The sequence below is a fragment of the Mytilus trossulus genome, chromosome 11 (genome assembly GCF_036588685.1).
Source record: "Mytilus trossulus isolate FHL-02 chromosome 11, PNRI_Mtr1.1.1.hap1, whole genome shotgun sequence".
Classification (NCBI taxonomy): Eukaryota; Metazoa; Mollusca; class Bivalvia; order Mytilida; family Mytilidae; genus Mytilus; species Mytilus trossulus.
In genome coordinates this window covers 45992260-46275107 of record NC_086383.1, presented here as the reverse complement: position 1 = coordinate 46275107, position 282848 = coordinate 45992260, and the positions used below count along the sequence as shown (strand labels likewise).

The 282848-nt window shown below is 32.0% G+C and overlaps 14 protein-coding genes and 2 pseudogenes across 22 annotated transcripts; 10 read left to right on the top strand and 6 right to left on the bottom strand.

The window, feature by feature from the left end:
• Positions 1–2263: 2263 nt before the first annotated feature.
• LOC134691205 (collagen alpha-1(IV) chain-like) lies at positions 2264–30251 on the top strand. The gene is made up of 8 exons (XM_063551537.1): positions 2264–2297; positions 3435–3710; positions 19986–20009; positions 20509–20613; positions 23066–25918; positions 26386–26426; positions 28949–28999; positions 29810–30251. Exons 2-7 carry the CDS (start codon positions 3503–3505, stop codon positions 28955–28957), a joined length of 3240 nt encoding a protein of 1079 aa, XP_063407607.1. The 5' UTR covers positions 2264–2297; positions 3435–3502; the 3' UTR covers positions 28958–28999; positions 29810–30251.
• A 20045-nt stretch (positions 30252–50296) lies between these two features.
• On the bottom strand, positions 50297–61574 carry LOC134690089 (collagen alpha-1(IV) chain-like). The gene is made up of 6 exons (XM_063550061.1): positions 61546–61574; positions 59680–59964; positions 59035–59058; positions 56656–56760; positions 53146–56016; positions 50297–50400 (listed from the first exon to the last, which is right to left on the bottom strand). Exons 2-6 carry the CDS (start codon positions 59948–59950, stop codon positions 50297–50299), a joined length of 3375 nt encoding a protein of 1124 aa, XP_063406131.1. The 5' UTR covers positions 59951–59964; positions 61546–61574.
• A 4822-nt stretch (positions 61575–66396) lies between these two features.
• LOC134690422 (uncharacterized) lies at positions 66397–76699 on the bottom strand. The gene is made up of 4 exons (XM_063550391.1): positions 76567–76699; positions 71874–71930; positions 69215–69290; positions 66397–66930 (listed from the first exon to the last, which is right to left on the bottom strand). Exons 1-4 carry the CDS (start codon positions 76640–76642, stop codon positions 66654–66656), a joined length of 486 nt encoding a protein of 161 aa, XP_063406461.1. The 5' UTR covers positions 76643–76699; the 3' UTR covers positions 66397–66653.
• Positions 76700–80616: 3917 nt separating this feature from the next.
• LOC134691202 (uncharacterized) lies at positions 80617–90519 on the bottom strand. Of its 4 annotated transcripts, none has more exons than XM_063551533.1 (3): positions 90430–90519; positions 82782–83033; positions 80617–81903 (listed from the first exon to the last, which is right to left on the bottom strand). In XM_063551533.1, the coding sequence occupies exons 2-3, from the start codon at positions 83010–83012 to the stop codon at positions 80902–80904; spliced, it is 1233 nt and encodes a 410-aa protein (XP_063407603.1). In that variant the 5' UTR covers positions 83013–83033; positions 90430–90519; the 3' UTR covers positions 80617–80901. The 4 variants fall into 4 exon arrangements, with proteins under 4 accessions (XP_063407603.1, XP_063407601.1, XP_063407602.1 ...); XM_063551531.1 differs by lacking the exon at positions 90430–90519 and adding an exon at positions 90152–90274; XM_063551532.1 differs by lacking the exon at positions 90430–90519 and adding an exon at positions 90129–90255.
• Positions 90488–97833, top strand: LOC134691204 (uncharacterized). Of its 2 annotated transcripts, none has more exons than XM_063551535.1 (3): positions 90488–90698; positions 95207–95428; positions 96737–97833. In XM_063551535.1, exons 1-3 carry the CDS (start codon positions 90543–90545, stop codon positions 96938–96940), a joined length of 582 nt encoding a protein of 193 aa, XP_063407605.1. In that variant the 5' UTR covers positions 90488–90542; the 3' UTR covers positions 96941–97833. The 2 variants fall into 2 exon arrangements, with proteins under 2 accessions (XP_063407605.1, XP_063407606.1); XM_063551536.1 differs by lacking the exon at positions 90488–90698 and adding an exon at positions 91347–91408.
• Positions 97834–106759: 8926 nt separating this feature from the next.
• Positions 106760–108764, top strand: LOC134690088 (uncharacterized). The gene is made up of 2 exons (XM_063550060.1): positions 106760–107074; positions 108363–108764. The coding sequence occupies exons 1-2, from the start codon at positions 106760–106762 to the stop codon at positions 108762–108764; spliced, it is 717 nt and encodes a 238-aa protein (XP_063406130.1).
• LOC134691201 (uncharacterized) lies at positions 108364–122830 on the top strand. The gene is made up of 5 exons (XM_063551530.1): positions 108364–110319; positions 116118–116485; positions 117973–119274; positions 120736–120953; positions 121991–122830. The coding sequence occupies exons 2-5, from the start codon at positions 116132–116134 to the stop codon at positions 122064–122066; spliced, it is 1950 nt and encodes a 649-aa protein (XP_063407600.1). The 5' UTR covers positions 108364–110319; positions 116118–116131; the 3' UTR covers positions 122067–122830.
• Positions 122831–125692: 2862 nt separating this feature from the next.
• On the top strand, positions 125693–135099 carry LOC134691199 (uncharacterized). 3 transcript variants are annotated; one of them, XM_063551527.1, is made up of 5 exons: positions 125693–125818; positions 128535–128896; positions 130799–132115; positions 133469–133686; positions 134152–135099. In XM_063551527.1, the coding sequence occupies exons 1-5, from the start codon at positions 125731–125733 to the stop codon at positions 134225–134227; spliced, it is 2061 nt and encodes a 686-aa protein (XP_063407597.1). In that variant the 5' UTR covers positions 125693–125730; the 3' UTR covers positions 134228–135099. The 3 variants fall into 3 exon arrangements, with proteins under 3 accessions (XP_063407597.1, XP_063407599.1, XP_063407598.1); XM_063551529.1 differs by having other exon boundaries at positions 125805–125882; XM_063551528.1 differs by lacking the exon at positions 125693–125818 and adding an exon at positions 125917–126034.
• Positions 135100–140076: 4977 nt separating this feature from the next.
• LOC134691198 (uncharacterized) lies at positions 140077–159299 on the top strand. Of its 3 annotated transcripts, none has more exons than XM_063551524.1 (9): positions 140077–140127; positions 145057–145205; positions 147576–147735; positions 148480–148546; positions 149195–149286; positions 149894–151155; positions 152843–153024; positions 154418–154529; positions 154866–159299. In XM_063551524.1, the coding sequence occupies exons 3-9, from the start codon at positions 147620–147622 to the stop codon at positions 155339–155341; spliced, it is 2307 nt and encodes a 768-aa protein (XP_063407594.1). In that variant the 5' UTR covers positions 140077–140127; positions 145057–145205; positions 147576–147619; the 3' UTR covers positions 155342–159299. The 3 variants fall into 3 exon arrangements, with proteins under 3 accessions (XP_063407594.1, XP_063407596.1, XP_063407593.1); XM_063551526.1 differs by having other exon boundaries at positions 140127–140212; positions 148480–148522; XM_063551523.1 differs by having other exon boundaries at positions 140127–140212.
• Positions 159300–162765: 3466 nt separating this feature from the next.
• On the bottom strand, positions 162766–189760 carry LOC134691197 (platelet-activating factor acetylhydrolase-like). Its single transcript, XM_063551522.1, has 9 exons — positions 189181–189760; positions 175749–175863; positions 175116–175278; positions 172602–172773; positions 172159–172272; positions 171244–171335; positions 169503–169676; positions 168900–169048; positions 162766–168452 (listed from the first exon to the last, which is right to left on the bottom strand). Exons 1-9 carry the CDS (start codon positions 189442–189444, stop codon positions 168361–168363), a joined length of 1335 nt encoding a protein of 444 aa, XP_063407592.1. The 5' UTR covers positions 189445–189760; the 3' UTR covers positions 162766–168360.
• Positions 189761–201426: 11666 nt separating this feature from the next.
• Positions 201427–207742, top strand: LOC134691194 (uncharacterized). Its single transcript, XM_063551520.1, has 8 exons — positions 201427–201739; positions 202503–202671; positions 204058–204211; positions 204610–204801; positions 205428–205560; positions 206437–206612; positions 206954–207076; positions 207551–207742. Exons 1-8 carry the CDS (start codon positions 201568–201570, stop codon positions 207725–207727), a joined length of 1296 nt encoding a protein of 431 aa, XP_063407590.1. The 5' UTR covers positions 201427–201567; the 3' UTR covers positions 207728–207742.
• On the bottom strand, positions 207660–217014 carry LOC134691196 (uncharacterized). The gene is made up of 4 exons (XM_063551521.1): positions 216655–217014; positions 212337–212402; positions 210750–210808; positions 207660–209793 (listed from the first exon to the last, which is right to left on the bottom strand). The coding sequence occupies exons 1-4, from the start codon at positions 216929–216931 to the stop codon at positions 209722–209724; spliced, it is 474 nt and encodes a 157-aa protein (XP_063407591.1). The 5' UTR covers positions 216932–217014; the 3' UTR covers positions 207660–209721.
• On the top strand, positions 216351–248477 carry LOC134691193 (uncharacterized). Its single transcript, XM_063551519.1, has 20 exons — positions 216351–216518; positions 221574–222948; positions 224412–224561; positions 225197–225321; positions 225866–225974; positions 227360–227487; positions 228087–228245; positions 228674–228812; positions 229646–229698; positions 232089–232223; positions 233842–233929; positions 234532–234645; positions 235481–235695; positions 237034–237106; positions 237366–237515; positions 238225–238347; positions 239106–239198; positions 245027–245129; positions 247259–247374; positions 248330–248477. The coding sequence occupies exons 2-20, from the start codon at positions 222427–222429 to the stop codon at positions 248444–248446; spliced, it is 2712 nt and encodes a 903-aa protein (XP_063407589.1). The 5' UTR covers positions 216351–216518; positions 221574–222426; the 3' UTR covers positions 248447–248477.
• On the top strand, positions 239871–242575 carry LOC134691504 (uncharacterized). The gene is made up of 3 exons (XM_063552041.1): positions 239871–240746; positions 241359–241871; positions 241998–242575. Exons 1-3 carry the CDS (start codon positions 240095–240097, stop codon positions 242573–242575), a joined length of 1743 nt encoding a protein of 580 aa, XP_063408111.1. The 5' UTR covers positions 239871–240094.
• An 18245-nt stretch (positions 248478–266722) lies between the features above and the next one.
• Positions 266723–267462, bottom strand: LOC134690087 (uncharacterized; annotated as a pseudogene).
• Positions 267463–279763: 12301 nt separating this feature from the next.
• Positions 279764–282848, top strand: part of LOC134690086 (uncharacterized) — a 6280-nt pseudogene continuing 3195 nt past the window's right edge.

Genomic DNA, 282848 nt, shown 5'->3' with positions numbered 1-282848 from the left:
TTCTGTATGTTATCTTATAAAAACACTCCAAAATTCCCTTCGTCAGTAACCATTTTGTATGTTATCTTATAAAAACACTTCAAAATATCCTTCGTCAGTTACCATTCTGTATGTTGTCTTATAAACTTTCCTTCGTCAGTTAACATTCTGCATGTTGTCTTATAAACTTTCCTTCGTCAGTTAACATTTTGCATGTTGTCTTATAAACTTTTCTTCGACAGTAACCATTCTGTATGTTATTTTCCAAAATGTTCTTCGTCAGTTACCATTCTGTATGTTGTCTAATAAACTTTCTTCCGTCAGTAACCATTATGTATGTTATCTTATAAACTTTCTTTCGTCAGTAACCATTCTGTTTGTTATCTTATAAAAACACTCCAAAATTTCCTTCGTCAGTAACCATTTTGTATGTTGTCTTATAAACTTTCTTTCGTCAGTTACCATTCTGTATGTTATCTTATAAACTTTCTTTCGTCAGTAACCATTCTGTATGTTATCATATAAAAACACTCCAAAATGTCCTTCGTCTGTAACCATTTTGTATGTTGTCTTATAAACCTTTTTTCGTCAGTAACCATTCTGTATGTTATCTTATAAAAACATTCCAAACTTTCCTTCGTCAGTTACAATTCTGTTTGTTGTCTCATAAACTTTCTTTCGTCAGTAACCATTCTGTATGTTACCTTATAAAAACACTCCAAACTTTCCTTCGTCAATAACCATTCTGTATGTTATCTTATAAAAACATTCCAAAATATCCTTCGTCAGTTACCATTCTGTATTTTATCTTATAAAAACACTCCAAAATTTCCTTCGTCAGTAACCCTTCTGTATGTTATCTTATAAAAACATTCCAAAATATCCTTCGTCAGTTACCATTCTGTATGTTATCTTAAAAACATTTCTCCAACAGTTTTCGTTCTGTAAGTTATTATATAAACTTTCCTGTCGCCAGTAACCATTCTGTATGTTATTACCAAACTTTCTTTCGTCAGTTAACATTCTGTATTTTGTCTCATAAACTTTCCGTTGTCAGTTACCATTTTATATGTTATTTTATAAACTTTCCTTCGTCAGTAACCATTATGTATGTTGTCTCATAAACTTTCTTTCGTCAGTAACCATTCTGTATGTTATCTAATAAAATTTCCTTCGTCAGTTACCATTCTGTTTTATTTTATTTAAGAAACTTCCCTTCGTCAGTTACCATTCTGTTTTCATCTCATATAAACACAAAATCCGTTCGTTGTATCGATATTTCAATAAGTTATGAATTCAGTAAAATACGCTTCCAAAGAATTATCAGGTGTTTTTTTTAATTTTAGGTGAATTGTATATTTAAGAGTGTTGTAATTTTGATATGAGTGTTCTATACGTATACGTAAATGCTTTAAAAATTTAGAACGGATGTGAACTGAAGTTTCTAGGTTTGAAAAGCTAACGAATGATTGGTTAAACGTTAAAAACAGAAATTTTTTGCACTTTCTGCTGTAAAATGATTGTCTGACAGCACCAGGTTTTAAGACGTTTTGATATCACACTAGTGATTATTTTCTTCTAATCTTTAAAAAAGTGGTGTGTTTAACGGGAACAATTAAAAGGTGATAATAATAAATCAGCTGTATATTATTTGGAACTTGAAAGTAGATGGTAGTAAATGAGAGGTATTTAAATGATAATGGGTTGTCTCGAGGTCGTAACTAGATAGATAAACGAAACTATAACATTTATGTAAACCAAAGTTATCGCTAAAATTCTAAAATAATAAATTCTAATCAATAACTTTTTTCTCCTTCTCTTTTTTGTTTTTAAATGAAAGTGAGCCTACGTTAAGAAACAGATAACGCCATTGCATATTGTATTTAAAAGGGTTTTTAAAAATAAGTTTTAATCAAAAGAAGAAAAATGAAAATTGTAAGAACAATGTTTGAGGCCCTCATAATTACCTCCTATACAAAACCATCAGTACATTATACACTATATGACAAAGTACTCTTGGCATACAAATATTTGAGATGTAAGGGATTTTTCTGTCATCAAAGGTTTCAGGAATGTCCAAATATCACCTCTATAATGTTACGTTTATTTTTCTTCATATCCAAGAGACACATTTGCTTGAATTTTGTCTACACATTCTTTTTTTAAATGTAAAAATGATTTAAAACTTTATATTGTTTTTATTCAGTTTTGTGTATATTTTGTTTGAGAGTAACTACTTGTCCAATCAGCAGATATATATATATATATATTCATTTTACAGACTCACGAAATAGTCGATCGTGTGAAGCGACAAGTTGGTGCGTATTACATTATATTTACAAAAAATTACCGTGTAACTTTACACCTTACGATAAATGTTTATTCAGTGACCAGTCAGCAACAATCCATAGTTAGATTTTAAAGACTTTTGTTTTGATGCATGATATTTGATAATCCATTTTAAAGCGATTTAAATCATATTTGAGGATCTTATTTTCTTCGCTTAAATTTGAGCCTTTAATAGAAGACCTTCATTAATTTAAATTTTAGAAATCATATTGCACAGAACTAAGACATGATTATTTAGAATTCACAACAATAAGTATATGTTCGTCCTAATACAATTCTTTTTTCTAGAATTTGTTTTCGAAAATCCATATAATCAAATTGATTTCCTTTTTTTAATATTTAGTATCATTAATATACATATGTAACCGTCGGTATCAGACAATGGAGTCTGTATTTATGTTTTGATATTTTAACTACGATTTATTTTCACATGATATTTATCATACAAACAAACCCAATGTTATAACTAGATTTGATGAAATCTAAAGTTTAAAAAGACATGAAATAGCTGAACTGGAAGTACTTTTTTGAATTTTCTGACTTTTTTATTCCGTTGTAAGGTGTAAAGATTATTTGTATTATTTACTGTATGATTATATATATATAAGTCAAATTAAGGCTCGTTAATGTATCATACTGTCTATTTGTTTATTATACATAATATAGACAATCATAGCACATCTACTCATTTGTAGACAATCATAGCACATCTACTCATTTATAGACAATCATAGCACATCTACTCATTTGTAGACAATCATAGCACATCTACTCATTTGTAGACAATCATAGCACATCTACTCATTTGTAGACAATCATAGCACATCTACTCATTTGTAGACAATCATAGCACATCTACTCATTTGTAGACAATCATAATATAAACGTGCATACCACATTTTCTTATTCGTAGACAATCATAATATAGTCTATTGTATCACATCTTCTTGTTTGAGGACAGTCATGATATAGAAGATCATACTACATCTTCTTACTTGTAAACAATCATCATATGGACTATCATACTACATCTTCCTATGTGTACTCATTCTAATATAGACGATCATACCACATCTTATTTTTGTACAATTATTTTATACAAACAGCGGCTGTAACCCTATGGCAAAGACATTGTGATCCTCCAGTTACATTGAATTGTAATCCCGGACAGTACATGCATATAATTACAGCATTTTATGGAGATGTTGACTGTTCAACTCCGGGTAAATTTTTTGAGACTAGTGAAGCTAGTTGTGGGAAAATGGTCGATATTAGCTATTGTGAAAAACAGCAAACCTGTGATATACCAAACTTTACCATGTTCGAGCCATCTATGTGTGGGACTGGAGTTAATGTTAGTCTATTTGTGCACCACGATTGCTGTGAGTAAATTTTGTCTTCATTTTATTAACATCAATTCTCTGTAAAAATAGACCAAATATGACAAATTTTGGCCAGATTATTTTTTTTCGATTACTTTTTTTTAAGTTGAAATGGTCCAAACTAACAGTCTAATTAAAAAAAAAATAATAAAAAAAATCTGAATAGTCTGGTTGCCATGGAAACCACGTGACATCATATGTATATATTAGTATAGCAAGGAGAAATGGCTAACATTGTATTTTATGGTGAAAATGGGATAAAGCATATATTTTTTTGTTATTTTCATGGGTATAAGAGAAGAATTCAATCATCTTAACTGCTAACTGACAAATTTTTCGAAAAAAAACAATTATTTGGTACATCAGATGGTCCATGTTAACACAAAAATGTTTGTTTCAGATTTTATATGTTAATGAGATTGCTAATTTTACCATATATCATTCACATCGAAGTGTTAAACTAACTTTACCATATTTTATTCAAATCTTAGTGTAAACCTTACCATATCTCATTCTAATCGGAGTGTCAGCTTAAACATATCTCATTCAAATCGTAGTGTTAACTTTCCCATACCTCATTCAAATCGAAATGGAATTTTAACATATCGCATTAAAATCGGAGTGTTAACTTAAACATATTTCATTCAAATCGGAGTGTTAACTTTACTATATCTCATTCAACTCGAAATGTTAATTTTACCATATCGTATTCAAATCGGATTGTTAACTTTACCATATCTCATTCAAATAGAAGTGTTAACTTTACCATATTTCACTCAAATCGGAGTGTTAATTTTTACCATATCTCATTCAAATCGGAGTGTTTACTTTATTATATCTCATTCAAATCGGAGTGTAAACTTTACCATATCTTATTCAAATCGGAGTGTCAATTTGACCATATCTTATTCAAATCGGAGTGTTAACTTAAACAAATTACATTCAAATAGAAGTGTTAACTTTACCATATCTCATTTAAATGGAGGTGTTAACTAAATTTATTATATCTCATTCAAACGGAGTGCCAGCTTTATCATCACACATCTTAATAAGAGTGGGAAATTTATTATGTCCTGGTCAGATCAAAGTGTAAACTTTTCAAATTTATGTTAGTTTGAATATGTCTTGTTCTATCAGTACTAAAAGGGACATAAGCTGTCAGATTCATGATCCCCGATTTGACTAAAAATCTCGTATATGATTCAATACAAACTGAAATGTATATCCAAATTACAATAAATAAACAATTAACAATGCAGAGACTCCAAAATATATCGCAGCAGTTCACGTGGTTTTTTTTTTTTTTAGTCTAGACGACTTTTAATTAACAGTCGAGATGACTCCGAAGATCTAGACTGCAGGCGGATATATAAGCATTAATATATAAATTGATAGATAGCAACCAAATACAATTAAATATTTTAAGGTCTTTTTAATGTTTATGTTATAAGTAAAAAAAGTAATCATCAATTGTATATATATATTTAGACCCTTCTACAACGAAATTTATTTGACATGCACACGTATAAAAATTGCGGTTTTTATCCAACGCAGTCATAGGTTTGAACGTAGTTTTCAATTAAGACTCGTTTATATTTTTTGTTTGGGCATGTATCATATTTTCCCTCCGGTTTATATGATCCGTTCATCCTATATATTGACTCTTAAAATTCAAGAGTTAATCTAAAAATGAGGGTACTTTCTCTAAAAATGAGGGTGCTTTTTATATGGCCTTCCAAATACCGTTTCGATCCCTAACATCACTGAAGAGACATTTATTGTCGAAATCCGGATATGGTGTACTAAAGAAATATTGACACCGAATGTTTGTGGCACAACATTCTGTCCACAAGTTAACAATTTTTTTTTTTCTGTGACGTATTAAATTTATAATAAGATCCATTTTGTTACAACCTGTGATCAATTTTATTTGGCAATCGCCAATGGCAGTCAGCAGGGTTAAAGAACATCAGTTGTTCGACCTGTTAGTCAAATGCGTTTTGTTTAAATATACTTTTTCACTCTTTTGGTCTTTTGGAAAATGTTGTTTGTGCTGTTTTTAGACCCTTCTACAACGAAATTTATTTGACATGCACACGTATAAAAATTGCGGTTTTTATCCAACGCAGTCATAGGTTTGAACGTAGTTTTCAATTTAGACTCGTATATATATTAAAATTCAAGAGTTAATCTAAAAATGAGGGTACTTTCTCTTAAAATGAGGGTACTTTTTATATGGCCTTCCAAATACCGTTTCGATCCCTAACATCACTGAAGAGACATTTATTGTCGAAATCCGGATATGGTGTACTAAAGAAATATTGACACCGAATGTTTGTGGCACAACATCCTGTCCACAAGTTAACAATTTTTTTTTTTCTGTGACCTTTTAAATTTATATTAGGATCCATTTTGTTACATCTTGTGATCAATTTTATTTGGCAATCGCCAATGGCAGTCAGCAGGGTTAAAGAACATCAGTTGTTCGACCTGTTAGTCAAATGCGTTTTGTTTAAATATACTTTTTCACTCTTAAGGTCTTTTGGAAAATGTTGTTTGTGCTGTTTTTAGACCCTTCTACAACGAAATTTGTTTGACATGCACACGTATAAAAACTGCGGTTTTTATCCAACGCAGTCATAGGTTTGAACGTAGTTTTCAATTTAGACTCGTTTATATTTTTTGTTTGGGCATGTATCATATTTTCCCTCCGGTTGATATGATCCGTTCATCCTATATATTGACTCTTAAAATTCAAGAGTTAATCTAAAAATGAGGGTACTTTCTCTTAAAATGAGGGTACTTTTTATATGGCCTTCCAAATACCGTTTCGATCCCTAACATCACTGAAGAGACATTTATTGTCGAAATCCGGATATGGTGTACTAAAGAAATATTGACACCGAATGTTTGTGGCACAACATCCTGTCCACAAGTTAACAATTTTTTTTTTCTGTGACCTTTTAAATTTATATTAGGATCCATTTTGTTACATCTTGTGATCAATTTTATTTGGCAATCGCCAATGGCAGTCAGCAGGGTTAAAGAACATCAGTTGTTCGACCTGTTAGTCAAATGCGTTTTGTTTAAATATACTTTTTCACTCTTAAGGTCTTTTGGAAAATGTTGTTTGTGCTGTTTTTAGACCCTTCTACAACGAAATTTGTTTGACATGCACACGTATAAAAACTGCGGTTTTTATCCAACGCAGTCATAGGTTTGAACGTAGTTTTCAATTTAGACTCGTTTATATTTTTTGTTTGGGCATGTATCATATTTTCCCTCCGGTTGATATGATCCGTTCATCCTATATATTGACTCTTAAAATTCAAGAGTTAATCTAAAAATGAGGGTACTTTCTCTTAAAATGAGGGTACTTTTTATATGGCCTTCCAAATACCGTTTCGATCCCTAACATCACTGAAGAGACATTTATTGTCGAAATCCGGATATGGTGTACTAAAGAAATATTGACACCGAATGTTTGTGGCACAACATCCTGTCCACAAGTTAACAATTTTTTTTTTTCTGTGACCTTTTAAATTTATATTAGGATCCATTTTGTTACATCTTGTGATCAATTTTATTTGGCAATCGCCAATGGCAGTCAGCAGGGTTAAAGAACATCAGTTGTTCGACCTGTTAGTCAAATGCGTTTTGTTTAAATATACTTTTTCACTCTTAAGGTCTTTTGGAAAATGTTGTTTGTGCTGTTTTTAGACCCTTCTACAACGAAATTTGTTTGACATGCACACGTATAAAAACTGCGGTTTTTATCCAACGCAGTCATAGGTTTGAACGTAGTTTTCAATTTAGACTCGTTTATATTTTTTGTTTGGGCATGTATCATATTTTCCCTCCGGTTGATATGATCCGTTCATCCTATATATTGACTCTTAAAATTCAAGAGTTAATCTAAAAATGAGGGTACTTTCTCTTAAAATGAGGGTACTTTTTATATGGCCTTCCAAATACCGTTTCGATCCCTAACATCACTGAAGAGACATTTATTGTCGAAATCCGGATATGGTGTACTAAAGAAATATTGACACCGAATGTTTGTGGCACAACATCCTGTCCACAAGTTAACAATTTTTTTTTTTCTGTGACCTTTTAAATTTATATTAGGATCCATTTTGTTACATCTTGTGATCAATTTTATTTGGCAATCGCCAATGGCAGTCAGCAGGGTTAAAGAACATCAGTTGTTCGACCTGTTAGTCAAATGCGTTTTGTTTAAATATACTTTTTCACTCTTAAGGTCTTTTGGAAAATGTTGTTTGTGCTGTTTTTAGACCCTTCTACAACGAAATTTGTTTGACATGCACACGTATAAAAACTGCGGTTTTTATCCAACGCAGTCATAGGTTTGAACGTAGTTTTCAATTTAGACTCGTTTATATTTTTTGTTTGCGCATGTATCATATTTTCCCTCCGGTTGATATGATCCGTTCATCCTATATATTGACTCTTAAAATTCAAGAGTTAATCTAAAAATGAGGGTACTTTCTCTTAAAATGAGGGTACTTTTTATATGGCCTTCCAAATACCGTTTCGATCCCTAACATCACTGAAGAGACATTTATTGTCGAAATCCGGATATGGTGTACTAAAGAAATATTGACACCGAATGTTTGTGGCACAACATCCTGTCCATAAGTTAACAATTTTTTTTTTTTTTTTTTCTGTGACCTTTTAAATTTATATTAGGATCCATTTTGTTACATCTTGTGATCAATTTTATTTGGCAATCGCCAATGGCAGTCAGCAGGGTTAAAGAACATCAGTTGTTCGACCTGTTAGTCAAATGCGTTTTGTTTAAATATACTTTTTCACTCTTAAGGTCTTTTGGAAAATGTTGTTTGTGCTGTTTTTAGACCCTTCTACAACGAAATTTGTTTGACATGCACACGTATAAAAACTGCGGTTTTTATCCAACGCAGTCATAGGTTTGAACGTAGTTTTCAATTTAGACTCGTTTATATTTTTTGTTTGGGCATGTATCATATTTTCCCTCCGGTTGATATGATCCGTTCATCCTATATATTGACTCTTAAAATTCAAGAGTTAATCTAAAAATGAGGGTACTTTCTCTTAAAATGAGGGTACTTTTTATATGGCCTTCCAAATACCGTTTCGATCCCTAACATCACTGAAGAGACATTTATTGTCGAAATCCGGATATGGTGTACTAAAGAAATATTGACACCGAATGTTTGTGGCACAACATCCTGTCCACAAGTTAACAATTTTTTTTTCTGTGACCTTTTAAATTTATATTAGGATCCATTTTGTTACATCTTGTGATCAATTTTATTTGGCAATCGCCAATGGCAGTCAGCAGGGTTAAAGAACATCAGTTGTTCGACCTGTTAGTCAAATGCGTTTTGTTTAAATATACTTTTTCACTCTTAAGGTCTTTTGGAAAATGTTGTTTGTGCTGTTTTTAGACCCTTCTACAACGAAATTTGTTTGACATGCACACGTATAAAAACTGCGGTTTTTATCCAACGCAGTCATAGGTTTGAACGTAGTTTTCAATTTAGACTCGTTTATATTTTTTGTTTGGGCATGTATCATATTTTCCCTCCGGTTGATATGATCCGTTCATCCTATATATTGACTCTTAAAATTCAAGAGTTAATCTAAAAATGAGGGTACTTTCTCTTAAAATGAGGGTACTTTTTATATGGCCTTCCAAATACCGTTTCGATCCCTAACATCACTGAAGAGACATTTATTGTCGAAATCCGGATATGGTGTACTAAAGAAATATTGACACCGAATGTTTGTGGCACAACATCCTGTCCACAAGTTAACAATTTTTTTTTTTTCTGTGACCTTTTAAATTTATATTAGGATCCATTTTGTTACATCTTGTGATCAATTTTATTTGGCAATCGCCAATGGCAGTCAGCAGGGTTAAAGAACATCAGTTGTTCGACCTGTTAGTCAAATGCGTTTTGTTTAAATATACTTTTTCACTCTTAAGGTCTTTTGGAAAATGTTGTTTGTGCTGTTTTTAGACCCTTCTACAACGAAATTTGTTTGACATGCACACGTATAAAAACTGCGGTTTTTATCCAACGCAGTCATAGGTTTGAACGTAGTTTTCAATTTAGACTCGTTTATATTTTTTGTTTGGGCATGTATCATATTTTCCCTCCGGTTGATATGATCCGTTCATCCTATATATTGACTCTTAAAATTCAAGAGTTAATCTAAAAATGAGGGTACTTTCTCTTAAAATGAGGGTACTTTTTATATGGCCTTCCAAATACCGTTTCGATCCCTAACATCACTGAAGAGACATTTATTGTCGAAATCCGGATATGGTGTACTAAAGAAATATTGACACCGAATGTTTGTGGCACAACATCCTGTCCACAAGTTAACAATTTTTTTTTTCTGTGACGTATTAAATTTATAATAAGATCCATTTTGTTACAACCTGTGATCAATTTTATTTGGCAATCGCCAATGGCAGTCAGCAGGGTTAAAGAACATCAGTTGTTCGACCTGTTAGTCAAATGCGTTTTGTTTAAATATACTTTTTCACTCTTTTGGTCTTTTGGAAAATGTTGTTTGTGCTGTTTTCAGACCCTTCTACAACGAAATTTATTTGACATGCACACGTATAAAAATTGCGGTTTTTATCCAACGCAGTCATAGGTTTGAACGTAGTTTTCAATTTAGACTCGTATATATATTAAAATTCAAGAGTTAATCTAAAAATGAGGGTACTTTCTCTTAAAATGAGGGTACTTTTTATATGGCCTTCCAAATACCGTTTCGATCCCTAACATCACTGAAGAGACATTTATTGTCGAAATCCGGATATGGTGTACTAAAGAAATATTGACACCGAATGTTTGTGGCACAACATCCTGTCCACAAGTTAACAATTTTTTTTTTTCTGTGACCTTTTAAATTTATATTAGGATCCAATTTGTTACATCTTGTGATCAATTTTATTTGGCAATCGCCAATGGCAGTCAGCAGGGTTAAAGAACATCAGTTGTTCGACCTGTTAGTCAAATGCGTTTTGTTTAAATATACTTTTTCACTCTTAAGGTCTTTTGGAAAATGTTGTTTGTGCTGTTTTTAGACCCTTCTACAACGAAATTTGTTTGACATGCACACGTATAAAAACTGCGGTTTTTATCCAACGCAGTCATAGGTTTGAACGTAGTTTTCAATTTAGACTCGTTTATATTTTTTGTTTGGGCATGTATCATATTTTCCCTCCGGTTGATATGATCCGTTCATCCTATATATTGACTCTTAAAATTCAAGAGTTAATCTAAAAATGAGGGTACTTTCTCTTAAAATGAGGGTACTTTTTATATGGCCTTCCAAATACCGTTTCGATCCCTAACATCACTGAAGAGACATTTATTGTCGAAATCCGGATATGGTGTACTAAAGAAATATTGACACCGAATGTTTGTGGCACAACATCCTGTCCACAAGTTAACAATTTTTTTTTTTCTGTGACCTTTTAAATTTATATTAGGATCCATTTTGTTACATCTTGTGATCAATTTTATTTGGCAATCGCCAATGGCAGTCAGCAGGGTTAAAGAACATCAGTTGTTCGACCTGTTAGTCAAATGCGTTTTGTTTAAATATACTTTTTCACTCTTAAGGTCTTTTGGAAAATGTTGTTTGTGCTGTTTTTAGACCCTTCTACAACGAAATTTGTTTGACATGCACACGTATAAAAACTGCGGTTTTTATCCAACGCAGTCATAGGTTTGAACGTAGTTTTCAATTTAGACTCGTTTATATTTTTTGTTTGGGCATGTATCATATTTTCCCTCCGGTTGATATGATCCGTTCATCCTATATATTGACTCTTAAAATTCAAGAGTTAATCTAAAAATGAGGGTACTTTCTCTTAAAATGAGGGTACTTTTTATATGGCCTTCCAAATACCGTTTCGATCCCTAACATCACTGAAGAGACATTTATTGTCGAAATCCGGATATGGTGTACTAAAGAAATATTGACACCGAATGTTTGTGGCACAACATCCTGTCCACAAGTTAACAATTTTTTTTTTTCTGTGACCTTTTAAATTTATATTAGGATCCATTTTGTTACATCTTGTGATCAATTTTATTTGGCAATCGCCAATGGCAGTCAGCAGGGTTAAAGAACATCAGTTGTTCGACCTGTTAGTCAAATGCGTTTTGTTTAAATATACTTTTTCACTCTTAAGGTCTTTTGGAAAATGTTGTTTGTGCTGTTTTTAGACCCTTCTACAACGAAATTTGTTTGACATGCACACGTATAAAAACTGCGGTTTTTATCCAACGCAGTCATAGGTTTGAACGTAGTTTTCAATTTAGACTCGTTTATATTTTTTGTTTGGGCATGTATCATATTTTCCCTCCGGTTGATATGATCCGTTCATCCTATATATTGACTCTTAAAATTCAAGAGTTAATCTAAAAATGAGGGTACTTTCTCTTAAAATGAGGGTACTTTTTATATGGCCTTCCAAATACCGTTTCGATCCCTAACATCACTGAAGAGACATTTATTGTCGAAATCCGGATATGGTGTACTAAAGAAATATTGACACCGAATGTTTGTGGCACAACATCCTGTCCACAAGTTAACAATTTTTTTTTTTCTGTGACCTTTTAAATTTATATTAGGATCCATTTTGTTACATCTTGTGATCAATTTTATTTGGCAATCGCCAATGGCAGTCAGCAGGGTTAAAGAACATCAGTTGTTCGACCTGTTAGTCAAATGCGTTTTGTTTAAATATACTTTTTCACTCTTAAGGTCTTTTGGAAAATGTTGTTTGTGCTGTTTTTAGACCCTTCTACAACGAAATTTGTTTGACATGCACACGTATAAAAACTGCGGTTTTTATCCAACGCAGTCATAGGTTTGAACGTAGTTTTCAATTTAGACTCGTTTATATTTTTTGTTTGGGCATGTATCATATTTTCCCTCCGGTTGATATGATCCGTTCATCCTATATATTGACTCTTAAAATTCAAGAGTTAATCTAAAAATGAGGGTACTTTCTCTTAAAATGAGGGTACTTTTTATATGGCCTTCCAAATACCGTTTCGATCCCTAACATCACTGAAGAGACATTTATTGTCGAAATCCGGATATGGTGTACTAAAGAAATATTGACACCGAATGTTTGTGGCACAACATCCTGTCCACAAGTTAACAATTTTTTTTTTTCTGTGACCTTTTAAATTTATATTAGGATCCATTTTGTTACATCTTGTGATCAATTTTATTTGGCAATCGCCAATGGCAGTCAGCAGGGTTAAAGAACATCAGTTGTTCGACCTGTTAGTCAAATGCGTTTTGTTTAAATATACTTTTTCACTCTTAAGGTCTTTTGGAAAATGTTGTTTGTGCTGTTTTTAGACCCTTCTACAACGAAATTTGTTTGACATGCACACGTATAAAAACTGCGGTTTTTATCCAACGCAGTCATAGGTTTGAACGTAGTTTTCAATTTAGACTCGTTTATATTTTTTGTTTGGGCATGTATCATATTTTCCCTCCGGTTGATATGATCCGTTCATCCTATATATTGACTCTTAAAATTCAAGAGTTAATCTAAAAATGAGGGTACTTTCTCTTAAAATGAGGGTACTTTTTATATGGCCTTCCAAATACCGTTTCGATCCCTAACATCACTGAAGAGACATTTATTGTCGAAATCCGGATATGGTGTACTAAAGAAATATTGACACCGAATGTTTGTGGCACAACATCCTGTCCACAAGTTAACAATTTTTTTTTTTCTGTGACCTTTTAAATTTATATTAGGATCCATTTTGTTACATCTTGTGATCAATTTTATTTGGCAATCGCCAATGGCAGTCAGCAGGGTTAAAGAACATCAGTTGTTCGACCTGTTAGTCAAATGCGTTTTGTTTAAATATACTTTTTCACTCTTAAGGTCTTTTGGAAAATGTTGTTTGTGCTGTTTTTAGACCCTTCTACAACGAAATTTGTTTGACATGCACACGTATAAAAACTGCGGTTTTTATCCAACGCAGTCATAGGTTTGAACGTAGTTTTCAATTTAGACTCGTTTATATTTTTTGTTTGGGCATGTATCATATTTTCCCTCCGGTTGATATGATCCGTTCATCCTATATATTGACTCTTAAAATTCAAGAGTTAATCTAAAAATGAGGGTACTTTCTCTTAAAATGAGGGTACTTTTTATATGGCCTTCCAAATACCGTTTCGATCCCTAACATCACTGAAGAGACATTTATTGTCGAAATCCGGATATGGTGTACTAAAGAAATATTGACACCGAATGTTTGTGGCACAACATCCTGTCCACAAGTTAACAATTTTTTTTTTCTGTGACCTTTTAAATTTATATTAGGATCCATTTTGTTACATCTTGTGATCAATTTTATTTGGCAATCGCCAATGGCAGTCAGCAGGGTTAAAGAACATCAGTTGTTCGACCTGTTAGTCAAATGCGTTTTGTTTAAATATACTTTTTCACTCTTAAGGTCTTTTGGAAAATGTTGTTTGTGCTGTTTTTAGACCCTTCTACAACGAAATTTGTTTGACATGCACACGTATAAAAACTGCGGTTTTTATCCAACGCAGTCATAGGTTTGAACGTAGTTTTCAATTTAGACTCGTTTATATTTTTTGTTTGGGCATGTATCATATTTTCCCTCCGGTTGATATGATCCGTTCATCCTATATATTGACTCTTAAAATTCAAGAGTTAATCTAAAAATGAGGGTACTTTCTCTTAAAATGAGGGTACTTTTTATATGGCCTTCCAAATACCGTTTCGATCCCTAACATCACTGAAGAGACATTTATTGTCGAAATCCGGATATGGTGTACTAAAGAAATATTGACACCGAATGTTTGTGGCACAACATCCTGTCCATAAGTTAACAATTTTTTTTTTTTTTTTCTGTGACCTTTTAAATTTATATTAGGATCCATTTTGTTACATCTTGTGATCAATTTTATTTGGCAATCGCCAATGGCAGTCAGCAGGGTTAAAGAACATCAGTTGTTCGACCTGTTAGTCAAATGCGTTTTGTTTAAATATACTTTTTCACTCTTAAGGTCTTTTGGAAAATGTTGTTTGTGCTGTTTTTAGACCCTTCTACAACGAAATTTGTTTGACATGCACACGTATAAAAACTGCGGTTTTTATCCAACGCAGTCATAGGTTTGAACGTAGTTTTCAATTTAGACTCGTTTATATTTTTTGTTTGGGCATGTATCATATTTTCCCTCCGGTTGATATGATCCGTTCATCCTATATATTGACTCTTAAAATTCAAGAGTTAATCTAAAAATGAGGGTACTTTCTCTTAAAATGAGGGTACTTTTTATATGGCCTTCCAAATACCGTTTCGATCCCTAACATCACTGAAGAGACATTTATTGTCGAAATCCGGATATGGTGTACTAAAGAAATATTGACACCGAATGTTTGTGGCACAACATCCTGTCCACAAGTTAACAATTTTTTTTTTTCTGTGACCTTTTAAATTTATATTAGGATCCATTTTGTTACATCTTGTGATCAATTTTATTTGGCAATCGCCAATGGCAGTCAGCAGGGTTAAAGAACATCAGTTGTTCGACCTGTTAGTCAAATGCGTTTTGTTTAAATATACTTTTTCACTCTTAAGGTCTTTTGGAAAATGTTGTTTGTGCTGTTTTTAGACCCTTCTACAACGAAATTTGTTTGACATGCACACGTATAAAAACTGCGGTTTTTATCCAACGCAGTCATAGGTTTGAACGTAGTTTTCAATTTAGACTCGTTTATATTTTTTGTTTGGGCATGTATCATATTTTCCCTCCGGTTGATATGATCCGTTCATCCTATATATTGACTCTTAAAATTCAAGAGTTAATCTAAAAATGAGGGTACTTTCTCTTAAAATGAGGGTACTTTTTATATGGCCTTCCAAATACCGTTTCGATCCCTAACATCACTGAAGAGACATTTATTGTCGAAATCCGGATATGGTGTACTAAAGAAATATTGACACCGAATGTTTGTGGCACAACATCCTGTCCACAAGTTAACAATTTTTTTTTTTCTGTGACCTTTTAAATTTATATTAGGATCCATTTTGTTACATCTTGTGATCAATTTTATTTGGCAATCGCCAATGGCAGTCAGCAGGGTTAAAGAACATCAGTTGTTCGACCTGTTAGTCAAATGCGTTTTGTTTAAATATACTTTTTCACTCTTAAGGTCTTTTGGAAAATGTTGTTTGTGCTGTTTTTAGACCCTTCTACAACGAAATTTGTTTGACATGCACACGTATAAAAACTGCGGTTTTTATCCAACGCAGTCATAGGTTTGAACGTAGTTTTCAATTTAGACTCGTTTATATTTTTTGTTTGGGCATGTATCATATTTTCCCTCCGGTTGATATGATCCGTTCATCCTATATATTGACTCTTAAAATTCAAGAGTTAATCTAAAAATGAGGGTACTTTCTCTTAAAATGAGGGTACTTTTTATATGGCCTTCCAAATACCGTTTCGATCCCTAACATCACTGAAGAGACATTTATTGTCGAAATCCGGATATGGTGTACTAAAGAAATATTGACACCGAATGTTTGTGGCACAACATCCTGTCCACAAGTTAACAATTTTGTTTTTCTGTGACGTATTAAATTTATAATAAGATCCATTTTGTTACAACCTGTGATCAATTTTATTTGGCAATCGCCAATGGCAGTCAGCAGGGTTAAAGAACATCAGTTGTTCGACCTGTTAGTCAAATGCGTTTTGTTTAAATATACTTTTTCACTCTTTTGGTCTTTTGGAAAATGTTGTTTGTGCTGTTTTCAGACCCTTCTACAACGAAATTTATTTGACATGCACACGTATAAAAATTGCGGTTTTTATCCAACGCAGTCATAGGTTTGAACGTAGTTTTCAATTTAGACTCGTATATATATTAAAATTCAAGAGTTAATCTAAAAATGAGGGTACTTTCTCTTAAAATGAGGGTACTTTTTATATGGCCTTCCAAATACCGTTTCGATCCCTAACATCACTGAAGAGACATTTATTGTCGAAATCCGGATATGGTGTACTAAAGAAATATTGACACCGAATGTTTGTGGCACAACATCCTGTCCACAAGTTAACAATTTTTTTTTTTCTGTGACCTTTTAAATTTATATTAGGATCCAATTTGTTACATCTTGTGATCAATTTTATTTGGCAATCGCCAATGGCAGTCAGCAGGGTTAAAGAACATCAGTTGTTCGACCTGTTAGTCAAATGCGTTTTGTTTAAATATACTTTTTCACTCTTAAGGTCTTTTGGAAAATGTTGTTTGTGCTGTTTTTAGACCCTTCTACAACGAAATTTGTTTGACATGCACACGTATAAAAACTGCGGTTTTTATCCAACGCAGTCATAGGTTTGAACGTAGTTTTCAATTTAGACTCGTTTATATTTTTTGTTTGGGCATGTATCATATTTTCCCTCCGGTTGATATGATCCGTTCATCCTATATATTGACTCTTAAAATTCAAGAGTTAATCTAAAAATGAGGGTACTTTCTCTTAAAATGAGGGTACTTTTTATATGGCCTTCCAAATACCGTTTCGATCCCTAACATCACTGAAGAGACATTTATTGTCGAAATCCGGATATGGTGTACTAAAGAAATATTGACACCGAATGTTTGTGGCACAACATCCTGTCCACAAGTTAACAATTTTTTTTTTCTGTGACCTTTTAAATTTATATTAGGATCCATTTTGTTACATCTTGTGATCAATTTTATTTGGCAATCGCCAATGGCAGTCAGCAGGGTTAAAGAACATCAGTTGTTCGACCTGTTAGTCAAATGCGTTTTGTTTAAATATACTTTTTCACTCTTTTGGTCTTTTGGAAAATGTTGTTTGTGCTGTTTTTAGACCCTTCTACAACGAAATTTATTTGACATGCACACGTATAAAAATTGCGGTTTTTATCCAACGCAATCATAGGTTTGAACGTAGTTTTCAATTTAGACTCGTTTATATTTTTTTGTTTGGGCATGTATCATGTTTTCCCTCCGGTTTATATGATCCGTTCATCCTATATATTGTCTCTTAAAATTCAAGAGTCAATCTTAAATTGAGAGTAAATTATATGGCCTTCCAAATACCGTTTCGATCCCTAACATCACTGAAGAGACATATATTGTCGAAATCTAGATCTGGTGTACTAAAGAAATATTGACACCGAATGATTGTGGCAATACATCGTAGCCACAAGTTAACATTTTTTTTTCTGTGACGTATTAAATTTATATTCAGATCCAGTTAGTTATTACATCTTGTGATCAATTTTATTTGGCAATCGTCAATGGCAGTCAGCAGGGTTAAAGAACATCAGTTGTTCGACCTGTTAGTCAAATGTGTTTTGTTTAAATATACTTTTTCACTTTTTTTGGTCTTTTGGAAAATGTTGTTCGTGCTGTTTTTAGACCCTTCTATAACGAAATTTGTTTGACATGCACACGTATAAAAATTGCGGTTTTTATCCAACGCAATCATAGGTTTGAACGTAGTTTTCAATTTAGACTCGTTTATATTTTTTTGTTTGGGCATGTATCATGTTTTCCCTCCGGTTTATATGATCCGTTCATCCTATATATTGTCTCTTAAAATTCAAGAGTCAATCTTAAATTGAGAGTAAATTATATGGCCTTCCAAATACCGTTTCGATCCCTAACATCACTGAAGAGACATATATTGTCGAAATCTAGATCTGGTGCACTAAAGAAATATTGACACCGAATGATTGTGGCAATACATCGTAGCCACAAGTTAACATTTTTTTTTCTGTGACGTATTAAATTTATATTCAGATCCAGTTAGTTATTACATCTTGTGATCAATTTTATTTGGCAATCGTCAATGGCAGTCAGCAGGGTTAAAGAACATCAGTTGTTCGACCTGTTAGTCAAATGCGTTTTGTTTAAATATACTTTTTCACTTTTTTGGTCTTTTGGAAAATGTTGTTCGTGCTGTTTTTAGACCCTTCTATAACGAAATTTGTTTGACATGCACACGTATAAAAATTGCGGTTTTTATCCAACGCAATCATAGGTTTGAACGTAGTTTTCAATTTAGACTCGTTTATATTTTTTTGTTTGGGCATGTATCATGTTTTCCCTCCGGTTTATATGATCCGTTCATCCTATATATTGACTCTTAAAATTCAAGAGTCAATCTTAAATTGAGAGTAAATTATATGGCCTTCCAAATACCGTTTCGATCCCTAACATCACTGAAGAGACATATATTGTCGAAATCTAGATCTGGTGTACTAAAGAAATATTGACACCGAATGATTGTGGCAATACATCGTAGCCACAAGTTAACATTTTTTTTTCTGTGACGTATTAAATTTATATTCAGATCCAGTTAGTTACATTCTAAGATTCTTTCCCTTTAATAGCTGAACGAGCCTCGTACATACTTTGCCCATTTTCATCAAAAGGGATACATTGAATATCACATGAATACGGATTCACTTTAGGTCAACATTAGAATTTCCTTCTCTAGGTGACCTTTATTTGATGGACACAATTAAAACAAATGGTACATGCAAGTCTTACCAGTTAATAAAAGCAACCGAGCATATGGCTCTGTCTTCAAAATCGACAGTAATTTTTAAATAAGTATAGTTTCGTGAAGCCCTAAACACCGTCTACACCGTATCAATTGAAATTAAAAAAAAATATAGTTTAAACCCTTACTTTTTTCATACGTAAATGTATATGCACTGTTATTATTTAAAGAGTCGTGCTTTTCGATTTCAGTTTTTAAAAGTTCAAAAGGGTAGTTCAACTAGAACGCTTATAGTACCAAGTTTAGTAACTAAAGGATGTCTCATGCAAGAAAAAAAAGGTATATGGGGTACAAATCACAACAAATGCACAGCAACAACAAACAAGGGGGTTATTTCGCGAGTGTAAAATTTCTCGATTTTCATTGAATAACGTATACAAATATTTTTTGCTGTTATTATTTTAACTGATTCAAAACTTTTACCAATACCTTTGCATGTGCCGTTTTAAATAGGCGGAATTTATTTTGGGGATTTTTTTTCTATCCGCGAAAATAAGCGAACATGTGCACCCCTCGAAAATAACCCGCTATACAGTACCTTTTAAACACTGTTATCTCTGCTTATAAAAAATATAAAAGCATTTAACACTAACTGAGAACGTACAGTTTGACATTTTCTTTGTTTTAGTAACACCAGTTCTAGAAATTCTAGGTAAGTGTTTCATACTGCAACACAATAATACATTTAATTAAGCTTTAAGGGACATCTGTTTTCAATAACACAAATCAGAATTTAAATCTCGCTAAAACTCTTGAAATTTTGTTTTCAATCCTATGAAAGGACAACATAGCAGTAAGCATTTCTCATTCCTTTATGTATATATCTTACAGGATTCATGTTAAGAAAGCATAATGTCACAATAGAAATTATGTAGAAATAGTGTTCAATAGATTTAGGTAATAGCGTTACCTCATGCAATTTGATTTATATAGGATTCTTCTTTCTAACCTTTTTTTCTAAATTACAAGTTCCATTATTTGTACTTGTTTGAAATCTCATTTAGTAAAAAGTCTGTTGACACTAATTTAACAAGGAAAGATAGAACAAGAAGGCAGTAAGGTTTATATTGTACATTTATACTGATTTTGTCTAGTCCAAATGTTGAGTTTATAAATACCTATATGTTTTGTACATGTTTCCCTATTATAAGGATCACCGGGACCTCAAGGTATGCCAGGCATGAAAGGGTTGCTAGGTGATGAAGTAAAAGGATCAATAGGAGATAAGGGAAACACAGGAATAGTCGGCGCTGAAGGTATGTAAACAACCTGGTTCTCGGCGGTGAAGGTATGTAAACATCCTGGTTCTATTACTCTTACTAGTATTCCTTGTATTTTGGGCGCTGAAGGTATGTAAAAATCCATGTTCTATTACTCTTACTAGTATTTCTTGTATTTTGGGCGCTGAAGGTATGTAAACATCCTGGTTCTATTACTCTTACTAGTATTCCTTGTATTTTGGGCGCTGAAGGTATGTAAAAATCCTGGTTCTATTACTCTTACTAGTATTTCTCGTATTTTGGGCGCTGAAGGTATGTAAACATCCTGGTTCTATAACTCTTATTCCTTGTATTTTGGGCGCTGAGGTATGTAAAAATCCTGGTTCTACTACTCTTATTCCTTGTATTTTGGGCGCTGAAGGTATGTAAACATCCTGGTTCTATAACTCTTATTCCTTGTATTTTGGGCGCTGAAGGTACGTAAAAATCCTGGTTCTACTACTCTTATTCCTTGTATTTTGGGCGCTGAAGGTATGTAAACATCCTGGTTCTATAACTCTTATTCCTTGTATTTTGGGCGCTGAAGGTATGTAAACACCCTGGTTCTCGGCGCTGAAGGTATGTAAACATCCTGGTTCTTGGCGCTGAAGGTATGTAAACATCCTGGTTCTATAACTCTTATTCCTTGTACTTTGGGCACTGAAGATATATAAACATCCTGGTTCTATTACTCTTATTCCTAGTAATTTTTATCCTAGTTCTTGGCGCCGAAGGTATGTAAACATCTGGGTTATATTACTTGCATTTTTACACGATATACATATGATATATTCCTTATACACAACTGACCAAAAACGAAAAGCATGAAAAGTATAATTCCTACCAAACTAGCTCAAATTAAAAGTGTTTTTTTTATAAAAACTTAATCCTATATTAGTCTGTGAATTGATTGTGAAATATTGATTTCGTCAAATCCTTGAATTTTGAAAATCTCGTATTAGTTTACAAGTTCAAAAGGTGTTGAAATTGTTGTATTTATCATTAATAGTTTTAGTTTTTTAAGCTCTACAAAAACTTACACAAATATATACACATTTGGTTTGTTAAATGATGTTATATTTTACTAAATTCCAATACAGGACTGTTAATTTAAATTTCACTCTTTGAATTATATATTTTTAGTATAGATTTCGAACCTCTAACTTCTCGGTGGGATATTGTCACCCATAGAGTGTGACTGATCATGAGATATATATGACCTTATGGTCTAACAAAACGCATACAACTATAAATTTGTAGCTTCTCCTACAGGCAATTGTGTCAGATATAACATTTACTATATATCTTTACATTAAGCACAAGGTACTTTACTCGCATTTTGGAAAAATGTCACCAGGTCGCGAAATTCCGTTATATTTCGATTTTTTAGTTGTCAACAGTTATCAAAGGTACCAGGATTATAAGTTAGTATGCTAGACGCGCGTTTCGTCTACATAAGACTCATCAGTGACGCTAATATCAAAATATTTATAAAGCTAAACAAATACAAAGTTGAAGAGCATTGAGGATACAAAATTCCAAAAAGTTGTGCCAAATACGGCTAAGGTAATCTACGTCTGGGATTAGAAAATTCTTAGTTTTTCGTAAAATTCAAAGTTTTGTATACAGGAAATTTATAAAAATGGCCACATTTTTGATATTCATGTCAACACCGAAATGTTGACTACTGGGCTGGTGATACACTCGGAGACGAAACATCCATCAGCAGTGGCATCGACCCAGTGTTGTATCTTGTTAAACTGTAAATCTCAGTTGACATATCTTCACAATGGTGTATAGTACGCATACCTTTGCTATCGGAATCATCCGTAGATGGCCTACCAATGCATGAAAACCGTAATTATTTCGTCTACTCGATTGAAAAATAAACGCATGTTTTTTATTACTTTTTGGCTCATTTTTCAAAGTCCATATATCACTTAAACATAATTCTATCTTTATGGAAAATCTTTTGATCATAATTTAGTGCATAGAAGTAGTAGCATAATTTGTATAAAGCTAACATTGCCTGCTATCTGGAACATATGTGTAATTACTATTGGTACACCACAATGTTTTTTTTTTTTTTTATAAAATATTGCTTTAAAAAAAAACCATGTAGCTACTAGTGTCATATAGTTTGCTTCGTTTAACTAAAACTGGTTTTATAAATTAGTTTTGAGTTGAACGATAAATAAACTGTTCTCAGTTATAGACAAATTTCTTTTTTGTTGCATGAATAAGAAATAATCGAAGAATTTTAAAGTATCAAACTTTCTCGGATAACAGTAACTGAATATGTCCGTTCGTTTGAGATTTTGTCATGTTGCACCTCAAATATTCATACATTTTTGATGTTTGGATAGATAATCCCTCCAAAATATGTATTCCAGAAAACCTCTTTGGACACAATTTGTTGAGTGCAATTATAATTTACATTTCTTTTAAGGAATAAAAGGAACAGACGGTTTGCCGGGTCCAAAAGGCAATACAGGTGATCGAGGTATGAAAGGATTGCCAGGAACTAGAGTGGGTATACCTGGTACTAACGGCACAAATGGACAAAAGGGTTTTATAGGAAACAAAGGATTGCAAGGTTATAAGGGAATGCAAAACACTGGACAAAAAGGACACAAAGGAAAGAAGGGATACAAAGGACAGAAAGGAAATCAAGGTTACAAGGGACGGAAAGGAGAAAAAGGATTCAAAGGATTGACAGGACACAAAGGGTACAAGGGACAAAAAGGCTATCAAGGTGAAAAGGGTGAGAAAGGATTAAAAGGCAAAAAGGGAGAGAAAGGTCTGAAAGGATACAAAGGAGAAAAAGGATATAAAGGCTACAAAGGGAAAAAAGGATTCAAAGGGTTCAAAGGACATAAGGGTTCAAAAGGACACAAAGGAATGAAAGGAAACAAAGGAATCAAGGGACACAAAGGATACAAAGGTTATAAAGGTAAAAAAGGAGTCAACGGTTACAAAGGTCTGAAAGGAAATGACGGGTATAAAGGACTGAAAGGTAACAAAGGATTTAAAGGAATAAAAGGATCAGAGGGACACAAGGGCAAGAAAGGTCACAAAGGTTACAAAGGACAGAAAGGATATAAAGGTGGAAAAGGTACCAAAGGAGATGAAGGCATTAAGGGATATAAAGGATATAAAGGGGGAAAAGGAAGCAACGGTCATAAAGGAAATAAAGGACTAAAAGGTTTTAAAGGACAAAAAGGATTCAAAGGATATAAAGGACAGAAAGGATTTAAGGGAATCAAAGGAAAGAAAGGAAAGAAAGGCTATGCAGGTCAAAAAGGTACAAAAGGACAAAAAGGATATATTGGAAGCAAAGGAGTGAAGGGATACAAAGGATTCAAAGGACAAAGGGGATACAAAGGTAGCAAAGGAGGAAAAGGTTATAAGGGTATCAAAGGTGATAAGGGATACAAAGGAAATAAAGGTATAAAAGGATTAAAAGGATACATTGGAAAGAAAGGAACTAAGGGGGTTAAAGGACAGAAGGGATACAAGGGCATAAAAGGAAAAAAAGGTAATAAAGGCTTTAAGGGACATAAGGGTTATAAGGGATTTCTGGGACAAAAGGGGAGCAAAGGCTTTAATGGAAACAAAGGATACCAAGGTCAAAAAGGAGAAAAGGGGTATAAGGGGCTAACAGGACAGAAAGGATACAAAGGTTATAAAGGACAGAAAGGCAATAAAGGTAATAAAGGCGTGAAAGGTTATAAAGGTTATAAAGGACAAAAAGGAAATAAAGGTTATAAGGGTAAAAAGGGAAATAAAGGATACAAAGGAAGGAAGGGACTTAAAGGTTATAAAGGACAAACGGGTTTCAAAGGTTACAAAGGAAAGAAAGGTAAAAAGGGATACAACGGACGAAAAGGCAACAAGGGATACAAGGGAATGAAAGGATACAAAGGAAGTAAAGGAATTCAAGGGTATAAAGGAACAAAAGGACTAAAAGGTTATGAAGGTGAAAAAGGACAAAAAGGATATAAAGGTTATAAGGGAATAAAGGGAGAGAAAGGTTTCGAAGGACAAAAAGGATTCAAAGGATATAAAGGAACCAAAGGACATAAAGGTATCAAAGGACAAAAAGGGTATAAGGGAAACAAAGGAATAAAAGGATATAAAGGAATGAATGGACAAAAAGGATATAAAGGACTAAAGGGACAGAAAGGATATAAAGGCGGAAAAGGTACTAAGGGATATAAAGGCAACAAAGGACTACAGGGATACAAAGGATCCAAAGGACAAAAAGGTACTAAAGGATTTAAAGGACTGAAAGGTTATAATGGTAACAAAGGACAGAAGGGATATAAAGGAAGCAAGGGAGATAAGGGTTACAAGGGTTACAAAGGTCAGAAAGGAAACAAAGAAATGAAAGGTCAGAAAGGTTACAAAGGTCAGAAAGGATACAAAGGCTTTAAAGGATACAAAGGTCTAAAAGGAACCATGGGTAATAAGGGAACAAAAGGATACAAAGGTTTTAAGGGAGAAAAGGGTTACAAAGGGAACAAAGGAGAAAAGGGATACAGAGGAAACAAAGGAATGAAGGGATACAAAGGTTACAAAGGACAAAAGGGAATTAAAGGTTACAAAGGAGAAAAAGGTTACAAAGGTTTCAAGGGTCAGAAAGGATATAAAGGTACCAAAGGCACAAAAGGTTATAAGGGTTATAAGGGACAAAAAGGATACAAAGGAAACAAAGGACAGAAAGGATCTAAAGGTTTCAAAGGACAGAAAGGACATAAAGGTCACAAAGGAATCAAAGGATACAAAGGAAGCAAAGGACTAAAAGGATATAAAGGACAAAAAGGAATCAAAGGATACAAAGGACTAACAGGTAGCAAAGGTTTTAAAGGACAAAAAGGAAATAAAGGGTACAAAGGAATTAAGGGATTAAAAGGTTTTAGAGGTCAAAAGGGATATAAAGGTAACAAAGGTCAAAAAGGATATAAGGGTTATAAAGGAGTGAAAGGCAGTAAGGGATATAAAGGACAAAAAGGATACAAAGGATTTAATGGGAGAAAAGGTGAAAAGGGTGATAAAGGGACCAAAGGATATAAAGGTTTCAAAGGCATGAAAGGAAATAAAGGATATAAAGGTTCTAATGGACAGAAAGGTTACAAGGGAAATAAAGGATACATGGGCGATAAAGGTTACAAAGGACAAAAAGGAATAAAGGGATTGAAAGGATTTAAGGGAGATTTCGGGAAAAAAGGATTTAAGGCAGTCAAAGCAGATAAAGGCCCTAGTGGTTCTATTGGAATAAATGGTGTTCGAGGACTGATGGGTAAATATTACATACTAAAATCATCATTTATTAGCTTTAAGGGACAATAATGCTTTAATAATGTACTTTTTAAAATAGTGTTTTAATTATAGTTTTTGATTCACACAGATAAGATTTGGCAATGAGACAATTCTCCATCAAGTCACCATATGTAATAGTAAAGCGTTATCAGCCAAATTACGGTCTTTAACACGGAGCTTTTGACTCAGACCAAAAGCTATAAAGGGAAACAAAACAAAAAAGATTAGTGTAAAACCATTCAAACGGGAATCTATATATATTTCAAAACGAGAAATACGTATGAACCAAATCAACAAACGACAACAATCGAACATCAGGTGCTTAACTTAGGACAGGTGAAAACAATTGCAACGGGTTAATACTTTTTAAAAGGTAACAACCTTCACCTGTACCTTAAACAAGAAGTTTAATATCACTTCTAACTAATTTTCTACAACTTATTACAGGTGATCGGGGTGATAAAGGATTTAGAGGCGATAAAGGATTGGTAAAGTTTACAATTTTTTTATTACTTATCTTATAGTATTGTACAATCGAATAAGCTTTAACATGCTTTTAACGACACCACCACACAGAGAAGGAGACTGCTATAAAACCAAATTCAATCTTATCAGATGAGTTAAAATACTTGAAATGTAATGAAAAAAATGATAGCAAAAAGACAAAACTCCGCGCAAAATTAGAAACAGAATTGAAAAAAAAAGTTAGAACGAAAGGAACACAACTGTCATATTTTTGACTTGATACAGGCATTTCCTTATGTAGAAAAACCTGATTTTTACTGATAATATTGGCAAACATTTGCTTAGCTCACAAACTTCAAAGCTAGCTAACAGGAAACTGAATATTCTTATCAGATTGATTTCTACTGATTAAATTATTTCTCTTATTACACTGAAGAGATTTTTGTCTTCAGGATTGTCGGTAATTTCACTTTGATTTTTATTTTATGCTGTAGATGATATTTAGTCTCGCTAAATATAAAATTGAAACGAAAAAAAAAACGACCATCTATTTTTGGGATTGCTGCATTGCTTATGTTTAGTCTTTGTTTTCTAGTTGACGAAGTCTCAAAACGAGTTAATTAAGGATATAACGTTAAGATAAATTGTACTTTTTGTTTACATACATTGTCACTTTAGTCTTTAATATTGCAATACTCTATCTATCTTGTTATTACACGTGGCTATATTAAATTACACGTTTCTGATGATGTTGATACACACCAGAAGTTCGAGATCTATTGTACCTCGTATAATTCATTTTGATTTGATGGTCTTAGATCTGTTGTTATATCAGTCTCTTGCAGTATCTCATTTGCTTCTCACAAAAGAAATGTGGTATTGTTCATAGATATGTACGTCTTTCAGAGCTGGACATGTTGACAAGAGGTTTTTTGTAACCTAATTTTCTTCTATTTGTTTTGTTGTCGCTTTTTGTATTGTCTGATTAATTTGATTGTTAGCCAGTTTTTACAGCGAACAGTTATACGGGATATTATAGTTTATATTTAACTATAAGTCAGTGATTGCAGAGATGTAAATATTCATACACGAACATTATCTTAACATTATTATCAGTATTTATACTAGTTTGTTTAAGAAGAGGTGATATTGCTATATGTATTTAATGAAATTTCAAATGGTCTTTGTTTTAGTCATTATGTTGTCTCCCAATTTTCGACTTAAAGTTTTCATTGCAAACTTAGTAATTTTTCAATTTTGTTAGGCAAACAATAGAAACTTGCAAATTAACTCATGATAGATACTAGGACTAAATTTTGTTTATACGCCAGACGCGCGTTTCGTCTACAAGAACGTGTTAAGACTGGTCAAATGTGTAAGTTGCCTTTTGATATCAGATGTTTTAATGGATTTGTTACTTACAAGTAAAATAACAAAATTACCGAACTCTAAAGAAAGTTCGAAATGGAACGTCCCTAAGCAAATGACAAAATCAAAAGCTCAAACACATCAAACCAATGGATAACAACTGTCATATTCCTGAATTGTTACAGGCTTTTTCTTATGTAGAAAATTGTGGATAAAACCTGGTTTATTACTAACTAAATTTCTATCATCCTGAATAACAGTCGTATACACATTTGAAGGTTAACATTTTCATTTTCAACTGAATTCAAATTTATCAAAAATATCTCCATCGTCTATAAACGTATAATTACGATGTGTACGACAGTTAACCGGTATAGCTTTCATGAGGTACGGTGAATAGACTAGTTTGGGAAGTAAAACACATACAAAAGAAACAAGGAAGACGTGATAGATCAATTATTTAAGTCAATTTTGTCCGAAGGGCTGGCAGAACACACCTTAGAATTTATATCTATATCTTGTGAAATGACGAATTATCATAATGTAAATTCTGTCGCAATTGATATAAATCCACCAGCAGTGACACGTATCTGTAAGTTGTTTTATGAACTGTTAAGACATATATCAACTCGTAAATGATGCATTTCTTTTTGAATTATGAGTATACTACCCTTGTCATTAGTTTGTTTAAATAACAAATCCTCTCGACTCGAAGTTTCACCAATTGTAATTGAAAGAATTTGGTTGAAAATATGTCTGTCCTTCAGTTTCTTATATAGTTTGTCAATTGCATGTTTGTTTCAAGTACGACACATCAACATCCAAATGAGCACGTTGGATGCATTAACTACAATTTAGTTAGGTATAATCAGACGAAATGGTGCAATTTTGGTACAAAACATACTTTGTGGTCACTTTTTATTTTTTATAACGCACGAAAAACGTATGCATGCATTATTAGTGACTTTAAACTGTAGAGATCATCGAATAAAAAATAACCAGAAAGCAGAAGAACAACAGTTTATGATGTTCTTTATCTCAAAGTCAAAGTTGGGCATTTGAAATAACCAAATTAGAACATGTTTTAGTGAAACAGCAGGTATTTTATCTCAACTGCTGTTTTTTTTTATTGAAAACAAAAGAAACAAACAAAACATGCGTTTAATTTTTTTTGCAGAAAGCTTGAGGACAATAGACAGCAATAGACATTAGTTATAGTTTGTATATAGTAGGTAAAGTATTATATATATTGCTTGCATCAAGATATACTTGTTTTGATTATATGACACGCATTAATTTAATCATTCGGCCATTTCAAAAAGTTTTAACATTACAAATTAGTGAGTCTTTAACTATTAGTTTCGTGCATTTTATATGATATAAGCATACATTAATAAATCGATGATGTCGTATACGTATATCAAAACTAATATCCACTTTGAACACATATCTTTGAAAGATTTCTATTTGCTTGGACATGTGTGTGATCTCGTGGAACCAAAAAATGATAACTACGTAAGTGAAATGATGAATAAGACTTGTCAAAAAAGCAGAATTCAAAATTACTGAAAATTCTGCATGAAAGTACACACTGATTCTTTGTCAGAAATTCTTATGAAACAGAAAAAAGGAAAACATTCAAAGATAAAAAAAAATGTATGTATTATCTTGTGCATTAAGAGATGATTATTTAGTTCTCTGTATTTAACTGGGCGCTTTCAAAATCAAATTAAAGAAGAACACTTTCTATGAACAAGAATTTGAACCAAAGTCATTCCCTTAAACTTCTATATTTTGGTAACATTTTATAAGTGCCTGTGATCATGGCCAAATTTCGAGAGAAAAAATAACACACGAACTACATATATTTTCAAAGTTATGTTTCCGGATTATGTAAATCGAACGATCCGAAAATTTTAAAGGTGTGCCACATTAAGCAGAGGTACAAAGTTTAGAATTTTGCTACAAAATCAACGAATATTATTTTTGGTTATCAGACTAGTAAATAAGATAATGAATTCACTTTTGATTTTTATAGATATGATCGGCCTATAAGCACAACTTCTCTAATATCAACCGTATTGACGATGTAAAGAACACAGACATGGTCATACAACTATACTTCAACTTCAAAATGGAGCACATTAACAGCTGAATTAACATCCGAAAAAGATAACAATTTCACGTCAATTATATTTCTACATACTGTTACATATAACAAACAATTATTAAAAAAAAATCTATTATATGGTACTGAGCAGGATTTTGTTAAGTAGTAATAATAGTTAACGATTTGTTTTCTAATCTACACTATTGTTGATAACATGGGTGAAATAATTAAACAAATTCTATATCACACTTTACTGCTTTTAGCGAAAAATAAACTTAGACGGATGGATTGTGTTTTTAATGTAATCTCAGGTTTAGTAACCTGATGTCTTTAATCGTCTTATTTTGCCATCTTAACCCTCGGCTATGTGCTTTCTGCATTCTGATAAAAAAATAATTTGTATAAATGTAAATAATAAAGCATTGAAATTATTATTGGATTTTTTATTATTATTATTAAATCTCGTAAATAGTAAGCTAATTTTAGTAGAGGGGGTTTTAATGATATATAGAGGCAACAGTAGTATACTGATGTTCAAAACTCGTAAATCTTTGGACAACAAACAAAATCGGGGTAACAAACTAAAACTGAGGGATAATATAAGAGGAGAACAACGACACAACATTAAAATGTAACACTCACAGAAACGGGCTAAGCATTAGACAAAATCCGATGGGAATAACAAATATAACATGAAAACCAAATACATGAATTTGGGATAGAAAAGTACCATGACACGTCTTATAGTAATGTGAATTCACACTCAAATATAAGAGAAAACAAACGACTCAACGGAAACACAACGTTAAAATGTTAAACACACAGAAACGAACTATGATATATCAATGGCTATTTTCCTGACTTGGTACAGGACATTTTTAAAGAATAATTGGGGGGTTGAACCTAGTTTTGTGGCAAGCCATACCTCGCACTTTAATGGCGATGTTAAATATAACATTAAAATGACAATATAATATTACAGGACTACAATACAAATAGATAGGAGAATGTATTAGACAAAGAAACACATGAATAATAGATTAGAAAAGGCATCAGGTTTAAAATTCAATACACCAAAAACGCGCCTCGTCCACACAAGACTTATCAGTGACGCCCAGATATAAAAGTTCCAAAGTAAATAAAAGTACAAAGTTGTACAGCACTGAGGATCAAAAGTTGAAAAAGGTGGTACCAAATACGGCTAGGGTTTTCTGCTTGGGACAAGAACATCTTTATTATTTAGAACAATTTATCATATTGCAAACAGTAAATTTTATCAAATGAATATAAAAGATATACATGATAAAACTGAAGTATTAACTAATTACAGAAAACAAAACCCGGATACATAATTCAAAGACCAACACAGAAAATAAACACACTCGACAGAGTCCAGGCCTCAACGTAAAAAGTCATAAAAATTACGTCACATACAAAGTGGTGAAAAGGCAAAAAATAACGTCACATTTGAATTTCTGAAACAACACAAAAATGACGTCACATTTGAAAAAATATATCTCTAAAATAAATATAAACTAAATACTGATATTACATTTAAACACAATGCACATTGCAATACTTATTAATAGCAATAAACTTTATTATATATATGTCCGGTTTGTTTTGAATCTAACTTCAAACGTAAAACATCGTATGGATTTCGTTGAACAAAATCAAATCTAATTTACCATAACACATGAATATAATAGAAAAGACGTCAACAAATTTGACAGAATCCGATGGGAATTACAAATATAACATCAAACTAAATAAATAAATTTGGGATAGATAAGTACCGTAACACGTCTTATAGTAATGCGAATTCACACTAAGCAAAACAGTCACAATCGGGAATGGGTCACGTTCGGTAATTAAAAGATTCGACGACGTAATGACAAACCACAATCTACCAAGTGGTAAAACTGTCCTTGGCTAGTTTTGTCAAAGACACATCGTATGGATCTTCTAATTTGTGATGGTGTTTGCTTTACTATCCATTGCTTTAAGTAATAAGTTAATTAATGAAAATACCGCAATTCAAGAAATAAATCAAACCGGAAAGTCCTTCAAAAATGGCAAAATAAAAAGCCCATACACATTCAAAAAGTAAAATCACAAAATACTGAACTCGGAGGAAAATCCAATCGGAAAGTCCATAATCACATGGCAAAATCAAATGACAAAACACATTAAAACGAAGAACAAGAACTGTCATATTCCTGACCTGGTACAGGCTCTTTCAAATGTATAAAATAGTTGATAAAACCTGGTTTGAAAGCGCTAAACCTCTTACTTTGATGACAGTCTCACAAAATTCCGTTATATTTACAATGATGCGTGAACTAAACAGACATAATGAATAAATGAATGAAAAACCACGAGGATATTCCTAACTTGGCAAACGTATTTCCATATGTAGAAAATGGTGATCTGAACCTGATTTTATAACTAGCTAAACCTCTAAAAAAAAAGATGATTTTAGCTTCCCAATTGTGAACGTTCCATTTCTATGTAGCAACACTCCAGCAGCGCCTGCATACTATAAGGTATATGGTTCGCTACTGACCCCCTACGGATCCATAGAGGGTGAGGAAAATCCATAGGGGGTGAGGCCGGAGGCCGAGTCCCCTATGAATTTTATTCACCCTCTATGATTCCGTAGGGGGGTCAGTAGTTAACCGTATATTGAATTTATAACACGCTGGACTTTTTCTGCGTCGTTTTGTTGAAAAGTAAACAAAGAAACACAACAACATTAATAGATGACGTCGCCATTAACGCGTCATGAACCCCATATGAAACTTACTAACCCAATTCGGTCTCATAGGGGGTCACCATGTGACGGCGTTTAACCAATCACAACGTGATAATTCATTTGTGGTCCGATAAAGAGTATATATCACCCAATTGATACGATATGCCCGGGCTTTTATTTCCTATCATGATGTCCTTGGTAGAAGATTGCTTCTCACAAGGAAGCTATTAAACCAATAGTTCCAAATGGTGATGTTGAAATCATTCCTTCGTAAATTTTACGGACGCCATCACGAGTTGGTCGAACGTTGTGATAACTACAATCCCCGTCCCTTTTCTTGAATGTGAATATGTTGTTTGTTGTTTCTTGTGTATAATTATTTGTCTGTTTGTCTTTTTCATTTTAAGCCATGGCCTTGTCATTTTTCTCGATTAACGAGTTGACTGTTCCTCTGGTATATTTTGTCCCTCTTCTAAACAGTTTAACCTTTTTTAAGTGATTTTTATAAACCCGCTACCTTCTGTATGTGCCTGTACCAAATGAAGGCAACATAAATGTACTGCTGAGAATTTAAATCTGCAATACAAACCAAAACCGAGGGAGACACACGAACTACAAGAAAAGACAAAGGAATAACAGCGACACAAAAACAAACGCCAACATAAATAAAAATGTCAGGCCAAAAGCTTCTGTGGTTGTTATTGTTTCATTTCATATTATGTTTATGGTGTTTTGTTTTGATATTAATAAGGTCATTAGTTTTCTTAATTGAATGTTTCATATTTTTCATGTAAGATTTTGTATAGCCTACAATACGGTTTATGGTTTTCTTATTGTTGAGTGGCGTTGCCTATTATTACTGACATCCACTCCACTTTCGTTGACAGTTGTATCATTACAATCATATCTCACCTTCTTGTTCTTTATATATATATGAAGGAAAATCCAGTTAAATAGTTTAACAGAAAATTAATATATTAATAATATTTCATGGTCACCTCTGTAAGTGCTAGTAATGCCCTCGGAATCAAAACGTCTACAAGCAGAGATATCGAGCCCAGGGGTGACAAAAACTCATCAAAGATACCAGGCTTATTTGTGGCGTTCAAATAAAAATGGTTTTAAAACAAATCTAAACTGACGATGCTGAGGATCATAAGTAACACACCTAAAAATTGTGTAATCATATATGTCTGTCATACTGATAGAACATACCTAAAAATTGTGTAATCATATGTGTCTGTCATGCAGATAGAACACACTAAAAAACTGTATAATCAGATAGAACACACCTAAAATTGTGTAATATGTGTCTGTCATACTGATAGAACACACATAAAATTGTGTAATCATATGTGTCTGTCATGCTGATAGAACACACATAAAAAAAGTGTAATCATATGTTTCTGTCATGCTGATAGAACACACTTAAAAACTGTATAATCATATGTGTCTGTCATACTGATAGAACACACATAAAATTGTGTAATGATATGTGTCTGTCACGCTGATAGAAGAAATTCAATATTTGGTATTAAGATATATACTATCTATGAAAGGCTTCTGATCTTTTTTTTAGTAGCTATGAAAGAATCAAAACAGCTGGAAAGAAATAGTAAACATAAGTCTTTATTTTAATTACACTTATGTAGTTTCAAAAGTCAAAAAAAGATTGACGAACACCCTTATTTTGGATGTAAACAAAACAAGAAAGGAAAATCCACTGATTATTTAATTACCGATTTCCTTTATCATTGTCCTTTAACCTCATTCAACTTCAACTTCCTAAGTTGACATGATGCGTCATGACGCATGACTGAAAACTCCGTTGAAAGTCTTTTGTTTATAGGTTTCATCGTATTAGAAACATTTCAATAAGGTTATGGACGGATATCACCAAACACATGTGAACGTTTCTTTGTTATTAATCGATTGGTTCAAATACAAACACACAGAAAATACGGTCTTCAGTATTAATAAGTAATTATATCGTACTCAGACAATTTTCTAATGTTCTGGGTTTTTTTTCTTTCTTTTATGGCCATTATCTAGCTTGTCGAACAGTTTTTGTCTTCTGCTGAGAGCACTTTTACCACTAACCCCTTGTGTAGAAGGTTAACCAGATATGCGCACTGGGTGATGCTTGATGCTGACATTGATAAACAGATTTTCATCTACTCAATAATAGGACGAGTTTATTGTAAACGTTGCATATTATGTATTTCTTAAAGTCATTTGAAGCGAGTCGCTGGTAATTACAATGATCAGAAACTATTTCACCAGTGCATGCACATATACTGAAATGAGTTGTACGTTTTTGTTTTATTTTTTTGTCGAGTTCAAGGCAAAGTAATCAAACGGGGTGAAGCGTCGACATTGTACCAATATTGACACTGAGAAACGCATGAGCATCACGCGGATAATACTTGAAAGGCTAAAATTGTTTTTATTTTTTTTTATTTTCAATATATTCGCGAGATAAATACATGTATATTTTTAATGTTTTTCTTAAAAAAAAATTAATGACATGCGGCCAGAATGATAAGAAAAATATAAGTAATCGATGTCAATTTATACCAAGAGAGACATATTACGGCTGAGCATTTAAGTTAGCCACTATGGGTGTCACATCTTCAATCGTTTGAAAATTTGTTCATTGGTTTCTTTACTTTGCAATCAATGCCATAGAAAATTAAACTAGTGATAATTCGGGTAAAAAAATGTATATTACCATTTATCCTTATTAAATATAAAAAAGCAAGAGGTGCAATTATTCATTAATGCTTTAGTCAGCGAAAAGAATATTTGAATAATAATAGATGTATAAGAGACATCATCGATAGTTAATAACATAAGCAACACGACGGGATCAGCTAACCCTTTCATTGCATCGGAGATCATCCCAAGTTCTTAGGGGGGTTTGTTTTGCTAAGTCTTAAGTTTTCTATGTTGTGACATCTGTACTATTATTTGTCTGTTTGTTTTCTAATGTTTAGCCATGGCGTTGTCAGTTTATTTTCCATCTACGAGTTTGACTGTCCCTCTTGTAATGTTCGTCACTCTTTTGCTGATTTTCAATACACTGACTTTCGTTTTGAAAACAAAATCGAGGAAAACAAAACTTATAAGTTAGTTTTAAATTGGATTTTGAGGTGAGCATTTTTGTAATGATTACTTTCATTTGTCTTTAGATTTCGTTTGTTTTTAGATTAAACTAGGATTTGTAACAGATTTATAAAATTGATGTATAAAAGAATAGGATCTTTGATTATTATTATTTTATCAAGGTGATTGAATTCGACTTTGATGAATTATAGTTTTCTTTAAATCACTCTCTCCTTATTGTGACACACCGTAGATTGCCCTATATATGCCATTTCTGAGTTAATTGTACTGTTTGGTTGTCATATTTTAGTGAGATCAATAGTATCCAAAAATTATCTGTTATTGAAAAGTAATACTACTTAAAGGCAAATAAGCATTGGAAATAAAAAAGCATTCAATTTGGAGTTTAAGCTACATTTAGTATAATTTATGGACTCTTTTTTGTTTGTCTAGTTCTTAAGAATGACAACAGAAATACTAAAGTGCATACGTTTTTTTTAGATTGTCATATTTTCTCACGATAAAGACTATTTTTAAAACTAGATCGTATCAAAATAATTCTCCAAACAAATATTGCTGTGCTTATTAAGAAATGATCGAAAAAGCTCAAGAATCGAATATAATTTATTCTAAACAATAAAAGTAGTAGTATAGAAATTTCGGTAAAGTAAGTTTGATATTCAGACAATCATATACTAGTATGCAATGATTGTTGGTGTATCGTAATTGCACGGAAATCTGTAGAAGATATACTTTAGAAAAGAATTGACTTCTTTGATTGGAAGAAAAAGGAAAGATAATAAAAACTATTTGTATTTCTCTTAAATTATTGAAATTTGAAATGAGAGTGAGGAAAAATCAATTCAATGCTTTTATTAGTCTAGCGCCCTTATTCCTTGAAATATAATTATAGCATTTAAAACATGTTAATGGTCGTATCTATGTTATCATATGAGATGAAAATAATTCAAGTTTATACGATTGTGTAAGACACAAGAAGAAAAAAACAATTGTTATCTGTACTTTGTGATATGTTTAACTATTTTGATATGATCGTCACTGATGAGTCTTATGTAGACGAAATGCGCGTCTGGCGTAATAAAATATAATCCTGGTACCTTTGATGACTATTTGCCTGGTTATTATTTATCGTGTTAATCAGATCATTGTACATACATCAGAACAAAATAAAAGTAGCTTTAAATTCTTTATTCTTTTATCAAAGTGTACAGCTTCATCTAAGTTTCTAACCAACTTTAATGTATGAACTGTGCATACGTAAAACAAAGTACAAAAGTACATGATAATAAATTAAAAGGTGCGATCCATGTCTAGTTCTTTTTCGATCAGCCATATTATAAAATGCTTTTGTTTGTGGGTTTTTAATTATACAGCTGTGTTGATAATCATATAACGAACGTATGAAATTCTAAAATAGATTAGAATACCATTCATAATATATAATATTTAAATACAATTATTTTGTTTTTTTCATTATTGCGATATCAGCATATTTTTGTTCTGGAATGTTTCTTATGACAGTAGTACATGTAATACCGATTTTTTGCGTATTAATGAATCATGAGAAACTAATTTTTCTGAAATTCTGTTCGTCAGAATGAGTGAAATAAGATTAGAAGCAGCCCTACGAAATATCCATTAGTTAATTTTAAAAGGATAACAAATAACAAGTAATTCATTGCAATAAATATCACCACCTACATACCTACATGGGTTGATGATAATGACTTTAAAACTAACTTTTCTATTTCTAGTCATGTATGATAATTTTCGTTGAATACAACCGAAATGACAAATGCCTTAAAATTTTGTCTGATATATTCAGTTTTAAATACTTTTGGTGAACCAGGTATACCTCACATGAATTAAAAATGTAAAAGAATGTCAGTATCCATTACTATACAATAAAGAGGATGTGGTATGATTGCCAATGAGACAACTCTCCACAGGAGACAAAATGACATAGAAAGTAACAACTATATGTCACCGTACGGCCTTCAACAATGAACAAAGCCCGTACCGCATATTTAGCTACAAAAGGCCCCGAAATGACATATAAAAAACAACAAAACTTATGGTCTAATCTATGCACAAATAATGAACGAAAACAAAAACAAGTATGGTAAGTTAAGCTTACTTCTGGATGAAATATATATTAACAACATGATCGATTTGAAATAATAAAATTCCATTGGCACCATAATGGGCTAGTATATGCTTCTGCAAATGATGCAGTAACTTTTTATCAGTACTACATCCCTTACTTTACTCTTCATTTTGTAAACATGTGACTATGAAGAACCCATTAATGGGATGGATCACAGCAGACACACCTGAATTGTGATAACAAATGGTAGATGATGCAGTTGAATGTGATGAAAGCTATACCGCCATTATGTAAATGTTACAAGAATACAACCGAGAACTACAAGTACATATGGTAGATACCAACAACTGAATGTGATGAAAGCTATACCGCCAATATGTAATGTTACAAGAAGACAACCGAGAATTACAAGAACATATGGTAGATACTAACAACTGAATGTGATGAAAGCTATACCGCCATTAAGTAATGTTACAAGAAGACAACCCAGAACTACAAGAACATATGGTAGATACCAACAACTGAATGTGATGAAAGCTATACCGCCATTATGTAATGTTACAAGAAGACAACCCAGAACTACAAGAACATATGGTAGATACCAACAACTGAATGTGATGAAAGCTATACCGCCATTATGTAATGTTACAAGAAGACAACCGAGAATTACAAGAACATATGGTAGATACCAACAACTGAATGTGATGAAAGCTATACCGCCAATATGTAATGTTACAAGAAGACAACCCAGAACTACAAGAACATATGGTAGATACCAACAACTGAATGTGATGAAAGCTATACCGCCAATATGTAATGTTACAAGAAGACAACCGAGAATTACAAGAACATATGGTAGATACTAACAACTGAATGTGATGAAAGCTATACCGCCAATATTTAATGTTACAAGAAGACAACCGAGAATTACAAGAACATATGGTAGATACCAACAACTGAATGTGATGAAAGCTATACCGCCAATATGTAGTGTTACAAGAAGACAACCGAGAATTACAAGAACATATGGTAGATACCAACAACTGAATGTGATGAAAGCTATACCGCCATTATGTAATGTTACAAGAAGACAACCGAGAATTACAAGAACATATGGTAGATACTAACAACTGAATGTGATGAAAGCTATACCGCCAATATGCAATGTTACAAGAAGACAACCGAGAATTACAAGAACATATGGTAGATACCAACAACTGAATGTGATGAAAGCTATACCGCCAATATGCAATGTTACAAGAAGACAACCGAGAATTACAAGAACATATGGTAGATACTAACAACTGAATGTGATGAAAGCTATACCGCCAATATGTAATGTTACAAGAAGACAACCGAGAATTACAAGAACATATGGTAGATACTAACAACTGAATGTGATGAAAGCTATACCGCCATTATGTAATGTTACAAGAAGACAACCCATAACTACAAGAACATATGGTAGATACTAACAACTGATTGTGATGGAAGCTATACCGCCAATATGTAATGTTACAAGAAGACAACCCATAACTACAAGAACATATGGTAGATACCAACAACTGAATGTGATGAAAGCTGTACCGCCAATATGTAATGTTACAAGAAGACAACCGAGAATTACAAGAACATATGGTAGATACCAACAACTGAATGTGATGAAAGCTATACCGCCAATATACAATGTTACAATAAGACAACCCAGAAAATATGGTTGATATCAACAGGTAAATGTGAATTAAATCATCCTGTGAAATGTCCTAGCAGACCAGACATCAGTTAAGAACCTGTTAAAGATTTCAAAAGGACGTTTGGATAATACAATACTTTGATTGATCAAAATTATGAAAAGAACACGATACAGATAGCGTTGATTTGTTTCATACAGCTTTGAGCAAAATTCTATTTATTCATGCATCATACGAACTTACCAAGATGTTTCTGTTTAAAAATAACCAGTTTCATGTAAAAACACAAAATTTCATTATTCAATACGTTTCTTAAAATATCAACTTTCACCCGAATTTTTGGAAAGTTCCCTTTAGTTTATACGCCTTCCAAATCGTCAATTAAATTAAAATTGAATGTAATAAAATGTTTGTAAATTCATACACTATGCGAAGTATAAATCCATAGTCCCTTTTCTGGCGAATACAAAGTAAAATAACAAAAATGCAGAAATCAAAGGAAGTCAAATGGTAAATCAAAAACCCAAATACATAAAACGAATGGAAAACAACTGTCATATTCCTGAATTAGTACAAGCATTATAAGCATTTTCAAGTAGACTTTATCTAGTTATATTCCCGTAGTTAGTAAAACATCTCACGTAACAAATGCGTATAATCAAATTATACGGTTCATTTGTTTTTGCACCATTGTTATGAAACGTTTATTTTAGTAAACCTCGTTTGAAAATGAAAAAAATAGTATTCTATGAGATCAATTTTTAGGTAAAAATTGAAAACCTTTTTTATATGCTTGAGATCCGCAAAGATAAACTATAGTGTTGATAATTTGATAATTTTAAATGAAAAATCAAACAAAACTTAACAATGCCGATGTATTAGTAAATTGGCGGACATGTTATTTACATAACATTATGCGAACTAACTAATTAAAGCCCCAAAAGAAAATAACAAAAGGAAAACAAATCGCAAGCGTTTGAATACTTCGTAAATATAATTCATTCTTTTAATGTGTTTACTTTTGTCAATCTACAATATCAAACAATCTCCATCTCTCGATGGCAAAGCAGTGCCTGAAAAAAAGCTTGGAAACTTGATAACTAGTTTGTGTCATAATGACAAGGATTGCACTTGTTTAAAGAAAGCTTCCTACAATTTCTCACCTTAATGAATCATGATTAACCTTAGTCGTATTTGACTTTCTTGATTATTTGGTGTTCAATGCACTTTAAAATCCTACATAGTTTTTAATTAAACTTTTTCCTAATTTGTTGCGCCATTGATGTTTCGTAGGTGGACGAAACGTGTGTTTGTCGTGACATTTAAGCTTTGCATCTTTGATGTGTTTTAGTCTCCTCTCAGTGTTTAACACAATGTCGTCATCAATGAAGAATGAAATTGCGTTCAATTATTTAAGAACATGGAATTATCAAACATTGTTAGGTTGCATTAAATCTGATATCTATTTAGAATTATGTGAACATGAAATTACCTCTTTTTAACAACAGTACAAAGCCTAACGAAGTAAGACATACACATGATCTGCATCTGTAAATAAATATACTGGCAATATTCTACGTTTAGTGCAAGCATTGCCTGAACTCAAATTCCATAGTCTTTTTAACTATTTCCTCTTATTGAAGCGTTCTCTATCTTTAAAATTTCAACGGAATTTAACAATATTCTAAAGAGAAACAAGGGCCTTGATTTATCTATTACCAGTATATGTAGCTTAATATTTGGAACCAATTTGTCTTATTGTCTAATGAGCATTTAAATTATATTACAATTGTAAATTATATGATTTCTCATATAAAAAAGAAGATGTGGTATGATTGCCAATGAGACAACTATCCCCGAAAGACCAAAATGACACAGACATTAACAATTATAGGTATCCGTACGGCCTTCAACAATGAGCAAAGCCCATACCGCATAGTCAAAATGAACGGAAAACAAATATCTATCACCTAAACAAACAACAACCACTGAATTACAGGCTCATAGTTATTTATAGATACTCAACAAACTGCTTCAGAAGATGTGTTTTAAGATATTATTCTCGATCAACACTAATCTCATAAAGAAATACAATTGGTTCTTATATCAGATACCATGAGCATATCATCGGGTGTTTTCTACGTATTTCTTTTTGTCTTGATATTGTTTTTTCAGTTTGCCTAATTAGTCAGTTTTGTTACAATTCAAATTTTTGAAGATAAAAGATTTTTTTCACTCTTCGCATGCTTTTTTTCATTATCTTTTTGATTTGTAGATATATTTGTTTTTCCTCTGCTTTAGTTTTAACATTTATTATACTGTGCGACAATTTAGAAAATTTTAAAGGTAATATCACATTTGCTTGGTATTAATTTATTTTACTCGTTTAAAATCATTAAAGATACAAATAACTTTTACAGTCTCAAAAACATATATATGTTTTTTTTATACGAAGATACTTCAATTGGTAAATACTTTTAATAAGTACCATGAGGAAGGAGGCCGTACAGTGACCTACAAAATGTATAATTGTTAATTTTTGTGTAATTTTGGTAACTTGTGGAGAGTTGTCTCATTGGCAATCATATCGAATTTTCTTTTTTTATAAGCAATAAATATAATTGAATTACTGTTTATGTTTTTTTTCATTTTAGAAATAGGGGGATATGGCATGATTGACAAGGACACACCTGTCTACTAGATACTAACCCGAAAAAAATATAAAACACTCTAGGCTTTCAACAATTCACAAAACTCATGTCATATAGTAAGTCATAAAATACCTTGAAATAAAAGCATGTGAAACATTTAATACGTGAAAACTAACGGCCTGTTATAAATACAGAACAATAAACAAAACAATATTTTGTTAGACAGCGATCTAACGACATTCACTGAATTACATGGTTCTGACTTTAGACAGACACTTAAATTATGTTATGAGGCTAAACATGATTTGGGAACGCTCCACCCTTCATCAATTGTCTGTGTTCGCGCTCTCCATCCGATAAACTTTTTTGTACAGAATTGTTGTTGACAAGATGTGTTCAAGCAATGCACTGATCATAGTTTTCTATGTTTTAGCGTTCATGATTAGATAATATTGAAATGCGCTTTGGATGCACAAATGTAAAGTTAATATCTCATCGTTATCGTTAATGTCACTCCATTCATAGTTTTAATGACGAACATAGCTTTTAACTGAAAATAACATAACGTTAAGTGCTGGTGTTCAAAACGCTTTAGGGAATTGCTTTCACAAAAAATGCAGATGACCAATTTTCTACAAAAGTATAGCTCAACACTCTGCAATTTTGTATCAACATTTGGTTTCAATTTTTCTTTTGTCAAAATATCTATATGTCTCAAAATTGCGGTTTGAACGTTGTTTTCAATTAAGGTAGCACAATACAAAGATTTTATAACTCCAACTGCCAAGTTTTTTTTTAAAAATGCAGTAACTTTCTTAATAATGCTTTAAAATTTATAAAAAGGGTAGTTTTGGATAGCTAATAGATTACTCTTTCAAATTAATGCAATGTAAGTATTATGCATCAATTATGCAACCAATTAGAATGTTAACTGTTTTTAAAATATTTTTCACCAGATTTCCACTTTCAAATGAAATAAGCTTCTGCAAAGGTATCCCTAGAGGGTTGAGTTTATTATATGTTATTCCTATGGCCATTATCTACAAAATGGTGTCTTAGATTTCAGATAGAATGTATAGAACAATTTTTACAGCTAATTAAACATTATCTTTTCTTATGTGGTTAGGATGTTTAAACTAATTAGAGATTAAATGAGAGAATAGAATACCATGGAGACAATCTCAGACACCCTTTTGATGCCCATGATGTGTTGATGATGATGTAGTTAAAATTTTCTGTATAGTAAAAGAGATGTTAGAGCTAAATTCATTCAAGTGAACTTACCTAGATTTTGCCACTAATTACGTAATAATTAGTTACATAATGATTGCATAATAAAAATATTGCATTCATTTAAAAGATTAATCTTTTATCTATCTACATATACCTCTTTTATTATTTTCTATGCATTCATAAGAAAGTTACAGCATTTCAAAGGTTTGTGATTGGAAGTAAAAAAATCTTTGTATTGTGCTACCTTAAGTAGATATAGGAAGATGTGTTGTGAGTGCTAATGAGACAACTCTCCATTCAAATAACAATTTTAAAAAGTAAAACCATTATAGGTCAATGTACGGCCTTCAACTTGTGTATATTTTTTTCGTCTGAAGAGAAACTGTCGAAATCCGGATATGGTGCACAAATTTGTGCACCTCATGTTCAACAAACAAATCACCAGATGTAACAAAATTGACCAAAGGTATTAATTTGCAGAAAAGATGGTATTTCGCAAACAAAAGATGCATCTGGATTTCAACAATTCAGACTAATTATCTCTAACCATCTAGAAACTCATGACAGGGTATATCAGCAAACAGCGCTCAAATTTGCAGACACGATTTATGAACCTTTAAATAACATGTTTTTGTTTTTTGGGTTCTTGTTATGTTTTGTTGCTATGGATTGCTATAATAATATATATGCATACCTAAAATGTACAGGTAAAATAAAATTCCTTTTTTTTCTATGTTTGCGAATTTTCGACTTACTTGCCTTGAATATGAAATGAAATATATAATAGAATCTTGAATGATTTATCTGCATGAAATGGGATAAAGACATTTATATCAGTAGGTTTTTATATTACCATCTTAAAATTTAAAAGTATATATAAAAAAACAGAGGACTTTTAGTTATATGAGTTCTATGCAATTGTCCTCTTTAAATTTCTGTGAATAAATTAGAAGGGATCATCAAGGACATTGAGAAAACCGGTATTATATTCACCTCTGTTCAGTGATGAATTATGAATCGAAACATTATTTGGAAGGCCATATAATTCACTCATTTAGTATAAACTCTTGAATTTTGAAGAGTCGAAATAGGATGAACGGATCATATAAAATAGACGTCTGAACAGTACTAAATTTTCAAATTTTTTTTTTTATTCAGATCAATACCAAACATATTGAGAAGTCCAAATAGATAATACGTTTTAGAGCATAACCGTTCAAGGCATATTATAAGATTTATGAACTCGGTTGATATAAAACAAACAAAAGAAAAAAGAAGAAGAAGATGTATAATTGCCGGTCAGACATCTCCTCTACTAGTGACCAAATGTCTTTGTTTGTTGTAATAAATGTATAAATACCATGTAGCGTCTACACTATGTTGTTGTTAAATGACCTTTTTCCCCTTGTTTCAGACTGATGAGTAAAGCCCTTTTTAACTTTTAATGACGGACATGTTCCAATGGTTGTAACCACAATACTGTCCTATATTCGTCGAATTTGATCTACCGAATAAGACCTTGTTAATACTTACAAGTTTAACAAAACAGGTGCAAAATGTGGAACCGGATCTGGTAACCCTTTCGAAGAACCTGCGATAACCACAAGTACTGTTTTGAAGGACTTCCTGTTTTTCATGCATTAATTGATTTCTTTGTGCTCAATTTGTGTGTAACACTAAATATATCCTTTGTCATGAATAAGTTTGTTTTAGTTTCATATTTTCAGGGTTAAACATCTTTTACATGACCGAGTGTCCAGAAACATGTTGTGTCTTTCGGTAAGATAATCGTCAATAAGATAAATTGCGTCATATCTAATCATTTGATATAACTTATCAACATATCTTAAAGGAGTACCATGGCGGGTGTCGCATGTAGAGCAGGATGTGCTTATCCTTCCTTATTTTTAGTGGGGTTCGTGTTGGTCAGGTTTTAGTTGCCTGTGTTGCTTTTTTTTTTGGGTACTGTTGTATTTGTTTTTGTTTTTTTGTGTTTTTTGCTTTTTATCGCTTTAGTATCTCTCGGCTCTTTTTTCTCTGATTATTTTGAAATTTAAAGCTCGTCAAACAACATCAATGTACAATTATGAATGTGTTATCCCGTTTGTAATAATCGTTCAGGTAAAAAAAATCTTGTTGATTTAATCATTTGAATGCAATGCGTCTCGATACTTGAATATTATGATCATTGAACCTGAATTAAAAAAGGAAAAGAAAAAACTCTATTTAAATGCTTTATTATATATACAATTTGTACATGAAATCAATAAAATGTAATTATAAATAGCTGAATATACCCCTTAATCGTGTATCGTTAACTAGATATCTAGGTTAAATTTACATATTATATACTATAATAACTACAATATAATGCAATATGGAATGGTCCAAGAATTAATTTATTTACGCATACTGGTAACATTTTAATGGTTTGTAAATGTTAAATGAGGACAATTCTATTATATGTACTCGTAAAAATAAGTCATGCAATGTTTTTTGATATACAAACTGTATTTTGTATGTATATGTGTGTAACGTTTGAAAATGAAACCATAAACATGTGAACGGATTTTTTTTTTTGAAATCCAATACATATGGACCATATTAAATATTCTATGTCTTTAAAGGGGCAACACAGATATTCATATTTCACACTTTATTGTCCTTGATTCTTTTATGTCCATTAATCATAAAACTATTAGATAATCTTCACACTGTAGAATATAAGAGTCTGAACTGCAAATACGCTGCACGGATTATATCTGTAAATACAAATAGTAGAAATGTATTTCAATCCGATTAAAGTCTAAACATCTTTAAATGATTTAGTTCATACTTGTCATTGATAGACATGTGTAATATATCTAGCTCTAAATAATATTGAAAAGCAATGAGTTATCCAAACAGAAATTATCGTATCAACGATCTGCAATAACCACTATTTTACACTGATAACATTAAGATAAGATATGCGACAACCACAAATCGGGAGTCTGGCTTGAAACAGGCATATAATGATGTGGTTAAGTTAAACTAACACCTTTTGGTTCAAACCTTTCCGTATAGCCGTATAAAAGAACAAGCACATTCAGATCTCAACCATTCCATATAACAGTACAAATATATTTAGATCTTGCCCCTTCCGTTTCAAAAAAAACCTAGTACCTTCAGACTCGACCCTTCCAGATAACGGTGCTAATACCTTTAGACCTAAACCTAAACCCTTCCGTTTAAAAGAACTAGAACCTTCAGATCTCGACCTTTCCATAAAACAGTTTTCAAATCTTTATTACTTTCAAAATGCAATCCGTACGCATAAGGAACTAAAATATTTGGGTCGAATCCCCTCCGCATAACAGCACTTGAACTTTCAGATTTCAACCCTTTTGGCTAATAGTACCTGTAACTTTGAATATCAACGCTTCCGTAACAAAAGCCGTCACAAAAAGGAGATGCATTTAACTGACAAAATAGTCATGTGCTACTTTAATTGTTAACATTCCAATGATTTTTTTGACTTTGACTTTTATTGATTTATTTTTACAAAAACATCAAAATACAGTTATGAATACTAATTATCAAATTCATGAAATAACATGATAAACCTAAGTTCACTGTCTTGTAATTGCATATACTACAAGCCCATATGTGAGTGGAAATCATCAACTTGTTAAAAATTTCTAGTCTGCCCTTTCACTTTCTATATTATTATAGAAATTGTTTAGTGATTCCTTGGACTAATCGTTATTACACCAAAAAGACAATATGTTTTAGTTTAAAAGCATTAAAATATATAAAATGACGCTAGTTAGTAGATTTAGCTAATTCTAGTAGAGATACAGAAACCCACATATAACGAAAAGAGTATATTTATAAACAGAATCTACTTAAAAGCGGAACGATTGATTTTATTCGCATTTAATTGTGATAACGCTAAATTTTGTCTCGAAATTTTTGTTCAAAATCAAATAGTATTATTATAAAAATTTCTGTTTATGATCTGAAGTATTTTAAAAATATCAAATAAAAAATCGTCAGGGATTTGAATACATGAAGTTCCGCAATTCGAATCAAGCACGGTATCACAATACCAACCCTGTGGTTGATTAAAACAATGCAAGTTACAGGAATATTGATTAGAAGAGACAAGCACGGTACCACGATACCACCGCTGTGGTTGATTAAAACAATGCAAGTTACATGAATACTGATTAGAAGAGACAAGCACGGTACCACGATACCACCGCTGTGGTTGATTAAAACAATGCAAGTTACAGGAATATTGATAAGAAGAGACAAGCACGGTACCACGATACCACCGCTGTGGTTGATTAAAACAATGTAAGTTACATGAATATTGATTAGAAGAGACAAGTACGGTACCACGATACCACAGCTGTGGTTGATTAAAACAATGTAAGTTACATGAATATTGATAAGAAGAGACAAGCACGGTACCACGATACCTCAGCTGTGGTTGATTAAAACAATGCAAGTTACATGAATATTGATAAGAAGAGGCAAGCTCGATACCAAGATACCACCGCTGTGGTTGATTAAAACAATGTAAGTTACAGGAATATTGATTAGAAGAGACAAGCACGGTACCACGATACCACAGCTGTGGTTGATTAAAACAATGTAAGTTACATGAATATTGATAAGAAGAGGCAAGCTCGATACCAAGATACCACCGCTGCGGTTGATTAAAACAATGTAAGTTACATGAATATTGATAAGAAGAGGCAAGCTCGATACCAAGATACCACCGCTGTGGTTGATTAAAACAATGTAAGTTACATGAATATTGATAAGAAGAGGCAAGCTCGATACCAAGATACCACCGCTGTGGTTGATTAAAACAATGTAAGTTACATGAATATTGATAAGAAGAGGCAAGCTCGATACCAAGATACCACCGCTGTGGTTGATTAAAACAATGTAAGTTACATGAATATTGATAAGAAGAGACAAGCACGGTACCACGATACCACCGCTGTGGTTGATTAAAACAATGGAAGTTACATGAATATTGATAAGAAGAGACAAGCACGGTACCCCGATACCACCGCTGTGGTTGATTAAAACAAAGCAAGTTACATGAATATTGATTAGAAGAGACAAGCATGGTACCAAGATACCACCGCTGTGGTTGATTAAAACAATTCAAGTTACAGGAATATTGATTAGAAGAGACAAGCATGGTACCACGATACCACAGCTGTGGTTGATTAAAACAATGCAAGTTACATGAATATTGATAAGAAGAGACAAGCTCGATACCAAGATACCACCGCTGTGGTTGATTAAAACAATGCAAGTTACAGGAATATTGATTAGAAGAGACAAGCATGGTACCACGATACCACAGCTGTGGTTGATTAAAACAAAGCAAGTTACAGGAATATTGATAAGAAGAGACAAGCACGGTACCAAGATACCACCGCTGTGGTTGATTAAAACAATGCAAGTTACAGGAATATTGATTAGAAGAGACAAGCATGGTACCACGATACCACAGCTGTGGTTGATTAAAACAAAGCAAGTTACAGGAATATTGATAAGAAGAGACAAGCACGGTACCACGATACCACAGCTGTGGTTGATTAAAACAATGCAAGTTACATGAATATTGATTAGAAGAGACAAGCATGGTACCACGATACCACCGCTGTGGTTGATTAAAACAATGTAAGTTACATGAATATTGATAAGAAGAGACAAGCTCGATACCAAGATACCACCGCTACGCTTAGACCAAACATATTAAAATTTCGTGATTTGATGAATACTTTAAAGACAACAGTATGCTGAATCATTTGTGAAAATATATCAGATTGATTGATAAATAGCTGGACTCTTAGGGGAAACATTGTTTATAATAACTTTTATATAATATTGTATACATACATAATGTTTTTTTCATATAACATGTAGCTGGATTTTTTTTTGTCTAGTTGTAGATAATACATTCGTATTAATTCTGACTCCATGTTATATTATTGATGTTTATAATATTTCTGTACTATGTATTTTGGTTTATGAAAATAAAGCTATTTCTATGTCCTGATTAAAAAATGTAAGTTTCATATGGTGAATTGATATTGATAAAATGAGGTTTGATACAAAATAAATATCTAATTAACTGGACGAAAACTGGAATTGTTTTATCTTGTTCGTCTGTTTGTGTAATGATATGTCTCAATGTACAGGTTTGATTACACCACAGCACTGGGCTAGAAATGCAATTGCAAATATTTTGTTCACTGCATATGCCTTTTAAATTGCATCAAAAATCATTTAGATAATTATAGTTTTTTTTATTATTAAGTTTTCGTTTTGATTTAAACTACTTATATACAGTACCTTGTTTATTTACATTCAATTTGTTCTTTGACTCCTACCCCAGAGGCTAAATGAATAAAATAGAAAACACTTTGAAGAAATCTAAATGACATTGCATGATATGTTAAGTAGTTTCGTATATTTATGACGGCATACGTGTATACGGCATTAGTTGTTCTCATTAATGACGGTCTATTATTGCTTACAACCACTTTTAAAATGTTCGAATAGTTGCCTCATTGGAAACCATACCAAATTTGGATGTAGAGTTTATTGTGATATAGATGACTTTCATTAACCATAACCAGTTTGTGAGAGTGCATAGACAATTTTAATTGCATGTATCAACGTTTAAAACAATGCAACTTATAAATCACCGTTATTCTACTTTAGTTTACGAAAATAGACCTCACTCACTTAGATTTTAAATGTGTTGATTTGACACTATTGAAGATCTTATACTAAAGTTCTAATGAACAGTAATGGTGACAAATTAGTCTATTTTCTTTATGCAAAATTGCCACAACAATGAAAGGTCGATTTAATGTTACAATTATTTAAAATTCTAACCTCTCCATCTGGACCTCTTTTTCCTCTTCGTCCTACTTTTCCTAAAATATTTAAACATATAATTGTGTGAAGAATGGAAAATAGTCTGATGTCTAGTGATAAACATTTTCAACAGCTATATCAACCGACTCACCAGCTAAGACATACAGAACCACTCACTTTCATATCTTTTTGCAATCATTACAATTTTACCTATATCAAGATGTTGAATAGAGGCATAATCTACATTTGATCAGTACTTGTTGCGTTTACGCCTATGGTTTTAAACATATCTCTAAAAAATATACTTAGTAAAACAGCTTTATGAAGACGAAACGCGCTGAAAAAGATTACCATAGACGTATTTGGCACAACTTTTAAGAATTTTATTTCTCAAAGCTCCTCAATTTTGTACTTGTTTGGCCTTATAAATATTTTGATATAAGCGTCACTGATGAGTCTATGTAGACGAAACGTGCGTCTGACGTACTAAATTATAATCCTGGTACTTTTGATAACTATTAAGCCTTGCCTTTTAGTAAGGCCTATTTTCAGACCAAAATTATCAGCTTTTCCCTTTCATTTTCCTGTTCATGTTCCTTTCTCCTGTTACTTTTTTATCCAATGCTCTGTGGTTTCGGTTTATACCATACATTACTTCATGCATACTTTTAAATATTTTATAAAACTCATCAATTCAAGCTCTCTGAAACAATTGTATGATGCAATATACTGTTATCGATATACACTTTGTTACTTTGGGATTACTTTTTATTTTTTTCGCTTCCCCTTCAAACTCTCGTTATGGAGTTTTATAATCTACTATTACGTGGCTATTGCGTTTGACGTTGACTGCTACTTCTTAGTTTATATTACTACATGTACCAATGTTTCTTAGACCTATTGGTGACCTACTGCTGTTGTTTTTTATTTGGTCGGGTTGTTGTCTCTTTGACACATTCCCCATTTCCATTCTCAATTTTATTAGAAGACCAATAGAAATGTATTATTTTTCTTACTTGTAAAGTTTTGTTGATAATTTCTTTCTTGGTTTTGTTATAACAAGCAAAGTGTTAAATATTTAAAGATTCGTGTTTACAAATACTATGTATGGTATAAATCTTTCTTAGCCTTTGCGTGATTGTGTAAAGATATATTCCAATATTTATTAAGTTACTGTGTAGTGTGGGGGAAATTAACGATTTATTAACATTGTCATATGATTGAAATGGACGATAACGACGAGCATGATTTATGTTCGTTTAAAAAAAATGAAATTTTACTTGCTTTAATGATTATTAATCAACATATTTACGGATTTTAACTATGAACAATGTACAAAGCAGTTATTAAAATCTGTAATGATAAGACACTGACAGATATAAGTAAGGACATACCCTAATCTGTAATGATAAGACTCTGACAGATATAAGTAAGGACATACCCTAATCTGTAATGATAAGACACTGACAGATATAAGTAAGGACATACCCTAATCTGTAATGATAAGACACTGACTGATATAAGTAAAGACATACCCTAATCTGTAATGATAAGACACTGACTGATATAAGTAAGGACATACCCTAATCTGTAATGATAAGACACTGACAGATATAAGTAAGGACATACCCTAATCTGTAATGATAAGACACTGACAGATATAAGTAAGGACATACCCTAATCTGTAATGATAAGACACTGACTGATATAAGTAAGGACATACCCTAATCTGTAATGATAAGACACTGACAGATATAAGTAAGGACATACCCTAATCTGTAATGATAAGACACTGACTGATATAAGTAAGGACATACCCTAATCTGTAATGATAAGACACTGACTGATATAAGTAAGGACATACCCTAATCTGTAATGATAAGACACTGACTGATATAAGTAAGGACATACCCTAATCTGTAATGATAAGACACTGACTGATATAAGTAAGGACATACCCTAATCTGTAATGATAAGACACTGACAGATATAAGTAAGGACATACCCTAATCTGTAATGATAAGACACTGACAGATATAAGTAAGGACATACCCTAATCTGTAATGATAAGACACTGACTGATATAAGTAAGGACATACCCTAATCTGTAATGATAAGACACTGACAGATATAAGTAGGGACATACCCTAATCTGTAATGATAAGACACTGACAGATATAAGTAAGGACATACCCTAATCTGTAATGATAAGACACTGACTGATATAAGTAAGGACATACCCTAATCTGTAATGATAAGACATTGACTGATATAAGTAAGGACATACCCTAATCTGTAATGATAAGACACTGACTGATATAAGTAAGGACATACCCTAATCTGTAATGATAAGACACTGACTGATATAAGTAAGGACATACCCTAATCTGTAATGATAAGACACTGACAGATATAAGTAATGACATACCCTAATCTGTAATGATAAGACACTGACTGATATAAGTAAGGACATACCCTAATCTGTAATGATAAGACATTGACTGATATAAGTAAGGACATACCCTAATCTGTAATGATAAGACACTGACTGATATAAGTAAGGACATACCCTTATCTGTAATGATAAGACACTGACTGATATAAGTAAGGACATACCCTAATCTGTAATGATAAGACACTGACAGATATAAGTAATGACATACCCTAATCTGTAATGATAAGACACTGACTGATATAAGTAAGGACATACCCTAATCTGTAATGATAAGACACTGACTGATATAAGTAAGGACATACCCTAATCTGTAATGATAAGACACTGACTGATATAAGTAAGGACATACCCTTTATTCCTTTCTCTGTTCCTTTATCACCTTTCTCTCCTTTAAAGCCCTTATTTCCTTTTGATCCTCGTTGCCCTCGTTGTCCCTTATCACCTTTTAATCCTTTATAACCAATCTGTCCTTTGTAACCTTTTTGTCCTTTAGTACCTTTGTATCCCTTTTGTCCTTTATTTCCTTTATGTCCCTTATAACCTTTGTATCCTTTTATTCCTTTATAACCTTTCATTCCCTTTTGTCCTTTGTATCCTTTATTTCCTTTCTGTCCTTTAATTCCTTTGTATCCTTTGTAACCTTTTTGACCTTTTTGTCCTTTATATCCTTTGTATCCTTTCTGTCCTTTTAGACCTCTATAACCTTTATGTCCCTTGTCTCCTTTCACTCCTTTGTATCCTTTCATTCCCTTGGTTCCTTTATATCCCTTTTGTCCATTATTTCCTTTGTATCCCTTCAATCCCTTTGCACCTTTCACTCCTTTCACTCCTTTGTATCCTTTAATGCCTTTCAGTCCCTTACTTCCTTTCATACCCTTTTGTCCTTTCAATCCTCTTAATCCTTTACTTCCTTTGTGTCCCTTGAATGCTTTCATTCCCTTGCTTCCTTTTAAGCCCTTTTTACCCTTACTACCTTTGTATCCATTTATACCTTTACCTCCTTTATTTCCTTTCTGACCTTTGTATCCTTTATTTCCCTTTGGCCCTTTTTGCCCTTTGTGCCCCTCTGTCCCTTTATATCCTTTATCACCTTTCATACCCTTAATTCCTTTGTATCCCTTTTCTCCCTTTTGTCCTTTATAACCTTTCTGTCCTTTGTAACCTTTGTGTCCTTTCGATCCTTCTAAACCTTTGTAACCTTTTTGTCCTTTGAAACCTTTTTGGCCCTTTTGACCCTTAAATCCGTTATATCCTTTCTGGCCTTGTTGTCCTTTGTTTCCTTTGTATCCTTTTATTCCTTTAATACCTTTAAATCCTTTTTGTCCTTTGTTCCCTTTGTTCCCTTTTTGTCCTATGAATCCTTTGTATCCTTTCTGTCCTATACTTCCCTTGTATCCCTTTTGTCCTTTTTGTCCTTTATATCCTTTATGTCCTTTATTTCCTTTGTATCCTTTTGTTCCTTTCTGACCCTTGTATCCTTTTTGTCCCTTGCTACCTTTGATTCCTTTCTGTCCTTTATATCCTTTATTTCCTTTTATTCCCTTTAATCCATGATAACCTTTTTTACCTTTATTTCCTTTATTCCCTTTCTGGCCTTTGTAACCTTTGAACCCTTTCTGTCCTTTCTGTCCCTGTAGGCCTTTTTGACCTTTGTATCCTTTGAGTCCCTTCATACCTTTGTAACCTTTACCTCCTTTTTCTCCTTTACGCCCCTGTAAACCTTTAATTCCTTTGTATCCCTTTTGTCCTTTATAACCCTTCTGTCCCTTGATGCCTTTGTTTCCTTTTTTACCTTTATAACCTTTATCCCCCTTTGTTCCTTTTTCACCCTTATACCCTTTATGACCTTTATTTCCATTGCCACCTTTATGTCCTTTATATCCTTTAAATCCTTTAGAACCTTTGTTCCCTTTAAACCCTTTCTGTCCCTTTTCTCCGTTATATCCTTTAGTTCCCTTGTATCCCTTATTCCCTTTCAGACCTTTAAATCCTTTGTTTCCTTTCTGTCCTTTAAATCCTTTATATCCCTTTTGTCCTTTGTATCCTTTATGTCCTTTATGTCCTTTATTTCCCTTAATTCCTTTCATACCTTTGTAACCTTTAAATCCTTTCTGTCCCTTATATCCTTTTAATCCTTTTTGTCCTGTGTATCCCTTAATACCTTTCTGTCCTTTAAATCCTTTATATCCTTTCATTCCTTTGTGACCTTTGTAACCTTTTATACCTTTATATCCCTTTAATCCTTTTTGTCCTTTGGAGCCCTTGCCCCCTTTCTGTCCTTTCTGTCCTATAAATCCTTTATACCCTTTCGATCCCTTGTACCCTTTATTACCCTTCTGCCCCTTGTAACCCTTGATTCCTTTCATTCCTTTATGTCCCTTATGACCTTTCTGTCCTTTAAGTCCTTTGTATCCTTTTTGGCCTCTGTAGCCCTTAAGTCCTTTTTGTCCTTTGTATCCTTTAGTTCCTATCTGTCCCTTGTATCCCTTTAATCCCTTCATTCCCTTTGATCCTTTAGAACCTTTTTGACCATTTAATCCTTTGTTACCTTTCACTCCTTTGTTTCCTTTATATCCTTTATGTCCTTTATATCCCTTCATACCTTTATCACCCTTGTTTCCCTTATATCCTGAACGTCCTTTGTACCCCTTATAACCTTTCATGCCTTTGTTTCCCTTAAATCCTTTTTGTCCTTTAAGTCCTTTAAATCCTTTCTGACCTTTATTCCCTTTATATCCCTTTATTCCCTTTTGTCCTTTATATCCCTTTATTCCTTTAAAGCCTTTATTTCCTTTTTGTCCATTTTCTCCTTTGTATCCCTTTATACCTTTACTTCCTTTGTTCCCCACAATTCCTTTGACTCCTTTGTCCCCTTTTATTCCTTTAAAACCTTTCTTTCCTTTGTAACCTTTTTGTCCCTTTACACCTTTTACACCTATTATTCCTTTGTATCCTTTTTGTCCTTTTTGACCGTTGTATCCCTTATTGCCTTTAAGACCTTTATATCCTTTCGATCCTTTGTTTCCTGTTAGTCCTTTAGCTCCTTTGTTGCCTTTTATACCGTTGTTGCCTTTGTGACCTTTCATACCACTCAACCCTTTTCCTCCTTTCAATCCTTTTGGTCCTCTAAAAGGTGATCTATCTCCTCTCTCCCCCCGTCTTCCTTGTTCACCTGTCCCGCCGATGATCATATTTGTCTCACCTTTGGGACCAGTAATTCCTGTAAATATCAACGTCCTTTTTCAAATGTGATTAGTTTTCTAAATATCCTTACAACAGTTTATCTTGTTCTAATTAGGCGATTGAGCAGGTGATAGTTAATTATAAAAAAGTATAAAGGGAAAATGGCATAGACATAAACATGTAGGCCAATAACAATGAACAGACCTGTATTTTACAAAGTACAACCAAAAGTGTTTGGAAATGTTAATTTGAATTTATATGTGTGCATGCTTATCAACAGTTCACTAAATGATTCCCTTCAGCACTTTATATATGTGCAGGCCAATTAAAAACAATAAACCTTCCTAATTTTCAACTTTTGTTTTTTTTCACAAAACAATATTAATAACTGATATTTGGTGTAATATACAAAATTCGGATTATTAAATTGTAAAAGAAAATTCAAACAGATCTGACATCTTCCTTTAATACAAGTACTAGTAATATACAATTTTAAATTTTAAATATCGATATCTTTTTAGTACGTCTACTTTTGTGCATAAGTTTAATAATTATTTTCAAAACTTCGACTTAACCATAATTTACAATTTTGAAAACCTGAGCAACCAATCTGCAGCTTTATATTAATTCTTTTTGGAGTACTTAAACGACCTGTGAATAGTTATGTAATTGTTACCCTTCAGTCCCTTCATTCCGTCTTGTCCCGTATTTCCTTTGTCACCTACGCCTGTCATGCCCTTCATTCCTATTGGACCAGGGAGACCTTCAGGTCCAGGAAGTCCTACAAAATACACATATGTATGTGAACGTGTCACCAGACATGTGTTTATCATGTATATAGGATTCAGAAATGATTCATATGTCAAGATCAGCACACAATGTCTGTTATTTTAACACTATAAGAATATCATATTCATAAACAGAAAAATTATGACGTGTCAGACTTTAGTTGACCAATGATTAACATTATCATATAGTTTAAACCTTTAAAGGGGCAATAGCTGTCAAATTCATGTTCACCAATTGACCCAAATTTTCATATGTTATTTATAACAATGTAAAACATTTTCCAAACTATCAAAAATATAAAATAAACAATTTACAGGCAATGGAAATAAGATTAAACTATGTTTCGTGTGAATTTTAGCAATGACGCAGTTGAATTAAATTTCGAGTTAACTTTCCATGACCATATAAGCGATGTAAACATAAACATAGATATACATAGACTATGCAACTCGTGCAGTTAGTTTTTTAAAGGTCTACTAAATTTTGTATTATAGATTAAACATTTATGTTAATCGTCGTTTTTTCCTAAATAGGAATGATTTTTTGGTGGATCGAATCAGTCAATCAAATTATTTACCTTTGTTTGACTTTCAATATTGTCATTCTTTTCCTTTCAATAATCGTACACAGACAATGCATGCGTTATTTTATCTCTTTCTAAAGGGTTTAATTGGAGTTTACATGAATACAGGTTTAATGAGGTCGAGTTATCCACTTGCAAGTGAATAATTCTTTATCAATTTGTATTAGCCTAATTTACAAAATTTAACCATTATAGCTGCTAATATTGAATTATTATTTCACTATATTACTTTCTTTAATGATTGAAAAAAAATCATACTTTAGATTTTTTATATATCTCGTAGCAAGTGCCCCTTTAACGATTGATTTTATCTTGAACTATTTTCATTTTTTACATATAAATGTACCAAGCATACACAGTGTAAGCAAAGAGAAATGTAGCACATGTGCATTGCAAAAACAGAGATCCATGTTCTATATTTACACAGTTAAAACAGCAAAAAGGGTATATACAACCGATAACAGGTAACAAACACAATACTTTTCGAAGATATCAGGCTGCGAAATCGATACTCCTGTGCATTTGACTAATTACACTTAGTAGTTCATTAAGAACAATTAGAGGAACATGTCAAATACGACGTTTAAAGACTTAAAAAACTGACATTCCGCAAAAGTTGTAATTAAAAAGTAAAATCACAAAAATACTGAACTCAGAGGAAAATCAATACGGAGAGTCCATAATCACATGGCAAAATCAAATAACAAAACGCATCAAAAACGAATAGACAAGAACTGTCATATTCCTGACTTGGTACAGGCATTTTCAAATGTAGAAAATGGTGGATTAAACAAATGGTGTATTCAATATATGCATGAGGGTAGAAAAACCTTAGTATTTCAAATAATTCAGCTATTCTTTCACAATAAATTTAATGAAATTGACCATATCTATGATATTTCAGATCATCCCAAAAGCTAAAATTCCTAAGTTTGTGATACCGTCGGGGACAAACAAATATCACAGACAACACCAGCAGCCAAATCCGTTTCACCAAATACGAAACACCAACGATCAACATAATAATCAAGATTATAGCCCAAATTGACAAGACCTTAAATATGGTCACGTCCAAACAGATTATGTTTGCCCAAACTGCAATCAATGCTTTGATGCTTAAATGTTATCACACAAAAACACAAATAAATATCGTATTGCTACTCAAATGTCATCACACGGCACAGCTAGAGAGAATCATTTCCCTTCAAATGTTCAATTGATTATATAAACTAAATAAAGGCAACAGCAGTATGCCGGTGTTCAAAACTCATAAATCTATGGACAAAAAAACAAAATCGGGATAACAAACTAAAACTGAGGGAAACGCATTAAAAATAAGAGGGGGACAACGACACAGCATTAAAATGTAACACACACACACAGAAACGGACTAAGCATTAGACAAAATCCTTTGAGAATAACAAATATATAACATCAAAACCAAATACATAAATTTGGGATAAAAACATTGACACGGATCTTTAATTTTTTCCCAGCGTATAATTTTCGTCATTCATGTACTACCAATTATAACACTTTTTTTTAAGTTTTATATTTCATAACTAAGGAGAGATCATCCTCAAATATGTATGTTCATAAACATGATAAACATAACTATTTTTTCAAAGACATTGCTGAAATCTGGCGATAAATATTTCATTTTTTGCTTTGTTTATAACCCACCTTCAATAATCAGCAATGGAGGCACTGAAAAAAAAATACAATATAAGACTTTCGACGAAAACGTAATGTATATAGAATGATCAAATACATAATATTACAATTGCAAGTAATAATCTTTAATTTGTAATTTGTAAAAAAGCATACATGATGTATGATTTAAAAAATGCACAATTCAGCTGTCAACATATTCTGCAGGATTGTTTTCGTCGTGCCTCGCCTACCATATAATTGGGTGACATCATTATCAGTAAGCATCACAATACTTATAGCAAATAAAAAAGCATTGCATTCGTATGTAATGGTTAAAACACATTCATAAATAATGTGGTCAAATTATTATTGAACATTTATATACCACTGCAATAGACACACCGAAAGGAATCATTGTCACACATGGAATTAGTGAAATTATTAATGTTAGTCCTAGAGAAGCATACACTAATTTGTCGTCGATTATACGCCAAGAATGAAGCTTAACTGAAAACTCTATCGATCGAACATGGAACCAAACACTACTTTCGAGTTAAATCTCTTGTCAGACGAAAATATATTAACAGGGCAGGTATTGCATGTATTTATCAATTATTTCATATAATGCACTACTTGTTTGCTTTCAGGTATATGATATAAAAAATATACACTCACCACAATCGTATTCAAGATATAGATTTTTAGGATTACACATTGTGTTGCTATCTAACACGGTATCTGATACAGTGAGAGAGCATGATGTGAGATTATTGCAAATATCTGACACGGTGACAGTCACAAATTCTCCACATGCTGTCATAGTCTCAATTGGTATCATTGCATTAGAGTTACAGTCAATTTCTCCGTAGTATGCTTTCAGTATATGAAGAGTATTAGGTTCATTACATGGAACCGTGTTCATTGTAGCACCTTGGCAAGTACTCATGGTATCCACAGGAACTAAAACACACAATGTATAGTAGAACATAAAAAAGAGTGGTTTGAGTTTAATAGCATTAACTTATATAGTTGACAGTTGGCACTCCAAGGCACCGCACTTGCTGCTTTTATCATAATGAGTCATTAAGTGCATAATTTCACCGAACAAAATTTCTATGAGTTCCACATACCATTTCTGATCATATCTGTCAAAAACTCTACAAATCAATGCATAATTTATTGGAATGCTTGTTGTATTGTCTTACGTAAATATCTTCTTTTTGAAGGACTATTGTTTTAAGATAATATGTAGTTGTCGATAACTAAGATAAACTACAATACACCATGGATTTATAGATGAGAAAGACGACAACATTTCCTTAACCATAATTTTTTTTTAGTAGTTCTGTTAAATAATGATATTCATGTAGATTGTTCTTGCTTTTTAAACAGCTCCTTAAAGGTGATGTTAAACTTGATATTAAGATCAAGACAACAAGTGATACATACATACTTAAAGTTATAACATATAACAGTTTCTTGTTTTCGTTTCGTCAATTGAAAGTAAAACAACAAAAGTACCGAACTCCAAGAAAATTGAAATCAAAAAGTTCTTTACTACCTAATGGCCAAATCAAACGCTCAAACAAATCAAATGAATTGAAAACAACCGTCAAATTCCTGATTTGTTACAGTCATTTCCTGATGTAGAAAATAGTTAAATGAACCTGGTGTTATTGCTAGCTAATCCTCTCACTTGTATAACAGTATCATAAAATTAAAACATATTTCGCATTCTAATTTAGAAAAAAGGAGCACGAATTCTTACACTAAAACTAATAATTTGAAATGTCTGTTTCGTCAGAAATATACTACAACTCTCTGGTTTACACAAAACTGCCTTTTTCAATTAGTCTTTAAAGCATTGGGAGTGAATGCGGTTTTTTTAATATTCTTCATGTTTCAGTTTGCAAAATTGAAAATAGTATTCTGTACCTTACCTCCATATCACAAATAAAAATAATTCATAACCACAAATATGAAAATGTAATTTAAAAAGTAAAATCACAAAAAAACTGAACTCAGAGAAAAATCCAATCGGAAAGTCCACAATCACATGGCGAAATCAAGCGACAAAACACATAAAAAACGAATGGACAAAAACTGTCATATTCCTGACTTGGTACAGGCATGGTGGATTAAACCTGGTTTTATAGCGTTAAATCTCTCACTTTGTTGACAGTCTCATCAAATTGTGTTATATTTACAATGATGTGTTAACTAAACAGACATAATAAATAAAATAGTCAAAATATAGATACAGCAGTCATCATCGTATAACAATTTTAAAAGGAACAATTTAACAGAACACAAAAACATCTATCTACAAACACATTCATCTATTCGCGTGTCTGACGTCAAAAATTTGTATAAGTCACATATTTTTGTCGTTCAATGTACAATTAATTTAAAAATTTTACATGGGCAAAAAGTATGTAATAAATAATTTCAGAAATAGATTGAGATTTGAAATAGTCCAATAGTTCTATGGCATTTAAAGGAATCCACAAATAGTTCTACCGATATTAAGGTCATACCTACCAGCCCTTTTCTGGCGGATCAAATCTTGTTTTTCCTATGAAATATTAAAACATATATAAACTTATTGTGTTGTCAACAGTATATACCTTCTAAAGGTTACGACATCTTTTTATTGTTTGGTTGTATGTGAAACACCTTATCAACGGGCTTGATTTCAGGAGGAACTCCTCATTAACGGGTTCTATACCAACATTGATACCTCTTTAATTACAAGTAAGAGAACAATAGTACATGAGCTAATTTGAATTGTTTAGACACTAAATGTCAGTTTCAAAAGTTTTTCATAAAGGACGAGACTAGATATAGAAAGGATAAGAAATTCGATTTTTTTTTATTTTAGAAAACCACAGAAAAAAATCTGAAGTTTGTTTCTAAACTTTTATAAAATAAAAGCCTAACTTACAGCAAAACTTTCGTATACTAATATGTGTTTATATTTTTATTTCAATAAATTTCTTTTAAAAAATACCTGAAAAAGCGTTTTATTACGTTTCCTTGCTATATATCTTACATCATAAAGGATTGTTGTGTGATATTGATTCAGTATAGGAATTTGCATATGTTAACCAATCAAAATTTCATTCTTAAATATAAAAGAGATCGAACTAACCGTTGATTGAAGTTCTTCGTTATCCTTCAAAGCATTAATCATGGCAGGCTTTTGCAAATCTACCAAAAGAAGTGTAAGCCATTGATTAATAAAGAGTTGTTTTTCTAGAACGAAATGAGTTTTTCTCTGTGTGTTAATTTTAAGGAGCGAAATATGAAATACGAGTCGCCTTCACCACATTTTTTTTATTTTCAAAAATGCATACAATGTTGAATCTCCATCGAAACTTTCGAATACCTAATAACGTTCGAACACCAGTCAAAGGTATTCAGAATGATTAAAACGATTCTGTCATCAAATTCTATATGGCACTATTCCGTTGTAAGTATCTAATTAGTTATCAAAAGTACCAGGATTATAATTTAGTACGCCAGACGCGCGTTTCGTCAACATAAGTCTCATCAGTGACGCTCATACCAAATAGGTATAAAGCCAAACAAGTACAAAGTTGAAGAGCATTGAGGATCCAAAATTCCAAAAAGTTGTGCCAAATACGGCTAAGGTAATCTATTCCTGGGACAAGAAAAAACTTAGTTTTTCGAAAAATTCAAAGTAACCACTCCTATTATTCTCCCATGCGTATATTGATGGGTGTCTTATTAAGGCTTCTCGTCTCATTATTTAATTGAAGTTATAAACAAACTGCTCTTCATATCTGTTTCATATAAAGTCGTGTTATTCATGCCTTTGATTTAACGCAGCAAGCGCTTGAAATCTTTTAGAAAATAAATTTTGGATGATTTCAATCTCTATTATCTAAAATAAACTATTCAAACTGTTCTTGAGAATTCTATGTAATTGTGGTATTGTAACGAAATGCGTGGAAACATTACATCAATTGTTTGAGTCGTAGCAAAATACTTTCTGAAAAGTTAGGGACTCGTGTAGTTATTATAGATCTTAGACTTACCCAAGGCATTCACAGCGACCATGGTTCCCACCACTAAAACAATCAACCACCGCACCAAGTTGTCCATGGTCATGGTGGTGCCTGTCTTTGTGCATATGGCGTCGACGTTAATGTATTTATACAGAGAAATAACTGATTACCTTTCAAACATTGAGGGACAAATATTTTTCTATTTGACTTTCTTTAATACAAAAATAATTAACGCAATCATAAATGTTTTATTCATTAATTCATTAAATGAAAATATGTATAAGCATATCTAATAATAATTGTATACATATCATCAAATTTGATTTCGATAAACATTATCCAAGATGGCACTTTTCCCTATTTAAAAAACATTTAATACATATGGTAGTTTTGTTTTATACAAGGGCACAAAACGGGGTGATACATTCTAGATACTAGTATGCTTAAGATTTCCATTCATATATCAAATAAAACATCAAACAGTCATTCGTGTTCTATTAGATAAAATATGTCAACGGCACAATCTTGTTCCATATGAATAAGGAAGTAGGTGTAGCAAAAGGCTATTAGATAAACAGAAGAGGGAAGCCTATTTGTGCTATAATATTTATACTTTTTGTTAGATCTATAACACCCATTCCATGCTGGCATCTTAATCTTATTAGAATTGTAAAAATCATGTTAAAACACAAATTTGTACATGCATATATCGTGTCATGGCGCACCATAATATGAACTAAAAATATTGTCCTCAATGTCCGTACTTTTATTGGTCTTTTAACCTTTTTATTAGAGATGCATCCAATTTGCCGTGCAATTAAGGTGAGCATCTTGGCTAGATTATGAACTAAATAGTCCTTTTTTATTGATGAGAGTAATTTGTATGTGAATAATTTGTTTTATACAAAAGCTAGACTGCAAAACAGAATTAGTACAAGAAGGATAACTCGAAAAATTCTTGCTTATCAAACATCTCTCTGATCCATCTAATATTTCTTACATCTTTTTGTATACTAACGACTTGTATGAGTTTTATTTTGAGATTTGATGAAATTCGACAAACACTAAAAAATAAATATATCATCTAACACTTGCACTTATAGTTTGCAGTGTTCTGAGTAATAATTCGTAAGTTAAATAATTCGCAAATTTAACGAAATGTGACTAATTTGATCAAAATTATCTGTTGACAATTCTGAGATATTTGGCACGACAAGGAAAGGTCATGACCCAAAAAAATAATTAGTCGGAAAATGCCTTTTTGTATATTCAAAATACGACCTCACGTTTGTGAATTTTTGTAACGAACTCGAACACGTGATTAGAGTTTAATCAACTTCATTTCAATTTATCCCTATAAATATACATAAAAACTAGTTGTATGCGAATTTTGAAGAAATACTAAAATCGTTGTTCTGAAAAATCTCGAGACTGTTGTTAAAGTAAACAGTAGCAATGTGATAACATAGATGATGAACAAATGTTAACAATCCTGCTGTTTAACTTTAATCATCATGTTGTATATTAAGTGTTCATGTTACTATGTGCGACAAACATTTGAAAGTTTAACATAATGTGTTCTAAAACATTAACGGACAACATATGGTTATGCCTAAATTTGGGTTATAATTCCTATGATGTACCTGAACTGATAGAGGTGTACCCAAATTTATTATAATCTATTGTTTTTTAGGGAAAAAAACATTTCATAAGTTCGACAGAGTTGCAGAGAAAAAACTAGAGAACGATATCTTCTCTCCGTGTGCGTATTAACAAACTAAGGGCTTTCTGATTACATTGAATATTTCTATAATATGCACTTGTTTTTGTAATGTTGTGAATCACAGTTTATGACCAGTAAAGACCCGTCAAAATTGCATTTAATTGATAAATTTAACAACACTTACCTTGATCTTGATGATATTTGATCGTTAAACAATCAATAATTTATCAATATACTGCTGGAATTTACCCAAAGGTCAATCAAATTTAAACGGTAATAACTTTTTTCCTAGATTGAAATATTTCGGTCTTAAACGGGAATCTCCGCACTCAAATGTACGACAAAAGGGACAATTTTTCGTTCAATTTCAATTTTCTATTTTTAGATGGTGATGTTCCTGTGTCTGTTGTGACGTTTCTGATTTTAACGAATGTAATCTATATGTACTACTGGAAAATAATTAAGCCAGGGATTTCTTTACCATAAATTACTTAAAACCTTTTCTAAATTTTTCAATAGATATAGAGATTTGGTTTTGAAGTTTAGCTGTACCCGTAGAAAACTTATTTCTATAGGGATAGCACATCCTCATTTTTACGAAAATGTTGTTTACCGTGACCGAACATTTAGAAGTAATCCTGGTAAACTTGTCGATCCTTTAAATAAACTTATTCTAAAGGTAACCAATTCAACACTGTAATAAGATCGTTAAATATTGTTTTATTGGTATAGATATTGATTTTGTTATCAGTAAATTAAATTTAAACTTAATATTACTCGAATCTTATATACATATACACATTCATGGATCTACAATCTGTAGATACCTGTATCTTGGCATTGCACTAGGTCATGTTTTTTCTCTGACTGTTTATGACGTCTTTTACGAAATCCATTGGATGTTGGATGTGTACGGATGGATAATTTAGGCTTACAAGCATGATTTTTTTATTAGTTGTTAAAGGCTTTGAACTAGCTGTCAGTTAACTGCGAGTACTCTCAGATCTGTACGTAGTGTTTTTTGTTCTTGGAATGTACAAGTACCTGTCCACGTCCACTTGTATTTTTATCGTTCTGTGAGTATAACCTTTTTCAAATGATTTTTATAGTTCGTTCTTCTGTTGTACTGTTGTACCACTGTCCCAGGTTAGGGGAGGTTTGGGATCCTGCTAACATGTTTAACCTACCACATTCTGTATGTATTTGCCTTTCCCAAGTCAGGAGCCTGTAATTCAACGGTTGTCGTTTGTTTATGTGTTACATATTTGTTTTTCGTTTATTGTTTTGTACATAAATTAGGCCACTGTTTTCACGTTTGAATTGTTTTACATTGTCAATTTGGGTGTACCTTGATTCCGGTAAAAATAAACATATAATAATAATATCGCACAAACTAATATTAATATGTATCGTGTAATTCTAAAAAATAGAGTAAACATTATCGACACTTGATGTTTTAGTAAAAGTTGTCATTTCTTGTGGTAACGAAATTATAGTTTATTAGATATTCGTAAATGACATCCGTTGAACTTCAGAAGACATCCTGGATGATTTTTTATTGAAATTTGAGATGTTTTTTTCCCGCTTATCATAAAAAAACACAAACAAATACATTATAGAAAAATTAGATTCAGCATAGGTACTATTTATTGTATAAATTAATTTACAATGACAGCATAGTAATCACTATAAATTATTGATGGATGTGGATTATTAGACTAATGGTACAAGTGTTTTATTTGAAAAGGAGACCTCCGTTTCTCAATTGCTAGACCAAAACACAATTATAATGCAAACATTACATATGAATGTAGATTGTTTCTAAAATGTTAACCTTTTGTAAACTAATTTGGAACACATATGAAGATAGTTTATGTCTTAATTATTTCAGAGATTCAAAGACGAATATCCACATATAGATCATTTTCAGAATGTCCTGCGTTTCCAGACATTTCCATGTATGTGCTGACCACCCCATCTGTATCTTTCATGTTCATGTACTGTGAATCAGAAGATGTCTTTCCATTTGACAGGTCATTTCCATTTCCAGATCTTATTTGTGAGTGAAGAGTAGGTAGATCAACATAGTCTGTGTGGCGCACATTCTCTCTGCTGGTATCCGCATAACTGTATTCGTTATCTGATGTCGAGAAACGCTTACAAAATACATGCCTGCAATTTTTAGTGACTAATTACGCTTGAATAGCTATAAATTACATATACACAATACACAATACATCTATTAAAGTGCTCCACTTTCTTAAGTATTAATTGTATCAGCAATCAAAGCCAGAGTTCAAGTTCTTGTGAAAATGCGTATTCTAGAAGTGAATCAGATGTGGTTACTAAAAAAATCTAAAGGTCTTTCAGAGTACATGCTATCTAAGACTCTTTAACCTTACAATGGTATTAAAACATTGATGTTTGTATATATGACACAAGTATTACATATTCCAAAATAAAAGACAAACTAGAGGAATTGGTATTGCTTTGTTTCATATAAAAGAATGACCGACGTAAATTCAAGTATATTGTCTTACGGAGCGATAAATCCTACTGTGTAAAAAAATCACTATGATTCAAACAAAAAATTATCTGCAACTGATATTATAATGATGCTTGATTTTTTTATTGACAACCTATTTTTACGTTTTGGAGGACGTGTTTTTTCAATAAACCATCGGCCTTCCCATGGGAACCAACTGTGTCCCTGTTCTTGCAAACTTGTGCCTATATTTTAATAAGGCTGACTATAAACAGGAACATATTAATAAGAAAGAAAAAAGTTATCAATATCGTTTAACTTTACTTTCCGCGATAAAGATGATATTCTCCCACTAAATCATAAAAAAGGTGAATATGATAGACGCATCTATCCCACCAAACTTGAGATATAGGATACGACAGATATAATAAATTCTACCTTATATCTTGACTAACATCAAATAATTGACAATTAAAGTCGGTTGAAAACAAAAATTAAGGGCATACGATGCAGTTATAGGAGAGGTAATGACGTTGCTAACGTTAAATGTTATTTTTGCGACGTCAAACTGTGACATATCGGGGAAAGATGAATTTTTCGACTGATTTTTTATCATTCAAACTGATTTAATTTGAAAACGAGTGCATGGACCCCCATTTTTTTAAAGGACATTTTGTTTCATTTTGCAGGGAGATTATATAGACCAAATTTTATAAAAATGTAAAGAGTGCAATTTTTTTTAATTTTGATAAATAAACAGCAAAACAGATGTTTTTTCGTAATTCATGACAACTTGATAAATATTAGTTATTTCTGAAAAAAACTCATTTAACTCAAAAAGTAGCACATGCAAGTATATTTTTTATAACTTAATTGATTAATTCAGGTAAAAAATAGCCTATATGCAATAGTTCATAAACTTGTAAATACGTGATCAAAACTGTATCATATGCCCTTAACGACAAAAGAGATGATCTTAGCTTCCCAATCGTGAACTTTTCATTTCTATTTAGCAACATTTCAACAGCTCTTGCATACGGAGGATATGTCTCCCGGTTGATACGATATTCTTGGATTTGAATTTTTCTTATCATGATGTATTTGATAGAGGGAAACTGCTCATAAGGAATCCAAGAGTTCCAAATTGTGAAGTTGAAATCATACCTTTGTAAATGTTACGAACGCCACCACGAGTTAACTGACCGTTAAGGAATATCTATTTAACAGACGATAGCGGATATGTTCCCTTTATTGTAACTACAATCTCGTTCCCTTTTCACGAATTTGACCTACTTAATTAGACTTATTACTAGTCGGTACAAACATGAGCAACACGACGGGTGTCACATGGGGAGCAGAACTTGCTTACCCTTCATGATCACCTCAAATCATCCCCAGTTTTTAGTGGGGTTTTTCTTTCTAAGTCTTTTTCAATGTTGTGAGTTGTGTACTATTGTTCGTCTGTTTGTCTTTTTCATTTTTGATTTGTGTCGGCGTTGTCATTCTATTTCCGATTTGAATATCCCTATTTACATATTACGATTTTCCTCAACATACAAATGCTTAGAATAAATAACCATCGTATTGTAATTCTATAGTGAAATATATATTACGGTGTGGTTTGTGTTGCTCTGTCTTTAGTTTTCTTTGTAGTGTTTTATAGACAGGCTGTGTTTTCCCCTCGGTTTTAGTTTGTTACCTGGAATATTTTCATCGTTTTTCATAAAAGATTTATCTAAAGATTTGCCAACATGAGTTTTATGAGTTGTAAATGTCCTTTTGGTACCGCTTCTATTTGGGTTTAATTATCAATGACATCACGTCTTAAAAGATTGCAGAGGAAAACATTTTAAAATAAAGAACGACAAAATGTGATGTTGTTCTGTTACCGTATTGGACATGTTAATTGTTTGTATTGTTTTGTAGTTTGAACATCATTGCCATGATTGTTCTTAATATTGATATACATACCTTTTTCTGACTATGTCAACTATCCACCCAGTTACAACATAACAACTCATACAGATCATGATTCCAGTAAAAATACCTGATACGGTAAAAAAACCATAAATCGTTGTATAAAAATAAGAAGTGTAGCATGATTGCCAATGAGATCAAATGAAATAAATATAGGCAATCGGTCTTCAACATAGAGCAAAATCTATGGTAAGTAAGCTATTGATTCTTTTTTAACGTGTGTGCTTTAATTACACAAGATTCTATACTTTGAATAAAAAAAAAACATTATTTCTTTTGTTATGTCGTCTTATGTCTTTATGTCCCGAATATCATTAAAGAAAACTATTAAAGAGGCACTAGCTTTCAAATGCATGTTCGCCGATTCTCATAATTTATCAATAACATTGTAAAACATTCATCAAATTTAAAAAAAAAAAGTCTAGAATAAACAATATACTGGTCATGGTCGCGATAATATGTAGCTTTAGTTCGTTTCGTGTGTATTTATTTCTAGACGAGTTGACCTCCGAAGTTCTCCGATTGTCATATAAGCGATATAAACATAAAATGAAGATATATAATATTGTAGACTCATTCAATTTGATTTTTCTAGGTCTGTTTCTTTTTATAATATAGGTTAAAAATATATGTTTATCATCGTTTTTACCCGTAAAAGAATGATTTTTTGTGTGGATCGAATCAGTCAATCAAATGATTTACTTTTGTTTAACTTTCATTGTTGAAATTCTTTTCCTTTAAATGATTCTAGCTAAGGAGTTAAATTTAAGTTCACATGAATACGGAGTCAACAAGGTCGAATTATTTACTTGCAAGAGAATAATTCATCATCAATGTTTCTTATCTTATAATGACAAAATTGAACCAAACTGGCTTTTCAAAGTGATACATAACTTCACTATTTCACTTTCGTGATAGATTGAAAAAAAATCATTTTTCATATTATTTTTATTACTCGTAGCTAGTGCCCCTTTAAGTCATCAGAATAAATGACTAATGTTCAATTGCTGATACTCCTGAAATTAGTTCATTCTGCAACTTCATGCATTGTTAATAAATTTTCAGAATCACAACTTCTGAACGTAATATATAAGTAATTTTTAATAAGTGATAAATATAATGAGAAAATTCAATTACAAAAACATGATCATTGTTCTAAAAAAATTATTAAAAAAAATCGTCAACAGCAATGGTTAATATTGAACAACATTTAAACTTCATGACCAAATTGACGATGCGTAAAACTATTATATGAAAAATGGTATATTATATTTTTTTCTTATATATGCATGTATATTATTGTTTTGTTTTGGTAGGGTTCATGTTCATGTTCATCAATTTAAATCATTTGAAAGTTTTTCGAAGGTGATGTTACAGAGGATTTTTAAGAAAATCAAGGCGATCTTAATCTAATTTCAAATTGGTTCTGTGGATTCATAATTATTCGTTGGATACCAGTTTTCGTGGATTGTGTTGGTACAGGTGAAAGTCGAATTTAAATATTCATTGAAGCATGAATTTGCTATTGGGTTGTAGGCAGATTAAACCACGAAATCAAATATCCACGATGATGAAAGATTTTTCAACTCCAGGAATATTTGTACCCACGAAAATAAATGATTCCAATGATTTAAAATCAAGTTGATTTTCTAAACATCAATGCTCTGTGACTGCATCTTCGTCAATTTTCGAAAGACCTAACTCTTTTTTATATGATCAGTACAATCCTTCTGTTAGGCTGATGATTACTTATTCAATTCTCGTTAATTTGCATAACATTCTTTAATGACTACATTTTTATTGTCTTTTCAATGATTATATCGTAGATTGTATAATGCACTAAATCTTCTTGTACAACTTCTTTTTTGTGAACTCACCAACGTTATCAACACAATTAATTTGCTTACCACTCTTATGTGACTGTGTTTCTGTTGTCTTACAAATGTTTGCCCACTCGTTAATTTGTTTACCACTCTTATGTGACTGTGTTTCTGTTGTCTTACCGATGTTAACCTACTCGTTTATTTGCCTACAACTCGTATGTGACTGTGTTTCTGTTGTCTTACAAATGTTTGCCCACTCGTTAATTTGTTTACCACTCTTATGTGACTGTGTTTCTGTTGTCTTACCGATGTTAATCTAACCGTTGATTTGCTTACCACACTTATGTGACTGTGATTATGTTGTCTTTCAAATGTTTGCCCACTTGTTGATTTGCTTACAACTCTTATGTGACTGTAGTTCTGTTGTCTTATCAATGTTAGCCCACTCTTTCATTTGATTACCACTCATATGTGATTGTGTTTCTGATGTCTTACCGAAATAAACCTACTCGTTGATTTGCCTACCACTCTTATGTGACTGTGTTTCTGTTGTCTCACCGATGTTAACCTACGCGTTGATTTGCTTATCACTCTAATGTGACTGTTTCTGTTGTCTCACAAATGTTTGCCCACTCGTTGATTTGCTTACCACTCTTATGTGACTGTGTTTCTGTTGTCTTACAAATGTTTGCCCACTCGTTGATTTGCTTACCACTCTTATGTGACTGTGGTTTTGTTGTCTTACCGATGTTAACCTACTCGTTGATTTGCTTACAAAGTTTCGCTGATCTGCTTATCACTCTTTCATGACTACACGTTCAATAACTTACCGATAACTAAACTCTCGTTGATTTGGTTACTGTTTTCATTACTTTTCAGTGAGGCACCTGTTAACATGAAAACAGTAATATAAGTATATATATGTACACGGAGATTTAGAAATGTCATTACAATAATGATTATTAGTATCCATTATTTTGTGTCCGTTACAGTCTTTGATAGCTTTTAAATACATTCAGTATTGCATTCACGCCTTTTGTGTCCGTTACAGTCTTCGATAGCTTTTAAATACATTTAGTATTGCATTCACGCCTTTTGTGTCCGTTACAGTCTTCGATAGCTTTTAAATACATTTAGTATTGCATTCACGCCTTTTGTGTCCGTTACAGTCTTCGATAGCTTTTAAATACATTTAGTATTGCATTCACGCCTTTTGTGTCCGTTACAGTCTTCGATAGCTTTTAAATACATTTAGTATTGCATTTACACCTTTTGAAACTCGATTTAGATGATTCCGATATGTTGTGGAAGAATATATATGCTGAAATAAAAACTCATTTTGGTTAACATGCGGTCTTATATACCATGTATCACATTTGTTCATAGAAATAAGTCAAATTGTACACAATTTTAAATGATATCATATCAAAAGACTGTCAATATAAAGATATGTCTAGCCTTATATTTGATAGTACAATGCAAATGTTGAATCTAAGGGGACGACCATTTGATATTCTGGGGGGGGGGGGGCTTGTTTTTGATCGGTTATTTATTTTTGTAAACTGAGAGGACAGATTATTCATTTTCTGCACTATTGAAGCAAGATTTTTCATTTTCATTAAAGCAAGGGACTGATCATCAATTTTTTACCACTATATTTATGAAATTCGAAAAACATACAATTTTTTGAATATTTGTTAATTATGAATAATTAGCTATAGGAAGATGTGGTGTGAGTGCCATTGAGACAACACTCCATCCAAATAACCATTTTAAAAAAGGCAAACCATTAATACATGTATAGTCAAGTCATTGTGTACCATTTAATCAGAATACTAGTAGATCATTATCCCCTTCAGAAATTGTAAGATTCAAGATTTCATTCATAACCTCAGACACATACTTGTGTACAAGAATACAATATATACAAATATTTTAAGATAATACATAGCGAGACAGGACAAACGAAACACAAATACATAGTAATAAGTATATTATAAGAGACAATTGGTATAATTAGATTAAGTATATTATAACGAAAAGAATCATTTATATTCCCAAGCAATATACACGTATTGCATACATAATGTATAGTATTAAAGTTAATTTAGTTTGGTTTTACCTAGCCTCTTTTAAAAGTAGTGTCAAACATATTTTGTCGAGCGGAGCGAGGCAAAAAAGATTTTTGAAGGGTTTTGGAACCGCTGAAGGCCCAATAAGCTATAGACCTGCTGAGTTATTTATTTTCAATACATTGCAAGTCAGGTAATTTATTTTCAAACTACCACAGAACAAACCGTTTATTTTTGTGATTATCAAGGCTGAGTTATTTATTTTTAAAATCCTCCTGCCCCCCCCCCCCCAGAATATCAAATGGTCGTCCCCTAAATGACAGAATGATGAAAAATGTTCAAGTTCAACTGTCCGGGTCTTACGGTACATGGCTTACAAACACGATATGATATCTCGTAGAAATGACAAATGCTCATAAAACTGCATACCAAATACTTTTCATACGCGTTTACATTTAAACTAATATAAACACAAATTTCAACAACTTATGAGCTATGATAAAGTTTCAAGGTCAATGAATTATGACGGTGGGCGATACTCTACAGTGTATATGGAACTGATCCAGACTATAATAACACAGTGTTGTGGAAGAATCTAAAGGAAATGATATTTTCTAATGCTAATACAATTGCATATAATTGACTTTAATATTGTATAAGTGGTTGATCTTAAACTGATGTAGTCCCAAACCTAAAAATATAAACTATGCAAAACATTCAAATTAATAAGATGTGATTGGGAGGGTGGAGCTAAATATTCTTCGTGGAAATGAGATGTACTAATGCTATGTCATATACACTGACTCTACACTGCGGATTCCTCTCCTCTTGAACTGACAAAATAACAAACTGATATCCGTTAGGGGACGATCATTTGATATTTGGTATTCTTTTATAGATTTTGAAAATAAATAAATAAATTACCTTTATTATCTAAAAAATATATGGTCTGTTCTGTGGTAATTTGAGTATTAAATTAACTGACTTGCAATGTATTTAAAATAAATAACTCAGCAGGTCTAATCGAAAGTATGAGATGGCCTCAGATTCTTCATAAATTCATCCTTTTTCCAAACAAAATCGTGAAACACTTCCCATTTTTTTTTAATAATAAAAGTATAAAAATTATTATTATATACTTGAAATGTCTGAAAATTGGTTTTATTTATATTGAGGTATATTGTCTCACTTTTATTACAGGGCCTTAACGTCATTGCGGCTAATGCCTCGTGTAGGAAATTGCAAAACCAAAGCTTGTCTTCATATCAAATTGTGTTCACCGTGAGTGCCTTGCAAGACGCAAGTTCTGTTTTCTCTCATACTTAGCCCTTGATTTTTTGTAATCAATGTTTCCTCTTTATTTGTCTTTTGTTCAAAGATTTCCCTTCTTTATTCTGTTAGTGTTGCATTCATTTTGTAATTTAGTAATTTTGTTGTTAACTAGGTCATGATTAAAAAAAAACAGAAGCCACAGACTTAACTATGTGAATTACATTTTTGCTTTATCATGGATATTGGTCTTTTGATGTTGTCCCTAGAAACTTAAGTCTTACACTGAATCTACACTATACATTTTTCTTTGAGACCAAAATATTGTCAACAAATTATTAACACATAACTTGCATTTTCAGATTAAGAAAAAATCTGGGGAACAACCAGAAAGCATGATTTTGCATCATTTGCTCTGTAGCTTCTTGGGCCTTCAGCGGATCAAAATCCCTTCAATTGTTTTTTTTACTCGCACCGTTTGGCGAAACAAGTTTCCGAATACTTTTAAAAGAGCCTAGTTAAAACCAAACTTTAAAACTGTGTGTCTGCAATACATGTATATGCAATTGGGAATATATAATATTCATTTCTGCAGAGGATGATGATTAATTCTGATGGTACATAATGACTTGACTTGACATGTATTATTTATAATAATCAAATATTTTAAAAAAAATGTATGTTTTCGAATATTATCAATATAGTTGTGAAAAAAATCAATCCCTTGCTCTAATGAAAATGAAAAAACTTGCTTCAATAGTGCAGAAAATAGATAGTCTGTCCTCCTAGTTTACACAAATAAATAACCGATCCAAAACAAATCCTCCTCCCCGTCCCCCCAGAATATCAATTGATCGTCTCCTTACATTGCACTACAAACCAGTAAAATTGTGAAATGGCCTATATCATGTATATCATGTACTCAAGTTTTTATTGACGTGTGCTTTTTAAACAAAAGTTTATTTTCCTTAATTCCGAAATAAAAAAACATGTAATTTCAACCGTTTGAAGGAACTGAATTAGATTGAAATTAATTTCTTCTTCTTGTCTCCCATAGACGCGCTTCGTGGGATATATAGCCATTCAGCACGACAGGGCCGACTCGACTAGACGTGTTTCTCAGTAGAATTTTTTTATCTTGCTTATATGAATGTATTTGATGTTATGCGAAATGTTTTGATTTCAGTTGTAGTTATGAATTACTTGACTATATTTAGTCGACATGATATTATGTATCATAATGTGCAATTAAAATCAGCACATGGCACTGTCGTGTGGGTATTCAATTTGAACTCTTTTTTTTTGTCTTATGTGCTTATAGTTGGGTAGTATATGGGCGTAGTAATTGTAGAAGAATACATATTAGTTTCATGTTTACGTACAATTTAGTTTTATAACTATCTTTTTAATGGGGCAACAACCGCCAAAAAAAATCACTGACATTGTTAACCCTGAAATATATCAGAAAAATATCTATTCTGTAGACCCATTGGTTATATAACTATCTTTTTGATGACACAGCAACCGCCAAAAAATCACGACATTGTTAACCCTAAAATATATCAGAAATATCTCTATTCTGAAGACCCATTGGTGGCCTACAGTTGTTATCTACTCTGTCTTTGATCGAGTTATTGCCTCTTTGGCGTATTCCACATGTTTCACATATCTATACTCAATTTTATTACTTATTATGGTTTTGGGTGAATTTTTAAAAGAGGAAAAATAAAGAAATCGTTCAGACTCGTTTGAAATAGTTTAGTACTGATCCATTAAAGATCAAGTGCAAATTCAGATTGTTAAGTATGGTTCAGACTACAGTCGAGTAAAATCAAGTAAATTTTTGACCAATTCAGACTGGTCCAGTAAAATCAGTTCAGTCAGTCGAGTACATATATAGGTCATATCATACTTTTACTGGTTTAATTGTAGTGTTGTTGACATAGCAAGCATAAGTCTCGTTTTTCGACTTCAAAGAGGCGAGACAAAATATTTGACACAATGTGATTATCTAAATGCGATTTATTTACTAGTACTATTATTTTATAGTTGGAAATATGTGGATTGTAACAGGTAAAATGACAGCAATCCTGGTTCCTTGCTGCACTTTTATACATTCAAACGATATCTTTCAAATTGTAAAATTACAAAGAATTAGATAAAAAAAAACAGTTCATCTCACCTGAAACATGCAACAGAAATATCTGCATAGAAACAATTAAAATACGTATTTTACATATTATTGCCATATCAAGCATAATCTTTCTTCCTCATTCAATCTGTAAATTAAATCAATAATTGACACTTTAGATAACAAAATGTATATCTGATATTTACCTGTCATAGTTTAAATTATTTGTACTTTTCAAATCAGCTGATTGGTGGTTGTTAGTACTTGTGAACCTTTCGTATTCCTTGTATAGATAATAGCTATTTGTTTATAGAAAAGAAAAAAATATTGCGGATAGTAGAAAGCTGTTAAATTAAAGAAAAACTTTGTATCGACCCCCTGGATCATACAGGTTATATCGTCTTCATTTATGTTACTATCCTCAATTTTTAAGTTATTTTTTAGATTAATATTCAATATGAATATTTAAAATCAATTACAACATGTATAATGAAAGCTAACTTAGATTAATATCAACTATAACAAATATAATGATAGCTAAATAAACTCATCATAGATACCTGGACTAAATTGTATATACGTCAGACGAGCGTTTCGTTTACAAAAGACTCATCAGTAACGCTCGAATCCCAAAAAAAATTAAAAGGGCCAAATAAAATACGAAGTTGAAGAGCATTGAGGACCAAAATTCTTAAAACTGTTTTATTGTTGAAAGAAATCATTCATCGGATGGATTACTCTTAACCAGCACTTTAAAGATAGAACTGTCAATGCGTGGTATAAGTCTCTTTAGATATTGCCATTGTCTTGTATTGATATAAAGTCCATAATTATTAGGTGTCCACTAATGAACTGTCTGAAATCAACCCGTACGTTTCTCTCTTTTTTCTCTCGCCTTTTTCTTTTGTGTAAGTTCAAACTTTTGAACCTAGTCGCATTTGAATGAATTATATCACTCTATAGTATCTACGGGGTTTTGGTCATTATTTGTCTTATTTACTGCACAAACATGTAGATTGTTACTAATGTCTACATAACGTTTGTCACTGAAAGGAGGACAATTATTGTTTTAATTTTTGGTTCAAGGCGATGTTTCCTTGTAAAATGTTTAAGAAATATCACATATTGTTTTAATATGTTCTTTCTCAATAAATCAAATTCACACCTTTCTTTCAATGTGATTCACTTGGTAAATGATTTGCAGAAGAAAAAAAAGTTATGTACAATTCGTATAAACATTGGCATTTTGTATGGAGTTGAAGTATAGAATAGAGGTTTATATGTTGTGTTCCTCTGCAAAGAATGTTTGAACGAGTGGACAGAAGACTTGTACGTCCTTGTATAGTCTATCTGGTTTTGGTAAATTTTTCTTGCACCATTTAACATCGTCAAGTAGTTTAAGAAATGTATCCCTTGGGGCCTTTTATAGCTGGCTATGCGGTATGGGCTTTGCTCATTGTTGAGGGCCGTATGGTGACCTATAGTTGTTAATGTGTGTGTCATTTTGGTCTCTTGTGGACAGGTGTCTCATTGACAATCATACCACATCTTCTTTTTTATATTACTCATTCCACATTAAACATGTATTTTGTATCTGGCTAGGATGATGGACTGCACAACCATAACAATATTTTATTGATAGTTCGGCAACATCTTCTCTCAGTTAAGAAGCAAAGTTGACGTTATAGATACTAAGCATGAAACAAATACTTTTTTCGCCTACATCTATGCTGGTTGGATTTACCTATAACGGTAAGGATGTATTCCTAGTCTTTTATAATAAAGAAGTTAAAATTCCAAAGATATCTTTAATAGAACTATTTGAGGTATGGTGTAGATAAGATTGTATTTGATCAAATTCCAGATATAAAGAAAACTGTCAGCAATGTCTACACAGAAAGAGAATTAAAGAATGGTACTTTGTTAGTCACCAGTTTTGAAAATAAACAATGGTTCCCATTTTTGGTGTTCTGTTTCTACACAATCGGATGTTTCCCACTGTTTTATAGTTACACCAGAGTAGAAACAAAATCACCCGATCTCCAATCCCTGTATAAAAGAATCCGTTATAAGTTAAATGTTGTGGTTTCTGCACAATCTGTCTTGGCCAATTCTTAAATGTTTGTTCCCTATCGATATTATACAGTTTCGTCGGGTGTACAGGAATAAAGGAAATAATTTTAAGCATATTGAGTCTGTGTCTTTATCCATTTGTGTTAAAATATGGTCTTTCTACTGTAAAGTTTATTAAAGTCGTTTGTCTATGATTTGAAAATTAGTTGACCAGTCTTCTCCACCTATTCTACAACTGATGTGGTCTGGTAGAGCGAGTTTTAACTTTTAATTTTTAAGTCGTTCTCAGCTCTGTTTAATCCTAATGGTCCGGTTTCCCTAGTACCTTTATACGATGAAATATTTCTATAATTCTGATATATCAGACCAAAATCCCCCAATCAGGATGTAGTTGGTCTGGAGATTTGAAAAATTGATTATTACTAGATTGTCCAATTTCTTTAATAATAGCCTAATTTTTATGACCTTAAGCACCTTGTTTGGAATATTTATCTGACCAGGAATACCGGTACTTAGTTGCAATCGTTTTGGTTAAATCTTGTGTCTTTATACACAAACAGTCTACCTGATGTACAATAACATTTACATCTCTAATAATTAACAAATCACCGAAAACAAATTTAAGACGCAATTTAAAGAAAGAATGAATGGTTGAGAAATATAACCCAAATCATAATTTCTTGAATATCACATTCCATCAAAACACGTTCTTTTTATCGCTCCATTCCTCATGATCATACATATTCATCACATTGTATTGCTACACTTCGTGACCAAATTCCTCGCAGCTATGCTTATCCTTGCTAATTCTTGCTAATTCTGTGCTGGTATGCCTATTACACTACTACTAAGGGTTCACGATTTGGACGACTTGAACGTTCGCATCCGATTGACAATTAGTTAGTTGGGAGTTTTATTTGACAGAAGATCTCAACATTCTTCCTGTGACCTTCACCTTGGTCTTTGTGCATATTTAATAAAAGACACTTGCCAACATTATAGATGAGAATAGAATTCATGCCATAAATGTCTGTTTTGTTTCTCTCTACTATGTCTACCATCTCTAGTTTATATTCAACACACAAAAAAGGGTTAACAAATCCTTTTTTAAGGGCAATCACTTCTTAAGTGAGAGTTTTGTTAATCATGTTAATGGACATTGCCTTGCTAATCATGTTTGTGCTTTATAGTGTCTCTCTCTCTATCATTATATGGCAACCCGCAAAACATTGGTACAAAAACTTCAATAAGAAGCCATTATCCGGTTTTGACATTTATATACAAATAGTAAAGCTAAACATTCTAAAAATGTTTGCCCTTGTCAGATTGTCTTTATAAATGTTTTCAAAATTTAAAAGACAAAACTATATACTCTATGTTCCTTTTCAGGCATGTCAGCCATTTTGGTTTAAAAGCAGACAAGGTCTCACAACACATTTTTAAACTAAATATTCCAATGTTGATTTTGACCAAGTTTGTTTAAATTTGGCTCAGAAGTTTCAATTAAGTAGGAAGATTTTGTAGATGTGAATGACGACGACAACAGCAACAGACACCAAGTGATAAGAAAATGCTCATTTGATGATACAGGCCATTTGAGCTTATAAATTTAAAAAGCATTGTTTTGGTCCCAATTCCTATCCAAAAGGACCAAAAGCTTGCCCCAAACACATTCCACATCTTTCCTTTTCTGCAATGCCATGAATGCAACCACGTTGTACAATTTCAATTATAGATGGACTCAAGTTATTTAACCCAACAGGAGATAGACACAAAATGATAGCAAAAGTTGTATTTAATTACACTATAATCAGATAATAAAAGAAAATGTATTGTCTTCTTAAATCACATAGTGTCCTGACTATTGTCAGAGTAAAATCGGTTTTTTTTCTTACTAAAGTATGAATTATAATTAATCATTTTACAAAATAACTATACTCATGATAATAGGAAATGAATGATTATAACAACCAAGAAAACGAGAAAAAAAATCAACCAAGAAAGTGCACTTCCCTGAACAGTCGACTGTTTAAGTAAATAGAACTTTATTTGACAACAAATGTTTGACACAGAATACTTTGAGATGCCCACATGAAGTGCAGCAATAAATGTTTTACTCTCTTGCCCTATACCAACATGACCAAGCTCATCTGTGTATAAATATATATTTAATATAGGAGCATGTACCAAAATTGTCTTTCTAGAAAACATTAAATTAAATCTTTCAAATTATTAAATTTGTAATTGCCACATCATCCTGATCATTATTTTATATATCGTATATTAATATATTTGTGTACATTGTAGCTCTTATTAAAATGTTTCATTCAGATTAATATCAGCATTTGCAGTCATTTCTCGATCTATCACTCTGGCTGCTTCAACTTCAGCATTAACATCTACTTTCTCAGCCTCTTTCTCAAGTTCATTTTGCTCTTCACCATATTTTTCGACAAGTGCTTGGACCAGCATACAACGTGTTGCTCCACAATGACATGGAACTGGATGATGAGAGGCATCTTCTTCAGAACTTGATTGTTCATCCTCTTCACCTATAATTTCTACCGATATGTTGTAATGTCTTTTATTATCATCATCTTGTGACAGATCAATATTGGCCGTGATCTGATCACCTTCATCTACTGTCATGGAGGCTGGCAGAAATATAACAGTCTGCTTCCAATGTGTTTGGCGTGTAGCTGGGGAGGTACTTAAAGTGACGATTTTTGTCCCTTGATCAGGGGATGCTGCAATAGGCCCTTTGAATTCTACATCAAACCAACTGGCAAATCCATGTACAAGTCCTGGTTTGGTGAATGTGTAGGATAATGTCTGATTGATATTTTGAATATCTGTTATGGTGACAGTTTTTAAATCTAGTTCACAGAAAATTTCTGGTTCCGCCACACATTGTGATTGTTCAATACATGTTATAGTTGGTTCACACATTTTATTCCCTAGAACTGCATATTTTACTGCAGAAAAATTATAGCCATAAATATTGTCCCAGAACAAAATGTTTTCAGCAACATAAGAAGACATGTTCACTGGTGTCATGTACAAAACAGCATCGGATGGAATCATAAGACCATCATTGGCCAAGTATTTGTCACGAGCAAAAATTACGGAATCCAACATGGATTCATGAAGCAGATAAAACCCCATCCATTCAGATATGATAATGTCTACTTTATCTACAGGTAAACTAATTTCTTCAATCTTTCCTTTGATGACCTTCACCTTATCCTCCATTTTGTTTTCCTCAATAATACTCTGGCTTAAATCAGCTATTGCACTAGCTTCGACAGCAAATACCTGCGAAATATAGAATAAAATTTGTTTATTATAGTGTCACATATTGATGGAAAACAAGGCATTCACATGATATTCATATACACACACATTACAATATACACAATAACAATCAACTACATTGTACATATATGACTAGAACATACATGAAGCTCAACCAAATTACTTTAAAGATGATTAATGATACACTTGGATATTTTCCCACCAACAGATCAAAAACACTGCACCTGACATGGGTGCTCATATTGAAAATGTGTTGAGCTGGGATGCAAAATACTTGTGTTTTCAGGACTTTGTAGTTATGATGATATTCTTATTTTGAATTATCTCCCTTTGTCTGCTTTTTGATATCCAATCATGAAACAACAATGAACAATTATACACTTTTAATCTTTTGTTGTTTAGATTTAATGTTCTTTCTCATGCATATCCATTTTTATTAGTTGTTTTGGGTTTATGACATGAGTCATGTATGTAAAATCAAATGTTGAAAAAGTGAATGTAAAGAAAAAAATGTGTTATCACTGATAAAGTTTTTAGCCCTTTTTCCTCTTGTGAGTGGTTAAAGAAGAATGAAAAAATTAATAAAGCTTCTCCAGAATCAAGTTATAAGTATTTAAATTTCATTTATCAAAGACTTTCCAAAATTACAAAAATATCATGTTTCAGGTACCAGATGTAACATAATATCCTGACATGTATCATGAACTACACAAACATGTAGTCAGTACTAACATAACTAAGATAAGGATAAGACACCTGTTTTACATAAACATGAAGAAGCAACAATTCATGACTGATAACTAATTTACACATTTTTCTGCAAAAGAAGGTTGTACTTAAGCTTGAGTTTAATGTTAAAACAAACTGTTTACTTGTACCTGCTTTGCTCCAGCTGAAGCAGCAAACAATGACAGGATACCAGTTCCTGATCCAACATCTAAAACAATTTTATCTTTCAACAAATGGCTGTTTTGTTGCATAAATTTTTGGTAAGCAGCAGTTCTTGGTTTATCTCTCAACATGAGTTCATGAACAGAAATATCTCCATAACTTTTGAAGTATTCATCAGTTTCAGGCTTCTCCATATTTTCCTGGCTTTGATCATCCATGATCTAGATACAAATGGAAATCTAAAAAATAATCAAAAGTTATATTATATCCTTTGTCCATCAGGCTTTGGACATTTCTACATTGTTCTAATAAAATCATAAACAACATAATTGGTTTTTACTTCATGTACTTCTAAACCATTTGTAGACCTACCCATTTAGTACCTCCATTTTGGTGAGGTTTCTGTTGCTCTGTCTTAAAGACTTATCTTGTGTTTTGAGAACTGTTGTTTGTCTTTTCAATTTTTTTAGTTTTTTGGAATGAAGTGTCAACTACAAATGTAGTGTGTTTTCTAAAAACAGAGGACGATTCAAATTAAGGGTTTTCCTTTTGAATGGTATAATTTTATTATACAAGTCATTTTTGGGGCCCTATCATGTCTTTATTATTGTTTATCATGTTTATAGCTTGCTGTTCAGTGAAAAACAAGGCTCTGTGTTTAAGGGCATACGATACAGTTTTGATCCTGTATTTACAAGTTCATGAAAATTTGCCTATAGGCTATTTTTTACCTGATTAAATCAAATATGTAATAACAAATATACCTTCATGTGCTACTTTTTGCGTAAAATGAGGTCGAAATTTTGTATATTTGCTCGAAATTCAGATTTGTGGCCGTAATTTCTTTTTCGAACGAAAGACATAACTTTTTTGTTATAAAAGATAAAAACAGTTTTTTTTGTTGTTAAATAATCGGTGATTTCCGTATTTTAAAAATATCTTTAAAAAATATGCATTTTTTTATTCAGAAATGACTCATTTTTATCAAATGTTCGTGAATTGAGGAATAAACGTAATTATTTACTGCATGTTTATCACAATTAAAAAAAATCCTCTATTTACAGTTTTATAAAATTTGGGTCACATAATCTCCCTGCAAAATGAAACCAAATGCCGTTTTGAAAAATAGGAGTCCATGAACTCGTTTTCAAATTAAATCCGTTTGAATGATAAAAATCAGTCGAAAAATGCATCTTTTCCCGATATGTCACAGTTTGACGTCGCGATGATATCGCGGGTCGGTGACTGTATATAACTATGCATAAGCCTGTTTTTAGTATTGGTATTGTTAGCTGACATGGCTGATAAACGGACAAAGACAAAATTAAATTGTCATTTTACAAACAAGAAAAACAGATTCGCGTGGCTCTTAATCAATTCCAGAAAACTTGGTGAATAATGATCTTTAAGCACCAAAACTGAACCAGATGCTCCGCAGGGCGTAGCTTTATACGACCGCAGAGGTTGAACCCTGAACGGTTGGGGCAAGTATGGACATAACATTCAAGCTGGATTCAGCTCTAAATTTGGATTGTGATTAAATAGTTGACACAGCATAGGTTTCTGACACAGAATGAATGTGTTCTAATGAAATTAAAATTTTTGTTTTTCTCTTAGAGCAATTCACTATGCTGTTGAATATTATTCCTCTCAAAAAAATGTTTGAAGAAATTTTCTTTTTATTTATGAAATTTCAAATGAGAAAATTGAACCCATTTTTTTTAATCACATCCCCCTTTCCCTTATTCCAAAACTAATCTCAATTAAAATTTCGAATGGAGTTTGCAACAATTACTACTCATTTAAATACATCATAAAATATTAAGATGTAAAAAAACTGCTTGTTATCACTGAATGGTAAAGATTATTTTAATTTATCAGTTGGTAGTAAAAAGTGAATTTACATTGTATATTGTATATATAACAAAGATTAAAGTTGATTCTGGACAAAGAAAGATAACTCAAAATAAAAAAAATTCTTACAATTAGATATTTCTTGCTTACTATTCTGGACAAAGAAAGATAACTCTAATTAAAAACAAAATTGCTATTTCACAATATTTTGCAATAAGATATTTCTTGCCATTGCGCAATACTGTGCAATTGAAAAGACTTGCTATTGCACAAAACTTAATATAATAATTTTAGATCCTGATTTGGACCAACTTGAAAACTGGGCCCATAATCAAAAATCTAAGTACATGTTTGGATTCAGCATATCAAAGAACCCCAAGATTTCAATTTTTGTTAAAATCAAACTAAGTTTAATTTTGGACATTTTGGACTTTAATGTAGATTAATTTGAAAACAAGACCAAAAATGAGGAATCTACATACACAATTAGATTTGCCATATCAAAGAACCCCATTTATTCAATTTTTGATGAAATCAAACAAAGTTTAATTTTGGACCCCGATTTGGACCAACTTGAAAACTGGGCCGATAATCAAGAATCTAAGTACATTTTTAGATTCAGCATATCAAAGAACCCAACCGATTAATTTTTTGTCAAAATCAAACGAAGTTTAATTTTGGACCCTTTGGACCTTAATGTAGACCAATTTGAAAACGGGACCAAAAGTTAAGAATCTACATACACAGTTAGATTCGGCATATCAAAGAACCCCAATTATTCAATTTTTGATGAAATCAAACAAAGTTTAATTTTGGACCCTTTGGGCCCCTTATTCCTAAACTGTTGGGACCAAAACTCCCAAAATCATTACCAACCTTCCTTTTATGGTCATAAACCTTGTGTTTAAATTTCATAGATTTCTATTTACTTATACTAAAGTTATGGTGCGAAAACCAAGAAAATGTTTATTTGGGTCCCTTTTTGGCCCCTAATTCCTAAACTGTTGGGACCTAAACTCCCAAAATCAATACCAACCTTCCTTTTGTGGTCATAAACATTGTGTTTAAATTTCATTATTTTCTCTTTACTTAAACTAAAGTTATTGTGCGAAAACCAAGAATAATGCTTATTTGGGCCCTTTTTTGGCCCCTAATTCCTACACTGTTGAAACCAAAACTCCCAAAATCAATCCCAACCTTTCTTTTGTGGTCATAAACCTTGTGTCAAAATTTCATAGATTTCTATTAACTTAAACTAAAGTTATAGTGCGAAAACCAAGAAAATGCTTATTTGGGCCCTTTTTGGCCCCTAATTCCTAAAATGTTGGGACCAAAACTCCCAAAATCAATACCAACCTTCCTTTTGTGGTCATAAACCTTGTGATGAAATTTCATAGATTTATATTCACTTTTACTAAAGTTAGAGTGCGAAAACTAAAAGTATTCGGACGACGACGACGACGACGCCAACGTGATAGCAATATACGACGAAAATTTTTTCAAAATTTGCGGTCGTATAAAAAGGAAAAAAAATGTAAAAAGTCGTACAAAAATAAGTTTCAACACACGTGTCAAAAATGTAATAGATTCGACCACTGGAAAAATGAGAATATAGGATTTATCTGTTGTCATGCATTCCTGTTTTTTTAATCCAAATGGACATTATATTTTTCATTAAGTATGAAAAAAGAAAATTCCAAATGATTTTTTAATATTCAGTACTTTAACTTGATGTCTTCCACCTGTCCACATTTGGACAAGTCTATTTCTATCGGATGATGCATCTTACAGACTGATGACAAAGACGGGAAACAAAGTTATTGTGTAATTGGTAAAAAGTGGTTTTATACACAGGTTTCATTTCGCAAAATTATTTGCGCAAACAACATTTCAAGGTCAGTTATAATTGATTTGTTTAATTTTAGAAACGTAAACTGGAAGTTTTATTTTTTCACTACAGAAATTTTGTTAGTGATTATACATGTATTCAATGCATTTCATTTAAAAAAAAAAAGGTTATTTTTCAGGGATAATGCATTTTTTAGGGTCGGCGGGAATAAAAAAGCGTGAAAAGTCAATTTTATTTTTATTCTGGAAATCGGCAAAATCAGGTTGGCAGATCTGTAAACCAACATTATAAAAAATCCTGGCCTTAGTTACATGTATAAATAAACTTGACCTATTTGATTCGCTGTTTTACGTCATGCGCATTAACAAATTAAAAAACTGTACCTACATTGTACATGTACATTGTACAGTCAGGGGACTTACTTAAACAAGTGATTTTCTAAATCACTGATTCAAGTAACATTATTTCCATAAAGGTTGGAAGTTAGAGTTGTCTTTCTTTAATAATCACCTATTTAAGTAGTACAAATTAATCACTAGAAGAAGTGATTTAATTTTATTGTAGCTTTAAATATAGAATACTAATGATCCAGGGACTAAATATGTTTCTTAACTTATCAGAAACAACATCTGTGTTGTCTAGGATGACCAGGTCATTTCAGGTGATGACCTTGTACTGAATCTAGGATTATGACATAAAAATCACTTGTTTAAGTATCAGACTTCAATTTCCTTCCCAAAAATCACTTCTTTGAGTATCATTCTTATAATAACCATGATAACCCCCACTAATTTCAACACCCCCAAACAGTGAAATTTTTATCGCGAACAGTTGAATTTTATTACATAATCTTAAAGATGAAACCTTGAACTTCACAGGAAAAATACTCCCACTGCTGTGAAAAATCTTTTGAGAAAGGGTCAGTTCATTATGTAAAGCCATTATTATAGCATTTTTTCAACTAAAATAGAATTTTCAGCTAAATGATAGCATCAAAGGCATACACCTTGCTACTTACAATGACTTAAAAGAAGCAAAAAGTTCATATTTTTTAATTTGTCTAATTTAAAGATATTATTTAAACCTATGTGTTTCAAATTTTGAAAAAAATACAAAATCCCAATTTTTAACAAAACCTTGAATTTGCTACTCAAATAAGTGATTTAAAAATCACTTATTTCAGTAAGTCCCCTGACTGTTGTATATGCCTTATTTTAAGTCGTGATTTTTAGTATTCGTATTGTTATCTTAGAAAGTATTTCTGATTAAAATACTACAATAGGGAACCACTTGACAATGATTGAATTTAGTAGTGTCTACCCCGTGAGTATGACCTGTGTATATTGTATATAGCAAAATCCTAAATACACCGTCAAACTTTGGTGGTGAGCCTGTGAGATGCGGAATGTACAGTTAAGATATAATAGGTAACAGGTGAATATACTATCGGAATCGACCCAGAACTTGTTATTTATTGGCATTATTAATTATGTGGAATTACTTTTAGCCATGGTGGCCATCTTGGTTGTTTGGCCGGGTCACCAGACATATTTTTTAAACTAGATACCCCAATGATGATTGAGGCCAAGTTTGGTTAGATTTGGCCATGTTGGCCCAGTTGTTTTAGAGGAGAAGATTTTTGTAAAAGTTAACAACGAGGGATACGACAACAGACACCCGACACCAAGTGACGAGAAAAGCTCACTTTGCCTTTTAGGCCAGGTGAGCTAAAAATTAACAAATTGATATCCGATTTATATAATTCCAAGGCTGTCTGTTAGTTTTAGAGGAGAAGATTTTTGTAAAAGTTACCGACGACGGATGACGACAATGGACGCCCGACACCAAGTAAAGAGAAAGCTCACTTTGCGTTTTAGGCCAGGTAAGCTAAAAATGAACAAATTGATACCCGATTTATATAATTCCAGGGCTGTCTGTTAGTATCAAAAGCGACGAAGCAGCGCATCTGTTTTGGATGGGCAAATATCCACATTTTGATATTGGACGAGCTCTGACGTCCCACGGCCCAAGCTTGTCTGGCAAAACAGCTGTTGGACGTCAGAGCAGACTTATAATTATTTTGACTGAGTCATGGTAAGGCCTAAATTAGTATATTGTTTGTTTCCCCAATCCCGACCCTGCCAAGCTAGGTGTGGGTCGGTAGGTTGGGAAATAATTTAATTTTTCCAAAAAGTCCTGCTAGCCTGAAAATCCAAAATGAATAAAATAATATTTGACTTAGTTATAACAATAAATTTTTATGAGTACATGTAGCACCATTTTTGCAGGGTTGGTCAGGATAAGGGAAACAAATAATATTTTATTTTAGGCCTAATGATAATCCAAAAATAAGACGTCTAATAGGAAGGCTTTTTTAATATTATGCTTGGATGCTTAATTCCTATCCTCTTTTTTTTACACCTTACATCACGTACATGTAAGGGGTTAAAAAAAATGAGTGTTATAGCCTAATTATTTGGACTATAGTGCCTAACAAGATTGTGTGAGGTAGACGAAATTGACTTTAAAACGATCGTATTGACTTTTGATTTGCAGAAATAAGCAGATCGGATATATTTTGACTTTATTTACTTACTTCTTAAGTTTGGGATTAATTGTAATGAACTTATTCCAATGAGACTGAAAAATGCTTTTTTTTTATTATGATGAATAATAATTTTACCTGCCGTAGTCGTGCGTAAAATATATTTCTGCATTTCTCTTACGAAAATGACTTGTTTAATGGAACAAAACGTATTATTTGTAAACTTTCTCTTTAATCTTCACAATATGCTTTTAAAAAATAACCTTTCAACTGTACATTCCGAAAATTTTGTGAAAATAAAATAATTGGCAATTCTTACCTTTCAAACCTTAACTTTCATTGATAAAACATAATATTGACTCGTCCAGTGTCCAGTCTGAAGGTCATATTAGTTACCGTAAACATTCATGCACGTTTTAATTAATCAATAGTCATGTATGAAAAGCATAAACAAGTTTGAAGGAAAACTAATAATAATTTAATCCAATCAAATCGCCTACAATTCAATAACAATGTCAATGACCAGTCCACTTCATAAAAATGTATAGGGGTAAACTGGGTAGGGAGAAAATGTCAGATATTTTTAGTTCATTATTCTGCAATAACGAATAAAAATTTGTTAACCAATAGATTTGTTATAATTTGATAAACATGTTATTATGTATTGATATAGTTTTTGGTTCTTTCATTAGCGTATTCAAGGCTGTAGAAAGTTTGGCCTTCAAAAGTCAACATAATCATTGACTTTATACAGAAAAATTGCCTTTTTAAAACATTGAATGTTTCTCAACTATACGCGACAACAAAGCAAAATCATTTCTTAAACATGTTAAAAAAATGCAAAAAAATAATTCTGATTGATGCAGTGGTATTGTCATAAATTGCACTGGAGTGAACAGTGGTACAGCAAACGTCGAAATCCCTCACACAATGTTATCACACACTATAGAGTAATGGAAGTCCAGATAATTATGCCGTCTGCTGTGGGTATTTTTCGATTTTGACTTTTTTTATCCAATTCGTACCAGAAAAAAAGTAGCCTTGCCAGACGTTTTGTCCGGGTGATTGGTTTAATATAGATTTGACCTGAATGAAAAGTATAACCTTACATAATTGCAAAGTAATTGTAAACGTTATTCCTGAACGTGATGCATGGATAGTAAATCTGATGTTTGTCAACAGAAAAATATACACGTGCTTCCGGTAAATAGAGTTTCCTAAAAATAAATTAGAACGGAAAAGCAATGAAAGAATATCCGCGAATGATTCAAATTTTAATGCATTTTTGATTTGAACGGTTCATGTAGTATATCCTATGACTTTTTGCAGTTTTACATTCCCCCCTTTTATGATCAAATAATAACTCTATTGGAAGAGTATCCCCTACCACTGTATCATGTGAGTCAAAAAATCCCGTTTACGCCGTGTCTCCCGAAATTGGTTTTTGAATTAGAATAGAAACGAAAACTTCCTGTTGTTATAAAACCAAAAAATCTCAAAATGAACATTTCTTACGTTCTAAGAAATTTTAATCACCAATTATTGAAGTCTTTTATTTCCAAAAAAACTAAATTTTCCACTAGATTGTTTACTACTACCCAAGTTTTTCATCAGGAAAGGGTAAAAGGGGAAAATGGTCTAAATAAAAAAGTAAAGGTATGATATTCACCATGATCTTTACCAGTTTACTCTCGCTCTTGTACATTTGTATATGAGAAAATATTGATGCTTGATTATTTTATAATGATAATGATTTTTGGAAACCATGTCAAGTTCAGCTGTTCAGAGTGCAACACCTCCAAAGAATTTTCCATTATGTTGTGCTGAATGCATGAACATAAATTCTAATTGGACTCGTGGCTCTTGTCTTGGTAAAATATTATGTTGGTACAAGTCAAATCGACACACATAGAAAGAGTCAAATCGGCACCCATACTGGCAGTAGAAAAAGTCAAATATTTGGCACCTGGTTAACTCGGCATCTAGTCAAATCGGCACCTATTTTAAGTCCATTGTTTCCAATAAGGCCAATTAATATTAATTGTTAGATTTTCATCCCTGCCCACCCCTCTGAAATCGTCCCGCCCCGAATTTTTTTATTTTATAAAATTTAGGATATCCGGATTTCGTTCATTTCATGTTACCGGATGACCTGTAACCTTTAAAATTTCGTTTCATCCTCAAAGCTTCCTGTTTCAAATTTCGGTTTTGTACCTCAAGTAAATCTAACAAAAATGATTTAGTCGACCTTTTCGCTGCTCTATGATGACAACATCATCTTCCGAGAGTAACAGATTGATATAAACGAGAATGACGTGAAATATTGGTGTTAAGAGAAAAACGCTGTTTCCAAACTGCAAATCGCGGTATGTCACAAATTTCTGTGATTAGAAAACTGCGGACTTTTTTATTGATGCAATGACTTTGTCTCAGGAAATTTATACTGTAAATGATACCCAAAGCACAAGATTTGTGGAAACCATTGATACAGAAAATATGACTGGATTATAGATATTGAAATACAAGCACGAACTTGTCAGATTTATGACCGTTTATTGAATTTAAAAAGTCAACTAACATATGCATTTTAATTATGCAAGCCCTTTGATTTTACCCATGGCTGTCTTTTTATGTTGACAAACAGCAAATGTTCCAATACACCCAAAAAGAGTCATTACACCACAACTTTTTTTTATTATTAATTTCATGTTTTACATGATGATTATATTTTCATCTTGCATATAAAGTACCAACCCTATTATTTTCAACACTCTGAGTTTTAATTTTTTTCTGTACTTATAATAATTGTGTTGCATACCAATGCATTTGCTTTATTTTATGGGACTACAAACCATTGTTTAGAAACCCAAATACATTTGGTGTAGGTAGTCTAACCGAAGAGAGTATTTCTCACACGTTTTTGTTGTTAAATTTTGAAAGCCACAATTAGATATATTTATTTAAGGATTTGAAAAATTATGTAAGATTCCTCATACTTGTGTATATAAAAAAGAAGATGTGGTATGATTGCCAATGAGACAACTATCCACAAAAGACCAAAATGACACAGACATTTACATCTATAGGTCACTGTACGGCCTTAACAATACATGATATAAGTTTATTATTACACACTTGCATATATGAAGAATTCGTCACAAAACATGCAAAAGGGTTTCACATGAAATAAAATTTAAAAAATAAAATCCTCCCACCGCCCCATTATCTTCAAAAATTGGGATGAAAATCTTCTAATTAATTTACGTTGGCCTATTATGAGACAGGCATTTCCTACCTGTATATGGGGAGGAAGTCTGTATTAATTTTTTTTTAATTCAAATATGTTCATAAAAGAAACGGAAATACACTAACGTTTCGGATATTGGTTCTGTTGTTAGGGATTTAGTTGTGACCTTATTTAAGTTATGACGTTGTATTCAATGTAATGTTTTTTTTCATATCAAACAATTATTAAAAACGATTGGGCCAAGGTGTTGAATTCCATCCTAATATTTGTTGATATGTTGATAAATATACATTTTATTCAAAGTCTCATGCAAACAAGACCGGAACAGAAAGTACAAAAATGTAGATTTGAAAAAAAAGTTAGCGATTTTGAGTTCATTAGAATTAAAAATTCGGGAAATTATTTTTATTGATTTTTCTACAGTAATAGGGAACTTCGTCCCCATAATATTTGATATAATATATAAATAATTCTGAAAGTGTATAAATTCATGAGCTATTTTGGGGGTTGGATTTTATAATGCATTACAATCATGACAATGATTACATTGTTAAACTTCATTTATAAGAGACAATGAAGTCCTTATCCAAGTTGTTGTTTAACAATGAGACAATTAGTAGCAATGTGATCAAACGGAAAACTATGAGTCCCTTTCAATAATTTAAACTTTCTTGTAAAAAACATTTGTAATTAGCAATAAAGGTGGGTTAACAATCCTGCAAAATGTTAACTGGTTAAAAATTGCATAAAAAATATCCAACACCTCATATATCATGTATATATATAATTAATAATACATCAACTCCCATATTTTAGAATAGTGAATACTATTAAGTGAATATTGCTTGACAAACCCTTCCTTATTTAACTCTTCTTGTGTAAATACTGATAACCCATTCCTAGCTTGTTTTTACTGATTTTGCTTAAAATACTTAAAAAAATATTACACAAATCTAAACATGGGTGATGAATTGACTATATCATTAGTGCCAATTTAATCAGGTGCCAATTTGACTAGGTGCTGATTACACCATGCTGGGTGCTTATTTGACCAGGTGCTGATTTAACCAGGTGCTTATTTAACCAGGTGCAGATTTGACTAGAATTCCCACTTGTTACTCCTTTCCTTTGTTCGATGTTCTGAGTGAGTGATGTCACAATTTTTATGACCATTTATCTCTATTATGTCTATTCTTTATACTTTTTGCATATACATGTAATTTTCTTTTCTATAGTTTTTATCACCTCATTCAAGTCATTATTCTCTTTTCTTTTGTTTTTTTAGTGTTTATTATTTTATTATTCTTTATTCTATCATGTGTTTATAAACTGCTCATCCATATTTAACATTTGTTTGCTTTTTGGAAATTGTATGTTCCTCTCTTAGGGATGACATCAAAAGTTTAATGAAGGATAAAAAAAAACTTAATTTCACATAGTTTTTTCGCTACCCCCCCCCCCCTCTCCCCTCTTAACTTAATTTGGGAAAAATGTATTGACCAATACAGATATACATGACGTACATGTATGAAAAATAGATGTTGGATAAACAAAACTTGCAGCAATTTTAACCACCCCTACCCCCAAACTATTTGAATTCAGTTTTTTTTATCCTACATTGATCTTTTGATGTCCTCCCTAATCATGCTTATATATATAGGGGATGACCATTACAATTTTTTTTTTCTACATGTCAACAAAAGTTCTGATCAGTTTTGTGACTAGTATTTGTAAGAGTATGTATTTATCAAGATATTCACACTATTCCAAGAAATTTATCCTTTCCTCATTTGATGCTAACAGACTACTAAACTATGATCTGTCCCAATTTAAGCTAACAATAAACTTGATAAATGAAGATCTTTGAAGGAGGTTTTGTTTATGCTTTTTTTCTTCATGTTATTTATATCGCACACTAAATACATGATAAAGCTATAATTCTCCATTCTTTTTTTTTTCTGTAGTTTTATTATCTCTGGTTTTCAACCCATTAACTCTGTTCTGTAAACCACATCTAGACCATCAGCTGAAACTTGAAACTTAAGTTACATGTAACTCTTACTTATTAGATCTCTCAGGTGTAATCTTTGAATCAACATGATCAAATTAAAGTTGATAACAATTACATGTATTTTTAAGCAAATAGTACATATAGCTATACATTGTATTACACATGTACCAATACATGTAGTGGTTATTTAACATTTCATACAATGAGCACACCTGAATAAAGAAAGATAACTAAATCTGAATTTTTCTCTAGCATTGAGTAAGCCACTTAACATATATGTCTACATACTTCTTGCATAAAAATATATATGTTTAGGTATTTTGAGTTATGGGAAAAGTTAAAGAGGGTCTTAGTAGCAGTGTTGGTAGGGTGCCTTGGTCATCTTTTTCTGTTTTCTTTATTTTTAATACAAATTTTCACTGTTGCCATATCCTAACATTGTGCATTTACTGAGCACAGCTGTTTTGTGCTGTATTGCCATTAAGCACAGTAGAGGTAGAAATATGAAACTGGACACCTTTCAAACCATGCTGCATATAAAGCTCAACTGTACCAAGCAATGATTTAAAAACTTGTGAGACAAGCTGCTTGACAAGTTTTTCAGCTTAAAAAGTAGAAAGGTAGAGTTCTATATGGGCTAATGATGTAGTTCTTGTATAACCAGTGATTTCAACGAATAAACACAATGTTTGATCTTTATTAAAACATGCCCTTTTCATATTATCATATCAATTATCATGTGTTAAATGCCCTTTTTCAGGTTTGGCACCCTGCCCTTTTGAAATCCTAGCTGGAACACTGTACATGTATTTAGTTGCTTTTTCAAGTGTGATATGCATCTTTTTTTTAACATACATTGTAAAAGTTTGTTTAGTTTTAATCTTATCTTCTTTTGTCTTTTCCCAGGTTTTGTATGATGGACAGTGTCCTATCTGTGCTGTTGAAATAAACTTAATGAAGAAATTAAACAAGAAGGACAATGTTGTGAATTTTGTGGATATAACTGTTGGAGAATACAAACCAGATGATCATTTAGGAATCACTTATAGTCAGGCTATGGGTAAAATGCATGTGATAGTAACTCATGGAAATAATGCACAGACTCAATCTACACCAGAAGTAACAAAAGTAAGTTATATTATAAACAGTTCTTTCCAACAGATACTATTACAATTGTTGGATTTATATCATTGGGGTAATTTTCATGTATGTAAAGTATGATTAACTGGTGATACATGTATTTGGTATTTTGAATAGAATACTATTAGTTACATAGTGTATTAGTGACCTAATATGATATAAACAGGGTCAGTAAATTCCATATGGGGTTCGATATGGAATTTTCTTGTAAACCCTGTATATATCATATTAGGTCACTAGCACACTATGTAACGAATTTATCTTACCGACTATCTATATTTGTTGAATTTAGACTAAAGTTGTCTTATTTGCTATCATAACACATCTCCTTATTTCTGTATTAAAGTGTTCAGGTGTTCAATTTAAAGAACCTTCTCCAATTGATCTGCACTAAAAAAAAACTAATGTAAACGATAAATATCTGTAATAAACAACCTTGATATAACAATATTAAACAGAACTTTCAATATTTTAAATAATCAAACAGTGCCTAAGTGGCAAATTCACTACAAACCGTGTATTGACATAAGCCCCGCCTCCCTACTAACCTAATATTGAATATACACGGTCTCCACGAGGTCGCTTTTAACCAATCATATTCATAGAAATGTATAGGAGGTAAGATAATACATGATGTATGTCTGACTGCAACCAGGACAGTAACTTTTCCTTCTCTGGATCATTAGACAAACAAAACATACATATGATACATTACAAACACACAATAAAAATCAGTACTGGAAATATGCCTTACTCTTTATACATGATATACAACAATAAATAAGAAAAATATTTATATCAAGTGTTAATAAGAAAAAAGTCAAAATGAGGGCAAATTTTATTAACATGATTAAATAGGAACCAACTTTTGTCCTTACAAATCTCAATACAAAAAGAAAAAGATCATGAGCAAACACTAACTGCCATAAAAAATGTTGGTTTATTTGTACCTGAAGCCATTTCTGGTTCTTAGTCAACTTTTGAACCAACTCTTTTGGTCCTTATTGTATTGCCTGATTTGTGAGGAAAGTCTACTGCTGCTGCTAAAGGACCTGATTAGATTTATATATATATAAGAGCTACAGTTCAGCAGATAGTACATGTACATTTTTACTTAGTAATATACTGACAGTAATTTAAAGATTAAATATCAATAATTCATTTAAAGGGAGACAATTATTCCTTATATTTCAACATAAACATAAAGGAAACTACATGCATGTATCAAAATTAATATCAGACTAAGAATATGTGATGTAATTTAAATTAAGACAACTTGTGTTTACTGTTTTCCAGATATATGATAGTATGGAAGGAATGAAAGTTATGTATAATGCAGTTGGACTTACCTGGTTATCTAAACTGTTATCATACCCTGGGATCAAAGAGACTTCAGATAAATTCTATAAGTGGTTTGCAGTCAACAGATACAGAATGACTGGAAGAGACAAAGAAGAATGTGAATCAGAAAGATGTAATATCTCTGACAAAAAGAAGTGAATGTAACAACATCAACATTTGAGTGTAGTGTATGTTGTCAACCATAAGCATATAAATTTCATATGTTTCTGCTCACCCACCATCCTTAAATGACAAGGTCACATCAGTATTTACATGTTTAAGCAAAAAGAGCAAGTAAGTTTGGTGATATCCATGGTAACAGACAGAAATATTGATAAGTGACACTTTTGAAATTAAAGTCTATTTCAGGATGCAAACGAAAAAAACAATCCATGCATTACTACATTTAGTCAACTGAGACGGTCACAGATTGGGAAGTCATGATAGACAAGAGTGAATTTTGAATAGTGAATAGTGTGGTACATGTACCTATTGTTTATGTAAATATGTTGTTCTATACTTGTATGTCAGGGGGGTGGGTGTATACATTTGCTGATATATACATACTTGAAAATAAATATTACGTTGGACTGGGACAAATCAAAGCTGGATACAATAATGTCATATCCTGGTAAATTTTCACCATGTAAAATACAATCATTCTTCAGAATTTTATTTTCCTACTATAATAAGTACAGCTTGTTTGAAAACAAAATAAGAAAAAAATAGGTCTCAGAAGAGTTAAAAAAAGATATTTCAATTTTAATGCAAAAAAAAAAATGTATTTTGGACCAAAGGGAGATAATTTTGGGCTATTTCAATAATATAAACATTTTAAAAGTCATCTGGGGCAAAAAACAAATTGATTTTTTGGTTGATTTTTCTTACCATATCATATAGTAACAACTTATAGCAATGTTATAGATAAAATTTGTAATGAAAAAAAATGTTTAACATTTTGCTGAAATTTTTGTAACCTTGAGTCAATCGTAAGTAGACTTTGCAGAGATATGAAGAAAAGGAGATGTGGGTTATATTTGTGTCAATGAGACTTAAGGAGAAATATAACATGCATAACCAAAAGACATCTAAAGAGCAAAACACAATCTTCAACAATAGTAAGGTGTTTTTAAAAAAAAATTGAGAGATCTGTAATCAACCTGCCCATTCTCCAAATGACTTAATTTGTGGGTTCCTGGCTTGAAAAATGTATTATCAAGTAAAAAGTCACGAAAAAATAAAATTAAAAAAAATCATGTTATATTATTTTTTTAAATGTCTGGTGATTACCATTGTCTTTCAATTCTGTTCACTTTCAATCAAAGTATTAACATTATTAATAGATATTTATCCAATGTTTTATGTTATTGTTACTTAATCATGTTAATGTAAAAATGAATGAAATTTTATGCATTTGTTGTACACCATTTGTACAAAGAAGTAAATGCAAATAAACTTTATTTGAAAAACAGTCAAAGATTTTTTTTCTGTAGACTAAATTTATTATTTAATTCCCTTTCATTATTATGTTAGTTTAATATCAATTTATCAGATGATTAGGATGATAATCGTCAGACTGAATAGTTAGTTTTGATGTCATGAACATGTAAGTTAACAGTATCAATTGATATTAACAGTTAGTTCTCATGTTGTGCCAACTATCACCTGAGATCACCCCCAGGTTTTGGTGGGGTTCATGGTGCTTAGTCTTTAGTTTTCTATTTGATGTGTCAAGTGTAATATTATTTGTCTGTTTGCCTTTTTAGCTCACCTGACCTGAAAGGTCAAAGTGAGCTTTCCTCAGCACTTGGCGTCCGTCGTCCGTAAACTTTTACAAAAATCTTCTCCTCTGAAACTACGGGGCCAAATTCTACCAATCTTGGCCACAATCATCCTTTGGGTATCTAGTTAAAAAAAAGGTGTGGCGTGACCCGTCAAACCAACCAAGATGGCCACCATGGCTAAAAATAGAACATAGGGGGTAAATGCAGTTTTTAGCTTATAACTCAAAAACCAAAGCATTTAGAGCAAATCTGACATGGGGTAAAATTGTTCATCAGGTGAAGATCTATCTGCCCTGAAATTTTCAGACGAATCGGATAACCTGTGGTCGGGTTGCTACCCCTGAAATAGTTATTTTAAGGAAATTTTGCAGTTTTTGGTTATTATCTTGAATACTATTATAGATAGAGATAAACTGTAAACAGCAATAAATTAAATGTTCAGCAAAGTAAGACCTCCAGATAAGTGAACATGACCAAAATTGTCAGTCGACCCCTTAAGGAGTTATTGCCCTTTATAGTCAATTTTTAACAACTTTTCGTCATTTTTTGTAACTTTTCTAAAAAATCTTCTTCTCTAAAACTACTTTGCCAAATTTAACCAAGCTTGGCCATAATTATCATTGTGGTTTATAGTTTAAAAAATGTGTCCAATGACCCAGCCTACCAAACAAAAGGGCAGACATGGCTAAAATTAGAACATAGTGGTAAAATGCAGTTTTTGCTTTATATCTTTGAAACTAAGACATTTAGGGCAAATCTTTTAAGATTTAAATGTCCATCAGAATAAGATATATTCCCTAACAAATTTTCAGTTGAATCGGACAACCTGTTGTTGGGTTGCTGCCCTAAAATTGGTGATATTAAGAAAATTTTGCAGTTTTTGGTTATTATCTCGAATATTATTATAGATAGAGATAAACTGTAAACAGCAATAATGTTCAGCAAAGTAAGATCTACAAATAAGTCAGCATGCGCAAAATTGGTAGAGGACCCTTTAAGGAGTTATTGCCTTTTATAGTCAATATTGAACAACTTTTCGTCATTTTTGTAACTTGTTTAAAAATCTTTTCTTAAACTACTTATCCAAATTTAACCAAACTTGGCAACAATCATAATACTAGGGTATCTATTTTAAAAAAGAGTGTCGATCTATGAGTTTGAATGTCACTCTAGAATGTCTAGTATATTTCCCCCCCTCTTTTAAGTTTAACATTTTGTGTGTACCATTTGTTAGAGGTTGTTTATATATTTTCTGTCATATTACATGTTTTATCATGATTGAATAAGGTCACTGATATATTTTTTTGTTTGAATTCGCATTGCTAAATATCAATTGTCAATAATCACTTTCAAATCTTGATAATCATTATTTGTTGTAATTGCGAAAGCACATGGTTAATAGCCAAGGGTTAATCGTAAACTGTCCCTTCTGGAGAGGGTGGGACTAGAAACTATTATAGAAAAAGAGAAACTTTAAACAGCTAATTAACGAGATTTACGATTAGTCATACTTATAAATCATGTATAGTCAACCCTGAAAAAATATGAGATATTGGTTTTAAAGCCCCAGTCCCACTAGACCTTGATCGCACTACGCTCACCACGATCTAAAATAAAATCAGATCGTGGTGAGGTCGCGGTATGAGCGGCATGAAAATGTACATATTCGTTGCTTTCACGATGCTACTACGTCCTCATTACGCTTCTACAACGATCCTGCTACGATTATACCACGTTCTCACCACGCTTATTCTGCGACCTCACTACGCTTATCAAGACCTTTCTACGCTCTTCAAGTTCTCACTACGACCATACCACGATTTATGCAATTGCAACACGATCTTACCACGTTGGCTTCTACTGGATTATAGCACGCTCTTCCCACGACCTTATTACGACCATACCACGCTCATATCGCGATCTTTAATACTACGCTCTCCATCTCTTCTGAAATTCGTCTGCTCATTTGGGTCAGTTGGACATGAAATCACCTCATCTTTACATTCCTCAACTATTGCAAACCTCGGGAAAAAAATTAACTTATAGAATTCCGAGCAGCTAAGTCAGACTGCACGGTCGAATATTTGTCACCAGTAGCTGAATGTCTTAAAGTGATGCCAAGTTTAAGACCAGGCGATAGGGCTCTTCTAAATAGCGTATCCGTCTTCTTAATTCTTGGACCAACTCGCTTAAGAAGTTTATCGAACATCACTAGAGGACACCTTAAAAAAATGAAGAAGGAAGTATAAAAAAGAAGATATGTGGTATGATTGCCGATGAGACAACTATCCACAAAAGACCAAAATGACACAAACATTAACAACTATAGGTCACCGTACGGCCTTCGACAATGAGCAAAGCCCATACCGCATAATTAGTCAGCTATAAAAGGCCCCGATAAGACGATGTAAAACAATTCAAACGAAAAAACTAACGGCCTTATTTATGTAAAAAGATGAACGAAAAACAAATATGTAACACATAAACAAACGACAACCACTGAATTACAGGCTCCTGACTTGGGACATGGGGTTAAACATGTTAACGGGATTCCAACCTCACCCTAACCTGGGACAGTACAAGATAAGAACGAACTATAAAAATCAGTTGAAAAGGCTTCTACAGATGGACAAATAATACAAGTGGACGTGAGCATGACAAGAACTCGAAACAGTCGTAGTACGAACGTAGACAGGTCGTAAGAAGAGCTTGATGAGGACGGCACGAGCGTGCTAGAATCGTACTATGGTCTTGAACAGCGTGGTGTAAACGTGGTATGGTCGTATTTTGGATCGCGACGAGAACGTAATGATCGTAGAGAGGTCGTGATAAAGTCGCTGTGAGATCGTAGCGTAGTCTCCCGGAATAGAATCACGCTCTCGTTACGATGGTACAGCGAACTTTGCCATCTTACCACGACCTTACTGCGCTCTCACTACGCTTCTACTACGACCTGATTTCGCCACGACCGCACCACGCTTGTTTTGGACATGTTCAAAGTTGGCCACGCTCATCACGATCTCCAAGACCTTCCCACAACCGTATAACGACCTCACTCCGATCTACACGATCGCACTACGCTCGTCAAAATTTGCATTTTTTTCACAGATCGTAGTGCGATCGTGGCCTAGTGGGCCTGGGGTATAAGGTAGATATGAAGGTGTCTGTCTTCTCATTGAAAAGGCTTCTACAGATGGACAAATAATACAAGTGGACGTGAGCATGACAAGAACTCGAAACAGTCGTAGTACGAACGTAGACAGGTCGTAAGAAGAGCTTGATGAGGACGGCACGAGCGTGCTAGAATCAAGTGGACGTGAGCACGACTTTATCACGACCTCTCTACGATCATTACGTTCTCGTCCTCCATCTTGGATTTTTAAATAACAGAAAACAATCGGTCTAGATCTTTAATCAAATATGCAAATTTCGTAAAGTAGGTACTAGTAATTCATTTGTAAGAATTGTCATTTCAGTATAGAAAATGACATGTATGTTTACTAGCAATGTACAATTTACTAGGAAAAAAAATGACAGATACATGTATGAATCAACTGAGAAGCATTTTTATTTTTATCAAAGTAATATGTTTTATTCTTTTTTTCCAATTTGATATTCTGTGAAACAAAGAAAAGAAAAGAAATATAGGCTCTAGCCTTAAAGAATTAATTGATACTGTCATTACAGAATATGGATAGCCTCACTCGTGTTGAGTGAATAGACCAGTTTTAATTAATAAATTCATCATAGATACCAAGATTGAAATTTCATATTTACACCAGATGCACGTTTCGTCTACAAAAGACTCATTAATGACACTCAAATAAAAAAATGTTAAAATAGCCAAATAAAGTACGAAGTTGGAGAGCAATGAGGATCAAAATTCTTAAAAAGTTTTGTCAAATACAGCTAAGGTAATCTATCCCTGAGGTAGAAAAGCCTTAGTATTTCAAAAATTCAACAATTTGTTCGCAGTTGATTGTCGAGCCTGCGACTATAGGGATAGTGATCCTACGCAGCAGTAGAGGTGTTAGCTCACTTCTTAAAAGCTTTATATTTTAGTAGGTGGAAGACCTGGATACTTCATACTTTATATATAGTTGCCTCATGTTACAAAGTTCTGTCAGTCACATGTCCAATGTCCTTGACCTCATTTTCATGGTTCAGTGACTACTTGATTAAAAAGTTAAGAGTTTTTGTAATGTTTAATATTCTCTTATTATAAGTAATAGGATAACTATGTTTTGTATGTGCGTACCTTGCAAGCTCCTCGTGCCCGCCAGACAGGTTTTACTTGGCCTCGACATCATTTCATGGATCAGTGAACAAGGTTAAGTTTTGGTGGTCAAATTCATAATTCAGATACTATAAGCAATAGGTCTTGTATATTTGGTGTATGGAAGGACTGTAAGGTGTACATGTCCAACTGGCAGGTGTCATCTGACCTTGACCTCAATTTCATGGTTCTGTGGTTATTGTTAAGTTTTCGTGTTTTGGTCTGTATTCGTATACTGTATGCAAAGGGTCTACTATATTTGGTGTATGGAATGATGGTAAGGTGTACATGTCTATAGCTAGCTGGCAGGTGTCATCTGACCTTGATCTCATTTTCATGGTTTAATAGTCAAAGCTAAGTTTTTGAGTTTTGTTCTTTTTTTCTAAATCTATATGCAATAGGTCAACTATATTTGATGTATGGAAATAGGTTATGATCTAATTGTCAGTTGCGCACACTTTATTTGACCATGACCTCTTTTTCACGGTTCATTGCTCAGTTTTAAGTTTTTATGTTTTGGTCTGTTTTTCTTAATCTATAAGGAATAGGTCAACCATATTTGTTGTATGGAAGAATTGTTAGCTGTACATGTCTGCATGGCATTGTCCATCTGACCTTGACCTTATTTTTATATGGTCCATTGGTAAATGTTAAGTTTAGGTGACAGTTGTAATAAAGCTTTATATTTAGGACTATACATAATATCAATGATTAGAAATGAAGGCGAGACATTTAGCGTTTGCACTCTTGTTTATAATTACGAACATATCAATGATAACTCAAGTCAACACAGAAGTGCTGACTGGGCTGGTGATACCCTCGGAGAACAAATCTCCACCACCAGTAGCATCGACCCAGTGGTTGTAAATAAACTCATTATAGATACCAGGATTGCAATTTCATATTAACGCCAGACGCGCATTTCGTCTACAAAAGACTCATCAGTGACACTCTAATAAAAAATATTAAAATGGACAAATAAAGTACGAAGTTGAAGACCATTGAGGACCAAAATTCCTAAACGGTTTGCCAAATACAGCTAAGGTATTATATTCCTGAGTTAGAAAAAGCCTTAGTATTTCAAAAATTCAAAAAATTTTAAAAGGTAAATTTATAATTATGGACATGTCAATGATTACTTAGGTCAAAACAAAAGTGCTGACTATTGGGCTGGTGATACCCTCGGGGAAATAAATCTCCACCAGCATTGACATCGACCCAGTGGTTGTAAATACACTCATCATACATACCAAGATTGAGATTTCATATTTACTTCAGACGCGGATTTCGTCTACATAAGACTCATCAGTGACGCTTGAATAAAAAAATGTTAAAAAGGCCAAATAAAGTACGAAGTTGAAGAGCAATTAGGACCCAAATTCCTAAAAGTTTTTCCAAATACAGCTAAGGTAATCTGTTCCTGAATTTGAAAAGCCTCAGTATTTCAAAAAATCAACATTTTGTTCACAGTAAATTTATAATTATGAACTTATCAATGATAACTCAAGTCAACACACAAGTGCTGACTACTGGGCAGGTAATACCACCAGCATTGGCACCGACCCAGTGGTTGTAAATAAACTCATCATAGATACCAGGATCGCAATTTCATATTTACACCAGACGCGCCTTTCGTCTATAAAAGACTCATCAGTGACGCTCGAAACCAAAAACGTTTAAAAGGCCAAATAATGTACGATGTTGAAGAGGATCGACAACAAAAAATCCTAAAAGTTTTGCCAAATACAGCTAAGTAATCTAATCATGAGGTAGAAAAACCTTATGGCAGTGATAAAACAAAATAAGATGGGGATAATATGGAGGTTTTGGCTAATATATCGAGTAAGACTAAATTGACAACCCATTCTGGAGTTAAAAGTAAGATTTAGCAATAAGTTTATAGACTGAATTCACCAATTGATTCCTTATAGCAGTTAATCACCTTAAAATTCTATTCCAGTAATAGTTTTTCTTTGAGAAATTATAATAGAAAGACTTGTACAAAACTTTCAATCGAAAAAAAATTCAAATGACCATAAATTCAAGACATTCTAGTTCTTGTGCACGGGTGAGTCTCTTGTTTTGGATGATTCTTTACAATATATGTATACTGAATAATCCGTATATGCGGAAATGGACAGTAACATGCACATTGCAGCATGCTAGTAAACATACACACATTAGTGCCAACGTTAAAAATTTGATTCAAATAGAAAAACAAATATGATAATTAAAAAATACATGTCCGTCGCATCCTTTTGGTGGTTTTTATTTACCGCCTAGAAGTCAGTACGTTTTGATGCAAATATTACAATTAATAATTTGAACTCAATAATCGTTATCATATCAAGTAATTATAGACCAATAAAAATTTAACAAAACCCAAAGAAAGAAAAATTGTAACCATGTCTCCGTAAATAATATTCAACATCGCTAGCCACGTAACTCAAGTTATGGATATTGCTATACTGACAAGCGAATTATGATCATGGTCAAGAGGAAAAGTTTGAAATGGAATGCTTGTAAAAATTTTAATATAAAAGAAATTACAAGAATATGTTTGCAAAGACAACGACAATAGTGTCTTAACTCTTTTTTATTTTCCTTCGTTAAAATATAATAATAAAAAACTTAAATGTTAGGAGACCTTCAATAGAGTTCTGTTTGCCAAAGATCTTTTTCTATTAGAATATTGATATGAAGAGATAAACTTACCGTCAAAATCTAAGCGAGCAGTGATTCTTAAAAGACATTTCCCTGTGTAATAATTTGGATATTTATCTTGTATTATTGTATATATGAACTTATGAATGTCTGACATAGTGAAATGTAACGGTATCTCAGCTATACATCTTTTGGACAATAAACAAAGCATTTAAATGGCCCACTTGACAATTTGTAAACAATTGGCCTTTTATTCTGCTACAATTAAAAAGATTACACATTGCGTTGTGTTAATGTTTTGATAAATAAAGGTATTCAGAACTTTAATTCATATAGACAAACAAATAATTCATTCTTTTATTATTAAGATAATGAGACTATACATTAGACTTCTGATTCAGCAAATAATATATATTTCTTGTAGTTATAACATCCTGTAAAGACTAACAATTCCATTGTGATGAGGAGACAGTGGACACAATAAACATCGTGCTTGTACAAAAGAGTCGGAATATTATATATATATTATACTACCGTATGCCATATTAATTCACCCGCCACAGATTTCTCGTCAATCTGCACAACAACCGACTTGAAGGTAAGACTGCAGTATAATTAATAGGGGGCCTGGGATTTTTAACGTGGGGGCTGAATTCCCGACAATTGAAAAAAATGGGCGATTCTATACCTAATAGTTATAAATGTCGTGGAAAACCTGATATTTTTTGTTTTGGGGTTGGGATAAAAGGGGTTGCCTGCCCTCTGTTTCCACAGGATCAGCCACTGGAATTAACTGTTCTTGAAGGATTTTATAACAAGTCTGTTTTACAATAATCATCCGCACTAGCTCTTTCCACAGGGACTCGGTTAGCAGATGAAAATTTTGTGAATGAATGTTTTTTATATTTTTTTTAGTATTTCCTGTCTATTTGTATTACTTTATTAATGTATTTGACGATGACATCAATATTTCCTCGTTTCTAGCAATGTGCAGTTTACTATCCCTTATCCGTATACTGAAAAAAATCCTATATTGTCCCGACAATGTGTAACAGTCCGAACGAGAAAACGATTTATACTTTAATTACTGCATACATTTTGATCTACGATAACTTTTCGTTGAAAATAAACTTGAAATATCAAAAGAATATGAAATTAATTGCAATATTCCGTCATTATTCTTTTTTTATTTTAGCCAAGAAGGATAAATATCCAACGAAAACATAAGCAAAAGAAAACATAGAACATACTGCTATGAATGCAAGGATTAGCATACAAAATGCAGTTTTTGGAGAAGGCATATACAATCCAGTAAACCCAAGCCAAACCAAAACAGTATCTAGTATCAAAAAACCAAGTAACAAAAAATCACAAGAAAAAGTGTCAGCTTCTTCTGCGACAGCAACAAATGTCGCAAAACGAGATCAAGAACATTTTATGCGAGGTCACAAAGTTAATCATAGTCAAGGTATCACAAAAACGGCATCGCAGCAACAAAATACGACGGAGAAAATCGCAGAAAATCTCCAAAAAAGAAATCCGGGAGCAAAAGAAGAAAACAACATACAGGCAAGTTATTTATTGGCTTAAATACGAAAACAAAACTTTGACTTTACAATGTAGATCAGTTTTGAAACGCTCTTAAAATCTGTCAAGAGAACTTGTATAGAAAACGGTATTCGGTAGAACAGTTCTCATAAAAAAAAACATCAGAATAGCTTCTAAAATAGTTTTGGACAGATCTAAACTATAGAACATATTGTAACAGATGTAACTTAGAATATCAATGAACAATTTCACTATCTCCTGATCGTTTTATTTCTACAACAATTTTTTTTAAAAATAAATGTATACTTATCTTTTTCATTTTTTTATTGCTGATCTTATCAATTTTATTAATTCATTCTTATTCATACTTCATCTATGTATTTACTAGTTTTATCATTTGTATGCACCTTTTTTTTGTTGAAACTTTATGAATATCCCTTTTAACAAAATATTCTGGTATATTGTTCTTACTTTTCGTGAATTATTTTATATTGTTCAATCCTTAGAACATGTAAAATTGTTTTAGCGCTTCAAGTATTGTTTAATATAAAATAATTACATCAGATGTATGTTTCATTATAATACGATATTCTGATTGGCTAACTGCACATCACCTTAAGCAATTGCATTACACAATAAAACTTATCATTCCTGATAGCACGAGGTACCACAATAAAGCCTGTGCACATGTGAATTAAATTTAAAAAAAATGATGAAATTCGTGTTTTCATGATCCTATCTAAAAATAATAATTATAAGTATCGAATGCTTCTTTTTGTAACGTCATAGGGTTGTAAAAGCGTTGATCGTGCGCACATTTTGAGAATGTGCGTCCGCATGTACTTCGGTCAACGCCTTTACACCCCAATGAAGTTGCAAACAGAAGCATTCAATTCTTAATTAAAGGCGAGCCCAAATTAACAAACTAAAGTTGAAGGCCGTACTTTAACCTATAATGGTTTAATTTTTAAATTGTTACTTGGATGGAGAGTTGTCTCATTGGCACTCACACCACATCTTCCTATATCTATAAACCACATCAGTACCATTACATAGATTTGTATGATGTCAAGTTAACTCTAGTATACATGCTTCCAAAGATGGATACCGGGCGGTTTGTATTGATAGCCATTGGTTTCAATTCCATGGCAATGTGCATTATAATACTTAGTATCCTAGAATTCAATGCAAATTGGGAAAAAGGTCTATGAAGATTTTAAAATACTTTTAGTGAGTCCCAGTTTTCTAGACCAAATAAAATATTTATAAACCTTTAACTTGATTAATAATATTTCAACGATATTTATAGATTTCAATACCTGGATGTCCTGTAGATGGTCAAACTCAGTCTATGACAGAACAACCTAATGATAATAAAAAGCTGGCTTATAAAGATCCGGACGACAAGACAACGGACGAAAAATCAAACATTGTAGCTGCTTTACTCCCTACCATTACAGATACATCTGCCAACGCCAATAATTCGGCTATAGATTTCAAATCGGACCCTATCAATACAGATACATCTGCGAACCCTAATAATTCAGATATAGATTCAAGATCGGTCAATGGAACAGCACTGACGTCTACAGAAGACGATGATTTCTTTTCTCTGATTGGTAGAGCAGATGGACGTGTTTCAGAATTTGATCTAAGTAATGATGGAAGTACTACTTTACGAGATGACAACGCGTCTGGGACAAGTTCTTAAGCAAAACCTTCTAAAGGACACGGAAAATATTCCGGACAAAAAATAAACCGACTTAGATCCAACAGGGGTCGCATCTTACTTTTTGATATATTTGTATCAGAGTTAAGTTTTCGTTGTTCGTCACTCATCAAAGAAGAGTTCTGTAGGTCTGTCTTGTTTATTGCTTTTCAAAGTACAGTATTGTAGGTCTGGGCTATTAATCGCTCATCAAAAACAATTTTGTATGTCTGTGTTATTCATCGCTCTTCACAAGCACAGTTTTGTATAGGTTTGTGTTGATAATCGCTCACCAAAACAATTGTGTAGGTCTGTTTTGTTCATTGCTTATTAAAGCACATTTTTGTAGGTCTGTGATATTCGTCGCTCATCAAATAGCAGTTTTGCAGGTTTGTGTTATTAATCGCTCATAAAAACAGTTTTGTAGGTCTGTTTTGTTCATAGCTCATCAAGGCACAGATATGTGGTTCTGTATTGTTCATCGCTAATCAAAGCACAGTTTTGTAGGATGTGTTGTTCGTCGCACATTATAAACCAGTTTTTTTTAGGTCTGTGATGTTAATCGCTCATAAAAACAGATTTGTGGGTCTGTGTTTTATTGCTCATCAAAGCCCTGATTTGTAGGTCTATGTTGCTTATCGCTCACCAAAAAGTTTTGTAAGTCTGTTTTGTTCGTGGTTCATCAAACAACAGTTGTGTAGGTCTGTGGTTTGTCGCTCATCAAAGCACAATTTTGCAGGTCTGTGGTGTGTCGCTCATCAAAGCACTATTTTGCAGGTCTGTGTTGTCTGTCCCTTATTAAAACTCAATTTTGCAGGTCAGTGTTGTTCATGCCCGTAAAACAACTGTTCGTCACTATGTAATTAGGTTGCTAAGGTATGTTGTACTGTTCAACTTTGTTGGTAGTTCCTGTAAGTTTTGATTAATTTCCTGATCGATGTTCCTTTTTTCCGTGGAGTCGGGTTTTGGTGGTTGATGTAGTCTGTTATTATGTCCAATTTTTTCCTGCTAACCTCTATGTATTTTTTTGTATTATCTCAATATTTGGCAAATATTATATATTATTGTTAATAAGATAAAATGTTTATGGTACAATATTAATTGGTGTAGGGGGGCTAGGACATTTCTTTTTTTTTTCTTTCGGAGAACCCAATCGAAGGATTATGGCGTTTACAAATAATGTGTGGATTATAAAACCTAATGACTCAAATAGACTATAAACGCGCATCTATATATTAACATATGTAATCGATTTCAACTCATCTGCATGGTCATTACAAAAAAGAAAACCATCAAACATCAAGTTTAACAGACAAGACGTGGCAGGGGATTTATCCATCCCTCATCCCACCAGGTTTCTGTGTCTATGTCAAAATTTAAGCCTCCCTATTATATGAAATTGTTGTAAATAGAAAAAAGAAACAACTGCCTTGTACTGTAGATATCTTATATCCGATCAAATTCGTCAATTTTTAATTTCCTTGTATCATAATTCAGTAAAGTTGTTAAGCATGTGCATGTTAAGGATACTAACACAAAATTAACAACCTAATACACGGTAAATTTACATTTCATTTAGCAGCTTATTTTCTGTACTTACTGTAATGTACTATCGTTTATGGTTTTTAATTTCAATTCAACGATGTGCACATATCAAGGGTGCGGATTCAGAGTTCAAAATTATGTATGTACGAAAGAAACAAACTTAACTTTCATTGTTTCCTAGCTGTCATTATAGTGCCGTGTATAGCTGACTAAGCAGTATGGATTTGTTAATTGTTGAAGGCTGTATGGTGATATATGTGATATCTAGTGTTTCTTGACTACTCTGGCGGAGAGTCCAAATCATGCGACATCTTATTTTTGTTCTGTTACTTTGCATTATTAAATGACCCAAGGCAACAAGATCATTAGGATAATCATTAATAGTACACTAATTCGTGTGTAAACAATCATCAATGGTCAATCATAAAATAACTCTAACATGATGTTGCCACTGTAAAATAAAATTCAGAATGGAATGTGGGAATTTGTCAAGGAGACCACAACCCAATCATAGAACAGACAACAGCCGAAGGCCACCAATACAATGGGTCTTCAATGCAGCGAGAAACTCCGTACCCGGAGGAGTCCTGCAGCTGGCACCATTTATAGAAGCTGGGATTTTGAGCCAATTGTTTGTTTACAAATTATCGATTGATGAAAATATCAGATAGACTTTAACTTCCTATTTTTTTTAGTAATAAACGCTCACTTAATAGGAAACGTGCGCTATGTACTAAGCTATTTACAGTCTTTTTATTCTATACTCGTATATGATGTGGCAAAATTACGTTCTACTTATCATAAAACAAAATTGTATTTGCTTTTGGTGTACAAGAATTAAAGTCATAATCAGCACATACGTTTAATCTCAATCCATAAACGAAAGAGTGCAACATGAACAACATACACCATGTGTCTCTTTATTACAATTTAAGGAAATTGAAAGAACCTCACTAAATAGTAGCTTTATCAGATAAGTCATCACCAACATCAATTAAGCGAGTTGAAATTTAACCAGAATTGAAATGAAATTACTTAGTATTTCATAAAAAGACTAAGAAAAAACAATATTTTTTTTGAAAAACAATAACGATTTGTGTTTAGGGTTAACTTCTTTTTTTAAATACCCATATGTATATGGGTACATTAAAAAAAAGTGTTTACATCATCACGTAAGTGTCAACAATATGCATGCTAGGCATAGTATTAGGGTAGGTATATGTAAACACACAATATTTGTATATCAGCCTTCTCACACTTCCTAGAAAATTATTTTGTCTAGTGTCGATGTCCTGATACAATTGTAGATAAGTTAAAACCAATCCCTGCTGATTCATAAATTGACTTTGACTCCAACAAGAAAGCGTTAAGTGTTAAATTTAATTGTGAATTTAAAAACATAAACAATAGCACGAGCGAAATAAAAAGTAAAATTACAAAAATACTGAACTGAGAGGAAAATCAATTCAGAATGTCCTTAATCACATAGCAAAATCAAATAACAAAACGTATCAAAAACGAATGGACAAGACCTGTCATATTCCTTACTTGGTACAGGCATTTTCAAATGTTGAAAGATTCATAGAAAATGCAGGCCATTAAGTAATTATTAATGTTCATATCAGATGCTTCAAAACCGGAATTATAACAAACTGCATATAGATTTACGTACATGCTAAATAGTATGTATGCATAACTCTTTCGCTCTTCACTTTAATTTGTCATTCATCGCTTTTATTTATAAGGTTTGAGAGCGATATCGTTTTATCATTGTCGTACGTCAATTGAGAGGATTGGTGGTAACTCACCCTAACAGAGAGGAGTAACCCGTTGTAAAATCACAGAAGGAAAATGTCAATTATATCAATCATCTTTGATCTGAGTGCACATCATTGTAAAATACATCTTATTGTATAAGTACAATAACAAAAATACCAAATTCCAAACGTTAAGACCCTCCACAAATGGCAAAATTAAAAGCCCAAACACATAAATCAGGTTGTTGAAAGTGTTTTGCGTTTTTAATGTCAGGGCCTTGCATAGGTGACTATGCGGTATTGGTGTTACTCGTTGTTGAATGCCGTATGGTGACTTATAGTTGTTAATTTCTGTACTGCGAACATGATTTCTGTAAACTTGCCGCAAGCTTGCAGTATAAATCTTTAAGAAAACTTGCATGCACGTAGTCTTTCAAAACTGGTAAGACCATGAAGACCTATCTAACGGACATAATAGAAAATATTTCCTCTCGCTACAAACATATTTATTTTGGCAAAGATTTCAGAACAGTATACTGTCGATTTATATATTTTCGTATTGGTTAATCATATTAATAACATATTCAAACATTTGACATACTTCTGTAAACAATTCCCTTATTCATTGCCAAATTAAGATCATGCAGATTTTGAAAAAGTTTGTTTGATATTAATTATTATAGAAATTCATGAAAATGAAATAGTAGTAATATCTCCAAACTAACGGAAGCAGTACATTTACCTTTGCTTACGACCTTCAAATTTACAATTAAAAGATCAGTGCTTGTTTTCAGGTCATTATAAATAGATGGGTAGGGTTGATATGGTTCTATTAACAGATATGCATGTGTTCATGTCATTATAAATAGATGGGATGGGTTGACATTGTTCTATTAACATATTAATGCATGTTTTCATGTCATTATAAATAGATGGGTTGGGTTCACATTGTTCTATTAACAGATTAATGCATGTTTTCAGGTCATTATAAATAGATGGGTTGGGTTGACATTGTTCTATTAACAGATTAATGCATGTTTTCAGGTCATTATAAATAGATGGGTTGGGTTGACATTGTTCTATTAACATATTAATGCATGTTTTCAGGTCATTATAAATAGATAGGTTGGGTTGACATTGTTCTATTAACAGATAAATGCATGTTTTCAGGTCATTATAAATAGATGGGCGGAGTTGACATTGTTCTATTAACAGATCTAGATTAATGCATGTTTTCAGGTCATTATAAATAGATGGGTTGATTTCACATTGTTCTATTAACAGATTAATGCATATGTTTTCAGGTCATTATAGATAGATGGGTTGGGTTGACATTGTTCTATTAACAGATTAATGCATGTTTTCAGGTCATTATAAATAGATGGGTAGAGTTGACATTGTTCTATTAACAGATTAATGCATGTTTTCAGGTCATTATACATAGATGGGTTGGGTTGACATTGTTCTATTAACAGATTAATTCATGTTTTCAGGTCATTATAAATAGATAGGTTGGGTTGACATTGTTCTATTAACAGATTAATGCATGTTTTCAGGTCATTATAAATAGATGGGTTGGGTTGACATTGTTCTATTAATAGATTAATGCATGTTTTCAGGTCATTATAAATAGATGGGTGGGGTTGACATTGTTCTATTAACAGATCTAGATTAATGCATGTTTTCAGGTCATTATAAATAGATGGGTTGATTTCACATTGTTCTATTAACAGATTAATGCATATGTTTTCAGGTCATTATAAATAGATAGGTTGGGTTGACATTGTTCTATTAACAGATTAATGCATGTTTTAAGGTCATTATAAATAGATGGGTTGAGTTGACATTGTTCTATTAACAGATTAATGCATGTTTTCAGGTCATTATGAATTGATGGGTTAGGTTGACATGGTTCTATTAACAGATCAATGAATTTTTACAGGTCAATATAATGAGGTATACTAGGTTGTCATGGTACCATTAAGAGATCCGTGTCTGTTTAAACGTCGATATATTTAGATCGGTTAGGTTGCCATAGTACCATTAACAGATTAGTGAAAATTAACAGGTCATTATTAATTGTTGGGTAAGGTTGACATGGTACAATGAACAAATTGAGCATGTTTACAGGTCAATATAATTAGATCGGTTAGAGGGCCATTGTACCATAAACAGATCAGTGCCTATTTACAGGTCAATATAATTAGATAGGTTAGGTTGCCATGGTACCATTAACAGATCAGTGCCTGTTTACAGGTCAATATAATTAGATAGCTTAGGTTGTCATGGTACCATTAATAGATCAGTGCCTGTTTATAGGTCAATATAATTAGATTGGTTAGGTTGCCATGGTACCATTAACAGATCAGTGCCTTTTTACAGGTCAATATAATTAGATAGGTTAAGTTGCCATGGTACCATTAATAGACCAGTGCCTGTTTATAGGTCAATATAACTAGATCGGTTAGGTTGCCATGGTACCATTAACAGATTAGTGCCTGTTTACAGGTCAATATGATTAGAAAGGTTAGGTTGCCATGGTACCATTAACAGATCAGTGCCTGTTTACAGGTCAATATAATTAGATCGGTTAGGTGGCCATTGTACCATTAACAGATCAGTGTCTGTTTACAGGTCAATATAATAAGATAGGTTAGGTTGCCATAGTACCATTAACAGATCAGTGCCTGTTTACAGGTCAATATAATAAGATAGGTTAGGTTGCCATGGTGCCATTAACAGATCAGTGCCTGTTTACAGGTCAATATAATTAGATAGGTTAGGTTGTCTTGGTACCATTAACAGATCAGTGCCTGTTTACAGGTCAATATAATAAGATATGATAGGTTGCCATAGTACCATTTACAGATCAGTGCCTGTTTACAGGTCAATATAATTAGATAGGTTAGGTTGCCATAGTACCATTAACAGATCAGTGCCTGTTTACAGGTCAATATAATAAGATAGGTTAGGTTGCCATGGTACCATTAATAGATCAGTGCGTGTTTATAGGTCAATATAATTAGATCGGTTAGGTTGCCATAGTACCTTTAACAGATCAGTGCCTGTTTACAGTTAAATATAACTAGATCGGTTAGGTTGCCATGGTACCATTAACAGATTAGTGCCTGTTTACAGGTCAATATGATTAGAAAGGTTAGGTTGCCATGGTACCATTAACAGATCAGTGCCTGTTTACAGGTCAATATAATTAGATCGGTTAGGTGGCCATTGTACCATTAACAGATCAGTGTCTGTTTACAGGTCAATATAATAAGATAGGTTAGGTTGCCATAGTACCATTAACAGATCAGTGCCTGTTTACAGGTCAATATAATAAGATAGGTTAGGTTGGCATGGTGCCATTAACAGATCAGTGCCTGTTTACAGGTCAATATAATTAGATAGGTTAGGTTGTCTTGGTACCATTAACAGATCAGTGCCTGTTTACAGGTCAATATAATAAGATATGATAGGTTGCCATAGTACCATTAACAGATCAGTGCCTGTTTACAGGTCAATATAATTAGATAGGTTAGGTTGCCATAGTACCATTAACAGATCAGTGCCTGTTTACAGGTCAATATAATAAGATAGGTTAGGTTGCCATAGTACCATTAACAGATGATCTGACATGATCTTTTATTTTGTTTTGTACATTTTGCAATGTGTTGCCAATCTTTTCTTTTTAATACCCTTTTGAAATTTTCCTTTATTCATAGTTATTTCTGTTGTTTTCCAATTGAAAAGCAATATCAAATCATATGTGAAACAAACAAAAACATCACAATAAGCACACTGTAACTTGTTACTTGAGGGCGACAAAGAGTATAAATAATCAGATGAAGAACTACCGTTCACATCTCATTTCAAAATATTGATGACTTTTACGTAAATCGAATAGAAAAACTTATATGTTTATATCAAATATGCATAATTGATCATTCTACGTCAGACAGAACACAGAAAATCGTTAAACACATTTTGGTGATAATTTTTTTCCAATTTCCGACTGCAATAATTGGTGTTGATAGAAAATTTTGATTTTTCCTAGTCACTGAGTCAATAATGGCCACTGGTGGAACAGAAATCGAGGACATCGCACAGGATATTAAAATTGGACAGATTGTTGATAACTCGGATGCGAAACTTAATCATACATCAGAACAACACATTAAGAATGAAGGAAACATTATATCCGTATCGACATCTGATAGGCATGCACATCGGACTTCTCGTCATAACCTATCGGTATTGTCTGATGATGGAGGAAGGTCAACACACAATTTATCATCATCGCCAGATTTGGATAAAAATTGTACTAGTAGACAACCGGGACTGTTCCAATCATTTTCACACCCAGGTGTAAATATACGTGAAAAACAGACTCGAACAAACACTGCACGAAGTCTATCAAAACCGGTAAGACCTACAGCGAAAATTATAGAATAAAACATCTCCTTTAATAACAAGTACAGTCATCACGGTTTTTTTTAAGTGACTATTAAGCAAATATATCGGCTACACCGACTGTATGTTATCAGGCCTTGACAAAAACTTCTATCTGGCTTTATCATTCTAAGATTTGTGATACATCAGAGTACACTCAATATGCAGGTTAGTGGAAAATACTATAAATTTATCTATTTTCGCTTTTTTACATATAGATACATGTTAAGTAAATTATTGAAGATTTATTAGAAGGTATATAATTAAAGGCAACAGTGGTATACCGCTGTTCAAAACTCAGAAATCCATGGACAAAAAACAAAATCGGGGTAACACACTAAAACCGAGGGAAACGCATTAAATATAAGAGGAGAACAACGACATAACATGAATTCCTAGACTGACAGATTTCAAATGAAATAAAGATATATAACCTGCTCGCAATATCATGTCAATGATAGCCGTAAAATCTTGGTCTAAATCGTCATTACCGAAATATTTGAATAATTTCAAGCCAAGATTATGTGACTACAACTACACATTCTTTTAACTTTAAAGGTAACCTTAATGAGAACCATTATCTTAATACGCGGCATACGGTTAGACGGACGATCGGACGAATACACGAACGCACACACACACCGTTTTAATTATGTATTTTCTCTATAGTAGGTTATGAGTAACTGTTTATTTCAAAGGTAGCTATTGATGGAAAAAAGAAAGGAGTAGGTTCAGTAAGACACCTTTTTGACCCCAAAATATAGCAGTTGTTGTAAAAAAATGTTATCTTTTAGCTATTTACTGGAAAGTAAAATGTTTCTGCTACATAAATATAGGCTGTTTTTGACAATACAATGTACATATATCGGATACTATCATCATTAAGTCATGCTAAATTAGTGAAATCTTCAAAATTTCAGCATTTAGTTAAATTTTAGATGGTGTCGGTCTTAAATGAAAGTGGCCGCATTAGTGTTCATTCATAATATTGAAATGTAAGCTGTATTTGATGATAATACATAACATATTTAAAGGTTGAGGATGAACACGGATGCGGCCACTTTCGTTTTTGACAAAAACCATCTGAAAAGTAACTTTTTTTGGCATATTTGATAGATTTTTCATATTTAAGCTTGAATCAGAGCGTTTTTAATGACTAAATCAGTTACAATCTTTCACATACGCTAATTGAAACAATTCAAATAGACACTTAAGTGTTTAAAAGTGTCCACAATCTTTCGTTAGATGAGCCTGAAATTTGAAGCCAAAATCGGTCCTTACCGGACCTACTCCTTTGACATTTCAAAGTATTTTATAACATATTTATCAAAATCGAGAATCATTTATTCATCTTATGTTTGTCTCAAAACAGCAAAGATTTTCTTCCAACTTTTGTTATATGATTTTAAGAGTAAGAACCAATTAACTGATGGCTATTTGTTTATTTCTTATATGATCAGGAAGGAGCCAACAATTCACACACATCGAGATTGTCAGTTAAGAATAAAATACAATCAAATGATAGAAAGTTTCCAACAGTAAAAAAGAAGTCTGTAGCCCAGAGATTACTTGAGGCCGTTAGAGGATTTCGTTCTCAATCTAAAGAAGCAGATTGTAAGGGTGAATATAAAGAAGAAAAACTAAAAGCTAAATTCATTAAAAACAAAGTTAAAATTAACGATGACACTAGTCTACCTAGAATTAAACCGGACGGACGTGTTTTACGTACGGATGTCAAAAGTCACATTCCTGCAGGTCACGCAAACGATGTCTGCAATATTCCCCCTAAACATCAGATTAACTCGATTCGTGAGCATGGAAATGCAGAAATTAACCCGTCAAATAAAAGTACCCGTTTTTCTAATACTGAAATTACTGTATCAAAAGATAGTATTGCCGAATTAGACGTCGATGTTATAGTTAGTAGTGAAGATTCTGCGATACAAAGCGGAGGTATGGTGGCTAAGATTGTTGCTGAAAAGGGAGGTCAGCTCTTAGAGGTTTGCAAAGACTGTTTGAGAAAGATGTGTTCGACTATACCTTACTGGACTTTCCAACCCACCCCTGCTACGGAAAAATTGAAATGTAAACATGTCTTCCATGCTGTTGTGCCGCAGTTTTCCAATCAAAATCAAGATAAATGGACGGAAGGGCTTCAATCATTGTTAAAGAGTATACTCAGTAGAACCGAGTTTATGGGATACGAGTCCTTAGGCCTTCCAATAATTGGCACTGGCAAGAATGGGGCACCTACCGACTTTGTGATAGATTTGATTTGCGAATCTGTAAATCAGTTTTCACTTTCAAAAACCTCAACTAATGGTTTAAAAACAGTGATTATAGTCCATCCTGACAAACGAGTCAGGCAAATGTTAGAAGAAAGGGTTACATTTTTACGAAATGGTGCTCCAAAGCAAAAAACAAAGATTACACCAAAATACACAAAAGGAAACCGGAAAATGTACTTCCAAAATGTTGAAGATACAGAGACGGACAAATGTCCTATTTGTTTAGAAGAAATATCCGGTTCCAAATTGAGACAGCTCTCCAGATGCAAGCATATATTCTGTAAGAATTGTCTTGAAGAGTGTTTTAATCGAATGCCTATGTGTCCAATATGCAACATGGTTTACGGCGAATTAACAGGAAATCAACCAGAAGGAATTATGATAGAATGTTTCCAAAACGATGTCCATCTACCGGGGTATACAGATTGTGGTGTAATCAAGATTTTCTACTCATTCATTAGTGGGAAACAATTGGTGAGTTTTCTCACATAGTATACATATGGAACGGAAAACAAAGTGCAATTCATTATAACTTATACATTTTCATCTTATTCCATTAAAAGCTATAGTGAAATGTGTATGCAATACTAGTATTCAAAGTTTGATATTCATATATTTACATACAATTACGTGAATCATTAGCTTATAGAGCCAGCTGGTATTTTAGAATAATAAAAGGTTCAAACATGCATAACCCAGTCACAATCAATATGAGTCAGGAGCTTCAGTGGTTGTCGTGGGTTCATGTCTACTATATATGTCTATTTCGACAATTGTTCTTTTTATAAATAAGCCTATTAATTTTTTTAATTGAATTATGTCATATTTTCATGCCATTGGCTATTATAGCTGACTATATGGTTTGGATTTGTCAATGATGAAGGCTGTACGTTTGCTTATAATTGCAAAAAAACAACATCATTTGTACTATGGTGGATACTAGTTGTCTCATTGGCAATCATTCCACATCCCCTTATTTTTACTTATAAATACAACATCAGTATTCAACAACTCTACGAAGTGTTCGTATGTTCTAGTACACATTTCTGCCCTTTTCCAACATGACATTATTTTCAAGTGGATGTATAGAGTTTTAACTCGCTTTTCAAACCGATTGACTTACGTTATAGAACCTTAGTACCTATTAATCAATATTTACAAGCAATACAAAGCAGCACATATTACTACACGGACACAGTTGAAGAGCTTGAAAGACTTGATTAAACATGATTAATGTGTTTTGTGTACTTTCGTGTATATAGTTATAATTGATGCACTGATTATCGCTATGTTTTGTTGAAAAAAAGTATTGCAACACTTCCATTGAAAATGACATGATTGTAGAATTTGTGTAATTTGCGTTCTACCAAAAACTTTTAATCCTTTTATGGTTAAAATTAAATTTGTGTTATACACTTACATTTCAGGCAAAAATTAAGACTAGATAGATGCATCATTAAAGCTGTACTGAAAAGTTATTCAAGCTTTGTCATGTCTTCTATACGGACATTTTTTAAACGTTATTTTACAGCAAACTAAACACATGATACAGAAAACGTGTGTTAAACTATGCGTTTCAAACCGTTCTGAATGAGTTTAATGCATGAAAAATCTGTAAAAACATTTTTTATTGCAGAGCTAATGAGTTTGGAAAAATTAGTCCTGCAAAATTGCAATTTTTGTGACAAGCGCAAAAACTTTTTCCTTGCAGCCTTTATTTCTCTCCTATGTAGCATTGATATTGGATGAAAAGTAGGTTAATACCATGCATTCAATTTTAAAACGTAAGCAGATTAAAAGTATTTGGTAAAACGCAAATTATACACATTATACAATCATGTCATTTTACATTGTGTTCAATGGAAGTGTTGCAATACATTTTTCCAGGTTTGTATTATACTTTTTTTAATAAATTATAACTTTTATTTTTTTAAGAAAGGTCAACCAAACCCAGGTAAAAGTTACGAAGGAACGCAACGGACAGCATACTTACCAGACAACACAGAGGGACAGAAGGTTCATCGGTTACTGAGACGGGCCTTCCAACAACGTATTCTCTTTACGATTGGCAGTTCCAGGACAACTGGAAAACAAGATGTGGTCACATGGAACGATGTTCATCATAAAACAAGAATAGATGGAGGACCTGCTAGGTAATTATAATATTAGATTGGTAAACATTATCGACTAAGATCTGTGAGGTAAGTATTATTTCAGAATTGTTAATGTGAGTACATCCAGTGCAATACCATACTATGATTTGCACCAAAATGTCAATTCCTAAATGATATCGACGTCACTACGCTGTTAGCAACGTCAATCGTCGCATCAAGATCCACTCAATGATCGAATGTCGTCAACCTGGTAATTACAAAACGTCGATAGAGTTTGGAGGGATCAAAGTTTGTTTGAAGCTAATGTCTTGTAGCTGTGACGACTATATAGATATAAGAAGCTGTGGTATCAGTGCCAATGAGACAACTCTCCATCCAAGTCACAATTTGTAAAAGCAAAATTATAATAAGTCAAAGTACGGTCTTCAACACGGAGCCTTGACTCACATCAAATAGCCAGCTATGAATTTCCCAAAAATGACTAGTTTAACGGGAAAACAACGTTCTAATCTATATAATATATAATCTATACATGATTGTTTTGGAATGTCACAGACGAGCTGGGCTCACGACAAAAGGGATTTCGCTATTTTTGCAACTGTGAACGTTCATCGTTGTCATCGTGCTTGTTGAACCTAGAATCTCAGTCAAATTTACGTGGCTAAGTCTTTTAGTTCAACTTTCTTAATTGTCTCTGCCCTCTGTTGTGTCATGTCATGTTTCACCAAGTAGTTAAGGGAATTATGTAAATCGATTGTAAGATAGATAAAAAAATCAAAAGAAAAATAATATATTTTACATAGATAGAAAGTAAAATCACAAAAATAGTGAACTCCGAGGAAATTCAAAACGGACAGTTCAAAGTGTCGTCTACATAAGCACAAAGATGGTACAACGTAAAGAATCAAATCATCTATAGGCTTATCAAAATGTCTGGTGCTATACCAAAACATAACATTAGTACACTAGATTTATAAAAGTTTCTTATTATAAGTGTCTTTTTGATAGAGCAAAAAATTATATACTAGTAAATTAAATTTAATATAATACAAATTGGTTTTTTTTCTTTCTTTCAGGTTTGGATATCCAGATCCTGGATATGTGACACGTGTCCTTGACGAACTTGCAGCAAAAGGAATTACGGAAGAATAAATCATCGTTAATATCATGAAACATAATATCATTCCTACAACTCCATTGATACAATTGTCATTTCTATCATACCTGTCTCAGTACGAATAATACTTTAATATGTTCGGTTGTTGCAAGGTTCTATTGCTATTGAACAAAGTATATTTCTTTATTTTATTTTTATATATTCACAGATTTTTAGTTATTGGATATATTCTAAAACAAAATCATATGTATTGCGTCTTAAAAAGTTGATTTGACAACTATTATAATAGAAAAGAGTATAACTTGAATTAAATTGCTTGAAATTATAAGTTTTTTTGTGTATTGGAATTCTAATGAATTTGGCAGTCAATGTTTAACAATGCAATTGCTGTATACTATTCGCAAAGCTATGATTGGAGATTCACTTATTTTGTTTTAAATCATAAAATATAATGAATATAACTATTGTAATTGATTAAAATTGCTCAAAAGACATCAAAATATTATTTGATTTTATGTTGGTTGTTGTCGGTAACTGTAGTGCTATGCTATTTTAAACGTTTTCATTGATCTTAAATACATGTATTTATTCATTTGCGTGTATAATCGCTACTTTTAAATTGTTGAATTACTTAATTATTGTAGTAAGCAAAGTCCTGTATACTGGTTTGTCACAATAATCCGCATTCTACGGTCTTCAAAATTCTTCACAACTGGAGCCAAGTGAACAGTCATTTGTTAAGGAACTAATTTAAAGGAAATTTTTGTTTGTTTGTGAATTGATCATTCAAGTATTGTATTTGGTAAATCTTTGAGTACAATCAAACATTTCTGCATGCAATGTGTCAATTGAGGGTGCTGTCTTTAATTTATTTGAAAGTGGTAATCCTATTCCTAACTGTACTGCACAGGATTTTTTTTTATTTTTCGTTTTACTTCTTAATTATGGTTACGATATGAATGAGGATAGATTTAAACTAATTCACGTCATGTGTTGCCTGTACAGATTCAAGCTATCTGGTTTATGTGTTGTTCGTTGTTGTTGTGTTTATGCTTTTTTCCTGATGCAACTGAATGTTGATGGTAAATGTTTCTTAATCGATTTATGAATTCGAACAGCGGTATACTACTGTTGCCTTTAGTTGTACTAGTATTGTCTAGTATTTGTCAGCTATTCATGTTTTGTATATAACAATCTTCATGTAATTATGGCATTTTTGGGGAGGAAAATGAAAAATTTACAAACAAAGGCCAACGGGTTTGAATGTTATTACCAGACTCCTGCAGTGGTATTCAAAAACCATTTGTTGGCATGACACGGGTTATGTTCTTCTCATATATGTTATGATGGTATGATACTAAACCCCTAACGGGAATGATATTGCCTGATATTCATATGATGAAATCATAATCTTTCAATCAGTTTAATTGAAGTCTGGAGCTGGCATGTCAGTTTACTGCTAGTAGTCTGTTGTTATTTATGTATAATTGTCATTTTGTTTATTTTCTTTGGTTACATCTTCTGATATCAGACTTGGACTTCTCTTGAATTGAATTTTAAATGTACGTATTGTTATATGCGTTTACTTTTCTACATTGGCTAGAGGTATAGGCGGAGGGTTGAGATCTCATAAACATGTTTAACCCCGCCGCATTTATGCGCCTGTCCCAAGTCAGAAGCCTCTGGTCTTTGTTAGTCTTGTATTATTCTAATTTGAGTTTCTTGTGTACAATTTGGAAATAAGTATGGCGTTCATTATCACTGAACTAGTATATATTTGTTAAGGGGCCAGCTGAAGGACGCCTCCGGGTGCGGGAATTTCTTGTTATATTGAAGACCTGTTGGTGGCCTTCTGCTGTTGTTTTTTCTATGGTCGGGTTGTTGTCTCTTTGATACATTCCCCATTGCCATTCTCAATTTTTCTTTAAAGACATATGGTAGGAACAAAGAATATTATTTTTCTAAATAAAAGTCCATAATGTGCAACATTAATTTCACATCAACACCCATTAAAATATGATTTGATCACACAGTTACGAACGAAATATTAACAGTTGATATATGAATCTGTGCATACCAATGAATATAAAGATACAGCATTCGATATGCAGACGATTCTTGCCAAGGTCGATGCCTCTGCTGGTGGACTATTAGTCCCCGAGGGTATCACCAGCCCAGTAGCCAGTACTTCGGTACTGGCATGAAAATACGGATTTTTTTGTGTAATTTAAATTTGCTGTTACAAAATATTATAAATTATTATAAATTAAGGAATGTATCTCCCTCATGCAAAGCTCTGATTCCTTTCACGAATTTGACTATACTTTTTGGACCTTTAGGATTATAGCTCTTCATCTTTTATATAAGCTTTGGATTTCAAATATTTTGGCCACGAGCATCACTGAAGAGACATGTTTTGTTGAAATGCGCATCTGGTGCAACAAAATTGGTACCGTTGATTTTATTGCCAAATTTTTCAAATTTGTGCATATTCGGTAATAACTCACATTAATGGAGTAGAAATGTCTAATAATAAAAGACATGAAGGATAATCGACAGTGTTAACATGTCTCTAAAATGAAACATTATAAAAATCAATCTATTTATGTTACTGTAGGAGGTACCCTGTCAAAGACTTGACATATGAACGAACAATTTTGTGTCATACATCATTTGTTAGGCTCATTTCTGACAAGCTGTTGTTATATGGACGGTCAAATGTTTGTTAATGAACAGATATTTTGCACAAATGTCTATTACTTTTATTAATCTTTTATATAAGATAAATTTACGAAAGGATTGAAAAAAATTGAGGTGTTAGCCAAGTCATTCATGTTTTTAAAGGCGCTATACATTATGTTCCTTCTTCACATAGTTATAAATCTAAACACTATACAGATGTCATTTTTGAGGATATTCAAATGAGACAGAAATGAAAGTCCTTACTTTAAAGGCGTGATCTGCTGTCGTCCATTTTCTTACAGTAATATCATCCATACAATAAATACGTAAACGTATTCCTACAGTAATATATTTTTCGGAAATCTATTCCAACAATCGTATTGGATCCTTAATGCTCCTCAACTTTGAACTTGTTATGTTTTATAATTATTTTGATAAAAGCGTCACTTATGAGTCTGATGTAGACGAAAAGTGCGTCTGGCGTACTAAATTATAATCCTGGTACTTTTGATAACTATTTAACTTAATACCACCTATGGTTTACTGCTTTCAAGCAATGGTTATCTCTTTGAAATACAAATATACTAGTTAACAATATTACAGTAGTTGTTACTGAGAGTTGAAACAAAACCTTCTATATGATATAAGTCCTAAGTTGATAAACATTTCAGTATTTGTTCCTACCGAAATAAATTGACAGTTTATAATGGGTTATTTTTTCTAGTCAGGACAGTTATTTTAGCACTTTATAACAATGCTTCAAGAGGAACGTTGTTAGTAAAAGACGATACTTATATACTTCTAATGCTAGATGAAGTAAAATGTATGTTTAATTACATAAGTAAAAACAAAATCAAAATAAAAGGGAATAAAATTAATACTCTTATTAAATGATAAAAAGATGTTTCATTTGAGGCAGTCGTATTGTTGATATTTTAAATGCAGGTCGATACTACAAAAACGAAACTAAACGAGATTGATATTTAAATATAATGTGCCTTGACATTTGAAGTGTACATGGAAATAGATATATACAATCTACGCGGAAGAAAAACTATAGGGATTTCCTGTTTGATTTTTCATTCTGCTGATGAACTGATGAAAAGTAAGTACTCGCTATAATTATTTTACGAGAAAGGATATATATACTGGAACATATAACTCCAAAGGTTATGTTTTTTTTTAAATATATTAATATGCGTCATTATCTTTTATACATTAACAACTGATATCAAAAAGAAATATTTAACACATAAGCTTAAACATTCGATATCCGTCGTTAACTCAATCACAACTTTTATAGTCTAGGGACAAATGAGAGGTTGCTATTGTATGATTTTACCAATTTGTCTTTGTGTGTAAAGACATCGAGTCTATTTATGTCGTTGAGTTTGTTTTCTTAGAATATACCATTTTTATATTCTTATTTGGCAGTGTTATGTTTATATTTTAAAATGTATAATGACTAGGTCACACAATCATGGATTTGAGGCTGGATTAGCTACGGATACTATTCAGCATCATTCGAGGCAATCTGTATCAGTCCGTAGATATCCGTATTGTCGTCGTAGTCATACGTAGTAGATCGTAGTATTACTTGTATATCATTGACCATTTTGAACATGCGCAAATTTTGACTCCTTACTAAACCGTATAAAACCGTACTAATCCGTTATAGTCCTTATCAAATCCGTATTAATCAGTTCTTACTCGTAGGCCTAAATGATTGCTACGGCTAGTTTCGGAGAATTATGTACTATAACGATTACACCATGTATATTGGTAAGGATACAAAACGATTTGTTACGAATGTGCCGCGTATTGAACGGCACGTTTTTATTACGTTTGTTACGGCCAGAAATCGCCTTTAAATTGTAGCCAACAAAAGACACAAATCAATAGTAAAATTTAACAATATTTAATATACAAAAGTTTACAAAAGGTATTACACAAATATTACTGTTAACTTAACTGTCAAAATATGAGTCCAATCTGTTATCTTTATCTGTATCCGGAAATCTTTCGGAATCCAATTTGAATATTATGTTCACTACTAATGTCACAATCCAGTATGATGTTGTTTGTAGAATAAAAGGGTCAATCCAAATGCTGTGAATACTAATGTCTATCAATGTCTATGTCCAAGTTCAATTATAATTATGAGAGTTCAACTTTAGTGTCTGTATATATATTGTTGTGACGGAACATTCTAGAACACGCTAAAACGGAATGTGCCAGAAAGTTACAACGGAAGTTTCTAGTAAAAAGTAGAAGTTTAAATTACGCATCTTTTATAAGGATCATTCTAGAATCGTCAAATAGAAAGTTCCAATCATTCAATAAGTATCTGTGATTGTTCCAGTGATTTCTAAACTGCACAGTTATAAGATTATTTGGTAAACAACTATCAGGCCATACAACACAAATTAGGCCAACATAAATAAATACAATAATTACAATATCATAACACGTTGTGATACGGATAGATAGGTTTCTAAGAGTCTATTTAGGTTGACTACGTTACAACACGACAAAATACGGAATACTGTGGATTCTTTTACATTCGTTGGATTTTCGTGGATTGTGGAAACCTCGAATTTTAGTAGATATTCAATTTCAATATTCTGCCAAAGTCTAGATACAACTTAATAGAAATTTGTTTCTCGTTGAACATTGAAACTCGTTGTTAACCTGTACCCAGAAAACCCACGAAACCCACGAATATTGGTTCCGACGAATAAAATGAATCCGCAGTATTATGACTTTCACGACGACAGGCTGACATAAGGCTAGCTTCTGTATAAATACTTCATACCTATAGAGCCATATAGCTACTTATTCTGTGTCTTGACGTTGATGTATACATAATGATTATCCAACATGAATAATCAATAACTGCTGTTTGCAAATAATTGGCTGGAACTCGATATTGATATGGCACAAAATGATAGGACAGGGTCGAGAGACTTGATGACAGATGTAGAGGTCACAGGAGTCAGAGTGGAAGGTGGTCTAGAGACTGATTTCCCTATCCATGGCCAGTTTGAGCCCCTTATGACTTCATTATGTGCGAAAAATTCAGCTACATTTAAGAACTTTGAAAGAATAGTCCTAAATATGTTTCAAGAACTGCTACATGGCATTGGTCCGAGGATTACGAATAACACCACATTGTACAAACAGCCAGATAAACGATTTATTTAACAAGATCGAAAAATAATCTCAATTAACTGCCTATATAGAAATAATGAATAACGAAATAAATTATAGGAATGTGACGGTTTGTACTATTTCGTTTCAGACCGTTCTCATTCGTACTAACCCTTACTTATACCGTAGTAAACCTTTGTTTGTCCGCAGTACATACGTATCGACACGTGCCGTTGCGTACTAAACCGTGTCATTTCCGTATTTTACCGTGTCTTACCGTAAGAACCGGTATGTCGCCAGAATGAACCCGTCCTTTATTATCCGTGGTAGTAACGTCAAAACCCGTAGTCATACCGTTGTGAATCCGTATATGATCCGTATAAGACTACGGAGATTCCATTTCCTTGATCATCCGTGAGATTTACTCCGTAGCGGATCCGGTGTGGTGATCCGTGAATGTGTGACCTAGGCATCACATGCTTACCTACTTTGTAAGCGTGTTAGCACACAAACTAAAATTGAAACGATTCATATGCCAATTTCCCTCGAACTTAGAAGTATATGGCATATTGCTGGATTGTGGTTTCTGCGTTTATTAAAAATAAGATGAACAGGTTTTGACATTTCATAAGTAAATTGCAGTGTTACAAAAAGATATATTCTCATTTCAGTCATGGCGACTAAAGATTCAAATAAATCAAAGAGCAAAGAAGATCAAGGGAGAATTATTATACACAAACACACAAAAGACAAACAAAATGTAATATTTGGGGAAGACATAAATAGTCCAGGAAATGCTAGCAAAACGAAACCAGGGTCAAGTATGAGAACATCAAAAATAAAATCACATGCAGGGTCGTTTGCAACGTCTTTACCAACAACTATTGGAAAAGCAAACCGACTAGATCAAGGAATTTCAAGATCAAATAACAAAGCTGATAAAGAATTGGATAGTAAAAGTCGAAGTCTCACATATTTATCAAAAGAACCAAACATAACTGAAGTTCAGTTAAATGGTGGAAGCACAACAAAGGTAATCAGATTACTTAGATTTTATACATGCATATGACAAAGTTTATAGCTAGAAAACGTATATCATAGTAAAACTCGTTTGAGTCTTTTTTACGTCATTGGCTTTCTTACATTACACCCCCATATTTTTTTATTCAAAAGATATCAATAATACATGTTAAAGTCGAAGTATACATCTTTTGATAAGTTTGAATATTTTTAAAATTATTTGATTTTCTGATTCATGGGAAATAATTATCAAAGGTACCAGGATTATAATTTAATAAGCCAGACGCGCGTTTCGTCTACATAAGACTCATCAGTGACGCTCAGATCAAAACAGTTAAAAAGCCAAACAAATACAAAGTTGAAGAGCATTGAGGACCCAAAATTCAAAAAAAATGTGCCAAATACGGCTAAGGTAATTTACTCCTGGGCGTAAGAATATCCTTAGTTTTTCGAAAAATTCAAAAGTTTAGTAAACAGAAAACTTATAAAATGACCATATAATTGATATTCATGTCAACACCGAAGTGCTGACTACTGGGCTGGTGATACCCTCGGGGACGAAACGTCCACGAGCAGTGGCATCGACCCAGTGGTGTAAATAATTATCAAAGGTACCAGGATTATAATTTAATACGCCAGACGCGCGTTTCGTCTACATAAGACTCATCAGTGACGCTCAGATCAAAACAGTTAAAAAGCCAAACAAATACAAAGTTGAAGAGCATTGAGGACCCAAAATTCTAAAAAAATTGTGCCAAATACGGCTAGGGTAATTTACTCCTGGGTGTAGGAATATCCTTAGTTTTTCGAAAAATTCAAAAGTTTTGTAAACAGAAAATTTATAAAAATGACCATATAATTGATATTCATGTCAACACCGAAGTGCTGACTACTGGGCTAGTGATAATAGTGTATATCATTAAGCGGCAAATGCAGCGTATATACATAAATAGATTCACGAATATAGAAAGCGCAAAAATCGACTAAGAAAAAAATACTTCTCTTAATCCAGTACACACTTAATTTAGTATGCCTCAAGTCAGAACTATGACAATTGTCTTCTATTACTTAGATGTGTTTGAACTTTTTTGTTATTTTGTCATTTGAAAGAAGACTTTTCGGTTTCCTTGTCCCTGTCGTTATTTGTAATTTAAATTTAAGAAATAGTACGTTATTGCTGTGAACATATCTGTTTGATGATGTGAAAGTTATTGTGAGCTCATCTTAGCTATTGATTTTTATCAAACTTTAGATTTTTTTGTATTGATCTTAGTTTTGTCCCCGGAAGTGTAAGTGCTATACATATCCGTTGATCAGTATTCAGATTCAGATTCAGAACGATTATAACTGCATACAACATTTATCAGGTTTATTTAACACCAAAAAATACCGCCGAGTTACGTTATCATGCACTTCACCTTAAAAGTACGAGATTAAAACAATGAACCTCATTTATAAAGGATACGGATTTTAGTGGGACAAGACGAGTAATTCTGGAACCATTAATTTACGTATGCTCGAGTTCAAACGTTTGAAAATCCAAAATATGTCAAACGTTCTTGGTATCAATACCAAAAGACATAGAGATATCAATTTAGTGTATATATGAAGTATAATGACAAGATTCGCGAACTGTAAGTTTACAGTCAAAACGTATCATTTAGATTACATTTATATTGAATGAGTAATCCGCATCTAAACTGACTACGCATACCTTATATTGATAAGAAGGTTTAGTAATTTGTTTTCCTTACAAACGTTCAAAATGGGGTTTTTGTACGAGGGAAATACAAGTACGCAATAAATATATTCTGACACAAAATCTTCTTTTCAGAATAAATATTAAGTCTTTTTATTATATATTTATTATATTTCACGTTATCTCATTTAAATTAAAATGTTTATTTCGTTTAAGATTTCAATTCCAGGATTACCATCGACAGACACCTGTCATGAACAGTTAACGACGAAAACAACTAATTGTATCAGCAAGTCAAAGCTGAGAGAATCAGACGATACGAGAACTGTCGAAAAATCCAACAATATTGCTCCTTCACTCGCTATCATAAATAGTAATATATCTGGCACTAACCATATTTCAGCTATAAGTTCGAAATCTGAGGATGGAATAGCAAAGAAGTCTTTAGTCAATAGCGTGTCATCTCAAAGTGAAAGTTTTTCAGAGGATGATTTCCGTAAAATGAAAAATTCGACGGGACAAACTGCTGAAGTAGAATGCAGAAATTCTGGAGCAACCCCGAAAATATTAAAAGAGGAAAAGGCCTCCCCGAAACAAACCAATACCGGCTCAAATTTCAAAGAAGATACTTCTTTTATTGAAGTCTTTGCATCAACGGATAGTATTGTCGATTTAACTGTAGATGTGATACTCAGTAGTGAAGATTCCTCAATACAAAGTGGCGGTATTATTGCTAAAATCATCGCTGAAAAGGGAGGCCCTCTACTGGACGTATGTAAAGATTGTTTGAGGAAAATGCATCCGAGCATTCTTAACTGGGCATTTCAACCAACTCCAGCAACAGGAAAATTGAAATGTAAACACATTTTCCATGCGGTTGTACCTCAGTTTTCCAGACAAAAGCAATCTAACTGGGTAGATGGACTTGAATCTCTTCTTTTTGATATCTTTTCAAGAACAGAGCATATGGGATACGAATCAATAGCTCTTCCAGTAATTGGCACTAGAAAAGGTGGTGCACCGATTGATTTCGTAATTGATTTAATTTGCGCAAGCATTGATAAGTTTGCGACGACTAAAACGTCAATCAAAGGGCTTCGAACTGTGATGATAGTCCATCCTGATAAAAGAGTGGTAGATACTATAGAGCATAGTGTAAAAAGTTCAAGAACATGTCTCCTTACGCTTAAACCTGTACAGTCACTGAAGGCAACACAAGACAATGGAAAGTCCTACTTTCTAAGTGTGGTTGATATACAAAAAGACACGTGCCCTGTTTGCATGGAAGAACTAGCGAGTTCAAAATTAAAACAGCTTTCTAGATGCAAGCATATATTTTGTAAAATATGTATTGAGAAGTGCTTTATACAAACACCTGCTTGTCCAGTGTGCAACATGGTGTACGGCAAACTAACCGGAAATCAGCCAGACGGAATCATGATCGAATGCTTCCAAAATGATATCCATCTCAAAGGTTATAAAAAATGTGGGGTCATCAAGATTTTCTATTCATTTCTTGATGGGAAACAATTGGTGAGTATTCTGAGAATGTAATACAAAAGTAAAGTCGAGATCGAGATCGAGATCGAGAGAGAGAGAGAGAGAGAGAGGGAGAGATCGAGAGAGAGAGAGAGAGAGAGAGAGAGAGAGTGTGAGAGAGAGAGAGAGAAAAGTAACGCGTATACTAAAAGTCTATATTCTTTTACCATCATTTATCATTTAATTCCAATAAAACATAGGCTGCACAACACCAAAAATAAAAATTGGCAAATGGGTTTGTGATGCGAAATAAAGTGTCATAATCTACGCACATTTTAACATGGGTACTAATTACATTTGCCAACATGTAACACTTTGATAACCCTTACTAAAAAGATATTATCAAATATAATGTTCATGTTGATACAAGCACCACGCATGGTATGAATAAATTATTTCGAATTTGTAACATTTGAAGGACATGTTTTTCAAAAGTGTCACAATTGTCACGTGTGGATAGGGATCAATTACCTAACAGATCCCCTGAGATAACCCAATATTTAGTGGGTTTTTGTTAATCAGAATTAAATGTATTTTGTGGTTGTTTTTCTTGTCTTTTGTTAAATACATTTCGATTCATTAGTTTCGAATGTTCAATTGGTACTTTCCACTTATCTATTCTTTTTAAGTATAGTTTTAATACACACAAGGGTGCTGCATTTTTTATTTGTGTATTTAATAAAATAACTTGAAACACTCCATATTATTTTCTGAGACATCAAGACAAAATGAAAGAATCATCGTATCTGCCATTTTCAATTCGACGAAATAAAATTAAAAAAAAAAAAATCCCAATCTGAAGCTATTACAAACTCCATAGTAGAGACGGTGTGTTGGATTATTAAAAGTCAAACTGAGTCGAAATCCTCACAAACAAGTCTTACAATGTCAAAGGACAAACTTCAATTCATCGAATTATAACAAAAAGTAAATACACAAAAATACTGAACTCCGATGAAATTCAAAAAGGAAAGTCCCAAATCAAATGGCAAAATCAATACTTCAAACACATCAAACGAATGGATAACAACTGTCATATTCCTGACTTGGTACAGGCATTTTCTTGGTGGATTGAACCTAGTTTTATAGCTAGAGAAACCTCTCACTTGTATGACAGTCGCATTTGTAGGGTACTATGGATAAGACGTACATTTGTAGGGTTCTATGTATAAGACCTTCGAACATCAACTTAAACTACCGGTTAACCGGTTAATCGGTCGAATGATTATCCGAGTAACCGGTTAGGCAAAACTGTACGATTGGACAATACTACTATTTATATTTACGTTTATAGATCTGCATAAAGCGTTCATTGTATATTATTTAATTATAATTATATTCCATAAGCAAGGTCAACCAAACCCAGGTAAAGTTTACAGAGGAACTAAACGGACAGCCTACTTACCAGACAACACAGAGGGACAGAAGGTTCACAGGTTACTGAGACGTGCCTTCCAACAACGAATTCTCTTTACGATTGGCAGTTCTAGGACAACTGGAAAAGAAGACGTGGTCACATGGAACGATGTTCATCATAAAACAAGAATAGATGGAGGACCTGCTAGGTAAATATAATATGAGATTTGTCAACATAATAAACAGGGGACTTGAGAGGTAACAATACGATTGGTTTGGTTAATATAATAGTCGTAGTACCTGCAAGTTAATTATAATATCAGATTTGTCAATATAATAGATGGAGTACATAGGACCTGCGAGGTAATTTTGACATTAGATTGGTCAACATATAAAAGACGTAGGACAGATGGCGTGTGAGGTAGCTACAATACCAGATTTGTCAACATCATAGTCATTTATTCCATTTCCGTTCGTTTGTAGATATTGTAATCTGATAAAACTACCATGTGTGTTAACGTTGCAGACACACCGAGTATGTGTAAATGTTCCAACACAAAAGGATATCTACAAGCTACATTACTTATTTAAGACAAGCAATACTGTCGACATCTAATTTGACTGCATGCTCAGTAAAACACATTTTTTTCCAAAAGCTGTTTTTTTTCTTTCAGGTTTGGATATCCAGATCCAGGATATATTTCACGTGTCCTTGACGAACTTGCTGCAAAAGGAATTACAGAAGAATAATTCTTTTGTGAAATCGCTCGTTTTTGACTCCACTTGGGTATCATTGCATCAAATTGGTTTATAATACTGCATACATCTTATATTGTCTACGTCATCATATGCGTTTTAATTTCAATATTGTATTCACTTTCGGTGTGGGAATTTTAAGAGCAAATGACATTATTGTAAAAGTACTGTAAATGAGAGTCAATGTTTTTTTTGTAAAAAATGAGAGAATTTTCCATTCTTGGAAATATTTGTTTTTTTTCAAATTGTTTTCTGTTAAATTGCTTCACTGTTGTTAATTTGACAAATATTAGAGAGTTTTAGAGAAGAAATGATTTATGGTTAACATACTAGTCATGATTTCTTTGATCTATTCATTATTTTGATTGAATGAAATGTTTGTGTTTTTAATGCATGTTATATTGGTTACGGTTATACAGGTTATGTAGTGCTCATTTTATGTTTGAATGTGCATCTATTTTTTATTGTTATTAAATGAATCAGAAATTTATACTTAATTGTATCATTACATTTTTTATGTTGTGTATCTTCTTGTAAATTTCTTACCATTCTATTTTATCATATTTATACTTGTCCTTGCTTACATTGCTAATTATAGTTGTATATGTCAAACAGCGAGTTTAAAAGCATAACCCATCGCATATTCTGTAAAAATTCAAATTCATGAACAAAGTAAAACTTTTTATATTGTATACAGGACAATAGAAGACAAGTGTGGACAGATCTAGTGTTAACATGCATGTCTCTGGTAAATTAACGTTCAGAAAATTGGACACTGTATCAATCAGTTCATATGTATAATACTATAATGGGTCTCCTGCACAAAATTTGAATTATGAACGAATAAACTAGTTTTGCCAAGCTCAGTTCTCTAATACTGTTGTTACATATATATGGTCGATCAAATGCTTCTTTGCAGACAAAAAATTTGCGAATGTCATTTTTTAATTTAATAACGTCTTTCTGAAATTGATCCGACGGACAGATTTTCGAACAGACAAAAAAGATTGAGTAAATCAAGTCCTTTAAGTAAATAAAACAAGGTGTAAAGTTTTAAAAAAATATGTGTATATCAACTATCCCAATAAGCTACAATTCAGATCCGTTCTAAATCAATATTTTCTGCAATCATTTTATAACGATCCATATGAATATCATTATACTGTCTAGTATGCAAAAAAACAAACAATACTACATGCACTGGCATATTATTACAGTCTGCAGTGCACTTTGGTGTCCGCTTTCATAGACGATACACTTGTATAACTTCCAAATTATAGCCTCGTATGAGTCAGAACAGATTTATAAGATTGTGCAAAAGAAACATGGTCACATAATTAAACTTCTGAATAACGATTATACTAGTATCAATCAAAGTGTTTCACAGGCATTTGTCTCAGATTTTTTTTGTATATATACCTTAATATATAAATAACTCGTCTAAACATCAACCCAACAATGTTAGATCTGTAAAGTTGCTTTCGCAAATTTTTGTTCTTCCCTCGCCGGGATTCGAATCCATGCTACTGAGGTATCGTGACACCAAATTACCTGCACTGTAGCCGTCCCGCTACACCACACGACTACCTGGGCTTCATAAAAATGAAGCTTTTGATGGCCGGGTGTTACCTTTCCACGTCAGTTTTAATCTAGCGTCGTACTACAGTACATGATATATAAGGCATGGAGATGTTATTTATATAAATATATAGGGGTGGGGGGTTCTGGAACAAATAAATGTTAAGTGAACGAATACCATTTGCATTCCAGAAGCAATTTGTTTTACTCTCTAATTATTATTTTTAATTCGTATATTTCAATAATTGTATTCGTCCAGGGAAAGTCACATGTTAAATTATCATTTCGAAGGTAAATAGAAAACGGCGGATTACAAAAAGCAAAGTGCACGGTTATTTTTAGAATATCTAAAATAAAAAAACGATATAGACTGTATGCCGTCGTTGTCATGAATAGCAATATAATATTTCCCTTAGAAAGTAACCAAAAAAAAGCGTGCAATAAATTCCAATATTGCACTAGTAGTTAGTGCAATAAATCTTCAAAATTGATGACGTCATCAACGACAAGATCTTAGTTTAAACCAGTGTTTACTTTCAAATATTATATTGACAACATATTTGTTACGTTCGGAGGACGTGTTTTTCAACAGACTGTCGGCATCCCAATGGGAACAAACTGTGCCCCTCTACTTGCCGACTTGTTTCTTTATTATTATGAGGCTGACTTCATGCAGGAACTTCTTAGGAAGAAAGATAAGAAGTTAGCAATATCCTTTAACTCTACTTTCCGCTATATGTGGAACGCATCTATCCCATCGAATTGGAGATAAAGGATACTACAGATAGAGTAAAGTCGGCTTCATATCTTGACTTACATCTAGAAATTGACAATGAGGGTCGGTTGAAAACAAAACTTTACGACAAAAGAGATGATTTCAGCTTTCCAATTGTGAACTTTCCATTTCTAAGTAGCAACATTTCAGCAGCACCTGCATACGAGGTATATATCTCCCAATTGATACGATATTCCCGTGCTTGCATTTCCTATCATGATTTTCTTGATAGAGGGTTACTGCTCACAAGGAAGCTATTAAACCAAGAGTTCCAAATGGTGAAGTTGAAATCATCCCTTCGTAAATTTTAGGGACGCCATCACAAGTTGGTTGACCGTTATGGAATAACCGTTTCACAAATGATATCGGATATGTTCCTTACGTCGTAACTACAATCCCATTCCCTTTCATGAATGTGACCTACCGAATTAGACTATTAACCGGATTTGTAATTACATAAGCAACACGACGGGTGCCACATGTGGAGCAGGATCTGTTTACCCTTCTGGAGCACATAGATCACCCCTAGTTTTTGGTTGGGTTCGTGTTGTTTATTCTTTAGTTTTCTATGTTGTGTCATGTGTGCTATTGTTTTTCTGTTTGTCCTTTTCATTTTTTGCCATGGCGTTGTCAGTTTGTTTTAGATTTATGAGTTTGTCTGTCCCTTTGGTATCTTCGTCCCTCTTTTGCTATACAATAAAAGGGTTATTGCATGAATATTGGGGAATATTGTCCCTCGTAGAACATATATTATTCTACTCGTGACAATATTCCCCAATATTCATGCAATAACCCTATAATATGATATACATGGTATTAAAAGTAAAATAAAAAATTACTGAACTCCGAGGAAAATCGAAAACAGAGAGTTCCAAATCAAATAGCAAAATCAAATGACAAAACCCATCAATCGAATGGACAACAACTGTCAAATTCCTGACTTGGTACATTTTCAAATGTAGAGAACATGGTATGTATGACATGTATAAAATCCAATAAAATAGATCTATTACACTGACGATTATGATGCAAATAACTATGATCGGAAATTGACAAATTTGTCTCGCCTCAAAGAAATCGAGGAGATGAGACTACATGTAACTTTGAAAATTTTGAAAATTTTGAAAAAGTGACACGTTTAAAAGTTATGAAAAATCAATGAGATTCAGTATACAATGTTTTATTCAAATTGGTATTTCTCATTTTTCAGGGTGATTTTATTGCATTCTATAAATGCAACATCGTTTGTTAACGTTCATTCCGATTGGATGATTAACGTTGGCAATTTTAATGGCATCAATTCACAATTGATGCTATGAATATCTACGCGCAAGCGCAGACGACTTATCATACTTTTGATTTATGATTTGACGTTTTTTCTGTCAACGCGTCGCCAGCTGTTTTCTGCTAACGCGTCGCCGGAATCACATCACCAATTGATGCCGTCGGAGCTTCAAATACAATACAGTTATCTCCTAATTATACATTCAGTCATTGTTCATTTACTATGAATTGTTTGTGATGTTTAAAATACTTGTCAAGTTAAAAACAAATTAAATAAAATTATATAAAACAATTCAGAATATGAGTATGGTGAAGAGGAACAGTGAGAATCCTGTACTGGAAACATCATTAAGTATCATTAATTCATTTAAAAGTGGCGGAGGACATTTGAGCGCATTGATAGGACATTTTAGCGAGGAAAAAATCGGACGTTTTCGCGCCAAAGTAGAACCCATTTCAGCGCCTGATTTTTAACCCATTTTAGTAAAAATTGAAATTGTCAATACCCATTTTGGCGAAATATTTAAACCCATTATAATGTATGATAATCGAAAATAACTTTAAAAGACAGTACAATATAAAACATATGATGTCCATTAAAATACAGAACTATATGTCTATAAGATTGAATCAAATGTTAAACGTTAGTTCTAGCCTGGAACTTAAATCCTAGGGAATTTACGTAATGGACACTGGATATACACCCTGTGAATTTAGTGTTGAATTGTTAAAAGTAAGAACAGCAAGAAGTTGAATTGTGCAAACATTCTATGATTGTGCATGATAGAAAGTTTGTTAATTTTCAGTGCCTAGCTCAGCTTATACTAGGTTCCATTTTATACTGAGGTCTTCTATTATTTTAAATCAAGCTAGTTTGTTACAATAACAGTCTGAACACTGATGAATAGAAAACAAAGTGTGCCAGTAAAATCCACAATTTATCAGAATTCGTGACATAGATGCATTTATTGTTATCATCGCAACCTGTGTGTAGATTATTTTATTTTTTATTTTAATTCCGCTTTAAGTTAGACAATCCTACATGGATATATGCGGATGGTGCAGCTCTACTTTATTTGATAGAAACTTGAAAATAGGAAGGAAAAAACTTTGAATGGTTTATGAGAAGGTTCATGTTTTAAGTTATAAAATTGAAAATGGAAATGGGGAATGTGTCAAACGGAGACAACAACCCGACTAAAGAGCAAACACAACTGAAAGCCACCAGTCGTCAAAGCAGCGAATCATGATTTAGAATTAACATCGACGGGGTAAGTTTTCGATAGAATCTTCGATCATCATCATGTGAAAATAATTATTCTTTTTATGATATAGTAAATCATCTCACTGAGACCCTCAAACAATACGCAAACTCAGTGAGTACCCGTCAGAAAAATGTTGATCTTTGTATAACATATAGAATATTTGCTATATTTACTTTAAAAAAATTATTATTGTTCTTTTATAGTGCATTATTTGATGTAGTCTTACATTGACTATTGTGGTTCAATTTGAAGGATAGTATTACCAGAGACCGTGATCTATATGTCACTCTGGTATGACACATTGATCAACAACGATTCTAATGAAATAATAAAACTCCAGAAAAGAACACTCAGAAGAATAAACTTACTCTGCCGAGATTACTATAACCACTGGCAAGGATACTATACAAATATAAAACTGCAATATTATCAAATTTGACTAATTGGTAATCATGGTAATGATTGCAAACATTTAAAATTTTTACTAAACCTAGTTATTTCACATTTAACCGTCGGCGATCATGATTACTTTTATAAAATTTAGTGTTTAAAATCAATGATTTGTATAGTAGCTTTATATATTTTTACTATATACAAATCCTTGTTAAAATCATTACCAATTCAAACTTAAATTTGATAATGTTATACTTTTTTTTTGGCCTTATAGATAAATTTTGGTGTTTATAAAAGCCATTTATAATATTAATTCTGAAAAAATATTTGTCTTGTTTTGAAACGTTATACTATCAGCTACCATTCACGGGTGAACAGAAGGAAAATAAATATATCTGAAAGTAGCAGAGACATATATATGTGTATATATATGTCTCTGAAAGAAGACACCGTACACTGACTTTATTAAACTTGTGCACACACACACAGTTAACTTAAAATCCGGAAAAAACGTTTTTACCGAACCGGTTTTGTTTGTTTTAATCCGGAGCTGCATAATATTGTGCTCGTGAATAATAGATAACTTCCTGTTTTGAAAGGTAAAATTATAAGTTTGTTTATTTGTGATTCACACTGATTATGTTCTAATACATGTACCTTACCACTAAACATCTAAATGCTCAGGTACAGAAAGATTTTACTGCTCACACCAATAAAACATGTTTTCCATCTCCGTTCATAACTTCAATTTCAAACATAAGATTGAAAACAAGATAAATAATTTTCAGATAATTTCTCCACCGCTTATGCCGCGCCCCAGTATTTACTGCATATGTACCTTCTTTACCTAGTTGGGGAAGATCCTCATCAACGAATTTTATCCCTCAATCAAGTATCAGTTCACAATGATTACAATTTTACATCTTGATTTGAAGATTTATATTTAAATAATAGTAAATAAGGCATCTAATTATTATCAGAAGATGTGATATGATTGCTGTCCACCAAAGTTCAAATGAAGTTAAAGAAATCATACAATGTAGGTGCCCAGGTCCCTACAGGCAGCCTTCAATTAAGAGAAAACCCAGTACTTAAATTTGACTATAAAAAGGCATGAAATGAAACAATTTAGTTTTGAAACAATCTTAATTTGTATAAAAAAAATCTGACTGACTACAAATATAGAATGTAGTCCTTTAGTCATGACAATGCTTTGTAATTAACAGTGCTCCAGCTTGGTTGTTTTCACAGCCAGGGCGATCATCCAGCCTTCTCCCAAGTACCACCCTTTTTCGGATGCCCTTCCCTATTTTGCAAGTCCATATTTTGGTGAATACTATTATTCTACCTGATTTCATATTAATGACAAGTTTATGATCCTCGGCTAATTTACATTTAGAGCAGGTGTAATATGTTGTGATAACAGATAAAACGCTTATAATTGCTTATTGCAATTGGAAGGTTCGTAAATCATGTAAATGAATTAATCAAACAATTTGTCTGTTTCATTTTTAGCCATGGCGTTGTCAGTTTATTTTCGATAAATGAGTTTGACTGTCCTTCTGGTATCTTCTTACCCCTTGTCATGCTTGTCAATTATTGTAATTGACCATTATTTATCCATTAAATTCTGTCAGTCAGCATTTCAATTTCAATAGACCACAATTTGACGTTTTGTCAATTTAACTATTTTTTGGGTTCTTCTCCATTGATATATATCATATATATATATAGTGTGTTAATGAGTTTTACATTTGTAATTTACATGTAATATCAAAATTTCTCCAAGGATAATATAACTTATTCCAGCTTGGTTGATGTAGTTTCGTTATTTGAATGTATTTTCATCACAATTTATAATTACCTTTTCATTGAAATCTTGACAATTTTGATTATAAAGATTAAACTTTATTCAAAACAATTCAATCAAACACAATTTCGTGATTCAAACCTCATAAAAATGAATTCCAAAGAGATCTATATTTTTTACAAATTTTACAGGGATATTCATGATATTGATTATTCACTGAAAAAGTTGTTAAAATTTTATTTATGCCTTGAACATGTCAGAAAAAAGAGGAACTTGACTTCTGTTGATCAGGATGTCCAATTAAATAACTGAAATTGTGAACTAAATTTCTGGATCCTTGTGACATGTGTGAGTTGTTCTTATCTTCTTATTTAACCATCACACCTGGTGGCACCAGTAAAATCATACCGTGACTGTCTACATTTATAGCATGCAGTCTAACCTTCAAAGATCCTTGTCCTTGAAGGACTATATAGGAATTTATAGGCTTTTTAGCTAGTATCAATACTGCATGTACATGTATTATACAGCCTTTATCCCTTACTGTTACCCTAAATACATGTAAGTTGATTTTCATCTAGCATGTCTAGCATAAATTGATTAACCCCTTTAAAAAAATTCTAGCTGAAACCCCTACAGTTTACATAAGACAGTCACAATGTTTGGCATGCCTTTAATCAATCATCCTTCTAAAGTGACCTTTTCATGATTGGCTCCCTGCACTTTTGAAATCCTAGCTGGAATACTGAATTAACAATATTAACAAGGTACCATGTACAATATTCAAATCTCGGATTCTGTCTTCATTTAGATTGAGTGGAGAAGAAAATGAAATGAATTTTTAATCATCTCGAAATGACTCTCAATCATTTCAATATAAAATGTATATATTTAGCTAATTATGAATCTACAACAAGCCTTTACTTATCCATTATAACCATGTTATTTGTGAATAACTTTAAAAATCATAATGCCAAGTCTGGGAAAACACTGGATTTTCCACTCAGGTTTTCCTGGGCGGGTAATTAATACTTTGCAAGCCCTAGGTTTGTACCAATAAACTACATAGTTTGAACCTGCTACATCAACATTGTTCAATGGTTGTCAGCTGTTCATGTCTGTCGTTCTACACGACTGCCAAAATTTTTCCTCCTTATTCATGGTACATATATTGTATATATATACTGCATGTACTGTACATGTGGATTCATTTCATTATTATCAGCTGATTATTCGTTGGATACCAATTTTTGTGGATTTCGTTGATACAGGCGAATAAAATATGCAACAAATTATAAATTTTCTATAGGCTTGTACATGTTGTATGCCATATATGCAGACTTTTGCTAAAATATGAAATTAAATATCCACGAACATCATGAACATGTACATGTAGGTTTTCCATGATCATGATGATCCATGAAAATAAATTAATCAACAATACATGTACACATGTACATGTATATATTTATTAATTCAGGATCTGAGTTTCTTGACAGATTATTTTTGTTACACATGTAGCATACAGTATTGTACAAACTCAGTGAATTTATAACATCATCATAATTTTATCGTTTGATTGATTTATCAAATGTTTTGTACGTGTTAAAAAAAATGTAACACTAGCTCCTTTTAATTCTGAAAATATTGATTTCTGCAGACAGATTCAATTACATCTATTTATCATCATAAAACAAGGTTCGGCGGTAAATACCACCCCCGGTATTTACCAGTGGTATTTACCGCCCCGGATAATCATTCTGTGTAATACTCCCCAAGTGGTCATGATCAATACTGACAACATGGACAAATACTGGTCAATTGAAATTTCTTGGTTGTTTCTACTATCAATTGAAGTAAAATCTTGATAAAAAGTCAAAGATAATGCATGTTATGTGTCAGCTTATAAAATTAATGAATTTGATATGTTTTATTCATTTATACTTTCTTACTGATTTAAAATTTAGTTTTTATGAATCATGATATTGCATACGTAAGATATATATATAAACAAATTTATATTTTATTTCAGCATGTTTAGATCAATATATTTTATTCAAAATGTATGATTTTACAGGTAATTAAAATTAAAGGTAAATAAAACTACAGGTACATGAAGTTACCTGGGTCTTTTTACCTATCACCTGGCATTGCTAGGTGTGAAAATTTAATAACTAAAACAACAGCCTCCAATAAAAGCTGACAGTACATGGGTTGAAAGTAATAAAATTGATATATGAAGACTCCCTTAAACAATAAATTATTTCCAGTCTTTAGCTATTGAACAAATGTTGAACTGTGAGATAAAAACCTTCTTCATGCTGGAAAATGAAAATTTGAAGTAGGGACAAAAAGTTATCTTTTACTATAATATTATGTACACATTAATCATGTGTTAATCAATGTAAATGCCTGTTTGAATTTACAATAGAATTAGAAATGAAAACATTAAAAATGATTTGAACACTTTCTATATAAATTAATTATTGATTGTAATTTAATTGACCAAGTAGATAGTGGTTTTTATAGTAATGACCACTCAAAATTTCAATCCACCAGTATTTGCCGGTATTTGCCAGTATTTCCCGGGTAAATACCGGTATTTAACACTGGCTTGTATTGACTGCTTTTTTGCCAACCTTGTCATAAAATAAAAGTGAAACTCAGTTAACATGTATATTAATAATCATGATGATAGGAAATTGAATGAATTTCGTCTTTAAAGCCAATAAAGGGATATAGTTACAATACTGTTGTCAGGTCATTAAAGATTGCATATTTTGGCGTTAATATTATATTGATTCACTTACTTGACTTATAGGGTCTTTGAACTAAACACATTTATTCAAAAACCCGTTGTTCATTTTGTTGGCATGACACGGGTTATGTTTTTCTCATATATGTTAAAATGGTATGATACTAAACCCCTAACCATTTGCTAACGGGAAAGATTGTGCCTGATGTTCATATGATGAAATCATAATCTTTTTAAATGTTGTTACTTGGGAAACATGTAAGATTGCTTGGTTTGCCAACATGGCCAACTCAAATTAAGTCATGATTTATTTTTTTATAGACAGTCTGATACTGAATTTAAGATATTAAAGGATAATTTTTAAATATTTAAAAAAAAAAGTGAATTCTAGATATTTGTCATACATTGTAACCAAGGTATGGAGGAAATGACAAAATGCTCATTAGCTTTAGTATTATTGTTACTAGGAGTAGGTTCAGCAACATTTTAGTTGCCATAACCTTTATGTATACATTTAGTTACTACTGACTTGTGTGATTTTGTACTTGAAATATAAAGTTGTACCTATAATCATCCACCAAAGACAAACATGTACAGTACTTAAAACCATTATTAATTGTCAATTCATGAAGGAAGTCCAGCAAGCAATATCATTAAGATTAAGATTAGACCCCATGCAGTGACGTTAGAATAATCACATTTATTGTCATTCAGAAGGGAAGTCTTATCCTTATTAAATACAAATTACACTATTTGTAAAATATAAAAGATAATGTTCACACAGTGTACAAAATGTATCAAAAAGTATGTTTATCTTAAGTTAAGACCTTGCCCTTTTGTACATGTATTTCAATAATGTAAACATGAAAATTAACATTTTTTCCAAACAAGATAGATTATCAATAATGATAGTAAGATGTAACTGAAGGCCATAATTTGATCATTTCACATTATTTGTTACAGGTGAAATTCTTGTATCCTGATGAATATCTATGTTTGGACATTTGTGAATGAACATGAATGGAATACCTGAGGGTGGGATGACTAATTAACAGTGTTTAATATATTGATTATAAAGTATTGATGTTTGGAAAAGGATATGTATAAATAAGGTAAGAATACATGGACATGTCTTTGTTTTTGGTACTTAACTAGGGGAGTGTTTTACTTATATTTTAGGGACACCCGGCCCTCACACATTGCCATTATTTTATTATTTATTATAAGAGTTTGGAAGCAAGTCTCTCTTTTTTTTTTATTTAAGATACATAAAAAAAATGATTGAAAGGGATATAAATATGCTGAAGACTTCCATCTTTGGAATGTGTTTAATCTAAAAAAAATATTATTGTAAAACATTGTAGTACAATTTGTGTTGTACATGTACTGGTATTTAAAGTTCTGACCTTTCTACACTTCAATCCCTTATGATCATGATGATCAGGTATATTTAGCTTTAGTAAGTTTGATTTTAATCTACATATACATGTTGATATGTTAATGGAAATGAATGTTTTAGAAGTTAGGTACAGTAATAACCCATTTTGATCTGAATCATACCTTGATTTTGATACACAGGTACATTGTATAATTAATATAGAAACTGAACAATGTTTGGCTGTTTAAGTCTTGAAAGATCTAAATTACATCACTATTGACATTTACTGAATTATGGTGTTTAATATCAGAACAGTCATATACATGTATTCATTGTAGTTAAACTTGTTAAAGAAGGATGAATGAAGCTGGAAATCCTAAAATAGACTTACTACTCAGATTATTTTGCACTTAACACATGCTGAAGAATCCGAGTGAAGAATGTTTCAATTGCTTAAAAATTAAATTAAAAGTATTTTTAGGTCATTTCATAGCAGAAAGAAGCAGATTTGATTACATTTTTTTTTACATATATGTGTATGTATATTTAGGGTAAAAAAATTTAGACATTATGATATACAATGTATATATTAAATGTTTAAATTCAATAGAGCATGAGCTATTTGGATGTAAACATCGATTCAAAACTTTAAGGAGGAAGTAAAATTTAAAAATACTTTTTGTTGCTGTAAATAGATAAACTGGATTTTGTTGAATAGTTGTTTTGTTAGGGATAAAAAAAATCAGGAAGTAACTTCCCTTTGCATCTTTCTACCAGAGAAATAATTACTGGTTGCATGTAAAATCTTTCCTTTGTCTTCAGGAAGTTACATGCATATTTAAGGTAACATTTAATTTTGTTTAAAATTTTCATTAAACCATTTGTGATAAATAGTTAGTAAAAATGTACAAAATTTATTTCAAATTTTTGAAACATATGATCCATTCAATGTTGATGACAACTGAAGCTTCATAAGTAACATCTTGAAAATTTATATCTTTTAAACTTTGTCATTAACTTCTACAACTTATGTTTCTATGACTTTTTTGTAAACTGACAACGACAGAGTAACTTGCTAAGTCATGCAAGGGAGAAATCTTTTTTTTTTAGCAAACTCATATTACACATGTACCTACTTTTACAATTGTGGAGATAAACATGTACCTGTAATATGAAGACATTTTATTGTGTGCACTCATCTCATGTTTGCGGAGCAATATTGTCTTTGCATGTGCAAATTGTACACAAAGCTTATACATGACTGTGAGTAATTGTCTCTGCTAAAAGAGAGAAAAGGCAACAAAATAAGCCCCCCCCCAATCAATTAGGTCAGTTAATGCCCCCTTACAAATAAGTTTTGAATCTGCCACTGTAAACTGTCAATATTAAGGTGTAGGATGGCATGATTTCAATATCAGTAGATTAAGCACTTTGTACATGTACCAGCTTTCTTTTACTGTCATAAATTTTGAATATGGTACATTGTATAATTATATTATAATTAGATATGGTTATTTTTGCCTGAGATTTAGTATCATAAACATGATAAATTAGGGTTATATGCTTCTTATATACTTCAGATGTTGTGCATTATTCTGTATACATGTACATGTTTGATTTGTTAATCACTAATGGAGATTTTAATAACAGGTTTATTGTTGAAAAAGACTTGATTTTAGTCAAATACATGTATATGAAAGGGAGATGTGCTGTGATTGCCAGACACATGACACACCAGAGTTAAAATAGTAGTAAGCAATTATAGGTCACCTTTAAATATTCAATATTAAGAAAAAGCATTATGAATAGCTATAAAAACATTGAAAAATTTACCAACATGTTCCTCATATTCATGCCTGGAAACCTTATCATTAGTTATATTTAAACTGCTAAGAATTCATCCAAAGAATATAATTGTTGTATGTCTAAATGATGGACACGATACATTTACTTGATTAAACAGTTCTAAATGTTTTCATGTTTGCCGTTTAAGATATCGTTTTAGTCAGTATTTGATTTCAATGCTTTACCTTATAATGTTAATTATAGTTATTTCCACTATCAACATACCAGAATATATATAATTCGTCTTTTTTCTTTTCAGGAATTGAAACTAGAGAGCTAAAAATGTAAACTTTGTATGTGAAGATGACTGTTGCTGTGACAACAGGTTTGTTGTCCCAGTCGACTGCTGTAGCTGTTGGTGGTCTGGTTTCCTGTGTTGTACTGTTTGTACTGGTTCTACTTTGTGTTTGTGGAGACAGGTAAATTACTTTAGACAGTGTATAGACTATAATGTGTCTTTACGAGTGTTGATCAATAGATAATTGAGACATCTCAAACTATATGTACTTAATTTTGTTCCTGAATTGTTTACCTCTCAGAATTGTAAATCGTGCAGAATACTTGTCATAAATATATTTTTTTGTAAAATTTACTAAACAGAATGTAAAAGTATATATATATTAAGAAAGCATCAGTGATCAATTACTGGACAATAAAACAAACTACACAAACCACCTGCGATCAAGTTGTCCTAGAAGGAAAACACATACAGGCAAATGAGCCTGAAATGGTAAAAACAAAAAATGTAATCACATTTCACTATTTGATACACAAACTTTAACTCAACTTATCCATTGAAATATGAAATAAACCAGTTTATGTCAAATAAAAATACCAACATGACTTATTCAAGCTGCACCCTGGGGAGCATTTTATCTTGGTAATTTGAGACACTATACATATGAGGACAGATTAACTAAAAAGAGATTTTTTAAGAAAGATAGCAGGTCATCCATCTATATCACTGACTATTACATATATGTGACCAACGGTTCTTATGGAGCTTGTTTGATATAAGGCTACCAGTCTGAAAAACATATTTGCTATGTATACAAAATGATGATGGTGTCTAATATGGTGTAATATATGTGTTCTCTTAATTAGTTTGCAATTCATGTTACATATATTTTAAAATTTTAGAACATTTAAAATATATTTTTCAGTGACAAAAGGAAAGAAGATGAAATAGCAGATATTGGCAAAAGTGTAGGTGGTACTTTTATCAAAAATGTAAGAGAAAAGTCTGTGTAGAAATACTGATAAATATATATACATTGTAAATAAACAGCCAATAATTAAGAAAAAGTGCAGATTTTTAATGAAGAATATGCATAAAAGATTATTATTTTGTTTACAAGATTTTTGGTACATCGATGAAGTCAATACAAAGATATCAAATATTCTATTACACACACTATAAAAATACAAGAAATATTCTACAATTACCAATGAGACAGCTGTCACAAAACTTTATACTCAAAATGTGGTGGGGTTAAACATGTTTGTGAGACCTAGACCCTTACCTGTAACCTGGACAATTATATGTTACAGCACAAAATCATAACAAACTGTAAAAATTAGATAGAACTCATTTTGATTGATACATAACACAACAAAAAAAACATTTCACATAAAGACAAACGCAACAATTATCTTTGAAATTTTGTAAAGTTCAGATTGTCAGGTCAAGCAATGTTTGTGATACTTTTAATATAAGGTTGATTTATAATACAAAGCTTATAGAATCATAAAAGAACATGCTCGTGTTTGTGTCATTTTGGTCTTTTGTGGATAGTTGTCTCATTGGCAATCATACCACATCTTCTTTTTTATATACACATACATAGCAGAAGTTATTAGATATTTTTTTTACTACAGGAATCCTTGGACCCCCAGAGTGTAGTTATCAATGTTGATAATGGGGTAACACCAGTAGAAAATGGTCATTTACCACCAGAACCGGGGTCAAGGTATGGCTACATTATTAACATTCAAACTAAACCTATACAACAACAAGCTTTAATAAACAATATTTGAAACTAATTTAACAATGCTGGTAAAAGTATTAATGCTAATTTCATTACGTGCTTAATAAAGAATTGGAAACAAGCTAAATAATTATAAAGACAAACAGATTATATAATACATATACATACTTATATAAGAATGAGTACATAACATATCAAAGCAATTGTATAGTACAACAGATTTGAAAAAAAGTGATAGCTCATTTGCTTAAAGCTTGGAAGGTTTAAGAAAAACTTTCTAAATCCCTTTTATAATTATATTGCTTTATACTTTCAAAAAAATTCTTAGATTTAATTTTAAAAGAGTAAAAATAAACATGGGATAGTACTGTAATAAATAAAGCATTTAGTTTATATAAATGTTATGGAATAAAGGATGCAAAAACCAAATGCATTGATGTATATTTTTTTTGCCTACCTTATGATACAAGATTGTCACAATTGAAGATCTACTGTAAATATTCATTTGTATACTAACTATTTTTCACAGACACTTAAGATTGTCTTCATGAATAAAAGTAAAGTGAAAGTAATGTATTTTGTTTTCCAGAAGTTCCTACAGAAGTTCTGGTTCTTCACCTCAGCCTGGTGGACAACGGGAATTACCAGCGCCACCTACATCCTCTTTAAATTCCTCCCTCAAAACAGGAGAAGATGAGGAGGATGAAGATGCTGATTATGATCATCTTACTACATCTAAAACTTCAGCCAAGCGTGCCTCAAATTATGACCACATTAAGATGTCTGCCGAGGGAAAAGTTCAAGTAGAAGAACATAAAACCTCAGAACATTTTTACAGTGAAGTGAAATCCAAGAAAGAGAAAGACAATGTGATGATTGATCGGCCATTATCTAGTGCTAATAAAGTGGCAGAGGATGAAGAAGGAGATTATGATACTCTTAATGAAGGAAGTGATGGCTCAGTGGCAGAGGTCAAAAGAGTGTCAGTTATCAAGGTTAAATCAATTGAGGATCCATATGCTAAATTGAAAGAGGAAGGTTCTGGTGGAAGCTTTACTGACATTGATCCTTATTCCAAGGTCAAGGACGATCCTTACTCAAAGTTTAAAGATGACTTTGAATCAGATTCGGGTCAAAGTTTTAATCCATATTCCAAAGTAAAGGATGATCCATATTCCAAAGTTAAAGATGATCCTTATTCCAAAGTGAAAGATGATCCTTATTCTAAAATGAAAGATGATCCTCAATATTCTGGGGTCAAAGATTATGACCCTTATAATAGAGTTGATGATGATATTGATTCACTAGCCAATAGTCAGATTGAGGATCCGTATAATAAAGTGAATGAAAGAGACATGGAAAGTGGTGCTTCAGGAACATCTACAGTTATTGATGCATATGCATCAGTAGAACCAAAGTCTTCAAGAACCAATCAAGTCACAAGGATAAATGTTACAAAAAGTGCAAATATATCACACAATGGAACAGAGTTTAATATTGTGGAAAATTCCACCAATGAATATGCTGTGGTGATGAAGTCGAGGTCTGACACAACACCTACACCTACCTCACAACATCCATTTACTTTCCAGTCCCAGGAAACTGATCCTTACATGTTACCTCCAGAACCTCCAAGAAGATATAATGAGTATGCTGAGCCTGATGATGCTATACTTGGTGGAGCAGGGTCACAAAGGTCATCAGTTCAAGGAGATTCACAGAGGTCTTCAATGGTGCAGATTAGTTCACAAAGGTCATCATTGGTGCAGATAGGTTCACAAAGGTCATCATTAGTACAGAGTGATTTGTCATCACCAGATCAAGCAGTTGCACCTGGTGCAGGTGCAGCAGGTAAACTCAAAAATTTAATGTGTTTTCAATTAAAAGAAGGGATGTGGATATATATATGCGCGGCGTTAACATTGTTAATGTACAGAAATAGTAAATCAAAACAAATGTTTTACAATTCATTGAATCAAAAAAATCATTGAAAAGTAATAACAGCTGTTGTATATTGTGGCCATGGTCAGCTTGCGATCAGCAGTCTGTTTTGTTTCCACAAACAATTTTTTAATACATGTAATAAGGGAAACACTCTTTAATAAAAAATAAAAGTACAAAATATATATGACAAAATAGATCAGAACTACACCATGTTCATTGGCAATGCTATTTTATTAAAGATTTTCTATTTAACATGTTTAACAGTATCATATAAAATACTGCAGGTCATACATGTATATAGAAAACAATCTGACCACTTTCCCTTCTCTCTCATGGATGGGGAAGTCACTTCTTCATCTCCAATTTCCTAGAAAAGGATCTGACATAAACCCTTATGAACATTATGAATGTAGAATTATATGTAGAGGAATTATTTATAACAACAAGCAACAAATCTTTTCCGTAATTCAAAACTTTATTTCTAAATGAAATGCAATGTTGTTACATGTAATCAGATGTTTATATTAACATGGAAGACATCTCAATTAAGTGGAAATTACGGATATGGTTATCATGGTTACACTTTTTTTAGTTAGGTAGATGACACCTGTCAAAATCATTTTAAAATTGATGACAACATTGTTCCTGATACCATGCATGTACGTGTATACATCTATACTGCTACACAGATCAAAAGTTTGATTGATTAGTAGTTATAGTACATGTAACATGTAGTATCAGCGGGTCTAAATCAAATTTTTTATTTAATATAGGATTTTGCTATATTTTTCTATAAATTAACTTTATTTTATACTTAGTAGAAAAATGAAATAAAAAAATGGTGTGTCACTGTTCATTTACGTTCACAATCTGCCTACGCAAGAAGCATACATTTTTGTTAATTTCCTTTTTTTCTGTTGAACAAATAGGAGAAAAAGCTGTAATATAGAAATTAATAAAGAACTAAATTACAGAAATCAATAATTTTACAAATATTTAGTTTATGTACAGCTTATTCGAAGACAGCAATAAAACATATAGGTCACTGATGAGTTTAAAAAAGATATTTCAATTTTAATGTCAAAAAATGGCATTTTTGCACCAAAGGGAGATAATTTGGAGATTTTTCAATGATACATTGTACATGTATCTACATTTTAAAAGTCATCTGGGGCCAACACAAATCGATTTTTGGGAATGATTATTGTACCATATGATAATGTGCCAACTGCTAAATTTAAAAATTTGTAATGAAAAATAAATGTTTAATTTTTTTCTGAAAATCTTATATCCGCGAGCGTCCTTAAATCACTCTTTTAAGTTATATTCTACTCTGATAATTGTGGATGACTTTGTTACAAGCAACTCGATCTACAATACATTATTGAACAAGCAAAAGCATTTCAGATTAGTACAGTGGAAAAAAGAAAATTACACAGCAAAGAAACTTCTCAGACTTGAAAAATAGATACAAATCTTAAATTTAGTGTGACATCAAATGCTGTCAATAAGAACTTTCACTTTCACAAGATTGATTGGCAGCATTAGTGTCCTCAGACATATTCATCTTTTATTTATATGAATGTAATTTTAGGAACAACACAGCAGACCTCACAGAAAAGAGAACCACCATATCACAAGATAACAGCTAGAGAATCCTTAGCTAGTATCAACCAAAGATTGGCCAGAAATACTTACGAAACTGTAGCTGAAACTGAGGCTGATGTACAGGCAGAAGCTGTAACGTTACCATTATTGGAAAACTTCTACGCAACAGTAAATTATTATTTTTTTTATTAATCTAACATTGCAACTTAATGAATTTCCAGTGAGTTTGTTGGTTTAGGTAAAGCAGGAAAAATGTTAAATGAAGTAGAAATTTCATATTGGTTTAAATACATACAGACTTTTACAAGAGTGCACATGTTGAATTGTCTCGCCTTCTTTACTAATCATTGATGTTATGTCATGTATGTTGATAGTCCTAAATATAAAGCTTTACTTAAACAGTCACATAATCTTAACATTAACCAAGAAAACTAAACATTGACCAATGAACCATGCAAATGAGGTCAAGGTCAGATGAACAATGCCAGGAGAACATGTACAGCTAACATTTCTTCCATACAACAAATATAGTTGACCTATTGCTTATACATGTACTTTAAGAAAAACAGACCAAAACACACATACTTGACACTGAGCAATGAAATGTGAAATGGGGTCAAGGTTAATAGAACCTGCACGACTGATATAAAGATCATTAAATATTTCCATACACCAAATATAGTTGACCTATTGCATATAGAATAAGAAAATTAGACCAAAACTCAAAAACTTAACTTTGACCACTGAACCATGAAAATGAGGACACCTGACACAGCTGGACATGTACACCTTACAATCATTCCATACACCAAAATATAGTAGACCTATTGCATATAGTATAAGAAAAACAGACCAAAACACAAAACTTAACTATAACCACTTAACCATGAAAATGAGGTCAAGGTCAGATATATAACACCTGCCAGTTGGACAGGTACACCTTACAGTCCTTCCATACACCAAAAATACTAGACCTATTGCTTATAGTATCTGAGATATGGACTTGACCACCAAAACTTAACCTTATTCACTGATCAATGAAATGAGGTCGAGGTCAAGTGAAAACTGTCTTGAAGGGCATGAGGACCTTGCAAGTTACGCAACTACTATATATAGTTATCCTATTACTTATAATAAAAGAGAATTTAACATTACAATTTTATTTTTTTTCAAGTAGTCACTGAACCGTGAAATGCAAACATGTGACTGACAGAAACTTTGTAACATGAGGCATATATATACAAAGTATGAAGTATCAAGGTCTTCCACCTTTCTATGATATAAAGCTTTTAAGAAGTGAGCTAAGGCCTCCGCCACCGGATCACTATCGCTATGTCGAGCTTTCTGCAACAAAAGTCGCAGGCTCGACAAAAACCATGAATTTATCAAATATCATCAGAAAATCAATTTTTGTCAAAATTGTTACCCTAAAAAAATAACTTTATTATATGAATCCACATTACTAAAAGGACCAAAAAAAAATGAACCTAAGCTTATGAATTGCTGATTTAGTGAGCACTGAATTGTTAAACATTAGTTGATAATTAATTGTGGTTTTCAGGTTGAAGGTGGCTCTGGAGATGGTGTTGTTACTAATCAAGGTAACCATGGTAGCAGGAATAGATTAAATCAATCTCCAAGTATGGACCATTACGCTGAAATAGGTGCAACAGGTTTGTGTAATAATTTTTCATGGCCCTGGGGACATGTAGTTTCACCCTTGTCTGAAGTTCCGTCATTTCGCAACAAACCATTATAAAGGTGTTTTTTTCTAAACGGTATTAAATAATAGACTGATTTTTGGTATGTTAGTTAACCATGATGAGTAACAGATCAGGTTTCTTCTGCTTCACTAGTTTTTGTTGAAATTATGGGCTTTGGACTTTGATAAATTGTTGAAAATCACAGTTATACAGACTTTTTTTTATAAACGCCTTCATATAGGGACTTCGATATGTATCATTAAGTTTATCTTAATTTTTTTGTTAATCTCAACTTACATTTTGTAGGAGGACGTTCAAGTAATGTTCCTGCCCCTCCTTCCCTGGACAGTTTACACATAATGACTAAATCAGCTGATGGAAGACTACCAAATGGAGCTGGCTCACCAGTAGAGAGTAACTCTAATCACAGGAGGACCTTGTCTAACCAGGAGACGGTAACTCTGGATCCTAATTACCAGACTGTGAGAGACTGTATATCTGACATGGCAGCGTCAGCAGATCCTAATTATGAAAGTGTTCAAGAAGCAGAATCTAAGCGACCTTTTAGTATTGTGACAAAACAAAATGGAACCAAGTTAATTAGAGAACACTATTATGAGGAAGTCAAGCCTGCAAGTGAAGCAGACAATGTAAAGAAAAGAGTTCTGAGGAGTCATATGTATGAAGACATTGATGATGTGAAGGAACAAAAGAAACAATTGAAAAAAAATCCAAAACCTGATGATGTGTGGAAAAGAAGATCTGATGCAGAAAATAGTTAATTGTATTTATGTAAACAATTTATATTCAATTTAACACTCTACTTATTAACAGTTTTAAAAAAAATAGTATATAAAGCAGTTTTTTGTTGTTAAATATTTGGTTGTCACACTTAACATTTAAATTGTCTGTTGTCAAACATACTGTAACTTTGTTATATGAAGTGTTGCAGGACTGTTAATCATAGGAAGGGGGGTTACTCTATATTAAATGACTTTTTGCTGTGCAGTATAAGAAACATGGTTTTTATTATAAAGGTTGATAATTAATTTATTTTTTAATTTTCTTTGAATTTTACAAAGCAAGTTTTATTAATTCTTTTTTGATAGTTGTTAGTGAAGATGATTTCAAGGTTGACTGTAAAATGTAAAAAGTGTCAGAATCAAACATTTTTAATTTTCTATTAGAAAGAAACAAGTCTTGTGATCTTCTAGATTTTGAGTAAAATGACTCTGTTTAAGTCTGTAAGGTCAAAAACAAAATTAATGAAAAGTATTTGTTTCAATCAGAATGTAAGTGGTTGTCATTTCCCTTTAGATTGTCATCTTCATCTTTCCCCAGATTTCCCTGTTGTTACAGTATTATCTACAATCTTTGATTTTCTTCAGGAATATCACAAAACGTTTTTCAGACTCTTTTTTATTTAAAATTCTGTTTTTGCCATTGAACAACATGGTTGTGTTAATTTAATCAATGTTCTTTCTTTTTTTGTACATCTATGTTAGATTTATATTTATTCTTTTATACATAATTATGTGTGATCATAAAATATCACGGACACAATTTCTCTGTTTTTATCAGATTCAACTAATTTCTAACATGTGAACACTGGAATTTTATAAATGTTGTTCAAATTTTTTTGAAAATAGGTATGAATGCATTAAATATCCACAGGTTTGCAATCTAAACATTTCTTGTATGAGCCTCTTATTTGCCAATCAAATTACATTGAAACTTCAATCATCGTTCAACTAAAAAATGGTGCAAATTAAGCATTTATTTTGGCATAACTGAAATATAACCTTGTGGCACTACTAAAATACTGCATTTTTCAAATGTTATTGATATTTATGATGACCAATGTTCACAGTGTATATCACATCCTGATTGCATCAGCAGTATTTTTTACAACATTTTCAATATTTTAGTTTTCTGCATAATAAATTGTTTTATATATCTTTTACAAATGTAATATTTTTTTATTGACAATTTTTTGATGCATTAATGTTTTTCTTTTGGATTCTTTGATTTACTTTACAATCTTATTTTTTATTTGATTAACATCTTCTCATTGAAAACTATTTATAAGATCACACACAGGCTGTGTTTTTTTTTGTTAGACACAACAATTTTCTTTTTTCCTTACTTTTAATTTTTTAAATTTTGATAGAATCATGGGAAATACAATCAAATTACCTATCCATATTTATTATGATAGTTTGATTGTAACATTAATACTGCAATAGCATTTCTTGATATATGAAAAAATTTAGTCCAAGTTAGTAAACTGTATAGGGGAGATAACTCAACTAGAATTTTCAAAATTCTGAATATTTCTAAGATTTTGTATACACATTCAAAGTCTATTTAATGACTTTGGACAATTTTAGACACATTTTGATAATATTGCATTAATATGTTTGATACATCTTTTGCAAAGACTGTAATGTTATGAGCTTTGAATCGCCTGACAAAATTTTTAAATTGTAATGTAAGACTTCTAATTTACTCTAACCTAGTTGCTACCACTTCTGAGTCAATCAGTTACTTGTTAATTGTTTTAATGATCTAGATTCAATGATCTAGATGCATAGAGAAATGTTTTGTCAATGTCTGCTTTACCATAATAAGGAAATTTAGTTTAAATTTTAGTCCACCTACATCTTACTCTCAATTGAATGAAAGTGTTGCATGAAGAGCAGCAGCTAAGTTATGGGTGATAATATTTCATTTTGTCACACTTTCTAGAATGCTATCAAATGGCCTTGTCAGTCTGTATTGTTTGCATTGGAAAATTAATTACCGTGATGTTTCATTGATTTACAAGAAAAGTAATATAGATCCATTTCTTTTGTATTTTTGATGCTGCATTGAAGTTTATGATAAAATCAATCAGGTCAACAGATAAATCATATTCTTGTAAAAAATATCAGGTCTAATTCTACAAACAGTTTAAAACAACATTTCTATGAAATAAGATTATTTTGCACAACATACTTAAACATGTCATACTTCTGCAACTGTAAATCTGTTTAGGTTTATACATTTGTAATTCTTATTTACTGTTTCTTTTGAAAATACTGCTTGTATTTATTATTGTAATTATAACTAGTGATAAAAAATGATAGCTTAATAAAAAATAAAGTGATTTCATGAAATGCTCCATACAAATAAGGCAATCAAACATGAAACACTCCATACAAATAAGGCAATCAAAATTGAAAATGCTAGTTTTGATTAATGTGTGACCAATCATTTTGCAATTCATATAAAAAGGTGCAAATAATTCTTAAGACAATAGTTGAAATAATCAACTTCTCAATTCACACTATTTCGAAAGAACATAGTATATTTAATAATGCCTAGTTCTACCAACTATATCTACTTAAAACAAATTGCTTATTCTACAATCATAAATTGATTATAATCCTGGTACCTTTGATAACTTTTTGATAACTGAGAATGCATATTTTTTATGGTTGACTTGGATTTACCTCTGTCTAAGGCTAAGTCAAAATTTAAATTTAAGATAAATATATCTTTGGTTTCGTGGATAATTAAAAAAAAAAATGGACTTACAAAGACAATTTAAGTATGTATTATTCTGTTTCTGATACAAAATTAGTTCTCTGTTCTGGTCTGTTTTGTCTAGTTTCATATACAGTTAAACCAGTATCTAGAGGTATTTATCTGAGACCTACATTAGAGTTGCCATGGATCAATGTACAGTGCAATAACCAGCATCTATACCTATGTATTGCTTTAAATAACAAAATGATAGAATTAGATGTAGACTAAATGTTGTGAAATACTTAGAAATACATTAATTTATATGTAATTTATAATTGTTTGGCTCCAATTTTAACCTAACATGATAGTTTTATTTATTTATTTGTAGTTTTAGTATTGTATTTATGAGGTTCTTTGAGATGATTTCATAGTTGTTTTTTATGGAAATTATTTTGTTGATTTGGGTTGTTTGTTTATTTCGTACGCTGACCAACCATTAATTAATCATTTTATAAAAATGTAATTTATGTTAGATTTATAAGTTTTTTTCAAAGTAAAAAAAGAAGTCTCTTTGATAATATCAATAATGTTTCTCATAAAACTGGTAACTAAATGATATTGAAAACTAATTGATTTTAAATGCTTTTTAAAAATAACTTCATGTATGTACATATTTTGACAAATTTTGCATTCATAATGGGAGATAACTCCAAATATCCTGATCTAATACCTGCAGACTTATACTACAAAGTGACACAAACCCAGTAATCAGGGATTAAGTTTACAGGATTTTCTTTATGCATAGTAAAATAATTGAAAGTTCATCTATGATTTAGCTTCATTAGGCATTAATAAAACTTAAGGGTAATTTTGGAAATTTATGATTTTTTTTAAATTTTATTTTCATGGTGTGAATTTTGAAAGTAGAGCTCATTTCCTGCATTTAAAATGTTCTTGACCATCCTGATCAATCATGTTAGACAAGTTTTGTTATATTTTTCAAGCACAAAGATAGGTCTATTGCAGTAAAATGTTTGTAGACAGTCTTTTTATTGTTTTAGCTTTACATATCAATAAGTTCCTATTTATACCATTATGTTCATTTTCCATTAATCAGAATTTCATTCATAAGAATTAATTGATATTATTGAGAATATCACTATTGTTATCAGTCTTTAATTGATGTAATCCAGGAATAAAACTGATTAAAACACAAATTTTGATAGTAAATGTCTATGTTTTTTCTTTATGTTAGAATTAATTGCTCTGGATGTTTGACAAAATAGCTTATAATTTCATTAACATTATATTTCAAGTGAAGTTTAACATAGTGAGTGGTACAACATGTCAAAATGTAATTAGACCTAGCAGAAATTGAATCAAAAACAAACATCAGGATTCCATGTTAAAATAATAAGATTCTAATAGAAGAAAGATACAAATCTTTAATTGTAGTAATTGTTAAATTTATTTACACTTTATTACAAGCCCAATATTCATATCTGTAATATTGTACTGTTGAAGTCTGTATGTTGACATCGTTGATATCTTTTGGTCAGTTTTGTGTTTTTATTTGAAATAAGACATACAAAGGGAGACAACTCTAAGAATCTCCAGTTGTAGCATGGTATATTTTAGTTCTGACTTCTGTTGCATCCTTTGGATATGAAACTATACCCTGAAATGATAACAAGTCTGCATATAATTATAAGCACATTTCAGTCTTCACGCTGAGTGGCAGCCCAGCAGCCCCAGGCTTGTAAAATTGCTCTCGGGCCTGTAAAAATCATACCTACAGGCCAACAGAATCTAACTAGAAAAAAAATAAAATTGAGATCCGGGCCTGTAGATTTAACAGTTCATCGTGAAGACTGACATTTACACTTGTTGAATATGTAAATTTGTGGTTCAGGTTTATCCTAGAATTCCACTAAAATAACAACACTTACCACAGTAAAAAGAATGCATAGATTTCAACTGAATGGTGTAGAAGAACAATAGCCTCTAGTTACTTCCTGTTTTAAAACCTAGACCTTGTTTTCATAACAAATTACAACACATATATAAAAAGAATGAGATGTGGTATGATTGCCAACTATCAACCGAAGTCCAATAGAATTGGATGTCAGCAATTATAGGCAACTGTACAGCCTTTAAAAGTATATCAATCAGAAGAAATTAGACAAGCATCAACCTTATAAACCTTCAAGTGGAAAATTAGTGTTGAGAACAAATTTCTATTAATTGATTTGCCATAATATCAAATATTTGTGGTCACATTTTCTGTTTCAACAGAAATTTTTTCTATTATTTATTAAGTAATTATAAAAAAGAAGATGTGGCCTCATGTGCAAATGCACACGAAGAGGATTAAGGAAGTAAGTAATTATAAAAAAGAAGATGTCGTATAGTTGCCAATGAGACAACTCTCCACAAGAGACCAAATGACACAGAAAGTAACAACTAAAGGTCACCGTACATCCTTCAACAATTAGCAAAATCCATACCGCTTAGTATGCTATAAAAGGCCCTGTAATGACAAATGTTAAACCATTCAAACGAGAAAACCAATGGCCTTATTTAAGACAAAAAATGAATGAAAAACAAATATATAACATCAGCAAACGACAACCACTGAATTACAGGCTCCTGTCTGGGAACAGACACATTCATACAGAATGTGTCAGGGTCAATATGTTTGGAGGATCTTAACCCTCCACTAACATGGGACAGTGGTGTAACATTACAGCATAAAAACGAAGTATAAAAATCATTTGTTAAAGGCTTTTAATATAAAAAAAGAAGATGTGGTATGATTGCCAATGAAACAACTGTCCACAAGAGACCAAAATGACACAGACATTTACAACTGTAGGTCACTGTATGGCCTTCAACAATGAGCAAAGCCTATACAGCATAGTCAGCTATAAAAGGCCCCGATAAGACAATGTAAAACAATTCAAACGTGAAAACTAACGGCCTTATGTATGTTAAAAAAATGAACGAAAACAAATATGTAACACATAAACAAACAAACCACTGAATTACAGGCTTCGATCCTGACTTGGGACAGACACATACAGAAGTTATGTTTGTTTCTTACAGTTCACATTTTAAGGATTAGAAAACAATCATATCAGAAACTCAATATTCAGAAGCAAATTTAATCAAAAGGAGAGCAGTTGATACAAGAATATCTTAACAATGATTTGTCAAATACTATAAATTTAAAGGTTGGAATTTTTTCTTTTTGGGAGATTTGACCTCTTTACTTTAGAATACTGATTTTCAAAGGGAAATTGACATATACAAATACATATTGTTTCTTATGACACTCATGTTACTATTATACAAGTTAACTGTGTAAATGTAATTCTAAAAGTATGTATAAAATGAGAATATTGTATTGTTCTTATCAAAAATATTCATAAGGCCAAATAAAATCCACCAATCAGAAGTTTTATGACACTCATGTACGTGTTTCATTAGCTCATTAGCTTTAGCTTTATTTTAACAGTATCAATATATATTTCAGTGAAAGGTGATGTCCTGATAAATTTATCCTATGATAAATTGTGGGGAGGGTTGAACTAACAAACATATTTATCTCAGCCACATTCTGTATGTGACTGTCCCAAGTCAAGAGCCTGTAATTCAGGTCCTTTGTTGCTGTATATCATATTTGTTTTTTTATTTGTTTATTGCTTTTAATATCAATGAATGGTATTGTTTTAAATTGTCATTTCAAGGCTTTATGTTGAGTCTCTGTAATTTATTTTGCACAAGACATTACATGTTAACACTGACAGCAGCAATCGCATGCAAGGCAGAATCCCTTAAAACCTTTTACAGCTTGCAATTTTGGTTATGGTATTCTATAGCTCATATTTGTAATAGAACTCGGACTGATTCTGCTTTACTGACCATGATTGAATTTTTGTTGAAAGTCATTAAACCAAGGTTTTACTACAAGTATTACATAAACACAGCACTATTAATGATCCATGAAAATAAGATCAAGGTCAGAAAAAACCTGTCAGGCAGACATGTACACCTTGCAATCATTTTATTTACCAAATATAGTTGAACAAATTGCTTATAGTATCTGAGACAAAAAACATAAGCTAGAACACTCAATTTTGACCAATGAAGCATCGAATGAGGTCAATGTATTGAACTTACCATGTGACATGTTTCCTTACAATCATACATGTATACACCAAATATAGTTGACCAATTCATTATAGTATTTGGGAAGACTCCAAAAGTTAACCTTGATGAGTTTATTGATAAGTGATCCAAGAAATTAGTTCAAGGTCAGGTGTCCTCTGTATGACAGCCATGTTGATCATGTAAGTATCCAATATACAAACTATAGTTATCCTATTACTCATAATCAGTGAGAAATTAAAGTGAGGAGAAAACTATATATAGCACTCATTGAACCATGAAATGTGGTCAAGAACAACAGACAGATATAAATTTCATATTTCAGAAGACATCTATCTGTATTCAAGGTCTTCTACCTTATAAAATATAAAGCTTATGCAAATAGCTAACGCAGTTGCCACCCCTGGAATAGCAGTCATATATCTGGTTGACTTTTGTAAGACAAAAATGGTTTCTTTCGGTTTTCCTGGACAAGTTTGACATCAATTTAAAGTGGTCATAGTGCTATAATTAATAACAATGAAACTTCTATTAGTTTAATTTAATTTTATTGCAAAAATAGTTAAAAAATCTGGAATGTGCACAATGCAATGCTAACAGTTGGCTACAATTGGTCTAATATACTTAATCAATTGTAGCCTAATAATAATATTTCCCAATCACAGTGTGATTATGTTATACCTGTACTCGCTAATTCACATTATACTTAAATAATTAAAAAGTTGGCAGATAAACAATAAAACTATTCAAATGAAGCTTTTCAATTTCAAACCTTTATAGATATGATATTTCTAAACCGATATTTAACCGTACAAACTTAGAATTTTGTTTCCTTCCATTTCACTTTCTGTATAAAAAATTATCAACATAACTAAACAGAGCTGGATTTGAATATTTCTTTTATTGTTTTTGATTTTTCATTAGAATCTAATATTATATATAATGTGTATAAAATGCTGTATTTATCCCTGCAAATATAATTTTTATTGCGGTAAAAAAATATAACAGTAATTTAGTTCCTCATTCACACACAATGAAAAGACCATTTTCTTGAAAATTACACAAGTAAATTACTAACCCTGTTATACAGTTTAAATCTTGAACCATGGAAATATTGTATTCCTCCTTACAAATGTTCTATAAATTACAAGATTAGTCTCCCTTTCAGAATAGTATCTTGTTGAAAGTTTATGTTAGTTTTAGATGTTTCAAGCTAAATAAATCAGCTGGTCTCTAAGAGTTGTCATGGAAACTCGAATTTATACATCTGTCCATGTTTGTGGGTGTATATATATAAATATCAAAATCCAAATTTATTTGTGATTTTGCAGCTATAAATATTTTAATAAGGATCAAAGGTTAAAATATAATTGTGCAAGGTAAAAATCAAATACAAATTCTAAATGGGAATGATGTTATACAAAATAAGTGCTTTAAAGTAAAATACCAATTACATATAACAAGGATGGCTTACTATTTCCATGGTCATACAATATTACACATACATAATGGGTTATTTGTAGTGACGTCAAAAAAAACTTCTATAGTACATGTGCAACATAAAAAATATAGTAACAAAACAATTCGTTTTATAAAGTATTCTAATTGTAAAAGAAACAAAGAAACAAAAAACTAATAAAAACAACCAAGAAATGGTTTAATGAAGTATAAAACTGTAAAGTTACCCTTCTATAGTACATGAGTCATCGCTAATATGTTAGTAAATACTGAAGCAAGCTTCATGCTTATTTTTTCATTGATTAACTACATGAGTTATAAACAGTGAAAAATATCACATATTGAAGACATGAATAGATCTATTTCTGATTTCATTTTAGGGGTTAAGTATTAACATGGTAAATATTAAGTCACTACTTCATTCTATGAGAGAATCATATCACCGTCAAGTGTATTTTTTAGTGAATACTATTTTCAGTGAAGGCCTTCATATCATAAAAGTGAATCACATTTTCAGTTCAGGCTTAAGTCATTTACTCACATTTTATTACCGGTATTAATCTATTTTCATATGGCATCTAAAAGCACTGGACTAGAAAAAAATTATAAATGGTTCCCTATGGAATTTTACTCGGTAAAAATAGACATAAAATCCTGAAACAGTTGATGGCTTCTTGTTAACTATTGACCAATAGAGTGTTGGATATGACAATCTTTGTTGGATATGACAATCTTATTTGGATGTGAAAATGGTTATTGTCTTTGCATTGTCACATAGAGGTTTAAAATTAAATTAAATTTTGTTGTCTCAGATCAAATTATATCTAAGTGGATTGATTGATGTCTAAGTTTATCCAAAAAAAATAAAGTTAAAAGATTTTCTTATCTGACTATACTTACTCCAATCTTTATAGATTATTGTTGGTCATCTCAATGAGATTGATTTTCTCGCTTGAGCTGGTACAGCGAAAGTGAGAAAAGCAATCGAGTTGAGATGACCAATGATAATCTATTTATCGCTATTTCACCTATGACGACGTTGTCAATTTCATGTCAATTTCGTTAGCAACCCTACGTGTCTGCTTAGTTTCTAGGGATAATTTTTCCATCTCAAGCAAGAAGCATGATATGAAAATTATCACAAAAAAAAGATCAAAAGAAAAATGCACAAAATAGCGATAAATCCCATTCTTACAAAAAGAAATGTCTTGTATAACAAAATGTTAAAAATCTTGTGTCAAAAATATTTACTAGTATAAACTATACAGTTAATCTAGATTATTTTGTTTCAATAGTTTATAAAAAAAACATGAAATGGACACAAAATTTTCTTCATTTTAGTTTAAAGGTTTAAATGCTGGTATTTTTATTGACTACATTTTCATTAATGCCGTTTTGAAAAAAAATGTGAAATGCTACAAAATTATGGATAAATTAGGATAGGTTAGTGCAGTCGTACTTGCATTTAATTTACAAACAATTATAAATTCTAAATATAATTTACAAACAATTATAAATTCTAAATATTAAGCATAAAAAAAATAGTGTCTGGATTTTTCATTTGAAACACATTAAAAGGTTGAAAGAAATAGGTGTTAATCTGGTTCAAAATATATTAACAATAACATGTATTTTGAAATATATATTTAGATTTCTATTTTAAATATTATAGTATAGTATAGAAAACATATGTGGAAAAAAACATGGTTTGCTGAACAAGAACTTTTAAAAATGATAATGATCCTATCTAGTTTTTTTTTGCAAAAGTAACACTTATTCAATTATCTGAAATGTGAAGACATTTAAAAAAAAAATGTGGAAAATCTTTTTTATGGTAAGGCACTTGCACAAAAATAATAATTTGCCAGAAGCTATCAAATGTTTTTCTGGATGAAAAGAAAATAAAAGTCATAATTTCCTATATAAAATATCTAGAGTGTCACACAGCTGAATTTCACATATATTTAATAATGTCAAACTATTTAAACATTCAGTAAAATGTACATAAATGTTTAGAATGCAAAGGAAACTAATGTAAAAACAGAGAATAGAACACAAAGAGATACGGTCTAGAAAATCTACAGCAATACTGTATGTGAGACAAAAAATATCTCATTTATTTGTGAATAGCAAAATATAAATTATTTTACTTCACTTCATGAAAAACCAATACAAAGATTTAGCACCAACATTTAATCAGCATATATTTTGACAAAAATATTGGATTGAACACTTAACACATAGCAATAATTGAGAGAGTATTAACAACAAGCTGGTAACATATGATTTTAAAAGTCATGAATAGATACTCCACTATATGATAAAAATGCCACAACATAAGAAATACACTCCAGGGCAAGAATATGGAATCACTCTTATGCAAGACTTTATGAAGCACTCCTGGTTTTAAGATAAATACTCCATCACAAGACCCCAGTGTAAGAGAAATACTCTAGGACAAGAATGAAATAATTACTATAATATGAGATTAAAAAAAAAGATAAAAATGTTCCAGTGAAAATAAGCATAAAAACAGAAGACAGAAACAGAAGACATTAAAAGTTTAAACCTATAACAAAAATCTTATTTATCTATTATATATCAAAACAGGAACCATATTTAGTAACTATTATAAAATATCATCTACAAAATAGAACATTGTTAACATGCCAGATGTAATAAATATTCAAATTCTGAAATTTGTGCTATGTTCTTATCAATGTGAATACTGCAATAGGATAGGGTTTTCATAAATAAAACTAGCATTTTAAATGTTGATAGTATTGTTTGCATACTGCATGTCCTCAAATCACAATAATTAATCTCACAATTTTGCTTCAACAATCACCACAAAAATTGCACTAAAGAAAACATGACAGTGAACCCAGTCTACTATAGACATAACTATCACAATTCAGTTTACCGTATACTTTACATAGACACAACATCATTTTATTTCTTAAATTTTTAGCTTGCTTCATACCTCTCACCACAGTTTGACAGTTTCTAAAACTGGAGAATGGACCATAAAATTGACGAAAAATTAAACATTTATGCTACATGTTTTAGTTTGCACATAAATCATATACATACAAAATTCATGTAAGTACAGATAAAAAATATATATATCATATTACAAAAGACAAAAATATCACAGTTTATATGAAAGACACTTGGCATGGTTTTAAGAGTTTGCACTTTACACTGAGCAAAAAAAAAATTATAAAAATATGCAAACATATATATTCACATATACAAAATTGCTAGCACATTTAACAAAGTATATTTAACAAAGCACATTTAAACACATTTATGTCATAGTCATTTAATACAATGTTAACTGCATATAAAATAAACATTACAATATCACAATATTCTTTATCCATTGTGTCATTTCCACAATAATAACATAGTTTAAACTGGAAGCAATAAGGCAAATGGTGAATTTTCAAGGTCAAACACAAAACAACTTCATTTCACTGTGCAGAAACAATATCAAATAACTGAAGGCATTAGGTTTCTACAGAAGGATGCATGTGGGGCCTTAAACTCAAAGACAAATTTTATATCTAAACAGTTGTATATATGAAGAAATATTTCAATCAAGCAAATATATAGATATTTTAAAAAAATATATCTCTTTTCAGAAAAAGGTAGAATTGCTAGCCACTTGTAATTTATTACTAGAAACATTAAGATATACTCTGCCATCATGCTTTTATGTGTTTCTATTATACTACAATTAAGGGTTCAGAAATTTTGAAAGCTAGAACTTATTTGACCAATTCCCAGATTTGTTATTGAAAAATCCTGCATGTAATCACTTCTTTTTAATTAACAGTCATATCTTTTAAATTTTTGCTGTAATTATTGAATCAGTTGAGATACTTTTTAAGTCCCCTACAAGCAAAGTTTATTTTTCTTGAGTAAGTCAATATATTAGACTCACTTTCTTGTTATATAGGTTAGTTCAGCATTGATCTGGTTTCCGGTTTATCCATAAATATATGTATAAGTCTAGTTATTAGAATTTGTACAATCAACATTTTTTCTTAATCAGAATGTACATGAAAATATATCATTGGGACTAAAATAATATCTTGATTAATCAGGTTCTGGTCTCCATTCCATTATCTTGTGTAATTATATCCCTTAGACTTAAACAAATACAACTGTTTTTCTTTGGATTTTGGTGTGACAAGTATGGGAGAATAATTGCACTATCAATACCATCAGAATGCCACGTCTGTACTATAGCTTCCTCTATTAAAGGAGAGATCACAGTTTGTCTATGCTACATAGAAAGTATCAACATCAAGAAGGAACAAATTTGTGGATTGATGAGTGATAATCTTTCTGGTTACGTTTTACACACAAAATTCTCATGCATTGGACAAGATAGGTGTCACAAGAGAATAGTTGGAAATGCCGTACATCCTTAATCTACCTTCATGGTGATAGGACAATAAGTACATGTAATTTGCATTTCATTTCAAAAGAAGGAATGTACAAGTTGTAGTATTTAACAAAAACAGTATAAATAGGACTGAATCTTGTTACATTTCTTAACTCTTGCATTGATTGAGAAATGAATGCCAAGTAAATGAGATCATGTGTTGCTGATTTCTCTATGGATTGAAGTCCTTTGCCGGTACTGGAGTCCTCAAGCTGGTCTTTCTCGTGCAATGATTGGACCCAACACAGTATGTTCATTTTCACCAGCTATGATACTATCATAAGTATCCCCTTTTTGGCCTAGAAGAAGAAAATATATAAAAATCATCTAGTTGTAGTTCTTGATCAATTGAAGTCACAATATATACATACATGTATCAAAATTTTGCAATTGCAAAATCATTTGCCATTAAAGTCTTACGTATCTAAAATATCCATATTTAAGCCAATTGTGTTTCAAGTAGTAACTGAAGTTTCCTTGACCATTATATGTTTTCTGCAGAGACAGATTTATGGGGGCATGGCAGCCATGAATCACATCCCGTTTTTCGCTGGAAAAAATTGTTTGATTATAATGGGAATCACTGAAGCATGACTGAAGCAGGCCTCATATTAAGCAATCACTAGATACCCTTATGAAAATTTCTGGATACGCCACTGTTTTGTAATGTTTAATAAAGGAGCTCATAAATTCTTTAATAATTTCAGTTATTATGCCTCTCAGCTATGAAATAGGAGAAAACTTACCAAGGTGCTTCCTAAGAAATCCTAGTGTAGCTTTATTTGAGACATCTATTGCAATTTTTGGAGACAACGTGTGTCGAACATCCATAAACATACCAATTTGTTTTTTTACTAAAAATTGAAAGTCAGTAACACTTTGATGGCAGGTTCCTCTGCAAGAGAAAATATATTGTTATTTTGGAAATTAAAGATTTACAAAATCAGACATAACAAAGATCAAATGTGGAAGAAAAAACTTGAGGAAAAAGTTTTAATTGTGCTTATAGTTTGACATGCTGAAACTAAATACAATAGGACAATTTCTTAGAGAGTTTTCTATGCTTTAACCATTTCTTTGCTTTTAGGACCTTGGTAATTTTAGTGAATTATGATTGTGAAATATCATGTTGAACTGATACTCAGAATTAAGGTTTTTATTCTCAAAAATGGGCCTTAATTACATTGTTTAAGATGTATAGATCTTTTTTTTTCTTTCAAATCTCTACACAGTTCAACTCAACATCAAATATCAAATAAAGCTGAGTAATATGTAACTTGTTATGAGGGGGGTCTGAATATAGAAAAAAACTATCCAAAGAGTATTAAAAAGTTAACTAACTCTCTTACTTAATTGTAATCATAGGTCTTTGGACCTTGGGATCTTGTTGGAGACGCTGCATTTGATCCACATTTTCTTGCCATTGAAATGTCTCCATATTAATCATCAGTACAGGCTGGGTAATGTTGTTATACATTTCTTCATTGAGAGGATGCATCCACCCATCCATCATAACTCCAACTCTGAAATTATAAAATTTTTATCATTAATTACCTGGTTTATACATGAATAAATGACATAACAATGAAATCTGATTACATTTTCCTATTTTCTATGAAGAAAAACATTACCTTGTCAACATTTTGTGTCTGTACAAAGTTAGGCTACTGTGGATGCATTTATTTATGTGGATAACAATTTTGATGTTTTGAGGAAATCTTGAATTTGCATGTAAATTTCATTTCATCACTATTTCCTTTGATCTTTTTTGTAATAACCTTTCATATCATGTTCTCGCTTGAGATAGAAAATTATCGCCATAAACTTAGGAGGCATGTGGCGTTGCTAATAAAATTGACAACATCATTATAGGTGAAATAGCGATAAACAGATTATCATTGGTCATCTCAACTCCATTGCTTTACTCGCTTTCGACATACCGGCTCAAGGGAGAAAAGCAATCTTGTTGAGATGATCAACGATAATCTTTAAATATGGTTTTGCCAAAGTCTGCATACAAACCTATAGAAAACTTGTAATTCTTGGAACATTTTAAATTCATGGTTCACCTGTATCTACCAAAATCCACACAAATTGGTATCCAAAGAATAAAAAAGAATCAACAGTATATCATGATTATGTCTTGTTAACATATTTATTTTCTAGGTTGGTGGTTTGTGTGACCTGTTGCACTTTCAAATATGTTTGGTTATATTCTTGTCACTTTTACATATTTTAATATCTATCAAATTCATTTTTTTTTCTAAGATGAAAAAGCTACTAAAATGAAGTTTAAATCATGGTTGAACATATGTCATTGTCTTATGGTTCAATGTAGTAATTTGTATTGCTTTGTACATCTTTTATCAACAAAAACATTATTATTGCTGCTTTGTGTGTGACATAGTTATTAAATAAAACACATTGATGGTGTTGACATAAAACATACAAAGTGTCATTTTGTCATTACTTTGTTATAATAATAAACACACAGTAATTGTTGTCAGGTTATGTGGACAAATTCAATCAATTAATACACATTGTATCTTCAAAGACTTCACACATACACACTCAGAATAGAGTTAGTGAAACTAGCCAAAGTGTGGAATATATAGGTAAAAAGTCTGAATTAACCAGAAATGTAGCTCCATAAGTGAAATTAAAGCATAGTAAGTAGCACGCATTTTTTGTGAATACTTTTGTGAATTAGCAAGTATAAGATAAAACTGTATATAAATGTAGTTTTCCATTTACCTAAAACAAGAAAGGGTTATTTCCCTTTGTTATCAATATGTAGTCATTTGAAGGAAAACTTGCACAAAACCCCTTAAAAAAACAGCCAAATTCAACTTGTTATATATATCTGGATAATAAACATTTGAAAAATACTTTTGAAAAAAATTTGTTTTCTAAACTACTGATTTATTATTCAATTTTCGATTTAGCCTTTGCTGAGTGAGGGAGTGAGGAATTTTTAGTGTAAAAGAAATCCAGGCCCTAACCAGTAGGAGATTTTTTTAAGAAGGACAGACTGCATTATTCTGGTAGAGTTATGTCTCTTGAAAATGTTCTATTATGCAGTCTACTTACTTGAATCGTGTGTCTTTTGATAGAGCACATACAGTGGTAGAACCACCAAATGAATGCCCAACAAGTGATACTCTTGACAGATCAAATAAATTCTACAATGTACAAACAGATCATATAAAGTGGTACTAAACTATAGTCATTAAAATAGCCAAAGTTCCCTTATTCACAGAAAGCAATATGTTAAAAGATAAAACATTTGAGTCACAATGAAGTATCAAGAAAAACATTAATTTGAACATGAATTGAGCCATAAGTTATCTCACTCTAATTATTTTAATTTATTATTGTGCGGCCCCTGTAGCTATTTTACTATGTGGTATGTGCTTTGCTCATTGTTGAAGGCTGTACAGTGACCTATAGTTGTTAATTTCTCTGTCATTTGGTCTCTTGTGGAGAGTTTTTTTCATTAGCAATCATAACACATCTTCTTATATTTTTAATTACAATTGTATGTATACAACTAAATTGATCATTTGGAACCTTATTGTATAGAATATCTTACATTTTTAAAAACTAACAATTATAGAAAAAAGTTGATTCAACTTAAAGAAACAGTATAAAAGTGAAATTTATTCATATTATTTTAGTTTTTGTGTTTTTTAAATGGGTGGAGATCTGACAAACTTTGAGTTGAAAACACAGTCCCATATCATTAATATGAACACTGCAACATTTAAGTATAGAAAAAATCAGACAAACTATATTCAACAAAAAACTAATCAATTAGTTAGATAACGATTTAAGAACCCATCCATATTTGGATACAGAAATGTATGTCCTTTATACTGTTGCTTTTCTCATGTGGCGCTGGTAAGGATCAGACTTATGTAGAACAAATTTCTATCACTACATAAGCCTTCCAGTATTAAAACTAATAATAATATATATTAATGTTTTACATAACCAAATACTTACTTTAAACAGTTTAAGATTAAAATTTCCACCAAGTTGATTAAGTATTGTTACTCCATTATCGAGATCCGTTAATACATTCAGTGCTCGTGTACATTCTTCAGCCCTTGTATACACCTTACAAAAATAAAGCACAAGTAAACTAACATGTAATTTTTATTCAATTTAAACCTCATTTCTGGCACATAGCATAGTTTAAAAGGAGACCATTTTCATTATTTGTCCAATCTTTTAACTGAAATTGCATTGTGTAAATGCATTAAAATACTAACAATGAAATTCACATTTATCTAGCTTTTCTATATTATAGTTTCAATTCCGAAATAGCATGTTCCATATCATGATGGTGTTTTGTGTTTGAAAAGAAAATATAATAAATTCAACTTAACATTTCAAATAACGTTGTACTGTGTAAAACAAAAATCTGTTTTTGTGTTAAAGCTCACCTGTTTGTTTCTACTTTCATAATCGTCCCATCGAGGAGGTGAAAAATCAAATGGCATCCATTCTTCTGTATAACTACGTGTTCTGTGCATCTGACTACTGTTACTATTGGATACATTCACTGTACTTTTGATGTCCTCTTTGAGTTGAAAGGTCATGGATGCTGAACCATCCCTATTTGAAAAATAAATTAGTATGCAATTTTCCATATTTACAAATGTAACAAAACTGTGTGATTAATGACCTTATTTAAAAAGTTTGGCCTTTGATATTAAATTTATAATTTGGCTTTTCGGACTCAGGGCAAAGTTCAGTTTGACATATTGCATATTCAAAGACACTCAATTTTTTATTACAACTGTGTTTACCAAGATGCCTTTTAGTTTTTAATGCTCTATGGTTATATGTTGAGCCACATCACCTTCTATTGAAAGCAAGCTTTATGGATTGCAGTCAGTGAAAACAATAATTCATATTTGATGAGCTTTACCTTTTCCTAAAATAAAATTGAAAATTGGGATATTGTGTCAAAGAGTCAAGATATTTGTTCATATACATTGTTATAATTTTCTGTGAAAACCATTTCAGCCCAAGAAAATAAACAGTATGATAATATTGGCTTTTTCTCACTTTTCAATATATGAATATTTTAAAGTATTCATAATAGTGTTTTAATAATCTATAAATTTCTCACTGAAGATGTATGTTGTATTTATTTCACACCTGTTGCCAGAGGGTTCAAATAAAAACAAAATATGAAGGACAAGTAAAGTTTAAATTCATATTGAAGTTTGACTATTAAGATCAGAATATCATGACCTCAAATGACCCCCTCAGAACATCTTGACCTCATATAAACCCCTCATAACCCCAAATAACCCCCTTGGAGACAACAAGGATACAACCTGACAATTCGCAGTAGTTAGGTAAATAGCAAAATCAGTATATTACAACCAATGACTAGAAAGAAAACTATTTTCCTTGTTATTAATAATTATTGTATTGAAAGGGAAATAGATGATTTTAAGTTTTAAAAGGTTATTTGTGTAGCTATACTTGAACATGACTTGTGCATTCATTATGTTCACCCATGTGTGAAAGCTTATTTCAATGTTTTTTTATTAACTGATCTGGTCACACATGAAGTATTTAAAGTTTTACTTTATAAATTACAATGTTAAGTTGACCTCCCAAAATTTATTTCTGATCTGTCAAATTAGCAAACTCAGAAAAGAAATTCAAATAATTTTCACTAATGCTTTGTGGTTCTTTAATTTTGATTATTAAACCATGAGAAAATAAATTTCTTTAGAGTGAGCCTTTCAACCCTAATTTAATGCACTCCATTACATTTCTATACATTTTATTCGTTATTTCTATACATTTTATTTGTTTTTTAGTCATGTAGTGCTTTTAAACCCTTAATTAACCTTCATGATAGAGTTTACACATAATATTTGGGTATAAAATCTGTTTACCAGTCTTAATCTGGTAACTATTAAATGAACAATTCTAACATGACGTCCTTCAAACGCTTTGAGTACACACCCGTGGTAAAATATGAATATATTGCATTGGCTGTTCCGATCGTACTCCCACGTCATATGTTTTTTATTGAATGAAATACCCGACGTCATAGAATGATGACGTTACAATTTAAGCATTTTACGGGAAAATACACGCTTTTGATACTGAAAATCATCACAAGGAAACGTAAACAAACGATGCTAAAATTTGGTATAAGGCCCTTTTTTTTTATATACAAAGAAGACATATAAGTAAGTTTTCATTAAAATTCATCCAAATCTATCTAAATAAGTTTTGTGAATAGTTTGAGCATGTCACTTATTCTGTTTGCTCCGTTCTTTTACGCCAATTTAAAAGTGCGTTAATTTATGGGAACGGCATATAATAGCCTCCACCTAGAGCGCTTCGATCCAAAAAAAATGCTGTATTTGTCCAATCAGAATTGAAATAATTCATGTGGGCTTAAATATATCTAGATTTTACCACGGGTTGTCCCTTTGTGCCGATATTTTACCCCTCGCTATCGCTCAGGGTAAAATATTTGTCATAAAGGGCCAACCCGTGGTAAAATAACGATATATTCAAGCCCCCATGAATTATTTCTTAAGTAACCACAAACAGACATATTTAGAGTTTGACATAATGTTTATAGATTCTCTTTTATTAATGAAGGCCATTATGTTGACCTCAAGATGTCTTTTAATTTTATATATATATGTCATTGTATTAATATTGCTGTTTCCATGAGGCATACAACACATATCATAAATATGTTTATATTATTGCTTCATTTTTCAGAGAAATGCATACGACTCATTAATGTATTCAAATACAGTGTTATATGGCATATTAAAAACATTATTAACACTATGCATAAATAACAATAGATGTACATGTAAGTTACAGATAACACCTATTTCTGTATTCATTAATTTTTACTCTTAATTGCATCTCATAGATAATGGTCCTGTTGCCATGGTAATTTATACCTGTGTTCAACAGCTGCCACAATATAACCCTGAGAAGCCAGTTCACAGCAGACGGTGGTGTTGCATGTTCTGTTACCACCAATACCATGAGAAAATATCACCACTGGGTACTGTTTACCAGGGAGGGGATAGTGCTGCCACAGTGCAGGTACATACACATCACCTACAAAAACAAAATACTAAATAATTTCTAAATAAAACAAATATTTCTTAATAGAATAGTGTAACCTGGAATCGTCTTCAGGTGCACTAAAACATTACATAAACATTTATTTTGTTGCTTTTCTGGATTGACACACTGCCTGGTTATGATTTTCAAGTATTCTCAGAATAGCCCAAAAGTTTAGAAAAGAGTAATATGAGCAACAAAACAATCACATAAATGACATATGAAAGAATAGGTTAACTCGATATGGTTTGCCTTAGAAAGGTTACCTGTCTATTTTATTTTGGTCTTGAAATGCTAATTTAACATACGAGGCAACAATAGAACAGATATACTTGATGCAGCTCCTGTTAGAATTAAGTCATTTTTTTTAAATTATTGTAATGCATTATTTTTTCCCCCAATATATTGAACATAGATCTTAACAATTACAATTAGAAATAATAATTTGGCACCAGAATACAAACCTCCCATCCAATTAAACATTTTCCCAAGCACCGACTTGGAGCGTCGGATAAAATATGCATATCCATTTCCATACTGTTTCCTTGGCAACCACAATGGCCACTGCTTGTCACGTTTCTGAAGTAAACAATGATAAAAAAATAAAAATATAATCATATAACACTTTAGTATATTTTCTTCTGCTCAATATTCAGAAATTGTTCTGAAACTATGGGATCTACTCACCTGGACAAAGTTGACTTCAGATGATTTGGCTATTATTTTTACATACTTGTGGGTAAAACATTTGTATATAGTAACTTTACAAGTCCTTTGTTCAAATATAGCTCATTGATTGTTTCAGCTTTAATACACCCTTGGCTTTCTAAGCTTCATGATGGAGGTACAAACAGAAAAAATCTCAGATGACTTAAATTTAAAGTGTTGTTATCATTTCTGTTCTGTCAGTCTTATTATGTCAGTGCTGTTCAGTCAGTCTTATTATGTCAGTGCTGTTCTGTCAGTCTTATTATGTCAGTGCTGTTCTGTCAGTCATATTATGTCAGTGCTGTTCTGTCCGTCTTATTATGTCAGTGCTGTTCTGTCAGTCTTATTATGTCAGTGCTGTTCTGTCAGTCTTATAATGTCAGTGCTGTTCTGTCAGTCTTATTATTTCAGTGCTGTTCTTATACTCTTATATTTTGGAAGTAAGAGAAGAGGAAATGGACTAAAAAATGTTTCTTATTACATGCAATATTTATATATGTCTCTAGATGTTCCAAAATGGTTTTTATATGATATCTTCTATTTATTATAAGATATTTATATACATTTGTTGTTGAAAGACATTTGTTGTTGAAAGATATATATTGAATATTATAAGAATTTTAAAGACATCTTAAATATGCCCCCTCCCTCCCCCTTCTGCAGCTTCATTTATGATTACTCCAGATGTCTGACATCTCATACATCTTTAAAAAAAATATTCAGTTCTTTTCATAGGATATATCAAGCTTAACCTCAGACTATTAGGTGAAGCTTATAATAAGATGGTGTTCACTTACTCCCAAATAAAAAATAATTTACAAAATCAGCTGTATAAAATAGCTCTCACATTTTTTATTAAAAGGTTATAAATATGAACAACTATTAACACATTTCACAACTGAATGGCAACTTATATTTGCGTCAATTACATAGAAACCATTTGTTTGACATAAGCCTAAATTTTATGGTACACTTCATCCTCAAATTGGTGGTTTAAATATGTCTAATAGACTATATACGAAAATTAAATTTCACCAGATATTTGAAGTTTCCATATTTAAATATCATGTATATTTGAATTATACATTCTGTGCGATTTACTTGACAATGACAGCACAAAGTTTTTATTATTAACAACGTTTGTTTACTAACAACGTATTTCAATGCATCTTTCTTCACCTATTTTGTGATTGTTTCTTTCGATCAGGCTATATATAATTATGTTCCTAACTACCATCCCTCCTTTACAGCCCCAGAATAAGTAAGCAAATCCCAAAATATAAAGTTAATTGCTGGTGTATCACCACAAATCTTTACAGAATACGACAATAAGACGGTTTTAGTAGTGATATTGCTGGTGTATCACCACAAATCTTTACAGAATACGATAATAAGACGGTTTAGTGGTGATATTGCTGGTGTATCACCACAAATCTTTACAGAATACGATAATAAGACGGTTTTAGTGGTGATATTGCTGATGTAACACCACACATCTTTACAGAATACGATAAGACGGTTTTAGTGGTGATATTGCTGATGTAACACCACACATCTTTACAGAATACGATAAGACGGTTTTAGTGGTGATATTGCTGGTGTAACACCACACATCTTTACAGAATACGATAATAAGCCGGTTTTAGTGGTGATATTGCTGGTGTAACACCACACATCTTTACAGAATACGATAATAAGAAGGTTATAGTGGTGATATTGCTGATGCCACACCACCGTCTTTACAGAATACAATAATAAGACGGTTATAGTGGTGATATTGCTGGTGTAACACCACACATCTTTACAAAATACGATAAAAAGACGGTTTTAGTGGTGATAAGTACAGAATGTAAAATAATTGATTTGATTTTTGTTTCTCAATCTTGAAATACGTGCACTTTTTTTCTCGTTTTATCACTAAATGTAAAACAATCACATTCTTGTGGTGATATTAATTCAAAAGTCACAGATCAACCGTAACGCTGCAAATACAAATATGTATACTTTAAATCAATATAATTTATAAATATAGCACTTCAAAAGCCATTATCTTATATAATTTACTCTGAAGATTTCAAGAGTAGTAATTAGTAATTAATGAAGTTCAAAAGGAAAAAAAAATATATACCAAATTCAAATTCTTTGAAAATAGAAGATTCCATTAAGAGTTCAGTTTATGAGAATCTATAATTGTTACTGTCGTCTTCGTTCCATTACACATGTGAATTCCGTAGAGGTATATCCAATGAAAGCCAAGAATAAACATTGAAACTACATAAAAGTAGACTTAACCAGATGCTTCGCAGGGCGTAGCTTTATACGACCGCAGAGGTTGAACCCTGAACGGTTGGAGCAAGTATGGACACAACATTCAAGCTGGATTCAGCTCTAAATTTGGATTGTGATTAAATAGTTGACACAGCATAGGTTTCTGACACAGAATGAATGTGTTCTAATGAACTTAAAATTTTTGTTTTCTCTAAGAGCAATTCACTATGCTGTTCAATATTAATCCTCTCAAAAAAATGTTTGAAGAAATTTTCTTTTTATTTATGAAATTTCAAATGAGAAAAATTGAACCCAATTTTTTAATCACATCCCCCTTTCCCTTATTCCAAAACTAATCTCAATTAAAATATTCTAATGGAGTTTGCAACAATAACTACTCATTTAAATACATTATAAAATATTAAGATGTAAAAAAACTGCTTGTTATCACTGAATGGTAAAGATTATTTAAATTTATCAGTTGGTAGTAAAAAGTGAATATACATTGTATATTGTATATAACAAAGATTTAAGTTGATTCTGGACAAAGAAAGATAACTCTAATTAAAAAAAAATTTGCTATTTCACAATATTGTGAAATTAGATATTTCTTGCCATTGCACAATACTGTGCAATTGAAAAGACTTGCTATTCCACAATACTTAATATAATAATTTTAAATCCTGATTTGGACCAACTTGAAAACTGGGCCCATTATCAAAAATCTAAGTACATGTTTAGATTCAGCATATCAAAGAGGCCCAAGAATTTAATTTTTGTTAAAATCAAACTTAGTTTAATTTTGGACTCTTTGGACCTTAATGTAGGCCAATTTGGAAACGGGACCAAAAATGAAGAATCTACATACACAGTTAGATTTGGCATATCAAAGAACCCCATTTATTCAATTTTTGATTAAATCAAAAAAGTTTAATTTTGGACCCCGATTTGGGCCAACTTGAAAACTGGGCCAATAATAAAAAATCTAAGTTCATTTTTAGATTCAGCATATCAAAGAATCCCAAGGATTCAATTTTTGTTAAAATCAAACTAAGTTTAATTTTGGACCCTTTGGACCTTAATGTAGACCAATTTGAAAACGGGATCAAAAGTTAAGAATCTACATACACAGTTAGATTCGGCATATCAAAGAACCCCAATTATTCAATTTTGATGAAATCAAACAAAGTTTAATTTTGGACCCTTTGGCCCCGTTTTCCTAAACTGTTGGGACCAAAACTCCCAAAATCAATACCAACTTTCCTTTTATGGTCATTAACCTTGTGTTTAAATTTCATAGATTTCTATTTACTTATACTAAAGTTATGGTGCGAAAACCAAGAAAAATGCTTATTTGGGTCCCTTTTTGGCCCCTAATTCCTAAACTGTTGGGACCTAAACTCCCAAAATCAATACCAATCTTCCTTCTGTGGTCATAAACATTATGTTTAAATTTCATTGATTTCTATTCACTTAAACTAAAGTTATTGTGCGAAAACCCAGAAAAATGCTTATTTGGGCCCTTTTTTGGCCCCTAATTCCTAAACTCCCAAAATCAATCCCAACCTTTCTTTTGTGGTCATCAACCTTGTGTCTAAATTTCATAGATTTCTATTAACTCAAACTAAAGTTATAGTGCGAAAACCAAGAAAATGCTTATTTGGGCCCTTTTTGGCCCCTAATTCCTAAAATGTTGGGACCAAAACTCCCAAAATCAATACCAACCTTCTTTTTATGGTCATTAACCTTGTGTTTAAATTTCATAGATTTCTATTCACTTTTACTTAAGTTAGAGTGCGAAAACTAAAAGTATTCGGACGACGACGACGACGACGACGACGACGCCAACGTGATAGCAATATACGACGAAAAATTTTTCAAAATTTGCGGTCGTATAAAAAGAATTGTTCAGGTCAAGTCATTATTCCCTGTGGGTTTTTTTTTCTAGTCAATATGAGTGTTGGTCGATGAATAGGAATTTGAATAGTCCTACGTTTAATTTCTGATACATGTTTTTTTTTTTTTTAGAATATCCTTATTTTAGCTACACTTAAACACTATTACCATTAAAATTGCAGTACCTGCATGCAGTCAGTATACATTTTATGACATTTATATTTAAAAAAAACAGAGTGTCGTCAAGCATGAAGCTGTGGTTATAAGGGGCATGCAGGTTATATATAGGATGTGCATTTAACAATGCAAAAGTAGAAAAATAATAAAGAGGAAATTAAAGCTTATATATAATATAATGGCTCGGTGTATGTAGCAACTATAACTTAGGCAAGTTTGAGATTTGTAAATACGTATATTTTATAGATATATATAAGTTTGCGACAAAGATCGGTCATTGGTCGATGTATTTGTAAATGGTCAGTTTAACCTCTGTCATATCGAATTCGAAGTCCTCAGAAAACGCATAGTTAAATATAGATTTAAAGGGAAAATGTGAAGTACAAAATGTTGAATCATTAGATTTAATAATAATATTTAAAACGCTCAAATCAACTACAAGTAGTAAAACTGGGGTAACAAACAAACACGAGTCGTTAGTTTCAATATTCTGTTAAACTGGACCCTGGTATACTTGGTATATGTTAAGAAACGAATCGTCATCTAAATTTATTGGTATTAACTTAATATATGACATAAAGAGATTCTTTGTAAGTCCTACAACACATGTCTTACATAGAGGCTTTATTATAAACATGTCCGTGAGACGAACTGAACCAAAGATTTGCTGGATATATTTTAATTGATAAATACTTATGTATGCAATCATTCAAAGGCAGAGTGAAATGTGTACACATTCAAATAAAAGGTATATAAATCCTTGTCAATAGTACTTTACTCCAACGTACATTTCATTAATTCCTTAGTGATATTAAAATATTTGAAATCGATCCACTGACAAACCAAAACATGTTTTTGAAACCATGGAAGCATTGCTTTCCCCAAATATTGTCCATGAAACTATGCAAGATCATCTTTACTAGGCATTGACTACGAAACCAGACAAGAATCATCTTTAAACTATATTGTCTACGAAACCAGACAAGAATCATCTTTAAACTATATTGTCTATGAAACCAGGCAAGCATCATCTTTACTAGGCATTGTCTACGAAACCAGGCAAGAATCATCTTTAAACTATATTGTCTATGAAACCAGGCAAGCATCATCTTTTAACTGTATTGTCTATGAAACCAGGCAAGCATCATCTTTAAACTATATTGTCTATGAAACCAGGCAAGCATCATCTTAAAATATATTGTCTTTGAAACAAGGCAAGCATCATCTTTACTAGGCATTGTCTACGAAATAAGGCAAGAATCATCTTTAAACTATATTGTCTATGAAACCAGGCAAGCATCATCTTTAAACTATATTGTCTATGAAACAAGGCAAGCATCATCTTTACTAGGCATTGTATACGAAACCAGACAAGAATCATCTTTAAACTATATTGTCTATGACACCAGGCAAGCATCATCTTAAAACTATATTGTCTATGAAACCAGGCAAGCATCATCTTTAAACTATATTGTCTATGAAACCAGGCAAGCATCATCTTAACTAGGCATTGTCTACGAAACCAGGCAAGAATCATCTTTAAACTATATTGTCTATGAAACCAGGCAAGCATCATCTTTTAACTGTATTGTCTATGAAACCAGGCAAGCATCATCTTTAAACTATATTGTCTATGAAACCAGGCAAGCATCATCTTTAAACTATATTGTCTATGAAACCAGGCAAGCATCATCTTTACTAGGCATTGTCTACGAAATAAGGCAAGAATCATCTTTAAACTATATTGTCTATGAAACCAGGCAAGCATCATCTTTAAACTATATTGTCTATGAAACCAGGCAAGCATCATCTTTAAACTATATTGTCTATGAAACCAGGCAAGCATCATCTTTACTAGGCATTGTATACGAAACCAGGCAAGAATCATCTTTAAACTATATTGTCTATGACACCAGGCAAGCATCATCTTACAACTATATTGTCTATGAAACCAGGCAAGCATCATCTTTAAACTATATTGTCTATGAAACCAGGCAAGCATCATCTTTTAACTATATTGTCTATGAAACCAGGCAAGCATCATCTTTAAACTATATTGTCTATGAAACCAGGCAAGCATCATCTTTAAACTATATTGTCTATGAAACCAGGCAAGCATCATCTTTAAACTATATTGTCTATGAAACCAGGCAAGCATCATCTTTAAACTATATTGTCTATGAAACCAGGCAAGCATCATCTTTTAACTATATTGTCTATGAAACCAGGCAAGCATCATCTTTACTAGGCATTGTATATGAAACCAGGCAAGAATCATCTTTAAACTATATTGTCTATGAAACCAGGCAAGCATCATCTTTAAACTATATTGTCTATGAAACCAGGCAAGCATCATCTTTAAACTATATTGTCTATGAAACCAGGCAATCATCATCTTTTAACTATATTGTCTATGAAACCAGGCAAGCATCATCTTTAAACTATATTGTCTATGAAACCAGGTAAGCATCATCTTTAAACTATATTGTCTATGAAACCAGGCAAGCATCATCTCTAAACTATATTGTCTATGAAACCATGCAAGATCATCTTCACTCTATATTTTATATGAAACAATGCATGCATCGTGGTTGGCTTAAATTGCCCTTGAAATCATGCAGGCATCGTGTGCACCTTATATTGCCCTTGAAATCATGGAACCACCGTATTTACCCTGCATTGTTCATGAAATCAAGCAATCATCGTTTTCTCTGCATTGTTCATGAAATCATGCAAGTATCGTTTTCCACCTGCATTGTTCATGAAATCATGCAGGCATCGTGTGCACCTTATATTGCCCTTAAAATTATGTAACCATCGTTTTTACCCTGCATTGATCATGAAATCAAGCAATCATTCTCTTTACCCTGCATTGTTCTTGCAATGATGCAAACACGGTCTGTCCTTTATTGTTCATGGAATTATGCAATCATCGTCTTTACCCTGCTTTGTTCATGAAATTCTGCACGCATCGTCTTTATAGAGGGGGCAAGGGGGTTCCAATAACAGTAAAGCAGTAAATTGATTTGGCTTAAAACAGATAACAAGGAATTGAAAAGGGACGATACCAGATAACAGTAAATGAAATCTTAAAAACAGTCCGGTTCAGGACCAATACAGTAGATCTTATCATATTACTGGCTGTATGGATCTAGCTAGGTCTCCACAGAGACATACATATTCACTTATTTAAAGGATGTTTTGTCGAGAAATTAAATAGAAGCGGTTAAAGACCCAACTTTGTTTGCAGCAACAGTTTCTGAGCTTCATGTTTCACTATGTGGATCAGTTTAAAAAGCTTTTAAAACATTGGTATTCAGGGTTCTCGTTCGTGTAAATACAAAGAGGAGGAGTAGCACTTTTTAATGTGAATGCTAAAAGCAAAAGATGTTGTGTAATTCCCAATGGCAATATTTCACTAACATGCTCAAACAAATGATACATATATACTAATTTTGTATTTTGTAAAGTATAAAAGGAGATGTAGAATAATTGCCAATGATATAACTCTCCAAAAGAGAAAAAAAAGTACAGAAATTAAAAACTACAGCTCATCAAAACGCCTTCGACTATGAGCAAACCAATACTGCATCGTCAGATATAAAATTGCAGTATTGGTTTGCTCATAGTCGAAGGCGGTTTCATGAGCTGCAATGTTAATGGAATAATGCAACCTTCGTCTTAAACCTGCATTGTTCATAACATAATGCAATCATCATTTTTATTCTACATTGTTCATAGAATTAAGCAACCCATACCCGTAGCCAGGGGGGGGTGTCGGACGAACCCCCCTTAAAAACAAATAAGCACTGTTAAAGTCAATGTTCTGTTCGAATTGTGACTGTTGAAGTCGAGTTTGTGAGTCCAACGAACCCCCCCCCCCCCCCCCCTTGGAAATTCCTGGCTACGGGCCTGCAACCATCGTCTCTATCCTTGATTGTCTTTGAAACTGTCCAAACATCGTCTTAACCCTTGGGTTTTTTTTCATAAATTTATGCACGCATTATCTTTATTCTTTATTGTCTATGCAACCGTGCAACCATCGTCTTTACTCTGCATTGATCATGTAATTTTGCTACGATCGTCTTCATCTTTTATTGTCTATAAAACCGTGCAACCATCATCTTAACCTTGCATTGTTCATGCAAATATTTAGCCATCGTCTTTATCCTGCATTGTTTATGAAACTGTTCAACCATCGTTTTTATCCTGCATTGTCTGATCAATCATGCAACCATCGTCTTTACCCTGCATTGTTTATGAAATTATGCAACCATCGTCTTTACCCTGCATTATTCATAAAATAATGTAACCAACGTTATTACCCTGTATTATTCATGAAATTATGCAATCATCATCTTTACCCTGCATTATTCATGAAATTATACAACCATCGTCTTTACCCTGTATTATTCATGAAATTATAGAACCATCGTTTTTACCCTGCATTATTCATGAAATCATGAAACCATCGTCATTACCCTGAATTATTTATGAAATCATGAAACCATCGTCATTACCCTGCATTGTCATTGGAGTATGCAACCATCGTCTTTACCCTTTATTGTCTTTTTAACTTTTTTTGGATTCGAGTGTCACTGATGAGTCTTTTGTAGACGAAACGCACGTCTGACATACATACAAAATTTAATCCTGGTGCACGTGTCTATGATATTTTTGTTTACTTTACCCTTTATTGTCTATGAAACCATGCAAGCTTCGTCTCTACCCTGTGTCTGACAAAAACAGCATAGTAATGCGAAGACAAACGTTTGTACAGTCAACTATTTATACTGCAAAAGGATGCAATCCAGGGTGATGGTTTTTTAAACTTATGAAACTTGATTTTGAAATAAACAGCAGATAAATGGAATTTAAAAATATAAATTATTTATCTGACAAAGGCATTTTCTGTTTCATCGATATCACTACCATGAATTAGATTGATTTTGTATTCATATTTGATAGGCCTACGCCCTTGATATAGAAAATGTAGGGAAATAAATAATTCATTGCTCAGAAAAAAACACCCTTCTATAATGAAACGTTTCACGAAAAATATAATAAAATTTTATTCAATCAAATTTAACTAAGTTTTTTTTAACCGTAACTGAATAGAGAGCAGATATGCCTTTTACTGCCAGTCGTCAAATTATCATTTTCGGCTACTGTTAGCGTTAAATACTTGAAATGTAATCGTACTTCGTTAAAATGTCATTATCGTGGTTCGAAAAAAATATCAACTAATTATCATATTGTCCGTTACCGTTATTTTTGGAGAGAAAAAAGTGTTTTGTCAAAATCATTCAATTTTTTATCGTCTTCATGGTCTTAAACAGTTGTATATTTTATCGTCATGCACCACGAAAGATCGTCGACGTCATTTCTTTTGGGTGCTGGCATTGTACGTTGCCACCATGGAACGAAAGCAGAGGAGAGAATCACCAGATGGAAACCAACGAATTAAGACGGTGTGCTGATTGAAACTTTGATGTTAACGAATTCCTTTTGAGTCAATAGTACATACACCATGAATACGTTCACAAACTAACGAAACTAGGAAGTTTATGATCATGGGGTTGGGTTTAAAATAAAAATAAAGCCGATTTCTACAAAAGCAATTGAATTGATAGATAACGTTGTGTTTACTGATAATGCCTACATGATAAAATTCATCCTCTTCTTGATTAAGAAATAACTGAGAACAAGAAGAGGTGGATTTTATCTTGTAGACATTATAAGTCCTTGGTTTTTTGATAAAACAAATTCAAACTGATATCATTGGGTGTTCTAGTATTATACCAAATGTGGTTACACGTCATAACAACCGATACATGTATGTGTATTATGCTCTCTTAGTATACAGTATGTACACTTTGTAGGAGGCGGCAAATAGTTGCGGTTTTTAGAATGGTCCACGTTTTAATTTACATTAATTTCTTTGAACAAGACTGAGAGATAATTTCCTTTTGACCTGCTGGTTTGTGAAAGTAAAACAACAATTGTAAATAACAGAATACAAGGTTACTGAATACTGAATTTACTAAACCTGCACAGTTTAATATGTATACATCTTACCAAATGTCAAGTTTGAACTATTAACCCCTCGAGATTAACCCTACTCGATCTAAAAATCCGAATGCGTGGGAGAAATGTAATCCGCGGTTTAACATGTTTAACGAAAGTATTTAGATTTTAAAATGAATGTCGATGGTTGTACATGGAATTATACATTGAATTTAATTCTGGTAAACACTGCTAGCAAACTCCATCATGTCCATACCGAGTTTAGCTGTAATATATGCTGACTCAAAATGTTGAAAAAACAGGAAAATAATATTAAGGCAACAAATCTGATAGTCATGATCAATAGTGTGGTTATCATATTTTTTATCGAAATTTTACAAAGTTACAGACATGATAAATGATCATACGTGGGCATACAACAATATCAAGGAAAGTTGTATACTTGTAAACTTTGGACGTGAACACAAATGCATATATTGGTATTTGATACAAAATTATCAGGGTGGGTGGATGAATTTTCATTTAAGTATTTGGGCGTATCTCATCTATACAACAAAAGAATCTAACATTTTCAACTTTACACGACGTCTTTATAAACATAAAATGTGTTTTCATATTTACGTGTGACAATACGTTATGAATATATTTTATTTGATATTATTAGAATTGCTGCAGGCTAAATATGAAATCATTGACATTTGACATGTTTGAGGAAAACTGAAATATTCAGAAATGTTGTCAAAAATGATTATTTATAAACGTATGTAGTAAAAGTAACAATTTAACATCAATGGTGTGTAACTTTAAGTATGTCATGTATGTGTACACCTTTGTAATGTTCACTAACATCTATGCTCCTAGTAAAAAGGACGTAATACATGTACGAGATATGCAAGATAGCCCGACAGGGTATAATGTGTCTAATCATATTACACTATTATATTATAATTAATGTAATATGACAACTTTTAACAATTAAGAAGGAAGTCTTTCGTGAGTTTGACCTTATTTCAGGACGACCAACTTCGATAAATGCTGAGGATAAATGCATAATTGGTATTAATGTACAAAAAAAAGAATTTCACAAATTGCTGTAAAGTCAGATTGCCAACATTCTCAACTAAGACTGCAAATGTTATCATGGTTATATAGGCTTAGAGTTAGACTCAATTCCTCATATCTTATTGAACAGTCTAAGATTTTGACATGTTGGAGGAAACATTCAAAATTGTGTTTAGGTTTCTCAAAATCACACCCAATTCCTTGCATAAAAATACAAAAATTGAACAAATGAATGAGAAAACTTGAAAACTCATAGGTACTAGAACTTCTGACACTTCATTTCTTTTAGAAACTTTCAATTCGAATAGAACCAAACTTGATAGTCATGATAGTATTATTATTTTACGTCAATTAATGCCAATTACACAAATGTCAATGGTTTGATGATATATTTTTTTTATAGGTTTACCGTTATCGCTGAATTTCTTTCAGTATCACCAATCTTTCAATATTGTTAATTTAAGTAAATATTCCCATATCCTTAGCAGTTAAAAATTAAGTATTATTTATTGTATCTATGCAATAGCTTCAATGTGTTCAACATGTTCAATGAGGAATTCTTCAAATTTTCGTTCTTTAATTTATTTTTCAAGTAACAATATTGATGTATAATACAAAGTAGAAATTGAACCATTTATCGACAGTTATAAATCTTCTATAGAACTTTATGTTTGTTCAAGGTTAAGAGTGTTAAAAGAACAATGACGTAGAGACAACTTTTAATATTATCTTTCTTACCCATGTGAAATATGTTTCCAATCACAGTCGGTGACAGTGCATATTATATACTAGGTACATGTAGAATTGACATACCAAAACATATTCTATCTGATCATAAAAATGTCTGTGGTGTCGTGGAATAGAAGATCCTTTAAAATTTCCAGCGAAAGAAATATTCTGGAAAATTATTTCGGAAGCACTTTTATATTTGTTGCCAACTTGAGTATCGAATATGTGTTGTTCCAACAGGCATGACAGGGAAAGATATTTTAGAATTGTTTGAAACAAAGTGTTTAGACGAACTTTTTTTATCAGATCAAGGAACAAAAATAAGTTGTCAATGGTACTAGAATATCATTCTATGATTGCCAAGAATCTATCATGTTTGCCAAGGTATATTCAGATTTGTAAAAGAGGGGAAGGGACCAGTATCAAAAGTTCCGTTACTACACAGTAAGTTAATCCCCCAAAACGCATCAAACGTTGAATTGAATTAAAATAAGTGGATTACCAAAATAATTTGGAAATTGTAATATGAATGAAATGAGTTATTAAATAAGGCATTAAATTGTTAACATGCCGACTACACAAACTGCATTAACGATTAAATTGTAAGTATGCACAGGTATGCAGAATACTCAAAAATCGAATAGCTTAGATTTCGATTATTTTTGTCCCGGTTTTTATATCAAATGATATTTTTAAGAATGCAGGCTGGATGGAGACGGATACACATGTAAAGGACCCCCCCCCCCTTTTCTCTTAAAAAAAAGAATTTAAAGTAATATCTTACTGTACTTTCATACTAAATCTGTTGATTATATTTTAAAAACCACGTGTTTTCATGCACATATCGCTGAATAGCTAAGATACCCGATAACCAACTTTTCCAAAAAGTTTCTTAAATTGATTATAGGTATGCATAAATAGAACTGAATAAGTATAAGGTCATGCATACATGTCTCATTTAAATGATTTTAACATTTTTGTGGATTTTGTTTACATTTTGGTAAATAAGGAGTATATATATAAACTTACGTATATATCTGTCTTTTCAATAGGGTAATACAACCGGAAGAAAGATCCCTTTTCAGAATGATCACACATAATATCCAGGCATCCTACAGAATAGTCTCCTGTTCCAATAGGGAGATGTCTCCTTATCTTCTCCTTTTCCTTATCTTTTGGTTTAAAAAAACTGTCATTTCGTCTTAGTGTCTTGAATTCTAGTGAACAATCACTTTGTGATTTATGTAGCCCCTGTTGTGAGAAACATTGATGAAATATGGAATCGGAATTCATTCCCTAGGCAGTTGACACCGGCTGTATTCCCTTTTGTCTCCGTATGGATTTCAGATACTAGGATTTCACAACTCCATTCATATCTCCTGTATGGATATGTTTACTACGTACACACGGTACATTTGTCATAACAAACCACACTTAGTTACCATGCATGATTGAATGTTTAAAATCTATCGGTGTTTACCTGTTACAAGAAAGTAAAGAAATATAATTTACCTGCAATTATTTACAGATCTTACTGTGACACCGTTAAAAGACCACAGATTAACTTTGATCAAATCGATAGAGATTAACGCGACACTACTCCCTGTTGGGTGTGTTCAGTCGGAACTGTTACACGTATATAACTCACTGACCCACATATGGTTTAAATATAGTCATGCATTCTTATTTTAAAAAGCCCAGAAAAACCGCGTAATCGGCATAATAAATAATCTTTAATGTAATGAATCGTATGTAAAAAATAACTTTCTATTCTTCAATAACATCATCATATGATTGCTTTATTTTTGCGATATATATATACATGTGTTTTTGTATGACAATCATTTAAATTGGTTAATATGGCAATACAGATTATCATTATTAATACTTTGCATGGAATACTAATATACTAATAACTGTTGGCCCTAGAAACGTCAATGGTCGTCAATTATACACGTAATGAACATTTTAACCTAATTGCTACAAATAGTGTAGTATATTACAGTTACATTCACCGTCGAATTATTTAACTTGTTCTGGGACTAGGACTGTTATACTATAATAGTCCCAGACTTGTTATAAACAGGTTTTTTTATTAAGAGAAAAGCAACTTTAATTTGAAATTGAAAGGAGGACGTACCGTACCTAAATATATATTGAGAAAACAAGTTTATGTACAACGTAAACTGTTGTTTAAAGAGAATAGATCATGAAGAACATTTCTGATTCAAATTTACACATATTGATACTTGAGTTTTATGATATGTACATATGCCGTGTACTTTTATTATCCTTGTGCTGTATTATATTATACTGGGTTATTTTGTTTATTTTCATAATATTATAATAGATTGTGCTTGGGTAGAAACAAATACTAGTACCAGATAAATCCCCTCTTATTGCAAGATGACATTATATCAATGGTCGAATACTTGTCTTCGTGCAGTAAACACTACTACTGTAACGTATGTTCTACCTTATTCTACCAGCTTTAGTTGGTGGTACAATGTATCAGCTTGTTTGCAATTTTTACCCGGTAAGGAGCGGCACATACACACAAAACTCCTTATCGTTCTTCAAGATTTATGTCAGCTGTTCAACATTTAACGACTTTTTCGAATACGAGACGTAACTTCAGTCTTTACTCGTATTACCATAAAAGACAGCTTTTTTTTAGCTAACCTGGCCTAAATGGCCAAGTAGGCTTTTCTCATCACTTGGCGTCCGTCGTCGTCGTTAACTTTTACAAAAATCTTCTCCTCTGAAAATAATTTCATCCAACTTGGCTACACTCATAATTGGGTATCTTGTTTAAAAAATGTACTTGATGACCTCGCCTTCCAATCAAGATGGCCGACATTGCTTAAAATAGAACAAACGGGTAATATGCAAGTTTTGTCTGTTAATTTGAAAAACACTATAAATAGATAAAATCTGAATGGAGCAAAAATGTCCAGGAGTCAGTTTCACAAAGAAAATTAACACCTAGATAAATCGTAATAGCTAAATTGTCAAGGACTTACCATCAATCTTATTCGTAAGTATTTTTGTGAAACCGACTCCAGAATGTTAAGCTCTGCCAATTGTCCACACATGTCAAAACTGTCCGACGACTTCTAATAGGAGTAATTTCCTTTGAATGACAAATGTTACCTGTTTAGCACTGGAAAAGTCATCTTTTCTCATCACTTGGCGTCCGGTGTCTGTCGGCCGTAGCCCGTTAACTTTTTGTATTTTGAACTTCTAGAGAACCACTGAATGAATGGAATGAAACATGAAATTGCATGCATATTCCTTATGATGTGCTAACCAAGTGTTGTTACTTTGTAGCAATTCTACAAGCCAAGAATGCTGCATGCCAACAGGGGACTTAGTTTAACATAGAACCATAAAGGAATTATAAACCAAAGTTTTCTTCTGGCGAACCACTGAATAAAATAAAATCAAACATAGCATGAATTTTAAAAATGAGGTGTTGATGATTCTTTGTAGCTGATTTACTGTTGAAGATGGCCAGCAGGAGAAATTTTGTTTAACATAGACCACTATGCGGAAATACATAACTAATGCCTTCTTCTAAAGAACCTTAGAATGGATTGAAACCAAACATACTATTAGTATTAATGTTCCTCACTGATTTTACTCAATTTCTTATATTTGAATTACAACATCCAAATTATAAAAGTGTAAAATAAACAATTTACGATACATGGACACGATAATATGTATCAACATTTCGTATGTTATTAATAAAATCTAGACGCCATATATTTTACTATCGATGTGACTTCTGAAGACTGCCAAGGGTAATTTAAACTGATATGAACAGAAATATTGATATAAATAGATAGCGAACACGTGCAATTGGTAATTTTCTTAGTCTGTTTAATTTCATATCAAAGGTTAAACATATGTTAATCGTTGATTTAAACTGTATGAGAAACATTTTTTTTAATCGAATCAGTCAATTAAATGGTTTACTTGTTTTACTTTCCATGTTGACATTCTTGAATACGCCTAGCCAATTTGCGAATAACCCATCTCTAGGTAAGAGTAAGTTAAATTGAAAGTCACAAAAATACGGACTCAATTAGGTCGAATTATTCACTCACGAGTGATTTATTTATCAGTGATATTATTTAGCTTATTTGAAAAAATCGAACGGCTGCTAAAAGCGAATAATTATTTCAACTTTTCGTTTATTTTGTTTTAAATTTCGTAGGTAATGTCCACAGGCACTTGTCTCAATTTTCCCCCCTATATACCTTAATATAACACCCTGTGTTATATTAAGGTATATAGGGGGGAAAAATTGAGACAAGTGCCTGTGGTAATGTCCCTTCAATAAAATATTTTCATCTCTAAAAAGTGTTCAGTCGCTTTCATTTCCACAAGCCGTACCTTGTTTAATTAGTCAAGTGTTGTTACATAATAACCCATCTTAATCTAACTGAATCTCTTCCTTTACAAAATAATTCTGGGAAATCCAATATATCTGAATATATAACCTATATACTATTCAAAATGTAGGATTAGCCAGAATTAACCGGCTTTAACGCCCCGTATTTACACAATTAATTTGAATAGCGTACCTAGTGCATAACTTTAATTAGCAATATTTACAATAATAAATAGATATAAGACAACTGATGACTAAGTTGACTATATAACTTAGTAGATCATGTAGATGTACTTTTCAATTGAATTTTAAAACACAGAACACTTAACTGTATTTTATCATTCATATCTTTGTTTTATAAATTGAACAAAACAAGGATTATGGGAGAAAATTAAAAATATATCGTAGAAAGTAAAATCACAAAAATACTGAACTCCTTGTAAAATACGAAAGGTTAAAATCATTAGCATTCCTGATCGTTCGCTGAACTCACTCGCCAATCATGCTCAAATGAAAGATACAGAGAGAAAGTATAAAAAGCAGATTGATTGTCCTATACAAGAGTATAGAAAGACTTATAGAAAAAAGATACAAGATTTAAAAAACAGTAACTCTAAGGAGTTCTGTAAAATATTAAATGAAAAAAGGGAAAAACGTAGTCCAAAAATTTCCATCGATGTACTCTTTGATTTCTTTCAAGACTTGAATTCGTCGGATTCAGTCGACGATATCCCTGTTTCGCAAGTACCAAACCAGTTCAATGATATTCTTAATAGTAGCATAACAGAAAAAGAAATATTTACTAAGTAATTGTATTAAAGATTTAAAAAATGGAAAGGCATGTGGAGATGACAAAATAATTAATGAATATATTAAAAGTACATGCAATATTTTTATGCCTATTTATGTTCAATTTTTTAATATTGTTTTCGATTCCGGTAAAATTCCAGAAGCATGGTTAGTTGGTAACATCATTCCTTTCTATAAAAATAAAGGTGATAAAAAAAACCCAGAAAATTATAGACCTATCACAATTCTTAGCTGCATGGGAAAGCTATCCACTTCAGTTCTGAATTCAAGACTATCCACTTTTTGGGAAAATTACTTTTTGTTAAATGAAAATCAATCAGGTTTTAGAAAAGGCTATTCAACCATGATAGATAGCATTTTTGTCCTACATATTCTTTTTGAACTATTGGAGATGCGAAAAAAAAACTTTTTTGTGCTTTTATAGACTTTGCAAAAGCCTTTGACACAATTTGGCCATCTGCTTTATGGCAAAAAATTCTGAAGAATTTTATCAATGGAAAAATGTATGATACCATTGTAAATATGTATAATAACATTAAATCTAGAATTGTTGATGGTAGTGTATTTTCAGAGTATTTTCCTTGTTATGTTGGTGTACGTCAAGGTGGAAGCCTCTCACATTTATTATTTTCACTGTATATTAATGACTACTATTTAAAATTGTATCTGATTCTGTATGCAGATGACACAGATATTTTGGCACAGTCACAAAATGACTTACAAAAGCAGCTTGACTCTTTGTATAATTATTGTGAACTTTGAAAATTGAAGGTTAATGTAAATAAAAGCAAAATTGTAGTTTTTTCAAAAGGTAGACCGTTATCAAATATATAATTTAATAATACTATTTTAGAAATTGAAAGTGAGTTTACGTACCTTGGTGTTATTTTTTTCTAGAACAGGAAGTTTTTCCAAAGCAAAAAAGGCACAAACAAAAAAGCCACACACGCTATATGTACGATGTTATCCGCAAAAGTCGAAAATATAATTTATCAATAGAATGCCAACTCGGTCTTTTCGATAAAATTGTCAAGCCTATTCTCTTATATGGAAGTGAAGTTTCGGAAGTCGGCAATAGTTCTGTTTTTTTAAATTCTGTAAAATTTTGTTAAATGTTAAGAAGTCAACGCCGGATTTCATGATTTATGGAGAACTTGGAAGATATCCTTTGGAAATTGATATCAAATTGCGGATTTTAAACTACTGGTCGAACCTTATGTGTGGAAAGCAAGAAAAACTTCCTGTTATTTTGTATAAATATGCATATAAAAAATTATGAGATGAGTATTCCATGGCTTAATAATATAGAATCCATGTTAGATAGTTGTGGACTGTCATATGTTTGGAATTCACAGTACTTTGTTAGTAATACATGGTTATATCATAAGGTTAAAGTTAGTTTTGTAGACCAATTTAAACAAAATTAGCACTCTATCTTATTAGAATCGCCAAAATCTATTAATTATCGTCTATTCAAAGTTAATGCTGAAAGAGAAAACTATTTTAAGATCCTAGATGATAAAAATATTACTACTTTTTGTAGATTTAGGATACTCAGTCATAAACTTCCTGTTGAAACTGGAAGGTGGGAAAATGTACGTAGAGAAAATCGAAATTGTAAACTATGCAATTCAGGAGATATTGGGGATGAATTCCACTATATTTTCAAATGTTCGAAATTTAATCATGAAAAAGAAAACAAAAATGAAACCATATTATCTAAATAGACCAAACATATTGAAATTTCATGATTTTGCAAAATATTATAATTCTATAGTATGTTCATGACACAAACATCACTTTTATACAATATCGATTAATGTTCTAATGTCAACATCAATATGCAGCAATATCTAGTTTTTTTAAAAGTTTCAAGAAATACAATTTCATTAATTTGTATTTTTTTTAAATTTTAAGCATTATAATACACAGTTAACTTATCCTTCTACTGAAAAAGATAAAACCGATCGAGTTATCTCTCATTGAATGACAATAATATTTAGAATCCACGATATTTGCCAGAGCCCAGTATAATATTTTGCAAATTGTACATTTCAGTGGAATCAAAACAGAATTTAATAATGTACAAAAGAAATTTCTCTGAACCAAAAGGCATGCAGTAGTTTTGATTCCGTTATCTTAAATTTTAGAAAATAAGGATCTCCACCAAACGTGAATCATATCTATGAGTGGCCGTTCATGTCATTTGCGCGATTATATACGCGTATATAATTTTCAACGCGTATATATACGCGTATATTGTGGTTTTCAACGCGTATGTTGTGGTTTTCAACGCGTATATTGTGGTTTTCAACGCGTATATTATCGTTTTATACGCGTATATTGTTAAAATAAACACGTTTATACTTTATTCCAATTTATTTATCATATACGCGTTAATATACGCGTTATTTGCTTAAATATACGCGTTAATATACGCGTTATTTGTGTTAATATACGCGTATGAAATCATTATATACGCGTTAATAAACATTCGTTTGTCTTATTGTTTTAACCAATGAAAGCTGCGTTCGTAAACTGGTTTGCATGTGACAATTGTATAACGGTCCGTGTAACACTTATCAAATCAAAGTTTTAAAAAGTTTTGAAATTTTAGATTTTTGGAATTTTGATCCAAGTTTTAAAATATCAAAATTTCAAATTGTGTTAAAGTTTTGAAATTTTGAAATTTTAACCAAATTATTAAAATATCAAAATTCTAAATATCGTTTATAAATTTGATAGTTAAGAAACTTGATCAAACTTTTAAAATACTAAACATAACGTGCAATTTTGATAATTTCACTTTTTGAAAGTTTGATTTTTTAAATGTTTGCTTAAAATATCAAAAATATAAAGGGGCGACAAGAGGGGTACCTGTAAACACTGATGTAAACACGGCTCTGATAAGAACTATTCTTAGTTATAAATAAATAGCATGAAATATATCAAAACATTCTTAATAACAAAATAAATAATGAAAAGAAGAAGTCGGTTTTTTTTTATGAAACATATTAGACATCACATGGGATAACAGTATCCTGAAATTTTAAGGTTGTGCATCTATCAAAAAAAAATATAATTAAACCTATTTAATCCGGAATCAACTACGTTGATTTAAATCTCTTATACATGTATAAGGTTAGTGTTTGAGATAAATAATTCAAAGCTATCTTGTGTTCCCAGTGCCCAACATTTAGAAGTACCAGTGAAAAATGACCAACTCGCATGCAGTTAACCAAATAGCATTATTCGCCTTTTTGACGTTCCTGATGAAGGTAGATCCAGAAAAAGCGCTTCGGTCGCATATACAACTTAAAACGTTTTCCTTCATGTTTATCGATTGCCTGATGAACATATATTGCCTTTTAAGATTTATTTCAGTTCCCAGAAATGATACGGAAGGAATACTTAATATATAGCGTCGCAATGAAAGTTGTGCTATGCGTGTTTCAGCTGGCCCCTAGACAAAAAGTGTACTGGTTCAGTGATTATAGACGTAATACTAAACTCCGAAATATAACAATGAACTAAAATCAAAATCATACAAGACTTAGAAGGACAGAGGCTCCTGGATTGGGACAGGCGCACAAATGCAGCGGGGTTTAATATGTTTCGTGAGATCACAACCCTCCCCCTATACCTCTAGCCAATAAAGAATGAAAAACACACAGTAATACGAACAGTAAAAAGTTATCAAAAGTACCAGGATTACAATTTTATACGCCAGACGCGCGTTTCGTCTACATAAGACTCATCAGTGACGCTCATATCAAAATAGTTAAAAAGCCAAATAAATACAAAGTTGAAGAGCATTGAGGACCCAAAATTCCAAAAAGTTGTGCCAAATACGGCTAAGATAATCTACTCCTGGGGTAAGAAAATCCTTAGTTTTTCGAAAAATTCTAAGTTTTGTCAACAGAAAATTTATAAAAATGACCATATAATTGATAATCATGCCAACACCAAAGTGCTGACTACTGGGCTGGTGATACCCTCGGGGACGAAACGTCCACCAGCAGTGGCATCGACCCAGTGGTGTAAAAAGTTATCAAAAGTACCAGGATTACAATTTTATACGCCAGACGCGCGTTTCGTCTACATAAGACTCATCAGTAAAACGCACTTAAATGTGTCAGAATAGGAAACAAAAGAAACTAATCAATATGACAATGATAATAAACTAACAAAGGACTTCTATATATAAGTCTAGCAGTTACTGTCATACGCCAGCTCGATACCTCAATTAAACTACTAGTAGATATGTTTTAACTTCACTTTGGTCAAAAACCTCTTTAATTGTTTCGTTCTTATTTTTCTTGAATTTCAAATTTCAGTTTCAGCGTTCCGTAGGTGAATTCTTTACTTAAAATTCAGCGTTTTACATTGGACTGGTTTTTCGAGAGCAACATTGGTGTACGGCCAAAAATGGAAAAAAAATCATCATGCAGCTGACAGTGCGGCTTCTCTTTGCACACTCCATTATGACTGGGTGTACATGTGAACTTTTAGTTTGCTCAAAGTCGATTGTCGTACGATAACTTAAAAATACCCAAATAACAAAATTCAAATACGGGACAACAATATCCTTTAATACAAAAAAATCTATTGCTTTTGTTTACTATTATAAAACAGTGGTTGATTTAGAACCTATAATGGAGCTACGTGTGTGATAACCAGTCCAAACGTGGTCTTTAAGGGAGCAACCATTTAAATTTAAAAGTGGGGTGAGGTTGTTTTGTCGAAGCGCTAACTTTTTTTTAAGTTTTTCATCGCTATTAATCAACTTATCTGGTTCATATCTAACATTAAAGGCATGGAGAATTTTTCTTTTGTCCTCTGCTGGCACAGAATATTATATCATCAAATTGAGGATCATAATAATTTTAATGTACCATTATCGAAGCCCCTAGTGGTAGTATCAAGTTAAAAAATAGTGACTATCTAAATATTGGTTTCCCAGAAGATTACTATTTATCGCTGATATAAACTTTTGAAAACAATTTTCAACTTTCAAAATGCCAACACCTACAACTGGATAGATGGGTGCTTAATGTAGTACAGCGGCAAATATTACATAAACATGAATGAAAGTTGGGTGCTAAATGTAGTACAGCGGTAACTATTACATAAATATAAATGCTCGTGAAAATAATGTTTATGGTATACATTTATATATGATATGAAAGGTTTCAACTTTTACAAAACCAGAGCTATACGTTGGATTTAAAAGTTTACTTTATTTGGCCTTTTCAATTTCATTTGACTTTATTTGCCTTTTTAACTTAATTTGGTTCGAGTGTCAATGATAAGTCTTTTGTAGACGAAACGCGCGTCTGGCGCAAAAAGCGGCAAACTTTATAACCTGGTATCAATCTATGATGAGTTGTTGTAGATACCTTGTAACAATATCTTGGCTCCAATTTTGTGATATTGGATCTTAGGACACCGTGCATTCAGTATCATGAAGCGCTTTTCTTGACCAACCTTCTTACGGAACGCTTAAAGCTGAATATTTAGGGCAAACAACTTACAAAGAATAGATAAAAACGTTTAAGATGATCGTTCATTCTGTACATGAAATGACATATTCTTTAGCCAACATGATTGCAGAAAGTAAGAAGTCGTAAAGCAAAACAGAAAAAAAAATGAAATCAAAAGAAGTAATACATCGTGTATTGGGCTTTCTTATTGCTTAAGAGTTTAGTAGAAAATGTATATATACATGCTCAACATAACCATACTATATGAACTACTGCGAGTTGTTCAGTTTTTACTGTTACTCCTGTTTCTTCAAAAATATGGGTGCTAGAAAAACCAGCAGGTAAAATGGTCAATATCAGAGCCGTACGTCTGGTATCTTCTTTGAAGAAATATTAATTTTGTCATTATTTTTTCACCGCTTACAACTGTCCGTTTTATTTCATACATAAACTTTTAAGTATCAGTATGTTTTTAATTCATATTGTTTCTTATCGTTCCGCTTTTATTTCCTTTCGCTTTTTACAGGTATCCCTCTTATTGCCCCTTTTCTATTTTGATATTTTAAGCAAACATTTGAAAAATCAAACTTTCAAAAAGTGAAATAATTAAAATTGCGCGTTAGATTTAGTATTTTAGAAGTTTGATCAAATTTCTAAACTATCAAATTTATAAACGATATTAAGAATTTTGATATTTTAATAATTTGGTTAAAATTTCAAAATTTCAAAACTTTAACACAATTTGAAATTTTGATATTTTAAAACTTGGATCATAATTCCAAAAAGTTAAAATTTCAAAACTTTTTAAAACTTTGATTTGATAAGTGTTACACGGACCGTTATACAATTGTCACATGCAAACCAGTTTAAGAACGCAGCTTTCATTGGTTAAAACAATAAGACAAACGAATGTTTATTAACGCGTATATAATGATTTCATACGCGTATATTAACACAAATAACGCGTATATTAACGCGTATATTTATGCAAATAACGCGTATATTAACGCGTATATGATAAATAAATTGGAATAAAGTATAAACGTGTTTATTTTAACAATATACGCGTATAAAACGATAATATACGCGTTGAAAACCACAATATACGCTTTGAAAACCACAATATACGCGTTGAAAACCACAATATACGCGTATATATACGCGTTGAAAATTATATACGCGTATATAATCGCGCAAATGACATGAACGGCCACTCACAAATAGTAAAATACCACCTAACGGGGTAATCGATCAATCCATCATATCCAGTCACGTCTCAGTCCTTACAGCTGAACGGACGTGCTGGGTCAGCTCTCCTTTACCCGCTATCTTCGATGAGGGTTTATTGCTAGATGGTCAACGACATACTACTAAGATGACAGAAACCAATCCATGCCGTACAGAGAGACGTAGTAGTTGGCGTACCCGCGTTAACATGCCTCCAAAACCATTGTCTATTATGGGGAGTGTCATGCCGATTAACGTCCGAGGGCTGTATCCTAGGCTGTTGGGTGATACGACCTTCATTTTCCTGCCTCACGGCTTGGGTCCTGATAACGCTTCCTGTCATCTTTAGAACTACGTCCACGATTCATCTACCAGTACTCCATCATCGAGGCTAGCGGGCTGCCAAGCTGACCAAACTGGCCCTGAAAGCAGCCGTTGTGAAGAAGTAAAATCCAAAATAGTCAACAAACCAAAAACAACTCACCAAAACCAAGATGGCGGCCTCCATTCGGCGTCCTTTGCTACCCGTTCCTGACCCACGGCACAAAATATTTAAATGCTCACCAATCGTCTTCGGGCACCGAGCCGACCGTGCGAGGGCTGAAAAGCCAGTCAAGGTCGTTAAACACTTCCATATATAACGGCCACTCATACATATCCTTCCTTATTACAAAACCTAACCGATTGACATGTGTTATAATCGAGGTTATAATAACAGCGCACTTTTATGCTGTTCTACATCTCAATGTTACAATGAGGTCTTCTACACAGAGAAAAAGCTTAATCTCCGTTTTAATTTCAAGATGGCCCAAATCACCCGTTTTAGCGGAAGTCTTTGTTAGATCGTGATTACGTGACACATGTGGAAGTGCATTGCAGAATTATACAGATGCTAGGTATTTATCATGCAGTAAATAACTGTTACAGACCGTAACAGGCAAAGGAATCTTTTAAAAAAATTGTCATTAATTGTCCCACGTGCATATTCTATATTCCTTGTGAAATACAAAAAAACAATTTGAATATTTAGAAAATTTCATTAATCAAAATTCGGTCTATTACGACACATGACGCCTCTAAATATGAAAAAAAGTCTATTATTTTATTAAATGTATTACTGCATTTTAAAGATAAGAATATCCTCTATTTAATCTAGACATTCGAAAATTCGATAGTTTCTCGATATTTTTTTAAACTCTTATTTTTTAAAATAAAACGTTTTAAAACTTTCATAATAAATTGATTTCTACTGGTTAGACCTCAGCGATACACATTGACTGATAAAATTAAATCTCTTTCAAACCTTTACACACCATACAAGCTGTTGCTACGAAATCTATCACTCAAGTCAATAATATAACAATTTGTCTTTTTATCTCAAATTCAATAATATCAACTGCATATAATAGATCGACGTGGCGAAAATATACAAAAATATCAACGTAAGACCGGAACTGATGATTCAGTAGACATTTTTACAGACAACTAGTAGTAATAATGAATTCGTTTGCGGCCTTTTGTACTTACTTGTTTATACTTAGTGATATTTGGAATATATTTGAATGCAAAGTAGGATTTCATAAAGACATGTCTATGGATATTGCATTCCCACCGGTCATCAAGCATACATCATCATCTGCCATCCCACTTGGACATCTGAGACCTTTAGGTAAGTTCTGTATAGTCAATGGGTTAGTAATAGTCAATGTTTTGCTTTGGTTTTCTATGGTAATATCAGTTAAATTCTAATTAATGTTAAGCTATGATAACATTTGCTAAGTTCTAGAGTCAATTTTCCTCAGTTAGGCCATTTGGTAAGTTCTAGTCATGGTTTTCTATGACACCATGCAATAGGTAATTTTTAGTTGATGTTTTTCAATTGCACTACTAGGTAATTTCCAACCATTATTTTATTGGACCACTAAGTAAATTCTTGTTAATGCTACTCGATGGCACCGCAAACACCAATTGCTTTGCACGAACCGCCACAATGTTCTTGTGGTAGCTTGTTCGTCTTCAGTGCGAGAAGTCATGGTTTTTTCGATCTAGTAAACAGGAGATGTCGTATGAATGCCATCGAAACCACTATACCAAACAGAGTCCAGATGATAAATGGTGACGGCAATAGGTTACCGTACGACCTTTTACCATTAGTGAAACACATGCATACCGTATTGTCACAAAACAATGAAATCAAAAACATATATAACTTCACCAAAAACCATTGAATTACAGCAAAGTTGAACGTTTTAGTCCCTTACTTTGGATAATTGGGACATGAATATTTGTGTTAGTGCAGCTTTTTTATAACACATCTGCCGAAATGAATACTTCATTTTGTTGCATATTCAATTGATTCCAAGCGTTCTCGACAAATATGTACAAGTTAAACGCATTCTATAGTTTCAATTTTATTTTGTTTTTTATTGTAGGATATCAACGGAAACCAGCTGGTAAAGTGAAAGAAATCTTAGACATGCCCGATGCCCATTCATTTGAGATGAAATATGTCAAACAAAGTCGACCTGTTGTAATACGGGAAGCACTAAAAGACTTACCGGTATTTAATACTTGGAAAGAAGATAAATATTTAAAGGACAAGTAAGTCAAGTTAGAATACGATGTATGTTGACAATAGTAAATTAAAATATGATATTCTACTAGGAATATATGTTATAGATATTTAGTAACAAAAAGATGATTCTTTATAGTACCACCACCAACCACCCACCACCACCCCACCCACCCACCACCATCACCACCACCACTACCACCCCACCCACCCACCCACCCACCCACAAATTATTGTTTTACATAGCACCCCTTTTAACCAGTAATGAATTATTGTGTAACAACAGCACCCCTTTTAACCAGTAATGAATTATTGTTTTACAACAGCACCCCTTTTAACCAGTAATGAATTATTGTTTTACAACAGCACCCCTTTTAACCACACCACGTTGGGATATGACCCGTTTTTCTGTGTTACAGATATTTTTTTTAATACTTTCTATTGTATGCAGATTATTTGTACCGCCCTAACCCTCTACTCTTAGAAGGTAGACCGAGTAGAGTTTTACCTAATATGCTATATCTTATTAATATCTATCAAATTGTCTTCAATGACTAATTACACTTTAAGAATAGAGAATTACAAATGACAAAGATTTAAAAGGAATATATAAAAAAAATCAATATCCTTATACTTGCAAATTCAACGGAAATTGTTCTTATGATATAGGGAATACATATTAAGTAAACTGATAGAAATCTACTGGATTTAAATTTCTATAATAATCAGATAGAATAAAAATCGCATAAAAATATGATAAATTCAAATTTTCCCAAATGTTTATTTCTCATATCTGCATGATCCTTCATTTTTACAACGATTGCAAAAAGTCCGAGTAGAACAATATAACATAATAATATTTTCCTTTTTACCAAATATCAAATATTAGGACTATCTCTGTTTTCGATAATAGATTAGGCAATAATTGGACATATTTGATACAGATAAACATATATGAATATTACACCGAGGCGATAGCGAGGGGTGTTAATGTTTATATCATTAAAATTAACATTGTCTTACCAATTTATAAAATATTCACATCTTTGAATGACAATAACTATTAATCCTTTCATATTCTAAAGAATCTAACCCTAATATGGTTTCTCTATAAGCATTTTTACAAAATCAAATTAATCACATATAAAATGACTATTGACATCATTTTTTTTTAGCTTAACATAAGTATAAATGTTATTAAAAGATTTGACACGTATAAATTTGTCATCAACACTAGCTACCTAATTGTTATGTTATTTGTAGGCCTGAAATATTTGCCACTGGACCAAATAACAATTAAATTGGAATTTGTCATTCATTCGTCAGCCATCAGCTATTCTGGTCAGCTGAGTAAAAAAAATCCAGTTAAACAGTACTCCAGTCCTTTTATTGTTAGCAAATTTTTATGGTTGTAGATTTGGTAATCTGAGTATAACAACAACAATAAAGAAACAGTTACAAAGACGAGTTCAGAGCCTTATGCAGTTCAAAAAATTTCTTCTAGATTATATGTACGATGACTGGTGGCTTGCGACCACGATGCCAAAAGAAATGGCAGATGAACTTCCTGTAGGTAGCCTTGCTTGTTTTTAATTATCAATAGTTTCATGTACTCGAGTCTTGGAATTATAGTCTTTACTATTTAAAGTAAATGCCATTGTACAAATGGAAATTTTCAAATATAACTATATTACGTCAAATTATTTTAAAACCTGTATATCAATTCAATCTTGAGAATTTTTAAAAGTTGTTAACAAATGAATTATTCCAAAAAAAAAATTGTTATATTCGATGAGAAAAACATTTTTGCTTAACCTTAATGTATTTTGAATGATTTTCCTTTATGTAGTTAATATTCATGTAAATATTTTTTTGTGTTTTTTTATTAGTTAAGTTCTTTCCTTTGTTTTTGTAGTAACTTTTGATGTGAATGTTTCTGTTTAGTGTTTCTCACTTTTTCCCCTTAGCTTCCCGACTGTTTACGGTGTGGCTCCTACAGACAAAGATTACAGGAAGCAGAACTGTGGATGAGCAGTGGCGGGACAGCTTCATTACTCCATAGTCATGACGACCATAACATACATTGTGTTCTGTTTGGAAGGAAAGATTTTATTGTGATAGATGAACAATACAAATCGTCTTTTGATTATACAGAGAAGGTAGTTTAAACATATTCTATTTTCTAAATCAAAGCAAAATGGATGAGACACAAGTCCTTTATACGTATGAAGTCTTCTCCATAATACCATGTAAAACTATACAAAAAAGAGCAGGTAATATGACACATGCGGTCTTTTATTTTGTTGTTTGTTCGCCTTATATCTTTGTGTTCCGTTAATTTTGCATTGTTGTTTCACAATAGTATTGCTTTTTTAAAGTCTGTAAGTATTAGGAGTACCATGATGAATTTTTCATTAGGTCATTAATTTATTTGTTCGCCATTAGACGAACTATATATCATGAGGGGGGAGATACCAACTGAGGGGGAAGATAACAATGGACTATAAAATCGTATAATAGGTCGAGAGAAACAGATAACGTCATAGCAAAATCAACAACCAAACGAAAGACGACGAGAGATTCAACACGTTTACAAAATACAACACTGACAATTAAAGACTAAGCAACACGAACCCTACCAAGAAGTGGGGGTGATCGTTGATGCTTCTGAAGGGTAAGCAGATATTTGTTCATTAGTATCACCTTACGTGTTTTATTTTTATCATTTAGACGAATTCACGAAACTATTTAATTTCATTAACATATTTCTTTTTATCATTATCAGTACCACAATGCCGGCTCTGGATTCTCCAAGTTAGACATGGATATGATAAACATGTTCAAAAATAAAGACATCGCTAATATACCATGGTCGTATGCCACAATAAATCAGGGAGACTGTATACTCATCCCAGCTGGTAGGTTATAATCTAGTATTTATTGTCGTTAATAAACATCTTAACTAAAGGACGGTAGCATCAGATCAATAAAACTTATTGATCATTGAGACAAAGTAAGAAATGTAAAAAAATAAGCGCAGATATATGCATGCAATGAATGCTTAGAATAAAGACAATTTATTGAGTTAAAGTTGTTTCCCCGGCCCACCATATGCATATTGGTTGATTCACCAATTTGAGTCGCCGAATTAAAAGATGTGGTACAAGCATATCTGATAAAAAGATCTTTGGTATCCAATTTGTTGAATAAAACAAGCCTCACATATACAAAGGCGGATGTAGGGGGGGGGGGGGCTTTTGTGGGGAAAATATGGTTCCCTTTAGGAAAAGTTCTGGATCCGCCACTGATATAATTTTCTTTGTTCTAGCTATTCATTTTCAATTTGTTTGATTTGTGAAGGAATTTGTGAACGTTGACATAAAAACTGGCGGCACAGGGAAATAACTCTTTCTGGAATTATTTGGTTAAAAAAGAAATTAACATTTTACATTTTTCATTTGGTAAATATAGTCAAGGATATTTTTATGCCCCTAAGAGGACCATTATGTTATTGGGTCTGTGTGTCCGTTAACTAGTTCCTTCCTCCGTCTGTCCGTTCGTTCATCTGCCTCGCTCAAGTTAAACGTTGTGTTGAAGTTGAAGTCCAATCAATTTGAAATTAGTACACATGTTCCCAATGAATGATATTCTAATGTTAATGCCAATTTTATCCCATTTTCACGGTCCACTGAACATAAAAGTTTATACTGCGTGTGAGAAATCCGTGCACATGACTGACTACTCATTATTGCAAAAGTCTACTCAAATATAGTAAAAACATAAATATTTTGTAGGTTATTTACATCAGGTCAGGTCATATGGTCGTGGTATTTCCTTCAGCATATTATTTGCTCCATCGAAGGTGTTTGATTCATCAGATTGTAAGCTTACCACTGATGAAAATGGACAGAAGAAAGAAGAAAAATTGTCTGATGCAGCATATGTTTGGGTTGTTAGAGATTCTAAAAGGGTGAGTTAATTGATAATATAATTCATGTAAAATGTTTTTCCGATATTTCTTTGAAAAATTTATAATACCATATTTTTTTTCATATTTGCCATTAAGGTACACTGGGTTTGGGAATAGAAATGGTAATTTAATCATCAGTCTACTTTAAAAATCAATAAGACGTTTTACAAAAAAAATGCACAGCCCTTTAGATTTTTCTCATTGTACTAAAATAAGAAATCTCTAAGAAAAGGTTAATGAACAACCATTAATAAGGCTTCGTCTTTGATGTCTATGTGTAGGATTATAAGTCTAACTTTGTACCGATCTCTATACTTCATCAAATAATTTGTTTATTTCAGCAAATATCTGCAAAGAACATGGAACCATCTATTTTGAAGAAATACCTTGATATATTATTGAGGGCTGATGATGAAATTCACTATGAAAAATTTGAACATTTCTTTGAAGATGCTTTGGAACAGGTAAATGTAAACATCAGGCTTTAACACCATGCTTACGTCGACTTTCAGATAAAAATTGTATAAACTACTATTAGTCTAGGCATAATGTAACGATTGGTGGAGGACCACATGCTGATACTGAGATGTATATTTTGTAGAAGCATCTGTCGTTGAACTGCTATCTCATTGAATTTTATACACTACTCATTTTATTTCATGTAAATATTTCGTCTGCAACATACCAAATGTTGCTATTCATAAAATTTTAGCCGACTGTGTACAAAGTTTGATCATACAAATAAAAATGAAAAGAACTAGATATGTATTTAATAGAAATGCCAGATTCAAAGTGACTTTAAAATATGAACAGGTATATTGAAGCATTTAAAGCATCACTTACACGGTTGTTGTATTTGTATGAGTGATTTGAGATTTCTTTATCAATATCTATATAAATTTGTTTAAACCAATACTTTTTTCTATTTTTATTTATAGTATCCTGACCATACCTCAGCCAGAGAGGCATTCGATGTTCTAACAGATAAACCTGGACAGACAGAGCTGACCAGAGACCAATTGGAAAATATAAAACCCAACAAACTCGTACACCTTTCTAGAATATTTAATGATGCACGTACCAAACAAGGCAACTTTGTACGTGACGAACTTTAAACAATAATATTAAAACACATATATTTTCATTTTTTATATAAATAAAAGATTCATGTAATACTGTAATGTTCATAACAAAATAGATTTACATGACACTGAATCAAACCAAAATAACTCTTCCACTTCAATTCATATATATTTAGATTTCATATGAAAATTATGTATTGCTGTGTCCGATCCACATTTGATTTTCTAATATCAGAACTGTAAATCTAATAAGATTAGAACCAATTATTTAGTTTGAAATTTTATTTTGAGAGAAACAAGATTCATTAAGTGCTCATATTCACTTTTCTTTATTAACTTCCAAACACTTTATGTTAACAAAGACATAAATAAATGTAACTCTTATGAGAACGAAAGAGTGGCCAAGTCCCCATGAATTTATTTCATAAAAGGGTAATTTTCTAAATGTCCTTCAATCTTTTGCTATCAGATTTGTAATTTTGTTCATAGATTTTACAACATTTTGGCGTATATTCGTAATGATATAAACACAAAAATAAATGGACATTGCTTATCAAAACTTAATTTTAGTAAGAAATAATTCTATGCATTATATCTCAGATTCAAGTAAACGATGTCATTCAATGCGATATATTTTACAAAAACATGAAAAAAAACATGAATGAATTATCTTCAGGATGAATGAGTAGCTCGGAAATCATTTTGATGGATTTTTTTTATACAAATATTTAGTCTTTTTAAATTCCAATTGGTATTCTTTTTAATTTCGCATGTTCACTACTGGGTTGATGCCACTGCTTGTGGATTGAATCCAATGACTTCAATGAATACGTATTCAACAAGTTATTTTACACAAATGCACTCTTGTCTCTGTGTATGAAAAATAATGTAGATCGTAAATGAAACAGCTCAATGGTACAGAAGAACTGCTGCCTCACAAGTTCGATAATGGCGACTAAAGAATTAAATAATTCAGAAATGAAGAACCCCACTCCCTCCCAAATCTAGACCGTCTTGTATAACAACCCCACATTTGTTAGCATCCCAGGTTATTCTCCTCATTTATAGTTATTCCCTATCTTGTATTTTATGTTTTTCCATTTCATTTAGGTCTTATTTTGGGGTTACTGTTTATCAACATTTTATATAATGATAAACAGCTAGTTCTTAACATTTTTATTGAATGAATTTTATTCTTCTATTACACTTGAAACAATTACAGGAAATCATATTTTGAAAGATTATTTCCTAGTCACGATGTATATGTGTCAGTATTGACGAGATATCTGATACCCCGTCAAAGAATCTTTGTAGAAAAGAGGTTGTAGCGTGATTGTCAATGAGACAACTCTTCACAAGAGAACAAAATGACACTGTTTTGTTAGCAAATTATAACCGTAACTGCCTCAAAAAGAACTATATATATTATGCATATCAAAATTATGCCAATTAAAGTATCTAAAAAAAATACAAGTAGAGCAAATGACTCACCCTCAAATACAACAGTTACAATAAAAAAAATGCAAAATGAGGTATATATAAATAAATAAAGATGATTCATAACATGAACATTATATTTAAACGTAACATAAGATAAATAACAAAATTACAATCTATCACAAAATTGTATAACTGGCACCATATAGTAACATCCAAACTCTTTAAAATATATAAGAGTTTGACCAAGGGTGGATTGATTGTAACTGTTACTCTATCCATAAAAATAAAATATTTCACAGAGATGGCAAAACCGGCATATTCGTATTTAGCGTACGGTAAAACTCTGAGTCATAAATACCAGCTCGCTAAGCCAGTTCGTCATTCTAATTATAAAAATTTCAGGAGCAACGCCAACTGTCCACCTCAACCATAAATACATGCATTACTTTGGTTCCGACAAATCCACGTTTACAATATCAAAACGACAGTATCGAGGTAAGCTTCGACAAAAATTAAACTGTGGTAGACGTTGGTAAAAAGTAATCATTTGTCAGTTTAAAAGATGTTCTGAGAGTGTAGCTGCACAATCACGAATCTTTGTTGGAAGGTAGGTGTAGATCTTCGATGTCGGATGTGGTCAAAATTATGGCTTTCCTTACCTTAAAAAGAATTTTAAAAAAATCTGTAAAAGAACGAAAATACATGTGCAAATGTGAAAAAGGGGTAGCAAAATAGAATTGTTATGCTACAGACGTGTTCACCTTAATCTATCTGCATTTTCTATTTTGAATTCAGATTGGAACTTAATTTTATTGATCATGTATAACTGATATGTTTTCATGACTCTTTTCATTATTTCTCAAATTGTTTGACAAACACTCCTATAAGTATTTAAGAAATGTTTATATATTTGCAGATCTTTTATTGCTTATCATTTTTGGTATAAATAGGGTTTCTTTGTCTTTTATGGTAATATTTTAGAAAAATAGTGCAAACATATTTTGTAAGGCGCTTTTAGAATTTTCGACCTGCCAGATTCTTTGTTTTTTCCCAAATTATGATCGATAACCATAACTCCTAAACGGTAAAAGTGAAAATCATCAATATTAGAATGTTTCCATCATTCATAACATAATAATAAAGTTTATATTATTATTTGAAAACCATATCCAACCCAACGAAGGACCATAACTCATCAATATCGAACTTGATCTTCAATATATTTGTATCAATATATCAAACCTTCTAAATCATTGGTTGTATGATTTCAGCCGCCAGCTAGCTCACTGTCCGTCGACCACCCGCCATACTAACCTATTGATAACATGTTTTTTCCTAACGAAAACCTAACAAATAATCGTAATTTTAGACAATGACCCCTTTAAAGAATCGACATTTCGTCAAATTTTATGGGTTAACTTGTCCTGTAGAATATTTTCTTTTTAATTTCTCTTTATCTTAAGTTAACGTATGGTTTCTAAATGATTAAAAAAGATCGCAAAAATTATTAACAATTGCCATTTAGAGGCAAGTACTCATATAAGAAGTCGACAAACGATTTCAGCTATGTTTAACTTATTTGAATATATTTTCTATCAACGAGACATTCAAATACCTGTGATGTATCATGCGGTGTTGCGTCCTGTATTCCGCTGTTTGAACTATGTGTGTAACCTGAAAGACAGAACAAGATATGTCATCTAAGATAACGAACTATGTATGTAACCTAAAAGACAGAACAAGATATGTCATCTAAGATAACGAACTATGTATGTAACATAAAAGACAGAACAAGATATGTCATCTAAGATAACAAACTTTGTATGTAACCTAAAAGACAGAACAAGATATGTCATCTAAGAAAAAGAACTAGGTATGTAACCTAAAAGACAGAACAAGATATGTCATCTAAGATAAAGAACTTTGTATGTAACCTAAAAGACAGAACAAGATATGTCATCTAAGATAACGAACTATGTATGTAACATAAAAGACAGAACAAGATATGTCATCTAAGATAACGAACTTTGTATGTAACCTAAAAGACAGAACAAGATATGTCATCTAAGATAACGAACTATGTATGTAACATAAAAGACAGAACAAGATATGTCATCTAAGATAACAAACTTTGTATGTAACCTAAAAGACAGAACAAGATATGTCATCTAAGATAAAGAACTTTGTATGTAACCTAAAAGACAGAACAAGATATGTCATCTAAGATAACGAACTATGTATGTAACATAAAAGACAGAACAAGATATGTCATCTAAGATAACGAACTTTGTATGTAACCTAAAAGACAGAACAAGATATGTCATCTAAGAAAAAGAACTAGGTATGTAACCTAAAAGACAGAACAAGATATGTCATCTAAGATAAAGAACTAGGTATGTAACCTAAAAGACAGAACAATATATGTCATCTAAGATAAAGAACTATGTATGTAACCTAAAAGACAGAACAAGATCTGTCATCTAAGATTAAGAACTATGCATGTAACATAAAAGACAGAACAATATATGTCATCTAGATAAAGAACTATGTATGTTACCTAAAAGACAGAACAAGATATGTCATCTAAGATAAAGAACTTTGTATGTAACCTAAAAGACAGAACACGATATGTCATATGAAATTTAAAAAAAACAAGGTATGTCAGCTAAAAATAATGGCAAGGTAGTTCATCTAAAACAAAGAACAAGGTTTGTCATATATTTTTTTTTAAAAGAATAAAACTTGCAAGATGAGTCTCATCATGAGAACTTACACTTTCTAAATAGACATACTTATTATTAGCAGATCTTGCGGTTAAAATCCTAAATCTGTCTTTTTATGATTATGCTTGTGTATATTGTATCTTCCAGGCCTGTATCGCAGAAATCTGCGACTGAGTTATGAATCACGATCAGTTCCAAGTCAAAAGTTCTGCCTTAGCTATCAATCCAAACTATCTATTATTTTTATTTTTAACAATAAATTTCGAACCATTAAATCAGAAAATAAACCCAATTACATTAAAACGTGTCTATAATGGTTTACTTTTACAAATTGTGACTTGGGTGGAGAGCTAGTTGTCTCATTGGCACTGATACCACATCTTCTTTTATCTATTTATAAGGAATAATAATTGTTAAGTGAATATTTGTGGTTGCTTCGGCCGCGGTGCATGCAAAAAAAGTGACGTTTGTCTTCTTACCGCTTCCAAAAACATGTGAGCCTTGACTACCCATGTATCCACTGTCCTCTTGTTCTTCTCCATTGCCTGAAAAATATCACACTTAACTTAAGATATACTTCATACATATTTAAACGTATTTATTATGCGTTTTTAAAACTAGTAACTGTAAATACTAGAAATTACGGAATATTTCTTTTCATTATGTAGACTGATAAAAATAAATGAAATATACAATTCCGAGTTTGCGTTTTACATAAAAGTCCCAATTCGCTATAAGGAAGGACATGTATATGCCACGGGTAAACACATATTTCTTTAAAACCACCCCACCGATGCCCTTTCTTAAATTTTGATGCATTTTTTAACGTTTGACCTTGACGTGTGCTTGTTCCTGTAACTTAATCAAGGAAGTTGAACAATTTAATGTATATGCTAGTACCATGAGTACTTTATGATACAGTACATGCACACAGAAATAATAGAAAGTTAGTATGCATGTTTATCGCTTGTTGGAGATCATCTTACAAAGTGTAGTAAACAATATGAGTATGACTTTTTAATATTTTACTATTTGAGAACAAAACAACATAAAAGTAAAGAAAGGAATACCTCTGAATATTTACAAAATGTAAGTCGGTCGTTCTGTGAATACAGCTGCATGTTTGATGATAAGTAAGAGATTTATACAGATATTGGCCTTTCATATTACTTATAAAGCAGAATCTATTTTAGCATTTTTTTTATTCGAACGTCACTGATGAGTCTTTTGTAGACGAAACTCGCGTCTGGCGTAAATATAAAATTTCATAATTTAAAATATACAACTACCAAAGTCTCAACAATTGCACCAGTTTTGATTTGACAACTTTGTATAGTTTATATCCAAACGCCCATGTGTGTTTGTTGTTGTTAGTTATCTGTGTTTCCTGGCGATCGTCACTTTTTTTCTCATCATTGTTCTATATCTTCCCAATTATATTTCCTCGTGCTTATTTGTGACAATTTCTTTGAAAATATTCCATATCAAACTTCGCTGAAGAGTGCATGTCCGTTCTTTGTGTATTTAATATGACCATTTTCATTGTTTGAATATCCTGAGTGTTAATGACTAAATTTGTAATTGTCTTTATCTATATTTTCCAAAATTGAAAAGCTGGGTTTTCACTTTAAATTGATAACCATCATTCCGTTCAAAATACATACTTTATAGCTTGCTTTTTCGGTGTGAGCCTAGGCTCCGTGTTGAAGACCGTACCTTGACCTATCATGGTTTTCTTTTATAAATTGTGACTTGGATGGAGAGTTGTCTCATTGACACTAATACCGCATCTTCCTAAATCTATGAACTATTAATAAAATCAAACTGTTCTGGAAAAGTACACATACATGAATAAAATGATTACATAAATAAGGCCGTTAGTTTTCTCGTTTGAATTGTTTTACATTGTCTTATCGGGGCCTTTAATAGCTGATTATGCGGCATGGGCTTTGCTCATTGTTGAAGGCCGTACGGTAACCTATACTTGTTAATGTCTGTGTCATTTTGTCTTTTGTGGATAGTTTTCTCATTGGCAATCATACCACATCTCCTTTTTTTTTTTATATATGCAGTGAAACAAACTTTGGGGAAACAAAACACTAAAAAGACAGAAGAAACCCTTGCGATTTTTCCAACTGTAAATAATTGAATTGAGGTTAAAAACGAATAGCTAATACCCCAGTCCAACTAGGCCATGATCGATCTGCGAAAAAAATGCAAATTTTGATGATCGTAGTACGATCGTGTAGATCGCAGTAAGGTCGTAGCACGGTCGTGGTGAGGTCTTCAAGATCGTGATGAGCGTGGCCAACTTTGAACATGTTCAAAACAATCGTGGTGCGGTCGTGATGAAAACAGGTCGTAGTAGAAGCGTAGTGATAGCGCACTAAGGTCATGGAAAGATCGCAAAGGTCGCTGTGCCATCGTAGCGAGAGCGTGGCAAAAGCGTGGTTCTATTCGGAGAGACTGCGCTACGATCTCACAGCGACGTTATTACGACCTCACTACGACCATCACGTCCTCAAAGCGACCCAACTACGCTTCCACTACGACCATACCACGTTTACACCACGCTGTTCAAGATCACAGTACGATTCTAGCACGCCCTTGCCGTCCTCATCACGCTCTTCTTACAACCTCACTACGTTCATACTACGACTTTCATTCTTATTGTCATTTTCACATAAAATATATGAAATCTCCATAGGTTTTTGTTTGTCTGTTTGTAATAAGGAATTCTTGTCCATTTTCCAAACCATGCTTCTCGTTTTTATATAGATTAGACCGTTGGGTTTCCAGTTTGCATGGTTTTACACTAGTGATTTTGGGGCCCTTTATAGTTTGCTGTTCGATGTGAGCCAATGTTCCGTGTTGAAGGCCGTACCATGACCTACAATGGTTTACTTTTTTAAATTGCTACTTGGATGGAGAGTTGTCTCATTGACTCATACCACATCTACCTTTATCTACTAATATTGACACATGTGTGTCATCTCTGCTATCGTTCACTAGATGTCGTCGTTTGAGCTTGATGAACCAGCAATAGGTTGTAATTTATGTTACATTGGTCGGTCCGTCATCTCTGCTGGATCAGGATTCGTTACTATCAGAACTCTCTTTGCCTCTACATCAACACATACTACCACGCCCATGTGTTCTAGTAGATTTTGGTGGCATGACTGTATTGTTTCAGAGAAATCTACGTATTAATCAGAAATAGAAAGAATGGAACTGTATTGATATGGAACACGATGTTTACGTTTTTGCTGAGAACGTAGTAAGATCGAAGTATGAACGTAGTATAATCGTGGTAAGAACGTGCTAAAAGCGCAGTAGAAACGTGGTAAGATTGTGTTGCAATCGGATAACGCGTGGTATGATCGTAGTGAGAACGTGATGAGCGTAGAAAGATCTTGATAAGCGTAGCGAGGTCGCAGAATAAGCGCGGTGAGAACGTCTTATAATCGTAGCGCGTTCGTTGTAGAAGCGTAATGGGGACGTAGAAGCATCTTGCAAGCAATGGAAATTTACATTTTTATGCCGCTCATACTGCGACCTCACCACGTTCTGAATTTATTTTAGATCGCGGTGAGCGTGGTGCGATCGTGGTCTAGTGGGACTGGGGCTTAATAAAACAACAACAGACAAAACTTTTACAGAAAGTGAGTCTATGAAGCTAAAAAAGAAAGATTTACAGAAAACAACCTCATAATTTGTAACTTTGATAAACTACATGTATAACCCGTAGAAATATTGATGCAAAATGCCTCATTATATCAAATTATTGCAGTAAACCCGAATCGTATTTCTATATTTATGTCAAAATTAAAAAAATGCTGACCAAATTTATTATATCTATATGATAACCCTGTTTTAAACGCTTTCAGTAATATCAATTTTACGTTTAATGAAATCCGAGACTTCACTGCAACACATGCGCATATAAAAAACTGAAATATGAGAAAAAGTTGTCACTAGATAGATACATAAGAAGATCTAGTATGATTGCCAATGAGACAACAAAATCCACGTATATATTTAATGAGACAACAAAATCCACGTATATATTTAATGAGACAACAAAATCCACGTATATATTTAATGAGACAACAAAATCCACGTATATATTTAATGAGACAACAAAATCCACGTATATATTTAATGAGACAACAAAATCCACGTATATATTTAATATGAGCATGAAAAATTGAAACATCAACGATCAACTTGTGTATCAGGTTATGGGTTATGATAAACTATTGTTGAAAGTAGCACATCACAGTCTTATTCGCCCCTTTCATTTGACCGTTAACGGTAGGAGTCTTATTGGAAATCATACTGAATCTCCTTATTTTTTTTTATATCAAAAGAAACGAATTTCCAATTTTCTGCTGTAAAATTTATTAGTACAGGTTGTTGGTGGATATGATCGAATGATTTCCTCTATATCAACATAACTTTCTTTTATGATAAATTATTCATTTAGAAATCATTTTGATCTCTTTATCTGTTAACAGACTTCCCTGTTTTCTTCCTGTTAGGAACATAATATAATATCAAAAAACTGTTTTTTGGTGATATTTTTTAGGAGTCTTTATAACTGATATGACATTGTGAGTATACAGCAACATTGACACATCGGTAGAAAGAATCTCTGAAGTGTAAGTGTACAATTCTAACTTTCTCTAAATGTAATGGCCGATATGATTAAAGTGAATATTATTGTATATTGAAAGATAACTTCCTGATTGATTTAATTTAAAGTTTGAATTACTGATGAAAGTTTTAAACACTTACGCCCTTTCGTTTTCCTCATTACAGTGGGAATGGTGGGTGATCTTAATTGTTCACATAGATTAGTGAATTCGTCCAATTGATTTTTTAGATGGTCTTTTTCAACACAGAATTTTTCGTCTAGTTGTAAAACTGCCTGGGTTTCTTCTGTAGAATTTTTCTTCTTTAGATGGTCACGAAGATCGACTATACCATGTCCAAGAAGACTGTTCATATTGTGTACCATCTTGTTAATCTCATAAATGTAATCCGTCGTAGAAGTAGGCTTCGATGTTGCCATCTCGAATTCCTATCTTTTATTGAACATATAATTTCAAAACAGGAAGAAAAAGTAAATGAAAGGAGGAAGTATTTGTAGGTAAAATTGTTACCTTTAAATAGATGTATGATAAATGAATTTAAATAGATGTTTTACTATATATGGTCACGTGATAGATCGTCTCTTCAAGTGTTGCGCTGCATTGTTTTTGTTGTAATCTTGGTAAGGTCAAGACATGGTTGCTGTAAGCCAGAATATTCATTCAGTACAGAAAACCTCTAAGAAAAAGATTTTGTTTAACGATTTAACAGGAAAAAGAGTATATACCTGTTTATTGCCACTTTAAATAAAATGTTTGTTAGAATAACAAAACAACTATAAGATCATATAACTGAAAATCCACATATACAAGTTAAATTTATATTGTATTTCAGAAATTAGATATTTCCTTGGAATTATAGTTTCAATTTGATCATAAAAAAAATAAACAAACACCTGCAATGCAATACAATATAATACAATGCAATGCAATGCACGTATGGTGTCATATAGCGGGTTATTTTCGCGGGTTGTAAATTTTGCTTATTTTCGTGGATAGAACAAAATCGCCAAAATTAATTCCGCCAATCTAAAAGTTTGCATGCAAAGGTATTGATAAAATGTGAGTTCAAAAGGTCATTCTTTAATAAATGATATATTTTTGTTTAGTAAATTTCAGATGGCAAATATTACATAAATATACATATAATACCTGTATAGCAGGTTATTTTCGGGGGTGCAAAATTTCGCGATTTTCAATAAATAAGGTATTCGGAATATTTTGGCGGTTATTATTTTGGCGGATTAGAAACTTTTATCAATACCTTTGCTTGCATGCACACTTTTAAATTGGTGGAATTTATTTTGGCGATTTTTTTCTATACAAACGTTTTTTCTTCTTCATAAACATGATAATAATTTAGTATAATATATGTGTATTCCCCGAAGCAACCCTGCGTCCAACTTTACATTTCATCTAGTGTCAATGTAAGAGAAGTGGTGAGAATTTCTAGAGTTATTTATCTCAAATGTTGTGTGAGTGTGTCTGCTATTAAATCGAACAGGAATGACATACACAATGTACAGAAAAAAAAGACCTATAAACTGTTTTATGAATCTGAAAAAAACGAAACATATCGCTTATTTTTCGTTTTTTTGTTATCATGTTTATGAAAAAAAAGTTCATAAAAATTGGGTAACAGCAACACCTTGCTTACTATATTACCATTCTCTTTTGCAATACTATACCATAATGTAGAGCCCAAAACAAGCCGACATACGTAAACGGAATTTTTGCATCTATTCTTGACAGAACATTTCTGAGTATTAGCTTATTTGGGTTCTTTTCAGTATTATATCTGTAGGAAAATTAGGATATACTTGAATCTATATCCTGTAATTTTGTTAATAATGTATATGTTATATATTTCCCTTATTATTTTTATTGATTTCTCATTTTTCTATTTCCAAAAATGTCTATTGACAATCATTTAATTTATTGTTTAGTTTATATAATAAGTGTGTTTTCCTGTTTTTCAAAACAAAAATATATTCCTAAATTCAGAAATTAACCTTGAAGTTTAGCACAGTCATTATTAGTTGTATTATTGTTATTAATATGGTATTGATAATTTCCTATAAAACCCCTTTGTTATGATATATTTTTAGTTTGATAAATTAATATGTTTTCTTCGAACGCGTCTCATGCATACTACTACTAGACTAGTATAAAGTAAAATATGGGATATCTTAAAGGCGGGAAAGCATCCGACGGCAAACATTACAATTATATTCAGGAAGATATCATATATTAAGAGGTTGTGGATTCCATGGGCTTTACAGAACAAAAAAACAATAATATACCGAGAAAAATGGACAAAAAAAGAAAAGAGAATAAAGGGGTGCTAAATTATAAAAATAACTTAGAATCCCGTTAAAAATATACAAATTACAGAAAAGATCAATGTTTCAGAATACAACCGTTACACAATCATGAGCGAAAGAATACATAAACGGAGGACCCCTATCCATATCCTTTCACAGAGATAATTCTGTAAAAGTGCTATTTCCGTAATGGTCGCTGATAAAAATTTGTCTATAAAATTTGTTACTAAAATATGACTAATTATACTCTTTATGTAATGCCTTTAAAATAAAGTCGGCATCGATTCATTTTATATTATGTCATGACATTTTTATAAATTTTATCGGTTTAATTCACAAAATGGGTGCACTTGATGCAAAACGGAACCCACAATAGCGCTTGATTGCATGAAATACATTATATTAATTTACTACTTTGGAAATATCCTCTCAAAAATATTTTGTTCAGTGCTGTGATAATTGAGAAAATAACTTTAATACCTTCGCTATCTTTATGTTTAAAGGTACATTTGTAGCTCTTGGTAATGATGATTGCCAGGTTTACCTGAAATATTCATTTATACAATTTTCACATCTATCATATTCAATTTTTATTTATCAAAAGCAATTTTATTCTCTACTAAACCAGAAGGAACTTAGATTACATCTATCGATTAGAAAATGATCTTAGTAAATGTAATGGATGCTAACTTGACAAATTTATTGCGTGTCATTAATAGACTATTTTAACAATCATTTTATTTTGTTTTTAATTTTGTTTTTATTTTAAATCCACCCCCCCCCCCCCCCCCGTTTTTAAAGAGCCATATGAATATTCTCTTCTTCAAAATCGCATCATCTATTTGATAAAGTTATATTTAGCGAATGAATCTTTATTGCAAAATCCTATTTAGTCATCTTTATACTATGAAAACTTGCACATCGTTTTAGTTTTCAACAGGCTACCAATCGCAAACAATTCTTTCTAAATCAAAGCCAACGTCAGTCTTTCTTCTTGTTAAAGAATGCAACGTTTAAGGACGTTTGCTGATCAGTTTCAAAATAAATAACTTTTCACAAAACTAGTATATACTAGAACACACTAGAACATTCAGTGACTGAATTAAAGTATATAACTATGTGTAAGCCTTCGTTTAGTACTGGTATTGTCATCTGATAAAGTCATGGCGATTATAGATCATTATAAGATGCACAGTTGTCTCTGCTTTCAAAAAATATTTCTGTTTGAACCCGTCGACCTGGAACTTATCAATTATTGGTAATATAAATTATTTGGAAAATAAAATTGCCTGGAATGGCCTAAATTAGTTATAAAAAAGTTAAATTCTTTGATTATGATCCGTGTATATAGCAAAATATTCGTGGTGCGCCTGTCAGTTGCGGAACGTACTGATAAGGTAACAGGTAACAGGTGAATATACTATTGGTATCGGTATCGGATTCGCTCCGGAACTTGTTAATTATTGGCAATATTAATTATGTGGAAAACAAAAGGGTCAGGAGTGATGTAATTTTTAATCAACACCATTGTCCTATATTAACTATATATAAAGTTGAATTCTTTGATTCATCGTTTTTAGGTGATGACGGCTGACAAATTGGACCTCGTAATTTTAGTTTTATAGATATATATATTGATAAGGTATTAATTGAGGAATACAAATAGCCAAAAACATATAGGGGTCAATGTGCTTGTTTTCGAGATATTAGTCATTTGAATTTTGGTGGGAAAATGTTCTCTCTTGACTTTTCATAGCTTTATCATTGACGAGTTAAATATCTCAAAAACTATCAGAAAATAAATAAGATTTGATAAGACTTTTACAAATGGCTTATAATTATACATGTAAAAGATTTATAAAAAGTAAAATGGGAGTCCATGGGCAAAATTTTTTAAGGCATTCAAATGGATAAAACAAGAGGATTTCGAAAATCTGACCAAAAAAACCCAAAACATGACAAGCAAACATCCTTAAGGTAGAGAAAGAAAAAAAAAATGCCGTGCAGTTGTTAATTCTTAGGTTTTATTGAGACGAACGTCACACTACGGATTTGCCGGAATAAATACATTAAAGACATTTATTTGCCGGAATAAATACATTAAGGACATTCATTGTCAGATAGTATGTAAAGTCTTTGTGTTAAGCATCAATAGTAGCTGTATTAGGCTGAATATTAGAGAAGATTTGGTTCTCAATGCTCTTCAACTTTGTACTTTATATGGCCTCTTAAACTTTTTGAACTCGAGCGTCCCTGATGAGTCTGTTGTAGACAAAACGAGCGTCTGGTAATATACAAAATTTTAATCCTAGTATCTATGATGAGTTAATTTCCAGTAGAACGACATTAAGAAATACTCAGACCAAGTTTGATATGAATGCGCAAATACGAAATATATGTGCAAATGAAGATACATACTTTTTACTGTAGTTAGTACACTAAAATATATAAGAAATCCGACAAAAATGCACCTGACCCAATAGACCAATACTCTTATTTTTAAAGCAGAATTTGTTGTTATTGGATTTTTTTCAAAACTTTCAAAGTAGAAAGAGATTGAAATCAAATGCAAATACAGTAAATGGCTCTGCAAGCAATTATCTTCTGCCTGGAAACAGCATGTATAATGTCGTTATCTAAAATAAACTTGTTGTAGTAACTCTCAACATGGTACAGTTGAAATAAATAACTATCGATTATGTTTTAATTAACTATTAATATCTGACAGAATTTAATTTAGGGTAATGAAAGCAATGGAAGTTGATGAGGACGGGTTCTAGATTAAAGTAAAATATAACAACGCAAAGAGGAAACTTCATTAAGGAGACATACCTTCCAGCAGAACGACATTTACAAATACTCAGACCAATTTTAGTATGGATGCGCTAATAGGAAATTAATGGGATAATAAAAATACATATTGAATGCTATCAAAGTCAGTCGCTAGCTGATATATTTCGTATTTCGAAAAATGGACGACGAACAATTTTATATAATTATTATCGTAACTATTGTTGTTACTTGAATTTATGATACGAGCAGCATTATTGTAATTGCTATCAGAATCAGAATCCTTTGGTTTAAATACGTTCTATGGTTGTCAACACTGAAAGATGGCTGATTGTTTCACAAACTTTGATTTGTTTTCTTTTGTGATATAAACAAATTAAAGTTAAGAATCCCTAGAAAGATAACATGACAATAGAACATACGAATTTGTCCGTAATTAGTATTGATCAGAGATTAAAACGGACGTCACAATACGGATTTACCGGAATAAATACATTAAAGACATTCATTGTCAGCTAGTCTGTAACGTCTTTGTGTTAAGCATCAACAGGAGCAATATAATTGATATGTTACCGGAAAATATTCGACCAGAAAAAATGTATAAACTTTGTCATAGACAGCTACTTTGCATTTTTGAATTACAGTGAAGAGTGACAACGAATATGAAATTATTCAACGAATAACTATGGCTTATACCAGGAAATACTTGGCAACATAATTCAAGACCATTTATTTCTTTAAACATTATATATACTGAGATACTATTACATTTCCGAATAAAATTGTGTAACAATTTTAAAACGATGACATCAGTCGAACCAATTTGTTCTAGGACGCCATTGGAACCTATGTCATGGAATGGGTTTAGAAATCAACAAACGGAAATTCAGTATCATGTCTTCAAATGGTTCGTATACAGAAGACTCTCCAAATGTCTAATCTTTGTAGGAATTGTATTTAACATCGTACAGATTGTAACATTAATCATATGGGACTCGTCATCAATCACAACTATAACGGTGCTATGTATATGTTTATTAGTGTTAGTAGCTTTTTATCTAACATCAATGATAAGACAAATTCAAGACAATTATTGTAAATATATAATCATTGGAGTAATAATACTCGAGACCACTGAATTCTACATCTTTGACAACAATTATTGTGATTATTGGCCAACGACATTAGTATTTCTAATGTTTGGTTGCCTTCCTCATCGTTTGAGATATCGGGTCATCTTTGCAGTGACGATGGTTTTGCCAAAACTTGCCTTTACTAGGGATAAATCACAGTACGAGGAACTAAACGGGTCAATACTACAAAAGGTAAGCGAAGTGTGTTCATTCATTTATTTCTTATTCTATATCTCAAAAGTCAATTAATATTTTTAATAAGTAGATGTGGTATAATTGTCAGTGCCCACACGAATCCGATTGACCGGAATGGTTCTTGTTCTGTCTCTAATTTGTAAGAAGCTATTATAAAACGCTATTATCCAAAGATGCTTTGAAGATTTTGCTTGTAGTGAAAGTCGCAGAAGCGAAACTTATGCGTAGTATTTACGGTGTTGGCTGGTCAACAATGATAGTGTCAAAGTTTGTAATTAAATCGCATAGGCGAAGAATGTCTTTGCTAGAATTGTTGAAGAATTAATATTTATTAAATTTATCATTTTCAATAAAGTAGCGCTTAAGATAAACACACGAAAAGAGATCGGAAACATCGAGATACCCAAGGAAAACAAAGTTAAGAATATGTGAATTGTTTCATCGATTTGACATATCAGAAACTGATCAAACGTTTTTTCATCCATTTCCTGACAACTGAGACACCAAGGAAATTAACAAAGATGTGTTTTATGAACGATTTCAGTTGATTAGTATATAAACTAGATATAAATGAATGCATCACGATTCTTTAAGTAAACATTCTAGACAATTGAACATTTATATCCTGAATGATTTTGAAAATGATACAGCGAATATGTAGTATTTCTCATCATTTACACAGCTACTTTTGCATAGGTACTATTTATGTACCAAACATCTTTAAAATTGTAAATCTACTTTTAATATTTAGTACTATTTTGTTACCTAAAATTATTGTAATATTTAGGTAAAAATTTAAATCACAATTTGTTTTCCTTTTCCCTTTTTTTAACTTGTTTTCCTTTAAAGTTAAAATAATATCATATCCTTTAAAATCAATTGGTCCTTCCTACAGAATATTTATGAATGCATCAATGTCATATTTTACGTCGCATGACTATTTAGATTCAAAGGCAAATCTGAACATGCTGAATGTATACATATTTATCGTATTGTTTTTCTTATTTATGTAAAAACTTTATGATCAGATTTGTCCCTACCCTCTTTTCATCTGACAACAATCTGAACACATTTAATCGACTAAGAGAAAAAAAAACCATAACCTTGTGCTATATCAAAATATGATTTAAGAGTGTACGATCACTGGTTTTCTTGTTTAAAATGTTTTATATGTTTTTGTATCATGGTCTTTAATAGCTTTATAGACGGTTATGCTCATGGATAACCTGTAAATGCTAACATCTACGTTATTTAGTTTTCAGAGGATACTTGTCTCATTAGTTTTCATCCCACACATTCTAATTATTCTTTTATATTTATCTCGTCATTTATTTTGATTAATTATAGCATTATTAACGTTCTGTTGAATTGGCCTTTATCATGAATAGCAGTTTATTCATATTTATTGAATAACTTCATAAAAAGAAAACAGTTTATATATGTCTTTATATTATTTCCAGATTATCTTATTTTTCCTGCTCACGATACCAATATTTCTGCTAGGATTTTCCATGAATTTACACTTAGATACAGATATGAGAAACTCGTTTTCAGCTCAAAACATGGCGAAGAAAGAAACAGAAAACTCAGTGAGCATTTTAATAGAGCAGGTATAAATTATAAATAAGAATGGTATGTTATTTTAGTTGCATTATTTGAGTATGAGATCTCTGTCTTGATTTAAATATTATTTTTCGAAATATTCACAGTGATTTATGAAGTATCAAGCGGTTACACTCACAAAATATTGTTTGCATATACTATGTCAGTCTATCTGGACCATGTGTGCACCATGCTCTAACCTGGGGTTCAAATCATATGTCACAATTCAAAATCATCGATCGTAAAAAACACCTTAGTAATACGAGTAGAAGTATGCGAAGCAACGCAAAATGTGCAACTTCTTACATATAACGCTATGCACTTTTAAAAAGTTTGAGTGCTAAATGGTCATATCGGTCCTACTATCTGTCACGAATCAATTTTCATCAATTTCAATCAATTTACGCGTCTGGCGTACTAAATTATAATCCTGGTACCTTTGATAATTATTAATTTTCTTCTTCAAAGTTTGGTTCTGAAGCTGACGGGACATGGTATTCCAAAATAGGACAACCATAAGTGCTTATTCATTCAAGTCATAAATAAATATAACAGATACAAAAAAGATCCTCTCTGCACGTGTTATTTGTTCATTGTAAATTATGTCATATATATCTTCAATTTTATCTTAAATGCATTGCAGGAAAAGACTCTTCTTAACCGAATGCCATTTACATTAGCTTCAATTCTGCTCCAGGAAATTAAATCAGATGATAAACAGGACGAAATCGAAAAGAAAATGTACACTTGTTGCCTCAAAAACGTTAGGTAACAGTTAAGAATACATAGATGGTGGTTTCCCCTACATACATTTACTCGAATTAGTACACTTTTGTCATGTAACAACACTTTATACATTTAATTAGATATTATTCTTTTCCAATTCGGTTAAGTACGATAACAAAAGACAATATTAATAAAAAATATATTATATATATACATAAAAATTAATACAAAACAAACCAACAGATTAAGAAGAATAAAACTTAGAATGCAGCTCTTCTAGAAAAAATCAAATTATACTTATTATATTATTCGTTGATGCGTATCATCTTCTGATGTTAGACATTAACATATGTATAATGATTACATTTCATAGTGGGAATAAGTTTGAAACTAGAAAATTTAAGTGACAATCACACGGCTGAAATAGATGCATTTTTATTTGGTAAATATATACTTCGTAAAGTGTTTATAACGGACCGCTATCATTTTGTTATTTATGGAACAACACTACAACGATTAATGCTGAATCTTCATACATTTAATTTTAATATGTAGGTAGAATCTATGTAATCAATGTTTTATTTAGTATTTCAGTGATTCAGATTGTGATATTGGACGAATTATTAGCAACTAACGAAATGTCATCATTCACGGCTTTAAAAGAGATATTAGAGTCTATAGAAATATTGTCAAAGGTGTGCGTAGACATAATTATATATTTATCATATTTATTACACTTATTACAAACATCATCCAATCTTTCATAGATATTCTGGCTCCCACTATAGTATATCGTGTGCTTTCAAAATAGGTTAAATCAATTAATGGTTATTTTACTCATCTGTTTACATCTGTTTAACTAAATGGGCATATGAAAGCTACTTGTAAATACAAATATATTATCATGATCCATTTATAACAAAGAACTTTAGAAAAAAACTCGATAAAGAACTAAATATACAAGATAAAAAAAATAAGGCGTTGCAAACTTCTACAATACCACAGACATATATAGGTAAAAGAAAACAACTCCGAGGAAACTTCTAAACTGAAAGTCCCTAAGCAAATGGCACACTAAAAAAACTCAATACATCAAACGGCTGGATAACACCTGTCATATTCCTGACTTGGTACAGACATTTTCTTATCTAGAAAATGCAGAATTTAACCTTGTTTTATAGCTAGCCAAACCCTTCACTCGTCCTTTTCATTTGGAATGCAATTATGTCGTATCTCTTATACAATGGTAGAATTAATGATGGTATCATGGCAGTGATGAAGGTGTAGTAAATAAACTCATTATAGATATCAGGATTGAAATTTCGTATTTGCGCCAGGTTCGCGTTTCGACAACAAAAGACATAACAGTGGCGCTCAATAACAACATTATAATATGAAATGAAGTACGAAATTGAAGAGCAGTGAGGATAAAAACTTCATAAAAGCTTTGCCGCCAAACACATCTAGGGAAACCTATTCCATAGGTAGAAAGTCTAAGCATTTAAAAAAATAAATAAAGTTTTGTTAACAGTTAATTTATAATAATGACCATTTCAATAATGATTCATGACTACTGGGCTGGTGAAACCCTCGATGAATAAAAACTCCACCAGGCGACGAATTCCCTGTCGGTGCTTCTAGTTTCTGTCCATCTATTTTTCATGCACCATCTTCAGTTCCTGTTGGTGGCTTTAATTTGTCTCTTCCTAATCGATTAACGAGATTTGAACATGAAAAATACTACCATATGGGGTTTGCTCACTGTCATATGCTATATGATCACCTTCGGAATCGGTTGTAAAATTCAACAATATCTTGTGGAGAGTTGTATCATTGGCAATGGAACTGTATCTTACTTTTATGTCATACAAGTGTCTGGAGTAACTTAAGCAGGTACAACTGTCAACCGACAATATGGTATGTTTTTGTATTTCTTATGTGAAAAAAAATGTACAATAGGTGCCTAAAACCGAAAGGTTGATCACTACTAAATATTCAAATGTTTTACGTAAATACAATGAAATCATACAAATATACTTATAATTTTTAACTATAGATATCAATATCTTTTTTGTTGCAGAGTTGTAAACAAAGAATTATAGGATCACATTTGAATAAATTTGTGTTAATAAGTGACGTTTTGGATTCTGGGTACATGCCAGTAGAAATGTCTGTCAATATGAGTTTATCTTTACTCAATAAAGTACGGTGAGTATAGAGTAAATCTTGCTATTTCTTTTTTGCGCAATGTTTTATTTGCACATAGTTAGATTCTTAAAGTATCACTTTAAAAACTTAATTTGGTAACCATGCATTATCATGTTTATAAAAGGTTGACATTGTTCATACGTAGTAAAATATAAATGGATGGATGAAAGGATGTTAAACGTCCAATTGCAAATTAAATGCATAGACAGGACGTGAACATGATACTGAAATGTGAATAAAGATACTGCTCTGTACTAGACCGACATGCTGAGCCGGTGCAGTAAAACTGGGGAAAGTTCTCAGGAAGACATATCACCCTAGCAGGGCATATCGTACTGATTCTATGGAGACCAATCGTTGTTTTACTCCTAAAAGCCGCGTGATAAGAGGATAATGAGTAAAAACTAATCTGCACATCTTTTGTGTGACTCGTACAGGGTGATAAATAACTCGCCCTTGAGGCTAGCCCGCTGCTGAGAGACAAACGTGGAGATTATAAAGTAAAATTAGGTTACAGCTTATTACCTTACTTGTTTCGTAGTTTGACAAATTGATATAAAAATTTAACTAAATAATTTCGTTTCATTTTGATCAAATAGGCAAGTTTCGATGAAACAAAGAATTAATATAAAAGTTAGAGCTGGCATACATATAGGAGACATATGGATTGCACTTTTAGGACAGGTCCATGCATCCGCTGATGCTTTTGGTGAAGATTTGAATATTGCAAAAGAAATACTAGAAACTGGGGATTATGGGTAAGCTTTAATATATGTCTTTAGTATTCAAAACATGTTTATTATGAAAGTTTGAACATTTTTAAATCGAATACTAGTAGTGATCAGTAGTTAAAATAGAGAATAATGACTCATATCAATATCAATTATTCAAGGCTGCGTGTTCTTGACCATACTGTGACCTATAGTTGTTAACGTTTAACAAATTGTGATTTTGATTGAGAGTGGTTTCATTGGCACGCAAACCACATTTTCTAGACACCAGTTTTTGAAAACATCTGAATTAAACAAAACTGTTGACAAAGAGAGATTCTTATATTATTATACTATGTGTGGATGTTTTATTTTCGGTTTCAATACGAAATGCATACTGACAACTATCAATTTGTAGTGATAGTTTACTAATTTGTTCAATAGTATTTTAAATACCAAAACAAAAATAATTTTAGGACAGTCCAGTGTTCTCAGCACATCAAAAAGTGTATCGGGTATCATTTTCAACTAGAGGAAAAACAATTTCAGAGTACGGATAAATTCCTTTCTAGCCGATGTATAAAGTGTTTTGAAGTAACAGGAACTTTAACCGACGTAAGTAAATAAGTAAGTCATGTGAAGGCGATAGTAGTGTATCGATGTTCAAATCAACTAAATCGAGTAGGAATTGACAAATCGTGGTAAAAAATAGAAAGTGAGTGAATTGTATGAACTCACAATGGAGAGAGACCGATGAGTTAACAGGGTGAGTATCTCTTGCTATACCTGCGTAACCCGCTTTGCGAAATTACACTGAGTAAAATTTCACATTCGGAAATATGATGCCGTCGGTAAAACTACAGTTCAGAATACTGTACTGGTTACTAAAAATCTAATTTCCTTACAATGTTCTATAAGTATAAACTCATATCCGATGTAGTAATTGAATTTTGTTGACGAGATAATGTAAATGGGCAATTTGAGTTTGTATCAAAATATTTGGGGAATTTTATTTTATATTTTCAAAGTTTCTGTCATGTATTCAATTTATAGGAACAAACTGTAGGGAGAGTATTATGTTTAAAGTGCATTTCAAAACTAAGACAGACGCTGGAAATATGATGGACACACTGGGTAGGATTATGAGATAAAAAGAAGCATTTTAAAAAGCAGAAAAGAAAACGAAAAACACATCTGTTTTGACGTATTAATTAAAAAGAAATACGGAAAACAAACGAATTTAACTTCTTTGTATTCGAACAGCCTATATGCGAATGTTCTTGCAAGTTTGGATGAGCCAACGATGGCCTTCGTACTTGTAGAATACAGGTACTTATTACAAATCACCTCCCTCTTAATTTTTTATCATGTATGTTTCAATTCATTCGACTTAGCATATACAAATTTATTTATCCGAAAAGGTAGATATCTTTAACTGAATTTTTCAGATAAGTAAACTTAACGTAAATGAAATTCAGCAACCTGATTTGACACGATTCTGGTAAGTGTATGATTATAAAAGTAATTAAAATGATTTACATATAAAATTGAGAATGGAAATGAGGAATGTGTCAAAGAGACAACAACCCGACCATAGAGCTGACAACAGCAGCAGTTCACTAATGCAATGCAACGAGAAATTCCCGCACGAAGAGGCGTCCTTCTTCTGGCCCCTAAAAAATATATATACTTGTTCAGTGATAATGAACGCCATACTAAACTCCAAATTGTACACAAGAAACCAAAAATTAAAATAATGCAAGACTTACAGAGGCCAGAGGCTCCTGACTTTGGACAGGCGCAAAAATGCGGCGGGGTTAAATATGTATTCATTATTATTATTTTAATTAACAATGCAAATTTATGACGTACACGATTGCGTGTCAGGAAATCTTGATGTGTTACTTTTCGAAAGTTTTAGTTTTCGTATAACTCCAGTTATTTATAAAAATTGATATCTTCTTAACTTCGCACTTTTAGTTGTCATTCTAATGGATTTGTTTTTGTTTCGATCATCACTGGTGAGTCTTTTTATATACAACATGTCAAACCTGGCTTCAATGATAAGTTTATTTACAACCGCTTGGTCGATGACACTGCTATCTGGTGAATTTTTATTCCCAGAGGGTATCTTCAGCCCAGTAGTCAGAAGTTTTGTATCATTAATATGGTCATGATTATAAGTTAACTGTTTAAAAACCTATTTACCTCAGGAATAAATTACTTCACTGTTTTGGCAAAACTTTTAGGATTTCTTTATCATCAATGGTCTTCAACTTCATACTTTATTTGGCATTTTGAACTTTTATTGATTCGAGCGGGATTGACGATCTATGATGAATTTATTTGCACGACGGTTAAATATACACAGGGGTATCACCAGCCCAGTAGTCAGCACATCGGTGTTGACATGAATATCAATATGTTCATTTTTTTATAAATTTCCTGTAAACAAAACTAAATTTTTCGAAAAACTGAGGACGTTATTATCCAAGGAATAGTATACCTTAGTCGTATTTTTCACAACCTTTTTGGAATTTGGGTCCTCAATGCTTTTCAACTTTGTACTTGTTAAGCTTTATTACTATTTTGTTCTGAGCGTCACTGATGAGTCTGTGCGTCTGGTAATCCTGGTACCATTGATAACTATTATACCGTGAAATATTTTCACGATGAGTTCATTATCAGTTTATGCTTTCCAATCTATTATAATTCCCGTGTTACCACATATTCTTAAGACACCGTTAAGAGATAATTTTTTTTATACATATCATTTGTTATTTTATTTGTTATTTAAGTGTTGCCACCTGTTCAAGCCATATTTGTAGGTAATGTTCTATCTACATGTTGAATTATAAATACAGCTTGAGATGCCTACACATGTTGTTAACATCATTGTATTCTATCATTAACTGATACTGATTACGTTCTCTCAGAAACAAAACACACAACGTTTACGTTGACGTCTTTCTTGCTGTGAATGCATGATGACGATTATTTCATACTTGAAAAGATATAACCAACTACAAGGAGAGACTTATATTAACTGTCATTGTCTTTTACTATTGATCCTTTAATAATATCAATATTTTGAAAACCTGCGCAAAGATTACAAACGGATTGCATGTTGAAGAATCTATGAAATGAAATTATTCATTGCAAGCATAAAATGTTAAATGAAATTTTCTGCGCCGCACATTAATCCAACTATTATTGTTAAAATCTTTACCACAATAAGCGTCAGGTTTGTCGTCTTTAAAGCAGACTTGCAATTTTATAACTGAATTTTATATCGATCATTCATTGAAATTCCACGCAAGCTATAGCAATATCAACGACAAAACTGCCTGCATAGTGCCATTATCATATAACTTATATAGAATGGTCAAAATATCGTAAAGTTGTTACCTGTAAAGAAACAATTATGAAAAAAAATATCAGAATAATTGTCTGGACAAGTAAGATTTTATTCGTATACAATATGTTATAAATCTGATTGTATATATTTACCTAGTTAGGCCATCATACATCATACACTGCGATACAATATTTAAATCAGTCGAAAATATGAGGTTTCGTCCAATCTTGACACTTAAAGATTTTATAAAGCCTATCTGGATAAGTGGTATTGGTCACTTGACAAAACAAAGCTTTGGCCGTTCATGCCCCAACAGCGTGTTTTCGAATCCTGCTGAGGTGATGATTTAATTAGAAAATACAAATACGAACTAACACATTGTTTGGCGGATTTAAGACTAATTAAAATATGCAAGCAAAAGCTCTATCGAACACGATTCTGTGCTATGCAATAGATACAACTTTCAAATATCATATAATTTTAAAGATCAAATCTTTTTATAATTGTAAATTGAATGTATGATTGTTTCTTAGCAGAATGAGTTCTAAGAGTAATGAAGCACACAGAAAAAGAGAACGACGATGGGGAGAAATCAATATTGGTTCATTGTTGGCTGTACCAATAGTTTTATTTTTTCAGTTATTGTTGGTCATTGTTACAAGACAAATGTAAGTCGACAATTTATACAAACGCTCGCCGCAAAAACTTAAAATAAAAATACAGAATTCAAAGGAAAATGTAATAAGTAGAAGTCCAGGAAAAAACACAAAATCAAACGCTATTTATCAACGTTATGGTTATGCAAGTTGAATATTTTTGTCCAGCAGTCAGACCAAAAAAAGTATTGTCGTTTTTGTTGTTGTCAATTTTCAGTTCCAGTGTTAAATATTAACGGAACACAAGGAATACAAACAAGCAGCAATGCATAACAAATTAGAAAAAGTAACAAAATAAGGAATACATAAACTTTCATCAGGATGAGAAAATGTTGTATTTTAAACACATTTTGTAATTATTAATTTAATCTAAAACATTACGGATTTTTTTCTCTATTTTCAAATATACTAGTAAACAAAAGAAACGATACACGACTTTGAAATAAAAGTAATAAAAAATATTAAATATAAAACAAAATGAGCTACAAAATTTCAAAAAGCTTTCATTTGCAACCTGTATGCATATGTGATAATGAAAATCAAAACTTGTCGGAAAGTATCTAAATTCCGTGTTAACGATTATAGGGTGCACATTTAGATTTGCGAAAAGTTGAATAAAAAATCTACACTTAATTTTTTAAGTACCAAATGAAATTTAAAATTTGTTTAAACATATGCAATATGCTTATTAAGTTGTGGTTCATGTTGTAACTAATGGGTTGAAATATTGTTTTTTTTTCAAATTTTTTGGGGAAAAAGTGTTTTCTCAAAAAATGCAAACATTTTTTTAATTTTTGTCTCAAATCAATGCTTGAGAATTAAAACAACGCACAGTAAATTTGGAACCTTTCGGATTAGTTTTAAGATTGTGACCGCTTTATTAATATCACTTTACACATACTGTCTATGGTAAATCAGTATATAATGTATACATTTTAACGATTTCTCGTGGGGCCGAACTTTGCCTAACAAATAATCGAAGAAATTGCATGATGTTTAAAAACAAATTGATGGCAAACATTGTCTTTACCTTTAAATGAGAGGTTGACATCATTAGTTGGAACTTCTGTTTTTCAAATTGTCGTTTTATGTCAATTTTGTAAAAAAAAAATCAATCGCCAAAAACGTCAAGAGAGCAACAAAATTTGTTTTTTAAACGGATTTATATTTCCATAATGATTTAGTATAACTACCTTCAATATTAATCCTATAAACGGAAAACGTTATCTTTACTTTGAATAAAAGTCTTGTATCGTTTCTTTTGTCGACTAGTATATATATTAAAAAAATAAGATTGCTTTTTTTGTTTTACACGATGTTTTGTATACCAGCTTATGCTTTGATCTTTGTTGTTTGTTGATGATTTCAGCCAATACTACTCGAGTTATATAGGTTTATGTTCGTCGAGCAGAGAGAGAACTCAACATCGTTATACACCTACGTCATTGGTGTTGTAAATAAAACAGAGATGAACATATTATCAATGCAGATGATTCTTGTGTTTATTTGATATCAGAGCTAACGCACACTGAAGAAATCGCTGTCTATAAACATCCTTTCGTTAGAAAATATTTTTCCAATTTGCAAATGTTCAGACTTGCTATAACATTTTTTTCAATGTTCTTTTCAGATTATTATCTGAAGCTATTGTTTTCGCAATAACAATAACACTCTTTCTACTAATTCCAATCTGCGTGATTTGGAAGACAAAACGACAGGTAAACTAATTTTACAGGTATATTCTCTATAAATGTTATTAAAGCAAATTATGCAACGAGATGCACTAAGTCTAGGAGAAAGAAGATCTAAGACAATGTCTTAAATACTATTATATATGACAGGATCTAGTTTGTCTAAATATCAGGATCGGAAATCACAAATGATATATCTTTTTGATGACATAATTGCCTTTCAGAATAGGAAATCACAGACGAGATACTTTCATTGATGACATAATTGCACTCTCATTTCAAATAGACATACTCGTTCATCCTTTGTTTGCTATGTCTAGATGTTTACATAAACATCATTTAATCTCATAATGGTTTAATTATGTTCTATTTGTTCCTAACAATTACTGAATTCAAAAGTTATTGCTATGCTTTAATAAATGCGAAAACATGCGACAGGGTTATAATCACAATAATTTAAACTCGCATTTTGAATTTTTTTAAACGAATTTAAAAGGATTTTTCTTTAATACTGCAAAAATAAGTTTAAAATGACAGAATTGCAATTATAAATGCATGCAATAATTTCTAAGTTTGTAAACAGTACTTTACATTTAAGAATACAATTACGTTCTACTTTGAAATTTCAGACAGCATTTCAAATGTTTAAAATGACGACAATGCCAGTATCAAGCAGAATATTTTGCCTGCTATATTCTGTGTTTTCAGCTGGCTTACTTTTGCTATGCAATGAGGTTTATATGGTTAGTATTTAGAAAGGAAAAAAAATATACATAGAGACTAAAATTGATAGCGATAGGGACATATATGTCTCTTGTCGGCAAACCGTGTTAAAGACATGTGTTTCCATGATTAAAAACGCCAAATCTGTTTTCCGACAAAATTAAACATAAATAATAGATTTTTCATATAAATAAGAATATTTGGTGTGTTTGCCAATGAGAAAAATATCCACCAAAGTTCAAATTAAGTAGATGTTGATTAAAGGCAACAGTGTGGCATTCAACAATGAAGGCTACTTTTGACTGCTGTAGGAACAAATATGTCTCTTATCGGCAAACCAACATCTACTAATTGAAAACTAAATATTTTGTTAGAAAACAATTATTGGGAACTCTTTAATTAAAATCAATATCTAATATTTTCGTTGTCATATAGTTCTAAATTTGCATTAATCTAAATAATAAGAAAAAACGGCATTTAAATATATACACCTAGAAATATTGCTATGGTAATGTTAATTTTACAACCTAGCATGGCTGACTTATCTTAAACGCCATACACAGCTTGGTCAAATCTTCATGGTGACTTAAAGCCAAAAGAGTGATCAAACCCCAAATAAACTAGGACTACACCAAATTGTCAAAGGACAATAAATTCAACCTTGCTAAATATATAAAATTGTTAAATTTAAATTCAGGATTATTTATTTTGCTCACAGTGCCAACAAAGAACGAGTTGTGATAAATTCATTAACTTTATTTAAGAAACGAAAAATCATAGAGTTAACATAAGTCAAAACATCTGTTATACCGTGTATTTTATTTTCCACATAATTTGTAATAATTATCCTTTCAGGTGGATAACCTTAACGTGAACTTAGTTCAAAACATATCAAACAATACTGAAGAGTACCTGATCCATTTACAGGCAAACAATACTGTGTTAACACTGCTAATCATTTCCCACATGATGTTCAACTGCATCGTCAATTATTTTTGTTTAATAGGAGATCTTATAATTATCTGGCTCATTACGATAACTTCATATCAATATCATGGATACGAAAATGGGTATGTTTTTAATATGAATGTTGAATTAAGGATATTCGTATTTTAACCAACCACATAATAAAAGATAAGAAGATTGATTACCAATAAGACAACTCTCCACAAGAAACAAAATGACACAACAACTATAGGTCATTATCAGGACATCAATAATGAATAAAATCCATAGTCAGCTATAAAAAGCCCCAAAATAAACATAATAATGCACAATAACTCAAACGAGAAACCGATCTGACTGATGTGTGTACACAATAATGAAGAAGAAACAAATATGACAAAAGCAACAAACAACAACCACTGAAAAGCCGGCCCTTAACTTGCGACAGGCACTTACAGAATAACCAGTTTGCAGGTACTAAACCCTCCCCTTACATGGGGTAGTTTTGAAACAGTGCACCAAAAAAAAACCTAACTATCTATATAAGTCTATGCAACGTCTATATTTCATACTGTAAATTTTGAAATATATTGGCCCATGAGAATCAGTCAATGTATTAATTTATCGAAATGCATGTCTATCTGGTGCACTATAATTGGTAAAATTTTTGTTTCTGATCAAAATCAAATTTAAATGTTATATTTATCAAATGTCAACTAGTTAATCTCTTTGACTCTAGACAAGTCTACAGCACTTACCAAAAATTTGCATAACTACGATGACAAGACTATCAAATGAATTTTGCAGTTATTTTGAAAATTTGGTTTCCCGTTGACAAATCAAGAAATTATAATAGAAAAAAAGGTTCCAAATTCATCAGACAAACTTCGCTTTGCATTATGAATTCCTTTTGGTCATATTGGTCTTAACGTTTTTATGTTTTAGTCATCCCTGTCCTTTAAATGTTATGTTGTATCGTTCCTGATTAGGGCAAATCCGTAAAAGCTCACAGGAAGCACGAAATTTGAAAAAAATAGTTTTTTCTTAAAGAATTAGAGTAGGTTTTCCGATTGAGACTTAATACAGATGTAATAGTAAAATTTGAAATACAAAACACATGATTTATAAAACAATTGCATGTTTGATCTCCACACCTTGAAATGTGATTCGATCATTATCATTTCGTGCAATGAATAGATAGCAGGCCATTACCGAAAGAGAAGTAAACTGGAAACATTGTTTGTGCATACACCAATCAACATGACATTATTTATTTTTGCGAATAACATAAAAAAAAACGGGAAAAAACAAATCACACCAAACACACGTTCATGGATTACAATTTGGATAAAAGTTTCGTTTTGAATGCCTTCGATTTGAGTTGTAATTTATCAAATAATTGATCTTATTACGCTGACATTCATTTGATTTGTTTTCAAACGAATTTTCGTTCAACATTTTAGACAACACTCTGAGATTAAATCACTTATCAACATTACAGGAATAGCAACATGTTTGCTCTTTTTTCAAAAGATGGTGAGTTAATCTAAAATTACTAACAGGTCATGTCTATAAGTTATGTCAGAACAACTTTAAAAACTCATCTGATATTTTTTATTGAAATTTCCTTTTTCTGCAATGCTTACTGTATAAGTTGATTTAAATTTATTATACAAGCTGATGAATTAAACAAATCCTATTTTACTTTTGCCAGTTAACAGTGATGTTTCTGTTTGATTAAACTTTTCTTTTGTTTTGTGAATTGCGTATCTTGATGGGTCGACTTATTTTTCAGCTTGATATTATATTACAACAGATAAAATCTGATACCATACGTATACAGAAACAAAACAGCATAGTCGTTCATATTGAAGTTAAAATGAAGTCAGTTACAAGAAAACTTGAGCCACCGGATATCATCCGCAAACAGTTGGTAGGAGGCAAAGTATGTTTATTTGTGCGATAACTTATAAAGTTGATGTAAAGAGCATTTCGTCATATCCAGGACAAGAACAAATTTAATAATTTTAGTAGGTTGATTATGTAGAGTGGGTCAATACGGAAAGTCAAAATACAAACTTTGGGTTATTTTTGGTAAAAAAATTGTGCAAAAATAGCTGTACATTATTTTCACAAATTCTCATATTGTGGTGATTTTTTCATTCTCTCTACACGAGGAATACAAACTTATAGAATTGCTTAATGTCGATGAATAAGATGTATGTTTATCAATCATTAATCATGATTAGAATGTGTTCAGGATATACAAATAGTTTACAGCAATTTAATACAGTATTCAAAAATAAAGAAATAAGGCATAGATGTATCTCTCGCAGGTTATCATCACAAAAGAGAGTATATAGGCGTAAAATAAAGTCCCTATTCTCGATGGATGCTACAACACTCTTAGATGTGTTTGATTCTAGAGTTTTTGATTACTTGATACAGACGTAGACGTTTAATTATATTTAGAATAAACACATTTGTACAAAAGAACTCAATATGTTTAATCAACTTCATTTGAACTTTGGGTATCCGCACCTCCTCTTTTTTTTAATATATAAAAATCATTGATAAAGCTCTCTCCGATGAAAATGAATAAAAAAACAAAGGCAGATAAATAATAAAATGTCCATCAATACACGTCATTGTAGGGTTCATCTTATGAGACATATTCCAACATTGGTATTCTGATGGTCAGCTATACATTACAGACTTCTGTCTGGAGTATGAACAATATTCATTTACTAGATACCATGATAAGATCTTTCGATTCTGTAAGTATTTTGATTATAGTCACTTATTGCTCATGTACTTATACTTATCCACTTTTTCACAAACAACAGTTACTGTATTTACAGAAGCAAAACAAAAAATTTCACCATGCAGAATTTGCCCAAATGAAAAAAAAGAAAAGAAGAATAGACAACTTTCGAGTTCGATGCATTTCCGTCAAAAACTTTGGCTTCAGTGAACGTCACTCGCGGGTTTATGTGCGTCGCCACCTCCGTTTCCATGCTGAGCGAGTGGTTGAAAAAATATAAAAGCTATAATGAACGAAATTTTCGGCAAATTAAGTTCTCATAATTGACAATCTGCATAGCTGTCATTAGGGAATTGTGATTATGTACCTACTGAACAAACTTCATTTCTAGTTTATCATGCACAATAACGATCACTAAGACGCTTGATGAACGTTTATAGTGCAGGGATACAGGCGAGCCCCTCTATCTGGTGAATTACGTCACAAAGGCGCGTATAATTGACGATTTTTTTCCCGGTGACAGATGATGGTCTATTTTAAAACACGTTTCTGTATATGCTACTAAATATAGGAAGATCAATAAATAATAAGTACATTTACAATTGATTACAAGATGATAATCTTTGGAATCCCTAAATGACTGTACTAGTATTTGGAAAATTCGATTTAGTATTAACCGTATCTTATTCAGAGTAAATACAAATAGGTATCTGAAAATTGACTTTTCCAGTGCAGTTAAAATTAATGTATATCGAATGTTTATTATTGCAGTTGTTACAAAAGAAAAAGTTTGGAGGTCTAACAAAGATAAACGGAAACACATCAACTTACATTGTTGTAAGTGGCATGCCTTCAGAAACCAAGGTACTAAAACACTAATAAATTATACTATACATTAGAAAAGTAAAATATTTAAATTGACAAACTCATCATAGATACCAGGATTGAAATTTGGTATTAACGCTAAACGAGCTTTTTCGTCTACAAAGGACTCATTAGACTTAAATCTGATCGATTTATATTATGTTTTAACTATCCTTCAACCCCGCAAGTTCGTCCCACCCGCAAGTTCGTCCACCATCATTGTTTTCATTTATCGCGCATGCGGAAGACCCGTGACGTCACTTACCAGCTGATCAGCGTTCTATATATAGTAAAGAACAACGTGGAAAAGTGAAACCATAACATGAGATTGAAACAGGTAAATAATCATAAAAATAAAAAAATCTTTGTCAAAACCGCCATTTTTACTAATTCCCTTTACTATCTATCTTTAAATGGATTTTTTAATAGTAAAACACAGGGGAAATCCCTTCTAAACTGAGTTGCCGATTTGTTTACATTCCAGTGATCAAGACTGGTGACCTATAAAAGTATGTCAGGCCAAGCATACGTAAAAATCGTATCTTACAAATATGGAAATTTTAATGAATTTTTTTCACAGATTATGAAAAATTCGGGAAAAATGATGAATTATCGCTATAAAATGGCATCATGGTTGCTAAAAAAGCTAAGGCTTTGTTAATTCCAGACCAATATTTACAATAGAGGGCTCAAAATCTAGCTGAGAATTTACACTTTACATACAAAGAAATAGATATACACACATACACAATGTTAAAACAAAAAATACAGCAATAAACAAAAGACATCTCATTACATTTCAGGCTAAACCTACCTTCCTCAGACATGATAAAAAGTACAGGTTGTACAGTCCCACGGCTTTGACAAATGCATACATATCAGTAAAGAATAATGAAATGTCACAAAGAAAAGCAGCTCTTCAATTTAATGTCCCAAGGCAAATTCTACGTGATAGAATCACTGGCAAAATAAGTCCAGATTGTGTCACCACTGGAAGGGCACCTGTCTTTTCGCTTGAAGAGCAGGCACGCATTGTGGAACATGTGAAGTCCATGGCTTCATATGGATATGGGTACACTAGACAAGAAGTTACAGATCTAGCTACTGATTTTGCCCACACAATCAAAATAAAACCAAGGAGTGAAGAATTTACCTTGAGATGGTTTGAGGGTTTCATAAAAAGATGGCCAGAACTTAGAGTTGTTAAACCTAGAAGTTTGGAGATTCTTCGTGCAAAATGTGGCTCCGTTGCTAATGTTGAAAAATACTTTGCAAGCTTAACGGAAGTCGTCCTAAAATACAATCTTCAAGATAAACCACATCTCATATTTAATGTTGATGAGAAGGGTATAACACTGAATCACAAACCACCTAATGTTGTATCTGGAATTGAATGTACCACATCATCAGTAACATCTGGAAGGTCTAGTACTACCACCATACTTGGATGTGGCAGTGCCTCAGGATTTGCTGTTCCTCCATATTTTGTATTTGAAGGGAAAAGATTGAATAATGAATTAATGAAAGGTGCAACACCTGGTGCTGTTGGTGCAGTTGTTACGGCCAGAAATCGCCTTTAAATTATAGCCAACAAAAGACACAAATCAATAGTAAAATTTAACAATATTTATTATACAAAAGTTTACAAGAAGTATTTCACAAATATTACTATCAACTTAACTGTCAAATATGAGTCCAATCTTTTATCTTTATCTGTATCCGGAAATCTTTCGGAATCCAATCTGAATATTATGTTCACTATTAAGGTCGCAATCCAGTATGATGTTGTTTGTAGAATAAAGTGTCGATCCAAATGCTGTGAATACTAATGTCTATCAATGTCTATGTCCAAGTTTAATTATGAGAGTTTAACTTTAGTGTCTGTATATATATAGTTGTGACGGATTATTCTAGAACACGCTAGAACGGAACATTGTGGAAAATCCTGGAAAGTTACAACGGAAGTTTCTGGAATAACGTAGAAGTTTAAATTACGCATCTTTTATAAGGATCATTCTAGAAAGTTCTAATCATTCTGTGATTGTTCCAGTGATTCCTAAACTGCACAGTTATAAGATTATTTGGTAAACAACTATCAGGCCATACAACACAAATTAGGCCAACATAAATAAACATAATAATTACAATATCATAACACAGTATCAGACTCAGGATGGTCCAATACCAACATATTCAGACAATATTTAACAGATCATTTTCTTAAATACATACCTGGTAGAAACAATGACAACGTACTTCTTCTCCTCGACGGACATAAATCACATGTAGCAGTTGATATAATTGAATGGGCACAGGAACATCACATCATCATTCACGTCTTACCAGCTCATACCTCACATATTTTACAACCTTTGGATGTTGGATGTTATGGGCCGTTGCAGCGTATTTACGATAATGAATGTCACAAAACCATACGTAAAAACTCCTCAGTAATAACCAAATATAATATATGTGAACTAGCCTGCAAAGCATACCAGAAAGCACTGTGCCCAGAAAACCTCCAGTCAGCATTTAGAAAGACTGGAATATACCCCTTGGATAAGACTGTCATCAACCAAGATCAACTGAAACCAGCAGAGGTATTTACAAGAAATGAGGAATGTAAAGAAACTACAGAAACTACAGATGAACCTAAAACAGATGAGATCCAAATGCAAGAAGTCGAATTAGTCGAGGTTGATATGAATAGAAAAGTAACAGAAGCTGTTGAAAGTGCTGTGACTGTAACTGTGACTGATGTTGTTGAAGATATGCAAGCCCATGATACTGATGTACCACACTTCTTTGCGGGACGAATAAATAAACTAAAAAAAATGAAGTCCGAAAATGACAAGAAAGAAAGAAAAACACTTGGAAAGATTGTCTCTGGTATGCCAATAACTGAAAGTGAGGTAGCAGAAAAGGTTAAACAGCACGTTGAAAACCAAGGAAAAAATAAACCAAGCAACCAGAGTTGTAAGAAAACTGGAAAACAAAATAAAAAGAATACGTCCACTTCTGCTTCATCACTTACATCAGGACCTAGCCACACTAAACTTGGACCTAGCAACATAATTAATAAACCAGGACCTAGTCACAAGTCTCCAAAACCGGGACCTAGTCACATATACATTGATGATTCCATGGACTTCAGCGATACAGACGATGAAGACATTCCAGAAGTCGAATTATGCTGTGTGTGTAAACAGTTTACCCCCAATCAAATTAGACTTGGGGTTGGTGTTGAACTTACCAAATGGGTGCAGTGTGACAATTATAGGTGCAAGCACTGGACACATCTGAAATATTGTACAGAATTGAGGGCTGTGAGGAGAAATACCAAGTTTTACTGCATGCATTGCAAGGACATGGAATAGACAATTTTTGCCAAATTTTCTTGTTATTGTTACTTGTTGAAAATTTTATTGTTAATTATTTATTTTTGTTGATTTTTTTCAATACTTACCCTTTTAAATTAACTTTGAACAAAAAATGCGAAAATGCAATGTGTTTGGCCTAACCTGTGTGACGTAACAAGGTTGTACATCCGGTGGACGAACTTGAGGGGCGAAAGTAGAACAGGCATTGATTTCAAGTAAGTGTTCACTTTTCCATTTCCGTTATACTACGGTCTTCTGTTGATTCTTTTTCATGCCAAAGATTAGAATTTTATTGAATCTTTATTTATACTGCAAATTATCGGGAATATACGGGAAACGTATCTGAAATGGTACCGCGATATTCGTTAGGTGGACGAACTTTGGGGAGTGGAGGATACTTGCATTAGTCGCAGATTTAAATCTTCCGTCTCCTCAGCTGAGTTCTTGTTTTTGTTGTGTGATCCTTTATTGACCATTATCACTCTTTGTTCTTTATTGTATATGTTTCACAAAGACGATCCACCTTGAAAGCTCTTTCAAATTATTTTGCTGCCGCCTATGAATTATAAATCATAACTATAACAAACGGGATATTCTATGGAAACACATGAAAAAAACCCAACAAAAAACACATTTCAACTAAAACAAAATAATTTCTAGTTTGCAATTTCTTCGTAAAACTCAATTTAGAATATCAATAAATAATAAAGATTATCACCAATATAAAAGTAATGTTTCCTCATTCACTTTTTGGTAACGTTGAACGACTCCGCAATCCAAAACATTTGAATTCACTTCGAGGATTTATCGTCATACAAATATATATAATTTCATCAGATCAAATTAATAACAAATATTGTCACTTTGAAACGACTCACTGTTCTTTTAATTTGCATCTAAAAAATAACTAATGTAAATATTTATTTTGAAAAGTTAATTTGCAAGATATACTTAGTGGTTAATTTTCTCCTTGATAACAGTTATACATGTTTAGACAATAACGTGTATTTAGATTTTGTATGTATTCCTATAGGTATCAATTGAGACTTGTTCTTGCACTGTTTTGAATCACAAAGTATGACCAAACTCAGTAGATAACCGTCTAAATTGCATGTAGTTGATACACAACCCTTATCGCTATCGATGATAGTTTTACGTGATATGAAAAAAAAAAATTTTGAATATACTACTGAATTTTACCCAAAGTTACTTACTTCGAATTATTCGAACATAAACAGAGATATGTGTCCGTTCCTTGATTTAGGTATTGCATACAGTTTTAAACGAACTAAAAATTATTCACGACAACTTACCATAAAGGGCGATTTTCTTTCCCTATTTTTAATTTTGGGATGATTAAAACTGTAGAAAACTTATTTGAAACAGGATAGCACATTTAATTATTACAAATGTATTGTTTCCGAGCACGGTATGGTAGATACGATCCTTTGAATAACTTGTTCTTAAAGATTGCAAATCGACAATAGTAATTAGATGTTTGAATATTGATTTAATTGGAATGACTATTGATTTCGTTATTATAATGAAAAATCAAACTAATGTCATTGACATGTATAAATGCTCATTCACGGTTCTTCAATCTGCCACAGTTTTGTGGCATTGAAAATGGGTTTTCTCTATATGTTTGCAAATGACGTCTTTATTGTAAGGAAGTATAACAACCTTGCGTAGTCTGTGGGTTTTGTTACTTGTTAATTCTGCTTTGTTTTGAGTTGATGACTTATGTCTTTTCAAGCTTTTTATAAGTTGTGCTGTTACACCACTGTCCGAGATTAAGGGAGGGTAAAGCGCCCGCCCGCTAAAATGTATAAACCGCTTTATTCTGTATGTGCCTGTCTGATGTCAGGAGCTTTCAATTCAGTGGTTTTCGTTTGGTTCTGTATATTATATTTGTATTTCGTTCGTTGTTGTTTTTTTTGTTTTTTTTTCACATAAATCAGGCTATAAGTTTTCTAGTTAGAACTATCTTTCATTTTTCATCTCGGTGCCCTTTTATAGGTGCTTTCCCGGTATAGGTTTTGGTAATTGTTTGATTACTTATAGTAACCAATAATTGTTAGCTTCTATTTTATAATTTGTTGTCTAAAATGTAAAATAACAAAAGTATCAGATGAAAATTTTAAACGGAAAGTTCCTGGCAAATGGCAATATCAAAAGACAAAACACATCAAATGAATACTAGTATTCAACAACTGTCTTATTATGATCGTGACATAATGAAGACTTTTTCTAATTTACCAATTGTGGGTTAAACTTGGTTCTATAGCTAGCTTAACAACTCACGTGTATGACAGTTGCGTAAAATGCCAGCATATTGAAAAAGATGTTGGAATAGAACAAACAGACATAATAGGTAAAAATGTCCAAAATTTGGGTACAGCAGTCATATATTCATTTTATATACTAAAGATACTTTGAACCTTGCAGATAGTAACCACACATGAATCATTGATGTTATTTGCCATGGCGATGCAGGAAGAAATAAGGAAATGCCAAACAGAGTATACTGACAACCCGGCATTTGAAATAGGTAATTATGTCTTTACAAAATGGTCAACTAATATGTGCAATGTACCCCTACAACAATATAATTTATAGGTAACAGAATCCCGATTGTCCCTGTCAATAGTGTTTCTTTAATTTAAATTTAAAAAAATGAAAAAAAAACCCAATTTATTATCCAATCTCATAGACGTTAATTGTTCTTATATTGATAATTCAAGATACACAATTCAGTGCTCTCTCATGTTTCTTGGATAAACTTCATCGGACTTGGAAAGTCAGAAAAAAACCAAGCAAAATGCAACTTTCACTGAAAGCGGTAGCCTTAGCTGCGTCAAATTTCATAATATTATAAATGAAAAATGTAACAAAACATGTATCATTTTAATAATGGCACACTACCGAATCTGTGTTTACTTGGCATATTGTACCCTCGAAGACTGCTATCAGTTAAACCGACCAAGTATAATACAGAATATGATAGAAAAAGTCCATAACTCGAACAATTTAAACCAAACCGAGAGCAACACAGATAAATAAAGTCTAAAAGTGCCAAATACTACTTTACGTTTTGAAAATCTTTAAAAACAGTGTAGAAAGCAGAAGAGTAAGAATGTAGATCCGATTTCAGTTTGAGTATTTGGTATTCGCAAAAACTTACAGCAAATGTTTTTATTGGACCAAATGCGGGAGCATTCAATAAATTGTATGTATATTTGCTTATTTAAACCTTCTAATTAACCTAAATATTTCGTGGACCGACAAGACAAATACATTTTATGTTATTCGGGATCTTCATGGAAAGTATGAGGCCATATTCACTGTGGAGTCAGAACATAGTTATTTATCCAAAAATATATATGAACTAATATATCTGTCAAAATTCCTCCTAAGTAACTGGAATATGTTCATTTACATTGATATTCAAAGTGTAGACAAACATGCAATTCAAGAACATCTTTACTCAATCTCCGGCGCAGAGTTCATATCCGTTCCATACATGCACTTAATATGACATATTGAGTGTAGTGTTACAAAGTATTTAACGGAACGGATATGTGAACTCTGCGCCGGAGATTGGTCTTTACTATCTTCGTTCGAAAACCTTTTCAAAAGAGCAATTGAAACAGTTGAACAGCATAAGTTAACTGTAACAACTTTGTCTAAATAAGAAACATTTGACAGATGTTGATATATTAGATTTCTCTCTTCCGGCCACACCAATTTCTTGTTCTTCGAATTATTCAACTCCAAAAATTGGGGCGAGCAGGCGATTTGAAAATGTTCATGAAAAAATATATCATTTGCAAATTTTTGGTGCAAAGGGTGAACAAAAAAAGGCGAGTTTATAAGTTCTGACAATATTGATCAACTCAAAATAGTAAAAACTAGATTGACCACTTGAACTTTAGCATTTTAACTGCTTAAGTTTTGTTTTTTTCCTAGTTCAATAAGACATTTATGGCGAAAAGCCCACGTTGTAATTGCATCCTATTAATGACTTCTTTTATTACTGTTAGTTTCTGAGGACATCAGAAATTGACCTAAAGAATTAAATAGTTATTTAATTTGTTTGAATGATCTTCATTCTATGAAGGACCCCACAATGACAAGTGTAAAACAATTCAAACAGGAAAACCAACGATCTATTTACAAACAGAGAAATACCCATGAACCACTAACAAACGACAACTACTGAACAACAGGTACCTGACTCTAGACAGGTGCATTACCATTCAGCAGGTATGGATAGGTTTGTACCACCCGCACACGATATTGCAGTTGAAGGTAATAGTTTACCTTCTGCGTAAATCATTCTAACAACGAAAATTTATATTAATTTGTTTAAGAATCGTCCTAGACTTTGACAAGAAACCTGTGGTAATACTCAAAGCAGTTAAAGTATCGCTATTTGACGTTTACTAAAACGCTCTTGCGATCCTTTTTTGCTTTTTAAATGTTTACGGCGTGGGAAATAGACACGATTGATTTTTCGGATAAAAAATGATTAACGTTTAAAAAACATATGGGTCGTCGAACAAGGCATGAAACTGTTGTAGCCGCAGTAGGCATTTCTGTCTTTTAAATATCACTTTCATAATATGAAATGTTATTACGTCATTTGGTTTATACATGTATTATTCTTATTTTATACAGGCTTGCACACAGGTCCAGTAGTGGTTGGTAAATGTAGCGATTTTGTTGGTATTTGGGGAGTTTCTGTTGATATATGTAAAGCAATTTCCTGTTCGAAACAAAACGTACATTTAAAGGTATTTTTTATATATATAAAATCACATTATCAGTCTTTTTATATTAAGTTATTACACAAGTGTTTAACCAAGTAATTTTTTTGAAATTAGAACAATCCAGCGCCCTCGAAAGACAAATCGTTGTCGATTATTCGGACGTTTTTTTTTTGTATATATATATATGTATATATGTATAAATTAACCAAATATTGCAGTATTAGATAGTATGTTGAAAGCAATATATGAGAGTCAAGTAATATAAAATATTTCGGCTCTAAAATAGACATCTTGAAAGATTTACAGATTTGACCAACACAATAAAATTTATTATGTGTAGACGCTCAGAACAATCTATAAAATTACCACCTACAATAAATCAAAATTTATTCAAAAGGGCACTACTACCAACAATATTATTTACAAAGTCTATGTGGGTAAAACTGTGTCATCAAACATAAGACCCCAAGGGTGACTGGGGTATAAAAATATGGTCAGTTGGTCTTCTCCCGACCGGCAGTAAAGCGCTTGCCGACGTGGAGCGTCCGTTTGGCTGTGCGGGATGTATCAAGTTCGCAGTCATGTCCTGTCAAAAGGGGGACGTTAAATCCGATGCCTCGCGTAAAGAGAGTGCCACGCTCTTTGTACGTTAAGAACCCTTGCAGTAACTATTTGAGGGGGGTCCGTAGATGGCCTGTTGCAAGACAAAATTTCTGTCCCTATCCAGTATACCCTCATTTTCCAGTGGCAGTCCAAATTTCCCCGACCAACATCCCAGATGGCCTCTATCGTATCCACCTACCTATTGTATTTTTGTGAACTTGTTCTCGTCCTGAATATGCATGAAATATTTGCCACTGGACGTTAAGCAATCAACAATCAATCAATCAATCAAACACAAAATTGCTCGTATATTTAATAACTTGGTAATTTTCAAATTAAATTTATATGTTTAGAAATATCATTTTATTTTTTACAGGTTTCTGGCGAATTTGCAAAGTGTATAGATGAAAACAAATATCAGTTGCATAAAGGAGAATCTGTAATGGTTACCGATAAAACATATAGTGACATCTTTTTTCAGAAAAGTGGCTAATCAAGATAGCGAATAAATCATTTTTATTTTATTTTTTCATTAAAACGTTTGTTATATCTTTAAAACTTGTTCACATTCTGAAGATTACCAACTTTTAAACGCTCTTTCGCGAATATTTAACGACAATATTTTGTAAAAAGTCCCTGTCTATAAAAATTTAAGATAATACACCTATAACTATATCGGCTTATATGAGCCCCCCAATAATATATGAAGGCAAAAAGAAAAATTAAATCGGCAACCATATTAAAACAAAAAGAAACTGAAAAAGGATATCGTAGCAAAAACAATTATCATCATAGTAATACAAAATCTGTCTGTATCTCAAACGTGAAACATTACGGTCTCGTTGTCTTTCTTTGACAACATTTGCTTTACAATCAAGCTTGTACTAAAATATGTCTAATCATAGATACGAGATGATAATGTAATTGAAAAAGCAGACAAAGAAAGTGCAGTTCTTGTAATGAACAAAACCGACTACATTGAAGAAGGGAATCGTCAGCTTTCAAACATTAAATTTTAAAAGCAATAAGAGTGTGCTCCAACAAAAGAAATTATTAAAAACAAATAAATGAGATACTTGTGGATATGATATAGCAAAAACACATAGATGACGACACATACGATTATTTACGCCCTGATGTCACCAGCACAGCCGGACGATTTTACTTGCTCCCAAAACTTCATAAAGAAGGGTTTCCGGAAAGACCAATAGTATCTGTCAATGACCAGCCAGTCGAGTTCGTTGATCACATGCTCGATCAATGCCATTCTCCATTACATAAAACAGATTATTTGAAGAAAATAGATTCATTCAATCCCTAACAAACCACCACAATTTAGGTATCGATGTATGTGTGTTCTTTAAAAACCAATATTCCAAATAATGAAGGAGTAGTCGCTTGTTAGGATAAAAATCCCCCTGCCGACTGTCTAGTTCAGTTACTAAAACTAGTACTCAAAACAACTAAAAAACATCAATTGCTCTAACCGAAGAGTTGTCACCAAAAACACTGTTCCCGAAGCAGTTCGTAAAGCCAAGATATCAGGTTACAGCGGATTTGCTGATCGGAATAAAAGTTAAACCACCGTTTGGGACAACTTTTCTGAAGCTTTCGTTAAAGTAAAAATGAAAAAAGGCCGAACAAACCAACTTGAATACAAATAAAAGACGGCGCAGACAAATGTTATCACATTTGTTGTCATCTTTCATCCTGACCTGACAAATCTTTCATCTATTGTCCACAAACACTGGCGCATTATTGAAAATGATCCTTCCTTAAAAGAGATTTTTCCATTACCTCCCGTCATGGCTTACCATGCTTACTGCAGAACCAAAAACATCCAATATATTCAAGTAACATTCAAAGTATATAAATAGGAGATATCTCGGAGGTAATTAAAAGTAAAATCACAAAAATACTGAAATTAGAGGAAAATCTAATCGGAAGGTCAATTATCACTTGGCAAAATCAAATAACAAAACACATCAAAAACGAATGGACAAGAATTGTCATATTCCTGACTTGGTACAGGCATTTTCAAATGTAGAAAAAGGTGGATTAAACCTGTTTTTTAAGCGCTAACCCTCTCACTTTGATGAAAGTCTCATCAAACTCCGTTATATTTACAACACTGCGTGAACTAAACAGACATAATAAATAAAATAGTTAAATAAGGGTACAGCAGTCATCATCGTGTAACAATTTTAAAAGGAACAATTTAACAGAACACAAAAACAACAAACACATTCATTGATTCGCGTGTCTGACGTTAGAAAATTTTATACGTCACATATATTTGTCGTTCAAAGCATATACCAACAATTTAAAAATTTCGCATTGTCAGCATACAGGGTTAAAAAATCAAAAGTATGTAAGAATGAATTATGGAAACAGACCGAGATTTAAAATAGTCCAAAAGTTATATAAAATTAACAAGAATCAACAAATAGTTCATTCCATTACGCGATAGAATAATTTTGACGTTTGTGGTTCAACGTATTTTGTAATTCATAATAGAAATATTTCATAATGACATAAAATAGAGCAATATCATACTGACGGGATCTTTTTAATTACAGAGTACATACCCCTGGTTCGTCATCTTTCTACTCAGACACTGCTGACGTTTTACGAAGTCCAGGTAGGAGCAGCATGCTCTTGAATATCGAATAAGTTTTGAAATATATATCCCATATACAGGTGAAGTTGGTATATTGCTAATAAGGTTGGGGAAATTTATAATTTCAAAATTAATATCGTCTCGTTTGTCAAAGATTCTGGTACTGAGATGACTGTGAAAATCAAATTCGAGATATAAGTCTAAACATGAGGCGGAGGAAGCCATGTATGTTGTTTCTTTAATTTATAGTTCCAGGGGATAAATTAATGGAACCCAAACAGAAAAGTTCGGATTGTTTATTGAAAGAACATTATCAATTTATCTGAAAGTTAAATTAGATAATCTGCCTTGTTGGATCCTCTAGTTTTTGACAAGTGTCTGAAGGAACTCCGATTCATATGAAAATAAGAAGAGGTTAGCAAGAAGAGGCGTACAGTGTGTTCCCATAGGAATGCCGACAATTTTTTGTCTACCTCCAAACTCATCAAATATGTTGTCGATAAGAAACTCCAGCATACTGACCGCTTGTTCTTCTGTGTAGCATGTTGTGTTTGTCACTATTAACTCCGTTGTGTTTGTCACTATTAACAATTCAATGCAATTCAAAGTTTTATTGCCATATAAACTTTACAGTTTGTCACATATAACAACAACAAAAACAAATATTAACGAAATATGCCTTATGAAATCCCAAAGTAATAAGTTTATAGCGTATGCTACAATTTTTATGTTGAAAGCCATTGTTGATTATTTTTTTTAGGCGATTTTTTCCATTTCACATGGGAAATGGTGGTATATAGGGTTGAAAAATCAAACGTTTTGCTAGAACTGATTTCAGAAAAAGACCGAGATTTAAAATTGTCTAGAAGTTCTTTAGAATTTTTAAGAATCAACATATGCCACTACGCGAGTAAACAGTTGCACAGTATTTCTGAAGACCCAGTTTAACTGCGGACAAAATTTTTGTCAATATAATGGACAATTCTTTAGTGGAACCTGAAGATGATCCAGCAATATACCGTTGTTTGTACGGTTATTTATGAAGCTTTGGTATCCACTACCAACAAGGTAAATCCACCGATTTGGTGTTCAATGTAATATTTATTGAAGTCGTAGTAATACGATTTACAGACAAAGACAATATTATTTGATGCTTTGTCCGCAGGAACAACAACATACTTATCATGGAGAGATGATAGACATTTAATGGCCTCTTTGTCTCTGAAAACGGACTTTGGTTGATCGTTCACTTAAAAACATCATACTTTGAACGACACAATTATTTCATTTATTGATATTACTTTTACTTATGGATCTTGGCATACTCTGAATGACAGTACTATTTTATTCAATAATACTACTTTTTCTGTTAAGTCTGTTTTTTATGATAAACATTTGACGTGAAACTGTACTGAAGTATCCCGTTATACTTTGAACCACACAATTATTTTATTTATTATTATTACTTTTACTGTTAAGTCTGTTTTTAACACATCAAAATAAAATTGAGAATGGAAATGGGGAATGTGTCAAAGAGACAACAACCCGACCAAAATAAAAAAACACAACAGCAGAAGGTCACCAACAGGTCTTCAATGTAGCGAGAAATTCCCGCACCCGAAGGCGTCCTTCAGCTGGCCCCTAAACAAATATATACTAGTTCAGTGATAATGAACGCCATACTAATTTCCAAATTGTACACAAGAAACTAAAATTTAAATAATACAAGACTAACAAAGGCCAGAGGCTCCTGACTTGGGACAGGCGCAAAAATGCGGCGGGGTTAAACATGTTTGTGAGATCTCAACCCTCCCCCTATACCTCTAACCAGTGTAGAAAAGTAAAAGCATAACAATACGCACATTAAAATTCAGTTCAAGAGAAGTCCGAGTCTGATGTCAGAAGATGTAACCAAAGAAAATAAACAAAATGACAATAATACATAAATAACAACAGACTACTAGCAGTTAACTGACATGCCAGCTCCAGACTTCAATTAAACTGACTGAAAGATTATGATTTCATCATATGAACATCAGGCACAATCCTTCCCGTAAGGGGTTTAGTATCATACCATCATAACATATATGAGAAGAACATAACCCGTGTCATGCCAACAACTGTTTTTAGAATAAATGTGTTTAGTTCCGACGCAAAGACCTTATCAGTGACTCAATATTAACTCCAAAATATGCAATCTTTAATGACTTGACAACAGTATCGTAATTATATCCCTTCTTAATAAGTCTATTCAAAGGTTTTGTAAGTTTATGAGGTGAATACTGACACCTTTGTGCTTTATAAAGAATATTTCCATAAAAAATTGGATGTGAAATACCTGAACGTATAAAAAGTCTGCATGTTGAGCTATATTTACGAATGATGTCTTTATACCGATGATAAAATTTAGTAAATGTTTTGACTAGTTTGTGATATCGAAAACCCTGGTGTAATAATTTTTCAGTAATACATAAATTTCTCTCGTTAAAATCTAAAACATTGTTACATACACGAGCGAATCGTACAAGTTGAGATATATAAACACCGTAAGATGGTGACAAGGGAACGTCACCATCTAAAAACGGATAATTAACGATAGGAAATGAAAAATCATCCCTTTTATCATAAATTTTAGTATTCAGCTTTCCGTTAGTGATATAGATATCAAGATCGAGGAAAAGAATGGATAACAACTGTCATATTCCCTCTTCTGTAGAAAATTGTGGATTGAACCTGGTCTTATAGACCGCTAAATTCCTCGACCGTACGACAGTCGGATTAAATTCCATCATACTAAATGTGTGTCAGACGAGTATTTTGTCAATTATAACAGGCTTTTAATCTTGTTTTAGTAGCTGCTAGTACTCGATGCATTGTATCTTATGTTGTTAATTGATTTTGTTCTATGTGGCGATCTGGCTGGATTTTCTTTATTGCATTAGCAACAACATTGCTTTAGCATAAAACAAGGTTTATACATATATGACAAATATGACAAAATACAGAGAACAATTAAATAAATTAAATAATGTGTAATTCTGAATTTGCAACATTGCATTTTTTAAGTTTCGTGCAAGTGAGACTCTGATCTTTTAACAATTTTCAAGTTTTGATTGTTTGCAAAACCCAACGTTTTGTATGTTTGTTGATGGGCATAGATTAAATACGTAACTTCAATTTAATGCATTGATTCGAAACACCATGTTGTGTTGATTTATCTTTTTCAAAACATCAAATTTTGCGGTTTGTTTGATCTCCATTGTTTGTAATCGCTCAAGAACGATTAATCTGTATATCAGATTGAATGTTCAGAAGTTCATTTCACATGTATACTCGTTAATATAAATTGAACTCAATTTTTGAAAGATTCTTATAATTATTTTCACAATATCTGATAGGTTCTGCAATGTATCATAAAAAACATTTTCTTCGCCTACGGATATAACAGACCAATTATGTTGCTCAGATGTTTCCGATATTTATTATAAAATCAAAACTCAATATAACGCTTGCTCAATGCAGACTGAATTTAAGGTAGGCCATGATTATATATTACTATCACAATTGTTTTGCATATTAAAAGTTTATTGTATCAAGAACAGTTGGTAGACAAATACAGAAACAAATACAAAAAAAATGTTTAAATAAATTTAAAAGCGACTTAAAGGAATATTAATGAGAATGGCACACATAAACCCAGTACTAGTAAATGAATTTTTATAAGCGAAATGAAATGCGACAATCCTGACAGAGATGACAAAACCCATTTTCATAATATCTTATAATATTCAATTCGTTGTCTTCACTTTCTGGAAACGGAAGGAATTAACTTTATACCTTGATTATGAAACGAAAGAGAAGACCTGGATAGATTACATTTCAAGATTTTAATTTGTAGCGTTTCAAATTGTGTGAGAAGTAAATCTATAAAGAGTCATTACTATGAACGACTATTGACTTTTAAATAAGGACAACTGTTATCTGTGAGAAGTGTCAAAGAACTAAATAACCTAGGAAAATATTCTGTAGAAAAGGCTTCAAATTGTTAGCAAAATATGTCTATAAGTCATCCAAGTTCATTTATGTTATTTAATGCTGTATACTGTCTTTTGGATATATGTATATGAGACAATATCTAAAAAAGTCTAATTTTTGGCAATAAGAAAAATAAAAAAGTCTTTAGACCCGGTATTATGATAGCACAAATTGAAGAACACACATTGGGGATCTAGGAATTGTTGTCTTTAATTCAATTTCAAAAATGGTACAAAATAATTCCAGTTCTTTCCTGTTACCAAAATGAATCAGTTTAAATAAGTTTCTAATGAGAATAAGGAATAAGTTTTAGACATTATTTATATATCCTGCAATAGTTTAGTAAATGCCAATCACTGATTTTAGCATTTGTAATACAAAACGTTTAGAAATATACTACATTATATCCAGGTGTCGGTAACATGAAAGAATCTTGAGTAACACGACAATGGTAAGAGGACAGAGTTGGTAACAGAAAGGATTTTTTTCTATAACAAATTAAGACCAGTAATTGAGAAGTATATTATATAATCTATCAGATTTGTGAAAATCGAAAGGCTGTTTACTTATATTACTTTAGATATTTTTTTAATGATTTAATTTTCAGAAAATAACAGGGACAATATGATTTTGTTTTGGGGGGTTGACCATTTAAATTCTAATATTTCATTAGATGAAATATTAAAATGAAGGTAAAACGGGGTAACCGGTTGCATATAATTGGGTGCTTTTTAAACCCTCCAAATTACGTTGGATTTCATTATTCAGCTCAAACTTTTGTATTCAAAGGGAACTAACTCTTTCTATTAAAACAATTGTTAGTTTAAAATTAGGATCAATTAAGTCATAAAATAGAATCCATCACAACAGGAAAATATATATGTTACATATACTGTTCCCAGACCACAACAATAGGATTCTTCAAATATCGTAATATTTATTATATTTAAATGTTATGTTTTATGTATGTTTTATTGTTCCTTAAAACAGCTCAGTATAACAAAAAAAATCAAAAATGCACAAAATTAGAGTTGTATAATTCAATATGTATGCAGATATTGTTCTTGTTTTCAAATTATTATAGAAAGGAATGTTAGTTCTTTCATATGTCATGTATTTGTAAATTGAAAATAAAGAATAAAGTTAGTTAATACGTCATACAATTGTTTTTTTATTCAGGTTTTCGCTTTAGTCAGGCAAATTCTCCATTACAGACAGCTTGTTTCTCTCATTGTAATTATCTCATATTTTGAGGCAGTCATGAGTCTTTGATTCGAATTAGTGGTTGAGGCAACTTAGGGTGCATAATTATGGCTTCATTTGTAATACTGGCGAATTTTTGCATAAACAAATATGTCATGCATTATGATAGAGTTTGTAAGAACTGTTATTGGTGATATATTGATGAAAACTGTTTTCTGTAGTGCATTTGCAGATCAATTGGCATATATTTAGTGCAACAAACACGAATAATACACATATTTGTTTAAAGCATATGGAGTCAAAATGAGTTTCAATTTGAAGTAAATCTAGTTATATCACACATTAAATCTTTAAACTTGGAGTTGAATCTGATTTCAATTTGCATTAAATGAAAGTTTATTGTCGTATTACATTTGCAACTCGATGTTTAATCAGAATTAAAACCACAGTAAACAGCTTTCTGTTTGGAATATCTTTGACTTTAATGTGTAGTAAATCATGGTATACAGGTATCCTCTACATTAAATTTGAAGTTGTATGTCTAATAAACTTCAATAAATTTGAAAAATACTGGACAGTAAATCAGGTGTCGATTCGTGAACTTACTGCATCCAGTAAACTATTTGTAAACTACTATTAAATATTGCGTTTACTTGACCAATAAACTAACAGGAAAATAATAAACTCGGAACTTACAACTGATTTTCAAGTAGTTTAATGATTCCTTAAACTTATCATTTCATGCAGTGTTACTTTAGATATTTTTTTAATGATCTAATTTTCAGAAAATAACAGGGACAATATGATTTTGTTTTGGGGGGTTGACCATTTAAATTCTAATATTTCAGTAGATGAAATATTAAAATGAAGGTTAAATTAGTTGCAAGTTGTTGCATTATATACTCGAGCTAATACCGATTCTTAAAATTTTCCAAAAAGATGCTTGAATAAAAAATAAATTGCTGGTGAATTAAATAGCGGGACATTGAATTTACACTTTTTCAGATATTGTCTCATATATATTGTGTAAATCCAATAAGCTGTATTTACTTACAGAAATAAAGTATCATTATTAGAATACAATCTAGTGCTTGGTGTATTAAGTGGAATGAATAGCACGTCTATTAATTTTTTTTCCACCAATACATGAGAGACTCGCAATAAATATCAGACAAATGTTAGCGAGAGGGTGTATGCAGATAGATGGTGTAACATCATACATACAGACAATTTAAGACTACATATGCAAAACAATGTGAAATGTTGCAACATTATATTCGAACACTTATCTAGTTGCAACTTTATTAACTTTCAATAAATTTTATCTAGTATTATAAGTTTAAATTAAAATCAATTTTTGGAACAGTTGCTTTTTCCAAAAAAAATCTAACAGATTCACGTCTTGATATAAAAGATTTTTTTTTTTTTATTTAGAATTAAAACATGATTTCCATAATAGTAAATGTCTGAATAACCTCATTTGACTTCAAGGCAACAGTAAACTTATATATTTCCAAAAATCAAAATGAACGTCATGTTATACCATATGTAATGCATCAAACTGGTAAGGTCTACACACGTTTTTAATATAATCAGAACAAACTACAGAGAAACAGTTGTCCGCCGGTTTTTCCTCGGAGTTCAGTATTTTTGTGATGTTACTTTTTAATAAGATAAATTGCACTAATAACGACAGTGAGACGAAGTTTATGACTTGCTTCAAGCATAATAAGCAAACTTACTCAATAAATTTAATATCTGTATTAGAGACTGCAAACCAAAGACGCCAGGAAAGTATAATTACATATTATCTTAGATTGCTCATAGTTACTCAAACTCAGATCAACATAGTTCAAATAAACATATTTGAAAATTTAGCAATACAATATATTTCACTATTTGTGTAGAAAGAAAAGCAATGCAAACTAAAAACTGAAGACATCATCATGCAAATGGAAATATAAGAAATTTGAATCCAAAGTACAAACAGTAAATAACAATGGCATACATATTTATCAATTACAGTGTATAGACTTTTGACGAGGTCAATACGTTATATATGGACCTGTTTAGAATATATTGACCTAGGATGAAGTCTGAGTTAAAGTCCTTGGTTTATATATTGCAAATGTAATAATGTATTTGCGTTTAATGTTCTTTCTGTGTATTTTTCAATTGATTGTATTTTGCAAGAAAATCAACATGTTATTTAATATAATTATATGTTTTATCAACATTATTTCTTGTTTTATTAGCTTTCTTTTTTATTCTTCGCCTCTGCATTTGACATAAAATTCTTGAAATCTCCTGTTTAACTTGCAAATTTAATTTTTGTCTGCTGCGGCGCTTCCTATATGGTTGTTATGTTTGAAGCCATGACGTCATTAATCTATTTGTTATATATATATATATTGACCGTCAATATACATATAAATAAAAACATAGCGTCAATATACTTAAAATTAGAAAGAAGGCTTCGGATACGTAAAATAATCTTTGAAACATGTACTCCTAATACATGTAATATCCATATGTAATCTGGAATATACATACTGTTAAGAAATACTGGTAAACAAACAAACATGCAACAAAGAAGTCAGTTTAACATCAAAGGTTGTAGCGCAAACACAAAAGACATTAGAGATGTTGAAATACATTTAGGAGGCCCTTCATGGGGTTGACCAGGCAATAATATAATCACATGATCATTAATTATTTTGTTAAACAAGGTTATCAAACAATCATAAATTCTTGAAATATTTGGTCAGTTAATCAAATATTCACTATAAAAACGGCCAAGCAATAACGTAATAAAAAAAAACATGAGGAGTGTCATTATGTAATGTTGCTTTTCTTCATTTTAGGAAAAACACAGGAAAAAGCAATATAATATACTAAAATGAATGTAAGTAAAAAATATAATGTGTTTTGACAAAATATGTAGACATTTGTATATCTTTACCCAAATTATGGTATAAATGTAAAAATAATCTTTGCTGCATGTTGATAAACAATATTTGAAAAAATCTTATGCATACAAAATCTTATCAAAGTGACAATCTTATGCATTCAAAATTCTTGATGGTTTGACGCTGAAGTGAGTTTTTAATCACGCCAAAGTGTGATGGTGCAATTGTGATCCTATCTTGTTGATAGTTTCGCCGAAATGTGGTGGTCTACACAAACTTTTCATAGTGATATACAGTCAAATGTGTATGCATAATATCCGTCGTATTTGGCAGGACTTTTAAGAATTGATGGTTCTGAATAATATTCAACTACGTTCTTTTTTTGGCTTTTTAAACTTTATTAATTTGAGCGTCGCTGATGAGTCATTTGTAGACAAAACGCGCGTCTGATGTAAAACAAAATTTCAATCAAGGTTTCTATGACGATTTTATGTAGAAATTCGAGTTCACACATAAATCAAAACTTGATTCTAGATCTGCTACTATTGCAATCTGCCTGTAACAGTGTGACCACTACACGTTCATGTGTTGTCTTTAACTCGATGACGTCTTTGTTTCAAGCGTGTGCTTGGTGGTTGTAATGGTGCTCCTTCTTTTGCACGAACGTAAACATGCTTATGATTTTATATCACGGTTTAGAACTAGTACAATATTTAACAAGATTTTGAATTTCTTTTCTAACCACGCAACTCGTTTCATAATGACAAGCAAGATTTATAAATTTCTGTACATATTTGCATATCGGTTGTTACTTTAGTTAACATCTATATTAGATAAAAATATGGTGAACATAGATACGTTATCTAATATGTCGCTTGAAGATCAGGTACTAAATGGAAAAGTATGTCTATACGTTTTTTATACCGTTGGTTATCTTGTTTTATTGTTTCAAAAGATCATTTAATATTAAAAAATAACACAATCATATTTAATTGCTGGAATTTAAATGCAATTTGCATCTTTTCATATTCAGTTCAGAAATTACAAAAAACTTTAATCATGCACCGAACAAAAGTAATGTCCCATCAAAATGTTTTTTTTTATCATTGAATGTGTCATTTTTTAATCTAAGTATAGGCCTAAAAAAAAATTGGAAGTTTGGTTGTACCTTTAACAAAACCTTTCAAGCTGGCTATCACATCCTATTGTAACGATTGTTTGTAGGTTTGATTTAAAAATTAGAGAAGACTTTTTTTTTTGACTTTTTACAATAATTAAGTAGTCAGCATGTTTTGTGCTGATATGAATTTTCGTTGATATTGTTATATTTATAAATCAACTGTTTACAAATATTTGAATTTTTTGAAATACTAAGGCTTTTCTACCTCAGGCATAGATTACCTTAGCTGTATTTGTCAAAACTTTTATGAATTTTGGTCCTCAATGCTCTTCAACTTCGTACTTTATTTGGCCATTTTAACTTTTTAACTTTTTTTAATTCGAGCGTCACTGATGAGACTTTTGTAGACGAAACGCGCGTCGGGCGTATAACAAAGGAGTAGGTTCAGTAAGACCTCTTTTTGGCTCCAAATGTAACAGTTTTACAAAATTGTTAAATGTAAACTTTTAGTTATTTTTTGGAAGGTATAATGCCTCGGCTACATACATATGGGCGTATTTTGGCCTTACAATGCACATATATCGGGAACTTTCATCATTAAGTCATGCTAAATTACTGAAATCTTCACAATTTCAGCATTTTAGTTAAATTTTAGACGGTTTCCGTCTTGAATGAAAGTGGCCACATTCGTGTTCATTCTTGATATTGAAATGTAAGTTGTGTTAAATGATAATACATAACATATATAAGGGTCGAGGATGAACACGGATGCGACCATTTTCTTTTTTGACAAAAAACATATGAAAAGTGACAGTTTTTGGCATATTTGATAGATTTTTCATATTTAAGCTTGATTCGGAGCGTTTTTAATTGGGCGAATGAGTTCAAATCTGTCACAAAAACTAATCAAAACAATTGAAATAGAGATTTAAGTGTTTAAAAATTGTCCAAAATCTTTCGTCAGATGAACTTGAAATGTGAGGCCAAAACCGGCCCTTACCGGACCTGCGCCTTTAGTCTTGGTATCTATGATGAGTTTATTTAGATCTTTATATAGATTATTTTTTAATTAGCGATCACGAATTAACGAAATATGTTTGTAAAACTTGTCTAATATAGCTGGCACAATAAAGGCCTATAATAATGTTATATTACAGCTTATATCAATATCTAAACAATGGCACAAGCAGATCACGAACAAATACTATATCAACCAAATATGTCATTTTATTTTATTTATTCAGGAAACTGAGATCTTACAGGAGGAAATAACGGTGAATCCTACACTAACAGTTGCATTTACGTCCGTAGCTGTATTGACAGTTTTAGTGGACATCATTTATATCATTGTCTGTTTTAAGGCATTGAAGAAAACATTTCACAATCTTTCAATTTTGGCTCTATTTTTCAGCGACATAGTTTTGACAGTTTCATCAGCGATCTTTTCTTTAATACCTGTACATGAAACAATCGGAACTTGTTAACTCCAGCTATTTCTTGGTACATTTGGCATGCAATCAAACTATTGTTTGATATTCCTTATGTGTTTACAAAAGTACTTAGTAGTGAAGTCGTTCAACTTTGGAACTTTTGGAAGATTTGATCAGAACAAATACATATACATAGGCGGATCTATGTGCCTCGTGCTCATTCTGTCGTCTTCTGGATTAATACTGATACCTCGTAATGAATATATTCAGGTTTGCAGACCTACTGTTTTATATGGAGAAAGGTTTTACATATTTGTCATTGTTACCTGTTTACCTATAACAGTAATTATGGTTTTGTTATTTATAATGTCAATAATTATTAGTTATAGTTTATGGAAAATTTATTTCAAAAGAAAAGTTTCACCGATACGACCAATGTCAGAGGACATGAACATGACTGAGCATGCGCAATTTTCTTTGGAAACAACAGCACAGAGTTCTAAGATTTCACCGAACGATGTTTCAGTTAACCCAAGGCTAGGGGACAGTCAGTCGGAAATTATTTCGGTTCAGGATATAGAAATTCAACAAATTGATTTAAATACTGATAATAAGGGAGGTCATTCAGCAACAGGAGAATCTAGTTGCAGTCTGGATCGCCGTGTCTTGAATTATACACACTCTATGAACTTTATAACATCTGAAAAGAAAGTACAATGTATCCACGGTAACATATCAAACAATGATGTCAAACCTTCAACTAGTAAAGATAACTTTACTACTGTAACATTTCAAAGGCAAAAAACGGTTAAAAATTATCCACGGCCCATATCAAAGATAAATGATAACAGCAATAAAGATAACTTGGGAATAGGAATGGTTGATTTGTCAGGTAATTCTAATGTCTGTTCTACATCAACTGACGTCGGACATTCAGTTAATGCCAGCATACGAGTTAAAAATTCTTGGGAGATCCGAGCATTTGTGACAACTCTCATTATTGCTTGTCAAACTGTAATATTAACAGGACCTTTCATTGCTTCGTATTGGATAGATCTGTTATCCAGTTCACCATTAACCCTGCAGGCACGGCTACTGTTTGTAATCCCGTTTCTGTTTAACTCATTATCAAATCCTTTTATATACACTTGGAGAATACCAGAAATTCGACAGGAATTCGGTAGACTCTTTTGCGCAAACACGTAATCATTCAGGCATGAACATTAGGAATTCAACACTGAATATACTGCATTGAATTGTTAAAAAACTTGTACGTTAAAACAAATGATATTATGTTTGTTTGCATCTCGACTTCTTGAATATGTATTCATTTGACAAAATAGCCGAACCAAACTCAATTCATATGAACAAAAGCAAACATTTCTTTTGTCCGCTAAAACAAACAAGCATTGATCTACAAGTATTAATACTTATACATTGCATTATCCTTATGAAAAAACGCGTTCATGAAATTTGTACTTTGTGGTTACTTGGGGACAAATATAGAATATTTTTGTTGAATGCGAATAATAAAAACAACCTTATAGCAAACATTAGCAATGTCACATAATCTAGTTTACAATTATCTTATATAATTGTTAGTTTTCCTATATGTACGTAATTTTGATTTTGTAATATTTCTTATATCATTGTTAGTTTTCCTAACTGTAGGTAATTTTGATTTTGTAGTATTTCTTTTATAATTGTTAGTTTTCCTATATGTACGCAATTTAGATTTTGTAGTATTTCTCATATCATTGTTAGTTTTCCTATATGTACGTAATTTTGATTTTGTAATATTTCTTATATCATTGTTAGTTTTTTTCCTAAATGTAGGTTATTTTGATTTTGTAGTATTTCTTATATAATTGTTAGTTTTCCTATATGTACGCAATTTTGATTTTGTAGTATTTCTCATATCATTGTTAGTTTTCCTATATGTACGTAATTTTGATTTTGTAGCATTTTTCATATCAATGTTAGTTTATCTATATGTACGTTATTTCGATTTTGTAGTACTTCTTATATAATTGTTAGTTTTCTATATGTACGTTATTTTGAGTTTGTAGTATTTCTTATATCATTGTTAGTTTTCCAATATGTACGTTATTTTGATTTTGTAGTATTTCTTCTATATATGTTAGTTTTCCTTTATGTACGTAATTTTGATTTTGTTGTATTTCTTATATCATTGTAAGTTTTCCTTTATATACATGATTTTGATTTTGTAGTGTTTATAAAACGTGTGTACACATACTTTTCTCTGAAGAAAATTCTTTATTTTTCCACATTTAGAAGAAATTTACTTCTTCTAAAATGTTAGCTGCACGCCGACATGTTTTCTGTAGGCAGTCACCTCAGCGTGACCTTCCTTGTAAATATGCCGTGAGAGTCAACAAAATTAATAATCGTTTTGTCAACGAAATAATCTATATCTTATTTTACATTTATACACGTGCTTATCTGAAAAGCCATGCTTCTTTGTCGATTGTTTACAAAGGTGACAATCGGTTAACATCGGCTTCAAAACACGAATTTTGATTAGTTGTCATATTTTAATAACAATTAATACTGACCTAGTGAAATACTTTTTCTTTGACGATTATACGAAATGGATGCGTAAAAATGATAAAATCGTTCACAGAAGACTAAGTTAGTAAATGATGTATGCATAAATTTTTATTTCAAGAACTGGATTACCTTTATTTTTCAACAGTCACTCGTTCAATCATTTGACTTTAAAGATGTAAATGCTGTGTGTAAACGTATTTTAGATAAAGCCTTGGTTCATATATAAAACTCAACAAAGATCATCATCTTTCCTATCGAAGGTCAGTGGTTTTCATAATAAACTCATCATAGATATCAGGACTCAATTTTCTATACACGCGCGTTTCGTATACAAAAGACTCATCAGTGACACTCGAATCCAAAAAAGTTAAAAAGGCAAAAAAAAGTACGAAGTTGAAGAACATTGAGAACCAAAATGCCTAAAAGATTTGCTAAATACAGCTAAGGTAATATATGCCTGAAGTAGAAAAGCCTTAGTATTTCATAAATTCAAAAGTTTGTAAACAGTTAATTTAAAAATATTACAATATCAATGATAATTCATATCAGCACAAAAAGTGCGAAATACTGGGCTGGTGATACTCTCTGGAAAGAAATCTCCACTAGCAGTGGCATCGACCCAGTGGTTGTAAATAAACTCATCATAGATATCAGGACTAAATTTTCTATATACGGCAGACGCGCGTTTCGTCTACAAAAGACTCAGCAGTGACACTCGAATCCAAAAAAGTTAGAACCACATAATGTACGAAGTTGAAGAGCATTAAGAACCACATTGCCAAAAAGTTTTGCCAAATACAGCTAAGGTAATCTATGCATGAGGTAGAAAAGCCTTATTTCAAAAATTTCAAAAATTCTAAAGTTTGTTAACAGTAAATTTATCGGACACTCCGACTTCCTTCACCAATACAAACTGGTCGCCACGAAATAACCCAAAAGCGGTGCTTAAAAGTGACGCTAAAACCAGCAAAAATCAAATCAAAGATCATCAAAGGTACAAGACTTGACATGCTGAACGCCAGATTACAAAAGACAAAAGACTCAAACCAGAAAAGTTAAAGACATATCAAAGTACTATCTAATGGGCTAAACACATATCTGTCCAAATTTAGAAAAAAAAATACTTCTTCTGAAATGTTTGCTACCAGCCAACAATATGCCGACATGTTTTCTGTATGCAGTATCTAGACATTTCATGTCAGAAAACATGACATGGGGTAAGCATTAATTAAAGTCTTGTTTTCAAATTCTTCAAAAAAAAAAAAGATTGGAAAGGGCACTTAGAGTATTTGCAGTGATTTCTACAAGGCTATACATTTGATAAATAAGTATTGTTGTGAAAAAGGTGTTTTTAGAGAGTTTTCTATTTGAATACATTTTTGTATAGGTTTTACTTTGTAAATACAGCTGTTTCTCAAGGCACGGCTCTTTTGGGAAGATACAGTATTTCATAGATTGTACTGTAACACCACTGTATGTATGTGCTTGTCCCAAGTCATGAGCCTGTAATTCAGTTGTTGTCGCTTGTTTATGGGTTACATACTTGTTTTTCATTCTTTTTTTTGTACATAAATTAGGTCGGTTTTTTTCCTCGTTTGAATTGTTTTACTTTTATAGCTGATTATGCGGTATGGGCTTTGCGCATTGTTGAAGGCCGTATTTGATTCAACAGTATATGCACCTAAAGCTACATTACTTGCATCTGATATATCATCATTCTCGGTAAAGAATCATTCAATAAACGCTTCTCATTAAGCGCCAACAAGTTTTCCTGCCAAAATTTCAATTTAGCTAATACACATTTTTCATATACTAAATATAGTTTTGAATCCCACGTTTTTCTGTTTTCTATCACGAAATATATATGCCTCGTCATTAAATTTGTGACATTACCCATAACTGGTGACATTACCCATAACTGGTGACATTGATTTAATTCGTCCGGCAAATTGAGCCAGCATACGTGCGTTAAAATTTGAAAATGATTTTAGTATAACATCAAGAGAATCTTTAGTGTTTTTAATTCTGCAATCTGGCACCTTTAAAGTAAAATCTTTTGAATCCCTAATCAATCATAACCATTGTAAACACGGAACTGGTTCAAAAATTGATGTTTCTTCATTGACAATAAATCCAGCCAGTGTAAGTGATGACTTTACAAATTCAGAAGTATCTTTACAATTTTTATAACCTTCATCCATGCCTAATATATCGTTCAGATAAAGAACAATATTCTTTACCATTGGTCTCAAACATTTAGTGAATATATAGGGGGCGCTACCTAAACCAAAAGCTAATACAGAAAAGCAGTAGAACTTGTTATTCCAGGAAAAACCTAAATATGTTTGTTGCTTTTTACAGATGTCCAAAGGAAAATATCCTAATTTTAAATCAAACTTAATTAGAAAATGATCTTTTTGGAAGAATTCCATTGCAATTTTCCAATCTTCAAATTTTACCTTGTTTTTCAAAACATAGAAATTCAATTCACTTAAATTTAAAATCAAACGCTTTTTACCAGTCTTTTGTGTAGCAACACTGAGAGGATTAACGACGAATGATTGAGCCATTACTTATTAGCTCAGTTACCGTTTCTTTTACAAACAACTATTTTTTAAGGCTGATTTATTATTCCGAAATTTCATTGGAGGGAGTTGTTTCCTAAATGGAATTATATAACCCTTTTCAATGGTGTCCAACACTAAATTGTTGGCCACAATGTGTTTCTAAAACTCTATATGTTTAAATAAGCTTGATTTTACTCCTTTAGCGATTTTTGAAAAATCTATATCATCAAAATATTAAACATGTTGAAAGAAAACATTAATGACCAAATAGCATTAAATTGTCAACAAAAGTAATATACTCATCTTGTATCTTTTCACTTTGACAAGGTTCCAAAGGTTGGTTTGTTTGTAGCTTTTGTACAGTTCCTCTTGAAGTGGCCAGTTTGATGACACTCGTACCATGTGTCGTATGGGGTTGCCTCACGGCGACGGTACCTTGGAAAGGGCGGCTGAGTAGCGTTGTAAGGCTGATAGTAACTGTTCCTAGTATCAGTTGGCATGCTCAGAAACGGTGGCGGACGGTTTTGAGTACGGTTTTCCACGGGTTTTCTTTTTTTATTGTCTGGAGGGCCCTGCTTTCTGCTTGCCGTAAACGTTTTTCATCTTCTGAGTCTAATGCCAGGTCATTGCTTTCGTATTCTCGGACTGTGGACCAGCCTGCTGGCGACTTGTCGGCAATTCGAATCAATTTATTCCTCCTGTTGATTTTAAGAATAAGGCCCGATATCAAATTGGTGCTAACAGAATCTTCCGCGGAAGTACGTTTCTGAAAATTCTGCAATTTTTCAACAATATCTGAGTTAAAGGAGTATTGAATCTGATTCCCTTTACCCTTAAGCTTAACGGACACCTCCTTCTTGAGCTTCTTAGCTAGGGAGTCGTTCCCGGAAACTAAATCGTTCGTCAGAGAACAAATCTTACTAACAAAATAAGAAATAAAGAGTTCAAAAGTTTGATCACTTATCTGTGATACAGAACTAGACTTGGCACCTGAATGTACTGGTGGCTCGTGCAAAAGCAATGTGTCCTCGTCGTTTGAGTGGTTTTCGGTCATTATGTTTATAACGAAACGGTAGGTATGCTACTCGGTAAAGGCAGAACGTTGAATAACTGGTTATAAACATATCTTGAGATTCTGCACGAGAATAGCGATCCTACCCTCGTACAAACGGGTAGGATACCTGCATTGCGACATACAATATAAAATTGAGAATAGTCAATCAAATCATATAATAACAAACCAGGTATGCAACCATGTGCTCATCAACACGTGTTGAACATAAACAAACACAGACATGTGCTTCCGATACTATTAATAAATATATTTCTAACCTTTCTTTCCCTGTTTACAAGCTTTATAGTAACCAGGTATCCTCCAGTTTCAAAAACATTTTAAAGAAACATCAAATGAAAAAAATAAGCTTTGAAACACCAAATGGGTTTTCATGATTCAAATTTTTTTTTTTCGGCAATGTAATGTATGATTAATTTCCTGGAACAACTATCAAATTCAAAGGAAATTCTTTTTTCGACCCTTTTTTTTGGTATGTAACCGGATGTAGCTTACTATGATCTGGTGGGGTTACACTTAAAGAAGACCTTTTGTTGAATAAAATTAATGTCATATTTTCCCATGTATTCTTCAATTTTGTGATGACAAAATTCATTTCAGTAGACAAAATTCATTTTTGTAGACAAAATTTGTTTTTGTCATTACAAAATTCAATTTTGTCAAATAGGTTTGCAAATATAAACTTATTTGCATATAAAATTGACTTTTGTGACAAAAATGAATTTTGTGACAAATATGAATTTTGTGACAAAAATGAATTTTGAAACACAAAAATGACTTTTGTGTTAATTTTTCACTTCTGTTAAACAAAAGTCAATTTTGTTAATACAAAAATACACACAAGACTGAAGTTTGTCATGACAAAATTGAAATTTGTCTACAAAAGTATATTTTGTCATTACAAAATTCAATTTTGTGTTTATTTTTGTGTAGACAAAATTGACTTTTGGGACATAAAATTGATTTTGGTGACCAAATTGACTATTGTGAGAAAAATGACTTTTGTGACATAAATTTGACTTTTGTGACAAAAATGAATTTTGTGACAAAAATGACTTTTGTGACAAAAATGACTTTTGTGACAAAAATAACTTTTGTGGCACAACATTGATTTTCACTTATGTTTAACGAAATTAAATTTTGTTTACACTAAAATAAACACAAAATTTAATTTTGTGACAAATATCAGTTTTGTATGCAAATTAGTTAACAGAATCCAAACATAACTAATTTGCATACAAAATTGACTTTTGTCGCCCAATTTTCAAATTTACAAAAGTCAAGTCTGTGTTACAAAAATATTTTTTTTCATGACAAAAGTAACTTTTGTCCACTGAAAGACAATTTTGTATGACAAAATTTTAAATTTGTAGTATATTACAAATCTTGTAATAAAACTGAACTCATTTTTGTTGAATAAAACTTATTTTTGTCCGTACAAAATTGAATTTCGAGTAAAAAAAACCATAAGAGTCCCATTCGGCGGCCCGTACTAATGAACCTTTTTGTCTTTATTATATAAGTCCTGTTTGTTCCATGAAGTATTCAAACTGAATGAACCATCCATATAAATGTTTACTCAATGGAGGTATCAATAGGTCCTTACGTCAAAAAAGGGAAAAGGATAGATTATTGCAACATACTAAGGATTGTCTACTACGCCAGGTAAAGATTGTCAAAGCTATTTTTGGCGAAACCGTTCGAAATTTTAGATCATCAATGCCGTTCAAATTTGTACTTTATTTTACCTCATTAATTTTTGTTATTCAAAATTCACTGATCAATCTTTTGCAGATCTATCATACAAAATTGTAAACCTTGTATCTGTGATGAGTTTATTTGTAGATCTATCACAGAATTGTAAACCTTGTATCTGTGATGAGTTTATTTGTAGATCTATCACAGAATTGTAAAACTTGTATCTGTGATGAGTTTATTTGTAGATCTATCATACAGAATTGTAAACCTTGTATCTGTGATGAGTTTATTTGTAGATCTATCACAGAATTGTAAAACTTGTATCTGTGATGAGTTTATTTGTAGATCTATCATACAGAATTGTAAACCTTGTTTCTGTGATGAGTTTATTTGTAGATCTGTCACTGTATTGTAAACCTTGTATCTGTGATGAGTTTATTTGTAGATCTGTCAAAGAATTATAAACCTTGTAGATGTGATGAGTTTATTTGTAGATCTGTCATACAAAATTGTAAGCCTTGTATCTGTGATGAGTTTATTTGTAGATCTGTCACAGAATTATAAACCTTGTATCTGTGATGAGTTTATTTGTAGATCTGTCACAGAATTGTAAACCTTGTATCTGTGATGAGTTTATTTATAGATCTGTCACAGAATTATAAACCTTGTATCTGTGATGAGTTTATTTGTAGATCTGTCACAGAATTGTAAACCTTGTATCCGTGATGAGTTTATCTGTAGATCTGTCACAGAATTGTAAACCTTGTATCTGTGATGAGTTTATTTGTAGATCTGTCACAGAATTATAAACCTTGTATCTGTGATGAGTTTATTTGTAGATCTGTCACAGAATTGTAAACCTTGTATCCGTGATGAGTTTATTTGTAGATCTGTCACAGAATTGTAAACCTTGTATCTGTGATGAGTTTATTTGTAGATCTGTCACAGAATTGTAAACCTTGTATCTGTGATGAATTTATTTGTAGATCTGTCACAGAATTGTAAACCTTGTATCTGTGATGAGTTTATTTGTAGATCTGTCACATAATTGTAAACCTTGTATCTGTGATGAGTTTATTTGTAGATCTGTCATACAGAATTGTAAACATTGTTTCTGTGATGAGTTTATTTGTAGATCTGTCACAGAATTATAAACCTTGTATCTGTGATGAGTTTATTTTGCTGATTCTTTTAAGTTTTTCCTATACCTTGTTTTATTGTTAAATATTTGTCCTGTACTTATCTTAAAACAGAAACTTCTAAGGAAGAAAGATAAGAAGTAAGCAATCCTCTTACTTTACTTCCCGCTATATATATGATGTTCTCTCACTAAATTATGTAATTCAAAATTTGGTGACGACTAAATTGAACGCATCTATCCCATTGAACTAGAGATGACGAATAAAACAGATGCAGCTTAGTCTGTTTCATATCTTGACCTACATCTAGAAATTGACAATGAGGGTCGGTTGAAAGAGATTAGCGTATACGGAGTATATATCTCCCAATTGAAACGATATTCCCGGGCTTGTATTTCCAATCGTGATTTCCTTAATAGAGGATTGCTGCTAAAAAAAAAGAAGCTATTAAACCAAGAGTTCTAAATTCTGAAGTTGAAATCATCCCTTTGTTATTTTACGGACATCATCACGAGTTAGTTGACCATTATGAAATATTCGTTTCACAGATGATATCGGATATGTTCAGTTGTCAGTTTATTTTTAATCTATAAGTTTGACTGTCCTTCTGGTATCTTTCTCCCCTTTTTCCTTCACTGTATGTTTGTTTTTATGAACTAAAAATTGGTGTTTGATGAAAATTAAAGAGAGGCGAGATGAAGTTAAAACAAACGTATCATTATTAGGTACAGTAACTAAGTACTTAGTACTTATAACTAAGTACTTAGTACTCAGTTTCATTTTAGATGCAAATCATATTGTTATGTATAATAAATGTTTAACACATATACAATTTCAATTAATCTCCTGAACATGCTCAACATAAAAAATTGGTATTGTAGAATATCAAATTAAGAGGATTTCGGTTTCCAATTAGAAATGTGCCTTTCATTCAGAGATCAAATGACGTAAAGTTATCAAAATTTCATGGAAGGAATTGTTCGTCCTTCAAATATGAGCAAAACACATACCGCATAGCCTAATAAAAAAAGTCCCCGACATAACAAATGAAAAACAATTCGAACGATAAAATTAACCGCCTGGTTTTTGTATCAAAACAATAAACGAAAGACAAATACGATTTATATGTCAGAAAGCGACAACCACTGTATTACCAGATTCTTGACTTATGTGATACATCACCTATAAGACATCCTTCTAGTACATGTGGAATTTAAAATTAGATTATAAGAAATAACTGCAATAATTTTTCTGTCTATTCGAAATAACATAAAAAATGTGGTGCACACTTTAAAATAACACGCTACGTTGGCTATTTAGTGTGCAGCACATTTTTGATTGTATTTCGAATAGACAGAACAAATATTAGTCATTCCTTAAGTATGTACCACGTAAGTAATGTAATTTCAAAAAGACAGAAAAAGTCTTACAGTAATTACTTATAATTTAATTCTAAATTCCATTGTGAACCGGAGTAAATCGTGAAAAAGTGTTTATCACTTCACGATCCCATGACAAAATTATGTCTATGAGTTGATAGACATAACACTGTTAGCCAATAAGAAGACGCGTAACATTCAAAATTAAATTATATAAAAATAAATAAATGAATATTAAGAAAACAAAAATGATTTGCAATAGGAAACCAATAATCTTTGATTTGTTAATGATTTCCTTATGAATTTTAAGTATTTTGTTCTTGATTTATTATTGTGATTTGTTAGCTGACTTGCATGTGAAAATTTATCACTTGCAAATCATAAAGAAACCATAAGATTTAGTTATCATTTGTTACCATGGTTGATTTATTCCTTTGGGTGGAAAGGGGGAGATTGATCGAACCTGCACTTAACTGAGCTTGAGGAAAATTAGGAAACATTTGGATAATATATCAAATGAAACCAAAAGGCTATATTTGACGTTGGTTTTAATTTTTGAATGATAATGATGTCTTTGAAAGATGTACTATAGTATCTGTTATATGTGTAGCCTGATTGTTTAACTATAAATTGGTATCAGATAACATGGATAATGACCGATATGTCGATCAGTTGTATATCCACACCCACATTATGATGTAATTGGTCTACCAGGAAGAATTAAATTTTATTCATTTATATAGAAATAGGGAAATATTGTATGATTGTCAATGAAACAACTATCCAATAGAGTGTAAATAAAGAGGATGTAAGCATTTATAGTATGCATTGAGAAAAACCAAAACTATATAAGTTTTTTTGGTAGCTCTATTTTAGAATATGTAATTTAAACTTGTTGAAATGAAGTTAGTTTAAAATTTGTCAAAGTAAGCTTTAAGAATTCCTTCTTTTAATTAAGATTTATTATGCATGTCTCTATACATAGTATGCGACGCAGTTTATAAGTAGGTGTTAACTTATATGCATTTGAAACGGTGCATTTGTAATGGATATATTTCAGACTACATTTATGAAATAAAATCTATAGAGCAGAGAATTTTGATTTTTTTTGTGTATCAATTAAAAATGTAGATTCAAATATTTTTCATTTCAAACGATAAAGTAAAACTTCTTCAAAACTTATATATAATGTATAGTTCGGCGTCCGAAAAAAAAAAACCAAGTGTTACAAATACGTTTTTCATTGAATCTCGATATTTATCATGTTTATATTTTTTTCTAACAATGACACGTTCTACCTCCATAAGCCTGGAAATGTCATGGCGGGTCACAACTTCAATATATATAAATATAGGTAACGCAATCATAGGTTTGAACGTAGTTTTCAATTTAGACTCGTTTATATTTTTTGTTTGGGCATGTATCATATTTTCCCTCCGGTTTATATGATCCGTTCATCCTATATTAACTCTTAAAATTAAAGACTTAATCTAAAAATGAGGGTACTTTTAATATGGCCTTCCAAATACCGTTTCGATCCCTAACATCACTAAAGAGACATTTATTGTCGAAATCCGGATCTGGTGTACTAAAGAAATATTGACACCGAATGTTTGTGGCACAACATCGTAGCCACAAGTTAACAATTTTTTTTTCTGTGACTTATTAAATTTATATGAAGATCCATTTTGTTACATCTTGTGATCAATTTTATTTGGCAATCGACAATGGCAGTCAGCAGGGTAAAAGAACATCAGTTGTTCGACCTGTTAGTCAAATGCGCTTTGTTTAAATATACTTTTTCACTTTTTTGGTCTTTTGGAAAATGTTGTTTGTGCTGTTTTTAGACCCTTCTACAACGAAATTTGTTTGACATGCACACGTATAGAAATTGCGGTTTTTATCCAACGCGATCATAGGTTTGAACGTAGTTTTCAATTTAGACTCGTAAATATAGGTACCATATATACATAAGTTGATATTATATAAAAATGGGTACATTGTTTAAGACAAACATAGCACACCCCTACCAAAAAATTCGAAGTTAACCCCTCCATCCAGATTAAAATTGATAATTCCAAGATTAAAATTGATAATTCCAAGATTAAAGTCGGAAATTGCAAGATTAAAGTTGAAAATTCCAACCAGATTAAAATTGATAATTCCAAGATTAAAATTGATAATTCCAAAATTAAAATTGATAATTCCAAGATTAAAGTCGGAAATTGCAAGATTAAAGTTGATAATTCCAAGATTAAAGTTGGAAATTGCAAGGTTAAAGTTGATAACTCCAAGATTAAAGTCGACAATTTGAAATAAATAAATAAAAAGGATGACCCTAATTCGTTTTTTTAATAAATGGAATTACATATTAACTAAATGTCAAAAGCATCAACTTTCGTCGATCATAGACCGTAACCCACAAATAACATATATAAAGAGCAAGAGGCTGTCACAACGATAGCAAACCGAATTAATTAACATTTATTTGTGTCCTGGCAATGTCACAAGAACCATAACTGATGAACGGTGAAAGTGAAAATCGTCAATATCATATTTGTCCTCCATTTTGTCACCAATATCAACATCTTTAAAAAATTTGAAAAGCTTAGGTTGAGTAGTTCATGAGTAAATGCAACAACATGAATGGAAACGCCATTTTTCGATCTTTCAAGAACCATAACTCCTGTACGGTAAAAGTCAATTCGACATTATTTAACTTGACCTCTATTTTGTCATCAGTAACAACATATTAATATTTGGGAAGCTTTGGTTAAACAGTTCATGAGTTAATGCACGGACACGACTGGAAACGCCATTTCTCAATCTTTCAAGAACCATAACTCCTGAAAGGTAATAGTCAAAATTGTCATTATTGGAATTGACCTCCATTTTGTTGTCAGTAACAAATTAACAACATACTGAAATTTTAAAAACTTTGGTTGGATGGTTCATGAGTAAAAGCACGAACAACATTTGATTCCGGTCGCCCGGTCGCCCGCCGTACATCCCCAAATCAATAACCGACATTCCTGTCACAAAAATCCGGTTAAAAGTCGTCAAATCTTAACACAAATATTGTTGATATAACAAAATAGAATAATTAGAATTTGAAAACGATACACAAAATCTGTCTTTTGTATATACGTATTTTAATGACTAAATTCTTCCGTTAAAAACTAGGTTATTATAAGAGATTTGTTGTTGTTTGCTTAACCTCCAGTGTTAAATATTTCATGCATATTTAAACTTTACGTAAAAACGATGATTTCAATTTTTCAATTGTGAACGTTCCATTTCAGTGAAGCGACTTTCCAGGCTTGGGTTTCCTTTCCTATTTTCTTGATATAGGGTTGTTACTTCCAAAGACGCTGTGTGACCAAGAGTTTCAAATGGTAAAGTTGGATGTATCACTATGAAGGTTTAACGGACCCTTTGCCTTGTTTCAATGGGTTCGTGTTCTTAACAAACTTTCTAAAATAGCTTTCAATAGTATTTTAAAGTAAAATGTGCGATCTTTTTTTACTTTCGTAAGCGCGGAAAATCATGATAGAATAATGTAGGATTTTTGAGTTTTGAATTTTGAATTGAATTTTAAATTTAAATTTTTTTTGAATTTTGAATTTTGAATTTTGAATTTTAAATTTTGAATTTTAAATTTTGAATGATCCTTCTCGGCTTTCGTATGTATTGATTAGATTATTGTTCTTTTTACTTAATTAGTACTGGGTGGTAATGCGATATTATTCATTGGGTGTAATTATTTGTCACAAAAATCAACAGACAGAATATTGTATTTTCCCTAGACACAGACGTGTACAAGAGGTCAAAACATAATAAAGTATGTATGAACTGCTGAACTTACTTTAAATAAAGCTAATACTAACAATGACCACTGCCCTTTCCTCGATCTTGATATCTATATCACTAAAGGAAAGCTGAACACTAAAACTTATAATAAAAGGGATGATTTTTCATTTCCTATCGTTAATTATCCGTTTTTAGATGGTGACGTTCCCTTGTCACCATCTAACGGTGTTTATATATCTCAACTTGTACGATTCGCTCGTGTATGTAACAATGTTTTAGATTTTAACGAGAGAAATTTATGTATCACTGAAAAATTACACCAGGGTTTTCGATATCACAAACTAGTCAAAACATTTACTAAATTTTATCATCGGTATAAAGACATCATTCGTAAATATAGCTCAACATGCAGACTTCTTATACGTTCACATCCAATTTTTTATGGAAATATTCTTTATAAAGCACAAAGGTGTCAGTATTCACCTCTGAAACTTACAAAACCTTTGAAAAGACTTATTAAGAAGGGATATAATTACGATACTGTTGTCAAGTCATTAAAGATTGCATATTTTGGCGTTAATATTGAGTCACTGATAAGGTCTTTGCGTCGGAACTAAACACATTTATTATAAAAAACAGTTGTTGGCATGACACGGGTTATGTTCTTCTCATATATGTTATGATGGTATGATACTAAACCCCTAACGGGAAGGATTGTGCCTGATGTTCATATGATGAAATCATAATCTTTCAGTCAGTTTAATTGAAGTCTGGAGCTGCCAAGTCAGTTAACTGCTAGTAGTCTGTTGTTATTTATGTATAATAGTCATTTTGTTTATTTCCTTTGGTTACATCTTCTGATATCAGACTCGGACTTCTCTTGAACTGAATTTTAATGTGCGTATTGTTATGCGTTTACTTTTCCACATTGGTTAGAGGTATAGGGGGAGGGTTGAGATCTCACAAACATATTTAACCCCGCCGCATTTTGCGCCTGTCCCAAGTCAGGAGCCTCTGGCCTTTGTTAGTCTTGTATTATTTTAATTTTAGTTTCTTGTGTACAATTTGGAAATTAGTAAGGCGTTCATTATCACTGAACTAGTATATATTTGTTTAGGGGCCAGCTTAAGGACGCCTCCGGGTGCGGGAATTTCTCGCTACATTGAAGACCTGTTGGTGACCTTCTGCTGTTGTTTTTTTATTTGGTCGGGTTGTTGTCTCTTTGACACATTCCCCATTTCCATTCTCAATTTTATACATGTACGTCAACAGCAGAGTTACATATAGCACGTGATTTTCGTCATATGACTTTAATAAATATACATTTTAAATAAGTGTTTTTACCTATTAATAAGTTTAAAGGATTGCATTTGAAAAGATATCTTTGAACATGTTTATTCAGTGATAGTGAGTACTAACCCTTACATTATCAATTTGAAAAATGTCACTTCCGGTAAAGGTTGATAGTTTAATAGACCACTTTCGAGTTCATCCGTCACCGGAAAAAACTCGTCAATTATACACGCCAATTATGACGTCATTTACCAGATAGAGGGGGTCGCAGCTGTATCCCTGCACTATTAACGTTCATCAAGCGTCTTAGTGATCGTAATTAATTTGTGCAGGATAAACTATAAATAATTGCGGTTCTGTAGGTACTTAATGACAATTCCCTAATGACAGCAGTACTGATGGTCAATTTTGAGAATTTAATTTGTCGAATAATTCGTACAATATAGAATTATAGTTTTCCAACCACTCGCTCAACATTGGAACGGAAGTGACGACGTCCCTAAACGCACAAATGACGTTCACTCAAACCAGAGTTTTTGACGGAAATGCATCGAACTCGAAAGTTGTCTATTGACACCGATTACAAAATTATTTGGTTCTATATATACGTTTACATTAAATAAGTACAAAAATGTCTACTTTCGGTTCACATAATGTCATTTTATGTTGTCTATTTCAAGGTCTTATGGCTTACAACCCAATGCAATAAGTCTCCTGGCTCTATCTTTACAATTATAACGTTAAAGCAAAGATTATTATATAAAACGTCAAATTGACCTATTACTTTGACTTATATTTGAAGGTCGTAAAGTACGAACCCCTAATCAGAATGCCCTATGTATCTACTATGTATGGTTAGTGAGTTATATCACCATACAGCTAGTTTCAAATATCAGATGGGTCAAAACTCCCATTTTATGTCAACGTATCCTTTCAACCCAATTTATGTGTAGCGACATGCCGCATGCAACAATTCAGTAAAAATACTTTGTCGATATCTTATATGGCTTTTCAGATAAGAAGTATCAAGCAAAAATTAAAATTTAAAACATGATCTTGAACTTTGACCTTGAATTTCTAGTGGTTCAAGGACCTCAAATCAAAATACCATATGTCTCTGTCACTTATCACTGATTTCAAATACAAAATAGGGAATAACTCTCATATAGAGGGGGACGAAAGACACCAAAGGGACAGTCAAACTCGTAAATCTAAAACAAACTGACAACGCTATGGCTAAAAATGAAAAAGACAAACAGAAAAACAATAGTACACATGACACAACATAGAAAACTAAAGAATAAACAACACGAACCCTACCAAAAACTAGGGGTGATCTCAGGTGCTCCGGAAGGGTAAGCAGATCGTCTTCGTAACACTTCTGTAAAAATAAAACGTAAGATTCTAGGGATTTAACGAGCAATTTAAAAAAAAATTCAATTGTCGCTTTTTTTTTTAAGGTTGTGCGGTAAATCTCATAAAAAGAATGTTTTACCTCAAAAAGTGTTCAATTATACAGGGACAGTTTAAAATCATATAAACTCTACAATATCATATCGAAATGTTGAAGCGACATCTTTTGAAACATCAATTCAGCGCAGGAAAAAACGGAAGAGAGAACTTTGACCTTGACCTAAATTTTAAGGTCATAGGTCACCGATCTCAATTGTAATACCCAGGTTATTCCCTTGTTTGATTTACGAATATAAACTGATTTCAAATACATAAGCGAATAAAACTCTTATAATGGGTGACCAAAACACTTCGACTTAAATATTTTGAAGTTGTACTAAATTGTAAACAATTAATTTTCACACTAATAATATCATTAACTGTTACAGTTTCTTTTGCATAAAGATACTAAGTTAAATTCAAAATGCAGACCATGGACTTGATCTTTGACCTTTTACTTTTAGTGGTTCAAGGACCTCAAATCAAAATACCCTTTGTCTCCTTTGACCTTGACCTAAATTTCCTCCAAATGGACCAACGAGTTTAGACCTCTGTGCCTAATGATGGATGAATTTATTCAACATTTCACATATATTTAATTTTCAAAGGGAAATTACTCCCATGAAATGTCATCAGATCAATATGTTTAACTTAACCAAAACATTCTTAAAAGTAGACAACAATTTGGTGTAAAAAGTTTGTTGATATATCTTACATTTTCAGTGAAATAAAGGTAACAAGAAAAAGGGGACGTGTGGAAAAGTGGAAAGACCTAAATACCAAATGTTTAGTGAACAATTAAAGGTCTTTCCACCCAAAATGATATCTTTTGATACTCAATTATGAAAAACCAGTTAAAATGATAGATTTTTGTATGCTGACAAACGAGACAATTTTAGATTTGCCAAAACATCAATTTCCCTCGGTAGCAATGTACATTTGTACCAACTTTATCTGCTTATGGGATAAACATTCCTAACTTATTCAGTATTCTGGGGTTTGCAGCTCCTATTCAGACACCAGTGTCTGAGCAGAAGGTTTATGAACCAGAGGTATGTCAAAGAGCGTCTTGTCCTTTTTTCTAAAAGAGTTCATCGGAAGGTACCGAGACCTTGTTGATAAATATTCCGCATCATCCTCATAAAAAATACACGATGGTGTTGAAATATAGAGTATGTGTATCGACATTGTTAACCATCTATAAGTGCAATGGTCATTTTTTGTATTCTAGTCTTTAATTTTTTCTAATGTGCTTTGTCTAAATGCTTTTTTTTGGGGCTTCTTTGTTACATATATATTTGTTTGTTTTTATACTGGTAAAGATTATAACACAATGTTGACTGATGTACCCATATGTTTGAAATTTTTTAATTTTCCTTGGAGTTTCAGTTTTTATACAATAACTTTAGGGTTATTTGACATGAATAGTGGATTACAATGGGAAAGAATTGATTTTTTGTAAATGCGATGTATTCATTTCATAATTTTACATTTGCATTCCTTTTGTATTTCAGCTTTATAGTATTGAGAATCTTCAGATATGTCATCGAAAAGACAACGACTAGCTAATGAAAATGTCAAACAAGGTAGAACATGTAGAACATGGATGAAAACGTAGTTGTTTTGTGTTTGCATAAAAAACGAAGGCAGAGCATTTATTTTGCATGAACAAATATCTCAAAACAATGTTTTTAATGTTTTTGAAGGAGTCAAGTTTTACCGTTGACTAGTAATATTTGTGCCACAGAACTCTTTCATAAAATAAAATCTGAACACGATTGCAGTATACTGCGCAAAACGCATGAAAAAAATATTTAGAATAACAACCATCATCAAACCTATATGCTATTAATGCCTAGGTCACACATGCACGGATCACATCACCACTACGGATATGATCCCGGTATGAAGTTTCCGTAATGCGATACGGATCCGATACGGATACACAACGGTGTGACTACATGTACTGGTGTTGATGTATCTACCAGAGTTAAGTGTAGGAAAGTGAACAGATGATTTATTCTGTTTTGGTTTTATTAAATGATTTATTAGTCTGTCGGTACCAGGTAGTTCTTCGTAATACTTGGACCATCGACTTCATGTAGTTCTTGATACATATTTGGGTCTATATTATGCGGGAACTTGTCCCGTCTTTGTAATCCGTGTTGTAAATTTTCTTCCATGGTTTTATCAACTCTTTTTGCGGGGAACTGCTCACATTGATGTTATATTATTAGGGAACTAGCTTGGACTCGGCATGACAATGGTTACTTTAAAAGACAATCCAGTCTGCTAACTACATTTTATTCTGGTTCACAGTCTAATTAACCAAATAGTTTTGCACGACTTTATATAGCAGACTGGACTTAAATTGACACGTTATATTTTGTTACTCAATACAATAGCTTTCTCTGATCTCTTTTAATAAACAATGGAATTTGTCGGTAAAGGCAGAATTACTTAATCTTAATTGTTCAAGTCTATTAATTTTTAAAGTATAAACAATTATCTTTATGCCTTCGAAGCTGACACATTTATCAATTAGATGGGGGACATTTTTGAGACAACGTTGTTAAATATGCTTAAAAGATTAAACACTTTGCATTTATATTTTTAGGAAATTGTCCTATAAACAAGTTTAGTTAAACTTTCTTTAATTTGTTTTATTTACGGTAGTTTTTTCTGTCATATGACATTCTTTTGAACGTGTGTGCATTTTTCCATTAACCAACAAAACTTTATTTGTAATTTATTAATAAATATTATCTTTTAATAACACGCATTTTTGCTTCATTATAGTTAATTGCAAAGGATTTAGAAATACCTGAAAATTTAGAATTCATCATGGGTAAAAGGAGATTACTACCTAAATTAACTACTAGTATAACTTTGAGTAACCCGAAAAATCTAAATGAATTAAAGCAAGCTGCAATAATAGCTGAATATTTTTTGCATCATTATATATTACCCCTTTGTTTCAAAATTTTTGTCCCATAAAATTAGTAGATAGTTATAAAAGGTACCAGGATTATAATTAAGTACTGCAGACTCGCGTTTCGTCTACATAAGACTCATCAGTGACGCTCACATCAAAAATTTATAAAGCCAAACAAGTAAAAAGTTGAAGAGCATTGAGGATCCAAAAGTCCCAAAAGTTGTGCCAAATACGGCTAAGGTTATCTATTCCTGGGATAAGAAAATCCTTAGTTAGAACTATATGTGGTTTGATATGAGATAACACATAGTATCAATAATAGTTCAAAGTGTTTTGGTCATTCTGTCATTTTGATGTGCTGTCTGTTTTTCCCTGGCTCGAATAAATCCACTGATTTGAAACAAATTGTTCAATATACATTATTTAACACAGTTTTTTTTCATTTCTATCAATTTTCACATTAGTATCACGATGTATCTATATTTCTCTTTAAATTATCTTATCTATCTCTTTGTTCTAAGCTGATGAATTTTCGAGGCTGTAGTCCCGGACTAATCACCATGCAGGATACTCAGGAATATGAAACGACAAAAGAAATAGTTAGCTTATGCATATATAATAAAACGTACTAAGTAATAAGACAATTTATGTACATCACAGAACTTAAAAAAATTTAACAACATTTTTTTTTACAATTTTCAATGTTTTGTATATTCGTAAATATCTATAAACTTGGTTATTTAAAAAGGTAACGATGTCTCGCAAGTAAAATAATTAAATATGTAGATTCTTTACAAGTTTTTGCGTAATTATAATTAACTCACACAATAGTTGCGAGTGCAGCTACGACTTAAACAAAATCAAATAATAAGTAAGCTTACACGGTACACCACAAATGCATTACTGTTCCAGAACAAACAACTTACATACTCATACCATATTTTTATTTTAACAAGTTAGTATTTTCTTTGCTATACAATAACGTTTTTTTTTTAAGTATTCGAGCGAACACAAAGTTTATTTCACACATATTTGGCATTATCGGATCCGTAAATCAGCTCTTACCCTGTCTTGCAGGTGGCAGCTCAACTATTTGTAACTTTTAGCTTCTTTTCGTCACAATATTTATTTTCAGTATCCATTATATCTTTTAATCTAAATGATTTTCTTTTCTCATTTCCATTACATATAAGTTATCTGTGCTTTAGAGTGCAAGTTTACCACAAAACAGCTTATTGTCTAAGGTATGCGACCAACCTCAAGTTTTTTTTTTTATTAATATGCATTTTTATAGTTGAAATCAAACTAGTCAAGATGAATCACTGTAGCTGGTCTAGAAACAGCTGATCACTTATTTAAGATACTGCTAAAATAGCAATAAAAATTCTTATGGTTCATCTTGGCCTAATTCAATATCAGCGGCCTAAATTTTAGAGCTTTTAAATTTTGTGATGTTACTTGGTCACTAAAGAAAGCTAAATTGCATAATTGGCTTCTTGAAACCAACAGATATAAAGACTTGTAAATCTATTTAGACATTACATTTGTTTTATAACATATCAATATTTCTTTATGGATTTGTCTGTTTTACAAGTAAACTAGCTGGCCTTTTTCTCTTCGTGCCTGATTTTGTGTAAAACTCAACCAATAGACCTTCACCTA

What these genes read in the sequence shown, in the direction of transcription:
- LOC134691193 (XM_063551519.1), top strand. Translation starts at nt 222,427, where the DNA reads ATGACATCAGTCGAACCAATTTGTTCTAGGACGCCATTGGAACCTATG. An exon ending in CCTGATTTGACACGATTCTG is followed by an intron (nt 229,699 to 232,088) that starts GTAAGTGTATGA and finishes ATTGTTTCTTAG; the next exon opens with CAGAATGAGTTCTAAGAGTA. An exon ending in TATGCAATGAGGTTTATATG is followed by an intron (nt 234,646 to 235,480) that starts GTTAGTATTTAG and finishes TTATCCTTTCAG; the next exon opens with GTGGATAACCTTAACGTGAA.
- LOC134691205 (XM_063551537.1), top strand. Translation starts at nt 3,503, where the DNA reads ATGCATATAATTACAGCATTTTATGGAGATGTTGACTGTTCAACTCCG. An exon ending in ATTTGTGCACCACGATTGCT is followed by an intron (nt 3,711 to 19,985) that starts GTGAGTAAATTT and finishes TCTTTGTTTTAG; the next exon opens with TAACACCAGTTCTAGAAATT. An exon ending in AGGAATAGTCGGCGCTGAAG is followed by an intron (nt 20,614 to 23,065) that starts GTATGTAAACAA and finishes ATTTCTTTTAAG; the next exon opens with GAATAAAAGGAACAGACGGT.
- LOC134691197 (XM_063551522.1), bottom strand. Translation starts at nt 189,444, where the DNA reads ATGAATTCCGATTCCATATTTCATCAATGTTTCTCACAACAGGGGCTA. An exon ending in AGACCTATGATTACAATTAA is followed by an intron (nt 169,049 to 169,502) that starts GTAAGAGAGTTA and finishes TTTCTCTTGCAG; the next exon opens with AGGAACCTGCCATCAAAGTG. An exon ending in ATTTCTTAGGAAGCACCTTG is followed by an intron (nt 168,453 to 168,899) that starts GTAAGTTTTCTC and finishes TTCTTCTTCTAG; the next exon opens with GCCAAAAAGGGGATACTTAT.
- LOC134691196 (XM_063551521.1), bottom strand. Translation starts at nt 216,931, where the DNA reads ATGGCAACATCGAAGCCTACTTCTACGACGGATTACATTTATGAGATT. An exon ending in AATGAGGAAAACGAAAGGGC is followed by an intron (nt 212,403 to 216,654) that starts GTAAGTGTTTAA and finishes GATATTTTTCAG; the next exon opens with GCAATGGAGAAGAACAAGAG. An exon ending in CACCGCATGATACATCACAG is followed by an intron (nt 209,794 to 210,749) that starts GTATTTGAATGT and finishes ATTCTTTTTAAG; the next exon opens with GTAAGGAAAGCCATAATTTT.
- LOC134691204 (XM_063551535.1), top strand. Translation starts at nt 90,543, where the DNA reads ATGAACATTTCTTACGTTCTAAGAAATTTTAATCACCAATTATTGAAG. An exon ending in GTCTAAATAAAAAAGTAAAG is followed by an intron (nt 90,699 to 95,206) that starts GTATGATATTCA and finishes GTCTTTTCCCAG; the next exon opens with GTTTTGTATGATGGACAGTG. An exon ending in CTACACCAGAAGTAACAAAA is followed by an intron (nt 95,429 to 96,736) that starts GTAAGTTATATT and finishes ACTGTTTTCCAG; the next exon opens with ATATATGATAGTATGGAAGG.
- LOC134690422 (XM_063550391.1), bottom strand. Translation starts at nt 76,642, where the DNA reads ATGCTTGATATGGCAATAATATGTAAAATACGTATTTTAATTGTTTCT. An exon ending in ATTTCTGTTGCATGTTTCAG is followed by an intron (nt 71,931 to 76,566) that starts GTGAGATGAACT and finishes TCATGTTAACAG; the next exon opens with GTGCCTCACTGAAAAGTAAT. An exon ending in GTTGACATAGTCAGAAAAAG is followed by an intron (nt 66,931 to 69,214) that starts GTATGTATATCA and finishes TAAAAATTGCAG; the next exon opens with GCATGTATTTTGTAAGCGTT.
- LOC134691201 (XM_063551530.1), top strand. Translation starts at nt 116,132, where the DNA reads ATGGCCACTGGTGGAACAGAAATCGAGGACATCGCACAGGATATTAAA. An exon ending in CACGAAGTCTATCAAAACCG is followed by an intron (nt 116,486 to 117,972) that starts GTAAGACCTACA and finishes TTATATGATCAG; the next exon opens with GAAGGAGCCAACAATTCACA. An exon ending in ATAGATGGAGGACCTGCTAG is followed by an intron (nt 120,954 to 121,990) that starts GTAATTATAATA and finishes TCTTTCTTTCAG; the next exon opens with GTTTGGATATCCAGATCCTG.
- LOC134690089 (XM_063550061.1), bottom strand. Translation starts at nt 59,950, where the DNA reads ATGAGTACTTGCCAAGGTGCTACAATGAACACGGTTCCATGTAATGAA. An exon ending in ATATCTTGAATACGATTGTG is followed by an intron (nt 59,059 to 59,679) that starts GTGAGTGTATAT and finishes TTTTTTTTTCAG; the next exon opens with TGCCTCCATTGCTGATTATT. An exon ending in AACAGAGAAAGGAATAAAGG is followed by an intron (nt 50,401 to 53,145) that starts GTATGTCCTTAC and finishes TAAATATTTTAG; the next exon opens with GAAAAGTAGGACGAAGAGGA.
- LOC134691198 (XM_063551524.1), top strand. Translation starts at nt 147,620, where the DNA reads ATGACTGTTGCTGTGACAACAGGTTTGTTGTCCCAGTCGACTGCTGTA. An exon ending in CCACCAGAACCGGGGTCAAG is followed by an intron (nt 149,287 to 149,893) that starts GTATGGCTACAT and finishes TTTGTTTTCCAG; the next exon opens with AAGTTCCTACAGAAGTTCTG. An exon ending in ACCTGGTGCAGGTGCAGCAG is followed by an intron (nt 151,156 to 152,842) that starts GTAAACTCAAAA and finishes ATGTAATTTTAG; the next exon opens with GAACAACACAGCAGACCTCA.
- LOC134691194 (XM_063551520.1), top strand. Translation starts at nt 201,568, where the DNA reads ATGAATTCGTTTGCGGCCTTTTGTACTTACTTGTTTATACTTAGTGAT. An exon ending in AAATGGCAGATGAACTTCCT is followed by an intron (nt 204,212 to 204,609) that starts GTAGGTAGCCTT and finishes TTTTCCCCTTAG; the next exon opens with CTTCCCGACTGTTTACGGTG. An exon ending in TTGTTAGAGATTCTAAAAGG is followed by an intron (nt 206,613 to 206,953) that starts GTGAGTTAATTG and finishes TGTTTATTTCAG; the next exon opens with CAAATATCTGCAAAGAACAT.
- LOC134691504 (XM_063552041.1), top strand. Translation starts at nt 240,095, where the DNA reads ATGTCACAAAGAAAAGCAGCTCTTCAATTTAATGTCCCAAGGCAAATT. An exon ending in TGCAACACCTGGTGCTGTTG is followed by an intron (nt 240,747 to 241,358) that starts GTGCAGTTGTTA and finishes ATCATAACACAG; the next exon opens with TATCAGACTCAGGATGGTCC. An exon ending in TAAAACAGATGAGATCCAAA is followed by an intron (nt 241,872 to 241,997) that starts TGCAAGAAGTCG and finishes CTGATGTACCAC; the next exon opens with ACTTCTTTGCGGGACGAATA.
- LOC134691202 (XM_063551533.1), bottom strand. Translation starts at nt 83,012, where the DNA reads ATGGATGATCAAAGCCAGGAAAATATGGAGAAGCCTGAAACTGATGAA. An exon ending in CTTCAGCTGGAGCAAAGCAG is followed by an intron (nt 81,904 to 82,781) that starts GTACAAGTAAAC and finishes TATATTTCGCAG; the next exon opens with GTATTTGCTGTCGAAGCTAG.
- LOC134691199 (XM_063551527.1), top strand. Translation starts at nt 125,731, where the DNA reads ATGGAAATAGATATATACAATCTACGCGGAAGAAAAACTATAGGGATT. An exon ending in TGCTGATGAACTGATGAAAA is followed by an intron (nt 125,819 to 128,534) that starts GTAAGTACTCGC and finishes TTCTCATTTCAG; the next exon opens with TCATGGCGACTAAAGATTCA. An exon ending in TTCTTGATGGGAAACAATTG is followed by an intron (nt 132,116 to 133,468) that starts GTGAGTATTCTG and finishes ATATTCCATAAG; the next exon opens with CAAGGTCAACCAAACCCAGG.
- LOC134690088 (XM_063550060.1), top strand. Translation starts at nt 106,760, where the DNA reads ATGAATGCAAGGATTAGCATACAAAATGCAGTTTTTGGAGAAGGCATA. An exon ending in AAGAAGAAAACAACATACAG is followed by an intron (nt 107,075 to 108,362) that starts GCAAGTTATTTA and finishes CGATATTTATAG; the next exon opens with ATTTCAATACCTGGATGTCC.